The sequence below is a fragment of the Calypte anna genome, chromosome 23 (genome assembly GCF_003957555.1).
Source record: "Calypte anna isolate BGI_N300 chromosome 23, bCalAnn1_v1.p, whole genome shotgun sequence".
NCBI lineage: Eukaryota > Metazoa > Chordata > Aves > Apodiformes > Trochilidae > Calypte > Calypte anna.
Genome location: NC_044268.1, coordinates 6150941 through 6423903, shown reverse-complemented (window position 1 = coordinate 6423903; position 272963 = coordinate 6150941). Strand labels below are relative to the sequence as shown.

The 272963-nt window shown below is 51.7% G+C and overlaps 4 protein-coding genes, 1 long non-coding RNA gene and 1 other non-coding gene across 6 annotated transcripts; all 6 read right to left on the bottom strand.

Annotated features, from left to right (window-relative positions):
* Nucleotides 1-38105: 38105 nt before the first annotated feature.
* On the bottom strand, nt 38106-40832 carry LOC115599575. Its single transcript, XR_003988503.1, has 3 exons — nt 40798-40832; nt 40638-40700; nt 38106-38162 (listed from the first exon to the last, which is right to left on the bottom strand). It is a non-coding gene; the product is annotated as an uncharacterized LOC115599575 (long non-coding RNA).
* Nucleotides 40833-50241: 9409 nt separating this feature from the next.
* MACF1 (microtubule actin crosslinking factor 1) lies at nt 50242-172076 on the bottom strand. The gene is given in 112 exon segments (XM_030464250.1): nt 50242-51782; nt 52892-53015; nt 55483-55694; nt 56836-56953; nt 59696-59770; nt 60013-60167; nt 60329-60491; nt 61616-61779; nt 62218-62335; nt 62681-62869; nt 62997-63140; nt 63422-63550; nt 64070-64264; nt 64470-64629; nt 64795-64964; nt 65101-65220; nt 65342-65548; nt 65668-65823; nt 66642-66815; nt 67120-67248; nt 67571-67768; nt 67926-68081; nt 68188-68361; nt 68469-68570; nt 69046-69147; nt 69253-69375; nt 70319-70545; nt 71275-71506; nt 72496-72504; nt 73303-73506; nt 74139-74357; nt 74715-74822; nt 75901-76020; nt 76989-77195; nt 77307-77548; nt 78489-78573; nt 79247-79573; nt 80016-80175; nt 80942-81108; nt 82027-82197; nt 82343-82504; nt 100370-101841; nt 102425-102920; nt 103577-103776; nt 104552-104681; nt 105131-105372; nt 106140-106202; nt 107605-107722; nt 108288-108442; nt 109474-109602; nt 109605-109647; nt 110328-110531; nt 110533-110634; nt 110636-110647; nt 111202-111410; nt 111704-111827; nt 112325-112501; nt 112840-113361; nt 114062-114283; nt 114747-114980; nt 115068-115217; nt 127808-127864; nt 127866-127944; nt 128136-128224; nt 128325-128477; nt 128639-128722; nt 128724-128738; nt 129191-129298; nt 129403-129486; nt 129774-129936; nt 130475-130523; nt 130526-130588; nt 130591-130651; nt 130653-130667; nt 131134-131273; nt 131466-131505; nt 131507-131653; nt 131945-132114; nt 132536-132683; nt 132685-132720; nt 133265-133391; nt 133684-133838; nt 134277-134340; nt 134342-134384; nt 134387-134426; nt 136518-136643; nt 137209-137304; nt 137847-137863; nt 137866-137905; nt 137907-137951; nt 138540-138701; nt 138819-138896; nt 139163-139291; nt 139657-139737; nt 139739-139786; nt 139788-139935; nt 140063-140217; nt 140954-141047; nt 141135-141265; nt 141513-141608; nt 141714-141833; nt 142445-142510; nt 142512-142552; nt 142646-142730; nt 142732-142759; nt 143049-143215; nt 148717-148751; nt 148754-148808; nt 150390-150467; nt 153915-154004; nt 155086-155147; nt 171645-172076. Coding segments are annotated over 112 exon segments (16422 nt in total). The 5' UTR covers nt 172006-172076; the 3' UTR covers nt 50242-51525.
* On the bottom strand, nt 122581-124665 carry LOC115599590 (microtubule-actin cross-linking factor 1, isoforms 1/2/3/5-like). Its single transcript, XM_030464580.1, has one exon. It carries the CDS (start codon nt 124505-124507, stop codon nt 122678-122680), a length of 1830 nt encoding a protein of 609 aa, XP_030320440.1. The 5' UTR covers nt 124508-124665; the 3' UTR covers nt 122581-122677.
* A 22320-nt stretch (nt 172077-194396) lies between the features above and the next one.
* LOC103537172 lies at nt 194397-195420 on the bottom strand. Its single transcript, XR_003988502.1, has 2 exons — nt 195160-195420; nt 194397-194615 (listed from the first exon to the last, which is right to left on the bottom strand). It is a non-coding gene; the product is annotated as an uncharacterized LOC103537172 (transcript).
* Nucleotides 195421-199313: 3893 nt separating this feature from the next.
* Nucleotides 199314-214988, bottom strand: LOC103530842 (dual specificity protein kinase CLK1-like). Its single transcript, XM_008496436.2, has 12 exons — nt 214893-214988; nt 202782-202881; nt 202346-202412; nt 202026-202139; nt 201726-201892; nt 201549-201643; nt 201335-201464; nt 201104-201186; nt 200737-200816; nt 200396-200486; nt 200105-200303; nt 199314-199486 (listed from the first exon to the last, which is right to left on the bottom strand). The coding sequence occupies exons 1-12, from the start codon at nt 214986-214988 to the stop codon at nt 199314-199316; spliced, it is 1395 nt and encodes a 464-aa protein (XP_008494658.2).
* Nucleotides 214989-219059: 4071 nt separating this feature from the next.
* On the bottom strand, nt 219060-221293 carry LOC103530817 (cbp/p300-interacting transactivator 3). Its single transcript, XM_008496410.2, has one exon. The coding sequence runs from the start codon at nt 220956-220958 to the stop codon at nt 220344-220346; it is 615 nt and encodes a 204-aa protein (XP_008494632.1). The 5' UTR covers nt 220959-221293; the 3' UTR covers nt 219060-220343.
* Between the last annotated feature and the right edge of the window lie 51670 nt (nt 221294-272963).

Genomic DNA, 272963 nt, shown 5'->3' with positions numbered 1-272963 from the left:
AGAATCACTACCTACATCAACCTCCTAAATTACCACCCCAGCTTACCTCCAACACTCAGCTCCAAAGGTGACAAAAAACAAACAAAACAAAATAAACAGAACAAACACACAAAAAAACCAAGAAACAAAAACAACCAACCCCACACCAAAAAAACCCTGGCAAAACAAAGACAAACACTCAACTGAATTGACATTAAACACCCGGCTGACCTGGCCCACAACCGTCTCACCTTCTCCAACTGCTCCTCTGCACGTGGCTTTGTACCGCCAAGGCACTGTGTGGCACCTGCAAAAGTCAAAGCAAAAGGCACATGCTGAGATATTGCCTCCAACAACAGGCAGCCCACCGAGATGTCCATCTCCTACTTCTTTACCTCAGCCTCTCACACATGTGCCTGCCATCTCTTTGGGGTGCCAAAATGAGGTTAGGAGGGCACCTGAAAACAAACAACAAAGGATGCTCATGACTAACCAACACTGCAACACCTGAAGTAAACGCCCCTCCAGCCCACCAGCCTTTGCTCACTTTGCCACAGCCACCTGCGGTGTCCGTATCCCGCTTCGCTCGCCGCTTCCGCCTTCAAAACGACAACAAACCATAATGTGGTCAAGCAGCCAAAGGAGGCACCTTCCCACCGACTCCACACCCTAACCAACCTTTGGGGGGCGGCTTCCTCTCCTCCTCCGTAGGTTTCTTGCGATTCATTGACACGTGGGACCTGAAAAACAGGATTACGCAAGTCACTGAAAAGCTGCTCAACAACTAGACAGTCAGGTTATGGTGCTTCCCGTGGCCCCTGATCCTACACAGCAGGCAGGGCAACTCCAAGCCAAACACTCACATGCACAGACTGACCCAAGACACAGCCATGTGAGTCACAAGACTTGAACTCAAGATAAAACTCGCAGCAAGATGAGGGAGTCTGGAATCCAAGACTTTTGGGCAATAAGACCTACAGCGATGCGTCTGCAAAGCGAGGGAATGAAGCGACGGATGCCCGAGAAGCCGCCTTCAAGACCTGAGGATGCAAGGATGTGGGGAATGAGTCCCTCTCAGGGAAACTGGATGGACAGAAATTGGGTGACAATGCAATTGAGAATGACATTGCAGAAGACAATCATCAAGAAACTTCCAAGTCAAGAGATCGATCTGCAATTTAGACACGTCGTGCATAATAACACGCTGCTGATTAGCATCGTGCTGATCAGGAAAGGCTTTCCAGGGATGATGCCCAAGATGCAGGACTTGCTCTGTGACGACACAGAGGACCATCAAGGCCTGAGGAAGCTCTAAGACAACAAAGACAGACAACACAAAACACACAACCCCACACACCAAGGCTGGAGCTGCCCTGCCCGTGCTGGAATCACACTGGAAAGTAACGTGTTCCCTTCACCCACCCAAAGGGGTGAAGGCCGCTCCCAGACAGCCCTCTCCCCTACACTCACTTCAGAACACCACGTGCAATTCCCAGCCTCGACTCCACTGCTCAGCCCCTCCCCACCCACCCCTGGGCCCTCAACTTATCTTTCAGAGGACTGGCACTCCAAAGCCATTGTTAGCCCGGAAAAAAAAAAAAAAACAGGAGCAGCTCAGGATAATCCTCAACTTGCTAGGTTCCCCTTCACGACCTGCATTTAAATAAATAAAAAAGAAATAATAAAAAACAATCACACCACAATACCAAAACAAACAAACCAAAAAACCCACACACATTCATAACCACAACACCAAAACACCTACCAGAATATTCAGCAATAAGTCCAACATCAGCCAGCCCCATTCTCTTCCAAATGTCCCAGCTTCACAGAAGAGCCCTGCAGGGTCCCACTCACCCACGCTTTCCAGATCTGGATGCTGTAGGCATCGTCATTCAGGGCACCTAAAAGGCACAAAACTATTGCTGTGCTTGAGAGAAGACACCAGGCCCACAAGCCCTGCACTACCACCTCACCTCCAATGCTCATTCAATTCCTGGAACTTGCTAGTATCATGCCAGGGAGGGACAGGCTCCCATCAACCACCCAAAGGGCACCACTTCTGGACAGCCTGCTCCCCTACAGTAACTTTTAAACCTAGCCCTGCAATTCCTAACCTTGACACCTCTACACAGACCCTCCCTAACCATCCTCCCTTTCACTTACCTTTCAAACAGCTGGGCCTCTGAAGCACTGGACAGAAAAGTAACCTGCATCAGCTGACGGCGATCTTGCCAGAACCACAAACTTCCTCCTCGTCATCTGCAGTGCCACCAGAAATAGGACATCAGCTAAATACCAACCGCTTCCACAAGCTCCTCATAACCCCCAACTTGCCCTGCCCACCTTCTCCTTCCACACGTTATGGCCACCATAACTTCTGGCACCTGAAATACCAGGAGACACAAAATTACTGCTCTGCTTCTGAAATCGAGCCTCCTCGTTACCATCCTGTCTCACCTCCAGAGCTCTTCCCCCTCCAAAGGTGGCACGCACAGCGCCTGTAAAAACAAAGGGAAACACTTAACCGAGTCGACATAAAATCTCTGGATGAGCCAGCCCGCAGCCATCCCACCTTCTCCGACCGCTTCTCAACGCATGGCTTTGTGTGCCACCTGCAAAAGTCAAAGGAAAAGCACATGCCGAGATATTGCCTCAAACAACAGGCAGCCCACTATGATGTCCACCTCCCACTTGCTCCTTTACCTTGGCCCCTTGCCCATCTGCCTGCCAGCCTTGTGGGGTGCCAAGATGAGGTTTGGAGGTCTCCCGGAAAACACAAAAACCAGGAAGTGCAAAGGCCTTCCACAGCAATTCAACACCTGAGAAATAACTGCTCCTGCAGCCCACCAACCTTTGCTCTATGGAATGCTGCTCAACACATGGACAATTCCACTAAGAATCTTCCAAGGGCCCTCGACCCTACAATGTGGGCAAGGGAAGCTCCAAACCAAACTCTCAATGCTGAGGCCAACCCAATACACAACACTACAAACCAGAAGACTCAACCAGAGGAAACTCACAGAAAGATGAATGATGCCAGGATCCAAAACAGCTGGGCTGGAAGACATGCAGGGATGCAACAGTGATGCATGGCGGCTCCATTGCGGCCCAAAAACTGTCGAAGGGCATCGCCTTTTAAAAGAAGCTACTTTCTAAGCTTTGATGACAGGTAAATGAGAAGCCTAGATTCAATACCTAAGAATAAAGGGAACCAGTCCCAGTTTAAGAAAATCCACAATTAGAGATATTGATGCAGGTAAGAAGACAACCTTTGACAAAGCTACAATACACAAGACTGTTCCATGCTGAGAACTTGTTATGCAAGACAAAGCATCACTGAATGCATTGATAAGGTGTTTCAGACCCTAGGGATGGTGCCCAAGGTACAAGACTTGCTCTGTGAGCACAACAAGGACATCAAGGCCGTAGAAAGCTCTGAGACAATAAAGACAGACATCAGAAACTACAGACCACCACACACAAAGGCTGGAGCTGCCCTGCCCACACTTGCATCGTGTTGGAATCTAAGCTGGTCCCTTCACCTGCCTAAAGGGAGCTGTTCCTGGACAGCCCTCTCCTCTACACTAACTTCAAAACCCCTCCCTGCCATTCACAACTTTCCCCCTCCCTGCCCATCCCTTCCCCACACATGGTTCCACTTATTTTTCAGAGGGATGGGCAGCTGAAGCCATGGACAACAAGGAAAGCCACATCACAGGGCTGGGATGTTCCTATAGCCACAGGGTTCCTCTTCACCAGGTGCCATAAAAAAATTCCAACTGACAGGAGCACCAGCAAGTCCCACATCAGCAAACACTGACCTCTTACAGAACACTGAACCCCTCCACGGAACCCCTGGATGTTCCACTTACCTTCCCATTCCAGAGTCGAACACTACAGATGTTACCACTCGGGGAACCAAAAAAAATACCAAGACAGAGCAAACAACCACCGGACCAGCCAGAAGCACCCACCCCTTCTCCTCTCACCCAGCACAGGTCCAATCACAACACAGGCCCTGAACAGACTGAGACTCAGAGTAGAGGTGGAGCCTTATATACCCTGGGCCCCACCCCACTGCCCTTCCCACAGTCCCTTGGGAAAGCCCCCTCATCAACCTGACTGGCCACACCTGAACTACCCCAGTCCCAGCTGGAGCCCTTCAGAGAATATCATCCCCTGCTCCTACCACATATGCGCAGGTGGTTTCCCTCACATGGAAACCTACCCACAGACCCACCAACAGTCTGGCTACAGATTTTGTTTTGGTACCAAAAGCCTCCGATATTTGACCCCTCGGCCACTCCCCTGACGTTTCAAAATATGGCTCCAAAATTCCATATAAATGGGCCAGATAAAAAAGGAAAAAAGTGACAACTGAAAACTTGTGCTGGCCCTAACCCTCAGGTGGAACCCTACCCAGAGCAGCACCAAAAGCCTAGCTACAACTTTGCTTCAGTACCAAAACCCTCCAATATTTGACTCCCCGATGGCACTCCCACTGGATCTAATTATGGCTCCAAAATTCCAGATAAAAGGGCTTAGGAAAAAAAAATCCATAGTGCAATCACTGGAAACTTGGCCTGGCCCTAACCCCCACAGGGAAACCTACCCACAGCACCACCAACAGTCCGGCTACAACTCTGCTTTACTACCAAAAACCTCAAGTGTTCGACCCCTCAGCCACGTACCAGATCTTTCAAAATATCTCCCCAAAATTCCATCTAAATCAGCTTAGGAAAAAAACCCACAGTATGACCACTGGAAACTTGTGCTGGCCCTAACCCTCACGTGGAACCCTGCCCACAGAGCAAGGAATTAACATGGTAAAACTTTGTTTTGGTACCAAAAGCCTCCAATATTTGACCGCTCGGCAAAATTCCCACTGTATCACAATACCACTCCAAAATTCCAGACAAAAGGGCTTAGGAAGAAAAAAAAATCCATAGTGTGACCACCGGAAACTTTGCTTGGCCCTAGCCCTCACGTGGAAACCTACCCACAGCACCACCAACAGTCTGGCTACAACTTTTGTTTTGTACCACTTACCTCCAATATTTGACCCCTCGGCCGCCCCCACAACGTTTCACAAGATGGCTCCAAGATTCACCATAAATGGGCCTAGATAAAAAAGGAAAAAGTGACAACTGAAAACTTGTGCTGGCCCAAACCCCCACGAGGAACCCTACCCACAGCACCACCAGCAATCAGGCTGCAACTTTGCTACAGTACAGAAAACCTCCAATGTTCCACCTCTCCCTCTGCACCTAAATACGCGCCTCCCGCTTGCCAGTACTTGCTTCTGCGCATGCGCAGGAGGACAGCCACCACTGAGACGAGCCCCGGAGGACGGACGGGCTGCTCGTGGGCCTAACCGCCTTCAATTCTACAGAGAGACGTATCCCCTCCGTGCCCGCTTCGGCCCCCCTCGCTGTCGCCAGCCCCCCGCCGTCCCCGGCCCTCCCGCGCCTTTTCTCGCCCCGGAGGCGACGCAGCGCGGCGGAGCGGCCGCCGATCCGGCGTTCCGTGCTCTGCCCGCCCGCCCTGCCAACAGCGGCAGGGCTGGGAAGAGACAGACACGGCCGTTCCGTACGGAGCGAGAGGGCGCCGCCATGATTCTGTAACGAGGGCGGGTGCCCGGCTTCAGCCGCCGCCGCGCATGCGCAGAGATGCCGGTGCCTCGCTGCTGCAGTGCCGGTGTCTCGCCACCGGGGGGCACCACCAGCGCCGAAAAAAAGGCAAAAGAGGAAAAAAGGAAGGGGAAAACAAGAATAATTCCAAAATAAAAGCGCCCTGCAGCGTACCCGTCACCCCCTGCACCCCGGGAGTATCCGTTTAGTTCTCTTCCAAGAGACCCCAGCAGTACCAAAGAGCGCAAAGAGAGCCTTCAAAGAAAAAAGAAAAAAAAACTAACCTCTAAACCTAGTTCTACATAATATTAGAGACTGACGAGTATCTACTTATATCCACGGGAAGCCAAAATGAGACAGCTGCAAATCTCATGTACACTCACAGACAGCTTGGAGAGACTTCAAAATGAAAATAGGCCCTAGAACTGTCTCCAGGTTTAACACTGGCCCGGCCATTCTCTATGAATGATGTTCAATATCACTTGCCCTTTGAGGGACTCTGGAATCCAAGATTTTTGGGCAATAAGAAATACAGCGATGCGTCTGCAAAGCAAGGGAATGAAGTGACGGAAGCCCGAGAAGCCGCCTTCAAGACGGCTGAGAACGCAAGGATGCGGGGAACGAGTCCCCCTCAGGGAAACTGGATGGACAGAGATCAGGTGACAAGGCAATTGAGGATGACATTGCAGAAGATGACAATCAAGAAACTTCCAAGTCAAGAGACCGATCCGCGATTTAGACTCGTCGTGGGGAATAACACGCTGCTGATGAGCAACGTGCTGAGCAGGAAAGGCTTTCCAGGGATCACGCCCAAGACGCAGGACTTGCTCTGTGACAACACAGAGGACCATCAAGGCCTCAGGAAGCTCTAAGACAACAAAGACGGACAACATAAAACACACAACCCCACACGCCAAGGCTGGAGCTGCCCTGCCCGTGCTGGAATCACACTGGAAAAGGAACCTGTTCCCTTCACCCACCCAAAGGGGGCCGCTCCCAGACAGCCCTCTCCCCTACACTCACTTCAAAACACCACCTGCAATTCCCAACCTCGACTCCGCTGCTCAGCCCCTCCCCACTCACCCCTGGGCCATCAACTTATCTTCAAGAGTGATAGCAGCACAAAGCCATGGTCAGTAGTGAAAACCACAGTGTCTGACTGGGATGTATTTCCAGTTGCAGGTTCCTCTTCATCCCCTATACGTAAAAAAGGAAAAAACAACAACCCACAGATCACAAAGAGCGCTGGCACAAGTCCCATCTAAGCCAACGCACGCTGCTTCCGCTGCACTCACCTCCACAAGGAAGCCCCGTGGTATACCACGCACCTTCACGTTCCAGAGTTGAACGCCATTGCCACCATTGCTTGGGCCACCTGAAACGCCAAGAGAAAGAGTTCCTGTTCTGCTGATCAGAAGTCACCAGCCCCATGAACCCCTCACCACCAACTCGGATAAACTTCAACGCCGATCCGGTTCCAAAGGTGGCACGCACAGCGCCTGCAAAAACAAAACAAAACAAAACATTTAAGTGGCCTGACGTAAAATACATGGCTGACCCAGCCCACCACCATCTCACCTTCTCCAACCGCTCCTAAATGTGTGTCTTTGTCCCTCCAAGGATGGTTGTGGCAGCTGCAAAAGTGAAAGCAAAAGGCACATGCTGAGGTAGTGTGCCTCCAACAAGAGGCAGCCCACTGTGATGTCCACCTCCTACCCCTTTACCTCAGCCTCTCACCCATCTGCTGCCTGCCATCCTTGTGGGGAGCCAAAAGTAGATTTGGAGGACACCTGGAAAACACAAAAAACAGGCGACGCCAATGCCTTCAACAGCAATAAAATACCTGAGAAATAACTGCTCCTTCTGCACACCAGACTTTGCTCACCTTGCCAGAGCCACCTCCGGAACAGATATTCTGCTTTGTTGGCTGCTCTCACCTTCAAAAGGACAAACAAACCATAATGTGGTCAGGTAGCCAGGAGAGGGACCTCCAGTCCAACACCAAACCCTGACCAACCTTTGGATGGTGCTCTTCTCTCCTCCTGCTCTTTCATGTACATTCTTGTCACACGGCATCTGAAAAAGGGTGATACACAAGTCACTGGAACACTGCCCAACAGATGAACTACTCACTTACGACTCTTCTAACAAACACTGGGAAGAGCAGCTCCAAGCCAAACACTCAGACAAATTCGAGACACAGCCCTGCAAATCATGAGACTCAATCTCAAGAGAACACTGAGCAAGAAGAATATCTCTGGGATCCAAGACTGTTTGGCAAGAAGACCTACAGCGATGCAATGGCAAAACAAGGGGCTGAATCAAGAGATGCCAAAGAACCCGGGCTTCAAGACCTGAAGACGCAAGGATGCGGGGAACAAAGTCCCACTCTGGGAAAATCCATGACCAAAGATGATGCTGGTGCAGGTGGCAATGATGTTTCAGAAGATGACAATCAAGAAACTTCCAAGTCAAGAGACCGATCCGCGATTTAGACTCGTCGTGGGGAATAACACGCTGCTGACGAGCAACGTGCTGAGCAGGAAAGGCTTTCCAGATGCAGATGGAGGACTTGCTCTGTGACGACACAGAGGACCATCAAGGCCTGAGGAAACTCTAAGACAACAAAGACGGACAACATAAAACACACAACCCCACACGCCGAGGCTGGAGCTGCCCTTCCCACCCTAGCATTGTGTTGGAAAGTATCACACTCTATTCATCCACTCAAAGGGGGCTGATTATGGACAGCCGTCACCCAGATGCCATCGTCAAAACTCCTCCTGCAACTCCAAGCCTCAGCCCCTCTGCAACCAAGTTCCTGTACTTAGCTTTCAGAGAGCTGTGGGTCTAAATTTATGTCCAGTAACAAAACCATGGTGGCTGACGAGCATGTTTCTGCAGTTAAGTTTCCTAATCAACAACTGCAATTAAAAAAAAAAAAACAAAACACGCATGCAAACATATTCTTGCTATAAAGAGCTCTACCTTTTGGTGGTTCTAAAGTTCTTACCTTAAAGAGTCTTCGCAAACAGCCCAGACAGCTCAACAGCTGCCCTCAGCTACAGGAGTAGAAGAGCTCTGACCTCAGAGAAGCCCAGGAGCTGACTGAAGCCCCTAGCCAAAGGCTGTGGCTTATATACCACAAGCACCTCCCACAGCCTCTCCCACAATCCCCTAGGAAAGGGGAAGTGGCAATTACCACAAGGTAGAAAACCAGCCAGGGCAGAAGCCATCAGTTTTTTCTTTCATCTTCAGTTTACATGACAAGCACAGATGCTTGCATGCAACCATATTCTTGCTATAAAGAGCACTATCTTTAAGTGGTTCTAAAGTTCTTACCTTGAAGAGTCTTCCTGATCAGTCCAAACAGCTCCATAGCAGCCCTCAGCTACAGAAGAAGAAGAGCTCTAACTTCAGAGAAGCCCAGGAGCTGACTGAAGCCCCTAGCCAAAGGCTGTGGCTTATATACCACAGGCACCACCCACAGCTGTTCCCACAATCCCCTGAGAAAGGGGAGGTAGCAATTACCACAAGGTATAAAAGCAGCCAGAGGAGAAGCAGTCAGTTTTCTCCCCTTTCTTCAGTTTACAGGACAAGCCGAGGTCTATGATGCTGGCTGAGGAATTTTGGGTTTTTTCTCTTTTTGTTGCTTCAGCGACATGACCAGGTAAGAATTCAACCCCTAGAGAATGTTAACAGAGTAAAGGTTGTTGGAGGCTTGGATTAGACAGAAAGGAGGAAAGAACAAGTGGGGTGGGTCACAGATATGGACTCAAGAAGTCCCCTGAAAGACTCAGAGGGGTGAGAGCTCTGCAACAAAGCTAAAAGCGTACTAAAGGCAACCTGGAAGGCACTGTTCTTTTAGAGGGGTCATTTTTGGATCAAAGACACTGAAGAAAGCTGAGGGGCACAAGCAGCCCCTCAGCTGGAGGGAATTTGAATAAAGTACAGGTGTCCCTGGGATGTTGGGAACCAAATGACAGACGGTTTCAGAAGAGGTTCTCATGGAGCGAAAAAGGTATAAAATGTGCAACAGAGCCAGAAGACGGCTGTGGGACGCCAGCAAGGTGTCACGGTTTAACACTGGCCTGGCAATTAAACCACATAACAGATGCTCTCTATTAATCTCACTCTCCTCCTTGATAAAGAAAGAAGAGAGAATAAGGAAGAGAGACTAATGGGTTGGAAACTAAACTGCATAACTTTAATGAAACAGTAATGATAAATAGGAAAAAATTACTAAATATATACAAATAAACAGGAAAATGGAAACCACATGCCTCCCCCCTTTTCCCCAAGAACTCTCACGTCCCCACCGAGGCTGCAGGGCAGCCCTGGGAAAGTCCTGGACTCCCAGAGTCAGGAGCAGTCGGGAACTGGAGGCAGGAACACACAGATATGGGCTGGCACAGATCATGAGCACAGGCAGAAGAACGGACGGAATCCTTCCAGGATGCCAGGGGAAGGAAGGGAAGCAGGAAAGGCAGGAAGGGCAGGCAGATGGACGCTGGAAGCAGGAAATCTGGCTTGGCCCTCGTGATGCCTCAAATTTATACCGAGTATGAGGTGTGTGGGATGGAACATTCTGTGTGGTCACTTCTGGCATCTATCTTGTTCGTTCCTCCCCAAAGGAGGGCTGCAGGTGGGACCTCTTTCTTCCTTCTGGAGGGTCAAAGTTTTCCTCAGAGCTGAGCATTGGCCTTGGCTCTGCATACCAGTCTCTAGCAGTACCTATAAACATCGAGTGTTATCAGTCCTAGAAGAAGCATACAATGTCTGAGAAACTTGCTGTCAATTTCAGCAAGTACAACTACTTACAAGAGACTTAGCCAAAAGCAAAAGTACAAAACAGAAAATCACCTTTATCCTGGCCCAGACCAGGACACAAGGGGGTGTGAGGTTGGCCTCCAGAGGAGTGATGGTGGCAGAAGGGTGCTACGAGAGAGGTAAAAGGCAGCTCTGGGACACGAGGAAAAAATGGATTTGTTCAGGTGATGTATGGATGCCCTCAGGGGCTGAGTTACTGAACAGACATCTAGGATCACAACAAATAAAGGAAGGGTTCTGGGGTGCAAAGAGAGCCTGAAGAAGGATTCTGTCTCAGTAAGAGAGCTAAAAAGAGTGCCACAGAGATCGAAGGGTGTGGGGCGTTGTGAGGATGGTCTCATAAGGAGTGGTGCCCTGAATGGGAGGGCTCTGATAGGCAATAATGTTGAAGAAAAGTCCGGGAAGACCCTCTGGCAGAGTCTTGAGGGGGAGACTGGACCCCCATCTCTTTCTGAATGCTTACTTGGAGAGGACCCTAAGTGTGGCTGGATGTAGTCTGTGCCCCTGGCAATAAAGCAGAGTTCTTACTCTCCTTCGGCCCCAGAGCTGGTGTATTTTATCTCTGCCTTTTAATACCTCGCTACTTGTCCGCATGATGTGCACTCGACCTGTTGTATAAAGGGTTGGTTTAAAATGCATCTTACCCCAGGGTGATTGGTTGCTTGGTTCTTCTGCATGAGCCTTTGATTTCACTGGTTATTCCATCTGCACCTGAATTTCTGATGGTTTGCTGCAATCTCCAAATTGATCCATTTGCTTCCTGGTCTCCATATGGAACTCTGGTTCCTGAAATTCAGCTTTCATTTTGCCAGCTCCATGTCCTGTGGACTTATCTGACTCTCAAACGGGGAGGGGCTTGCTGCGCTGCTTTTCAAGTCTATTAGTCTGTCCCTAGTGGTTCATGTGGCAATGGTTTTACTGGATTTCAATGACAGTTGAGAGTGTCCTGAGGTCTATACAGGTCTGCTACTGAATATGATATTTTGCCAAATGGGTGGGGTCAGCCCAAAAGACACAGGCACCCAAATAAAGAAGTTAGTATATATTTACTGATGTATTAAATTATAAGGGAACAAGTGCAGAAACAAACAACAAAACTGAAGTGCAATAGCAAAGTCAAAGCAAAACACAGCAGCTCATGTAATTGTTACTATACACACGCAGCGATAGCAAGTAAGAAAGATGTGTCGCCGACTGCCGTAATGATTCGACTTTGTCTGGATCTGCGGTTGCTGGGAGCCCTGGTTGTTATGAGGACACGGAGAACCCTTCCGAGCAGTTGGGAAATTCTACATCGTGCATCCTCTTTTAGGTGAGGAGACCCCAGAAAGGGTCCAGTTTTTTGAGTATCCCGTTGCTGCTAGTCCAAAGGACTTGCGCTTTTCTTAATGTGAAAATGTCTGGTCTTATGCCCCCTAATGACTGAAACCAGGCCTAGCTGGGGCCCAAGTCACAGATTGTAGGGCTACGTTAACTATCTCCCCTAGACATCTTACTGGTGGTTATCTAAAATATCTGCCCAGACAATTCAGCATATTGGCTGCTTTTGCACTCTCTCATGGTTTCAAAAAAATGACTCAGAACGGGGAGGGTAAGCTGCTGCTTTCACAAGCCATTTTCCTCCTACATACTTAGCTGATCTTCCATGAAACCAAATGTGCTCTGTCTCAGGATGAGTTAATAGATCCAAGGTTTTTCCAAACCTCATTCAAGATTTATTTTTGAGTGCAAAATCAGGGTTTAGTTCTTGATTACTCATGGAGGGCAGTGGCTAGTTGATAGTGGAAGGCAGCTACACCATAGACTCCCACTTTGGCTCTATCTTGAATGTATTTGACCCATTGTATGATAGGAATTATGGCAGACAGAGCTGCTTTATGTCCTACTGTGAGTTGTTCTAGTTCTAGCGCAGCCCAAATACAGGCTAATGTAATATATGTGTTTGTGAATTCACGTTAAATAATTATGAAGTGTTTGCTAACTCAACTTTGAGAGTATTAATAACGTATCTGTCTTCAACATTGTGAAATATGCAAACGTAGGAATTTGTTAGAATGAAATATAGCTGTTCTTTGTGTAACTACAAAGCTTAAGGGAACAAGAAACAAGACATCCACTGTTTCTGTACCCTGAAAACACTACAACGTACATCCTGTTGTGCTAATCTAAGCTGATTTTGCTGCTCACCACATAGCAATGAATTTAAGATGGTTTTACTGCTGACGGCAGAGTGCTGGACAGGAAAAAAGAAGGAGCGCATGTGCAGAATCGAAGGGTAATGACAGTGGAAACTGAGGCAGACACTGGCTTCATCCAACGACCACCAGATGGGGGTAAAAAAGACCCTCAGAGATCAAGTGGGCATGTGCCTTTGAAGGCTTGCCTCTTCCAAGAACTAATAAACATAATCCAGCCTATTCCTAGAACAGTCATGAATATGCATTAGATTAATTATGAATATGTATTAAGGTATGGAATATAAAATAAAGGTTAAACTTTACAGCGTGTGAGTGGAGCAGAGACTCCCCACGCACCCAGTGCTGTTTTGCTTATTGCAATTTTATTAATTAAACTGATGCCGAATTTTGCCCCAAAAGGCGAGAATAAACTGCCTCAAAGACTTGGTTTGAGTCAAACAGGCAGGAGGTATTTTATTAACGACGCGCGTCGGAGAAATCGCAAAGGGATTTCTGAATTCCCGTGACAAATGCAAGCCTTTTTATACATTTTGATTACAGAATTACATCATAGTACATACATAATCATACATATGTATATAGAGGCGTGGTATAGGCGGGGCGTAGGGCGGGGCCTTTCTTTTGAGGAGCATCTTGGTGGTCGTTCCGGTTGCCTTCATCATTGGCAGGGGGCGTCCCGTGAGTCTTCCTCCTTTAAACTTTTGAACTCCTTCCTAATTTGGGCAATCTTCGATGTACTTGGCTTGGCCCCCATAGCTTGGCAGAGGCCTTTGGGTCAAGCCGACCTTGTTGGCTCTGAAATGCGCTGAGCTCTATCACTGCCTGTTCCTATCTCTCTTCCCTGCCATTGTGTTCCATTCCTTAACCAATTTATTGCTCTATGTGGTTTCCTAAACGCTGAGCTTTCTCCAGATGCTCTATATCCTATGCTTTAACCCATTATCTCTTGAAAGTAACTGTTTTAGGGGCTTCATTTCCCTCCTTTTCTCATAACTTACGAATTCTTTCGTCAAGTTCTAATCCTAAGGGGCGTTGATATGCCCGTACCATCGCCCAAATCATTTGGATCCTTTTCATCATGGATTTTAGCTTCCACCACAAGCATAAGTTCATAAGAGTTAGTAAAAGCATTGCTATAGTTATAATTAGTATCGGGTGCACCAGGTAGTGAAAAACCTGTGTTGCTGTCGGGGAGAATCCTGTAAAAATGTCCCACCAGTGATGTTGGCCTACTTGTTCTACTTCAGTCAGAACTTTTTTTATTTTTTCCGAGTTGTGTTCCACCTGCAGGACCGTGCGCTTAGCTGTTTGGTTTACCCTTTGCACCAGTCTCTTTACTTCCGGATGCACAAGCATCGCCTTGAGAACCTCAACATCCATACCTATCTGTAATTTTGGCAGCTCGTGGTACAAGTCGTACTCTGCGTTAATTAGCTGCTGAGTGGTTACGGGAGCGGTGTAGTTAAAATCGCAACCTATGATCCTGGTAAAATTACATACACAGAAGTTAGTATTGTTAGTTTCCTCTTGGCAACTATCTACAGTTACGTTACTGCAAGCTGTTCTGACACAGGCACATCCATCCCCTATATAGTAAACTTGCGACCGTACTCTATTTTGTGAAAGCATTTCGAAAGTGCATACACTATTTTCAGTATCTAAGCATAAATCCTCTGCTTCCACTATAGCATTTTCACAAATGTAACCTAATTGCCCCCTAGGAATACATGCTTCTGTACTAACAGACTGCCACTTGTTTTTAGCGTTGTCATAACTTGCCCAGACATTATGATCCACTGGCCTAACAAGGACATTCTGATGTACCGTCCCTAGGGTAAGGATAGGGAAAATCGCCTTCTCTTCTGCAGCCCCAATGGTGAGAACATAGGCCTCAATGTGCTCATGTTGTGGCACGTAAGTGAAGTTTACTAATTGCCACCAGGCTTGATGGTCCCTTTCAAATTGCGTAGTGTGACTATCCTTCAATATAGTTTCCCTTACTTCCTGGGGCAACGTCCCTGACATTCCTTCTCTCATTATTCCTGCCGCCACCGATTGCACCCACTGTTGTGTCTGTACGCATTGGATGGCAAGCGCAGTTTCCTTGCTAATGTCTCCTGTATAGCCGGCAATTTTAACGAAATCTTCTGCAGTATGGTTCGCTACCAGAGTTAATAATCTAACTACCAGTGATTGTGTTTCTGCTAATGTAAGCATGGATGAGCTCAGGGGCACTTTTAGTTTTCCTAAGTTAGAGGTAACGGTACTCAGTTTGTTTACCAACACCTCCTGATCTATGGTATTCAATATTCCAAATCCAGTGCCAACCCACCCACTGATATCCCTTTGTGTTCGTCTATGATAGGACCTAGTTGCTAGCCATGCATTCCAACCTTTAAGGCTCTGTTGTATAAATGGCTGACAATCCTTTTGTAGGTGGGTGATATTGGTCTGGATATTCATCTGCACCTTTTTCAGAGAATACGTGGGGTCTAGTAGTAGTTTTAGTTCGTTTGATCTCCTTATCACCTGGGGCCCTATAAAGGTTAAGTTATGTACTTTTCTACATTCAATTGGTGGAGTAGTTTCCTGGGGCAAGTCTAGATTCGGGTACAATGGAACCATGTCTCCCGGTAGTGCAATCTTATACCAAACAGCACGCCTAGGGAAGTTAAAACCTTGCTCCAGTGTTTTCAACTCCCTTTCACATGTGAACTGCACCGACTGATCCAACCTAAATGCTAGCTCACACCAGGCTTTCCCTTCCTTAGGACCATTGGATGCTACAATCTTTCCTGCAGGTACGAGAAGGGGGTGAGGATTAAAGGTTATATTCTGGGGATGTAATTCCCCAAGCGCATCCTCCCTATAAATTACTGAATTCTGAGGTTGTGATCCAGGTGGATCTTCCCTGAAGTCACTCCACTGACATGAAATTGGGCCCTTTTGCTGACGCCAGATTGTAGGTTTGCCCATTTTCACTGGACTAAAGGTGATTAAGTCATGTTCAGACTCTTCCGCCAGGGGTTGGATTGTTAGTACTAGCCGCCTGGTTTCTCCTACTGGGTCAAGCTCTCGACACCCAATTTGGATTTGGTCCCCCTTATATGCTAGTATGCTGGGCTGATGCCATACTTCTCTCGCATATGGCTGATTATTACGTAGGGCATAAACCTCAAAATATGGTCCTTTCGGGTCCCTGTCCAACTCCGGATGGATACACTGGTGTGCGTTAGACCATGGGTCCATTGGGGCAGGGTTTTGGGGAAGAACTATACTTATCAAGAGTCCAATGATCAGGATGGTAGAGGTCTGAAGTGGAGTCCGGGTCATGGTGTCTACTCCTCTTGTTTACTCTCCAGTGCTTTCTTGACCCGTGAGTAATGGATCCACGTAGGTTGCTCCTTGATCCGAACCGCGGTGAAGGTGGTCAGCAGCACTTGGAAAGGTCCCTCCCACTTCTCTGGTAGGGGTTTTCCTAAGAGATTCTTAACATACACCCAATCACCGGGATTAAACGGATGCAACTTACAGTCAGGTTGTTTAGGTTTGTGATCAATTACCACCGTAGCATTTTTGTCGAATTGCTTCCCCACCATAATCACATAGTCATAAATATACTGATTACCTATTTGATCTACAGCGTCCCCATTTACAGTTTGCATAGCGTAAGGTCTGCCGTATAGAATTTCAAATGGGCTTAACCTTTCTTTTGACCTTGGTTTGACTCTCAGCCTAAGCAGAGCAATAGGCAAAGCTTGATACCACTGCCAATTAGTCTCCTGGCATATTTTGGCAATCTGCTGTTTGATAAGATGATTCATCTTTTCCACTTGCCCACTAGCCTGTGGACGGTAAGGCGTATGTAATTGCCATTTAATCTGTAACGCTTTGCTTATCGCTCTTACCACTTTTGCACAGAAATGTGTACCTCTATCCGAGGAAATACTCTTCGGTACCCCAAACCGTGGAATAATTTCATTCAATAGCACTTTAGTTACTTCTCTTTCCTTGTTCGTTCTGCAAGGGAATGCTTCAGGCCACCCAGAAAATGTATCAGTTAACACTAACAAATATCGAAACCCTCCTTTTCTTGGGAGTTCAGAGAAGTCAATTTGCCATACCTCACCTGGGAATTTACCTCGATTTATGGCTCCTTGGTGTATCTTAGTTCCTGTGTTCGGGTTGTTCTTCAGGCATCTTTCACACTGGGATGTGACATGTTTTACAGTGGTAAACAATTTTGGTCCCGCTACCCGAGCCTGCAGATACTGATATAGCGGGTCTAAACCCCAATGGGCTTTCTCGTGCTCTGCTTTCACGAACTGCCACATCGTATTCCCTGGTATTATTAACTGTCCTGTTTCCAATTGACCCCAACCATTTTCTAACATTCCACCTTTGTTTTTCTGGATCCATTTGTGATCTTACTCCTGATATTCTGGCCAGAGGTTAGTGTCTAACTCACCTGGTATTAGAGCTGTTATTTTTATTTCCTCAGTTCTTGCAGCGGCTAATTTAGCCTCCGCATCCGCTTTTCGGTTCCCTATCTCCGGGGTAGTGTTTCCCTTTAGGTGTCCCTTACAATGCATTATGGCCACCTGTACTGGGAGTTGGACTACCTCTAGCAGTCGCAGGACCTCCTTTGCATGTTTGACTGCTTTCCCTTGAGCAGTCAACAGTCCTCTTTCTTTCCAGATGGCTCCATGAGCATGTACGACGGAAAAGGCGTACTTGGAGTCTGTCCATATGTTAATCCGCATGTTCTCCCCCAATTCCAGGGCTCGGATCAAAGCTATCAGCTCTGCCTTCTGGGCTGAAGTCCCTGCAGGCAAAGGATTCGACTCAATTACCTTTTCTGCGGTGGTAATTGCATAACCAGCCATTCTTACTCCTTGCCTCACGAAACTACTTCCATCCGTGAACCAGTTGTCCGCATCTTCGAACGGTTCTTCTTTGAGGTCCGGGCGACTGGAGTAGACGGCTTCAATTGTTTTCAGGCAGTCGTGCTCGATTGGTTCTGCTGGGGCTCTCCCTTCTAGGAATGAAGCTGGGTTCACAATGTTAGTCACCTGAATAGTTACGTCATCTGATTCAGCCAAGATGGCCTGGTATTTTAGGAATCTGGAAGGTGACAGCCAGTGGTTACCTTTCTGCTCTAACACAGCTGAGACGGTGTGAGACACTAGCACCGTTACCTTTTGGCCCAGTGTGAGCTTCCTGGCCTCTTCTATATTGATAATCACTGCGGCCACCGCTCTCAGGCAGCCAGGCCATCCTTTGCTTACTTCATCTAACTGTTTGGAGAAATAGGCCACAGCTCTCTTATGTGGCCCTAACTGCTGTGCTAGGACTCCTAGGGCCATCCCCTGTCGCTCATGGGAGAACAGCCAGAATGGTTTTGATACATCTGGGAGACCTAAGGCTGGTGCCCTCATTAACTCCTGTTTCAGCTTTCTGAAGGCCCCCTCTGCTTCGGGAGTCCAAACTAGGACACTCTTGGTCTCCTTCAACAAATCATACAGTGGTTTAGCGAGTATCCCATATTCGTAAATCCATAGCCGATACCAACCTGTCATCCCCAAAAAGGCGCGCAGACCTCTTACTGTCTCTGGTTTAGGCATCTGGCAAATAGCTTCTTTTCTGGCTGCTCCCAGGGATCGTTGTCCTCGGGAAATTTCATATCTCAGGTAAACCACTTTCGTCTGCACCAGCTGTGCTTTCTGTTGAGAGACTCGATATCCACTTAAACCCAGAAAGTTTAACAGGGAAATAGTCCATTCAATGCATTCTTCCTTTGTCACTGTTGCTATCAGGAGGTTGTCTACGTACTGCAGAAGAGTGCAATCTCCCAGTGGCCTTTCCCACTGCTCTAACTCTTTGGCTAACTGATTCCCAAAAATCGTGGGGGAATTACACCATCCTTGGGGCAATACTGTCCAGGTAAGTTGGGTCTTTCTTCCTCTATCTACAAATTCCCATTCAAAGGCAAAAGTCTTTTGACTCTCGGGAGCTAAGGGAAGGCAGAAGAATGCATCTTTTAAATCTAATACGGTGAACCATGCCAAATTATCTTTCAATTTGGTTAAAAGGGTGTATGGGTTAGCAACTACCGGGTGTAGTGTCTCGGTTATTTCGTTTACTGCTCTCAGATCCTGAACTAGCCTATAAGCCCCATTGGGTTTCCTTACTGGCAGGATGGGTGTGTTGAAATCCGATTCGCATTCTACTAGTAACCCCAACTCCAAAAACTTTTTGATTATGGGCTCAATCCCCTCCCTGTCTTCTATCCTCAGAGGGTATTGTTTTCTTACCACCGGCCTTGCCCCAGCTTTAAGTCCGGCAATAATGGGTGCTGCCTGTTTTGATTTCCCAGGTACATCAGTAGCCCATACTAATGGGTCTGCTTCGCTCAGGATTCGCTCGATGTTGTGATTCTCAGGCTTTGGTTCCACACAGCTGATCGTCAGGCTTAGAGCCGCGATTAGTTGTTCCTCGTTTACTTGGAATTCCAATTTATCTTTGCTAAACTTTATTATGGCTCCCAAGTTTTCTAGCAGGTCTCTTCCTAATAAGGGCTTTGGCGAATTTGGTAAATATAGGAACTGATGGATCCCCATCTGCTTCCCAATTTTATATCTAATGGGTTTCAAAAAGTAAGCCTTTTTTGGTTGGCCTGTTGCTCCCACGACTTGTACAAATTCATCACTCCTAGGTACCAATTCCCGATTCAAAACCGAAAAGGTTGCTCCCATATCAATCAAAAAGTCCATTTCCTTTTTACCTTCCCCTAGCTCCATTCTAACCAGTGGGTCTGCTAGGGAACGGCCCACCGGTCCCCCTCATTCGCTATCCTGACGTGTGGCAGTAGCAGTGCCCATTAGTTTTTCCCTTAGCTGGGGGCATTCTCGCTTCCAGTGTCCCATTTTCAGGCAGTACGCACACTGGTTTGGCCCTACTCTGGCTGGGTGGGGTTGGAGCCTCCCTCCCCCTTTTGCTGGGATGCCTCTACCTCTTCCCCTGATCTCTGGTTCCGAGTGGTTTGTATTTTGGGCCGCTACTGCTACTGCCACCACTCGAGCTATCCTCCTATCCTCTTTTTTCTTTTCCTCTATCTCTCTATTATTATATACGTTCCATGCCTCATTCAGCAACGTCTCTAGATTTTTATTTTCTGGACGTTTAAGCTTTTGCAATTTCTTCCTGATGTCTGAATTACTCTGTCCCATCATCAATCCTAACAACTGTTGTTTCCCTTCTTCTGTTGCCGGGTCTAGGGGTGTGTATTGTCTCATGGCTGCCCTAAGTCTATCCAGGAACTCTGATGGGGTCTCATCCTTTCCCTGTCTAATATCGTATAGCATTGACCAGTTAATGGCCTTGGGGATTGCATTACACAAGCCCGCCGCTATCAGCCTTCTATACTGTTCCAGCAGGTTATAGTGATCTCTGTTACTTGGGTCCCATTCTGGTTTACTGCTGGGGAATATATCTTCTATCCTTCTCATTGTTATCCTTCTCACTATACCCCAGCTTAGGGACGTCATCTCCCAGTGGATTACTTCTATCTCCAGTCCTTGGTGTGCTGGTTTCCCTTTTACAGCCACCTCCATTCCTGGGTGTGCTACCATCCCCATATGGGCTTAGTTCGGGCAGGCTACGCGTCTTCCCTCGGCTCTCTGCTCCCGGCGGACTGCCTCCCTCTCTCTCAATTTCTAGTCTAAGTGGGCTTCCAGCATCCCTGTCGCTCCCCGACCCCTGCGGATTATCCAATCCCTGTGGGCTACCTTCTCCCCCGTCGTTCCTCGACCTTAACGGGCTAACCCCCCCCCCAACTCTTGTCTAACTTATCAGGGCTACACCCAAACTTAGATTTCCACCATCGCTCCAGTTCCTTTAATGGGCTAGCTTCCCCTTGCTCTTCTTCTGGCCTGGGAAGAGGCCCTTCCTGTCCAGGGGCGAACGGATGGTACTCCCATAGGCTTATTTCGCTCTCCCTTCCACTATCCTTCCTTGTTAACTTAAGACACTGCTGCCCAATGCTACATGCATCACAGCAACGTTCCTTAGGCTTTGAACCTTTTTTATCTTTCTCCAGGGCTAGTACTAGGGGGTCCTGAGGGGCTACGTTGATTCCGCACTCTTTTTGCCATTCTGGTTTATTCCTCAGAGTGAAAAACATATCTGCATACATCACCTCATCCCATTTATTGAGCCGGCGGAGGAAAAGCATCAGTTGCAAGACTGTATTATAATTAATTGTCCCCTCCGGTGGCCATTTTTCACCATCATCCAATTTATACAACGGCCACCATTGCGTACAGTATTTAAGGAGTGTCTTTTTACTTATACTTCCCCCTGGAACCCCCCCCAAGTCCTTCCAGTGTTTTAAGATACATCCTAAGGGGGTTTTCATATTTATATCTTTACTTGGTTGATTCCCCATTGCTATTTCCTGGGTCCGTGTTTTCTATTCAACTGAGTCAATCTCCTTCCTGCAAGCACTGTATGTCAGTCTATTTTAGCACTTCATTCATACGATATCCAATCGCTTCGTCCTTTTCTGACCTGGCCTCTCGCGAGGAACAGGAACTGCAGAGCCGGACTCCTCTTTCGCTTCGCAGCAATGCTGCGTCTCATGCACACTCACCCATACGCAGTGCTAGTTTATTTAAACTGTCCTACCTTTCCGGTCTATCAGAATATACTGCTTTACCGCGAGATGCCGCTGGCAGACCGTAAGGTACCGATACTGGTCAGCTTCGGGCTGTCACACACCCGCAAAACAGCTGTAAACCAAGGTACGGTTTTGCAGATAATATCACAACAAATTATAGACAACACAAAAACACTAAATTCGTCTCTTTGCAAAATTCCTACAATCAATACGACAAAGTCAAATAAAAGCATACGACAGAGTTAGACAAAGGCATAAAACGTATGTATCCTTTCAAAGTTCCTCCAAGGGAGTGGAGAAAATTGGACAGAGTCCCGGGCTTTGTTGAACGTGCTACTGGTCAGCCTGGAACTATTCCCGGGTTTTGGTTCACAAAAGAAACAAAAGACCAACCGCTCTTTTTAACCCTTAGATCATAGTTTTAAACACAGTTATAAGAGAAAAACAAGTACCCTTAAGCAAGGTAGCAACATCAAGACTGTGGCAAAAACAGATACCACTTCTTAGCAGGACTCTAACCTGCCTGCAGGACTCTCAACCTGCCTTTGCCTGGGCGTCCCCACGGCTTCTTTTCAGGCGGTCATGTCTGACCCCAGATCCTAAACAAAGCGCTTTATCCAAAACCTATAGACAATAATAAATACCTCTTAATTTGAAGCAGGAGATGCAGAGAAGCCTTCGTCCACCAAAGAGTGCTGTTCCGGGGGGGGGGGTCCCTCCTTCCGACAGAAATTCGTCAGGGGCGCCCAGAGGGTCCCATCCCCCGGACCCGGCTCGGGAGGACCCCCTTAGGGTCTGGATCTCCTGTCTGGTCCCATCTGGGGTGCCAGAAATGATGCCGAATTTTGCCCCAAAAGGAGAGAATAAACTGCCTCAAAGACTTGGTTTGAGTCAAACAGGCAGGAGGTATTTTATTAACGACGCGCGTCGGAGAAATCGCAAAGGGATTTCTGAATTCCCGTGACAAATGCAAGCCTTTTTATACATTTTGATTACAGAATTACATCATAGTACATACATAATCATACATATGTATATAGAGGCGTGGTATAGGCGGGGCGTAGGGCGGGGCCTTTCTTTTGAGGAGCATCTTGGTGGTCGTTCCGGTTGCCTTCATCATTGGCAGGGGGCGTCCCGTGAGTCTTCCTCCTTTAAACTTTTGAACTCCTTCCTAATTTGGGCAATCTCCAATGTACTTGGCTTGGCCCCCATAGCTTGGCAGAGGCCTTTGGGTCAAGCCAACCTTGTTGGCTCTGAAATGCGCTGAGCTCTATCACTGCCTGTTCCTATCTCTCTTCCCTGCCATTGTGTTCCATTCCTTAACCAATTTATTGCTCTATGTGGTTTCCTAAATGCTGAGCTTTCTCCAGATGCTCTATATCCTATGCTTTAACCCATTATCTCTTGAAAGTAACTGTTTTAGGGGCTTCAAAACTATTAACAGAATATTGAGTCCCAGTCGTTTATAACTTTAAAAGTGTAGTTGTTTTCTGCTTCTGGTAATTTTCTCCCCTGGGCTCCAAGTTCTGTGTAACCCGTTTAAAGATATGTTTGAGACCTCTTCTTATTTGTGACGATCGGAAATCCAAAACCTTTTGTTAACCCTCTTCTGTCAATTCCAAATCACCCTGCTGTTCACCTCTGCAAACTCACACTTTTCCCTTGTTACCTCACATAACAGGGTTAGGATTGGTCCTACCTGTCAGATGCGCTGTCTCCAAAAACCAAAGAGTGCGATGTGTGCTAAGAATTGAACACCGCAATACACACTGCCATGCACTGAATCTAAGAAAATAAAAAAACATTGACCGGCAGTCGGGCATTTTTTTAGCGAAAAACTACAAATGAGTCTCCGGAAGTCGGCCATCTTGTCAACGGAAGTCGGCCATCTTTTTAGCGGAAAACTACAAATGAGTCTCCGGAAGTCGGCCATCTTTTTAGCGGAAAACTACAAATGAGTCTCCGGAAGTCGGCCATCTTGCTACCGGAAGTCGGCCATCTTTTTAGCGGAAAACTACAAATGAGTCTCCGGAAGTCGGCCATCTTGCTACCGGAAGTCGGCCATCTTTTTAGCGGAAAACTACAAATGAGTCTTCGGAAGTCGGCCATCTTGCTACCGGAAGTCGGCCATCTTTTTAGCGGAAAACTACAAATGAGTCTTCGGAAGTCGGCCATCTTGCTACCGGAAGTCGGCCATCTTTTTAGCGGAAAACTACAAATGAGTCTCCGGAAGTCGGCCATCTTGCTACCGGAAGTCGGCCATCTTTTTAGCGGAAAACTACAAATGAGTCTCCGGCAATCGGGCAAACTGAAAGTTGAAAATTTAGAATCCTTCTCCTCCCCCGAACCCCCAATGTCCCCTGAGCGTAGAAACACATCATCTGGGAGATCCTCTGATCGTCGCCAAAACCTAATTTTCTCTCTTACTTCATAGATTCATTTAATCAGTCATGTTGCAAGGGGGCTCTCAAAGAGCATCTGGTGCATCCCTCTACCTAGTACTATGCATTCGATGTCTTAAAAGTTTCTACAACGGAGGGAATCTACCACTTCTCCTGAGAGACCATTCCAATCTTTCACTGTCCACATGGTGAAAAATGAACTTCTTATATGCAATCAGAATTTCCCCATTACCTCTTATACATTAAGCCCCCCACCTTACCTTGTTGCTGAAGGACCAAAAGAGAGAACAGTGAGCAGCTTTCTGGCTGCTTCTGGTTGCAGGAGGACAAAAAAAGAACAGAGAGTGCAGCTGAGGAATGGGGAACATCTCGTTTCTAAAGGTCCAAAATAAAGAGTGTGTTTGGCTGCTTCACATGCTATTTCCAGTTGCTGGAGGACTGGTGTCTGTCAGCAAGCATTTACATGCCCATTTACACATATAGTATCTACTTTGACCTATACATCAGCTTCGATACACTCACACAGACTCCCTGGAGCAAAATATCCCCCGTCCCTCGTGGTCCCACACTCCCCCCTCACCTCTACCCCAGACAGCCTCACAGCCCTCACAGCCCTTTACCCCTCCCCACTGTAACTCCAGTGCTTAAATCACATGGATGAACACTATTGGGCTGGATTTGTCATTACATTCATAACATCAAAGCAACGCTCTTGCTAGGGGCAGAAAAAGCTTCTATCCTGCCCTACTCCACTGCCAGGGTAGAGAACCCTGTATGGCTGCCTCTACTTGTACCAGAAGAGACACCTACACACACACTGCAGCAGCAGTGGCCCTGCATCCTGCTTAGACAGCACAGCTGAAAGTAAAAAAATGACTCCTGAAAGTAAAAAATAAATTCAGCATCTGCTCATGAGGTGTCCACATGTTTATACATACCCTATTTAAATACTTCTATAGGCAAGTATTTCACTTCCTTTCTGCATTCATGTAATTTGTACAACTGTTAACTGATACCACTACATTTTCTATCTCGAACACAGGGATAATTTGACCAGGAATTTTTTGTGGGTTACACAACCGGGAGGGAGAGCTGCCCAAAGGAGATACTACCAAACCACCAGGGAAATACCCCATTTAGAGGGAGACAGAAACATAGTACTTCATAGCACTCCATCAGCAGAAGATACCTGCAGCATCCAGCTGTCTCTCTGTTCAAAGATTTAGAATAGATAATTAAACTAGGTAATATACAAGATCCGAAGCATTATGGGGCTGTTAGCATCTAAGCAATGCAGTTTGTACTTTATACAACTGTTTTTGTTACATTTATGATACAAAAAAAATCTGTGATAACTCTTTGGTTTTAATTTTTGAAGGATGATGGAGAGAAGGGAGGGTAAAATTGCAGAGTCAAACAAATCCCCAGTGCTGCAGTATATAAGGTTACCAGAAAGGACTCTGATTTGTTAATACATCCGGATGTACCAAAACACGCAGAGGAATGCATTTTCATCATCATCTCAATTGCTGCAATTGTGAACCATAAAGCCAGAAACACCATCAACTAGAGAAAGATGTGCTGTGCTTCCATCTTGAGAATGACTTTCTTTTTAGTAGCCCTCGCCTGTTCCTTTAGGCTTTCACCTAAGTCCTTAACTGCCTCTACTAACATAGCATTTGGCCCCTGAGGTACTTGTTGCATGCGCTCTAATAATTCCTCTATCGACCAAGTCCCTGGAAGCGTAACGATGACACTACGGGCTACAGAGTTACAATTTTGCATGGCACATTGTTTTAGTAAAGCCCCATGCATATACTCCGGAACTCCGGCTGCCTGAATAGCGCTAGGAACTCTATCCACAAACGACCCGAATGGCTCTTCCCTCCCCTGCTTGATTCCCATATAAGATGGAAATCCTCCAGGCGCTTTAACGCGCCTCAAGGCGAGACGTGCTAAATGCATGGATTCCCTGATTTTATCTGGTCCCAACAGTGCTTGTGCCTCAGACCGACGCCACGGACCTAGACCCATTAACTCCTGAAGTGTTATTCCATACAAAGGATCGCCAGCCTGCCTCTGCACTGCCACTGACTCCTGGCAGTATGATTGCCATTATGCATTGTATAGCAATTGCTGATGCTGAGTAAGAATCAATTTCATGATGTTCTTAATATCTTCTGGCAGAAGCAGATTACCTCCCCAGATATAATCCAACATTTGCTGAACAGGCTCACTCTGCACTCCGTTTTCACTGACAGTGGCACGTAACTGTGATAGTATTTTCTAGTCCAGATTATTAATGTTCGCCTGCATACCACCAGGTACTTGAGAATAAACTACTGGGAACGCACTGGTTAAAGAATCGGCTGCGTCCCTATCTCCCACCTGCATAGCGTCTGCAGCAATAGTTTGCCACATTTGCCATCTCATGGCAGTCATTTGCAGCTCCTCAGGCGGAAGAACAGGACCATTATCCCTAAATGGATTTTTTGACAATTTAGAGGATTCCAAAAAAGGATTTGAAGGAGGCTCTGGAGGATCTAAACAATTTGGTGGGGGGGCAGAACCCGACAAGGGGGTAGAAGGACCCTCCGGAGTAGGAGGCACAGCAGGGGCAGACAGCAAATCACTTCCCTTTCCTAAGGGCTCAGTCGGAATATTTATGACATTGGTAGCGGGGGGTAATGGGCAATTAGGCTCTGTAACAACAACAGGAGGATTGGGCTCTCCCAGGCGCTGTGCTGCTGCACGAGCAGCCTGTTGCTCAGCCTTATGTTGTTGTAACGCATCAATAACGACCCGCCACTGTTTCCCTAATTTCTTAGCTATTTTATCATCCTCTATTGTACCTTGCCACAACTTGTCCCCAAAACACCTCCATTCTCCTTCCACAAAAACTGTATTGGGGTCTGCAAAGCAACCTTTGGCAACCCCTGCTGCCAGTAATCCTGGCAGTTCCTTTTTCAAATCTAAACCCTTAATTCCCCGCTTTTCTAAAAAGCTCTGGAATAATGAAAGCACCGCTTGCCTTTCCATACTTACAAAATCGTCAGCGTGCTGTTGTAGCCCTGCAAGGCTTCGGCGGTGTCGTCGACCGAGGCTCTTCTATAAGGTAGCTCGGGGCACGGAGCTCTTCTGCCTCTTGTGCTGCATCAAGATTGACCGTTACTGCATCGGACCGTGGCTTTGGGGCTCTCGCCATTCGGTTTGTCCCTGGGTCTCTCGCCGTTTGGTTTTGTCCCCGGGGCTCTTGCCGTTCGGTTTTGTCCCTGGTCCCGGCCAGCCTTAATTCCTGGTCCGGGCCATTATTGGTCCCTGTTTGGGCGCGATTTTGTTGCAATGAGGAAGAAGGAGACGCTTAATATAAGAATCCAAACTCGTTTATTGTATTCCAAGTTCAGGTTAATATACTCTTGTTAATTAGCTCATACATATTGCAAAAGCTGAGCTCATGATTAGTGCATTAATTTGAAAGTTAGTTTCATTCTCTGTTACATTTATTCACTGATACAGTCTTTTCTTCATCCTGCTTTGCTGACCACAATGTGTTGAGCAGCACGTACAAGAACACTTGTGACTCTAAGGTTGCAAACTGCTGAACTTGTACAACCTCAGCAAGTCAGAGAGCTTGCACTCTGACCCTTGCTAAGTTGTCTGAAACTTTGGTCAAGTCCATATGCCCTTGTTCGGCTAACCAATCCTCCACACTTCCATCTTGAGAATGACTTTTTTTTTTTTGAAGGAGGAAAGAGTCTTGTTGCTGCTGACTTCCACAGACTCTTTTGGGATCTGCTCTGAGGGGGAGTTTCCAAATGCAACAACTTTGAATGAGAGGCATTTCTGTTTTGGAATCTCTCTTCCCGTCTTATATCAATATTCATGCTGAAGGTCAGTTGTTCCTGGTCTCCCAGCTCAGCTTGCAGCAGGCCAGGGATCAGATTCCTTCCTCAAGAAAAGGCATATCAGGTAGCTGGTATATTTCTGCAATCACCAGGCTCGTCTTCATCTTCCACAAAGCAGAGTGCCAGCAGGAAGCATCCAGAGGAATCGTATGGGTTGACAAACCTCTTTTGCAACAGCCTCCTTCACTATCCCTTGAAGTACTCATCATCCCTAAAGACAACCCTGAAGTCATATAGAAATAGCACTTAGGGGTATGGCTTAAGGTCTTGTCAGTGTTAGGTTAATGGTTGGACTCTATGATCTTGAAGGTCTTTTCTAATAGAGGTAATTCTGTGATTAGCACCCTGGGCTTCCCCTCACCTGCTCTGGACCCATTCAATGCCAGATACTGCATCTCTCATTGTTTGTGGAACCCAAGCTACACTAAGAGACAAAATGACTGTTATACTTGAAGGAAGTCACAAGCTCCATGTTCATCCTCACTACTACCCCAGCTTACCTCAAATTCTCATCCAGTCCCAAAAGTGGCCTACAAAGTTCATGCAAAAAAGTAACAGCTTCACTGAGTAACCACTTTATTCTCTGCTCTTTGACACTGACCTTACCTTGGACTACTTGCTATAGTCAGCAGCTTTGTCCCAGTGAGCCTGCTTACAATATTTGCAAAAACCAGAAGGAATGTACCAAGATGCTGCCTCAAACAGCACCCTTGCCTGCAACAACTCCCATCTCTTACTCGTTTACCTTGGCAATTTGCATATCCAGCCTCTGCAATTTTCTTATTGTCACATGGTTGCTACAATAGATCCTATAAACATCAACTGATGCTTCTAATTTAAACACACAACCAAAAAATAACTGCTCTTTGGTCCCACTAGTCATCACTAACTTCACCCCAATCACCTTCAGTGACTGTCCCATTTTGCTTACTGCTTCTACCTTCAAAATGAGTTAAACACACACTGTAATCAGGTACCAGAAGCACAATCTCTCCAACACTACACACTGACTGACCTGACCGCTCTCTGCTCCCTTGTTTCTTCTTACAAGCGCATATTTGTCCTTTGCATCTGAAAGAAAGTATTACACAAGTCACTGGAATGCTGAACGATGGACAGACAATTCCAGACATCTCCATCCCAGTTAGGAACCCCATCTAGAGTACTACTACCCTCATGCCATTAATAAACACAGCCCCAAAAGTTTAAACCCATACACATACAATCGTTAACTACTAAGAAGGTCAATTTGCACTGCACAGGAAAAGCCCTCTCATGAGGGTCCCATCACCTTCAAACACCATCAAAGCAACTGCCCACCCAGCTTGACTCTGGCTGGTCCACCTAAGATCACTGTATGACTGTGGCCTAATAACTCAAGGCAGACAAACATCACCAGAGACCCTTAAGGCTCTTCATTATCCCCAACTCTACACTCTGGGCAGTGCAGCTCCAGACCAAACAGACACAGACCAACCCAAGACACACCACTGCAAAATACAAGATTCAACTTTAAGAGAAAACTCTCAACAAGAAAATAATCTGGGCTCCAAGAAGTTGGCCAAGAAGATCTACAGGGATGCAAGGGTGAGGCAAGAAGACCCAGTGATGACATCGTGTCATAGAACACTGCTTGTTCCAATAATTACCCTTTAAAATAACATACCAGATGCGCAAAACCGCTAGCATCATGACCTAAGGATGCACAAAGTTGCAGATGTGGAAAATTTATGACCAGAGATGCTCATTCATTCATAAAGATAACAAAAGATGTCCATTAAGAAATCTGCAAGATGAAAGAAAAGGATCCAGATGGCACTATGATGATGATGACTAAATGTGTTCCACACCGTGAGGATGAGGTTCAATATTACTGACTTGTCCTGTGAGGACCCTGGGATCCAAGACTTTTGGGCAATAAGACCTACAGAGATACGTCTGCAAAGCGAGGGAATGAAGCAACGGATGCCCGAGAAGCCGCCTTCAAGACCTGAGGATGCAAGGATGCAGGGAATGACTCCTGCTCAGGGAAACTGGATGGACATGGATCAGATGACAATGCAAGTGAGAATGACATTGCAGAAGACAATCATCAAGAAACTTCCAAGTCAAGAGACCGATTTGCAATTTAGACTTGTCATATGGAGTAACACACTGCTGATCAGCACCTTGCTGATCAGGAAAGGCTTTGCAGGGATGATGCCCAAGATGCAAGACTTGTTCTGTGAGGACACAGAGGACCATCAAGGCCCCAGGAAGCTCTAAGGCAACAAAGACGGACAACACAAAACACACAACCCCACACACCAAGACTGGAGCTGCCCTGCCCATGCTGGAATCATACTGGAAAGTAACCTGTTCCCTTCACCCACCCAGAGGGGGCCGCTCCCAGACAGCCCTCTCCCCTACACTCACTTCAAAACACCACCTGCAATTCCCAGCCTCGACTCCGCTGCTCAGCCCCTCTCCACCCACCCCTGGGCCCTCAACTTTTATCTTCAAGAGTGATAGCAGCACAAAGCCATGGTCAGTAATGAAAACCACAGTGTTTGACTGGGATGTCCTTCCAGTTGCAGGTTCCTCTTCATCCCCTATACATACAGAAGAAAAAAACACAACCCACAGATCACAAACAGCACTGGCACAAGTCCCACCTAAGCCAACGCACACTACTTCCGTTGCGCTCGCCTCCTCAAGGAAGCTCCATGGTATGCCACGTACCTTCTCATTCCAGAGTTGAACGCTATCACCACCATTGCTTGGGGCACCTGAAACACCAGGAGAACCAGTTCCTGTTCTGCTGATCACAAGTCACCAGCCCCATGAACCCCTCGCTACCAACTCAACTTCAACTCTCACCCGGTTCCAAACGTGGCACGCACAGCACCTGCAAAAACAAAAGGAAGCGTTTAAGCGACTTGACGTAAAATGCATGGCTGACCCAGCCCACCACCATCTCACCTTCTCCAGCCCCTCCTAAATGTGTGTCTTTGTCCCTCCAAGGATGGTTGTGGCACCTGCAAAAGTCAAAGCAAAAGGCACATGCTGAGGTAGTGCCTCCAACAACAGGCAGCCCACTGTGATGTCCGCCTCCTCCTCCTTTACCTCAGCCTCCCACCCATCTGCTGCCTGCCATCCTTGTGAGATGGAAAAAGTAGGTTTGGAGGACACCTGGAAAACACAAAAAAACGGGGATGCCAATGCCTTCAATGGCAATACAACACCTGAGAAATGACTGCTCCTTCTGCACACCAGCCTTTGCTCACCTTGCCAGAGCCACCTCCAGAACAGATATTCTGCTTTGTTGGCTGCTCTCACCTTCAAAAGGACAAACAAACCATAATGTGGTCAGGTAGCCAGGAGAGGGACCTCCAGTCCAACACCAAACCCTGACTAACCTTTGGATGGTGCTCTCCACTCCTCCAGCTCTTACATGTACATCCTTGTCACACAGGATCTGAAAAACAGTGATACACAAGTCACTGGAACACTGCCCAACAAACGAACTATTCAGTTATGGCTCTTCCAACAAACTCTGGGAAAAGTAGCTCCAAGCCAAACACTCAGACAAATTCGAGACACAGCGCTCCAAATCACGAGACTCAATCTCAAGAGAACACTGAGCAAGAAGAATATCTCTGGGATCCAAGACTGTTTGGCAAGAAGACCTACAGCAACGCAACTGCAAAACAAGGGGCTGAATCAAGGGATGCCAAAGCATCCAGGCTTCAAGACCTGAGGAAGCAAGGATGCAGGGAACAAAGTCCCACTCTGGGAAAATCCACGACCAAAGATGATGCTGGTGCAGGTGGCAATGATGTTTCAGAAGACCAACAGGAAACTCCTCAGATGAAAGACCTATCTACGCTTCAAATTTGTCACGCAAGATGCTGCTGACTAGTACTGTGCTGATGAGAGAAGACCTTCAGGGATGATGCCCGAGATGCGGGACTTGCTCCGAGAGGACATCAAGGCCTGAGGAAGCTCTAAGACAGACACACAGACTACACACCACCACACACCAAGGCTGGAGCTGCCCTGCCCACACTGGCATTGCATCAGAAATTAACCCACTTCCTTCACCTGACCAGACTGCCCTCTCCCCTACATTAACTTCAAAACCCCTTCCACAACTCCCACCAGCCTTGACCCCTCTACACCACTGGTCCCTCAACTTATCTTTCAGAGGACTGGCACTCCAAAGCCATAGTTAGCGAGGAAAAAAAAAAAAGGAGCAGCCCGGGATAATCCTCAACTTGCAAGGTTCCCCTTTACCACCTGCATTTAAAAAAATTTTTTAAAAATTAAAAGTTAAAAATAATTTTTAAAAAATAAAAACAAAAAAAAGTCACACCACAACACCAAAACAAACCAAAAAACCCCCCACACATAACCACAACACCAAAACACCTATCAGAATATTCTGCAGTAAGTCCAACATTGGCCAGCCCCGCTCCCTTCCAAATGACCCAGCTTCGCAGACTCACCCACGCTTCCCAGAGATGGATGCTGTAGGCGTTGTCATTCACGGCACTAAAAAGGCACAAAACTATTGTTGTGCTTGAGAGAAGACGCTATGTCCACAAACCCTGCACTACTACCTCACCTCCAATTCTCATTCAGTTCCTGGAACTTGCTAGCATCATGCCAGGGAGAGACAGGCTCCCATCAACCACCCAAAGGGCACCGCTTCTGGACAGCCCACTCCCCTACACTAACTTTGATATCCCAACCCTGCAATTCCTAACCTTGACCCCTCTACACAGACTCTCCCCACCCATCATCCCTTTCACTTAACCTTTCAAATAGCTGGGGCTCTGAAGCACTGGACAGAAAAGTAACCCACATCAGCTGACGGGAATCTTCCCAAAACCACCAAGTTCTTCCTCATCATCTGCAATAACAAACGGCAGTACCATCAGAAATAGGATGTCAGCTAAATACCAACCTCTTCCACAAGCTCCTGATAACCCCCGACTTGCCCTGCTCACCTCCTCCTTCCACACATGTTATGGCCACCATCGCTTCTGGCACCTGAAATACCAGCAGACACAAAATTACTGTTCTGCTTCCGAGATCGAGCCTCCTCGTTACCATCCCGTCTCACCTCCAGCGCTCTTCCGGCTCCGAAGGTGGCACGCACAGCATCTTAACCGAGTCGACGTAAAATCTCTGGATGAGCCAGCCCACAACCATCTCACCTTCTCTGACCGCTCCTCAACGCATGGCTTTGTGTGGCACCTGCAAAAGTCAAAGGAAAAGCCACATGCCGAGATATTGCCCCAGTCAACAGCAGCCCACACCAGCCCTTGCAACACCCCTTCTGCAACAACTCCCAACCTCAGCACTTCAGTTCAGTCCCTCAACTTATCTTTCTGAGGGATGGTGTTTTGGGATCTATGTCCAGCAAAACACCACGCTGTCTGACGGGCATGTTCCTCTCCATCACCTGCAATCAGAAAAAAAGGAAAATCAGAAACAGTGTCACCAGTAAGGTGCACTTCAGCCATCACCAACCGCTTATACTGCACCCACCACTTCAAAAGAGACCCACATTGTTCCACTCACCTCCTTGATCCAGAGTTGAACGCTTTGGCCACCACTGCTTTGGGCACCTAAAAAGACCAAGAGAAAGAGTTACTGTTCTGCTGATCAATAGTCACCAGCTCCATGAACCCACTCTCTACCACCCCCACTCACATTCAATGCTCTAAAGTGGAGCAAAGCAATGGAGCCGTGTTCCAAAGGTGGCACACACAGCACCTGAAAAATAAGGGAAACCTTTTACAGAGTTGATGTTAATACATGGCTGACCCAGCCCACAGACATCTCACCTTCTCCACCTGCTCCTCAAGACATGGCTTTGTCACTCCAGCACTGTGTGTGACACCTGCAAAAGTCAAAGCAAAAGGCACACTCAGATATTGCCTCCAACAACAACGAGGCCACTGTGATGTCCTCCTCCTGCTCCTTTACCTCAGCCTCTCATCCATCTGCCTGCCATCTCTTTGGGGTGCCAAAACAAGGTTAGGAGGGCACCTGAAAAAACCCACAAACAACAAGGGATGCTCATAACCAACCAATAATACAGCACCCAAGAAGTAACTGCTCCTCCCGCCCACCAGCCCTTGCTCACCTTGCCACAGCCACCTCCAGTACCCATATCCCGCTTTGCTCACCGCTTTCGCCTTCAAAATGACAACAAACCATAACGTGGTCAGGTAGCCAAGGGAGGCACCTTCCCACTGACTCCATACCCTGACCAACCTTTGGGTGGCAGCCTCCTCTCCTCCTCCCTTCAGTTTCTTGCTAGTCGTTGACAAGTAGGATCTGAAAAACAGGATTATGGAAGTCACTGGAAAGCTGCTCAACAACTAGACAGTCAGGTTACGGTGCTTCCCATGGCCCCTGATCCCACACAGCAGGCAGGGCAGCTCCAAACCAAACACTCACATGCACAGACTGACTCAAGACACAAAAGTCTTGTGAGTCACAAGACTTGAACTCAAGATAAAACTCGCAGCAAGAAGAGGAACTCTGGAATCCAAGACTTTTGGGCAATAAGACCTACAGCAATGCATCTGCAAAGCGAGGGATGAAACGACGGATGCCCGAGAAGCCGCCTTCAAGACCTGAGGATGCAAGGATGCGGGGAATGACTCCTGCTCAGGGAAACTGGACGGACAGGGATCAGATGACAATGCAATTGAGAATGACATTGCAGAAGACAGCCATCAAGAAACTTCCAAGTCAAGAGACCAATCTGAAATTTTGACTTGTCATGCAGAAGATGCTGCTGATCAGCACCGTGCTGAGCACGAAAGGCTTTGCAGGGATGATGCCCAAGATGCGAGACTTGTTCTGTGAGGACACAGAGGACCATCAAGGCCTCAGGAAGCTCTAAGACAACAAAGACGGACAACACAAAACACACAACCCCACACACCAAGGCTGGAGCTGCCCTGCCCATGCTGGAATCATACTGGAAAGTAACCTGTTCCCTTCACCCACCCAGAGGGGGCCGCTCCCAGACAGCCCTCTCCCCTACACTCACTTCAAAACACCACCTGCAATTCCCAGCCTCGACTCCGCTGCTCAGCCCCTCTCCACCCACCCCTGGGCCCTCAACTTTTATCTTCAAGAGTGATAGCAGCACAAAGCCATGGTCAGTAATGAAAACCACAGTGTTTGACTGGGATGTCCTTCCAGTTGCAGGTTCCTCTTCATCCCCTATACATACAGAAGAAAAAAACACAACCCACAGATCACAAACAGCACTGGCACAAGTCCCACCTAAGCCAACGCACACTACTTCCGTTGCGCTCGCCTCCTCAAGGAAGCTCCATGGTATGCCACGTACCTTCTCATTCCAGAGTTGAACGCTATCACCACCATTGCTTGGGGCACCTGAAACACCAGGAGAACCAGTTCCTGTTCTGCTGATCACAAGTCACCAGCCCCATGAACCCCTCGCTACCAACTCAACTTCAACTCTCACCCGGTTCCAAACGTGGCACGCACAGCACCTGCAAAAACAAAAGGAAGCGTTTAAGCGACTTGACGTAAAATGCATGGCTGACCCAGCCCACCACCATCTCACCTTCTCCAGCCCCTCCTAAATGTGTGTCTTTGTCCCTCCAAGGATGGTTGTGGCACCTGCAAAAGTCAAAGCAAAAGGCACATGCTGAGGTAGTGCCTCCAACAACAGGCAGCCCACTGTGATGTCCGCCTCCTCCTCCTTTACCTCAGCCTCCCACCCATCTGCTGCCTGCCATCCTTGTGAGATGGAAAAAGTAGGTTTGGAGGACACCTGGAAAACACAAAAAAACGGGGATGCCAATGCCTTCAATGGCAATACAACACCTGAGAAATGACTGCTCCTTCTGCACACCAGCCTTTGCTCACCTTGCCAGAGCCACCTCCAGAACAGATATTCTGCTTTGTTGGCTGCTCTCACCTTCAAAAGGACAAACAAACCATAATGTGGTCAGGTAGCCAGGAGAGGGACCTCCAGTCCAACACCAAACCCTGACTAACCTTTGGATGGTGCTCTCCACTCCTCCAGCTCTTACATGTACATCCTTGTCACACAGGATCTGAAAAACAGTGATACACAAGTCACTGGAACACTGCCCAACAAACGAACTATTCAGTTATGGCTCTTCCAACAAACTCTGGGAAAAGTAGCTCCAAGCCAAACACTCAGACAAATTCGAGACACAGCGCTCCAAATCACGAGACTCAATCTCAAGAGAACACTGAGCAAGAAGAATATCTCTGGGATCCAAGACTGTTTGGCAAGAAGACCTACAGCAACGCAACTGCAAAACAAGGGGCTGAATCAAGGGATGCCAAAGCATCCAGGCTTCAAGACCTGAGGAAGCAAGGATGCAGGGAACAAAGTCCCACTCTGGGAAAATCCACGACCAAAGATGATGCTGGTGCAGGTGGCAATGATGTTTCAGAAGACCAACAGGAAACTCCTCAGATGAAAGACCTATCTACGCTTCAAATTTGTCACGCAAGATGCTGCTGACTAGTACTGTGCTGATGAGAGAAGACCTTCAGGGATGATGCCCGAGATGCGGGACTTGCTCCGAGAGGACATCAAGGCCTGAGGAAGCTCTAAGACAGACACACAGACTACACACCACCACACACCAAGGCTGGAGCTGCCCTGCCCACACTGGCATTGCATCAGAAATTAACCCACTTCCTTCACCTGACCAGACTGCCCTCTCCCCTACATTAACTTCAAAACCCCTTCCACAACTCCCACCGGCCTTGACCCCTCTACACCACTGGTCCCTCAACTTATCTTTCAGAGGACTGGCACTCCAAAGCCATAGTTAGCGAGGAAAAAAAAAAAAGGAGCAGCCCGGGATAATCCTCAACTTGCAAGGTTCCCCTTTACCACCTGCATTTAAAAAAATTTTTTAAAAATTAAAAGTTAAAAATAATTTTTAAAAAATAAAAACAAAAAAAGTCACACCACAACACCAAAACAAACCAAAAAACCCCCCACACATAACCACAACACCAAAACACCTATCAGAATATTCTGCAGTAAGTCCAACATTGGCCAGCCCCGCTCCCTTCCAAATGACCCAGCTTCGCAGACTCACCCACGCTTCCCAGAGATGGATGCTGTAGGCGTTGTCATTCACGGCACTAAAAAGGCACAAAACTATTGTTGTGCTTGAGAGAAGACGCTATGTCCACAAACCCTGCACTACTACCTCACCTCCAATTCTCATTCAGTTCCTGGAACTTGCTAGCATCATGCCAGGGAGAGACAGGCTCCCATCAACCACCCAAAGGGCACCGCTTCTGGACAGCCCACTCCCCTACACTAACTTTGATATCCCAACCCTGCAATTCCTAACCTTGACCCCTCTACACAGACTCTCCCCACCCATCATCCCTTTCACTTAACCTTTCAAATAGCTGGGGCTCTGAAGCACTGGACAGAAAAGTAACCCACATCAGCTGACGGGAATCTTCCCAAAACCACCAAGTTCTTCCTCATCATCTGCAATAACAAACGGCAGTACCATCAGAAATAGGATGTCAGCTAAATACCAACCTCTTCCACAAGCTCCTGATAACCCCCGACTTGCCCTGCTCACCTCCTCCTTCCACACATGTTATGGCCACCATTGCTTCTGGCACCTGAAATACCAGCAGACACAAAATTACTGTTCTGCTTCTGAGATCGAGCCTCCTCGTTACCATCCCGTCTCACCTCCAGCGTTCTTCCGGCTCCGAAGGTGGCACGCACAGCATCTTAACCGAGTCGACGTAAAATCTCTGGATGAGGCAGCCCGCAACCATCTCGCCTTCTCTGACCACTCCTCAACGCATGGCTTTGTGTGGCACCTGCAAAAGTCAAAGGAAAAGCCACATACTGAGATACTGCCCCAATCAACAGCAGCCCACACCAGCCTTTACTCAGAAAACTTCAACATCCCTCTGCAACAACTCCCAACCTCAGCACTTCAGTTCAGTCCCTCAACTTATCTTTCTGAGGGACGGTGTTTTGGGATCTATGTCCAGCAAAACACCACGCTGTCTGACGGGCATGTCCTCTCCATCACCTGCAATCAGAAAAAAAGGAAAATCAGAAACAGTGTCACCAATAAGGTGCACTTCAGTCATCACCAACCGCTTATACTGCACCCACCACTTCAAAAGAGACCCACATTGTTCCGCTCACCTCCTTGATCCAGAGTTGAACGCTTTGGCCACCACTGCTTTGGGCACCTAAAAAGACCAAGAGAAAGAGTTACTGTTCTGCTGATCAATAGTCACCAGCTGCATGAACCCACTCTCTACCACCCCCACTCACATTCAATGCTCTAAAGTGGAGCAAAGCAATGGAGCCATGTTCCAAAGGTGGCACACACAGCACCTGAAAAATAAGGGAAACCTTTTACAGAGTTGATGTTAATACATGGCTGGCCCAGCCTACAGACATCTCACCTTCTCCACCTGCTCCTCAAGACATGGCTTTGTCACTCCAGCACTGTGTGTGACACCTGCAAAAGTCAAAGCAAAAGGCACACTCAGATATTGCCTCCAACAACAACCAGGCCACTGTGATGTCCTCCTCCTGCTCCTTTACCTCAGCCTCTCATCCATCTGCCTGCCATCTCTTTGGGGTGGCAAAACAAGGTTAGGAGGGCACCTGAAAAAAACCACAAACAACAAGGGATGCTCATAACCAACCAATAATACAGCATCCAAGAAGTAACTGCTCCTCCCGCCCACCAGCCCTTGCCCACTTTGCCACAGCCACCTCCAGTACCCGTATCCCTCTTTGCTCACCGCTTCCGCCTTCAAAATGACAACAAACCATAACGTGGTCAGGTAGCCAAGGGAGGCACCTTCCCACTGACTCCATACCCTGACCGACCTTTGTGTGGCAGCCTCCTCTCCTCCTCCCTTCAGTTTCTTGCTAGTCATTGACAATTAGGATCTGAAAAACAGGATTATGGAAGTCACTGGAAAGCTGCTCAACAACTAGACAGTCAGGTTACGGTGCTTCCCATGGCCCCTGATCCCACACAGCAGGCAGGGCAGCTCCAAACCAAACACTCACATGCACAGACTGACTCAAGACACAAGTCTTGTGAGTCACAAGACTTGAACTCAAGATAAAACTCGCAGCAAGAAGAGGGACTCTGGAATCCAAGACTTTTGGGCGATAAGACCTACAGCGATGCGTCTGCAAAGCGAGGGAATGAAGCAACGGATGCCCGAGAAGCCACCTTCAAGACCTGAGGATGCAAGGATGCGGGGAATGACTCCTGCTCAGGGAAACTGGACGGACAGGGATCAGATGACAATGCAATTGAGAATGACATTGCAGAAGACAGCCATCAAGAAACTTCCAAGTCAAGAGACCAATCTGAAATTTTGACTTGTCATGCAGAAGATGCTGCTGATCAGCACCGTGCTGATCAGGAAAGGCTTTGCAGGGATGATGCCCAAGATGCAAGACTTTTTCTGTGAGGACATAGAGGACCACCAAGGCCTGAGGAAGCTCTAAGGCAACAAAGACGGACAACACAAAACACAAAACCCCACACACCAAGGCTGGAGCTGCCCTGCCCATGCTGGAATCATACTGGAAAGTAACCTGTTCCCTTCACCCACCCAAAGGGGGCCGCTCCCAGACAGCCTTCTCCTCTACACTAACTTCAAAACACCACTTGCAATTCCCAGCCTCGACTCCGCTGCTCAGCCCCTCCCCACCCACCCCTGGGCCCTCAACTTATCTTCAAGAGTGATAGCAGCACAAAGCCATGGTCAGTAATGAAAGCCACAGTGTTTGACTGGGATGTGCTTCCAGTTGCAGGTTCCTCTTCATCCCCTATACATACAAAAGAAAAAAACACAACCCACAGATCACAAACAGCACTGGCACAAGTCCCACCTGAGCCAACGCACACTACTTCCGTTGCACTCACCTCCTCAAGGAAGCTCTGTGGTATGCCATGGTACCTTCTCATTCCAGAGTTGAACGCTATCACCACCATTGCTTGGGGCACCTGAAACACCAGGAGAACCAGTTCCTGTTCTGCTGATCACAAGTCACCAGCCCCATGAAGCCCTCACTACCAACTCAACTTTAACGCTCATCCGGTTCCAAACGTGGCACGCACAGCACCTGCAAAAACAAAAGGAAACGTTTAAGCGACTTGACGTAAAATGCATGGCTGACCCAGCCCACCACCATCTCACCTTCTCTGACTGCTCCTCAACGCATGGCTTTGTGTGGCACCTGCAAAAGTCAAAGCAAAAGACACTTGCTGACATATTGCCCCAATCAACAGCAGCCCACACCAGCCATTGCAACACCCCTTCTGCAACAACTCCCAACCTCAGCACTTCACTTCGGCCCCTCATCTTATCTTCCTGATGGATGGTGTTTTTGGATCTATGTCCAGCAAAACACCACGCTGTCTGACGGGCATCGTCCTCTTCATCACCTGCAATCAGAAAAAAAAAGGAAAATCAGAAACAGTGTCACCAATAAGGTGCACTTCAGCCATCAACAACCACTTATACTACACCCACCACCTCAAAAGAGCTCCACCCAGTTCCACTCACCTCCTTGTCACAAGACTTGATCCAGAGTTGAATGCTATGGCCACCACTGCTTTGGGCACCTAAAAGACCAAGAGAAAGAGCTACTGTTCTGCTGATCAGTAGTCACCAGCTCCATGAACCCACTCTCTACCACCCCAGCTCACCTTCAATGCTCATCTGGTTCCAAAGGTGGAACACACAGCACCTGAAAAATAAGGGAAACCTTTAACAGAGTTGACGTTAATACATGGCTGACCCAGCCCACAGCCATGTCACCTTCTCTAACTGCTCCTCAAGACACAGCTTTGTCACTCCGGCACTGTGTGACACCTGCAAAAATCAAAGCAAAAAGCCACACGCTGAGATATTGCCCCCAACAACAACCAGCCCACAGCGATGTCCACCTCTGCCTCCTTTACCTCAGCCTCTCACCCATCTGCCTGCCATCTCTTTGGGGTGCCAAAATGAGGTTAGGAGGGCACCTGAAAAAAACCACAAACAACAAGGCATGCTCATGACCAATGGACAATGCAACACCTGAGAAATTACTGTTCCTTCAGCCCACCAGCCTTTGCTCACCTTGCCACAGCCACCTCCAGTGCCCGTAGCCCGCTTTGCTCACCGCTTCCACCTTCAAAATGACAACAAACCATAATGCGGTTGGGTAGCCAAAGGAGGCACCTTCCCAGTGACTCCACACCCTGACCAACCTTCAGATGGCAGCTCCTCTCCTCCTCCATCTGCTTCTTGCTGGTAATCGACACATGGGATCTGAAAAACAGGATTATGAAAAACAGGATTACGCAGATCACTGGGAAGCTGCTCAGCACCAAGCCAGTCAGGTTGTGGCACTTCTCATGGCCCCTGATCCTACACAGCAGGCAGGGGAGCTCCAAGCCAAACACTCACACGCACAGACCAACCCGAGACACAGCCATGTGAGTCACAAGACTTGACCTCAAGATAAAACTCGCTGCAAGATGGAGTCTGGAATCCAAGACTTTTGGGCAATAAGACCTAGAGTGATGCATCTGCAAAGCAAGGGAACAAAGCAAAAGATGCCCGAGAAGCCGCCTTCAAGACCTGAGGGCGCATGATGCGGGAAATGACTCCAGATGCTGATGCAGTTGGCAATGATGTTTCAGAAGGTGACAATCAAGGAACTTCCAAGTCAAGAGACTGATCTGCAATCTAGACTCGTCGTGTGGAATAACATGCTGCTGATTAGCACCGTGCTGAGCAGGAAAGGCTTTTCAGGGACAATGCCCAAGATGAAGGACTTGCTCTGTGAGGACACAGAGGACCACCAAGGCCTGAGGAAGCTCTAAGGCAACAAAGACGGACAACACAAAATACACAACCCCACACACTGAGGCTGGAGCTGCCCTGCCCATGCTGGAATCATACTGGAAAGTAACCTGTTCCCTTCACCCACCCAAAGGGAGCTGCTCCCAGACAGCCCTCTCCACTACACTAGCTTCAAAACACCACCTGCAATTCCCAACCTCGACTCCTCTGCTCAGCCCCTCCCCACCCACCCCTGGGCCCTCAACTTATCTTCAAGAGTGATAGCAGCACAAAGCCATGGTCAGTAAAGGAAAACCACTTTGACTGGGATGCGCTTCCAGTCGCACGTTTCCTCTTCATACCGCATACATAGAAAAGAAAAAAAACCCACAACCCACAGACCATGAACAGTGCTGGCACAAGTCCCACCTAAGCCAACGCACGCTACTTCCGCTGCACTCACCTCTTCAAGAAAGCCCCATGGTATACCATGCACATTCTTGTTCCAGAGTTGAATGCTAGCACCACCATTGCTTGGGGCACCTGAAACACCAAGAAAAAGAGTTCCTGTTGTGCTGATCAGAAGTCACCAGCCCCAAGGCACCCCTTCGCTACCAACTGAGCTCAACTTCAACGCTCATCCGGTTCCAAACATGGCACGCACAGCGCCTGCAAAAACAAAAGGAAACTTTTAAGCAACTTGACGTAAAATACATGGCTGACCCAGCCCACCACCATCTCACCTTCTCCAACTGCTCCTAAACGTGTGTCTTTGTCCCTCCAAGGAGGGTTGCAGCATCTGCAAAAGCCAAAGAAAAGGGCACATGCTGAGGTAGTGCCTCCAACAACAACATCAAGTCCAACTGTAATGTCCACCTCCTGCCCCTTTACCTCAGCCTCTCACTCAACTGCCTGCCCTCCTTGTGAGGTGCCAGAAGCAGGTTTGGAGGACACCTAGAAAACACAAAAAACAGGCAATGCCAATGCCTTCAACGGCAATAAAACACCTGAGAAATAACTGCTCCTTCAGCACAACAGCCTTTGCTCACCTTGCCAGAGCCACCTCAGGAACAGATATTCTGCTTCGTTGGCTGCTCTCACCTTCAAACGAGCAAACAAACCATAATGTGGTCAGGTAACCAGGAGAGGGACCTTCACTCCAACACCATACACTGACTAACTTTTGGACGGCACTATTTTCTCCTCCAGCTCTTTCATGTACATCCTTGTCACGCAGAATCTGAAAAACAGTATGACACAAGTCACTGGAACACTGCCAAACAAATGAACTATTCAGTTATGGCTCTTCCAACAAACTCTGGGAAGAGCAGCTCCAAGCCAAACACTCAGACAAATTCGAGACACAGCCCTCCAAATCATGAGACTTGGACCTCAAGAGATCACTGAGCAAGAAGAATATCTCTGGGATCCAAGACTGTTTGGCAAGAAGACCTACAGCAATGCAACGGCAAAACAAGGGGCTGAATCAAGGGATGCCAAAGAACCCGGGCTTCAAGACCTGAGGACGCAAGGATGCGGGGAACAAAGTCACACTCTGGGAAAATCCACAACCAGAGACGACACTGATGCCGTTGGCAATGATGTTTCAGAAGATGACCAACAGGAAACTTCCCAGATGAAAGACCTATCTACGCTTCAATTTTGTCACGCAAGAAAAAGATGCTGCTGACTAGTACTGTGCTGATGAGAGAAGACCTTCCAGGGATGATGCCCGAGATGTGGGACTTGCTCCAAGAGGACATCAAGGCCTGAGAAAGCTCTAAGACAAAAGACACACAACACAAACTACACACCACCACACACCAAGGCTCCAAGGCTGGAGCTGCCCAGCCCACACTGGCATTGCATCAAAAATTAACCCGCTTCCTTCACCTGACCAGACTGCCCTCTCCCCTACATTAACTTCAAAACCCCTTCCACAACTCCCACCAGCCTTGACCCCTCTACACCACCGGTTCCTCAACTTATCTTTTAGAGGACTGGCACTCCAGAGCCATTATTAGCGAGGAAAAAAAAACAGGAGCAGCCTGGGATAATCCTCAACTTGCAAGGTTCCCCTTTGCCACCTGCATAAAAAAAATTAAAAATAAGAAAACAAAAAAAGTCACACCAAAACAAACCAAAAAACACACACACATAATCACAGCACCAAAACACCTATCAGAATATTCTGCAATAAGTCTAACATTGGCCAGCCCCGCTCCCTTCCAAATGACCCAGCTTCGTGGACTCACCCACGCTTTCCAGAGCTGTATGCTGTAGGCATCATCATTCAGGGGCACCTAAAAGGCACAAAACTATTGTTGTGCTTGAGAGAAGACACTATGTCCACAAGCCCTGCACTACCACCTCACCTCCAATTCTCATTCAGTTCTTGGAACTTGCTAGCATCATGCCAGGGAGGCTCCCATCAACCACCCAAAGGGAACTGCTTCTGGACAGCCCACTCCCCTACAGTAATTTTAAAACCCAACCTTGTAATTCCAAACCTTGACCCCTCTACACAGACCCTCCCTAACCCTCCTCCCTTTCACTTACCTTTCAAACATCTGGGGCTCTGAAGCACTGGCCAGAAAAGTAAAGCCACATCAGCTGACGGGAATCTTCCCAAAACCACAAAGTTCCTCCTCATCATCTGCAATAACAAACGGCAGTGCCACCAGAAATAGGACGTCATCTAAATACCAACCCCTTCCACAAGATCCTCATGACCCCCAGCTTGCCCTGCTCACCTCCTCCTTCTTCACACGTTATGGCCACCATCGCATCTGGCACCTGAAATACCAGGAGACACAAAATTACTGCTCTGCTTGCAAGATCAAGCCTCCTCGTTACCATCCCGACTCACCTCCAGTGGTCTTCCTGCTCCAAAGGTGGCGCGCACAGTGCCTGCAAAAACAAAAGGAAACACTTAACCTAGTCAACGTAAAATCTCTGGATGAGGCAGCCCGCAACCATCTCGCCTTCTCTGACCACTCCTCAACGCATGGCTTTGTGTGGCACCTGCAAAAGTCAAAGGAAAAGCCACATACTGAGATACTGCCCCAATCAACAGCAGCCCACACCAGCCTTTACTCAGAAAACTTCAACATCCCCTCTGCAACAACTCCCAACCTCAGCACTTCAGTTCAGTCCCTCAACTTATCTTTCTGAGGGACGGTGTTTTTGGATCTATGTCCAGCAAAACACCACGCTGTCTGACGGGCATGTTCCTCTCCATCACCTGCAATCAGAAAAAAAGGAAAATCAGAAACAGTGTCACCAATAAGGTGCACTTCAGTCATCACCAACCGCTTATACTGCACCCACCACTTCAAAAGAGACCCACATTGTTCCACTCACCTCCTTGATCCAGAGTTGAACGCTTTGGCCACCACTGCTTTGGGCACCTAAAAAGACCAAGAGAAAGAGCTACTGTTCTGCTGATCAATAGTCACCAGCTGCATGAACCCACTCTCTACCACCCCCACTCACATTCAATGCTCTAAAGTGGAGCAAAGCAATGGAGCCATGTTCCAAAGGTGGCACACACAGCACCTGAAAAATAAGGGAAACCTTTTACAGAGTTGATGTTAATACATGGCTGGCCCAGCCTACAGACATCTCACCTTCTCCACCTGCTCCTCAAGACATGGCTTTGTCACTCCAGCACTGTGTGTGACACCTGCAAAAGTCAAAGCAAAAGGCACACTCAGATATTGCCTCCAACAACAACCAGGCCACTGTGACGTCCTCCTCCTGCTCCTTTACCTCAGCCTCTCATCCATCTGCCTGCCATCTCTTTGGGGTGGCAAAACAAGGTTAGGAGGGCACCTGAAAAAAACCACAAACAACAAGGGATGCTCATAACCAACCAATAATACAGCATCCAAGAAGTAACTGCTCCTCCCGCCCACCAGCCCTTGCCCACTTTGCCACAGCCACCTCCAGTACCCGTATCCCTCTTTGCTCACCGCTTCCGCCTTCAAAATGACAACAAACCATAACGTGGTCAGGTAGCCAAGGGAGGCACCTTCCCACTGACTCCATACCCTGACCGACCTTTGTGTGGCAGCCTCCTCTCCTCCTCCCTTCAGTTTCTTGCTAGTCATTGACAATTAGGATCTGAAAAACAGGATTATGGAAGTCACTGGAAAGCTGCTCAACAACTAGACAGTCAGGTTACGGTGCTTCCCATGGCCCCTGATCCCACACAGCAGGCAGGGCAGCTCCAAACCAAACACTCACATGCACAGACTGACTCAAGACACAAGTCTTGTGAGTCACAAGACTTGAACTCAAGATAAAACTCGCAGCAAGAAGAGGGACTCTGGAATCCAAGACTTTTGGGCGATAAGACCTACAGCGATGCGTCTGCAAAGCGAGGGAATGAAGCAACGGATGCCCGAGAAGCCACCTTCAAGACCTGAGGATGCAAGGATGCGGGGAATGACTCCTGCTCAGGGAAACTGGACGGACAGGGATCAGATGACAATGCAATTGAGAATGACATTGCAGAAGACAGCCATCAAGAAACTTCCAAGTCAAGAGACCAATCTGAAATTTTGACTTGTCATGCAGAAGATGCTGCTGATCAGCACCGTGCTGATCAGGAAAGGCTTTGCAGGGATGATGCCCAAGATGCAAGACTTTTTCTGTGAGGACATAGAGGACCACCAAGGCCTGAGGAAGCTCTAAGGCAACAAAGACGGACAACACAAAACACAAAACCCCACACACCAAGGCTGGAGCTGCCCTGCCCATGCTGGAATCATACTGGAAAGTAACCTGTTCCCTTCACCCACCCAAAGGGGGCTGCTCCCAGACAGCCTTCTCCCCTACACTAACTTTGAAACACCACCTGCAATTCCCAACCTTGACTCCTCTGCTCAGCCCCTCCCCACCCACCCCTGGGCCCTCAACTTATCTTTCAGAGGACTGGCACTCCAAAGCCATAGTTAGCCAGGAAAAAAAAACAGGAGAAGCTCGGGATAATCGTCAACTTGCTAGGTTCCCCTTCACCACCTGCATTTAAAAAAATAAAAAACAAGTAATAAAAACAGTCACACCACAATACCAAAACAAACAAACCCAAAAACACACACACACATAGCCACAACACCAACATACCTACCAGAATATTCAGCAATAAGTCCAACATCAGACAGCCTCGTTCTCTTCCAAACGACACAGCTTTGCAGAAAGAGCCCTGTGGGGTCCCACTCACCCACACTTTCCAGAGTTGGATGCTGTAGGCATCGTCATTCAGGGCACCTAAATGGCACAAAACTATTGTTGTGCTTGAGAGAAGACACTAGGTCCACAAGCCCTGCACTACCACCTCACCTCCAATGCTCATTCAGTTCTTGGAACCTGCTAGCATCATGCCAGGGAGGGACAGGCTCCCATCAACCACCCAAAGGGAACGGCTTCTGGACAGCCCACTCCCCTACAGTAATTTTAAAACCCAACCTTGTAATTCCTAACCTTGACCCCTCTACATAGACCCTCCCCAACCATCCTCCCTTTCTCTTATCTTTCAAACATCTGGGCTCTGAAGCCCTGGACAGAAAAGTAACCCGCATCAGCTGACATAAATCTTCCCAAAACCAAAGTTCCTCCTCATCATTTGCAATAACGGCAGTACCACCAGAAATAGGATGTCAGCTAAATACCAACCTCTTCCACAAGCTCCTCATAACCCCTGTCTTGTCCTGCTCACCTTCTCTTTCCACACGTTATGGCCACCATCGCTTCTGGCACCTGAGATACCAGGAGACACGAAATTCCTGTTCTGCTTGTGAGATTGAGCCTCCTCATTACCATCCCGGCTCAACTCCAGCACTCTTCTGCCTCCAAAGGTGGCACACGCAGCGCCTGCAAAAACAAAGGGAAACACTTAAGCGAGTTGATGTAAAATCTCTGGATGAGCCAGCAAGCAACCATCTCACCTTCTCCAACTGCTCCTCAAGACATGGCTTTGTGTGGCACCTGCAAAAGTCAAAGGAAAAGCACATGCAGAGATACTGCCTAAAACAACAGGCAGACCACCATGATGTCCACCTCCCACTTGCTCCTTTACCTTGGCCCCTCACCCATCTGCCTGCCAAAATGAGGTTTGGAGGGCACATAGAAAACACAAAAAACAGGGGATGCCAATGCCTTCCACAGCAATACAACACCTGAGAAATAGCTTCTCCTGCAGCCCACCAACCTTCGCTCTATGGAATGCTGCTGAACACATGGACAATTCCACTAAGACTCTTCCGAGGACCCTTGACCCTACCATATGGGCAGGGCAGCTCCAAACCAAACTCTCAGTGCTGAGATCAACCCAATACACAACACTGCAACCCACAAGACTTGACCTCAAGAAGAAACTCACAGGAAGATGAATGATTCCAGGATCCAAGACAGCTGGGCTAGAAGACATCCAGGGATGCAACAGTGACACATGGAGGCTCCATTGTGGCCCCAAGAGCATTGAAGAACAAGAAGCTACTTTCTCAGCTTAGATGACAGGTAAATGAGAAGCCTGGATTCAAGACCTAAGGATACAGGGAACCAGTCCCAGTTTAAGAAAATTCACAATTAGAGATGCTGACATAGTTAGGAAGAACATGTCAGAGAACAACCTTTGAGAAAGCTGATACCCGAGACCGTTCCATGTTGTGAATTTGTTGTGCAAGACAAAGCATCACTGAATGCATTGATAAGGTGTTTCAGAGCCTAGGGACAGTGCCCAAGGTGCAAGACTTGCTCTGTGAGCATAGCGAGGACATCAAGGCCGTAGAAAGCTCTAAGACAACAAAGACAGACAGCAGAAAATACACACCACCACACACAGAGGCTGGAGCTGCCCTGCCCACATTCACATCATGTTGGAATCTAACCCGGTCCCTTCACCTGACCTCCTGGACAGCCCTCTCCCCTACACTAACTTCCAACCCCTCCCTGCAATTCTCAACTTTCCCCCTCCCTGCCCAGCCCTTCCCCCCACTTGGTTCCACTTATCTTTCAGAGGGCTGGGCACCTGAAACCATGGTCAACAAGGAAAGACACATCACAGGGCTGGGATGTTCCTGTAGCCACAGGGTTCCTCTTCATCATGTGCCATGAAAAAATTCCAACCAACAGTGCCACCACCAAGTTCCACATCAGTAAACACTAGCCTCTTTTAGAATGCTGAAGTCCTCCAAAGAGCCCCTGAGTGTTCCACTTTCTCATTCCAGAGTTGAACACTACAGATGTTACCACTCGGGGAACCACCAAAGAATACCAAGATAGAGCAAACAACTACTGCACCAGCCAAAAGCCCCCAGCCCTCCTCCTCTTACCTGGTAGAGCTCCAAGTACACCACAACCCCCAGGCAGACTGAGCCCTTGAGTAGAGGTGGAGGCTTATATACCCTGGGCCCTCCCCAGAGCCCCTTGGGAAAGCCCCCTCATCAACCTGACCGGCCACACCTGAGCTACCCCAGTCCCAGCTGGAGCCCTTCAGAGAACATCATCCCCTGCTCAGGCCACAGTTGGAAGCTCTGTCCCCAGGGTCTGCCAAAAACCCACAACCACCGCCCCCCACCCCCACTCCCCCTAGGGCACTCTGAAGGAACAAAAAGGTTCATTTAGACTTTTCAAAAATCCCAGCAGAATTGGGGACAAGGCTCAGAGCCAAAGAAAGAGAGAAAAGGCAAGAGAAAAGCACGAGAGAGAGAGAGAGAGAGAGAGAAAGAAGACGGCCTGGGAAAAAAGAAGGCCACAGCCATAAGAGGAGGAGTAGAAGGACAGGGTCACAATGACAAGAAGGGGCCAGCCAAAGTTTTCAGTGGTCACTCTTTGAATTTGTTTGCCAGTCCCAACCGTTCGGACATTCGGGAGCATGCAAACTCATAGGCACCCACCCTTAGAGATTCAAATCCTCGTGGGCAACCAAAACCCATGAACAACAAACCCACGGACACCCAAACCCACAGGCTCCCATCCCTGGGGATGGTCACCCTCCCAGGTACCCACAACTCTCATGGTTTGCTCACTCTCAGGCAATCAAACCCATGGACACCCACCATTACTGACACCCAAATCCGTGGGCATTCACTCACTACTGACATGCAAACCCAGTGGCACTCACTCTTACAGTCACCCAAACCCATGGGCACCCACGTCTATGGACCCCCAAACCTCATGGGCCTCCAACCTGTGAATCCACCCTCACATGCACTCAGTTCAGCAGCACCCATCCCCACCAGCACCCTCCCACAATAGCTCTTCACCTTGTGCACCCACCCCGTGGACACCCACCCACCCATTAACCTCACTGAGCATCCACCTCACCCCCACCACCCAAACACCCACTCAACAGGCAGTCCAGTGTCCAGCACCTACACTGGTGGGCACCCACCTCACCACGGGTACCCACAGCCCTGAGCACCTTCACCAGCACCCACCTGGGCTTTTTAAATGGGGGGCTGGTGGTTCCCTGCCCTGTTCAGCCAAGAACTCTGGGTGCAGACACCGTGGCCAGCACAACAACCATTGCCTCCTCACCTGGGATGAACAGGTGAGCTACCGTAAGTAAAAAGCTAAAACTGTGGAATAAAGTAGGAGGCAAGATTGTTTATTACTGCAAGCAATTTTAATACAAAAACGTGTCTGTATTTTTTTTAAACAATTCATTGGTAGAGCTTCAGGTTTTGCCTCAATTTCAACCAATTGAGAGAATCACACAGCAACATGGTCAGAGCCGGAGAGGAGCAAAATATTTAATAAATATTTGAGCTCTGGAGAGCCCTTTCCCCCAGCCCGTCTCCTGGTCACTTGGTCAAGTTTGATTTTATTACAAAGAAAAATAAAACAAGAGTGTACAAAAGTGAGACAGGATTTGTGGCAAGTGTGCTGGTGAGACTCATTTCAAGGACAAGAGGCTGTGTGTGTGTTTAAACTCCAGATTTCTTTTAGGAGCAGAGGTGGCATCAGCCTGGGTGAAAGTGGAATGACCAGTTAAATAATAAATAGGAAAAAAAAAGAGAGATGGAGATAAACAGTGATTGGGGAAAAAACACCTCAGGTTGGTCTCTCAGGCCATCAATCCAGAAGGATTTTCTCCTTTATAGGACCCACAACCACTAAGAGATGTCTCAGAGTGCTCCAAACCCACAACCTCACCAGCATGAACCCCCTCCCCAAGCCCACGTGTTTGTTCTTTAAAAAAGAAAACAACAAAGTTGTCGGGACAGTATTTTTCAAGACAGCAATTGTCATCACCTTTGCTGTAGTGTGTGCAAATTTTATTCAGTCAAACTCGGCTTGCTTCAGGTAAAACCACATAGCTTTAAAAAAATGGAAACAGAAGCCCCAAGTCCCCTCACCTCAAGTTTCTCTGGTTGAGGTAATCTGTGATTTACAAAAAGAGAGTTCCTTGAACACTGCAGGATTCAGGTCTTTGCTTTTAAATATAATTTACCTTGCTGAGACAGCAAGTTAAGTTTATAAAGATGCATTTAGGAAACAATCCTAAAAGATAAAGCAGGTTCGCACCCTGCACCGCGCAGAAATCCTATTTATATTTTAGTTTTTCTTTACACTTTCACATCTTGACCTTTTTTTTTTGTTTGTTTGTTTGTTTGTTTTGTGGTTTTTTTTTTTTTTTTTTTTCCTTTTTTTTTTTTTTTGTTCTCCCATATTTCGGTTTTCCAGGCCCCTCTTAACAAGGGTCACCGAGAGGCAATTTTTATCTACATAAATATTCACATGAAAAATAGTAACTTACAAAAAAGGAAAAAAAAAAAAAACCAAAACCAAAAAAACCCAAAAGCCAAAACCCCCCCCAAAAAAACCAAGTAAGGCAGCTTCATAACACAACTTTTCTTTTACACTTTTAACAATATAGTTTCTCCCATTTAGAATAAATATACATCCAATGTACGTAGCAGGATTAAAAACTGGACACAGGTTGGGTTTTTGCTTCCTTTCAGGTAGAGGGGGGGTGTCTTGTGTGTGTATGTCGGGGTGGGGGTTACAGTATTATCTTTTAGGGCCTGGAGTTTTTGGGGTGGCAGTGGTTGTCTTCTTGGACATGGTTGGGATTTTGGAAGGTTTGGCCATCCCTCGGCGGGAACCTCCCTGCCCTCCGGCCGTGCTGCTCTCCGAGGTGTCCGAACAGACCGATTGAGTTTCCAGGAGATCGAAATCGGAGGCGTCGCTGCCCCGGCGGCTGCTGGCCCGGCTCCCGGCCCGGCTCCCAGCCCGGCTCGGGGGGCGGCTGGCAGATTTCTTGGGATCTGGAAAAGGAAGGGCAAAGAGGGGTGAGGAAAAGGGGAGGGAGGGAGGGAGGAGGGAGGGAGGGAGGGAGAACAAAGGGGGAGGAAAAAGGGGGGAGAAAAGGGAAAAAGGAGGAGAAAGTAAGGGAGGAGGATTGGAGGGGAAGGGGAGGGGAAGAGGAGGAAGGAAGGAAGGGGGGGAAGGAGGAGGAAAAGAGGAAGAAAAAAGGAGAGGGAAAGGAGGAGGAAAGGGGTGGAGAAAGAGGAAAGAAAGGTGGAAAAGAGGAAGAAAAAAGGAGAGGGAAAGGAGAAGAAAAAAGGGGAAATAGGGAGAAAAAGGAGGAAAGAAGGGGAAACAGGAGGAAAAGACGGGGAAAAGGAGATAAGAAGGGAAATAGGGGAAAAAGAGGAGGAAAAAGGAGAGTGAAGGAAAGAGGAAAAGGAGAGGGGAAGGAGAAGAAAAAAGGGGAAGAAAAGAGGAAGAACAAAGGAGAGGGAAAGGAGGAGAAAGAGGGGAGAAAGAGGAAAGAAAGGTGGGAAAGAGGAAGAAAAAAGGAGGGGGAAGGAGAAGAAAAAAGGGGAAAAGAAGGAGGGAAATAGGGAGAAAAAGAAGAGGAAAGACGGGCAACAGGAGGAAAAGAGGGAGAAAGAAAAAAAGGGGGAAAAGGAGATAAGAGGGGAAATAAGGGAAAAAGAGGAGGAAAAAAGAGAGTAAAGAGGAAAAGGAGGAGGCAACATGGGAAAAAAAAAAAAAGAAAAAATGAGAAAAAAAGAAGGAAAAGGGAGGTGAGAAGGAAAAAAGGAGGAAAAAGGAGAAGGAAGAGGAGGAGGATTATTCCTCCCCATCCCCACACCAACCAGCACCCAAATCCCCAGCACTGCTATGGCTGTTCCCACCCACCCAGAACCCCTGAACCAGGGGGTGCTCAGCTAGGACTGATTCCTTCCCCATCTTTTAAGGCAGTAGCCATGAGCCCTGGCACTGCAAAACCACTGCAGTGTCCCCTTCTCTCAGGCAGGGACCCCAACAGGCTGGTGGCTCCCCAGATATTTAATATTTTCTCTGGCAATTAAGGTAACCAAATGGGAAGAGCCACAGCAGGAGGTTTCGGGGCTGTGCACTCACTTACCTGCCCGACTGGTTTTGGCACCTGTAGAGACTGGTGAGGAGCTGTTACTGGTGTCCCCAGCCAGGGAGGTCCTGCTGGAGTGGAAGGTGGGTCGTTTCAGCTTGCTGCTGGCTGAGGGGGTCACCTGGGGGGGGGAAGCACACACAGAACAACTTTTAGGTGTCACCTGGGTCATATCAGGCCAAAAGCACATCTGAGATCTGTTCCTCAGCAAAAAAATCAGACTTGGACATTGAGGAACACATCTTAATGGTCAAGGAGAAGACAAGCTGTCGTTCCAGAAGCAGTTATTAAAAAAGAAAAAAGAGACAATTTGGAGGGTGAGGGCAGTTGATGTGCTGCTCATCCTTAGCTATCTAGAAGTGTTTGGAAAAAAAAAAAACAAAAGCAAAACTGCTCTCTGTTTGGAGGACGTCAGCATCATCTGGGCTTAGAAGCTCCCCAAAGAGAGTGGGAAATCTTGCAAAAATCAAGATTTTGCAGCTCAGGACTGTTTGGGAAGGTCATATACAAGGGGCTGATGAACTGGATCCCCTTGGCAGGAGGTATCAGTGCAGGGTGATGGTCTGAGCATCCCATCACCCAAGGGCAGATTTTGAAGAGCACCAGCCATGTCCAGGGGCACAAAGCATGGTGAATTGGCTGCGTCCTGAAACGGGGCTTTCCCCTGACCTTTAAGATGTCACAAACACAGATGGGGGGTGGGAAAGCAGCATGAGAGGCAGCTCTGCTCCCACTGCAGTGAGAGAAAGCAAAGGGGAAGGAGGTGCTGCAGGGTGACAGCATCTGGATCTAGCCAGAAAGGGCAGCTCCAGTTTCTAGACCCCAACCAAAGCTCTGGGGTCGGGGCAGTGCTGCAGGAACGTGGCTGCCCAGGGTGTCCCCTGGGGCATGGGGAGGAATCCCTGCAGCCCCACAGAGATGGACAGTCATACCTGAGGCTATTTCCCAAATTTAGAAAGCTTTAAAGCAATAGCTGGAGGGGTTTTCCTCCACTTTTTTTTGTGTGATTTTTTTGAAACTTAGAAGTATTAAGCCATGAGGAAACTGGAGCTGCAGCGGTGGGAAGGGGGCACCCAGCAGTGGGTCCCCCACTGTGTGCGAGGGGAATTAAAATCCATGAATTTGTGATTGTGAAGGCACCACTGTCATCATCAGAGATTTCCATTCTCGTCCTCGATCCTATTTCTAAACACACTGACAGCAGCAAGCAGGCGATATAGGGCAGGTGGGGAGTGCTCCTGACCTGATGATGATTTTAAAGAATCCCTTTTTTTTCCATGTGAAAGCAGCGCCCAGCAAGACGCAGCCGCCTTGCCAACCAGCATCAGCACATCACCGAGCTCCCCCCCCGCCCTGGGGATTTCTCCTCACTGGGTTCACAAGGTTAGGAAAAAAATAAATAAATCACAAGGAGGCTGAAACTTTCAGGAGATCAAAACATCTCAGCCTGAATTCATCCTCTCGGGAGGGTGGAGGCAGTGGCAGTGCCGGCCACACCACCCGGTGACGGGGACACGCGCTTGGCTGGCTTGGTTACTCTGCATGAGCTGTAGCTGATTTTCAGGTCTCAACTCGGCTGCTGGATTTCAAGTGGGAAAAGCCCAAGGTGGGCTTAAAAAACAGCTACTGAAAGCTTGGGAAATTTGTAAAGCACAGGGAGGATAAATGCAGGTTCTCCCTTGGTTGGAAAAAGGTTCGACGGGATCCGCGAACCGTTGTGCTTTGCTGGAAGTTGGTGTTTTGAGTCAATCCGAGTTAGAAACCCATGAAAAACACTAACAGCCAGGGCGTCAGCGGTGCTAACAAGCTCTGCTCTACCACGAGGAAAGCATTAAAACAGGCAAGGGAGCAGGAGGTCTCCGGGCCTGTCCGCAGGTCCTCGGGGCTGCCAGACCATACTCTACCTCGGTGCTCAAGAGCTGGAAGTCGGAATAATCGAATCCCCTCAGGGGGGTGCTGGCTTTACTGTTTATCAACCAGGGTTTGTCATAACATCGAGAGAAGTGATGTGGAGTCTGTGAAATGGAAAATCCAAGGGGGGAGAAGGGGGAGTGAGTGAAAAAAAAAAAAGAAAAAAAAAAAAAAAAGAAATGGAAAAGTATCTGGAATGGGGGGGGGAAACAGCACTAAAATGAAACAGGAACCAAATGTAAATATATAAATTGAAATAAAGGGAAAAAAAAAATCCAAACAGATGATGAAATAAAACATGCATGGGCCAGCGATGCAGTAGGAAAGATGATGGGTGATGGTGTCTTCCCTCAGGCCAGCTGGACACCACGGCTGTGGCACAGTCCTGCTTGGGGACCACGAGCCTTCAGCTGCACGGCGAGAGCTGGGGACCCTCTTGCAGGGACCCCTGAACACCCAGCTTGGGCTGTAAACCTGTCCCATCCCACCCACCCAGCGTGGGCAGCAGGGTTCTTCCTGCAGACACCATGAACATCACCTAGAAACCATCAAACACCTGATCCCCAAACCTTCCTCCTCCAGACACCTCCTGGTGATCCTCATCTCGCAGGGACAGGGTGGGAAGGCAGTGGTTTCTAAAGGAGAGGAAAGCAGAAGGCTTCCCATGTGAACCCCACCTTGGCTCCACTGGCTGGCGTTGCAGGAGAGGATGGCATGGAGGCACAGCTGTGGTTGCTCTGGCTGGCACTGGAACTGGATCGTGTCGGGGAAGCCGCCCGGGAGGATGGTTTCGATCTCCGTCCTCGTGATCGGAAGGGAGTCATTCCTTGGGAGGCCCCCTCTGGTAAGATAAATTTCTCCCGGAGTTCAAGGTTGGTCCGTCCTCGTGCTGGAAGGGGGGAAAAAGAAGACCTGAGGTTCATTTTCAGCTTCTCAACAGCATTAGGAGGTTCCGAGGAGACTGAGCATGTGTCCTACAACGGATACCAAAGCCCAACTCTGAGGGTGAGCAGATAGCAGCAAGACTCTCTCAGCTCTCTTCCTCTACCCTCACCACCTCTGCTCTTTAAAAAATTGTCTGATTAAAAGGTGCCCAAGGCCCCTGAATTCACCCTGGGAGTGCTGTGATTCCCTAGTGTCTTGGGGAAAACAAACCTGATGGCCTCTAATCATGGTGTGTTACCACAGCAGGAGTTGTCAGCTTTAACAAAGCTCAAAAATAGTACAAGCAGCTTTGAAGGGTCATGATTCTGTTCACTCACAGCTCTGGGCAGCTCTTCAACAATTTTGGGGGAAAGGAGAGACAGAAGTGACCACCACTCATTAAAAGCCAACTTTAAACTTTTCATCCAAATGCCTTAGAGAGCTGGAGCTTGTGACGGGTGGGGGGGCAAGCAAGGGGCAAGCAAGCAGAGAGAGAAGGTCTGTGGACCAGCTGACGAACAGCAATGTGTTTTACACCCAGGGCATCAACCATGGACTGAGCATGGACTGAGCCCTGCAGGACACTGGAGTAACTTTTGAGTCAACACAGTACAGAGTAGAGAGCCAAGGGAAGCACCATGCTGAGATAACCAAGGGATGGCAAGAATTTTGATGTTTGTGCTGTAAAACAGCCAAGGCAAAGCATGAATGGGGAAGGCTGGGGGAGCAGGAAAACCCTAAGGGTTCCCTGGAACAAGTGGCACAGCCTGTAAAACACCCAACAGCTGGAGCAAGGAACAATCAAGACAGCAGCCTGAAGACAGACCAGAAGCAATTAACATCTCAGAGACCCCAGTGAGATGGGGACACATGAAGCACAGAGCTAAGCTCTGCAAAACAGGCAGAGAGATGCACCTTAAATGCCATTATAGGTTCTGGGTTTGCTTTGGATCCATTTCCTCCACCTCCCACCCATTACATGGATAACCCAGACCCACCCCGGGACCATCTGGCCATCCACAGTCCCAGCGGGCAAGCTCTCCACCTCCCACTCCAGTGGCCAAGAAGCCCCCTGCTTGTAGAACCCCCCCCCAGCGTTGCCTTACCTCTGCAAGGATCATTCTTCACCAAAAACTCATCCAGGGCCATCCAGCCCCCGCCGACCCGCACCATGACCGTGCTGCGCAGGATCCGGACCAAGCGCAGCTGCTGGGAGTCACCGAACTGCGGAGCCAAGGAGCCAAGGTCAGATCCCAGGGACACAAAGAGGGACCCTCAGCCCCTTGAGGCAGCTGGCTGCACCAGGGCAAAGCTATTGGAAAGGTTCTGTGAGGTCCCAAAATGCTTTTCTTGGTCTATCAAATGCTTCTAAGGACTCTCCAGAAAGGTTCTTCTGGAGTAAGTCCGGGTTAGTGCCAAGTTACGGGAGGTTTTTTTGCTGCGTGGGTTTGAGGTGATGAAATTACCCAAATCCTTTTTACTTTAAAATTTGAGATTTTTTTTTTTTTTTTGAGCAGCAAATGAGAATTTGTTTTTCGGATGGGTTTGCTCAGCCAGAACTTTTTTTTTTTTCTTTTGTTAGGAAGGAAACAGAAGCTTGGCACTGCTCTAACCCTCCTGGTGCAGCCCACCTGGAATAGAGCTGGCAGATTCTGAGATGCAAAGCAATGCTGTGGCCCTGCTGAGAGAAGAAATGTCTCCTCTCCTCAAGTCTGAAGTCCAGGGGTTTTTCACCCAGCCTCAGACTTGACCCCACAAGCCAGAAAACCCCTGCTGCAGCCGTCAGCTGGTGAGGATGTTTCGGTGAGGGCAGAGTGCCGGGAATCCAGATGGGGATCCCATGGTGATGGTGATTAGTGATTGCAATGTTCATTAGTGATTTTGAAAGCCCTTTGGAAATTTCAAACAAGTGCACCCAGATTCAGAAGCATGTGTCAGGTTTTCAAAGCTCCCCTAAAACTCCTGGAGAGCCAAGTTCAGGCACTGGGAATTTGGCAGAGCCGGTGTGGGACACCAGGAACCTGGCTTGGATGGAGCAGCTCTGCATCCATCTCGTCTATGATAAGAAGACAAGAAGAACTTTTGCAAGCAAAACCATTTTCAGAATGATTAAAAAATTCTAAAAAGCAGCAATATTTTCCCTTAGGTGGGTTAGAATGCAAAACCTGAAAGATTAAATGAAAACAGTGTGAAAAGCCACCCTGAGATGGGTCATGGAAGAGAGGGGCAGGAGGTGGCAGTATCTCCCAACCCTCCTTTTCCCATGGGGACATGAGACCCTGGACCTAATGGGTCTCCCTGGTTTAGGGTCCTACCAAAATGTGCTTGTCCCATCGTGGTGGTGAAAGAGATAGCATGGCCACGGTGCTGGCAGGGAGCTGCCTTCCCAATACCCTGGCACTACCTAGGGTGGCTTCAAGAGCCAGTTCTGGAGACAACCAGAGACAAGCCAGTTCTCATTTCTTCTGCCACACAGACATGATTTTTCAGTTGACAATTTTTCTGGAATTACTGTCAAAACGAGAAGCCAGAGCTCTCTTGCATCTGTCCACTTTGGCCATCTAAGTTTGTTCCTTTTTGATAGGACACCATCATTCCACGTGAAAAAAAATCTGTTTTTCTGTTAGAGTGGGGGCATCATAGGGATCTGTGAGGCTCCAGTCCCACTAAAAGAAGAGCTCTGGCCCCAGAGCCAGCTGGCACTGCTCAGGTCACACCAGTAGCAGGGACACATGCAGGTCTCATGAGCCTTGCTCCAGTTAGGAGTTACTCAATGGGTGTAGCAGGGATGAGGGTTTAGTTATCATTACCTATGGGGCTTAGCATTCTCACTGCACAGTAGTTGCAACCCAAAGCCACCAGAGCCTGGCACAGGCAGCTGTACCCCTGGGACTTTGTCTGGGCTGGTTATCACCAAGACAGGACCATCATCATCCTCAGTGTATATAAGAAAGGAGCCAGGGAGAGAAAAATCTCTCAATTTTTGTCAAATCCTGCTTTTTGCATGATTTTTTCCCCTTTTTTCTGCTCAATGCACTTTTTTTTTCTTTTTTGGGTGCACCCCCACGAGGCTCAGGCCCTTTCTCTGTCCCAGGCTCTGCTGAGCAGCGCTCACAGATCACATCCTCCCGCACCACCAAAGGATGGAGCAGCATCCCCAACACACAAAGCTACATTTGTAACCAAAAAAACACCCCAAGCCCACAAAAGAGGTGAGAGACAGCATTGCAAGGCAAACTGTACCTGGTTGCCGAGGAAGAACTATGGAGGGAAGAGGAGATGTGGAGGGAGAGGGGATGGGGGGGGGGAAAGAGAAGGAAAAGTCGAGAGGAAGAGGAGGGGAAAAGAAAAACAAGAAAAAACATTTATGGGATTAACAGTGCAATCATCATGAAAACTGTAAACTGCTAGAAATCTGAGGGGGGTTGTTTGGGTGGAAGGTAGAAGCTCAGGGGGCTGGTGCAGCCTTAAAGGGGGGGCGACACAGAAATGCTGCAGCTCAGCTCCTCCCCATCATCCCCAAGCAGAGCTCTGCTGGCAGCTCCGCTCACCTCGGTGACCCGTTTGAAACATAAACAGGCAGCCCAGTTACAAAGAGATTCTTTAAGGAAATTATTCTCTTTTTTTTTTTTCCTTCTCAGGAGCCAGCTAAGAAAAACACAGGCGTAAGGTACACACTCATCCACCCAGGAAAAATTCAAGGGCAGCTGGCGGGGCAGTGAAAGCCTCGTGTGAGGGAGTGGGCAGTCCCCAGAACAGGGACACTTATGTTCTCCCCATTCAGGTAACGCCCTGGGGCCAAGGACAGCACTGAGCAAACACAGCTCAGCCATGTCCCGAGGTCTCCATCTCGCCCCAGGGTTCTCCCCACCCCAGGCTTGGCACCCAGGGGGTGTCTCCCCCCTCGGTGGGAAGGGGGAGCAGGATTTGTGCTGCTGGGGGAGTGGTTGGACCCCTCTGCCTTACCCGGTATTTGTTCTCTCCGATCTGCTCCACTTGGAATCTCTTGGCACACTTGCACTGGGCCACTTGCCTGGTGACCTGTCATCACCAAGGAGAGAGGTGAGGGACCGGGATTCTGGGAGGCTCCACCAATTATAAGGCACTGCCTGGGTATCACACCACACTTCCTTCAAAAACACAGTAGGTGCTGGTGCTCCCAACCCATTATTTTAACTCGGCATCACCACAATACTTTTTCATTTCTTTTTGTCTTCCCTGCTGCCAACCCACAGTGGGAACCACACCCCACCCTCCAGCCCCCAGGTCTTTTGGTGTTCTACCTCATCCTCGATCTTGTCAGCATCAGTGGTGGGGCGATAGGCATCCTTGTTGGGATGGAGAGCAGCCACAAACTCATAGTAATCAATGTAGCCATCACCATCACGGTCAAAGATGTCAGCCACTGCTGTCATCTCCAGCTTGGTGGTGGGGAACTCTGGAAGGAGAGAGAAATGAGCAACCAATGCAGGGACCTCAGTCATCAGAGCTGGGGAGATGTCAGGGCACGGTCTGCAGCTTGGTCCTGGAGGAAGGACAAGCTTGTCACAACGAGGTGGCTGTCCTCCAAGCTCATTTCAGCAACAAACAGGGACTTACTGGAGGCCAGGATGCCATCAATGAACTCCTGCCGGGTGATCTTCCCATCCTGGTCTTTGTCGATGCGTCGGAAGAAGTCCATGACACGGGATTTCTTGTGGTTCATCCAGCGCATGTATTTCTTCCTCCAGATGTCAAAGTCAAAGTTTGCAAACTCCTTCAACTGGAAGAAAACCAGTAAGTCAGCTGGGGAAAAAAACACAGCCCCGAACCAGCAGCACCCTCAGCCACCCACACCCAAGCTCCTGGTGCTAAAAGTCCCACAGCCCACCCTGCTGGGAAGATTAATCTGGGTTTATCCCAGATTAATCCCGTTAATGAGGGTTTTTTTTTTTCCTCAAATGGCCCCTCAGGACCAGAAGGACAGACAGCGCAGCCAGCACGGCACCACGGACATGGGATGCAGCATCCCCAGGGTGCTGGACAGACACACAGGTGGAGATACCAGCTACTGCACAGACACACATCCCCAGCTCTGCTTGGGTGTTTGGGGATGCTTCCTCACCCCAAATTTTCCCTTACAACTAGCCAGGGAGGAATTCCCATCACTGGGAGCATTTTATATATACATCCTCCCTCTCCCTTTTAATATTAGCAGTTGAAATGGGATTTTCTTGCTCAATCTTCCAGGCTGAGGCACAGCTCAGCTCTGCAAACTCCAGCCCTGCAGCTCTGCTGAGCTACTCGCCCTCCAACTTACACTAAAATCCTTTTTATCCCCCCCGAAAAAGGACCCTCACAACCCCACCACCTAAAGCAGCTCTCAGCAAAATAACACAACAATTTTTAGTGTCCTTATCTTTCACGCCCCTCCACCACCCCCTTACACATTCTTGGGAGTTGAAAGCAACAAAGAAAAAACATTTATAATACATAGAAACTGAACTGACCTACAGCAAAAGCAACAAAAAACAAAACAAAAAAACCACTCACTTCTGGGCATAGCTGCTTTGTTAAGCGTAAATAAAAACAAAAATTACATTAGATGTTTGGAAAAGATATAGACAATATTTGTTAAACTAATTACTAGGAGTAAAGCAGGCCTGGCTCTCTTTAATGCCCCAGAAACCCACTACAGAGGTAGTAGTAAGCTACAGCAGGTACTTTAGCCCTAATATTTTAGGAGTTCTTCTTTTCTTTTGCCATTTTTTTCCCCCAAAAGCAGCAGCGAGGGTCTGCAAGGGCAATTCCAGAGGCAGCAGTAATTTAAAATGCTTCTCTCCAGCCATCAACCTCCCCCTCTGGCACCTTCCTCCAGCCTTGTCCCAAACACCCAGGGGTTGTTACCTCCTCCAGCCTGTCCAGGGCATCATTGAGCTTCCTCTGCCGCTCCAGGGCCAGGAGCCAGACCTGCTGCCAGCGAGCAGAGAGCTGGTTGATCCGGGGGTTCTTGGTTTCTGACTGGGAGATAATGGGCATACTGGGAGGTGTGGGTTGACTCAAGGATTTTCCTGGAAAAAAAAAAAAAAGAAATTGGTTGAGGTGGTCTGGATGGTTTTGGTGGAGAGCAGCGATGAAACATGTTTTGTGTTGTCAAAGGGACCTACTGTCCCCAGGTAGGAGGATGGGGTGATGGATGGCTCTACAGCCCCCCCTCAAGAACTCATAACAGCCACTGGCTTAAAAAACCACTAAACCCCCCCAAAAAAGCTCCTGACAAAGCAAGTGCAGACAGGAAGGGAAGAAGTGCACAAGCTCCCCCAGGCCCAACCCACTCTCATGCAGGTATTTTGGCACATGCCACCTGGATTTTCCACTCCTGCATATTTTCACCCCCTTCCTGGTGGCTTTAGAGGCAGGATGCCTCTGTGATTGATAATCAGAGTTAATTAGTTTTCAAGGTGTTTAATTTCCTCCCATCCTAGCCTGAGGATGGAGCAGAGACGTACTGCTGCTGCGAGACTTCTCAATGAAAGGCCCATGGGGGGGCTCAGTAGCTTTCCTCTTGTAAGTCTTGGTGACCCGGTCCACATCTGGTTGCTTCCGTGTCATCTCCTCCATAAAGGACTGTCAAAAGATAGAAAGGAAAAGGGAATTTGCAGTTTCAAGATGGTTTCAAGTCTCCTGGTGCTCCACGTCCTTGCTGGGACATGCCAAGCCCATAGAGGAGATGGGAGCATCAAGCACTGGTGGTGGGAGCTCAATGGTCAAGTTCATGCCCAGCACTGGCTTGGATCTGGAAATGCGGGAGTTCATCCCTGGACTGGCTTTGTTCCCTGGTGACAGCTCTGGTTGGGTCAGAAGCTGTTTTCATAGGGACTTCCAAGAGAAGTCAATGCCTCCCCCATAGAGGGGCAGGAATATCCCCCCTCCCCTCTCCTGAGTGCCCGCTGTGTTCAGCACTGGTCTCACCTGGTGTTCACAGATGAGGCCTTTGACCTGCTCAATATTTTGGGGCATGGGCTCCTGGTCCCGCTGGATCAGGGTTGTCTCAGCCCACTGGATCCATGCCAGGAGTTCTTCCAGAAGCTCTGCATTTGCCACCAGCTCGGAGAGTGCTGACTCCAGTCTCTGCTGGTGCTGTTTTGCCCATGTGAGAACCTGTTGGTAACACAGAGATGAGCATTAGCCCAGGGTGGGAAACCTGCCAACACCACATGCCAGCCCTGGTGGCAGTGTCCACCACCTCCTCTCCCCACCAGCCTGGAATAAAGCCCATTGGACTCACCTCCTCAAATCTGGCTCGGATGATGGTGATCCAGTGTTTGATAGTGGTGATGCAGTCGGGGTGGCAGGCAGCCAGGATGACCTCCCCCATGCCCACTGCTGAGTTCACATCCACTCTCTTCTCCTCCACTTTCTTCATGAACTCCTGAAAAGCCCAAGTTAGGTATCAGGAAGACATTCTTCACTGTGAGGATGGTGAGCCCCTGGCCCATGTTGCCCAGAGAGCTGTAGCTGCCTCATCCCTGGCAGTGTTGAAGGTCAGGTTGGATGGGGCTTGGAGCACCCTGGGCTGGTGGGAGGTGGACTGAAACTGGATGATCTTTAAGGTCCCTTCCAGCCCAAACCATTCTACAAAACAAAGCCTTCTGCAATCTTCTCCCCCCACCCAAATTCAGCTGGGGTTGTGTTTCAATGCTCCCCTGCTACCTTGTGGGTGTCGATGAGGGACTGCAGGGCCTCGGTGTCATCGGGAAGGGCTCCCCGAAAGCGCAGGGACTGCTCAGCTTCAGAGAGCCACTCCAGCAGCATGTGCACGGCTGCCCGGAACTCCTCTGCCTGCAGCAACAAAAGCAGAAGGCTTAGCCCTCCTCCTCCTCACTGCTGAGAGACCAAGGGCCAAAGAGGACTTGAAAAAGACATTATGGAAAGGCATCAGCTGCACTGAAGGACTTGATATTTTTCAAACCAGCCCAACCTGCCATCTGGGCAGTTTATTCTGTAAGTGGATGACTTGACATAAAATTTACTGAAGTTTTTGACTTTTTGGATTTCTATCTGAGATCTGGGTCTCTCTGGACCCATCTGGACAGGATCTGGGTCCTGCTGTGCGCACCAGTGAGATCTTTTCAGCCTCCTCTTTCACATCAGCCTTTATTGGCTCTCCTTTGGGGAAAAGAAAGGGTTCCTGACCTCAACCCACTGCTCTGTAGTTTTCAAGGCTGGTGGGTTCTGTTCAGCCAGAAGGTCACTCCCTGAGCAATACCTCTTCTCCGAGGTTGGTGTTGACCTCCTGGCACCAACCTGGAGCTCAGCAAAGCTCCTCAAGATCATTTCCACCCATTGTTTTCTGCTCACCTGCTTCAAGGCCTGTTCCAGACGGGTTTGTTTGGACACAGACAGCTTGCACACCGTGTCCCACCGGTTGCTCAGCTCCTGCAGCTGCACCTTCACCCAGGTGGTGTCATCCCTGCTGTTCTCAATGAGCTCCCGGCCGGAGCGCTTGAGCACCTGGACCGTCCCTGTGCGCTTCCCCAGCTCCTTCTGGAAGACCTGAATGGAGAAAGGGCAGAGGATGAGTGGGCCAGTCAATCCCAGCAGGTTGTTTCCCACTTGTTTGCCTGGCTTTGCCCTCCTTGTCCACCAAAAATCACAAAGATCTGCAGGAAGGCACCAATTCTGACTCCTCCATTCCTTAGCTCTTGGGAAAGCAAGCCCCACTCATGACCCAGCGAAGAGCTGGCAAAGGTGCTTTCACCTTGTGAGCATCCATCAGGTTCATGACCAGATCCAGGTCACCATGGACAGGCTGGTCTTCAGCTAACTGAGGTTCCACCTTGTAGAGCCAGTCCACCAAGGCCTGCAGAGCATCCATGAACTGGCCAGAGAACAGGAGGGCTTCTTCCAGCTTGTGCTGCCTGGAAAAAAAACATTCCAGTGAACTTCCATGAATAAAATCACCTCCTCTGTCATGTCCCAGTGATCTCCCCCAACCACCATATTAAATCACCTCCTCCTGATCTCCACTTTGACAGGTCCTCAGCAAACAAGCTCTAATAAGACAACACTGGGGCTGGTCTTACCTTTCCACTGATTTGCCACACACTGTGTCCCACTTATCCCGGACTTCTCCCAGTAAATTGTCCAGCTTTTGAGTGTCATCTTGAAGCAAGGCTTTTTCTTTGAGGGCTCTGCCTGTTCTGATGGTGGTGTCATACACAGGCTGCTTCCCCCCCAGTGTCTTCTGGAACTCCTGGGAACCAGCGAGAGAAAACAAAACTGTGTCAGAAAGCCTGATCTGACAGCAGAGATGATAACCTGCTCTCCCTCCCATCCAAGCATTCTTCACCCCAGTGTCCAGCACCAGTCTTGCATCGGCAAAGCTCTACCTTGTGTTTGGAGAGCTGGAGCTTGATTTTGTCAGGATCATTGGAGATCTCCAGCTCTGAATCCAGGTGATTCTCTGCATCCTCCAACCAATCAATCAGTTTCTTCCAAGCTTCATGGAACTGCAAAGAAAAAGGAGGCAGTCTGAAACTTAACCCTGGTGGTGTCCCCAGTCTACTTTTGGTTTTGGGACCTCCTGTCTCTCAAGTCTGACAATCCTCTGAGGTCTACTGCACCCTTCACCTGCTTGGCTCGCTTCCTGGCATCATCAAGAGCTCGTCCTCTCTCCACTGAGCGCTGGACAACCTTCTCCCAGCGGGACTGGACGCTCACCAGCAGGTTCTTGATCAACACCACATCCTGCTTTTGACTAAGAAACTTCAGCTGGTTTCCAGTTTGATCCAGCTCGATGATCTGATCCCGATGAGCATTGACTTCGTTGGCGAACACCTGCAAACAGCAAAGATGTCCTCACAGCTGCAAGGAGAGCTGGATGGGTGCAGGGGAGATGAAGTGCCACCCTTGCTCCTCCATCCCGGGGAGCCGTTGGGTGCTCAGGGTGCTGGTACCTTGTGCTCATCAATCTGGGCCAAGACCGCATTGAGGATGAGGCTGGGCGGGGGCGCGATGTTCAGGCTCTGCTCAGCCAGTGTGAGCCAGTTGATGAAGTCCTGAAGAGAGTTCTGGAAGTCCGTGGCCAGGGCCAGAGCTTCCTCCAGTTTCGCCTGCCACAGCGGGGAGGGAGAGGAGAGAGGGGGGGGGATAAAAAACAAAACAAAACAAAACAAAACAAAACACGGATGGTGAGAGCTCCGGATCGGGCAGTTTCGCAGACAGAAGCAGCCTTTGTGTCCCTGCTGCAATGCCCTCCAACAGGAACCTCATTGCCGCGGCCTGGGAACGCGACTTGTTTACCAAAGCTGAGGGGTTCCAGTGAAAGCCACCGCTTTCTTTCAAAACAAGAATGGCCCCTGAAAAGGGAGACCTTCATGGGCACACCAGCAGCTGCCTCACCCTCCGCTTCCTGAGGCAGGGGTGGCCGTGGGGAGCGTGGCTGGGTGAAAGAGGTGGATGATATTTCGATGGTAACAGCTGCAGCCCCGCAAATTTATTCTGGGCTGAGGCCACTGTGGGCCTTGTTTTATCTCATCACCAGGCAAAAGCTTGGGATGGAGGCAGCTCCGAGGAGGAGTTGGCCTGCTGTCTCACAGAGACCCAACAAAGCCTGCCTTTCACAGCTGCGGGAGGTTTCATCAAACCTCTCCTCTAAATTAACCCAAAGTGCAATTTTAGTCTCATTTGCTGTTGTGATTTAACCAACTCTGATGACTATCTGGAAGAAAAAAATCCCAACATCTTGATGCTCAGACAGCCCAATCTGAAAACCAAATTCAATTTGTGCAGGAGAGGTTGTTAAAAAAAACAACCCCACGCTTCCTCTCCAGCCCTGACCAGCTTCTTCCCCCTGGGAAAGCAGAGGAGAAAAGTATGGAGCAAGCACTGTCAGCCCAGCTCACGGGGCAAGGGTGGAGCCCAACACTACCTTTCTCTCCTCCATTTTGGTGCTGACCAAACACCATTTCTGCTCCAGAAGTGCCACACTCTGCTCCGTCTTGGAGCCAGAGCCGGAGTCATCGCGGTTCAGCAGCATCAGACGCCCCTTGGCCAGCAGCTGGCTGTAGACATCCTCCTTGGCTTTGAGCTGGCTGTAGAGCTCCTGCAAGGGAGGTACCACCCAGGTGTTAGACAAAGAAAGAACTTGGAGAGGGGCCCCATGGCTTGTTGAGACTCAGGGTGACAAGAAAATTAGGTTCGGGGCAGGCAAAGTGACAGCATAGAAAGGTGGCTGAAGCACCATGATGTCTCCAGGCAGCAAGTGCAAAATCATCCATAAGAAACCAGAGAAGTACTCTTCTTCCCACCAGATACAGAAGGGAGAAGTTTTGATGGTGCCATCTGACAGCAAGGAGCTTGCTAAATTAAAAGCATTAAAAAAAAAAACAGCTCTCCTAAGAAATTACCATGTGGGCATTGAGTTGCTCCCGGGCAGTTTCTGGCAGACCTCCTGTGGGTTTTGATGCTGACAATTGGCTCTCCATCCTCGTTAGCCATAGGAGAAAGTCTTCAATCTCACCATGGAAACCCTGAGCCTGTTGAGGAACACAGAATGGGCTCCAGATCAGATGACATCACCCACCATTGATCCCACGCCAGGGTTAACGCTGCCTCTGCTTCAAAACCAGCTCAAGAGGCAGGGCTGGACAGGTCCATGGCATCTCCAGCATGTGCCTGGTCACTGTTGTGCACCTGGGCAGGCACTGAATCACTCTAGGACAAAGCTAAATGAAAAACTTGCATAAAAGTGTCTCCCTAATTCTTTTCCCCATCATTTCCCCCCAGAGCGATGAGGGCAGTGGCCTCTCGGCAGCTCTCTGTGGTACAGGGGTGGTATCCCTGAGGTTTCTCCCTGACCTGCTGGAGGGTGGACTGCAGCTGCTGCTCCCTCTCCTCCGTTTTCTGCAGCACTGACTCCCAGCAGGAGTTCAGCTTCTCCAGGCGGTTTCTCAGGCTGCTGGCATCATCCCCTGCACTCGACTCCAGGAGCTCGTTGCCAGCTTTGTTCACTGTCTCCACAGTTGCTTGGTGGGCCAGGACATCGTTCTTCAGCACCTAGGAGATGTGTTGGGCAAACGTTGGACACCTCTCTACAACCCCCCAGTTCATCCCTTCCTGTTCTCCTGGACTTGAACCAACTCAAACCCATCAGGAGAAATTAACTCCTGCCCCAGGAATGGGCTGAAACAGGACCTGGAGTGGCAACACTCACGTGATGCTTTGCGAGTTCAACCTCGATGACTTTTGGGTCTCCACTGATGGGTTTTTGGGCGTCCAGCAGCTCCTCAGTGTGGGTCAGCCAGGCCATCAGCTCTGCCAATGCATGCTGGAACTGGCCAAGGGCCAGGAGAGCAGCTTCTAACTTATGCTGGACAAGGACAGAGATGGGAAAAGGAAAGTTTAAGTCAAGAAGGAAGGGAACACCCCAGTGAGTTTCAACCCAGTGCTTTTGAGTGCCCAGATCTTCTCTCTACCTGTCTGTGAGCAATTTTCTCGCCCAAATTCTCCCAGAGATGTTTCAGCTCTGTCAGTGGTTCCTTTATGATGTCTCTGTCTGTCTCATCTGTGGCTTTTTTTAGCATCAGTTCACCTTGGTGATTAAGCTTTTCCATCTCAATCTGCTGCTGGTAAACCTCCATCTTAAACTCCTGCCAAAACAAGCAGGACAAAAACCAGAACAAAAATGAATCACTGGAGAACTAACTCTGAGATGCAGAGCAGGGGCTGGAGAACAGGTCCCACTTCACTCACGTACCTTCATCTCATTCATTTGCTCCTTCACCGTGCCGAGGTCAGTGCCAACAGGAGACATGTTGCAGAGTTTGATCACAGCATTATCCAGCCAGTCAAACATGGCCTGGAATGAGAATGGACACCATGAGCACAGGAACACCCCGCTGTGTCCTCCCTGCAGCCCCTCAGGGACACAGGATAAGTGTCATCCTGCTGCTTCATCCAGAAACGGAGAGCAATTTGGGAAGACAAACTCAACCAAATATTCATTGCAACAAGCTCCCCAGGGAAATGGTGGATTCCCCAGCACTGGACACTTTTAAGGCTCAGCTTGACCAGGTGCTGGGCTGTCTCACCTAAACTGTGTTCCCATCTAACAAGGTTGGACCAGATGATCCTTGAGATCCCTCCAACCTGGCATTCTATGATTCTATGGTCCACCTGCTCTTCCTCAGAGCTGGTCATTGAGCTCAGGCTCTAACAGAGCCTCCTACCACTCACTCAGATGTTTTCTGCAGACTACAATACACCTCCAAGGGAAGACCCACAGTGGTGTTCCCAAGGTCTACCCACTCCACACAAACAGCCCTGCCCCTTACTTGAAGTGTATCTTGGTACTGCACAGCTGACTGCATGGCTTCCTCCAGCTTTTCAAGCCTCTCCTTCCACATTTTGTTCAGATTTTCCCAGGCGCTGTTCATCTGCGGAACACAGGATTGCCCACAAAATTCGTTAGGCTTTTCTACCAGAGTTTCCACTTGCTCCTACCCGATGTTACCAGAAGGAGAGGCTGCTGCCTTGCCTACCTCATCAATGCTCTTTTTCACTTCTGGTTTCTCAGTTTCACCACAGGCAAAAATTAAATCAGTTCCAAGGAGTCGGATGAACTCCAGCTCTTCATGCAACCCATCCGTCTCTTCTTTAATAGTCTGTGTACAACACAGTGACGAAAAACAAATGGTTGTTATGATTTATTATGTTCCAAAATCACCCCATGAACAGGAGGGCTGCAGCATGGAGAACCTTCCTGCTCTGGTGTCCTGCCACCTGGCCAAAACACTGAAACCAGGACCAGGTCCTGCAGGGAGCAGATGGCCAGCCTGCTCACCAGCATTGCCACCGCCAAACTGGTTTGCTGCCACGTCTGGTGGCTGTGGCAATGCTGCTGCTGGTGGGGGGGACTAAAATAAGAACATCTGTATTTAGGCTGGAGTGCCTTGCTGAAGAGGTTGTTTACAAGAGATGTGCTGTTTACAGGAGGGTTTTGTCAACAGAAGAACTAGGTTTTGAGACTCCAAAGTCACAAACCCAAGTGAGGATGGTTATAAAAAGGGCAAGGACAAACTTAGGAAAACATAAAGAAGCATCCCTGTTCCTCAAGGTCTGAGTCAAGTCAAATCCACCTGAAGAGGATTTCACCCCTTAGTTGAAACAACACACAAATCCAAGCTCACCCAGCTTCACAATTATCCCTAGTCTGACCAAAATCTAAATATACACTTCCCACTCCAGACACCTCTGCTGAGGCTGAGAGCAGCACCATGCAAGTCTCCACATCACACAAAACAAGTGGGCACAAAACGCTGACCGCACGCTTGAGGAGCTTCCCAAAACAGGAGCAGAGAAAGTGTTTTAAGCATCATTTCCTTGCCTGGAAGGGAGAGTGGAGGTGGTGGGGAGGGAGCTGTGAACTCCACTTTGGGTACTTGCCTTGCAGCTGGAATTGCAATAGAATTCACATTTCATAAGCACTGCTACAGAACTGTTTCACAGCCCCTCCTGGCCATTCTCACACCAAAGATTTGTCCCAGCTGAGCTTACACATTGGGTGCAGACAAATTCCATACAGGGGAACAGTCCCACAGGCCTCACCTCAGCTGCTTCCACCTGCTGCTTGATGATGGAGGGGTCAATGCCTGGGCTCTCCAGGTCATGAACAATGTCCTGTGTGTCTTTGATGGTAGTCAGGAGCGCTGCCATGTCATACCAGAACTTCTCTGCGAGCTCCAGGACATCAAGGAACTTCATTTCACGTTCCTCTGTCCGAGTTTTGATGTCCTCCCAGAAGAAGACCATCTGATCCAACTTACCCTGGATTACTGAGGAAGGGAAGGAAAACATTCAGTGAGGAAGGAAACCTTTTTACAACTCCAAAGCATTCTGCAAACACTTCCCCCTCAGAAACAGCCAACAGAATATTCAAATATGAATTCAAGATGACCAAAACTATCAGAGCATTAACTTGGAGATACCGAGGGACATGAGAAACTCCAGCTTGCAGAAATAAAGCCTTTATGTATGTGCAGGCAAGATCAGGGCAAATTTGCCCACACACACTCCTCCAACAAACCTCTGTTCTGGCCACCTCTAGCGTAAAGTCTATGCTCACTCAGTCCCTGAGCTGGCCATTGAGCTGCCAAGAAAGGTGCCAATTAGTGCCAACTGTGTTGACAGGTCTTTTTGTCCTGGGGATGTTCCTTCCTTCCATTAGATGCTGAATCCATCCCAAAAATTCATTTCAGAGGGGCCACCAGTGGTTGCCACAAGAGACCGGCTTGGGGTGATGGGCTCAGCTAGGCTGAGCTGAACCTCTGCCTGAATAAATCCTTCTTTCTCCTCTGGCTGATACCACCCTGCCCGCTCCAGATGGAAGCAGGCACTGGATATCTCCGTGCAAAACACTCATTCTTTCTCCTAAGGCCAGGAGACCCTCTGAAACACTTCACTGGGACACCAAAAGCCCATGGTGACAGAGCCATGGGCTGGGCAGGCACTGGGCAGTGCTACCAGCCCAAACAACCCCTCCTGTTAAATCCACCCCGAGATACCTTTGGCTGCCAGGTCCTTGTCCGTTCCCTGCGATCTCCCAATCAGCTCCTCCCCGCGGCGCTTCAGAGCCTCGAAGGAAGGCTGCAGCTTCTCCAGCTCCATTGTGGAGCTTTTATTCTCACTGATGCACTCCCGGATCTTATCGACCTCGGCGGGGATGAGGGGGGGCACGTGCAGGCGGGAGGAGAGGCTCTCCAGTGTCTCCAGCATAGGCTCAATCTTGTCGTGGAACTGGAGGAGAGCAGCGAGGCCGTCAGGGTGGGTGAGATGAGGTTAAGCAACGCTGCCTCGCTGCCCCCAGGGGACAAACACCTGCAGCCTCCTGCCCGGGCCACCACTCTCCTCTGCTGCCAACAGCACTGACCATGCGGCAGCCACCGAGACCCCCAGAGCCAGGCAACTGCCAACCAAACACGGGGGGGAATTACCACCAGGTTCAACCATTTAAAATCCACATTTTTTGACCGCTCTCCTGCTTCTTGCGGACGGGCGGCTTAGTGAGAGAAAAGCCAATCCTGATTGTTTAGAGCATCTGGAAATTCCTCCGTATTTGGTGCTGATGGAAAGATCTCTGCTCGGGGGGATGCTGGCAAGAAACACCCCCCCGGCAGGGAGATGGTGGCAGGCTGCATGCACATGGGAGGAGAGCTGGGCTTGGACAAAAGCAGAACCAGAAAGCTGAGAGTGAGAGAGGAAGGGGGTCCAGCAGCCATTCTAATTATTATTTTAAAAAACCAAAGTCATCTTTGACCTTAGAGATCCCAAACCACCTTTGCTGGTGAGAAGAACAGCTCCGCATGCCAGCTGCCAGCTTGGGTCCCTCTCTGCAGGACACCAGCACTGGTGTTGGCCATGCTCCAGGCTCTGGCAGCAGAGGAGCAAGGTCCGGCTGCAAAGCTGCTCAGGGCATGATGGCTCAGCCAAAAAGCAGGAGCAAAGGGACAAGCCCAGCTAGAGCAGAAAGCTCTGTGCATCGGTGTACACTGGCCCAAAAGCAAAACCTTGGCTTTGCAGGAAGCATTCCCAGCAGAAGCTGGAGAGGAGGCAGCAATGCAATGAAAGCCATCTGAAAGGTGATTTCAGGCCCCCCCACCCCAAAATTAATTTTGAAGCATGTTCTGCTGAGCTGTGCACGGACCAGAAATAATAAAATCCAGATGTAAAAGAGAATCAGCCCAAAGAAAGAGTGTTAAGTGAAGCTCAGTGGTGGTGGGGCTTACCTCGGTGATCTGCAATGGTGGGAGGCGGTCAACACAAGAATGAAATGGGACCATGTGGGGAAGACGGGCACAGGCAGCAACACACACAGATAACACATTCCACAAAGGGAGTGAGAGATGAGAAGGGAGGGGGATGTGGGGGGGGAAAAACTCGGAGTTAATACAAGTGCAAACCAAGAGAAGTGACTACACAATACAGGAATTAAAAAAAAAAAAATAGAACAACACCCAGACGTGACACAAAAACCCAAACAACTGAGCTACACGGGGTGAAATCAAACACAGCTAGAAGTCATAAACCCTGCATGGAGAAACTCTTCATCTCCTCTCTGGACTTTAGCACCTATACAACCTCTGCCCTTCCTTTCCTATCTCTGCTCCTGCAGTCAATGACCTTCTCTGGAGATGCCCAGACCCTGGAGACAACCATTAACTCTCCCATACAAAGATCTCCTGTGGCACACACAGCTTATCAGAAGTGAAACTTATCTCTCCAAGCTCTTTAGAGTGGCTCTCTGGGCTCTTCCAACCTTGGGTGGATGCCAACTCAGCCCCTTTGAACGAGCATCATTACTGAGGCTGTAAAAATTTATGACCCTATTTACTAAGCCAAGATTCAAATGCTTTCTCCCTGGCTTTCACAGCCAGCAGCCAGCAGGAGGAAACTCCCCTGGAGGTGTCTGACCACGTTGTGCCTTCTCAAGGGTTTTATAATCGTAACACTGGGGATGGAACTGTGTTTCAAAGCATGTGGCTTCCTCAGGGGACTGTGAGAAGACAACTCAGCTCCTCTGCACCCCAACATACCTGGGTGGACTGGGAGACAGCTTCATCAAGCGCCAGAGCCCGGTGACACACCTCCTCCTTGATTTTGGCATACATGGCTTCAGTCCTCGAGTATTTTTTCTTCACCATCTCCCCTTCCTCAGGGTTGAGGTCCTTCAGCTGCGGCCCAATCTTCAGCAGCTTGTCAATATGAGGCTTGTGCTCAGCAATGGACTCTCTCAGTTGCTAGGGGATAGGATATTAAATAAAATTAGTCATTTGTTTAGAAATCTATTGAAAGCTGGTGTCTATTTATTTCATGCAGCACTCCCAGAGCAGTGATCATATCTTGCACAGTGGATTTCTTGACCCAGCATCTGCCAAGCACGTGGCACTCAGCTCTTCCAAACATGGCCAGAGCTCTGCAGGCACCGGCACATCCCCCAGTGCGGGTCCTTCCCTGTCACAGCTACCTCCTGACCTCCCCCATGGGGGACATGGCTGAGAAAACTGGCTTTGCAGCTCTCTACCTTAAAAGCACAAAGTGGTTTTCCCTGCCACAAGCAGGCAGGAGATGTGAAGGCAGCCAGGCTCCCTTGGGTGCAATCTGTGTGTTGGTAAGAAGTGTTCAAACATAACGTGATTTCCACACATTCATAGTATGCTTGTGGTACAGTAGCAGGGTCCACAAAAAGAAGAGAATGTGGGGGGAAAGAAAATCAGAAAAAATTAGAAAAAAATAGAAAAAACTCACAAAAAGAAATCAGAAAAGAATCACAAAAAAATCAGAAAAAAGATGCTCTTGGCCCTGTGAGGGCTGCATCTCCGCTGAAGGTAGAACCAATGGAGCAGGAGATGCAAACACCGTGTCCTCCTACCCTCATGTCCTCCTGCTGTTGCTTGAGCTGCTCATGGTCGATGGCTGGAGGGGGCAGCTGGGAGATGAAGGCTTGTGTCTCCTCAATCCATGGGTTCAGCTCCTCGTAGGTCTCCCAGAACTGGTTGACCAGGACCTGGGCACGCTCCAAGCAAGCGTAGCGCTCTGAGTTGAGCTGGCTCACGGCTTCGTACTGCTGCACCAGGGATTCTGTTTTCTCCTAAAAAAAGAAAAAAAAGAAGGAGCAGGGTTATAGTGAGGGATGTAAAAGGGCCCAGGAAAAGAGCCAGAAGCATGCTGCCAGCTGGATGAGCAGGAGATGTCTTTGGTGGCCTTCCATGTGCACAAGCTGTAATTCCAATTAAAGCAGCCTCAGAAATTTCCCCTATATCCACCCCCCATCCCCAAACACTGCAATAAAAATATGCAATCAAAGAGAGTAATAAGTGTAAAGAGATTCCTGCTAATGCTGCTGGGAATGACTAAAGATGGAATCGTTTTGAATTACATCAGGCTGGGGAAGGGCTGAGCATTCTCCTCTCTCCCCCATCAGAGTGAAGAGTAGGGGGGAGCTCACCTGGAGAACAGCTTTTTGTTCCTCCCCACACGTCCCAAAGATCTCATTGCGCTGGCTGAACAGCTCATCCATGGAGTCTTTGTGACGAATAATGTCGATGGAAAAAGCCTGCAGAAAGGAAATGTCCAAAGAAATGAAAGAAATCAGAGCTGAGCCCAACCTCTCCCCCTCCAGCCCATCCATGGGACCCTCCTGCCTGCACCAGAAGCAGAGTTTAGTGCTGCAGAGACAGCACAACACTCAGCACAAGTGTCCTGGGGCACTCTGACATGGGTTGAAAATACAGATTACTGCTGTGCTTTTCTCACAACTCATCTCCATCACCCTCCCTACCTGAAAACAGCTCTTAAAACGAGGTGCAGGTCAACTTCCACACCCAAGGAGGAAAAGCTCCAGCATCCTCTCATTAGGGAACACATTAACCTCCCAAATGATGCTCTCCAGAACTGCATCTACCAATAAATTTGCCATTCCCAAGGTCCACGCAATTACTAGCAGGAAGAGAAGCTGAGCTCACTTTAACTTAATGCTTGAGGGTTCAGGCCCCCTCCCTTGTTACAATGTCCGATTTTTCTTTTTTGTTTTAAAAATCCAATAAGCCTCTTTGCTGCCGAAGCTGGAAAGAAGAGAGCTGTTTATTTAAAGCGCACGTTCTTTCAGGCATGAGCTCATCTCAAAGATATAAAAAAAAAACCGAAACCCAAAACAACCCCAGAGTTTCTTTGTTCCATGTCTGGCTGGCGGGAGGGAACCCTCACTGCAAGGAACAATGAGCAAAAAGCCCCCTCATTAATCAACCCATACATTTGTCTAACCCCCTCCTGCTGCCAACGCCTGCAAGCCCCAGGCAGAGCAGCTTTGGTAGCCAGAGAAAACCTTCAGCACAAGCAGCTCCCTTGAGGGGAGGCCAGGTGGGAGCACCCGCCAGCCCTGGACAGCCCTGCAAAGGTTTTGGCTCCTACAAACAGACAGGAGGCTTTTTCCTTTAGGAGCCAAACACTTCATTTCTCTAAATCTTCTGCTTCTTTTCCTTTTGCTGACCAAGGACAAGCATTGTGCTCCTGGTGCTCCGGGCTCTCAGAGCCAATCCAGGGTAAAGCTGCATCCCCCAGCCCATCACCCAAACTGCATCCCCCATCTTTGCTTCCCATCCTATGCCTCCCATCACTGGCAAGCACCCACCTACCTTCTGCACCTGCAGCTGAGCTGTGGTCTGGTCTTGCTCCAGGCGGATGGGCCCCAGGGCCAGCAACTTCCGCTTGGTCTCGGCCACCCAGGCCAGCTCAGCATCAGCTGCCTGCTCGTACTGGCAGAGAGGAGAGGACAGAGCTGGGTGAGGGATGGGCAGCTGGGATGGAGCCCATGGCAAACTGTGGAGGGTGGGATTCACAGTAGGACCCCTGGGGATGAATGCCTCGCCCAGGTGTGCAGAGGTGGGGAGAAGCCCAGAGAAGCTGTGGCTGCCCCATCCCTGGCAGTGTTGAAGGTTGGATGGGGCTTGGAGCACCCTGGGCTGGTGGGAGGTGTCCCTGACCATGGCAGGGGGTGGGACTGGATGAACTTTATGGTCCATCCCAACCCAAAACAGTCTGAGATTCTATGACACCAGGGCGGACACAGGTTTCTGACTCCAAACTCCTCTCTGAGAGGAGCAGCAGCTGCTGTCCCACAGCTCCTGCAGATTGTTTTGAAGCATGGAACATCAGTGCAACACAGAGTACAGCAGAGCATGGTGGAGCAGCCATCCCTCCCTACCCATGGGAAAGGGGACAGCTCTCTTCTACACAGTGGTTTTGCTCCCACATTCAGCTCTGTGGAGTCAGTGCTCTGTAAGCCAGGGAGGGCAGTTACTCCCAGCTCTCCACAGCCTCCAGGCTGGGCAGAACAAGTTCTTTTTGTGAGGACTGCTCGCCCGGAACAAATCCCAGTGTTATCACAACAGGGGATGATGTTTTCGCAGGCCTGAGAGTCACCTGCCCTCAGTTCTACACCAACTCCATGACCCATGCAAGCAAAAGCCCACAGGAGGGATAACCAGGCACTGTGCTGGAGTTATCTGATCCAAACCCTACACAACGGGATGGGCCAGAAACCAGTCCTGCTGCCCCATGCTGCTGGTGGGGCCCATCTGTTTCTTGCCATTCCTCAGGGGGTTTGGTCCTCCTGTTGGGACACGCTCACCCACCCTTGTCATGCTGTGTGGGCTCGAGCAGTGCTGAGCTGCTAAATCCCACCATGAAAACTCATCAGGTGGCGTCACGGTTATGAAATTACCTGTTGAGACCTCTGAATAGCAGCATCAATCTCCTCCACCCTCTGCTTGATGGTGTCACTGACCAGCTTGTAGCGCTCGTTGGTGTCTGACACGAGTTTGTCCAGCCCTTCCCGGGCTCTCCAGGGAACCAGCTCCAGGAGAGCTCGGCTCACCTCATTCACTGTGTCCAGGATGAGCCTGTGCTCCATCACCTCCTTCTTCAGTTCCTGTGGAAGCACCCACGGACACGTGTCCTCAGCCCTCTCCAGCGAGCAAATCCCTTCCAGCTCCCACCCTTGAGCCCTCATCCCCCAGGTCCTGCTCTGCTGAGTCCCCACCTTTTGCCTCTGCTGGAACTGGGGGATCTGCTCGCCCGCTGGGGATTGTCCCCCACTGGAAACCAGCTCCTCCTCCACTTTGCTCATCCAGCTGGTCAGCTCCTCGTGTGTGGACTGGAATTTGGTTGCCAGCTGCCTAGCCTGCTCCAGAGTGCGCAGCGCCTTGGAGCTGGTGGCCGTGATGTCTGAGTAGCGGGTCTTGATTCCATCCAGCTTCTCCTGGATCAGCAGCACCTCCTCCCCTGTGAGATGGCACCGAAGGGCACATGAAGATGGGCTGGGGGTCTGCAGCAGCCACCTACCCCTCTCCTCCCCCATTTTAAACAGCTCATTTCATGCTCTGAAATGAATGCTCTGAAAACCAGTGCAACTTGGCAGCCTGGTTTTACAGCCATGAGGCTACTCTTAGAACTGAAATCTACCATCCACCTCCTCACTGGACAGGGAAGGAAGTGTCTTGTGAAACCTGGCTTTGCCACAAGCCCCAAGGCCACCACACCTAAGCTCTCAACTAACGTGCCACACAACTCCCAAAAAAAAAAAAAAGTTCCTGTTCACTCTTTCCTGCTGTTCCCAAGAGGACAAGAAACTGAGAGCCAAATTCTTTGTAATCACTCTTCCTGCTACACAGCTCCCACAAGGACTGAGGTCCCTACATCTGCTCTGAGCAGACCACATCTGAAGGAAACGCATCGCCTCGACCTTTCTTCCCACTCATAAACATCAACTCCCACCCACGTGGCAACAGCAACAACTGCTCAGTATGGGAAAAGTGATATTAGGAAAGGGCAGGGGGTATTTTTAACCTCTTTCCATGTGGTTTAAGCAGCTGGATGCAATGAGAAAACCCTCCCTTGTGTCACAGGGCTGCTTAGAGCTCAGCACAGCCATGCCGGTGGTGGGAACCTCCTGCTCATGAAGCTGCAAGGTCAAGACTTGGGACCAACCAAGTCAAACCAAACCTGAAGCTTGGTTTGTGGTTTAGCATCCAGGTCTGGATGGAAAGAGTATCCAAAAGATACGTGGGAGTATCCAAAAGGAAATTGGGCCTGAGGGAGAACAATCTCCCCCAGACAACGTAACACTGCAGAGCATGGACTCCCCAGGGAAGACCATGTGAAGGATGGAGTGGCTTCCCAGACCCTCTATGTTGGTCAGAGAACATTCAGATCTTCACATTACCTGTGGTTTGCTTCAGGAGAGCTTGACCATTTCTAATGGCTTGGTCCACATTCTTTTTTCTGTTCACAATTTCTTCATTCAAAGCCTGGAGAGAAAGGCAAATTGGGGTCACCCTTCTGCAAGCAGGTCCCTGAGCTCTGCTGGCCAGAGATGTTAAGCAGAACAGGAATTGCTCCTGCTGATCATGGGAAGGGTGGACAACAGATCTGATACTTGTCCAGTCAACCTTCTCCTCCTACAGGACTTACTGGGACTTGTGAACCCAAAGGCCCAAATCTTAGAGCAAACCCAGCCCAGCCCACCAGATATGTGTCACCAGCCCAGCACCAGATATTGCTCTTGTATTAGACATAATCTCACTCTTGAGAAGTGCTTGCCCAGCCTCCAGGGAGAGGAAGCAGAAGGCTTCCCCAGTGTGGCCACCCTGCCTTGGAAAACCCACCAGACTTTTCAAGTTCTCATTCTTGGAACCAGCATCCAACTTCCTAAAGGCACAGGGTGGCCAAGCTTGCTGAGACAGTGTTCACAAAGCAGATGAATCATTTGAAGTTTCCCCCCCCCTAGCCCCTCCCGGGAAACCCTTTTTTGGGGCCACACTGGTTGTTTTTGAGTACACAAAATCTCTTTACACTTCTCCCAGCTTTGAAGACAAACCGGCAGCGGGAACAAACTTTATGAAATTCAAGTCAGACCAGAAACGCAACCAGAACAAACGCAACAAAACCAAGAGAAAAACAGAAGGAATAAACGGAAAATACCAGCTGGTCAGCATGCTGCTTCTGCAGGACGTCCCGTTTGTAATCCTTTACGGATACCGAGCTGAGCTTGTCCTCCACCTCAGCCAGCCAGTTGAGCACTTCCACCTCCTCCTCCCCAAAGAGCCTGGCATTAGCCAGGGCCTGCTCCAGCAGCGCTGCTTTCCGGCAGCACCGCTCCCGGACATCCCCATAGCAGCTCTGCAGAGTTTCTAATTTCTCTGTCAGGAGCTTCTGCTCAGGGGCAGAGCTGAGGGAGGAGAGGGATTGCCCGACCCCGACCGCCCGAGAGACGTCGGCTGCGTGGCTTTCTATCTCTTCCTCTAGAGCCTGAATGGCGGGAGGATAAAATGGAATAACAGAAAGAAAAATGAGTGGTGAGGGGGGGAAATAAATTATGAGATGGATTCCGTAAAATTAAAACATAATCGAACGTAAAAGGGGAAAAGGAAACAATGAATGCAACTGAAGGAACAAAGGAGACATGAAACCCAAACAAACTGCATCAAAATAAAAAAATGTTTAAAAGGAACATGAAAACAGGGATGGTTCTTCTGGCCACAGCCAGATTTGCTTTGCAAGGGACAAAGACATTGATGTAATAGTTAACCCGCACCAGCGGGTGAGGGTTTGCAGCCTTTGCTGTATAGGAAGCCTGGAAAACTCCTGCAACACTTGTTTGTACCCAAAACCCCCTTACCACGGCAGAAACACCCACCTGAACAGGACCCAATACAACCACCTCCATCAGCAGCTCCCTCCAAGTCCCTACCTTGTGCCGACTGATCTGCTGCTGGATTTTGGAAGTCTGGGTACCAATGGGCTCAGAGTTGGCCAACTTCTTCTCTGTCACCGACAGCCAGTCTGACACGGGCTCTGTGGTCTCGTGGAACTGCTTTGCCAGGACCAAGATGTCCTCCAGCTGCTTCTGCCTATAGTAAGGACACAATAAACCACTAAGGAGCAGCTCCCTGTTGGAGCTGGGCATGGGAAGCAGCTCTGAGGGATGGGAAGGGGAAACCAGAGCAGCAAGGGCAATTGCAAAATAAGCTTTTTCCTGCAGCTGTGCCTTTAGGGTCAAGTCTAAGCTTCAAGGAGGCAGCAGAATTGTTGTTCTGCTTTTCTTCCATTCCTGTCTCTGAGATCCTATAGTGTGCTCAGCTTGTGGCCAAGCTCTTGGTGTTTCAGAGCTGTTGAGTTTCTGGCTCAAAGGCAGCCTGACACGGGTAAAAGTCTTAGATGGACAGTCCATCTAGTTGGCAGTGATTTAGAATAATGAGATGGTCAAATCTGACCCTCAGAAATGACTTTATAACCTCAAATATTGGCTTATGTAGCAACGAGCAACTCGTAAACAAGATTCAAGCAGCAGAAAGGTGTCAACAGGATGTTGCTGCTAGAGCTAAATGTTAACGCTTAAAGGTATAAAAATAACATCCAACCCCTGCAGGGAATTTATTTAATCTGAGCTCTTCCCTGCCATTGTAAACCACTGCTATCAACTCCACCTCCCAAACAGCCTTTGATTTCTCATGTTTTCCAGCTGTTTCCATGTTTCCAGGATGTATCTGCACAGACATCTCCGCCAGCTGCCTGCATGTTGTCACCCCGAGCTTTGGGGCACCGGGAATCTCTGGATGAGCTCACTCTGTGTTTCTGGTGTGTGGTACAGAAGCCAGAACCTCCCCTACCCCTCACCTGGCAGCTGCCCGGCCCAGCAGCCCTGCCCAGCGCTGCTCCAGGCTCTCCAGTTGTCCCACGATCTTCTCCTGATCCGCAGGCTCGGCTGACTGGGCGATCCTGCTGCCCTCTGCTTGGATCATCTCCACAGTGGCTTTGCGATCATCCAGGAGCCTCTGGAGCAGCTTTAGCAGCAGCAACAAGACAAAGGAGGGTTAAAAGTTACCAGATTGGATCAGCAGAAACATTTTGAGCCCGCAGAGAGAGCATATCTCTAATTGTGGCTGAAAACCACAGTCAGATGGGGCTGAGCCCAAAGGCAGCCCTGAAGGACAGCCTCTGCCATCAAAACCAGTTCAAAAAATAATAATAATAAAGTAATATGCATTAACTTTCTGTCATCCCTGAAGTGGCTGGGCAGCTGATCAGCGTAGGTCCCTTCTAACTGAAATGTTCTCTTCTGTTCTATTCTAAAAGAGGTTCAAAGCACTTCAGGGGCAGAGAAGTTTTCAGAGGCTTCCCCACCACTCACCCTAACCTTATCAAGATCAAGTTTTCAACTTTCACTTTCAATAAATTTCCTCCTCAAAGTCTCGATACGTCAGACCAAGCCTCAGTAAGGATGCATTTCTAAAATGTTTTACTGAGACCACACTTGAACTTTCCTCCAGCAGGCGCTGACCTGAGCTGTTATCTCTGCAAACACCAGCACGCCTTGGGTCAGGTCTTACAGTTTGTACATTCCCTTTGTCCAAACACCCAACCTGGTACCTCCAACACTAGCTTGCTCCTGACATAGCAGAATTAGCCAGCACAAACAAAACTTTGGGCTGGAAAAACACGGTCAACCAGCAAGACCAGCAGCAAACTTCAAGAGGCAATGGGACAAATAAAGTAACGCTGGAGGTTTAGAAGTTGGAGATAGCAAGTGTGGGCTAACAAGCTGCCTGGTTATAACATTAGGATGTGGGGAACCAGAAGATCCAACCATGAAAGAAGGAGACTTGTGGAAACCCCAACTTGTTACAAGACCCCCAAATACTGACTGGCTGTTCAAGGCTTCCCCCTCCCACTGGACCACTCCTTACCCTGTGCTTGCTCACCTTCTGCTCCTGGATCTGGGCTTTCACCACCTTGTACTCAGCAGAGGGAGGTTTCTGGTTGGAGATGAGCTCCTCGGTGTCTGCCAGCCAGCTCAGTAAAGGCTCCAGAGCATCCTGAAACTTCCCACAGTGCAACAGGGCCTCCTGCAGCTGAGCAACTCTTTGGGCCACCTGCATCCCAAAAACAACCACTGCATGGTCAGGATGGTTGATGCATTAATACTGGAGCCTCAGCTCCCTGCTGATGATCCCCTTCTTCTACCAGACCCCAACAGGGCCAAAAGAAACCTGTTCCAGCCCCTTGCCATGCTCTCACCTTCTTGTTGAGGGTGTTCCAGCGGGTGTTGATTTCTTCCATGTCATGCTCCAGCCCTTGGACATCACAGTTTTTCCCGGCGCTTTGGATGAGTCCTTGACCAACTCCATTGACTTGCTGTAGTTTTAGCTGAAGAGGATCCACTTGTTCCTTCTGGAAGAGCTGGAGACAGGAAAAAAAAAGGTGTTTAAAACCCATAAGCTGCTCTTACAGCTCCTCTATCCTTCAACAGCTGCACTAGGCTTCCTTCTCTAGAGAAGATGCAGTAATTACTTGCAATGATTTTATTATTTGCGCAAGTTTGTCTCAACTCCTCCCTTGTCTTGACCTGGTAACACTGATGTCTCAAGCACTGCTTGGTGCAGACCACAGCTGAGGATCTTTAAGAATCCACCTCTGCTTCTCAATGGGTGAATCCCCTTTTTCCAAGCATCGGAATGAGGTGGAAAGAGCAAATCGGGGAATAAACAAGACCAGTGCCACTGGTCAGCCATGGGATTGGGAAATAATGTTGCTGGCGAAAAACCCAAAGCAATTCCCACAGCGATGCTGTTACAGACAGAGACCTGACATCACATGAGTTTTGTTAACCACTAAATTACAGACCCCGAGAAGCCAGCTCTGTTTCAAAAGACAAAGGCAATAGGCAATTAATACGCTGGTCGTTTACCGCACCATGGATTTGGCACGGTCCTGCCTGGGAATCCTGTGGGGAAAAGCTTTTGAAACTGAAAAAGATTTGATAGGGAAGGGGGAGGAGAGCAAATGAAGCTCCCCATTGTAAAGAGAGGCACAGGGAAAATCCTGTTTCCAAGATAAATACTGTGGATCTTCTGTAACCCCCTGCCTTGTGCATGGTCCCTCTACCAAGGGACAATCCTGCTGCCTCCCCATGGCAAAGTGCCCACCACAGCTCACCACAGTCCAGGAGCCCAGGTCACCCCAGGAGCCATCACAGCCCTCAACCCTGTCACAACATTTTCTCTTTAGAAAGCAGAGGGGATGGCAGCCAGATGCTGGCTTTCCCAAACCTCCCTCCTCCTCCTCCTCTTCCTCAAGTGCCTGAGAATACATGGACATTGAAGAATCCCTGCTCAGATGCAAGATGTCTCTGAGGAGTGGCTGCTGGATGGCACAGCTCTCCAGACCTAGCAATAGCTTTGTCTCCCAGGGAACACATGGCAAAAAAAAAAAAACCAAACAGAGAAAAAAAAAACCCACTCCACACACAGAAAGGAAGTTCCCAGGTTGAGCAAGAGGGGCTGCCGTTTCTTTGCCCCATTTTCACCGGAAAAGCCATTCTTCACCATCAGAGCTGAGCTACTGGAGGGCAGGGAAGTATTCCCCTAGGACAGGGAGCCAAGGGTGTGCTGGCAGACATTGTCCAGAGCTGTTTGCTCAGGGAGAATTATGCCATGGTTCTAAGAAAGAAATGGTGACATGAACCCCCTGATTCCTTGGCCACTTCTCCTCTGCCTGTTTCTAAAGGGAGCTGGCTGCTGTAGCCAAACCCACAGTCTGATAAGTCTGGCATGTGGGGCTGGGTCCCAGCACTCTACATGCTGAAAAAAACCCCAACAAACTCCAGGGTTTGGAACACACATCCCACATCCAGGAGTCAGCTCATGGGAACCTGCACCATCAGAATCACCACACCCCTGGAGCTCAATGCTGGTACAAAGAGGATCACGGTGATGGCCTGAGGAGCCAGCACATCAGCTGGGGTGGCTTTGCTCATGAAGATTCCAGAGATTTAGTTCAGTCACCTCACTGTGACTCAGCTTTGAAAAAAATATTGAATGTCCAACCTTTGCTGGGCAAGGAAAAGCAGGAAGCCAGGTGTCCTGCCCTGGCCAAGTGGCTGGACAGACATCTTGGTGAGCAGGGAAGACATCTGCTCCACCACACCTCCTCCTCTCTTCCAGTAATGCTTCCTGAAGCATCCCTGGGCTTTCTGCCTCTCTCCTCTTTTCTGCTTCCCTTCTCTGGGGAGGGGCTGTCTCCTGGGCTCCCATGCTCCACAACCCTGCCACTGCTGGACACAGGGTCTGGCCCCATGGTGTAAAGAATCAGCCTCACCCTGATGCAGACCTGGAGCTGCCACTGGCTTGAACAAGGGGAAGACTGATGGGGTTTAACAATCAGGTGACACGAAAGGTCCCACCACCAAGGACACATGGACACCAAAGCAGTAAGTTTCAGACAGCACACATACAAGGGCAAGACCCCAACATCTCCTTTTCTCCAAGGTCCCCACCAGGTGCCCCAGCCCGTGCTCACATGGACCCCTCCCATGTGAAAGCTTCTCCACGTGCAGCACTCAACCAGGTGGCACAGCCCAAAGGATGAGTAATTGCTACCAAATCAGGATTTTGGGTGCTGACTAACTTCTGATATCTCCTTAGTGATATTTCTCCTAATCCAGATGGCAGAAAATCAGCGTTTGGCTGTGGGAACTCCCCCACCAAGGTCTCTCTGGGCACAAGGCACTAGCACAGCACCATAAAAGAAATCCCCAAAGGCCAAGGAGGATCTGAGCCCCTTCCAGGCCAGGTTCAGAGCACCAGCACCTTACTACTCACTTAAAAAAAAACAACCAAAAAAACACAGAAAGTGATGACTGCACAGGACAGGAATTCTTTGCACTTAATTTGTTTTACAGGATTCTCTCTTCCGCTCCATCTTCTGCTTCAAAGAAGGGAACCACCCTGCCAGGACTGGCGAGGTTTTTCTGAAGCCTGTGATTTGCATTTGAGTGACCATAATGTACTTTAATAAGCCAAAACAGTTGAAGACAATAGTTTAGGTCATCAAGCCACAATAGTCTTTTGCCTATCCTGCTTATCAAAACACACAATTCCCCAACCTCTCCCCGAAAACTTTTTTAACCCACCAAATTAAAGCCAAAACGAGGAGGCAAAAAAAGCCTTGAACCCCACAGCCGTGTGCTACTGAGTGGGCTCCCAGCTCCCACCCACCCCTCCAGTGCAAAATAAAGAGATTTCTGGAACCTCGTCTGCCAGCGCCTGAGCAACAAATACCTCGTTATCTGGAACAAATCCATCTGCCAGAGCAGGAGGCCCTTCCGTGACCAGAGAGGTGCTGGGAGGTCCCTCCATGACCGTGGGCACCTCGAAAGGGGCACCCCCACAGCTAGGAGGATGGAGGATAGTCCCCGGTGTGGCATCGGGGGGTATTTGGGTGGCCAGTCCCTCCAGGAGGGGTGGGAAGGTGAAGGGGAGACTTTCCATGCTTGGTGGCATGGAGGCACTGTCCCAAACTGCCATCTCTGCTCTGGGTGCTCTTGCAATGGGCTCATCCTCCAAAAAAAGCACTTCAGTGGATAGGTGCTCCAGGATGGGTGGCACAACTGTGTTGGCAAAGTCATCTGTATCCCCCAAGGCTACTACAGGCCCCTCTGCTTCCAGCAGCACATGGCTGCTACTGAGATCCCTGACACTGGAGAGGAGTGGGCTGGCTGCTTGGGGTGGCACAGTGGCATCAGGCACATCAGCAAACTGTGGTGGGGCATCCAGCAGTTCTTCCACCACCAAGGGTATGGTGGTGGTGGTGGCATCTGGACGTGGGTACTCAGTACATGGTTCCTCAGCATCCATGGTATGATCCCCAGGGGCTGGTGGTGTTTCCTGAGCCTGTGCCTCTGGGACAGCCACATCCCCTGGTGCCGGGGGGTCAGCTGGAATAGAAATCCCTGCGGCATCCCATGGGATGGCATCAGGAGCAGGCTGCCCCAGGATGGGCAACATACTGGGAAGCTCTTCTACGGTGGCCAGGCTGTCAGGCGGCGGGAGCCCCTCACCCAGCACCATGGTGCTGTCCTCCCAGCCACAGACAAACAGCAAGTCCAGGTCTCCTGCCTGCAGGATGGCTGCTGGTACCTCCCCATATGTGACAGCCACCTCCACAGGGCACCCCTCGGTGTTAGCTCCTTCCAGGGCCAGGCCCTGGCCCAGGGGAACCATTTCCCATGGCAGGTCCTCAGCAGGCACTGGGGATGTAGTTGGAGGCACAGAGTCCAGCTCTGATGCAGAGTCAGTGTGGAAAGATGGCAGAGAACCACAGTAAGCATCATCCCTACTTTCTGCAGGACAAATCTGGCCCTCAGCTCCATCACTCTCTGATCCCAAATCTGCAGCTTCCTCCTCATAAACCAGTTCTGGGACATCCCAGTTGGCAAGCTCAGGCCTTCCAGGCAGAAGATGATGGGTTCTGGGTGGATCTGTTCCCTCAACACCAGCCTCATGCTGTGGGGGAGATCCCGGCTCCTCCACCACTGTGTCAGGAGCTGGGGGCTGGCAGGGGGACAGCCCAGTTGGCGACACAAGGCCAAGACAGGTCTCCTCGGGAAGATGTGATACTTCACCATCAGGGGCCAGCAAGTCTTGGCTATCTTCACCCCACCCTGCTGGAGCACTGGGGTAATCAGCTCCCTCCAAGCCAGAAGCTGGATGTGTACCTGGCTCAGGAGATGACATTCCACCAGCCACCAGCGCTGCCACCACACAACTGTCCATGAGCTCCAGGTCCACCAGTGTGTCAGGTTCATCCTCCACTGGTCCTGGGGAGCACTGCTGAAGGAAGCCCAGCCCTGCCATGGCCATGGGGCTGGGTGAGGCCCCTCCATCTGAGTCTGTTGGGGTGACAACCGAAGTGTCCCTTTCCGAAAAAGGCTCTGTTGATGGCTCCAGAGTGCTGAGAACCTGCGAGCTGCAGGTGACATCAAAGTCCTCCAGATCTGACACAACGGCAGAGTCAGAAGCACTGATGTCCAAAGGGACCCCACACTGAGACACTTTGACTGCTGCCTCGGCCAGTTTGGCTGAATTTGGGTCCAGCCCCTCTGAGCCCATTGGAGAGACCTGAACCTCCATGGGACAGCCAGGGACCACCCCATCTCCCTTGTCCTCATTCAGGCACTGCTCTTCCAGCTCCAGGAACATCTGCACTGAGTCCGTGTCAGACAACTCGGGACCTGTGGGGCTGGCTGAGCACTCCAAAGCTGGAGAAAAGTCCTCAGCCTGGCACTGCACCGCCATGTCCTCTGTACAGCCTGGGCTGCCAGTGAGGGGGCTGGTGGCACCCCCCCGGGACATGCAGGACCAGGAGGTCCCCAGGCTGGGGGCAGAGCCACCCACTGGAGCGGCAAATTGTTCCCTTTCTTCAGAAATATCTGCCAAGCAACAGCTCTTCTTCTCCTCTGCCACCAGAACAGCCTTTCCTCTCTCTGACAGCGCCGCCTCCTCCCACTCCTCCATCATCACCCAGCGCTCATCCTCCTCAAATCTCAGCTCAGACTCCGTTTTCTCCCGGAGATTGGAGGTGATGAGAATATCCAGTCCCACATCTAGCAGTTCCTCACTAAGACATGGGGAGAGATTGACATTCTCCATAGTACAGTCCGACTCAGAGGCCTCCAGGGTCTCCTGGTGCCCATCGCTGAGGCTTCCCTTGATGAAATTCTTCCTGGCTCGTGGCCAGGTGGCACTGGGGAACCTGCGAATCCTGGCCAGGTTCCTGATGTGGCTGTCACCAGTGTTCAGCAGGCTCTGGTTCTCATCCCGGGGACCACTATAGCCATCCACGCTGAACTGCTTGGCTGTCAAAGCTTCTCCTGTGCCAGATGACTTGGAGACATGCTCCAAGGTGAGAGACTCAGACATGGGCTCACCATGATGGGGCTGGCCTGGGTTCTCAGTGAGCATGGCACTTGACTCACGCTTATCCCGCAACGAAGGGTTGGAGGCACCTGCTTCTGACACCTCGCTCAACGAAGCCCCCATTCTTTCTGCAAATTCAGTGAAGTTTGGTGGCATGAAGGATTTCCACGACCGCCGGTTGACATTCTCCTTCCTCTCAGGATTTGGTCGTCTCCTTGGTGGAGCTGGCGCTGGCTTGGAGACATCACTGCTGAGCTTCAGCGCGTCAAAGATGACTCTCTCGTCCAACTTCTTCGATTCTGGTGCCCTGGACTCAAAAACATTGGCAGCTCCCAGAGTCCCGTTGCTGGATATGGTGCTGCCATCCCCTTTGCCCAGGGTGCTCTTGGAAAGCTGGTTGAGCTTCGATCCCTGATCAATTTGCTCGTTAATTCTCATCGTGTCGTATATCGACCGCTGGGGCACGTAGCAGTCCTCTATATAACCATCCTCCTCCTCGCCCTTCCCCAGGCAAGTGCGGTTCTGCCGTAAACAGTCTGGCCGGCTCAGTGGTTTGCCCATGCTCTCGTCCTTACGGCTGATGAGGGGTTGGACTAGATGAACTTTAAAGTTCTTTTCCAGCCCAAAACCATTCTACGAGTCTATGATTCTATTACAAAACCGTCTCGGCAACTTTTTGCCTGCCACTGCAGGAAGCATCACACGGCCAGCAGGTCCCAAACCCGCTGTGGCAGACTCAAATCCCAAAGCTCTGGGGATGGAAGGGGGCACCGGCAGTGCCGTGCTGGCTCAGCAGCCCCACTGGTGGTCTTGAGTGGTGAAAGAATCCATCTCATCCCCCTCGACCCTCTCAGAAAAACCTCATTCATCAGCAAAAAAACCCCGTATCCAAATCCAACAGCTTCTAGAAAGTACTCCAAATAGACAGAAGAGTTTGAAGCTCTCAAATTATCCCGTCTGTCCTTTTTTTTTTTTTTGTTTCTTAATAACAAAGGCACTGCTTGTCCCAGCCACTCACGGAAGGCAGCCGGAGCAGCCAGCAGCTCCTGACATGTCCTGCCGAACTCCGAGTCCTGTTCAAGTCCAGCCGGTGGGAATTAGCCTCTCCCCCCGACTCTCGTGTTTTCATTTGAACTGAGCTTGTCAGCGGATATTCGTGCAAGTTTAAACACAGGAAGTTCTTCATTCAGGGCAAACTCCGAGGTTTCCTGTCTCCAAAACACGATGGCATTGTTGTGCCCCAACTTGTCACCTCGCTGGGAAGTCCCGGGGTCACCGAAACCCTCCCCGAAATTCCAGCCGGGGTCTGCGGGGCGTTGGGCACACGTCGCCCAGCCCTGCGGCGGTGGCAGATGAAGGCTGCTCAGTCTCGGCTCTTTTTTTTTTTTTTTTTCCTCTTTTTCCCCAGTAAGAAAAAAAAAAAAAATTGGCTATAAACCGCATCCAAAAATGGCAAGGGGACGGAGCGGTACGAAATCCCCCAACTTGCCGGGGGCCGGCGGGGAGCAACCGCAGCTGGAGGTGGCTTCTTCCTCCTCCTCCTCCCGGCCCCCCGCACTAACTTTCCCGGTGGCCAGTGTTGGGCTGCGGCGGCTCCATGGCGGGGGAGGTGGTGTGGGGGGGAGCGGCAAGGACCGGTCCCCGCGGCAAGGAGGGCGGGGGGGGACCGGGGACACAGCGGGACCGCCCTCCCCGTCCTCCCCCGCCGCTCTCACCCCTTTCCCCGCGCGGTTCAGCGGCCGGGCCGGGGGCGAGGGGCTCCGCGTTGCCCCCGCGGACAGCCCCCGGCCGGCGCGGCGGGATGCATGGCGTGCCCGGGCCGCTGCCGCTTTCCTCCTCTTCCTCCTCCTCCTTTTCCCCCTCCGCCGCCCGTTTCTCCTTCCCGCCGGCGGAACAAAAGGCCGAACCGCGCAGGCCTCCGCTCGCCCCAGCCCCGCCGCCAGCACCGGGCTCCCGCCGCGCTGCCAGCCCCGGCGGAGGGCGGGGGGGAGGCGGGGGCGGCCGGGGGGCGGCACCGCGGGGCGGAGCGGGCCGGGGCCGCCCCCCTTCGCGGGTACCGCCGGCCCTTCCACCCCCCCTCCTTTTCCCGACCCCCTTCTCTCCCCCTTTAGCGGGCTCGGGAGGGGGGGTACGGCACCTCAAACCTACCCCTCTTCGCCCCCTCCCGCTCTCGGCGGCCGGCGCAGTCCGGGGCTGGCCCCTTCCCCGCCCCACCGGGACTGGCCCCTCCTCCGGGGGGAGGTGGCAGCCCCCGACAAAGAGCAACAACGCCCTGGCTCGGCGGCGGCTCCGGCCCCCCTCCCGCACACCGGCCCCGCGCTACCCCTCTCGGCCCTTTGTCCGCAACCGGCACTGGTTTTTCCCCCGTGCGATGGGTTTAACGCCGAGCCCCGCGCTGGGAGGGGGGGGGCTGACCGCCCCCCCCCCCCGCCCTTTCCCTGTACAAAAAACCCAGTTCTTAAATCACCGAAAAATAAACACACACACCCTCCTCAAAATATCATTTTTTGCCTTCTCCGAAGCCAACCGCTCTGCCAATAAAACCTATCCGCAACTTGCCACCGCACGCCTCGCCGGCTCCGCTCCCTAAAAAACCTCATTAGTACAGCCCCAGCAGCGTGCTCCCCACACCCCATCACCATCTTTACAACTCCCCCTCCCCCCGACCCTTGGGTTTAAGAGCTGGGGTGGATTTCAGAGAGCTGGGAGAAGGAGGCAGCCCCGGCGCCTGAATCACGAAGTGATGCTGGGGGAAGTCACAGACTTGGGAAGAAAAACCAGGAGGGTTGGGAACAGCCTCCACGCATCTCCAGGCAACAGCCGCCCCACCAGCCGCCCAGCCTGCTCCTTCGGGGAGGAATTACAGCCTAGGGATAAAAATACGAGAGCCCAGGCAGGTGTTTAATACATAACAACATGCGCTGTGCACCCCACTAGTGCCAACGCTGGGAGCTGTTGACCTCGGTTTGCACTTTGCTGTGCCACAGCTTCACCAAAAGCTCTGGTGAACCACAGCCACCTTATGGGAAGAGGGTGAAGCCAAGGGAGAGCTGAAAAGCCCCATTTTTCATTAAAAGCCCCATTTTCATGAAAAGCCCCATTTTTCAACAGCACTGTGAGCGCCCACTGTCTCAAAAACCACGGGGGTTTGGACAAGGTCATGGCACAGCTATGAGGGGAAGCCTGGCTGTCCCCAAGCCCTTGAGCCCTTCGTCCCCAGGCACTGATTGCACACATAGCAGCTCCAGCCCTGTGTTCCCCAAGGGGCTTTTTTGTCTTTGGAGAGAAGGGAATGGGTGCTTTGTGGAAGAGGAGGGTTTGGGGCTCTGGAGGAGAAATGCCTGTTGAAGGAGCTGGCTGCACACTGGGAAATTTTTGGAAACTCCTTATCCTACTTCCCTGATTAAACTGGACTAAGGGAAAGAGCAGGAGGTGAAGAGGGAGTGGAGAGGGGAGCAGAAGCAGCTCCCACAGCCCCGCATGGAGCAAGGGGGAGCACAAGCAGCCCCTCTGCCCATCCACAGCCATCCCTTCCACATCCTTCCAGACAGACTGGCCTCTGTCCCTGGCTGCCAGCACTGCAGGAGTGTCCCAAAGCCCAGATTTTTATACTCAGCAGGGGAGACATGTTATTAACCCAGCACAGCTGAAACAACACGGGCTGGGTGGTTGTGCTGTGCCAGGCTCCCACCTTGGCCGGGAGCTGGAGCTGGAGCAGGAGCAGGCAGGACCGTTACTGCTCCAGGGCCCCTCCGTGAGGAATCCCAGGCATCCAGGCTGGGGCGCGGAGGCTTTCTGTTCCACTTCGAAGAAGGAACGATCTCAAACTCGACGTGGAGCTGCCGTTTCACAGCCAGAAATTCTTTTCCCATTTCCTCACCGAGTCACGTGCCAGAAGCAAGCCAACTCTTCCTCCAACACATCCCCCTCTATCCCTAAAATCATTAGGGAAATATTGGGCGAGTACTAAAGCCAATTAAAAACTTGCTGTGCTTGGCCTGAAGATCCCAGCTGGAGCTCTCACAGGTTCCCCAAGCCATGGGTCACTTGGCTTTAAGCCACCAAGTGCCACCCCAGTGCTGGGGACAGAAGTCAGAGAGTGCTGAGAATTGCAACCCTGGGGCTTTGCTCAGGCTTTGTGCTGGTGCAAGGGAAGGACAGGGCAGGACACGAAGGTCCTGGTTGAATTTTTGTCCCTTCAGGTGTCTCCACACCTCCAGCACTCCAGGCCACTCACTGGCCATGTCCTGCAGGTAAAAACCCCTCAGCTAAAACCCACCCAGAGTTTTTTCCAGACTTGCTACAAGTAGAAGCATCCCCATTCCTCTCTTGGACCCATAGGTTTCAAACTTTCCTCATATGGGCACCATCCCTGGAGCATGGGGTAGGGTGTCTGCCCCGTCATGGGGTGATGTCACCCTGTTTACAACTTCATGACATCCTGCCTGCTGCTGCTGCCACTGTTTACACGGGAAAGCAGTATTTGGAAAGCAATGTATTTTTAGCTTTCTTTTAATGCAGCTCAGCAGCTGGAAAAGATGGACCTGTGGTATGTGACAAGCAAGAGAGGCCTGAGACAGCTTGAGATCGCTGATGGATATGGTGCTAATGAGCCCTGGGGTACAACCAAGGAGCCTCAAGATATTCAAAGTTTCTTCCTCACCTTGGGGCCACCCCTGCCCTGGGCATGCAGCACCCACTCACTCAACCCAGCCAAGGGTGGATGCAAGGGAGCTCCTGCTTTTACACCACCAAAACAACATTTTGTCTCTACAGGTCCTGCTGATCATGTCCTCCATGTGTGAGTCCATGAGGGTCACCAAGCTGGTGATGGCAGGAGGGACTGTAGGGCTGGGACATGGTGCCATGTCCAAGAAGAGCCGAGGAGATAACCCCAAATCCTGGAGGGGTTCAGGGCAAGTTTCAGCCTCCTTTGGACACTGCAATAAATGCACAAAGCCTGCACTTCCAAAACCTGCCTTAGAAACTGCTTTTTAGGATTCCCTGGGATTGGAACCAGAGGATTCACATTCTTTAAGGCTTTTGCTGCATTTGTCAGATGGTCAGAGGCATTTCTTTATCTCCCTCCTCAAGTTGCTCCTTCTGCCAAATTTTTGCGATTGCCATTTCAGCACCGCGTGGGCAAGCACTGAGCTCCCAGCCTGTTCCCTAATCCCATCCCACCGTGCTGGGCTGGGTGCTCCCTTATCCCTTCAGCTTACAGCTGACTTCAAACCAATTTAATGTCAGGTCTCTGCCACCATGCAATCCCTCCCTTCAAAAGCGACGGCTGTTGGTGACGCAGGGAACCAATGTGCCTTTCCAGCAGCAATTTGCAACCTGGAGCCTGGATAATTTGGGACTCTCCTCCACAGAGCTGTGGGAGGAAACCTCAGCTGGCTCCGTGGGGGTCTGCACCTCCACTAGAAAAGTTTTATGAAGAGGTTAAAAAATGAAACACCCCAAGAAACGTTCCTCAGGCTGGATGTGCAGGTGCAGTTAACTCTGTGGTTTTAAATGTATTTGTTTTACTGAGGGTGCAGGAGCTGCACTGGAACACTTCCTCTGCATGGCAACTAATAGAGATGCTGGTATAAATAATTCTCCTGAATGAAGCCTGGAGCCCACGTGCTCCACACAGGCACCCACCATGGCATTCAGTGCTCTGTGGGGCTATCCTGGAACCCCTCTGTGTCCACAGAGCACCCTGAAACAACCCAGCAGCAACCTAAACCAGGACCATGAACCAAGGGCAGAGCCACCTAAGGTGTCCTTGCAGCCAGGAGGTTCAACCTGCTGAAATGCCCATTTTTGTTCTCAGCTGCCCAGTTTTCCTGCAAATTCACCTCTGTGGCTGTCAGTTATTGCTCTGGTGCTGCCTGAATGCCTCTCCAGCCATTCCATGACCCAGCACCCTCAGACAGGGTGCTGCCACCCCCCTGCCCATCCCGGGGGAATGGCAAACTGCAGAAACTGCTCCTCAGGTCAACCAGGGATGGCAGAGCTAGCAGAGGGATGAGGTGATTAAAAAACTGCTCTAGAGGCTTTTTCAGAAGCGAGGTGAGTTATCATTCAGAGAAGCCTCTGGATGGGAGACATTTTAAACCACTCCTTCAGCAGAAGAATTGGCAATTGTTCTTAAACACTGTGGTGACTAATCCAAGCCCCAGCCCTTCCCTGAAGAAGTCCCAGGCTGCTCCAGAGCCAGTGGCCACACTCACTCCCTTCCCCAGTGGAATGACTCGCTTGAACACTGGAGGGTGATGGGAATGTCCTGTGGTTGCTCCACCACACACTTCCCCACAGATCCCTCCTCCACAGCTGTGTCCTGCTGGTACAGGGCTCCTGTCCCCCCCCTTCTGCTCAGCCCTTGCAGACAAAAACGTTCCCATCTCCTCCTCCCTCGGATCCTCAGCTCTCCCGAGCTTATGCAAAGCTGGTATTTTTAGTATCTCCTGGAAACACTGTGAAGTGTCATCACCACCAGCTAACAAGCAAGAGGACATTCCTACAGCCACCTCCCTCAGCTGGGACTGCCAGGGTCACTAAAGCATCGTCCAAGGGGTGGTTTTGGAGCAGTGACCCAAGCTGGGTCCACTTGATCACAGCTTAATTGTTTTATAGTTGAGAAAAGAAAAAAGAATAAAAGCCTCACTATTATTTGCTTGATCTCAGCAGCTCTTGGCTTGATTGCTCTTGTTCTCAGCTCTCTCAGGATCAGAGAAGGGCCTGGACACCTCTGCCTGCCTGCTAACAAGTTAAGGTCAAAACCCATCACTGGCTGATGAAGCACCTCCCCAGCAGAGCTCCCTTCAGAGAGGATGAGCTCCGGGGGCACCTTTGCTCTTCCCTTTGTGATAGAATTTATTTCCAAGCAACAAGGATGCCTGAATGCCTTTTGTGCAAACACGTTTGTTCATAACACCCCCAGATGACTGGGGCCAGACTGGCCCCAAACACCACCACAATTCTGCAGCTCCCCTGGGACTCCTTGCCCCAGCCAGGGTTGGTGACAGCCCCATCACCCATCACAGCCTGTGCTTATCACCCCCCCATATATCATCCCCTTCTCCGACGAGGAGAGATGGTGCCTTTAAGGCAGCTTAACAGCTGTCAGAGAGGAGGCATTTTTGTGTGTGTTGCTGATGCTGAAAATACGAGCCAGAGATACTTTAAGTAGGTCTGGAAAGCATTCAATGAGAAGACACCGTGGTGCAGCCTGTCCCTGCTCCCTGCCCAGGCCCACCCAGCTGCTCCCAACTGGACGACTGTCGGGAGCCATGCACATTCCTCCGGGGGCACAGAAGGGTTAAAAATACCCTCAGCCAGGCTGGGGCACAGCAAGTGGCAGTGTCCCTCCCCTGTCCCATCCCAGAAAACCACCTCCTTTCTCCTACCCACCCCATCAGTGATGTACCCCCAGCCCTAGGAGGCTCATTGATTGGGTGTGGAGTTACCCAAAAAGTCTCCCTTGGGGCCTGGGCTGGATGCTCAGGTAACACCTGTGAGCACACATGCCTGCTAGTGGTGGCAAACATGCCATCTTGAGCAGCTAAAGATTTACACTCAATGCCTTTGGTGTAAATACCTTGACAGATTCAGCCCTGCGAGCCTGAGATGGGATGTGGGGTTTCCTCTGCCCATCCTCGAGATGGATGGAGGCAGGAGCAGAGCTGCCAGTCCCAGAGGTAGAATCACAGAATTATTCACGTTGGAAAAGACCCTGAAGATCATCACACACGCCTCTTGCAAAGGAAGATGGCAAAACACAACTAGGGACTGTGATCATCCCCATCCCTCCCAGGAGGGCAAATAGGAATGGGATAAACTGGGAAGAAACCATTCCAGTCCTTCTGCAAAATACCACTGTGAAACTCTGCATGCTGCTGGGCAGCCAAGTCCCCATCTTTCCCTGCCACTGATGTCCCATGCAAGGACAAGAGCAGCTCATGAGGACATGATGCCTGTGGGCTCCCCTTGTACCACCCAAGGCCACTGGAGCACCCTCTCCCCAAAAGCAGCAGCTCTGGGCAGTGGCACTTGGGAGAAACCCTGTTCTTGAGCAACAGTGGCATTTCTGAGAGCACAGTTGAGCCAGCTCCCCCCCCGGAAAGGTTGGGGGAATGAAGAGAGTCATAATTAGAGCACTGAAGAGAGCAGCTGTCAAGGAGCACCAGCTAATTGCTGTTTTACTTGGGGTGAAGCGGGGGGGACCCGGAGCAGGGTTAGGCAGAGTGGGATCTGAATGGGGAGATGAGTAATGCTGCTCAGGGCTTTACTCACTTGCTGCATCACCCCCCTCCTGGGGTTTTTTTATTTTCTTTCCCTTTTCTTTCCCTTTTTTTTTTTTTTTTTTTTTTTTTTTTTTTTTTTTTTATTTCAACAGACAAAGAGGGTGCTGGAGGCACAAGGGCTCTGTTGGCTCTGGGTGACCTGACTGGCTGTAAAAGTTATTGTTGTCTGGGGATTCTCCTTCCTCCCTTTTCTCCACCATCTAGCAGAAAACTTTATTGGCGTGAAGTTCACTGCATTGAGCAACTCCAGTTTCAACCAACCTCCCCAGAAATTCTTGGGGAAGAGGAGAGGCAGGAGCTTGAAATCCCACCTCCTCCCTCGGCTCCCTGGCAACCCACCCTGGCAAAGCTGCCGCTGCCAGAGATGGATGCAGCAAATCCCTTACACCCCACAGCAGACACTCCTCCACCCCCACCCCTTCTGCTCCCCCTTCATCTGGGGCTGGGGAAGGGTGAGGCTTAATTAAAACTGGGAGGTGAGATGGTGGCCAAGTGGGTGCCAGCTGCAGCAGGTCCTGGCTCGCCACATTCCTCCCTGGCAGCCATGGGACCAAGCGCAGCTGCGGGAAGGGGTGGACAGAGAGCCCAGGGAGTCCCCACGTGTCCTTCCCCTTCAACTTACTCTGCACTGATTTGGTTATGTCAAGTTGGATGCTTTTCCTTGGGTTTCAGTTTTGGGGCGAGTTTTTTGGATTCTTGCAGAAAATGCCCTGGGGTTGTTGAGCACAGCTCGAAAGCAAGGCAAGCTGTCCCGTTCCTGCCCTCCTCTTTGTCACGGGGAGAAAAGTGTCCCCAGAAAAGAAAAAGCAGGGTATGACTGAGGAGGCAGCAGCACCCTTGCCCTCATGAGTATTGCTCCGTATTGCAGCAAAACTAAAAATCCCCATGAGAGCCCAAGTGTTTGCTCTGCATTGGAGGTGACACACAGGAGCATTCAGAGGTTGTCCAAAACCAACACAGGGAATCAAAGAGGGACCCAACTGCCAACACTACACACCAGCCATGTTTTGAAACTCAAGTTCAAAATCCACTGTATAAAAGATAAACAAGAACCAGACTTGAGGTCCATTAGCCAGGAGGCCGAGCTACCCCCAGTATAGTCCAAAAACCACCCCAAAATGTGACTCCATCAGCTCTGATGGATGCTCTTTGGCCAGGGAGGACGAGCCCATGCCTGGGGCTTCCTGGCACCACCACTTCAAACCAGCAAACCTCCCCTCTGCTTCGGGCATGTAAAGGAAGATCAGTCCTGTGTACCCAACAGCAGGAGCCTGCTCCAAGGCACAGCACTCATTTCCCAACCTTTACGAGGGAAGGTTGTATCTCAGGGTTTTCTAGCTCAGGGGTGAGATGGAACGTGAGATGCTGAGAGGAACGTGATGGAGAAAACTCCTGTGCCTTTGTGTGACCCTTTATCTCTCATCCCAGGGAAACACTTCCCTCGGGAATTGTGCTGTTTGCTAAACTGAATCAACAGATCTGTTATGTTTAGTAACATTCCAACTGTTGCTCACTTGATTCCAGTCATTAAAATTTAATATTAGTGTCAGCTTTGAGAAACCCGAGCTGACAGCAGAGAGAATGGAGGAGGAAGAAATTCCCTGGCCTGAAAGCTCCCATGAGGAGCTCTGGCTGGAGGCTGTCACTTGTCCCTGGCATCACAGAGCTGGACTCGGCCGTGTGATGCTCGTGGAAACATGGCTCTGAAAGGTTCTTCCAATTTTTTGTGCCCTTTTATACAGAAAAGGGCTCCTCAAAGAGGCAGCAAGGGGAAGACAGGCACTTGGGTTAAACTCCTGCTGGAGATGAGGAGTTAAGGATGTGATCCCTTGGCTCTGATAGCTTAATATAAGCTATCCCCACACTACTCCCTGGGCAGCATGTCTGGGCTTGGAGCAATCCATCCGGATGGCCACAGAAGTCCAGGCTCCAAACCACAGAAACGTCTTTGAGCTGCACTTGAGCTCACCATAAAATGAGCGGCTAAACCAGATGATCCTTTAAAGTCTCTTCCAGATGGGTTTCTTACAAGGTGGAGCTCTGAACCAGTCCCTACTGAGTCTGAAGCCCAAGCCCACTGGGCATCAGCATCTTGGCTACTGATGGCCATGGGAGCCAGTGTGGGCCCAGCCCCTTGGTGCAGCCATCCCCACCATCACACCCACTCACTGAACCAAACAAAGGTTCCCCTCAAGCACAATCTGAGAGCTGCTTCCCAACCTCCCACCTCTCAGAAACCCGGCCAGGAGAAGCACTTAAGAGTGGGAGAGGACTCATTCTGCCTGTAGCCAGGATCAGTCCCCCTGCAACCTGGGGAAGGGGCTGCAGGGGGGGAGACAGGGAATGCTCGGGTGGCAGTTTTCCAGAAGTTAAGGGTTTGCTGGAAATTGTGGCCTTTGGGGATGATTTGAGGGGCGTCTGCATGCAGGAAAAGAAAAATAGATGGGAAGCTTCAAGGATAAGCTGCTTTGAAAGTCATCTGCTCATGACCTCCGTCTGAGCCTTCCATAGATCTTTTTTATTAAAATCTGGACACAATGAGTCCAGAAGTGCCCACCTTTGTCAGGGCTGCATTGGCAATGTGCCTGGAGCCCTGGAGGCACGCATAATTTGCATCTCATTTACACAGATGTTCATTAAAATTAATGCCTTAAGACTTATTATCTGCCTGCATTTGAGCCTTCTGGACAGACGGACCGTGACCACTCCTGGAGAGCCCCAGCAACCTCATCCTCCTCCCCAGACCACCCTAGGGAGCACTGCCTGGCTGAGGAGCTGCCTCGGCCACAGCAGACACACAACTGGTTTGCAGTGCCAGAAGGGAGACAGTCTATTGTCTCAGGTGCAAAGAAATTAAAGAAATAAAAGAGAAAAAAAAACCCCTTCTGCTCTCTCTGAGATCTGCTCTGCAACACAGAATGATTTGTGTAAAATCTTCTCGGGATGAACAATCACGTAATTGTGATTGCTCCACCCACCCTCCTTGGCTTCTTCCCCATTTTAATCTCAGCCAGGATGCAGCAAAACCCCTATCAACACTGTGTGAACTCTCCTTCTTGCACCACAAAGATCCCAACTGCATCACATGGCCTCAGTGGCCAATAAATGTCTCCTGATAAGGACGCATCTGTCCCCAAAGCATCTTTGGTGTATGCAGCCCAGGCTACCCTTGTCTTAAATAGTCATCCTCAAGGTCACTCAGATACAAACCATTTGTAAGTGCTATGATGGGTTATAATATATATATATATATAATTAATGTTGTGTAACAGCATGACCTGACACTGTAATACTCTATAAAAAAATATCAAACACCTCCATCTCTTCCCTTTCTCAGCATTTTGTGCAAACCTGGATGGTCTCCCCATCAGCTCGTTGCTGGAAACACAAAGAGCCCACAGCAAGACTTGGCTTTGGTTTTCTTCCCAGTGTGTATCCCTCGTCCCACAGTTTATCTGTGGCTTTCTTTGTACCCAAGGACCACAAAATGAATGTAATAAGTGGCCCAGATTATGATCATAGAATGGTTTAGGTTGGAAAGGACCTTAAAGGCCATCTAGTTCAACATATCCTGCCATGGGCCAAGACATGAAGATGTGAACAAGCAGGAATGCTGAGCCAGCTAGAAAGACCTGCAGGATGATCTCCTCTGGACTAGACTTTCAGCAGCACCCATGATGCTGCCAACAGATGGTATGATGCCAACAGATGGACTCAAAACCACCCCTTCCTTCCCCAAAACCTAAACACTAGCCACAAATACAAGCCCACAAGGTACCAGCATGCCAACATTACACAGCTCAAGGAGAACAGGGACAAGTTTTATCCTCCCAATCACAAAATATTTCCGTACCTCTTCACCACACTCTCAAGTCTAGCAGTTGATCTCAGAATCTCCACAGCAAGATTATTTTACTACACCAGAAGTGCTGACAACACAACAACAACCAACGAAACTGCGACAGCTTCAAGACCAGAGCTCCTGCCCAAAACACTAGACAGGCCTTCAAACCCCAAACACCACTTAAGAAAGCTTAAATAGCATAAAGACTTACCTTGAAGTCTGCCAACTGTTGGTTGATGGTTTCCACCTCTGTTCCCACCACCCACTGCAATGCCTCGTTCTCCTCTGCTGCCGTTGTCATCTGGGTCAGCTCCTTCAGCCTGCTGTAGAAGTCCTCGACACGAGACAGTGTCATTTCCACCTGTTCCTGGCGGTTCTTGCCTCTCTCTGTCAGTTTGCTGCACTGTTTATTCAGTGTCTCCAACTCACGTTTCAGTCCTAACAAATCGGGGCTCCCTTCATCCTCCAGCATCTTCTTGCATTCACTTTCAGAAGCTTCGATGTCAGACTTCAGCCTGTGGAGTTTGCCCAGGAAGGTGCGAACGTCCTCTGCTTGGGACTGCAAGCTGTCAGAGTCCCTCCCAATGGGGCCCACGCTGTCGAGCTCATCATCAAGATCCGCCAGTTGAGAGAACATCTCCCTGACCCGACTACTGAACTGGCCAATCCCTTCCAGCTTGTTTTCCATGAGTGTACAGCAGTCATTTACTTTTTCCTTCATTGCTTTGAAGTCCTGCTGAGCCACCTCAGCTTGGCTTAAGAGTTGGGAACAGTCAGACCCATCTGGGGCATCTTCTACTAGACCCTGAGTAAAGTTTTTCAGATAATCCACTTGCGGCTCCAGGGCCTGCAGCACCTCCTGCTGTGCTCTGAGCTTCTCCAAATTCTTGTTGCTGCAGGCTTGTGGCCCAAGTGCATCATAGATTTCCAGCTGATGCTTCACCGCTTCCAGCTTCTTCTCAATGTTCTTGGAGCTCTCTTGAAACTCCTTGAGCCTCTGTGACATTTCTTCAATGGAGCCAGTCTTGGCTTGCAGCTCTTCTGTGATGGCATCCATCTTGTGATTGATGCCAGCCTTCTCATCCCGGATCTCATCCTCATCAGTTTGAGAAGCATCAATCAGGATGTCTGCAGCACTGTTCAGTGTCTCCAGCAGGGAACGGCGTTTCTCCACATCACTCAGCATAGCTTTTGACCTCAGAAGAGTGGCCTCCAGCTGCACTGGATCCAGAGTTACCTCCAGCTCTGACACCTTGGCCTTGCAGTCCTCCACCCAAGGCAGGAGGTCCTCCATGTGCCGTTGGTACTTCTGAGCCTTCTGCAAACAATCCTTGAGCTTTGAGTGTCTCTCAGCAGCCTGCTTGCTGAGATCTTCCCAGTGGGTTTTGAGGCTGACCAACTGGTTTTGCAGAGTGGTCTTCTCCTCTCCAGGCTGGACAGAAAGCAGCAAAGATTCTCCCTCAGCTACAATCATCTCATAGGTGCCACTGTGTTGGTTGAGGTTCTTCTGGAACTCTTCTTGCTCCTGAATTTGGCTCTGTAGCCTCTCTAGTTTAGCAGAAATAGGTTGGCTCTGAGCTTGCTGGCACAGTTTGTCATCTAGCCAGGTCCTGAGTTCATCAAACATGTGCTGGAACTGCTGGGAACTCACAAGCGCAGTTTGCAGTCGGTTCATCCGGTCGGCTGGAATGGAAATGAGATTAGGAGGCAACAATTAAGATGGAATTAAATAAGCAAAGTGCAATTATTTAAAATCATCTCAGATGCACCAACTGTGTCTTGATTAACAGGAAGGAGTTTTCCATTGCATCACCAGCCCTTTCTTTCCTCATTGATTCACAAATTTCTTAAGTAGTAACAGGCAATGAGAAGGCAATAGTCTCAGTTCTCCTGATTGGTCTCAAAATCCAACCTCTCAGAAGCCACAAGAGCCACCTCCAAGATGGCAAACAGGTCTTCTCCATGCCCTATTCCAAATTTAAGAACCATTTTTTTGTTTCCAAGCACAGCATGTGCCACACTGCTTCAAGCCACATCACTGGGACTAAACATCACTGATGGCCCTCCAGGCCACCTCCAGGCTCAAGTATGCCGGGAGTGTGACGTCTCCTGTGCTTAGTGCCATGTAAAACACCCTAAAAAATGACCAGTGGTGCTTCCCCTGTTGTTCTTAGAAACCCAGAGATGGGAGAGCCCTTTGGTAAAAAAGCAGGGGTGGGGTTCAACATCCCAACATCCCTTCAGCAGCTCTTCCACCCTGTCTCACCTGCCAGGTCTTCCAGTCCTTTCAGAGGAAGAGCCACAGTCTCCAGACGTTTCCTTAACTCATCTTTCAGATACTGCTCCCCAATCAGGACAGAGAGACCATCACAGAGGGTCTGAGCCTCAGAGATCTCCTCTTCCAGCTGCTCCAGATCTGAACGGATCTCACTGGTCTCCTCCAGCTGCTGTTTCACGGCGTCGGGCTGGGTGCTGCCAGCAGATTGGCTGCTCAGACGCTGCCCAACTCCCTTCACCTTCTCAGAGAGGCCCTGGAGGAGCTCCTGGTACTGGATGCTCTTCACTATGGCTTGGTCAATTTGGCTGGAGCGAGAGTTGAGGCGTTCTGTTAGCTCAGACCATTTCTGATTGATCCTTTGGAGCTCTTCCTGCACCTGGTTAGCAGATGGAGAAACATCTCCAGGGCCAGACAAGATGCTCTGAGCTGCCTGGTTGAGCTGCTCGTGCTGTTGTTTGCGAGCTTCAAATTCCTTCAGCATAAACTAGAACAGAAATAACATTAAAATGTTTGCACAAAACTGACAGCTTGGAGTATACACAGTCAAAACAAACCAGACCTCCAGGGGCTTCATTCAGCCCACAGAATCAGTAGGAACAAGACCCAGGGTAGGAAGGCAATGGGTTGGATAGGCTACAATTTACTGTCACCTTCCAACTTCAAAACCTGGGAGGGACCTACACCTCCAATACTTTGCTTTTCCCATTAATTGTCCTGGTGCTGTGTAACAAAACACAAACCAGTCTGAGAAGAAAACCTCCTCATGATAAATGAGGCATTGATATTTCATGGGGTGGCTGGTCACAGACATTTCAGGACTTGGAAGCAGGAGGCCGGGAAAGGGCAGGCTGCCAGGTGGAGGGGTAGCAGTTGGAAATCCCGCAGAGCATCAGCACAGGTCTTGTTTAAAGCACTTTCACTCCCCAAGAGGGACCAAGTGATTCACTGATGAGTCAATTCCATGCAGGGAAGGGAGCTCCACACTGCACCCATTTCAGGTGATTCACAGTTTGGGCTCAGCAGGGTTTAGAGGACTTGGGAGAGGCACCAGAAGGTTCTCCCAAAGCTCCCCATGCATGGCAGAGGACAACTCCGAGCCTCAGACGCACCATGGAGACCCAGATCCAGCTCCTGCCTCACCTGGACCTGCTGCTTCTGTGCACTCAGCATGTTGGGGTCGATGGAGAGGGGTCCCAGCACACTCATCATCAGCTCCTTCTCCAGGAGCCAGGGCCTCAGCTGCCCTTCAGCCCCCTGGAAGCTGGCCAGCTGGCTTGCTGACTCCTCCAGCTTCTGCTGCCGTTCCGCCGTCGCCCGACTGGCTCCTTCCCACCTGGAATCTGAAGCACTGGCTGTGTTGGTGATGGAAATGCTCCTGGCCAACCCACTCCTCCATCCTGAAGGGGTTTTTTTCACCCTTGCTGTTGTTTCCCTGATGGGAAACCCGCAATCAAGTCTAATCCCTCTTTAACTAATTTCTAAGCCTAAGGTGATGCTGAAGCTCCTAGGGAAAAAAAAATTTTGCAAGCAGGATTTCTGTGTCACTACTGCCATGAGCTGGTCTGACCTCAAGCTGAGCCACCTCATAGCCTTGGCAGGATAAATGAAGATTCTCTGATGGGTATCAGTCCTCACATAGCATGTTCAAATCTCCTGGATGGCAGACTCCCCAGACACCTTCCTGTTATTTCAAAGAGGAGAATCTCTGGGCTTCTTAAATACACACTCTTGTTTAGTCAACACTTAATTACCCAGCACAGCCTTACTAACGACTAGAATTTTACATCAAGCAGTGAAGCTTTTAATCAAAATAATCAACTTATGTCACTATGCTTTCATGTTGTCTTCTGGGTTTGTTTTTTTTTTTAAAAGAAGTAATTTAAGGAGGCAAGTCTTTAAAGCAGACATTCATCAGAGACACTTTATTAATCCTGCCAGTGCTCAGCTCAGGAACACCTTGTACACCAGACAGCTTGGAGGTAACTTCACTATTTACTGAATTTTAATGAGAAGTGACTCTGCTCTGCTGTGACTTTGGGATCACCCTGTAAGCCTGACCCGCCTCCAATATGATGTTTCCAGACAGAAGTCTCACTAAATGCTTCAGGCACTTACTCAGGTCTTCCTGCATCTTCTTCCAGTTGGCTGCTTCTGGAGAATCAGGATATTCCTCCAGTAAGCCAGAAAGTGCTTCCTTTACCTTCTGAATCCTCCCAGAATTCTGTTCCAATTCAGCCAGAAATGCCTAGAAAATAATAATTTCAACTTCAGATCTAGGGTAAAAGAATGAAAGCACCAAGGAGGAATGACATAGCAGCTGCAAGCTGGAGTTGGACAATCCTTGTTCTTTAGTATTTAATGAAAACACTTGTATTAGCTATACTGTGAGCTAACTTGGCTCCAAGAACAGGGAAAAGCTGGAAATTGCTTTCCAGGAGAAGCTGCTGTGACCCGGCAACAAGGGCTACAGATAAGCTCCTTCCCCTTGAGCCAAATGCCTGAAAGCAACAGGTCTAAAAGCCAAGAGGTGGAGCACAGCACGTGGGTCCTGTTCCACAACCTCTGATCCCTGCTAGGGACAGCCTTTCCTTAACCTAGGGCACATCCTCAATTCCTAATCCTTCTAGTCCTGCTGAGATAAAGCCCAAAATTGGAGGGGAGGGGATGCTCAGATCTCTGCTTGTGCTCAGTTACCTTGTTGTGCTCAGCCTGGGCTCTCATCATCTCTGTCCTGGTGGATGAGGAGGAGGCACCCAGCTCTGACAGCACCCGTTCCTTTGACTCCAGCCACTTCAGCATCGAGATTGCCTCCTCCTGCACTTCTTGCATCTTTTCCAGCATAGCTGAGAGCTGCTGCTGACGTTCCCTCAGCACCGTGCCCAGAGCCTGGTACTGCTGGGTCACATCCGACACATCGCACTGGATCTCTGTCAGATCTGTTTCCAAAAAAGCAGTCTGAGATAAGTCCCACTGCCTGCATCCCTGGGGTCAAGCTGGACTATCAGGTACTGATCTAGCCCTAGGCAGTCCCAGCCAGCCAAGCAAGAGGAGCAAGAGGCCACGCTGCTGTCCATCTGTCTGCAGAGCACTGGCAGGTTCTGCTCTCCTCTCATGCCCGAGGGGACCTCCCAGTTGCAGGGTGGATGGATGTTGACAGGTTGCAAACAAAGCAAATCCTTCGTGTTTGTGAGACTGATGCAAGCTGAGCACCCCCCCTTCACAATGTCACTGCCCATACAGTGTTAAAAACCATGACACCAAAAATCTAAAGCTGTTTTTAAGCACCTTTTGTCTCACTGAACTGGTGAATTAAGAGCAGCTAATGGGCAATAATTAAAAACACTCCTCAAGCTGAAGGGTTGGACACTATTATGATCCCTTAGAACCAATAAATTTAATTGCAGGCCTTAAAACCATCCCCAATTAATCAGCTTCTACCACAACCACCTGACAGGGTGTCAGGGTGCTGTCACTCCCCAGAGCTGTCCCTCTCTGTCCTTTAGCTTGACCAACCCCCTTCATCACTGCCTGCCCCTCCTGGGGCTCTGGACACCCCATGGATCAGAATTCCCAAACCTATTTGCAGGCTGGTTTCACTGGCAAGGGGATGCTGATGGTGTCACATTGGGATTCATATTCTCTTGTATGGAAATGCACAGACAAAAAAGGGAGACAAAAAAGGTGGCCCGGGCAGTGAGCTCACCTTTGCACGTGTGGTATCCATTCAAGCTGCCTCCTGAGCCACCTGGTGTAGGTAGTGCAGCACCTGAGCAGAGGGGATGGGGACAGACAGGGGGACAAGACAGACTCATTAGGAATGCAGATAGCAAGTGATAGAAGGGCCCTTCAGGACATGGACCACACCAGCCACCAAGCATAGAAGTGGCATCTCCATGCACCCACCCACCCAGTGCTGATGAAGCCACCAGCTTGGTGTTAGTTGGATTTGGAGCCCATTTCTCTCTCCTCCTCCCAGCACACCTCCACCCCTCACTATCCTGGAGCTGCAGCCTCACTGGACCAGCAGCAGAATAGCTGGAGCTGGGCACATCTCCCAGCAGCACCCAGGGACTAGTGTGGATGTGGCTTTGGTGGGAGCCATAATACTGGGAACCACCAACCATCTCTCCACACCTGGAAAGCTGCTGCCCTTACAAGTTTGTAAATTATAATATCAAGTGAGCCTGGTGAATGCCTTCCCTGAAGAGATTAATTCCCCTGAAGAGATTAACTCCCCACCTTTCTCCTTCTCTTAGGGGATGAAGGTATTTCAACCTGCCTTGGTGCACAGATTCCCTTTGCCAAAGGCTCCATGCCAGCGCCCCATCCTCAGACTCCAGATCTCACAGCTACATTCCTACCCAAAGAAACATACACCACAAATGTTCTTGGGTAAGTCCCTCTCCTTCTAGCCACACATTTTAAAGCTTTCATGGATGTTAGGGGCTGCATCTTTGGTCACCCCATGTGACAACAAACCTCTCCCCACTTCTCCTGGGGGTTTCACCAAGTTAACCCTAATGAACACATCTAGACTGTGAATTCCCATCAATGATGAGAGTCCAGGCACTTGTCCTCATAGCTGGAAGACATCTTTTAGTTGCTTTCCAAATGAACCAGACATAGTCTCATTGCTTCACAGCCTTGGAGCCAAAAAGGGGACAAGTAAATCATATCTGAGTATCTCAGCCTTAAATTTCATCCAGATATAAAACCCAAATACTGGGGTTTGATTACAATACTCCAGCCCCCAGGAGGCTGAAGGACATCACCAAGAGAAGCAGGAGACACCTTCACAAGCTCCCAGTGGGGGCCAAGAGCCCCAATCTCTGAGCTGCAGCAGCCTGGAGCTCCCATGCTACAGCCAAGCAGCAGTTTGTGTCCCCATGCTGGGCTCACAGGAGACCCAGGGTAACCCTGTGCTTGTGGTGCTACAGCAAGTTCAGCCAAGCTGGTGAGCTCCAAGCACTCAGCTGGAGCATTAATACAACAAGCAGCAGTGATTCAACCAGGAGGTTGAGCCCTATGATACTTAGTTCACTCCAGGACCTCTGAAGTGTGAAATAAACCCCAATTTTCTGCTTGTGGCAAGGCTCAGGCAAGATGCAGCAGCAAAAGCAGAGTGCTGGGGCAGGAGGTATTCTCAGGAGAGTTGGGCTGCCACTCACCTCCCTTGGATGAGGTGCTGGGCGCTGTGATCTCCACAATAAGGTTCTCCAGGAGAGTCCCTCTGCGGCCAATCTCCTCCACCTGGGCCCCCTTTCCCTTCCACTCCTCCAGGAGAACCTGGTCAAAAGCAAAGGCTGGGATCAGAGGTTGCACTTGCCCAGCTGCAGCCTTCCTTCCTAACCCATCACCTCCGTGGTGGCTCTCAGTAGCACCAGGATATGGCACCCAGGGACCTGGCACAGGGCACACAGACTGTGCTGGGAGAAGGGGTGCCTTGATGTTTATTTTTAACAGTGGGGAATCAAAGAGTGAAAAAGCCTCAGAGTCAAACCCTTGGCACATCCTGACTTAAAGAATCCCAGTACCAGAGAGGAGCAGGGGCTGGGATGATGGTTCCATGTCTGGTGAGGGGAAATAGAGAAAACTAGGTCTCCCAAATCCCACCCTGGACAGGCAGCAGAGTGGGAAGGGAAACCAGGCAGAGCCCATCCTGCTCCCTCCTCTGCAAGGCAGGGACCACTGGATGCACACACACTGGGAGCTGTAGCCTGGCAGCAAGCACAGGATTCCTGAGACCACAAATCACCTCCCAGGACTTTGCATGTGGTGATTTATTCCACACTTCAGCATTTCCACACCAGCTGCCAACTTTCCCAGTCTGGTTCCAGCTCCCTCTTCCCACCTGGATCTGCTGCCTGCACTTGTGCAGCTCCTGGGTGCCCAAGGAGGTAACAGGGGGAGGCATTTTGCCTTCACTCTCCTTCAGCCACTTCCTCATGGCCCCAACCAGCTTCCGAAATTCATCCAGTTGCTCCTGGCAGGACGATGCATCCTTTTCTCTGTGAGTGAAAAGGTTTTGGAGAGTCAGAGAATCGTGCTTTGCCTTGCAATTACCCTGCCTTGAATGTAGCCCAGTCGTGTCTCCAGGAGCTTTTCTTTTTTAATTATTATTATAATTATCAGATGTTGCTTAGGAACAGCGCATACAGTGCCAGCCAAAAATGGGGTGCTGCTGCCCCCACCGCAATCCCCCAAGCTGTGCCCTGTGGCATTTTTGGGGTCATCACAGCAGCCAACAGCCGCGGGATCACCATCACCACTCTGCAGTGGGCTCTTGTCCTGGGGGAAGTAAAGCTCTCAGAAAGACAGGGCTCATTTATGCTGTCCTGTCCCAGCCAGCTGCATCTGGGGGAGCCCAGGCTGACCCCCCCGTCTCTCCTCAGCCATGGCTCTCATCTATTCAGACCTCCCTGGAGAACAAGGAAGCCCCAGATGGGAGCCACGGGCACCTCCGGCTCACCCGCACCCACTGCAGCTGCAGGGCTGGCCAGAGGCAGCTCTGCATGGAGCTGAATTACTAGGGATTATTATGGGATTTATCTGCTTTTCCCTCCATCCCCTTTTCCCATACAGCCTGGGAGGTGTGACATCCCTGGGACACGGGGAAACGTCCCGCTGCACCCTGCTCACGCTGCCTAAGAACGACTGGGGCTGAGGCTGCTGCTAAACCCCCACATGAGGGGACTTGGGGACAATCTGCTTTGCTCTGTCACTTCAATCCCCCGCCAGCTCCCTTACTCCCCTCTGGCGAGATGCTCCAGGATGGAGCTGTGGGAACCCACGCACTGGGAAGTGCATTGCACACCGGCTCCTTGCAGCAGCAGGAATTTTTTCCCAACGCCCCCGCCAGGCTTTTTTTAAAGTGTCAGCTGGAGTGAGCAGCCTGAGCAGCCTTACGTGGGGTAAGGAGGCAGGGAGAGTTCACTCGTGTGTGTGTGTTGCCCCCCTGCCCATGGAAAAGGAAGATTCTCTCCGAGGTCTTGCTCTGACTACGAAGCCATCCCCAAACTCACCTCCCTGGGACTCACCTCTCTTTTTGCCACCTTCTGCAGCTGCAGGAAGTTTTTTCTTCAGGCTCTGCAGCTTCTCTTGCTGCTGGGAGGCACTGGGGTGAAGCTTGCAGGATCTCAGCTTCCTTCAAGCCAGGCTCTCCAAGTGGCCAGGTCCTCCTGGTGCTGCCTCATCTCTGAATTTAGTTCCTGCCAAGAGCAATGGGTGATGCTGACAGTGCCCTCACCAGAGGCTTGGGGGCAGAGGGGAGGAACCAGACAGCTTCCATGTCCTGGAGAGTCGGAACAGACCCTCTGCAGCCAGCACCCCAAGGGTGGGGACAGCTCAGTCCCACCTGCTCCTCCAGCTCAGCAAATACTTGGAGCAGCTGTGGATGCAAGTCCCACCTTCCCAGTTATAGGGGTGGGGACTCCTCTAGACCCAAGCCAAATCAAGCCCCCCCTGCCAGCAGCAAATGTTTGGTTTTATGCCAATGTTGAGCATTTCTGAGGCTGTGGTCAAACCACCCCCCACAAGCAGAGCATTTTGGAGGATGCCAAAGGGAGGAAATCCGGCACAGCCATGTATTGACCACCAGCACCCACGGCAATCTCCCAGGGCTTTGTCACATCCTGCACTGTGCTGACTGCCAACACTGGGCATTTTGTTCCATTAACCCTGTGGAGTCATTAATTGGTAAAACCCTGCCTATATTTGGAATGGAGATCCCTTCTGAACACAAGCCTGGTTCCAGGAAGACTGCCATTCCCCTCTGCTCACGCTGGAAGACAACCCAAGCAGAGAGCCAGTACAGTGAACCAGGAGCTGTTTGCCAACAAAAAAAAACCCCAAAACCAGCCTGGTGATGTATTTTTCCCTGCATCTCACCTGGGATGTGCTGGGAAAAGCCAGCGATGTCGCAGTCGGGCTGGGTTGCCAGATGCCAACGTCCCGTGCCCCTGCTCTCTGTGAACTGCTGCAGCTTCTCTGAAAGCTGCTCGTACTGCTCAACTTTGGGCAGGAGGCCCTTCAGAGCCTCCTCCTGCTCCTGCTGCTGCTGGCACAGCTTGTTGAAATGCTTTGTCACCTCGGCCAGCCTTGTCCTGCAGGACAGAGGCCGTGGGGCTGTCCGCCGCCTCCATGAATCTCATCACCATCTCACGGGTGGCTTCCAGGCAGCACTTCTGCCTGGCAATGTCGTTGCTTCAGCTTCTAGGGGAGCACACACAGAAAGGGATGGGCATTTTAGGAAGGCTGCTGAGCAAAAACTGAGCTGGTGTGAAGAGGTTTGGGCCACCCTTGGGGAGAGAATAGTGGACAAGAGCAGTTTTCGATCCAGTTTTGCTTTCCTTTCCTGATCACAGATTTCCAGGATGGTTGGTGGAAGGACCTCAAAGATCATCCAGCTCCACCGCTTGCCATGGGCAAGGGACACCTCTCACCAGCCAGGTCACTCCAAGCCCCCATCCAACCTGGCCTTGAGCACTGCCAGGGATGAGCAGCCACAGCTTCTCTGGGCAGCCTGGGCCAATGTCTCGCCACTCTCAAAGCAAAGAATTTCTTCTTAATGTCCAACCTAAATCTCTCCTCTTCCAGTTTAAAGCCATTCCCCTTTGTCTCATCACTCCAGCCCCTTGTCAAAAGTCCCTCCACAGCTTTCCTGTAGCCCCTTCAGGCGCCTGAAGGCTGCTATAAGGCCTCCTGCAAACAGGACAGATCCAGCAAACAGGCAGAGCTGAAGCAGGGGAGCTCAGGACCAGCCTTACCATGCTGGTGGCAAGTGAGTCCTGGATGGAGGTGGAGGAGAGTGTGGTGGGCTGCTCCCTCTCTAGGTTTTTCTCAATCTCAGCCACTGACTGGAGGAGGCTCTCCAGGCTCTCCTGAACACTCTGGGATTGGGCAATGGATTTCTGGAGCAGGTCTGAGCGCTCGGCCATCTGCTGGGAGAGACTCTGGAAGTGGCTGGCGATGGCATCTGCAGAGTTCAGCACAAAGGAGAATCAGTGCAAAGAGCTTCTCACCTGGTCCAAGGACAACCTCTGGCTCCTGACAAACTCTCTCTGGTGACAAATCTCCATACTTAGTTGAGAAACAAGGACCCAACACAAGTGGCCAACCTGAATCTCAGCCTCCCCCATGTGCAAACACAAGCCCTGAGACACATTGCTGTGCAACCTTGCCCCATCTTTCCTCAAAAGTGGGATATTTCACCCCCTAGCTGGTTTCCAACCCCTCCCTGCTACCACAAGCAGCAGCTTTGCTCTATACCTGTTGTTTGCTGAACATGTTCACGGGCTGGGGCTGGCTCCCCTTCTATCTCCAGCAGGGATCGAGCTGCTTTCTGGAGCTTCTCCACTGGCACCTGATGTTCAGCAAGGTCTCCCTGCAGCTGCTGCTTCGACACACAACAGGGCAAAGTCACCAGTGGGTCACATGTGAAAGTCCTGGGCCCAAGGAGAGCTCAGGGCTTTCTTTACATCCTGCTGAGAGATCCTGCTCACTTAATCTCAAAATCATTATGAAAAATAATAATGTAGGTTGGAAGGTCCAACCCTATGCTGCAGGCAGAGCTGGAGGAGGGGGCTGGGCTGTCCCAGCGCCCAACCACCACACATGGGAGAGAAATGTCCCCCCATGTCCCACTTAAATCTCCCCTGTGGCAATCTGTGCAGCTCCTGATCCTTGCTCTGGGCACCTCTCAGAAGGTTCTGGCTTCACCTGATCTGCATCACCAGGACCTCCTGAGCCTGCAGGTTCATCTTTGCACTCAACCAGCAAGAAAAGCTGACAAGTTGAGTCTCTTCTGCGCTGCTGACTGCTCAGGGCAGCAGCCAAAGTCCCATCCAGACTCCAGTGCTGCCCCCCGGAGATCACCCAGGGCCCCCGCACCTTAGTGCTGGCAAGCTGCTTCTGCAGAACAGCTGGATCTGAAGAGACCATCTCTGAGAGCAGCTTCCCAACTGCAGCTTCACTCTCCTGTAGCCACGTCTTGAGAGACTCTGCCACCTCCTGGAACTGCTGGTAGTGATCCAGCAAGGTGTTCAGGTGGGAGCCAAGCTTGGTGCACTGTAAGGGAGACCTGAGATGTAACAGGAGGATGCACACAAGCCCAGAACAACCTGGGCACTGGTGAAAAACACATAAAAATCATCAGGAAGGAAAAAACAATCAACAAAACTCTCTTGCCACATGTTAAAGGAATTACTGAAGGCAATGTGCAGGCCACAGCCAACACAGAGGGTGTTACTCCTACCCAAACCCCAAAGAAGACAATTCAAGTCAAACAATCTATACATATACTGGAGGTCCAGCCAAACCATCTTGAGCTAAATAACCCTCTGCCATCCCATCATTCCACATGCACAGGAGGAAAAAAACATCTCCCAGGGGTCAACTCCCAGTACCTTGGAGTGCAGTGCAGTGTATCGCTGTGTGGCATCCTCCAGCTTGCTCCTGACAAGGCTCCCAGACTTGAGTGGCTGGGACCCTGCATCCTCAGCAGCTCCCTCTGCATCCAGCACCTTCTGCCCAGACATGGTGACAAACCTCAGGTCCCCTTTGTGGGAGATGACATCTTCTGAGAAGCTGCCCTGCCACAGAAGCAGCTGCCGGAGGGCCTCGGGGTCACTGTCCCCCTTGTACATCCCCTCCAGCTCCTGCTCTGCTTGCTTCAACCAAGCCTCGAACTCCCCGTGATCCAGCAAGAACTTCTGCAGCTCATCCCTCAGAACCTGCACTTGTTTCAGCCGTGTTTCAGACTGAGAGAGGGAGGAGCTGTACTGGTTCTTCAGCTCTGCCAGCTGGGTCTGCAGCTGGGCCCGCTCCTCCTCAGCCAGGCTCTGGCCATGCTTGTCCAGGAAGGCCTGAGCTGACTGGGTGGCCAGGATGATGTCCTGCTGCTGGGACAGCAGCTCCTGGTGCTGAGCCTGAAAGATGACAGGGAGCAAAGGTGAAGTTTGGGACCCAGGGTCTCTGCCCACCAGAGAGGTCGTGGTGTGATGTAGCCTCTGCACCCTCCTGCAACACCTCATCCCCAAATCATTAAGAAAATAGAGGTTGGAAGGTCCAATCCCACACTGCAGGCACAGCTGGAACAGGGGGGGGGCAGGCTGTCTCTGCCACCCCCATGGAGGAGGAATGTCCCCCATGTCCCATTGGGATGTCCCCTGTGGCAGTCTCTGACTGCAGCTCCTGTTCCTTGCTCTAGGCACCTCTGAGAAGGTTCTGGCTCCACCTGATCTGCACCACCAGGACCTCCTGAGCCTGCAGCTGCATCTTTGCACTCAACCAGCCAAAAAAAAGAGGACAAAATAGCCAGCAAGGAGGAGGAAGCCCCAAGGCTGGGCCACAGGGAGGTGCTCTGCCTGCAGGAGTAGCCAACCCCCTCACCAACTACCATGGGCACTTTCCTTACCCTGATTGCACCGAGCCATGGCACCCACCCCCCAACACAGACCGCATGTCCTTCAGGACACCAGGCAGAGAATTCCCAAGTCTCCCATAAGGAAAATCACCCTGAACATGTGTTTGGGAGGCCTGACCCATCCCACACCCCATCCCACTCCCAGATGCAAGGGCACTGTGTCAGAGAGGAAGCTTTGAGAGGGATGAGGTGTCAGTCCTGACCTTCAGCCTCTCATACTGCTCATCCAGGCTCTCAGCAGCACTGTCTGTTTCCACCATGTGGCTGTCGGGGAGGCCCTGAGCACCCATCCCTGCTCCTGGTGCTCGCCCCACAAAGTGGGGTCTGTACTCTGGGAGCTCTGCAGTCTGCTCCAGTGATGCCACCCAGTTCAAAAGGGAATTGATCCTATTGCTGTTCTCCTCCAGCTCTTTGGCAGCTTTCACCTGAAAGTACAAAGGCTCCAGATAAGAATGACATGGTTTATTCCTGTTCAGTAAATGGCTGCACAGGAGAGGGAGACAAAAATCAGCAGAAGAGAAAACCCCAAAGAGTTTTCCAGCCACAGCAAACACCCGAGACACTCACAGATATCCAAAACACTCTGTGGGTCCCTGGAAGCGGGAAGGTGCAAAGAAGTTGTGAATAACCTCAGCCTCTCTGCTCTGTTTAATTTTTCACCCTGATACAACCCAGGGTCCCCACCCTGAAGGGCTGCACGAAAGGGAATCTCATTTCACAAGTATCTGGGGGACACCCTGCTGGGGCAGAGACAGGAGGGAGCAGCAAATTGCTTCATGCTGCATCACCCAAATGACCCTGAGGACCCTGAATGAGTCTGATGGCACCAAAAGGACCTTGTTGTCCACCTGGAGCAGAGCCTGGGAGCTACAGCTCTTTGCACGTTACCTTTTCAGTCTCCTGCTGCACTGCAGCAGTCACAGCGCTCTCCAGCTCCTTCTGGGCCACCTCTGTCCTCTCCTGCAGGGACCGGTACTGCTCTTTGGCATGCTGGAGCTGCTCTTGCAGCTCTGCCAGCTCCCCAGGTTCCATTTTTGCTTTATTCTCTTCCAAAAACTCCTCTGTGCTTTTCAGGACGTTGGCGAAGGAGGCAGCTCGGGTGTGCATGCTCCTCTGCAGCTCCTGGGCAGACGAGGCTGTCAGACCCCACGTGCTCCCAAGGCAGCACCCAGCAAACCCCTCTGCCTCCCCTTTCTTTAAAGCACTGACCTTAACATCACTTTGCCTCTGCTGCAAGGCCGACAGGTCCCCTTGGTTGGCTGCTCTCTGCTGCTCCCCCAGTGTGTCCTCTGCTTGGCAGAGCCAGCGGCTCAGCTCAGCCAGGCTGTGTGCCCGGGCTGCCTGCTGCTCCTGCAGCGTCTGTGGGCAGAGGGGAGAGGGGACAGTTAGTGACAGGGCTGCTTCTGCTGTCACACAGAGTGCTGCAAGGCAAAGGCAAGAGGTTACAGCTGGAGCAGCTCCCAGGGGGGAGGATGCAGCACAGAAAACAGTGTTTGCAGCTCCCCTTGGGCTCCTGCTCCCTTCTCAGGCTCAAAAACGGGGCTGAAGGTGCAGACTTGTATCTTGCTGCACGTTTGCCACCATTTGAATTGGTTGCTCTCAACCTGCTCTTGGAGAAAAGCTGTTGAGCTCCAAAGTGGAGCTACTCCTCTCCCAGGAGAGCTCAGAAAGAAGTTTCTGTGCCTTTTCCCTCCAAAAAACATTCTAACTGCAGCAGAAACTCAGAGTGAAAGGAAACAGCAACCTGAGGTCTGGCAGCACCACTGTGGAGCCCCAACCAACCCAAGGAGGTTGCGCTGAGTTTGGGTTTGGTTGTTTTTTTTTTGACCCTGGAGTTGGAGAGGGAGCCCAGGAGAGAGAAAGGGTTTCTGTAGCTGATCCAGCCCCTCCGTTTGGCTGCCAAAGCACAACACAGAAGCGCCTGTTTGAGCAATTGAGCATGATGTGACCTGAGAGTCCCTGCAACGTCCCCGTTCCCCTTTCCCAGGGGAGAATAAAGTGGGTTTTTTTGAGATTCACTGGGTATCTCAGCAACATGATGTACAAACTTGTGCAAAACACTGTGCTTGTTTCTCCCAGTCATAAGGTAAAACAACAGAAGCAAATCGAAAGAGCCTTCTTAAGAGCTCTCCAGCTGCAAAGTGAGTTCTTCCTGGGTTAGGATGGGCGCACACTCAATCTGAAAAAGCAAAGCAAACTGGTTAATATACACACACACACTCAAGAGAGGACAGGCAAGAGTGAGGGAGAGCAATTGTTAATAAAAAACACATTAATCCTGTCTTGAATGAGAGGATCCATGCAGTGATGGGTGCTGCAGCCGGAGACCTGAGGACTTGCTGTGGCCTTGACACATCAGATGTTCTGCTCGGACAGCAATACTTGTGCAGTGGAAATAAGAGCTTAAAAACTGCCAACTGTCTGTGGTGCCTCCCCTAAACAGGAATTTTCTGGTGGGGTTAGAGACCAGGGTTTATTCCACCCAGTCTAGAGCAACTCAATGTCTAGCAGCGGACTGCCCGGAAGCGCTACCCAGACCTCCATCTTTTGAGGAAAAAAAGCAAAAAAAGCAACTTTCTGCCTGGGAGTTACATGGTAGGAAGAAGAAAGACTTTAAGAGGAAGCTCATGATGTACAACAAGAAGTCATCAACTGTGAGTGGCATGCATGTGAAATCCCAAATACGAGGTGTCTCAGTGCACGGTCTTGTGGCCGGGAAGAGCTTCAGCAAGCAAACTGCAGCCAGGAAGCAGAAGTCTCACAACCTTCACCTGATCTGTCTGCTCCACTTGCTGGAGACAGACCTGCAGGACCTCCACCCGAGCTGTCACACGCTCTGACAGGTCCCGGAAAGCCTTCTGCAGCTCATTGAGCAGCCGCAGCAGCTGCCTGCTCTGCTGAGGGGTCAAGTCCTGGGCATGCTCAGAGATAAGGAACTGGATGTCAAAGGCAGTGGTGTCCAGCTGAACCTTGATGTCTGTCAGGGGCTCTTTCAGATCCTGAATGGGAGAGAAAAGACCCATCAGGCAAAATGCCTCTGCACCCAACACTCTGCTCTGCCAGCTTCAGAGGGGATGCAAAGAGAGGCAGCAGTGTGCACCCCAGAAGGTGCTGTGTCATCAGAACAAGATATTCCAGAACCCCCAAATGCTCCCAAAAGGACACTCAGCATCGAGGTGACACTCAGTGTTGAGGTGAGCAGCCATTTTCCAAGGCTCCTCCACAACAGACCCCCAGCACCTCACCAAGAGGTTGATTGGACAGTGGTCAGCAGAAGCCCTGTATATAACCCACACCTAGAGCTGCCAGCTTGGTGACTCCTTGTGCCACCATCAACCCTCAAAGCCTTCAACTCCCTTGACTTCAGCACCATGGTGCTCCCAGCAAACAGGAGATGCTGAACTGACACAACCTTGAGAGCTATTGCTGGGAGATGGATAAATGTGGCAGGAGCCTGGGCTCCTCAGTGAGGTGATGGAGATGGGGGAAGGTGCGTCCTGAAACCCCCAACAAAGAAGTAGCTCCTTCCTCAACATCTCAGGGCCTAACAGAAATCCCTCACCCCACTACACACCTGCACATTTGAACCCATTCCCCAAAGGGCCAAAGCAGATGGTTTGTGTATTGTGGAAACAAATGACTTTGGAGCAAGTACAATATTTTTGCTCCTCCTGCAATAAAAGGATAAGGGAAACCTGCCAAGGCTCCAGGAGGGAAGCAGGATTAAAAGCTTCTCCCCTGCACAGAGGCCAGCAACTCCATCAGACCAAGATTAGGGGTGTTGCCATGGTTACCTTGTAGTGCTGGAGGCATTGGCTCAAACTGGTGGCATCAGTCCTCTGCTGGTAATCACTGCTGTCCAGTGACTGGGTGGTGCCTGACACCCAGCTCAGCAGCTCCTGGAGTTTGTTCTGGAGAGTCTCATGATGTGCCAGGATTTTAGCCTTAAAAAAAAAGGAAAAAAACCCAAAACTCAAAGTGTATCATTTCAAACAGGAAGAGAGCACTCCAGGGAAGAAGCACTGGGATGCCCAGGGACAGCTACCAGCTCTACCTTTTCAGTTTCTGCTGCCCCACAAAGGTTTTGCAGCCGGGATTCCAGGACATCGCTCACGGAGCTCAGAGACTTCTGGAGATTCTTGGCATCTTTCTCCAAAGCCTTCAGTAATTGCTCGGGGACTTCTTCAGGGGGGTTGGCCACAATATCCTTCACGGCATCCAACTCCTGATTCACTGGAAAGCTCAGCTCCTGCAGCTCAGCATCCAGAGCCTAAGGCAAGACAGCATCGTTATGTCTAAGACAGTGACTTCATCTTCCCACTGTCAAACCCGAGGAAAGGTTTTGGAGACCCAGCTCCCAACACTGCCTCTGTCTCCAGGGAAGATTCATTATCCTTCTCCATCCCTGCTCAGCTGCCAGCACTTGTCAGTCTTTCTCTAAGGTGTAAAATTCATTTCAGCCAAAGCTTAGGTTACTGTTGAAGCAGGGAGCAGAAGGTGAGTCAGAGAGAGGAGGGACAGGGCTTCATAAAATCCCAGACTGGTTTCAGTGTGAAGGGACCTTAAAGCTCACCCCAGTCCCATGCCCTGTCATGGGCAGGGACACCTCCCACCAGCTCAGGTTGCTGCAAGCCCCATCCAAGCTGGCCTGAGACACTGTCAGGGATGGGGCAGCCACAGCTTCTTAGGGCAACCTGAGCTAGGGGCTCAGCACCTTCCCAAAAAAGGATTTCTTCCTAATATTTCACCTCAATCTCCTTTTTTCCAGCTTGAAACCATTCCCTCTCATCCCATCCCTCCATGTCTTTATCCAAAGTCCCTTCCCAGCTTTCCTGAAGCCCCTTCAGGCACTGGAAGGAGCTCTAAGGTGTCCCTATTGCAACCTTCTCTTCTCCCGGCTGAACACCCCAACCCTCTCAGCCTGGTGCTTCTCTGCTCTCCAGAGCAGAGGTGCTCAGATCATCTCTGTGGCCTTCTCTGCTGTTAAACCTGGGATTAACCTCCCTGCCCAGTTTCCAGAGCAGGGAGGAGGTGGAAGGGCTATGCATAAAGTTGGGGAGAAGAGGGACGAGCTTTGTCCTGCCTGATGTTGGCCAGGGCTGGCCCAGCTGGGCTCACCTGGGCCTGCTGCAGCAAGTCCTGCAGCCCTGCCAAGTTCTGCTCCACAGGCTGCACCCGTTTGATTCTCATCTCGATATCTCGGAGCATGGAGAGATAAGAGATCAGCTTCTCATCGTGCTCCAGGCACATCTTCTTGCTGAAGATAATCTACAGAGTCAAACAGGAAAACAGAACCTCAGATCAGGACAGAAAATAAAACAAAGGATTATAAAAGATTTCTTTTTTGTGTGTTTTTCTTTTTTTTCAGAGAAGAAATCTGTTATTAACATCCAGGGACTTTCCACTCTCTGGCCTTATCTAACAGATTTACTATAGGAAAATAAAAACGTGGCTCTTTTTCCAGCATGAGCTTATAAATGGCAAGAGATCTCTGGTGTCACAGCAAATGTGCCAAAAAAAAAGAGAGTCCTGCTGATTAGTCATTTATCAGCAAGACTCCAGCAAAAAGAAGCCACAACTGAGCCTGGAGTGTTTGCAGCTCTACAGCACCAGGTCCTCTGCCAACCCCACCAAGCTGATCCTGCACCATCAAGCTCTGGCTGTGCTGAGGACCTTGGACAGGTTTCACATCAACACCACCAAATGGATCATTAAAAAAAGAAAAAAAAGTTGAAATGGCAAATGCCAGTAGTTTACCTGGGCTGGTCTCGTCGATTCCCTGGAGGTTTCCAGCAGCTCCCCCTCCATGATCACGGGTAAGAGCAAACCTCGATCACCAGGACCTTGCTGCCTGGTCCCCTCCTGGGGTGTTTCCCCACGGGGTTTGGGGGGATGGGAGCAGCTCCTTGGCCTGTGCTGATCTCTGCTGCTTGCTTGTGTTGTGCCTCTTTTCCAAGCTCAAGGACTGCAGAGGGTTCCTGAACTCTTTTGGGTTCCTCTTGGATAATTAATTCATGGGGCAGTTTGTCTGCTGCCAGGGCTGCACTGGACACATCACTGCTGGTTTCCACCTTGAGGTCTTCTGGGGTTCCTCTCTCCTCCATGCTCATTGCCACTGAGGAATCATGACCATTTCTGACCCAACCTTTCACCACCTCTCCAGTCTCCCCTTGTTCCAAGGGGACAGGGGAAACCTGGAGCCCAGTGAAGTTTTCTTTATCTTGCTCAGAAATTATTTTCTTGTCCCTTTCATCCCTGCTGCTACCCTTGGGCTTGGCTGCATCTCTTGCCAACTTGGCAGTGATCTTGGTGGTGGTTTCAGGTTTTGGTTCTGTTGTGCTTGAAATAAAGTCCTCCTCTTCCTGCTTCTTCTTTCCTGGAATGTCTTTGGAAATGGGAGGAGGAGAGGACTGCTTTTCCACAGATTTCTCCATCTGAGTGCTCTCTCCTGGGGGGCCAGTCTGTTTTGCTTTCTTTTTCTTGCTTCTCTGTCTCTGGGTAGGTTTTAGCTCAATTTCACTGATTTTTTCCTGGTCACCTGGACCTTCTGCACCCACTCTCTGAGTTACTCCTTCAACATGTTTCACACTTTTTGTATCTGCAAACTCATCTCCTGCAGGCTTCACAGGGAGACCGAGGTGGGGGGTTCTCCAGACTCTATAGGACCCATCTCTCCCTCTCCTCGACTCCCAGGGATGGGTTCCCTTGGGGCAGTTGGTGTCATTTCACCCAGGCTGTCTGCTCGCTCTCCTTGCTCAGAAGCCACCACTGCACCTTCCTCACCTGCCCCAACTCCCTCTGCACTTCCAAACCCTCTCCTCCTCCTCCTGCTCCTCCTCTTCTTCTCCTCACCACCCTCCACACTCTGAAGCACCTCCGTGGCCAAGAATGGCTGCTCCTTCTCCAACTCCAACCTCTCCACTTCCCCTGTCCCTGCATCCACCTCTTCTCTCCTCAATCCTTCCTCTCCGACTGCTCTCACCCAGGAGCTGCTCCTTCCAATCCCTTTCTCCACAGCCTTTGCCACCATTGTCTCTTTGGAGGCAGAAGCTGCATCTAACGCTGAGGCATATTCCAAAGTCAGCTCAGCCTGTTCTTGGGGCCGAGGCCCCACACTATCCTCTGAAGTTTTTTGAGGTTTTGATTTCCCTTCAGTCAGTGTCACCAGTGTCACCAGGGGTCTCTCAGTGGCAGCAGCTACACTTCCAGTCACATCGTAGCTCATGGCTTCAGCTCCATCTTTGTGCTCCACATCATCAGACCTCTTGGCAGCACTGGTAGAGAAGACAACATCTTCCTCTTTGGGAGATATTTTTTCCCTTTTTTCCTGGAAAAGATGGGGTTGTTCTCCTTTGCAGACCTCAGAACCGTGTTTGCCTTCAGATATTTGTGCCTCCTGCAGATGGGCAGCTAATTTTTGGCTGATCAGTTCTTTCTCCACAGCTTCTTTTAAAGTCAATCTCTTCCCACTGTTAGCATCCACAATCCCCCCAGTCCTCATCTGGTTGGTGGCAATGAGCTGGGCCATTTCCTCATCCAGCAGCCCCTGCTCCACAGCAGCCCTGAGGGACAACCTCTTGCTGACAGTGCCCTCCACCACCCCACCACCATCTGCCTGAGCCTGCAGCAGCCGCAGAGCAGGCAGAGGATCCACCTTCCCCATCCTCACTGCCTCAGCACATGTCAGCTTGGTCCCTGTCACCTCATTCTTGATGGCTTGGAAGGGATGGACCTCCAGATACCTCTGGCCAGACTCAATGTCTATTTTACACTTCTTCATGAACTCCGAGTAGGGAACGACCATGCAGGTCTCGGGATCTACAATCCCCTCTTTCATTTCTGAAGATGACAGAACTTTCTCCACCACCTGCTCAGGCAGCAAACCCTCCTTCACTGCCTGGCAGAGTGGCAGCCTCTGGCCAGAAGTAGGATTAACAACACTTCCACTCCCAGCTTGGATTTCTTGGACTTTCCTCTGGAATTCTGGACTAAGGAGCCCCAGTGATACCGCCTGGGACAAGGGCAGCTTCTCCTGGGTTCCAGGCAAAACGTAGCCCTGCAGGCACACACCTTCAGCTTTCCTGAGCTCCTCACAGAAGTCTTGATCAATCAAACCATGTTTCACAGCATTGTTTACTGAAAGCCTCATCCCAGATATGGGGTGAATGATGCCTCCATCAGCAACCTGCTTGGTCAAGAGCTGAAAAGCTTTTTCTTTTTCAAGAGCCCTTTTTCAACGGATTGTGAAACAGTCAAAGTCTGCTTGGTTTTAGGATCTACAATTCCACTGGTCTCAGCCTGCAAGGTAATGAGCTTCTGTCTGGTCACCTCATCAGTGCCTTTCCCCTTGGAAGCCTTCTCCAGCTTGCCCAGCTCTTTCTGACTTGTTGGCTCTATGAGGCCCAGATTTGAAGCCAAAGTGACTGATATTTTTTTGCCACGTTTCAAGTCAACAATCCCTCCAGTAACCACTTGCCTTTCCAAGATCCTCATTGCAGTTTCTGTGTCCAGAAGGCCAATGGCAGCTGCGTCCTTGACAGAGTAGACAAAGTTATTGCCTGGGTCAAGAACACCACTTATTGCTTTGTCAGAAGCAAGGACCTTCTGGAGAAGCTTCTCATCCATCAGCCCTTCTTCAATGACATTCTCAGTGGTTAATGATTCACATGTATGAGAATCAAAGAAGCCACTGAACATCTCCATTTTCTCCATGAGTTTCACAGCAGTGTGACCAGGCACCACTCCACGGGCTACTGCTTCATTGAGAAGAAGAGTCTCACCTGTCTGCTCGTGGATTATGCCACCAGTTAGGAGCTGTGTTAAGAGCATTTCCAAAGTGTCCTCTGCTTCCTGCTCTGCAGGGGCTGGCACAGATGCTCCATCAACACACTCAGCACCTGATACTTCTTCCCCTCTCTTTCTTCCACTTCCAATGCACTTTCTATGCTTTCACTCTGCCTCTCTGCTTCCTCTGCCTCTTCAGGTTTTAGGAGCTCCATCTCCTCTCCTCCCAGCATGCCATTCTCTATTCGTTCCTTTTTCAGCAAATAAACCTCTCCAGCTTCTTCTGCCCCTACTTCAGGTTCCTCCCTGCCCTGAGATCTCTCTTCTATGACTTCCAGTCTGCCTCTGCTTTCTGAAACACCCACTGATACACAGATTTCACTTTTCACAACAACTGCTCCACTTTCTGATGCTCTCTTCTCATCTTCTATACTTTCCACTCCATCTACTGTAGTAGTCATGGACTCTGCCTTGAACCTCATTTCCTCTGTTTCTCTGATTCCGCTACCAAGGTCACTGGGATGTCCTGGCATCAATAATTTCACCTGCTCTTTGTCCTCACCTGTAGAAGCTGCTTCCTCCTCTCTCTCAAATTCAGCAGCAGGTTCCTTCTTGATGGCAGCCTGGACAGTGTGAACCTGCTCTTGCTCTTTCACAACCAGGATATCTTCTGCATCCTCTAACAGGAGGCTTTCAGGTCCCATCACCACCTCCCCATTCTCCAAAGCAGTTTTGGGTGGCAGGACCTTTTCACTTTGTTCTTTTGAAGGAGTAAACTGAAACTCAAGATGCTGTGGAGCCAGACCATTGCAAGGCTCACTTCCAAGAGCTGCAGTTGCCTTTGTCTCCTCAAAGCCTTCACTGTCTTCCATCATGTGTGCCCAGGACCCATTTTCTTGGGTTTGGATGAGGGCTTTAGTGAGATTGTTCAACTCTCCATCCACTAAGAGCAGCTTTTGGCCATCGTGAATGTTGATGTAGCTGTGGGTCATCAAGTGGAACATCAGCCTTTCATCATTGCTCCTTAGCTGAGGGTCACTTTGCTCTTTGGGACCTGGGGGACTCCCTCCAGAAGAGCTCTGGCCATGTCTGCTTCTGCCCATGACATCAGGTATGAGAGCTGATTGCAGCTTCTTTGCCACATCCCTCTCTAAGATGCCCTGTTCAACTGCTTTCTTCCAGGACAACACCTCAGTGGTTTCTGGTATAAAGACACCCTTAATGAGCTTCCTCTGGGTGAGGATCTTGTAAACCAACTCTGTAGACAGGATTCCTTGCTCCAAAGCATCTGCAACTGGCATGATCTCCCCCGTCTCTGGCCACAGGAGCCCCATGAAGGACCACAGGGATTCCAGGACCACCAACGCAATCCTTGGTGCTACCAACTCTTTCCTTACAGCTTCATCAATGGTCACTCTCTCTCCTGTGATGGTATCAATGATGCCACCAGTCTGAAGCTGACGGATAAGAAGTGTGAATGCCAAATCCTGGTCAATCAGATTATGCCTCATGGCCTCATCCACCGTCAGCCTGTGCCCCGTCCTGGGGTCAACAATGCCACCAGCAAAGAGTTGGGCTTCCAGAAGCCTGACCATCACCTGCCTGTCTATCAGCCCTTCCTGGACAGCCCGGAAGATGCTGACTTCTCTGCCTGATTTCAGGCTCACCATCCCACCTGCCAGCTGCTTGACAGGGAGAAGCCTCAGACCAGTCTCTTGGTGGAAGATGCAGCGGTGCAGGAGCTCAGGCAGGCTGATCTTCTCAGCAGTATTGGGGTCAATCAAATCCTTGCTTCCCTCCAGGTGAGACAGGAGCTTGGAACAAAGCTGGGGGGGAAGGAGCCTTTCTTGCACTGCTGTCTCCATGCTGATTCTGCCCTGATGGACTTTAAAGCCCCCAGTGACGAGCTCGACCTCAAGGATCTTTAACCCATGCTCTCACTGATCCTCCCCTCTTCTATGGCAGCAACAACAGGTATGACCTTCCTCCCTTCACCTCTTACTGCTTCCACCTGCTGAAGAGCATCCTTCAGTTCCTGCAGATCCTGGAACATCCTGAGATCAATGATGTTTCTTGCCAGACCTTTCTCCAAGGAGAGTTTCTCATTGGTCTCTGGAACAACTAAGTCAGATGTGATAACCTGGGCCTCCAAGAGGACAAGGCCAGTGTCCTGATCTATAAGACCTCTCTGCATGGCACCAAAGACAGGGAATATTTCTACCGTGCCAAGATCGATCACTCCTGCCACTGCTTCGTTGCCCTAGAACAGAAAGAGAAGGAAAAGAATTAAACCAAAATCAAGCATTTCCAGCATTCAAGCTGCAGGAGTTCCAGGGAGGTCTCAGTTTCCAGGAAGAAATTTAAAAACCCAAACAGACTGGAAAGCGAGTCCCAGAGTGTTTGAAATGCAACTCCAAAGGCATCACAGCACACAAACTGGTGCATTTGCCTCTGAGTTTAATGTTCCTCTAGCCCATCGCCCAGGACACCACTGAGATATTTCCACCACCAGTAACGCAGCAAAGCAGCAAGCAGCAAAACCCAGAAGTTCTCCTAATGCTCCATGGAGAAACAGAGGGAAGGAGACCAACAAGCACACCAAAGCCATTCAGCAACTCTAGTTTTAAAAAGTAAAGACACCACAGACTTCCCTGGGTCCTCACAGAGGAGAAAAAGACCCCGAAGACGAGCTACCTAGGAACACCTCCCAGCTCAGCTGCCACCTTGACTCCTGCCATGCTTCCCATCCTGTGCTTCCCAAGCAGATCTCCAGTGTCAGGATGGCTGGGGAACACCACAGCCCCTCTGTGCCATGGAGCTGCCCCTCAGCCAGGCCATGCAGAGGGCAGGAGCTCTACATGTTGGGCAGCATGGCCACTGGCCCTGACACCTCAAGATGGCCATGCTGTTCAGACTGAGCAAGGGGAGAAACACAAGAAGTTGGAGGTCCCAGCATGGAAACAGTGAGAAGCTGGGACCAGACCACCTACTGGGGAGGCTTTTCTCCCTGGTATCCCCACAGGCAGGGTAATAGATGATGCAGATTAACAGGTCTTTGGACTTTTTGGTTTCTCCCAGTCCCTGACTGGGCATAAGATTGACCCAAGCACTACAAGATTTTTGCAGAGATAGGAAGGAGGCAATTGGGATTGTGGAACAAATTCCTTTTGCATGCCCAACAGTCCCTGATTTATTTTTTAATGGGTGAGGCTAAAAGCACTGGTGGCTGGGGGGGTTGGAGCTCTGGCCCAGCAGGACATGGCCTCCACCAGGCTGGTTTGCAGGTCCCCCACAGCCCTGAGGGGATAGGGTGAACCTGCTGGCAACACCTCAGCTCTCCACCACCACAGCCAGCCTCAGGCATGCACGTCCAGAGATGAACCAGGCGTGGAAAGACAGAGAAGGAGGGGAAGAAAAAAAGAAAGCTAAAAAGGGAGCTGGGAGGGAAGTAGAGAAGTGGAGTAAAAGGCTTTTACTTACCCAAGTTGCAGGGTGTGCCTTGAGCAGTTAAAGACAGAGCCTTATGGAGCAGTTTCAGCCGTATCACACACAGTGTAAAGCTTGGTGTTAGCGTCCAGCATGCGACTGGGTTTTGTTTGCAAAAAGAACCCCCACACAGGTCCATCCTCTTGCACTTTGTGTGGTTTTGTTGTTTAAATCCCGGAGGGTTAGGTTAAACTTGTAAGCAAGGATGTCAGTTAATCTTAAAAACATTGACATGAAACACAAACCATACAGGGACACATCATGCTCAATTTAGCGCGTTCTGCTTTGCATTTCTGGTCTTTTATAACTTCTCTTGACAGTTGGATGGTTCCAGCAAGCAAATGTTAAGGAGTTCCTCATGCTCCCTCTACAGTGAAGCAACTGCACAGCACCGGGATCATCTTGGAGATGGATCTCCCAGCCAAGCCCTGCTGCCTGCTCCTGGTTTGGTTCCTGGGCTTGGTCGAGAGTGTGAGTGAAAAACTGTTCCAGCCCCAAAACATGCTCATGCCATAAAAAACCAGCCCAGAGAGCCCTGGAGAAGATTTTGCTCTAAAATAACATTCCTGCCCAGGAGAGAGGAAAAGGGGAAGGAAAAAGCATCCTTCCCACGGAGGTTGCTCTCAGCTCCTCTCCTGGCAGCTTAGAAGCGACTAATGAGCCCCGTTTGCTTCCTGCCAGCTTTCTGCTGCCAGCATGAGGGCTGAAGGACTTGTGATAGAGAGTGGTTTACTGCACTGAGACCACCCAAAATGTGAGACACCTATTTGGAGGAAAATGCTGCCATCTAGGTAAAAGCTGGGCAGGCAAACAGGCAGTTCTGTCACTCTCTTCCTGTGAGCAGCTCAAGCAGGGCTTCACCACCGACCCGACAGCCAAACAGGGCGTCAGGACCTGAGCAGGCTGTTGCTTCAGGGTACAGGGAGGCAGCAAGCAACACACAAATAAATCCACTGACACATGTATAAACATTTATATGGCACGTACACGGATATCTGGGGATGACCAAAGACAGCTGGGAACAGGCAATAAGGATGCAGTGCCAGCCCGTCTGACCCAGTGGGACAGTAATGGGGACTGGGAGGAGCACTGGGGGGTCTGAACAGGGAATGGGACCAGGCACAGGTCCAGGAAAAGTCTTCCAGGTCAGCTGAGGGTGTGAAAGATGCCATTGCCTTTCCACTGGGGAGAGCAACTTCACTCAGCCTCAGACAAGACAAACCTCTCCAAAACCCCTCTGAGATATAGGAGACCACACAAGCTAAGTTTCTGCAGACTCCACCTCCTTGTGCCTCCTGGTGAGATGGAAGCCATCTGAAGTCAAAGCATGGAGAGGACCTTTCTCAAAGGACACACAGATTTGCTAAGGGGACCCCTTTCCAGGACTGAAGTCCATCTACATCCTTGCCCACCACATGAACAAGCCAACCTTGGGCAGAGGGCAGTGCTTCTGGAGAAAACCATTTCTAAGGACAAGTTCCCCATTGAGCTGGAACCACCCCAGCCTGGGTAGGATGCTTTGGAATGATGCACGAATGGAAGAGAAGGGAGGGCAAACACGTGCAAGTAAGAAAGTGAGTGGCTGGTGGCCATGAGACACATAACCAAGGAAAACTTTTTTCACACCCTGAGGAGTGCTCTGTGTCCGTTTAGGCACGGAACCAAGAGGGAACCAGTACCTTGTGTTCTGTCTCCTGAGCCAGCTGGCTCTGAAGCTGCTGGAGCTGCTCCGTGGAGTCCACTGCAGAGCTCCTGGTAGGTCTCCCTGAGAGCACTGATCTGAGCAGAGATCTGGTCCTTCTCTGAATGAGAAAGCCTGCAAGGAGAAGGACAAATCTCTCAGGGGAACTGCACAGCCTGGGTTGTGTATGGCACAGCTCTTGCAGGTATGAAAAAAGAGAACTGTCACATGCAGCTCAGCACTGGTTTTAACAGCAGTGGATGCCACCAGTGCCAACTCTGAGGTCCCTCATCTCCCTGTCTGTTCCCTCCTGGGGCCACACTCACTTGTGGCTGTGTTTTGCCAGGAAGATTTGTGAAGTTTTGATAGCCTCAGAGATCTGCTCCTTCTTGGCAGCCAGCTCCTCATTCAGGGCCTGTCAGGAAAAAAACAATAAGGAAAGAAAAGAAGCTTAATTCAGCTGTAGAAAACAAGCAGAAGTTAAATAAAGAGCCTGGAGGTTGTGCCTGGTTTACCTGCTGCTCTGAGATGGATTTCTCGATGTCACCCAAGTCCCTGCACCCAGAAGCACCCAGCCTGCTCTGCACAGTCTGCTTTAAACCCAGGGTCCAGCTCAGGAGTTCCTTCACCTTGTCCACATGCTCCTGCCTCTCCTCCTCCACTACTTTCTGCAAACAGAGGAGGAAGGAAGATAAACCACAACACAGGAGTGCCAGATCTCTAAAAGCTCTCAGGAGCAGTGCCCATGATGTGTCCTCAATGTGGACGAGCATCCTTGAGCAAGGAGTATGAGTGTTTTGAAGAGTTCAGCTCCACACAACACCCTCACCTCCTCCTCCTCAAGCCGCCGCAGAGCATCACTGATGTATTTCACATGCTGTGTGGTCAGTGTCACCAGGGCTGTGTAGCGAGTCCCTCAAATCCATGAACTGGGAAGGGAGAGAGGGAGAAATGGGGCACAGTCACCACCAGTGGCTCTGGAGTGATGTATCTCACAGCAGATCACATAGATGCACCCTCTCCTGCTTGGGAAGCCCCTAGTTATTATTCTAGTTATTAATATTAATATTGTTTAATATTACATTTTGAATTTATCAACAGTATTTCCCAGGGAGGTGGTTGAGGCCTCATCCCTGGAGATAACCAAGGTGATGCTTGAGGAGGCTCTGAGCAACCTGATCTAGTTGAGGGTGTCCCTGCTTACTGCAGGGGGGTTGGACTAGATGACCTTCAGAGGTCCCTTCCAACCCAAATCACTCTAGGATTCTATGATTGCTCAACAGGAAGGAGCCCATTTCACAGAGATTGCTCAGGAGCTGGGAGAACCTCCTTCAGGCACAACTTCTTCCTCTCAAGGTTGGGTGGGTGGGAGGGCTCCTACCTCCTGGGTGATGGCGTCCGAGGAGGAGAGCATGCGCCGGCGTTTCATGGGAGACTTCTGCTGGGATTCCACAAAGGCCCTGTAGGTCATGAGCTGCAGCTCGTAGTCCTGCAAACACAACCAGGGATGGAGAGACATGAAGCATGTGAGGTGCAAACTCTGCCGGGGCTGTTGGTGACCAGCCAGCCTTGGGGAGCAGGGGGGATCCGTACCTTCACGGCAGCTGAGTATTGCTGGGAGAATTTCTGACACTGGTCCAGCTTGGCTTGATTTTTCTCAATTTCTGCAGCCAAAGCCTTCAACAAAATTCAAAGCAGAACCAATTGTGAGGACAGTTGCTGCAGGTGGTGAGCTGAATTTCATCCCTCCCCTTTTGGATTAAGTCTTTATCCACTTCAATTTTTTTATGCGAGGTCCCATCTCCACCTCAAGCTAAACAGAACTTCCCCACTTCTCACCCCCAGCTCAGGCCTTCAGCCTCTTCTCCTCCCAGCCCTGGGTTTCATATTTTCAAGCTGATAGCTGAAAAGATTCTAGTAAAAACCAAAGAAAGGACACACCACATCATGAGGTCCTGCCTTACCGTTTGCTGGCTCAGCTGCTCTGACAGCACACGGCTGTCCTCTGCCTGCCCGGGCTTCATCAGCTCCTGCTGAACTGTGATCTCCTCAATCCACTGGATCAGGGCACTGTGACACTGCCTGTAATCACTCAGCACCTCCTGGATGCTCTCCAGCTCCGTGTGGCTGAGAGAAAGAGCAGGAAAAATAAGAGGAGGAAAAAATGCCACCAAAGGCTAGAGGGATATTCTAACCACCAGAGGGAAGTCCATCTGGAAAAGTATCAGTGTGAACAAGGCTGAGCCAAGATCACTGAAGGATCTGGGGGTGTTCAGCATGAAGCAAAGGAGGCTGAGGGGAGACCTCACTCTTTACAGCTCCCTGGAAATGTGGTTTGGCAACAGGGGGGGTTGGTCTTTTTTTCCTAGTAACAAGAGGAAATGGCCTCAAGTTGTGCCAGAGGATGTTTAGATTGGTTATTAGAAGAAACTTCTTCACTGAAAGGGTTATCAAACACTGGCTCAGGATGCCCAGGGAAATGGATGAATCACCACCCCTGGAGGTGGTTAAAAAACATGTAGGTGCTGAGGAACATGGTTTAGCACTAGACTTGTGTTAATGGTTGGACTCGATGATCTTAAAGGCCTTTTCCAACCAGAAAGATTCTATGACTTAGATGAAGCATGTAGGCAAAAGCCCCAAAAGGAGGCAGGAGGTTCCTCACCGGGTCTCAATCTGGGCACAGACCCGCTGCCAGCGCTCCCAGAGCTGGGTCCCTTCTCCTGATAGCGCTCCAGGTCGATGCTGTGCTCCTGCCTCAGCCGGAACAGCCGCTCTCCACCGCCTTCGCCTTCGCCATCTCCTCCTCCAGCGTGGAGAAGATGGAGTTCTTGTCCTTCACAATCCTCCAGCCATTGCTGCGAAACCAGCAAGAGACAGCCCCAACTCAATGACATGGGAAAGCAAAGGCACATTAGGGCAGAGATGGTCCCTGCCTGGAGCTGGCAAGAGGTTTATCTTCCTGCTTTCCTCAAAAGCAGAAGTGCGAAGTGCGAAGAACTGGCTAATTACAAGAGGTGCAAAATGGAGGGGACCAAGTGCCTAGCTGGGAGCAAGTTTCAGATGGTTTCAGCCCTTGTCCTGCAGCAACAGAACATGAAGCTGCCAAGCTGCTCATGTTTGCCAAGGGAGAGCACCAAGCCACAGCAGCTCCTTCACTTTAAACAAATAGATATGGGATCACACCAGCAGCACAAAATCCTCTAGACCAAGGCAAGAAAAACAGCCCCCAGACATATTCAGTGGAGAAAGAGAAGAACCCTGCTCGACAAATGCCAAAACATTGATAGGTTTCTGCCTTGCCCACCTTGGAAGAGCACCCACCTGTAAGGCTGTTCTGTGCATCTGAATAGCTCCCAGGTCAGCAGGAACTGCCTCCTCTTGGCTCAGCTTAACTTCGTAGCCTTTGACCAGAGACTCTGCTCCTTGGGTGTTTCGGAACAATAACATCAACAGTCTTCAACCTGGCAACACCAAACAGAAGCAGCACAATGACACACAAAACTTGGTGGAGATCCCCCCTTGGTCGTGAGGCTGTTTGCACCACAGGGGAGTGGAGCTCAGTGCAAGGTGTGTTGAGGGCCAGAAGAAAGGTTCTTAGCAGAACCAGGCAGATAAAAACAAAAGGTATTTGGGAATCAAGGCATGTCCCAAACTCACCTTTTCCAGGTAGATAGAGGACAACCCATGCATCTGGGTCCATCTTGTTCACCACCAGGTCAAGTTCAGAGCGCAAGTGGGGCGTGCTGGAGCCCACGGGTGCCTTCTCCAGGAAACTGAAACATCTCTCAGAAAGGAAACCGCAGATCCAACTGCAAGCTGCTGGCAGATTCTCCTGCATGCGCTGGGGAAAGAAGGGACAGAACATGAAGGGAGAGTCCAAGCAGGTGGAAAAAAAGCCGGATTGACCCTGGCAAAGGAGATGGGCATGAACTGAAGCAGGGAGCCCACCTAGAGAGGCCTCCTCCTTGCTGCTTTCTGTGCAGCAAGATCCTCTCTCAAAACCCCACAGGGTCACGCACCCACTACCCACACATTCATCCTGGAGAAGTTAGGAGTTAATTTCTGGCATGAGCTGAAGACCAGCAGCCACCACACCTCCTTCTCCTCCACATCTCACAGCAGCAGGACTGACCTCCTGCTCTGCAATGCGGATGGTGTTTTCCTGGATGGTGTCACCACCTGCCCAAGTGCTGCTCGGGGACTGGATCCGGCTCACCAGCCTCTGCTCACACTCCTCTAGGCGTAGATGGATGTTCTTCAGCTCAGAGAGGTAAGTCCTGGCAACAGTCTCATCCTTGTCTTCTGCGAGTCACAGACAAACCAAAAAGAGCAGCTCAAACAACTCTGCATCCAAAGAGGTCTTGGTGGGACTCCCAGTGCTGCTGTGGCACATGTGTCACCACCCCCTATCTTTTTTTTAAAGGTTTAAAGGCAGGAAGAACTCCTTGCTCAGCACGCACCCAAACACCTAAACCTATCTCCAACACCATCAGAGTGAGAGAACTCAGCAGTTAAGTTGAAGCTGCAAAGCCAAGCCTTCCCTGCAGGAAGATCATTGGGCTAAGGCCCAGCACTTGGATGGATGGAGAAATAAGGAGAGCAGCTGCTCACTCCATCAACTGGCTAGCAGCAGGGGAAAAAAAGAAAATTAAACCATCCCATAAATCCTTTGTTTATGAGTCCCCACAGCTCCTGGTTAATCCATCAGCCTTTTGAAGCTCACCGTTCTCCATGGACTCCAGCAGCTGCCGGATGTGTTCCTTGGAAGCTTCCACTTCCTCCTCCAGGCGCAGCCGATCTGACACTGAGAAGAGGTCCGAGTCCCGGCTGTCCTGCAGGAAATCCTCGTAGTGTGCCTGGAGGCTCTTCAGGGGCTTGCTGGCACTCCCCTGGTGCCAAGGAGCGGAGCTGCAGGAGGCAAAGCAGCACACGGAACTATCAGGAATAACTTCCTCCACACCGCCTGAAGCCACCCTCCCCACCTTCATCACTTTCCTTTGCCAAGAGGATATATTCTCTGTAGAGGAGAAAGGGGAAGCTCCTCCATAACCACCTCCTGCTAAAATGCTACGTCCACAATCTATGCTCAGCACAGTTCAGACACCTCTTTTTATGGAGAAAAACCCAAATGCCATCCCCGCGGGTGGTTAAAAGCCACGTAGATGTGGTGCCAAGGACATGGTTTAGCACTGGACTTGGTTAGAGCTGGGTTAATGATTGAACTCAATGATGTTTTTTCCAACCAGAACAATTCTGTGGTTCTATGAAACTGTAATAATTTTGCACAGAAACCCCCAAGCTCAGGTTTTCTTACTGTTCAAGGCCCACAGACCCTTCACATCCCCAACCCTGGTCTTCCCTTGAGCACTTCCCTTTCTTGTCATCCACCCAAAGAAGCCCTCGACAGGGAGTGAGGCAGCCCGTGAGCCAAGCAGAGAAGTTCCTGCTGTACCTTTTCCATGCTGAAGCTTTGCACCAGGGTGATGTCCTTCCGCAGGTAGTTCCAGGAGATCAGGCTCTTGGTGTTCATGTGGAGCTGGTGCCAGAGAGCCATCACTTTCTGGTACAATTGTTCTACCCTGCAAGGGGACGGAGATGGTCTATCAGCCCCAGATCTCCCCAGCATGCTTGGCCCTGATCCTTGGTAATCCCCCAGCCCACCCAGTGATGCTCCTTGCAGCTCAGTGCCTGAGATGCCTACAGGGATCCTAAAACACCTTTTCGCCTTTGCAAGCAGTGGTATGATGGATGCAGTTGTACAGCCATGAGGGATTCCTTCCCTTGCTCCAAATCAGCTGTGGCCACCCAATCCTAGATCTGCCCATTCCCATTGCCACCAGCCCCCTCCCCAACTCCCACAAGTAGAGTTACCTGGTGGCCATCTCGATGGCCTCTTTGTTGGGAGGGGGGATCAGGAAGCAGACAGAGGGCACCATAGCCTCATTCCCTGTGGGGTTGATCACCTTCCACTTGGTCCTCTGGGAATTATCCTCCAGCACACACTCATCATTCCTGCAGATGGTGATCTGCCAGGGCACAAACACCCCCCAGATGGTGAGGAACCAGCAGAGGGGCTGCACATGCCTGCCCATACTGCCAGCTCCCCGCAGCTGCCACAAATCTATATATTTTTGCCTTTTTTTACTCAAGCAAATGCCTGGTGTGGTGCCAAGCAGTGCAGCACACTCGTGTTTAGAGAGAGGAAGGGACAAGGAAGCTAAATGGAGTTGGCTGCCACCCATGTGCTAATTTGGATGAAGCCCCTGCTCTGTGGGAAAAAGACTTTAGGTCCTGCCTAAAATAAATCTGAGACATGGAAATCTGCTCCAGGAAAACCAGCTGTGCTGCTTTGTCCTGTCTTCCTACTCCACTCCTGCTTTTCCTTGAGAGGCACCACAGAGCTCATCCTAAAGCACCCAGGGCTTTGCTCCCCTGCCTCCAGGTGCCCTCCTTCCAGCCCTCACCTCGATCTGCCGATAGTCACAAACAGCCTTGATGGGGATGGTGCTCTGCACAAGGTGCTCTGGTCCTGGGACGGAGCTGAACAATGCTTTTGGACCTTCCCACCAGCTGGCAACGGAGCTCTTGGACTGAATGAGCTGCTCCTTCTCATCCTGGCAGAAAGAAGGATGAAGGGTGGGTTGCTGGAGGCAGGGACAGGTCTCTCCCAGGCATCTCAACACCTCCCACCCCAACGCTGGCCTGCAAGAGCTACACTGGGATCTGAAGGGCTGAAGAAACACATCAGGAGGATCCTGCTGCCCTAAGGGGATAGGAGAAGGGTCAGGAGATGGGATGGAAGGGAGAACAGGATTCAGGTTGTGGGGGGGATTTCTCCACTACTGCTCCCACTGCTCTGCAACTGCCACATGCACACCTCTGCCTCTTGTGTTGCTTGGACCAGAGAAAAACTGTCTTTCAAAAGGGAAAAAAGAATACAGCAAGACACCAAAACTAAAGCCCTGGGAGGTGTAAGGGGCCAGGAGCAGGACAAGCTCCAACCCAAAGCCAGAGACCTTTAGTTGCCTGGAGGAGAGACCACAGAAGCATGCTCCTTCTTCTAGAGGAAAGGATGGAAGTGTGTTTAAAAACCAAGGGTTGGGATGGGAATACGATGGATTTATGGGGATAAAACATCTCAGGAGAAGGGGTGGAGTGATCATAGAGGCCTCTGGAGTTTGGGTTAGAAATTTGCTGGTTGAAGGAAGGTGCTGTGTAATCCATTCCCACCAGTCCCTGCTGGGGTTCAGTGATGGGACAACCCAGGAGAAAAGGTTCCCTGGCAGAGCCTCCAGCACCAATGGAGATGTGTGCAGATCACAACACTGGCAGCTCATGTGATTAGCAGCAGCGACTCAGCCCATTCTGGCTGCAAAAGTTTCAAAAAGGATCCCAGAAAAATGTTCTCCCTCATGCTTGGAGCTCCGGGGGTCGGTTAGTGCTGATGACAGTGGAGGAGAATTTAATGGATAGAAAAAATAAAAATAAAAGAAGAAATGATTAAATAAACTACCTGTGCCTGTCCCAGGGAGCATGATTGGAAGAAATACAACTTTCACTTAATAGGTAAGAAAGAGTAATAATAGCTGAGCTCAGGGCAGCTGATTGTGGCCACTCTCTGGCTGCCCAGACAAGCTTCTCCCCACCCCAGATGGCTGCAGGGCTCACAAATATGGACCCAGGAGCCAGGCTGGCTGCTCCATGTCCCAGTAGCACTGGAGAACATACCAGGACAACTCCAAGACCATGACAGAGAAGATGGGGGCCCCCAGGCCTGTGGAAGGGGAGAGGGTGAGCCCTACGCCAGCTGATGCACCCATCACCACCACTCAGCAAGGGCATCCCAGCTTCACTGGGGACATACTGGAGACCATTGGTGTGCTAGAAAGAGCAAAGCCAAAGCAGCCACCTGCCTCCACACACTCAAATGTCACCTCCTGGCACCCTTACTGGTGGCTCAGAGCTTAACCCACAGCCCCAGCCCTCCCTCCTCCCTGGTTTCAAGCACCAGCTGACCCTTTGCTCCTTGGCTTTGGTTTTTAGGTTGGCTTTTTGTCCAGCCCAGTTCCAACAAGAAGATCACATCATCTGCTATGCCCACAGCCAAGCCAAGCCACAAGCTGCCCCAGCTCTCCCCCCCCAGCACCAAGCCACAGATTAATGTGAGATTTAATCTGGATAAAGCTTTTCTCCATGTCCCACCACCACCCCCTACCCAGACTAAGCACCAGCTCCAAAAGCAGAAACAGGAGCATCCTACATGCTCCTTGTGACACCTCCACCATCAGGACACAACCAGCTCCATGAAGACCACGTTGGGCACTGAGGAAGAAGAACCTGCTGAGAGGTCTGCACAGGGAGCAGGCACTAACCCCTCTGAGACACAAAATCCCTGGAAGGTTACTCTAAACAGAAGTGACCCAAGGGCTGCTGTCCCAGATGAGACCCAGCTACCATCAGCAGTGCCACATCCCCCCAGCAAGGTCACACATAGCCTGCACCCCACAACCACCTACAAACACATGCAGCAGCTCCAAGGAAAAGCAGAACATTGATCGAGATGGGGGAACAAACCAGGTTATATGAAACTGCAGGAATAAAACAAGCGTGGCTTTCCCCAGGGAAGCAAGAGGTGCCCCAAGATGGACCTGAGGAGGAAAGCCACCCATTGCCTGCCCAGGGTGGTGCAATGTTGGAGAACCCACCATGGAGTCCTGCAGCAGGTCCTCCAGCCGTGTCAGGCTCGTGTTGTGGTCACAAGAATATTTCCTTTTGATGGAATCCTGCAGGTTCTGCAGATAGGTCTCTGATTCCCGGGCATCACTGAAGAACTGCAAAAGCAAAGAGGGTCAGGGAAAGCTGCACAAGGCCACGGAGCCATCAGCAGCACACAAGGGACCTCAACAGCTCAACCAGCAGCTTCCAACGCTATTCTGGCCTTAGGATCACGAGGACACACGGATGCCCAGAAGTAGATCCCTTTTACCCTAATGAGGGACTTAGAAGGACAAGAGAGAATGGCTTTAAACTGGAAGAGGAGAGATTTAGGTTGGAAATTAGGAAAAAAATTTTCACTATGAGGGTGGTGAGCCCCTGGCCCAGGTTGCCCAGAGAAGCTGTGGTTGCCCCACCCCTGGGAGTGTTAAAGGTTGGATGGGGCTTGGAGCACCCTGGGCAGATGGGAGGTGTCCCTGCCCATGGCAGGGGGTGGGACTGGGTGATCTTTGAGGTCCCTTCACACCCAAACCATTCTGGGATTCTATGATCTCCAGGGAGTGGACAAAGGAAGAGATGATTCAGGAAGAAGCACCACCTCCTCCCCTCTGCACCGAAGGGAGAAGCAGCAGCATCCAAAATTCATGCACCAGGGAAATTTGGGCTGCCCCTCCCAAGTACCTGGAAATAAGCAGCATTCTCCTTCACGTGCTGCTCCACGCAGAGGCAGAGCTGCTTGATCCACTGCCACTGGCTCTGCACAGCTGCACTGTAGGCCTGAGGAACACAGACAGCAAACTCCATCAACGAGGAGCATGTACCCACCCTGCAAGGTCACAGGAAGGACACAGCTCCAGCTGATGGGATGGACATAAACAGGCAAGGTCTGGCTGCAACCCGCAGGGTTTGGACACATGCAGGAAGAGCAGGAGACAGCAGAGCCTGAAGCAGTGATGTCAGGGGTCTGATCCCACCCCAGGGAGAAACGCCAAGGAGACACATGTCCCCAGAGCCCTTTGCCTCACCACCCTGAAAAACCTGGATAACTCCAAGCCCATTCCCCGGATCCCCTCATTGCAGGAAAGGCTCCTGCTCTCCCCAGGTGTATCCATGTCTTCATTTGAGCTGGGAATCATTCAGGAATTGCCTCAAACTTCTCATTGCACTCCCAGAATAAACCAGCTCCATCACTGCACTGAGGTTCTTCTGCCCCCATAAAACACTTCATCAGCCCCGTGGGGTGGGACAAGTTTCCCAGTCCCAGGAGAGAATGTTCTGCTGCCAGCCCATCCTTGAGGCTCCTCCATGTGCTCACTCACCTCCACAGTTTGCTTGCTGGGTGGTTTTCCAGGGCCAGCAGCTCAGCTGTGTCCTGCAGGGGAGTGGAAGACATCCTGCTTCTCTTCCAGCTCCATCATCAGCTCCTGCATGAAGGACAGAAGCAAGTCCAAATTTGGGCTCTGGGGGAGCTCCCTCACTCAGAGGATGTGGCCAACCAGCCCAACACACAGCACCAGTGGACCTCAGGGAAACCAGCCCAGCCCTGGGAGCACCATGGATGATGCCTATGGGGACACCTCCCGTGCACCAAACACATAGGACAGATGGGACACTAGACACTGGAAACCTGCCTGGGGACCTCTCCAGTTCCAGACAGTGTGGTTGTGGAAAGGCATCAAGTTATTTATACTGCTTTAAAGAGGAACTGATTATCCTCTTTAGTTTAGACCTTTTTTATTTTTCACTCTGCTAGTTAAAGACACCTCCAACTCTCAAGAGCACTTCAAACCCCTCTTTTGCTGTCTTTTGGATTGAAAGTCAACTGAACCAACACTTTTTTGCTCTAGGAATTGCTCTTTCATCAGCTTGTGTTCAGTGACATGGGAGAGAGCATTCAGCTTCTGGAGACTTGAGGTCTGTTGGTAGCTGAAGGTCTCCAAGCAGATCAAAAGCAGCAGTAGTGCAACCAAGAAACCACCCATCCTGCCAGCCCTTAACCCAGGGTCACTCACTGAGAAGTAATTTTTCTTGGCTGCAATGTTTGGGTTGTTGTCACTCCAGTCATAGGCCAGTTCCTCCTCCTCTTTCTCATTCAGCCAAATCAGCTCAGCAGTGGCCCGAGACACAAACCCATGCAAGCTCTGGAGATGCCTCAGTCGGAAGCTCGAGGTTTCCTGAACACAACAGAGTGTGATTCCTCTTCCCTGCTCTAAAGTTGACCAGTTCCTTACCCCCTCCCCAGGCTTGGAGCAGGGATGGACCCCACAGCCCACTGTAAGCCCACTGCTCACCAGAAGCTTGCAGTACTGTGTCTCCAGCTTGCCCAGTGTCTCTGTGTAGCTGGCACGGAAATTCTGAGACATTTTACCCTGCAGGATGAAAAACACCACTGATACCCAACACAGGACAGCATCATTGGAAACCCCATCTCCAAAACCTTCTCCCCAGCTCTCTGTCAGCAAGAGGAGGTGGAGAGGATGGCTCAAGGCAGCAGCCTCTTCCATCAGCCCAGCTTCAATTCAGAAGCTTCATCCTTAAAAAAATACCTCAGTCCCAGGCACCTTTACCCCCAAGAGCATTGATCCCAATGTCCTCACTTGCCCATCATTGTGTCACCCAGCCCGTGTCACCATACCTCATACATCCTGGCCTCCTTCACACTGGAACCCAGGTCCTCCACATTGGTATGGATGTGCTGCTGGGTCTCCAGCTGGGTTTCCACACTTAGCAGATCACTCCCCCACTCTGCCCGCTCCAGTCTCATCTGAAACAGGCCAAGAGGTCCAAGTCAGCCCTCCCCACCTGCAGGAGCACATCTCAAAAGGGCAAGGAAACCTGCTAGGTTGCTCAAGAGGGAACAAACCCCACACCAGTCCTGGTAGAAGGTCCTCAAGCTCCAAAACTGAATGATTTCTTGGACAGCCTACACAAGCTACACACCTGCACAGCTTTGAAAGGATCTGATACCCACTAACCAGCAGAATCCCGAGAAAAAAAACCCAAACAACTCAAGCCAAAAGTGTTAGTGCTCTCCAGAAACTTTGAACCATCAAAACAACTATTCACAGATAAAAAGCTTTTTCCTTGCCCTGGTGTGAGTGGAGCAAGGTGCAAGGAGCCAGCACCCACCTGCATTTCCTCCACCCAGGCCAGCAGCTCATAGACAAACCGGAGGCTGCCTTCATCTTCAGAAGAGGAGATGGCCACCAAGCTCTGCCCTGGTCATGGGCTTTCGGAACCAGGAGGCAGAGGAGGTGTTGAAGCCCTTTTGTCAGGGACTCGCTCTTCAGGTGCGTTGTGCTCAGCGTGGAAGTGGGCACAAGCTCCAGGGTGGAGAAGTGGCCTTTCCTGTACAAGTTGGTGCATTCCAGCCTCAGTGTCACCAACTCATCCTGCAGCCGCATGATCCTGGAGGAGCAAGCAAGGCATGGGTGAGAAGATGGACACACTCCCCTCCTTCCCTAGAAGAGAGCAGAGGAGCCCCCTTGACCACCCTTCTCCATCCCTACACCATCTTGGACCTGACCCCTCTCACCTGAAGACCAGCTCTTCCAGCTGGTAGTAATTCTCATCCCGAAGGATCTGCACATCCACCTGGAGCTGGCGGATGAGCCCCTCACACTCTTGCAGGTACATGACCACATCAGCTTCATACTGCACAGGCTGACCTGACTCCAGGTGAGCAGCATCCTGCAGAGAGAGAGGACACTGAGGGCTAGGTCCCCTCAGCCCAGGCAGGTGGGCAGAGAGAAGGGGATGGCAGCTCAGCACTGCCTTTAAGAGCAAAAAGATCTTTTAATTCTCAAGCTCGATCTGAGCAGAGGAACATCAGTTCATCGCTCCCACCACATCCAGGACATCTCCTTCAGAAAAGCTCCTGCAGATGAACTGAAAGCTTCTTGTGGACACTTGGCCTCCCATGGACAGTCACTTAAAAGTGCATCTCATTTCTTGCTTGGGTTTAATCATTCCAGATCCCAATCCTACTGTCTCCCAGAACAAAACACCCCTCTCCAACAACCTCCTCCCACTCTGCACCCGAGCCCTTTCTGCCACTCTGTTAGACAAATAAAACCAATCTGGGGGGTTTTAAGCTCCATTACTCAACCATCTTCCCCAGAACTGCAACTCTCCTCCAAGCCAGCAGCTCCACAGATGTCCAGCCTCTCTAGCTGCATCCCCATGGCAGTGGGGCAGGGCCTCTCTGTTCCCAAGGTCCTCATGCTGCAGATCACCATGTGACCCTCACTGCCCCTGTAGCCCTCCCAGGATGGGCTCAATGTCAGCAGAGGTCCAAAATTGTCCAGGGGAACTCATTGACCCACACAGAAGAGAGGGGCAGAGTGGGGGCATAAAAGAAAAGGCAAGAAAACAAACAAAAGAAAACAAATTAAAACATCAGGGGAAAATAACCCCTGGGACTCACAGCCTGCAGTGTGTTCTTGGCCAAAGTGAGTTTTTCTTCACAGCTCAGAGCACCATCTGGATTTTGTTAGCGATTTGTTAGCAGCAATTCCAGCCTGGTAAGAGAAAAGAAATAGGAATGATGAGAGAGGGGCTTTGGGCTGTCCAGCCCTGGGCAGGGGAGCAGGGGACATCCCCCCCACTCACCTCTCACTGCTGGCCGCAGGAGCTTCTCATGCTCCAGCATCTCGATGATGAGCTTGCCCCACTCCTCCTCCACGTTGTTGGGGTGGTAGCCCTGGGGCAACTTGATGCGTCCAAATTCAATCCAGACCTGTGAAAAACACCAACAGGATGGCATGGCCTACCTTCTCCTCCAGCTGGGTAGAAAGAGAAACTCCAGCAAGGAAAGTGGGGCTACAGCTCTGCCTCCACTCCTACAGTGTGCTCCTTGCCACTTCTTTTACCCTGAGGGTTATTTCCACTTCTCCATTCCAGAATAAATCTGGAGCACACTTCGGTTTTGTGACAAGCACAACACCCCCAGCTAGAAGCCTCCAGGTCCCCATGCTGATACTCACCTCTAACAATTTGTAGAGCTCCTCTATCTGTCCTTTTTCCTGCTCTTTCGTTGGGATTTCAGTTTCTTTGAAGTGTATGTATTGGTTATAAAGTGCCTGGGATAATAAAAGTTCATCAGAAACCACCCTGGGGAGTGCCACCACCTAGCTCTCGGCACTGAGCACATGGGACACTGCAGATGGACCTCATCCAGGACCTACCTTTAACTCTACAGGGTTCTGGGGAAAAGATTTGTCTGACATGAGTATTGTGTGCTGCTTGATCCATGAGATGAGGGACTCCACCCGGCTCTGGTACTCCAGCCACCTCGAATCCACCTCCTGCAAGGCAAGAGCATCCTTGCAGAGCACCACTGGAGGGCAGGTCCCCATGGGGGAGAGACAGAGTCTGGAGGGAATTGAGGTGCCACCATAACAGCTATGGGTTGGACCTCCCTGTGTCTCCCTGCTGTGATGCCATCCCAGGAAGAAGAAGGAGGAAGAGTATTCTCCTTGAAAGCTGCTGTCTGGAAACCAGTTCAGCTTTTCCACAAGCTCAAAACCCAGAGTATAATGACAGAATCATTAAGGTTGGAAAAGAGCTCTAAGATCACCAAGTCCAACCATCGACTCAACACCACAATACCAATTCAATCATGTCCTTAAGTGCCACATCTACAAGTTTTTTTGAACACTTCCAGGGATGGTGACTCCACCACTTCCCCGGGAAGCCTGTTCCAATGCTTGACCAACCTGGAGAACATTGTAGCTTTCCAGACACACCAGTGTGTCACAGGGCAGACACACTAATTGGGAAGCTTCTTCCTCTCCCCACACCTCATTCATCCTTTGTCTATCTGCTACGATGGATGAGGATCTGTCAAACCCTTCCCACAACAACCAGCTGCCTCCCAGCTGCCTGTCCCAGCCTCCCAACCCGCAGCGATGCTTACGATGGCACTAATCCCTTCTCCTCCCTCGGGGACTTTGGGAAAGGCATCGTAGATAGAAGACACATAAAGTTATCACTGATTTCTCATCTGGAGAGGGGACATCCACATCTGACAAGGGAGAAGCAGAGAGTCAGTGAAGAAACAGGAGCAGATAGAGTGGTGGCCATCACCCTAGAGCAGTCCCTTGCCCTGGCCACCCACCTTCAGCATCCAGCAGCCGTGTCACTCCCAGCCGCTCAGCAATCTCAAAGGCCTGCTCCAGGTTCTCCCGGTTACTCTGGATCTGCCACCCTCTCCATATCCACCAGATCTGGCCTGTAAGACACATGCCAGAGTCAGAATTTTGGCAAACATCACAAGGTGCCCGGGGCAGAGCGTTCTTTCTTGCACCCTGATGTATCTATTGCCCCTTCCAAGCACCTACCCCCGAGCCAGCTGGAGGAAGGGATGACTTCCAGGTCAAAATTGATGATTTCCTTTGCTCCCTGTGAGCTTTGCCTGTATCTCTGAGCACTTCCAGCCACCACCAACCACAACAGCAGGCAGGGGCCCCCAGCCCTTCCTCCCACACAGATGATGTTCTCCACTGCTTCCTCCTGCCTACCTGTATCTGTGGATGAGTGCATTGAACATCTTCCCATCGCTCCAGCATGAGGAGAAGTTGGTGCATTTGACACCAATGTAACCCGCTGTCACCTTCTGTGTCCACAGGAGCAGCTTCTCCTTGGCTGACATATCCCCTGACTCCCCACTGATGTAGATGTCAGAGATCTGTAAGGAATCAGCGAAACCCACAGAGGCATGAGGGATGACACAAGACACATCCAGTTGCTGTCAGCTTGTCCAAAATCTGGCTGCTACGAGGATGGGCAGGAGGAAACAGGTGGCTACCATGACAGGCAGAGGATGGCACCCACCATGAGGAGCCCCAGCATGCTTGGACACCCTTGGCTCATGTGTGAAAGGTTGGCTCCATCCAGCAGCATCCACCAAGAGGAGGGAGCACCCAAGAGGTGACCACTGATGCCATCCCTCACCAGGGTTGCTGGCATGGTGGGGGATACTCCACTTGGAGCATCACATAAAAAAATACCGAGTTGAAAACTGGGAAACAGAGCTGGGGCAGATCATATGCATCCAGGTGATCTGCTGGGAGAGGGACCCACCGGCTCCATCCCTGGCCAAAGGGAAGGATGGGGAAGAAGGCTGTTGTGTCCCTCTCTGCTTTGCTATGCCAGGGGTGCTGTGACCCTACTTCCCCAGCAAAAGGGCCCCCCAGTCCCAGACCCCTCTCCAGCAGACACACGGGGCTGGCTGCAAATCCCAGACTGGCACATGATGAAACACACGTGTCCCCACAGACTGGGCAGGGCTGCCGCCTCCCCCATTCTCCCCCAGCTCCCCAATTAGTCCAATTACCTCCCCTTAATTAAAGAGCAGACAAAAGGGGGCAAGGAGGGGGGATATGAGCCCTGCAAGGCAAGGCGGGCTGGCTGCTCCCTGGATCACTCCTGCCGGCAGCGCAGGGAGAAGGTGTGCCAGCACCCAGCCCCACCCACCACGGAAACACCCAGTTGCCTTTATTCCCATGAAATCCACCCAGCTGGGCTCTGGTGTTACACAGGTCCCAGCTGCCAGCCAGGCAGCAGGCCAAGACCTGCGGGACCAGAGCCATGCGGCCGCTCCCGCCGCGGGGAGGACAGAGGATGCTGTCGGCATGGCACAGCCCGGCGAGAGGATTGGGTGTAATTGGTATGCTGCAGCTCACCTCCCTCTCCCCCAGCCTGACACGCTCATCACACACAAAACTGCTCTTTGTCAGCTGCTGCCACACCACCAGCACTGCCTTTAACTCCTCCAGCCCCACAGATGGGTTTCCTTAAGGACAGCGGCACCCAGAGGCAGAGCCAGGGGGAGGGCGGTGGCCAGGCAAGCAGTGGGATGGGACATTTGCAGCATGGGACCACAAACCTCCAGCCTGCCCAGCACCCCCTTACTGATCACCCAGCAGCTCTTAATTCAGAGGCAGGATGAAACCTTTTGCAAATCCACCCATGGGCAATGCCCCCACCTGAGCTCCCCAGTGCCACTGCCCATCAGGGAGCTCCTCGTGGCCCCCAGCTTAGACAATTCCTTTTAATCGTTCACATGGCACTGTGGTTCTCTGACCACTGGGCATCTCCCTGAGGGTGTCCTTGCAGGAGACCCTCTTAGAGATGCTGCTGCTGGAGGTGCAGGATGCAGCACCAGCTCCACCCTCCTTTCTTCACATGTCTGTGTCAGGACAAAGATTTAGGGAGGGCACCAGCAAGAAGAGAGGGGAAATTTGTGGAACTTGGGGCCCAGCCCCTTCCAAACCCTTCCAGCTCCAGCTCCAACCTTCAAGCATCAAGCAACCGGGTGGCACAATGCCGAAGTCCAGGTGGTGGCTATGACACTGGTCCAACCCCAGAAAAGATCGGGGGGGGCCACAGCTCCCTTCCTGCCTCTCCACCCACACACTTGTCCTGGGTGTGCAGAACTTGGCCAAACCCACAGGTGCCTTCAGCCTGCCTTGTAACCCCCAAAAAGCGACCTCCAAACAGCAATGAGGGGCTCCAAAGCCCACCATAATCCTCTCCACTTCCTCTCAGAGCCCCCTGGGAACAGGCAGAGCCCCTGCATCTCCATGTCCCCCAACTGCCACCCATTTGGGATCTAAGAGCAAGGAGGAGACACCCCAAACTCACACCTGGGCCACATGTGTCACCGTTGGACAGCAAGCGGCTGCAAACAGCAAAAGCAACAGCATCAGTCACACCCAGCTGCTCTCTGGTCACCCGTGCCTGGAGCAGAGGACAGGACAGGTCCAGTCCTTCCTGGGATGCTCAGAGAGGAAAAGGCTTCAGGAGTTTTCAGCACCAGAGTCCTCCTGGCCCACACTCAGCAGAAGGTTGTACCTCGCCAAGGTGACCATCCCCAGGGACCTCCAGCCACCTGGGATTCAACTAAACCAGCTTCTCCCACCCCGCCTCCAAAAAGGGGGCGAGGATGCACATAGACACTGACCATTCCTCCAGCTGTCCCCGAGCTCCCCTCCATGCCTGGCCCTCTGCAGTGAGCCTGTGGCCACCTTCAGAGGGAGATGCCGTGGTCCTCCCAAGCTCCATTGCCCTTGGCTGGCCGGCGTGCTGGGTCGCTGCCGTACCCCGAGGAGCTGTGGGCAGCGCTGATGGAGGGACGGGCTACAAGAGGCTAGCAGTCCGTGCCCATCTCCCTCCCTGGCCCGCGACGATGACAGCCCTGAGGTTCTCCCCACACCGGGGTTTTCCAGCTGATCCACCATGGGGAGATGGCGTAGACAGCTCCGAAATGGTGCCCGCCTCTGCCGCAGAGGAGCAGGTTCCAGGCGATGCTGGAGGTGGGGTCATTGCTGCCTCCTTTTCTCCAGGCATCCAGGGAGCTGCCGGTCCCCAGCTCCTGGCTCTTCCACAGCTCACTGGCCGGGAACAGGATGGGCTGGGCAGGGCCATCAGTGTCCCTCCCGTGCAGGGGCAGCAGCACGGCTCGGCAGCAGCCGGTCCCGCTCCTCTGCAGCTGGACCAGCCGGCTCACCGCCTTCTCGCAGTCCCTCTCAGCTGGGTTGTCCAGCAGGCGGGCAATGACGGTGGTGCCTTCCTCCAGGGCAGCCCTGCCCGCAGCAGCCACCGCCGTGGCTCCAGCACCAGCCGAGCTTTCTGCACCTCCCCTTGGAAACGCTGCTTCACCTGCACGATGAGCCCGGGGGGCAGAGCCAATGGGTTGGGGTCTTCAGCGCCGTGGCCGGCCTCCCGGCGGGGTCCTCTCCTCCCTCCTGCCAGAGGCTGCCTCTGACTTCTTCAGCACCTCCTCATCCTCAACCCAGGGCTGGCAGCTCCTCCTGCGGGGCTGCCTCTGCATGGCTTTCCTTTTCCCTCTCCACTTGCGTTTAAAGCGGACTCTTTTTTGGGAGACAGGGGTGCCTTGCCCGCAGCTTTTTCCTTCGGCTCTTTAACACAGCCCAGAGAATTCCCCATCTCCTCCAGAACGCCGGCAGGAGGGCTGCAACGTGAGTCGCCGGCTTCCGAATAAAATCCAAGCTGGGCTTCATGGGAATCCAACACCCACCCTACGCCGTGCCAGGGACTGTCCCTGATTGCCTTTCCCTCCCCTTGCCAGCCCCTCCGTCACCGCCGACGCTCCAGACAGCCATCCTTTACAGCCTGGGCGCTGGGAGAAGACAAATTCAAAGCATCTCACTTGCAGTTCAGAAAATCACTTTGACCTAAAAGCAGAGGGAGCGGGGATTGGCTGCGGCATCCTTCTCTCCAAATATGAGGTAATTGGAGCACGGCCCTCGCCAACACAAACAGGAGCAGGAATCAGGGGGGAAAACGGGAGAGGCTGAGGAGGAAGGATGGATTAAAAACCAGAAAACCCAGGGAAAGGTTGGCAAAAGGTAAGATAAAGGAAGGGTGGAAAATAATGGGAAAAAAAAAAAAAGCAGGGAGGAGTCAGAGCGGCTCCGCAGACACGCCAGTGGGGCTGGAGCCGCCACACTGGCCTCCTGTAGGGATGGTTCTCTCTGATTCGGGAGGTTTGCTCCTAAATTCTTAATGCTAAAAGTCCAGAGTGGCCCATGTGCCCAACCTCCTGTTCCAGCTCTCCCCGCTGGCGACACAGGGAGGGTCAGCCCAAGGTGCCCCAGGGAGCTGGCATGGCTCCGGGAAGCTGCAGTCATGGGGTCCCAAAGACGACAGCAACCAATGCTGATGCTGCCAGACCCACAACTTGCCCCCATTGCCCCACATCCTGGCCCCGTTGCCCCACGTCCTGCCCCCATAGCCGCCGAGGGCGGGGGGGGTGAGGAACACGCAGCATCCTGCCTTTTCTTGCCAGCTCAGGGGGACCAGAGGAAGGATAAAACACACCAAAAAGCAGGGACAAGACAGAAACAGGGAGCAGGGGTACCAGCCCACCCCGAGCCCCTCCGCCCAGCTCTCCCAGCCGCCTGCCCCCGGGCAGCAGTAGCAGGAGATTAAGAGGTTCACAATGGAGCTACAACCCCAGAAAAAATCCCTTTAGCGGCAGGCGGGGAAGGGGACACGCAGGCTGGCCAGCACCAGCCCTGCTCCTGTGGGGCCCCCTTGTCATCCAACCCTGTCCCCCAGGGCAGGGTGGCAGTGTCCCTCCCAGCTGGGAGTCCAAGAGCTCCTCCTTGATCCCCTCTCTGGTCTCCTGCATCAGGGCAAGGCCACCTCAAGGACAACAGGGACAGGATGCCACCAGCCATGGCCCTACCAGAGCTGACAGTGACTCATCAACATCCCAGACCCTGCTTGACCCAGGCTGCTTCCAGGGCCAAAACCCTGCTGAGCGCCTCATCAGCAGCTTTACATCCCATTTATCCCCATCCTCCTCCCAAAAGCCTCTTCCTGAGAGATACAGGTCAGGAGGGCCTTGCCCAGTGCATGGGGTCAGCTTGTTTGTGGCACAGGGAATGATGTGTGGCCCAGGTGAAGTGACAGCTCCCTGAGGCATTGCCCACTCATCCTCCCAAAAATGAAACACTGCCTTACAAGGTCTCCTGGCCAGCACCAGAGTCCTCTGAAAGATGCCAGCACAAAGCCTGGATGCAGAAGGGCCTAGAGTGAATGCCACATCACTAACAATACCACCAAGCAAGCCCCATGTGTTCAGCACAGTTCCCCCAAAAGCTACAATCAGATAGTTTGAGGCTCTTAAAGACCCCAGACCCCGTTTTGCACGAGGCATCTATAGAACATGATTGCCAGAGATGACCCTGAGTGTCCCCCCAGCTGGGTCACAGCTTCTCCCAGCCCTTGTGTCTTGAACCACTGTCACAGAGCCAACATTTTCCATTCTCAAAAAAAGATCCCATGGCTGCACCAACCACCCAAAGGGCTGGGAGCACCTCAGGATAACAGCCCCACACGGGCCCCTCCAAACTTGTTCTTCTCCTCCAAAGGCTTCCAGCTGAGCAAACAGCCACCGGCCAACAAGCCGGTGCCAACCAGGGAGGTCACGGCACACAACCCATCATTAGTGCTTTAATTATGTAAATGCTGAGCAAAGGGTGTTGCTGTTCTCCCACACAGGTCTCTAGGACACTGCAACGTGTGGCCAGTCCTCCAGACTGCTCCACATGGCAGCCACCAACATACACACACCCACACAGCCACTGGGCCCCCAAGAGACAATGCGGTCCCACCACCCTCCACGTGGCCTTCAGCAAAAATCTTCTCATGACCTACCTGGAAGTGGAGGATGATGGTCCAGATGAGCCCCGGGTGAGCTTGGGATTGCCGTCTGTAATGTCATCGTTACGGATGTTCACCAGTTTCACCTGAAAGAGAAGACACAGGGTCACAGCTCACCCTGTCCCCTGTCCCCAGGGACGCTTCAAACACCCTGGAGGGCAGCAGAACACACAAGACCCCAACACCACCTGAAGGGCAGCCAGGCCAGGCTGTGGTCCTGCTGGGGGCAGGCAGGATTTTTCACTCTCCATCTAGAAGTGCCTTCCCAGCAATTAGCTGCTTGCTTTCAGCTCGCATGGAGAAGTGCCTCTCCCTGAAACCCCAAGCACTGGGTGCATAATTTTAACAGCTACAGACCACAAAGCATGGTTAGAAGAGGACAGCCGAGCTTTATTACTCTCTCCTGGGTTCTAAACCAAGTGCTGATCAATCAGCCCTAAAAAAAAAACCTCCAAAACCCCAGAGCTGCCCTGGCTGGGGGTCCAGCACCCACCAAAACCCTCCCTCCTGGAAGACTCTGGTCCCAGACAGTCCCAGAGCTGCTCCCTCCTGGTTCCAAGGGTGGTTTAAATGCATCTGCGGTCCCTTAACCCATGGAGATGCCTGCAGCACCCAGAGCTTTGGTGATCACCAGGCCTTGGTGATTCCAGTGGATGCAGACCAGGGCTCCTGCCCTCCTTGCAGCCACTTTCCTACAAGCTGTCCACGTCTTTTGGGCTCTTCTCCTCAGTGGCCTCTTTCACAGGGATATCTCTGCTCCCCATGGGGCCCCACAATCCCTTGCAGGAACATCTAGGGTAAGATGTCCCAGCAAAGCCACTGTCACCAGGCCATCACACTTCAAAGGAAAAGCTGCTTCATCCAAGCAGAGAAACAAGCTCTGGGAAGCCTCTGGCAAAAATGTCTCTATCAAGGGTTTGGGGAGGAGAGGAGGGGCTGGAAGCAGCTCATCCACCCTGGAATGGGGCACGTGCTCAAATTTATTCAGTGCCCTCAGGCCAGCAGAGTGAGAAAAATCTGCTTCAGCATGAACTGGTACCATTTATCATCATCTTGAGGTATCTGAGGAGCATCAGGGAGAAGAGACCTGACCCAACAAGCAGAACAGGACACCCAGCCCCGGGGCTGCGAGGGTTTCACCAGCAGAGCCATCAAGTCTCTGCTCTGCTGGATCTTGCCTGAGGGGGTGGAGGATGCCAAGGCCCCGCCAGCTGCACAGGACTAGCACCTCCCAAAAGCCCACAGAAGCTTCGAAAAAACATAGGGTGATACTGCCCCAGAGGACAATACATCCGAGATGCCACCCTGAGGGGTGACACTGCACAAAGAGGTCCCCAACTGGAAAGACACAGGCATGCCACAGCCACTGGGATCTGCTGGGGATCCCCAGGTGAGGCTCCTGGGGCACAGAAGTGACTCTGTGACCCCTTCCCAGAACTGGACTCTGATCCTTCATGTTGATACTCATTTTTGTGCTGTATGGGGGGTTCTGAGAGCACACCAACGCTGACGGGACAAAAGTCCCCTGGCAGCCACCCTCAACTGGCACCCTCGGGGACATGTGCGCCCTGACAACTTGCTTCTCAACACCATTCCCATGCACTGACCAGGAGAAAGACCCCAAATTCTCCAGCTCTGCTTGGGGCTGAGGTGAAACCAGCCCTTACCTGTCGCTGCTTCAGGAAATCCAGGGCAATCTGCACGTTCTGCAGGCGGTGGAAACGCATCCGCCCCTTCTCCCGCGGCTGCAAGACAGAAGCAGCAGGTTCAGGTCAGGCTTGTCAGGCTGGGCTGGCAGCACCCCGCATGCACAGCTCCTGCTGTCCATCCCCCCCTGCTCTGCATGCCCCAGGAGCTGCCCCCCAGGCTCAGCATGCTGCTGGGACCTCCCTGGACTCCATGGTCCCTGCTCTACCTTCCATTGTGAGGGTGCTGAGCCCCTGGCCCAGGTTGCCCCAAGAAGCTGTGGCTGCCCCATCCCTGGCAGTGTTGAAGGTTGGAAGGGGCTTAGAGAAACCTGGCTGGTGGGAGGAGTCCCTGCTCATGACAGGGCTGGGACTTGATGAGCTTTAAGGTCCTTTCACACCCAAACCAGTCTGTGACTTCATGATTCTTGCTCAGGAGGCAAATCAAGTCATTGCTATGCACAATTCCGATGACAGACGGCAAAAGCCCACAGTGGAGTATGGAGGTGGAAAGCTCCTGAGATCTAGACCTGCTCTAAGTGCCACCAGACCCTTCTGGGTCTGCACCAGGCTCTGCATGGCTGCTGACAAGCCTGGCTCAGCCTCTAGATCTCAGGGAGGGATCTGCCTCTCTTCATGAGCAGCCAGACAAGCTGGGCTGAGCAAAGAGAGAGTTACCCAAGTGGGAGAGAGTCTGACCCATCCATTTGGGGGCAGAGCAGATCTGCTCCACTGCAGGACATGAAGAAGACCTGGGCAGTGACCAGTTGGAGGTCACCACTGATGCTAGAGAAGCCCTGACCTCAGCATCAGCCCTTGAAGACCTGGCTCAGCTCCTCCATGTGTGGGCAGGGGCTGCTGCTCCAGGTATCAGGTCTGAACCCTAGGGGAGGGGGGCAGAGGAGATGCCCAGGGCTGTGCCCATCACTGCTGCGGCAGGGTGGGGGTCTCAGGTACCTGGTGGCTGAGCTGTGGGTGGTACAGGATGCTGGGTCTGCTCTGAATCACCAGAAGGGAAAGGATAGATGCCCAAATCCTGATCTCAGCCTCAATACAAGGCATCACCAGGATGCTCTGACCTGTGAGGACACCCCAAGTCCTCCAAGTCACCTTCTTTCCCCAGCCCAATGGGGAAGAGCTGCCCCAGTGCTACAGCCCAGCTCCTCCTGGAGGGAGGTAACACCATGCACAAGGGAACTGTCACCCAGAGCGAGAGGGATGAGGGACATCCCTTCTCTTACACCTGAGCAAGGTTTTTGGTGTTGGCTCACTCCCACCTCCACTCACATGCACAGGGTCATAAGTCGTGTTCTGGACCCCATGGTGGCACCAGCCCCACAGAAGGTGCTGTGCCCAGAGCCTGTCCATGCAGTGCGAGGTGAGCAGCCCTGGGGGGCCCGGCTGGGAGCAGCGTGCAGAACCCATCCCTGTCCCTTCCCACCCCGGTGGAGGGGACACATGCTGTCACACCAGGTGGTGGCATGCCCTGACTGCCGCCCGACACCTCAGTGCACGCTCAGATGATCCAGGTGACAGCCCCAAACCAGGGATGTTGGCACCAGCTGTCTCCTTGGGGGCAAGCAGAGTGGGGTTTAGCCATAAAAACCAAAAACCAAACCAAATCCAACACTTGAAATCGAGGGGACACTGGGCTGCACCGGACTGTCTGCCAGCACTGAGGTGTCTGCCACGGTTCTGCTGTGGCTGGGACCTACTTCTTCATCATCATCATCCTTCCTCCTCATGCTCCTCGCTGCTTGCACGGCACCAGCCCGGCGCTCTCACCAGGCGAAGGCTCCGCTGAGCTGGAGGCTCTATTTGCTAACCAGGAGGGCAGGGAGAGCAGCGAGGGGGGGGTGACACAACAGGGAGACAGAATGGAAACCAAAAATGCAACAACCCGGGGACAAGTGAAAAGTAAAGAGCCAGGGAGCGAGATTGCTGGAGCCCTGGCTCACATCTGGGAATTAATGCCCTTCCTCCCCCTCCGCCCTGGCTTTGAAATGGAGAGGAGAGGAGAGGAGGGAGAGGAGAGGAGGAGGAGAGGAGAGGAGAGGAGAGGAGAGGAGAGGAGAGGAGAGGAGAGGAGAGGAGAGGAGAGGAGAGGAGAGGAGAGGAGAGGAGAGGAGAGGAGAGGAGAGGAGAGGAGAGGAGAGGGAGAGGAGAGGAGAGGAGAGGAGAGGGAGAGGAGAGGAGAGGGAGAGGAGAGGGAGAGGGAGAGGGAGAGGAGAGGGAGAGGAGAGGGAGAGGGAGAGGGAGAGGGAGAGGGAGAGGGAGAGGGAGAGGGAGAGGGAGAGGGAGAGGGAGAGGGAGAGGGGGAGGGAGAGGGAGAGGGAGAGGGAGAGGGAGAGGAGAGGGAGAGGGGGAGGGAGAGGAGAGGGAGAGGGAGAGGAGAGGGAGAGGAGAGGAGAGGGAGAGGAGAGGGAGAGGAGAGGGAGAGGAGAAGGAGAGGAGAAGGAGAGGAGAAGGAGAGGAGAAGGAGAGGAGAAGGAGAGGAGAAGGAGAGGAGAAGGAGAGGAGAAGGAGAGGAGAAGGAGAGGAGAAGAGAGGAAAAGGAGAGGAAAAGGAGAGGAAAAGGAGAGGAAAAGGAGAGGAAAAAGAGAGGAAAGGAGAGGAAAGGAGAAAGAAAGGAGAGGAAAGGAGAGGAAAGGAGAGGAAAGGAGAGGAAAGGAGAGGAAAGGAGAGGAAAGGAGAGGAAAGGAGAGGAAAGGAGAGGAAAGGAGAGGAAAAGGAAAATGGAAAAAGGAAAATGGAAAAAGGAAAAAAGGAAAAAGGAAAATGGAAAAAGGAAAGCAGAGGAAGCTGTCTGGATCACAAAGAGCTCGATCAATTTTTCAGCCCCCACAAAAAACTGATGTGGCAGCTCAGAATACAGAAGAAGTTTGGAGATCTTTGTCCAGAGACTATTTTACGGGAAAGTCAAAATAATTTCTGCTGTGCTACCCTGTCACAGCCATCGGGAGCATCCCAGAGCTGAGGGAATGTGGCAGTCTGAGGAGGAGGAGAAGAAGGAGAAGGAAGGAGGGGGACTCTACAATGCTGAAGGCATAAGAAAATGTTCGCACTCACTGATTGCTCAAACCCAGCTCATTGATCTAAAGGGCTGGGCACTCTGTCACAGAAGGAGTTTTTAGTCAAAAACCACTGTTATTTTAATAGTGTTACTATTTAAATAGTGAATAGTATTTTTAAATATGGAACCAAATCTAGAAGCTAAAGGTGTCTGAGCCTCCAGAAAAAAGGGGGTGTAGCCAGGGCACCATCAGCCAGCTGCTGCAATCCCACATTTGGGTGTTATCAAGAGACCAGCCTGGGGAACACAGGTTTGAGTGAAATAAAGACATAATAATAACAATAATAATAATAAATAATAACAGTAAAAAAACAAAAAAAACCAATGACAGACATTGAATACAAAACTATGGCATAAGAAATGACAGGAGATGGCTGGGAGGGGAGCAGGGCAGGAGGGAAGGGGCTCAGGGGGGGAGGAGGATACACACTTACCAGCTTCACTCCCGACAGCACTTCCAGGGAGGGAGATGAGGTGTGGCCATCTCGCAAATCTTCATAGAGGTCATTGATGTGCTTGCGCACCTGTGAGAGCCAGGGAGGACAAACCCTCAGATCTGCTCTCTGCCAGAGCTTGGAGGGAGGAGGAAGGCAGAGGCACCCACCAACTTATATGTCCCTCCCAGCCACGTCCCATTTCAAATGGTTATTCCAGAAACTATCCCCAAGAAAGCAGCTTCCTATTGCCTAGACGACCTGGTAGAAGCTGCTGCCAATTTTTTTTAATGCATGAAATCAAACTATTAAACCATCCATACTCCAGGCAATCCTGTAAGGCTGCAGGCAGAGCACTGCAGAAAGGGCAGCTCAGTCCTGAAGCAGTGGTTTAATTCCTTATGCTATACCTTAAGTCTCCTGAAACAGCTTCCAGCTGGGAGCAGAGGAGCTTTCTGTAGGCTGAGCATTCACAGACGTTTTCCCTGCACGCCCAGACCTTACCCTGGGGTTTTACTGGACTGGGAATTCCCAGATGTTTTCCCACTAAAAGATTATTCTTTCTTTCCTCTCCTCTGTAAGATTTAGAAAGTAGCCAAAAGCTTGACGCAGAAGTTTGCAAAGCTGTCAGGAAAATACAGCTGTGACATCTGATGCCCAAAGGACTTAAGACTTTTGCTTTTCCTTTTTTTTTTTTACAAATGGAGAATTAAAGAACACTTGGCATTAAACAAAAGGTGGAGGCTGCTTGCTATCTGCAGCTCCAAGCATCTCCCTTCACATACTTTTGGGCTTTTCTTGATGCAGGGACAACCCTCAAATGCCAAAAAAAAAAATAAAAATCCTTTGATCCCCTCATGGATGGGCAGCAGGATGAGGAAGCCTGGTGCTAAAGCAAGAGCTGGGTGCTGAGGAGGGAGATGTAATGACAAGGTGACAAGGGCTGTGTGGTGATGCTACAGTGCCCTCCAAAGGCACCAGACCATTTCCACCACAACCACTTCTGAGTGCAGTTGTATATGAATGCTCGAATCCAGTGCAAAAATTCCCAGACAAAACCAAAAAACAACAGAGATATATTTTTTTAAGACATTTATCTGCCAATTTGGAGCCAGAATGGACAGATAGATTATCATTTAGCAGGCTTGATAATAAAATACACAACTCTTACCTTCATCAAGTGTTTATTGACCCATTTAGTGAAGGTTTTCTTTTGGACTCTGTCCCGTTCATCTGTCAAGAGAAGACAAAGGCATCTCTGGGTCAGTGTTTCTCATGCAGAAACTCAAATAACTTTGAAATGAGGGGAAGAGACAGAGGGATCATTGCCAGTGCCAGGACCACTGGCCAGATCCTGCAGCCACACAGGGGAACAGAGGCTTCTTAGTACTGGGTTGGGGCAGGACGGGGCCATTCCTGTGGCTCCGATGCCTCACTCAGGGAGGGACACACGAGCATCCAAGAAAAAGAACAAGATACAATGGATTTTTCTGGGGATAAAGAGTTTCATTTAAATAAAAGCACCACAGATGATTGGGATGGGTATAGCCACAGCTGGCAGCAATAAATGAACCCCCAAAATGTGTCACCCCAGCCCACATACCCTCATCCCCTTGGGAAGGCAGCACAGGGAGGTGGGTGGGGATTGCCTGAGCCCCCTTGCTTTAGGGGGGTGTCCCCCTCCCCTGCCACTTCCAGGAGCAGGCCCCCACTGGGCACCAGCAGTGCGGACAATTAGCAGCTTATTCTACCCTTGTATTTTTGGTTCATTGGATTGTCTGGATTTAACGTTTATTTCCGTCCCATGGCTCAGCCAAGGGCACTCTGGTCAGATGCTGGGAGGTCCAAGCACCCATGGGACAGAGTGATAAAGTGGGTCCTGTCCCTGGGGAGTCCGAGTCCTTGGGGAGCAGCAGGAGTGTCCACCAGTTCTATGGGATAGTGAAATGGGAGACTGCCGGTGGTGCCAAGAAGAAATGTGGAACGGGGAGAGCTGTTGGCAGACTCTTGAGTGCATAAAATAACATCATGTGAAACTCAGGTGGGAAAGAAGAGGGCATGGGACAGGATCCCCACGCTGGAGGGTCCCCTGGGATGCAGTGTGGGTCCCTGCCTCCCTGTGCCTGGGCAGTGAGGAGGGTTCAGTGAAATCCTGACAGCCTGAGCCAAATGGGATCTCCTGGTTTATAACATCATCTTAGAGGAAAGTGCCTCGGTCCTGACCCACAGTATGCAACTCCAAACCTTCTGAGCACTGCCCCAGCCAGCCCAGGGAATCCCTGAGATAAAGTGACAAAGGACAAAACCCACTAACCCAAGACAACCCTTCAATGCCATGTTCCACCAGACAGAAGCACCTCTCGCTTTGATTTTAAGACAAAAATCAATGAAAAGGGAAAAAAACAATATCCCTCAGCTCAGGCTGCCCAGACACACTCTGTGTCCTGCCTGGATGGCCCCATGGCTCCTTCCTGCGGTCCTTGTGCTGCTCAAGCAGCTGTGGCCCTGGGGGCTCTCAGAAAGACCCCTGCACACCTCAGGATTTCAAGGCACCATTTAACACCCCTCTGACACCCAGTAGAACAGGTGGCACATCATCAGCATGGTGTTGGGGATGCTTTCCACAACTCCCCTCCATCCTGCTCCATCCACACCTGAGCCTCATAACCACATCCTGAAAACCACCCCCAGACAAGCCACAGCCACGCTCACTCTCACCCCCACCTTGCCAGACTCCAGCTTTGGCACAGCCATGGTGCTCCCACCTGGCACCGCCAGCCACCGCCTGCCATCGGAAGCCACGTCACCCCCACGTGTTTTTAGGGACTTTTCCTTATTCCAACCCCCCCACAAGAGCAACTGTACCAAATCCCTTCCCATCCCTGGCACAAATTCAGGGCAGATAAAGCTCAAGCCATCCCCTGATGCTGGCAGCACGGTGGGGGCTGGTTAGAGGCTGGATGGGGGTGGAGGATGGTGGGTACCAACCGATGCAGCACATCCGGCACACCAGGCAGGCGCTCAGCCGCCGCTTCTCCCTGGAGAGATATCTCCTCTCCATCACCAGAGCCCGGGACGGGCAACACTGGGACCTGGCAAAGCAGCAGCTCCTCCCGGCTCCTGAGGAAGGGTCTTCTGGCAGCACCGGTCACTCACCAACCTTGTCCCCCGTGGGTGCGGGTGGGTGACTTCTCAACCGCGGCTCCTCCCACCCCACCACTTCCTACCCCTGGCACAGGCAGTGGCCGTTCCTCCTCCAGGGCATGGCCGCAAACGCCACCGCAGCCTCAACGGGCGCTTCCTGCTGTTTCCTTTCTCTTTGGGTGCTGCCAGCCCAGGGTGCCACTGGCACGGCAGTTCTGTGCCAGCAAAAATCCTCACTGTCCCGTGGTCCCGAATGGTCAGCAAAGCTCCCAGCAAGGAAAGGCAGAGCTGCTTCTCCTGCAAGCGACCAAGAAACGGAACAGAGCGTGGTGCAGAGCATGGAGCAGCTCCTGGGGGGTGCGGACACAGGCTCACCCCACCGAGCTGGGTACTGCCCCGTGGGCGAGCTCTTGGCTTGTTTTTCCTCGTCTTGTTTTCCAGTTAATTGCACCAGGGACGGGAGGGACAATGCTGGGCTGTTCTCTTCGCTCTTACTCACCCACCAGCAGCTTCTTCCCAAATCATTTCCCGGGTCCCAAGCGCCAGGACCCAGCTGCAGCCCCACTCGGCATGCGGGGAGATAACAGGGGCCTCTTTATCACCACCTCTCTTCCTTTTCTTCTAAATATAATCCCTCTGCAGACCTGCCAATGGGAGCCCTGGCCGGGAGGGCGAGAGGAGCCGGGCTGCTGCTGGGGCAATGCAGAAGTGTGTCCCTGAGCATCGCAGGGAGCACGCGGGGACGGGGATGTGTCACCACGTCCCACATGGAAAACCGGCAGCGAGACAGCTCTGAAACCGGATCCTGGGGGTGCCCACAGGCCAGCAGCTCCTCAGTGTGCTCCTTCTTCTCACCTCCTGCAGAAATGTGGGAGGGGTCCTCTCCTTTTTTCATCCCAACTCACCATTTGGGTAGTTCCTGGGCTCTAACCAGATTACACCTCCCCCTGTGCCCGCAATATCTTCTGAGCTAATAATAATGCCTGGTTACTGCTCACTAACGATGTTAAAGCATTGCAAGCTTATCTCTCCCTGGTCTCTCTGGCTAATCTTTTCCAGAGTAACTATGATAAGCAACTTATTCCAACCCCCTCCATGCTGGTCCCCTCCCCTGTCTAGCAGGGGTTCACTGGCCCTGGCCACTTGCAATCACCCTGTCAGGGGACAGCGAGCAGAGGAGATGGCCAGGGCAGCAGGTGGGCAGGATATGCCTGGATGGAAGGTTAGAGAGATCCAAAGAAATCTGCACTGCACAGAAGACAAACCAACAGTGGGCAAGGGCGAGTGGGAACACTGGTAGCAAATGGAGACCCTGTTGCCAGCAGCACCAATGAAAACCACAGCCCATGACCAAACCTGCCTGCATGCCACAAAACCATTCCAGCCCCGACGATGCTATCGGAGCTGCACGGATGCTTCCAGCTGCGAAGTGCTTTCGTGTTGCTGCTTTCCCAAGACAGGTCAGACTTGCAGAGACAAAACCTGGATGAGCCTGGCAATAAGCAGCCCCAGGCCCACTGAGACACAGCCGTGCTGTCCCTGTCCCCAATCCTGCCCAGGCAGAGCCAGCACCAGGACACAGAGACCACCATGGGACAGCCTGGGAATGCTCTGAGACCTGTCCCAGCTGCTCTGTGGGGCAAGTGAGGATCTGGGTTCAGATGCCTGCACCTCAGGGAAGAAAAACTCTCACCCACAGTCCCAGCAGACCCCCAGGGCATCATCCTGAAGAGGGCTCCAGCAGGCACCAGAGACCTTCCCACCACCACCACCACAACCCCCTGCACAGACATTTCCCCCCTTCTGTTTGCAGCCTCCATCTTGGCAGCCTGCCTGTTCCCAGCAGCTCCCAACAAGCCCAGCCAGGAGTTGCTATTCCCCCCAGCATCTCCTCCATCACTGCTGCCCCCATTGCTGGCTGTCAGGCTCCATCACCACTCACCTCCTCCCACCTCTGGCTGTAGCTGCCCAGTCCCAGCTCTGGGTGCCAAGGGGATGGAGGGTGCCCAGGCCAGGGTCCCACTGGCACCTGGACTCTCCAGTTCTCCCCTGGGATAACCATCCCTGGGAGGGAGCCCAGAGAGAGCTGGGGGGGTTTCAGTGTCCCTCATCGACTCCTTCAGCCCACTGAAAAAAAATGCTTGGAAGCAGCTCCCAAGCTTTCTGCTTATTAGTTCCTACTACAGCCAAAGGAAAAGGGGAGATCTCAGAAAGGGGCCTGTGCTGGATGAGCTTGCAGAGATCTTGGGGACATCCCCAAGCTCAGGGTAAAAGCAGCTCTGTGCTTTCAACAGCGAGAACCAGCCACAGGGTGAAGGAGGGTTTTGTTGTATAAAAACAAACTTTGAAAGGGTTGAAACCCATCACTTCTGCTTTGAACTCCTTCGAGGGAAGCAAGGAATATGAATGCACAGTTTTGGTTAGTTATTTTTAGTTAGTTTTTTTGGTTTGGTTGGTTTTCTAATGGGGTTCTTTTCAGATGGGGGCTATGCAGAAAATGTGGCTGGCCGAGGAGCATATGTGCCGGCTGCCAACTTGCAGGCTGACATAATCCATCTTGACAACAGGCAGGATTTACAGAGCCTTTGGAAACAGAGAGGAAACAGTGCCTGATTCAGCCTGGAAGAATGCACAAGAGATACCTGCAGTGGGAAACCATCCAGCACTCGGGTGTTTGATGAGGGAGACACCTGAGAAGTGGCAAGACAAAGGAGAGGTGGGTGGGTGCTCAGCAGAGCTGGATGAGCACTGCAGGGCAACAAAACCTGCTGCCAGATGACCCTCATCCTCCCGGATGCTGCTCCCGTGGGGTGGGTATTACCTGACCTTTACTGGGGAGGAGTGATGAAAGAAAACAGATTTGAACACACCTGCTGCTTGCAACGCTTGGCACCAGGACTTTGTTTCCAAAACTGATGGATTTGTGCCGGGCAAGACAGCGGTATGGGGGTGAGGAGCTGGGAGGTGACAGTCGTGCTGGGAAGTGGCCCTAAACAGAGCTGGGAATGTCACTGCATGACACCAAGATTAAGTAAGTAGATGAGGGATAGCAGGGTCAGCAGGAGGAATAGCAGCAAGGCGGGGGTTAGTGGGTAACAGGGAGCATTTGTGCAACTTGCTCTCAGTCTCTCTCTCCCTGTTGTCTTAAGGGAGAAAGGAAGAAGCAGATCCCAAAGCAATATGGGGGGAAAAGTCCCTGCACGCTGCCCAGGCTCAGTGATCCTGCTCATTCACATGGAAATAGAGAAAGAAAACGGAGAATTGGTCACGGACTCAGTGAAATAGCACAAACAAGCACTGCTGGGAAAAAAAAGGGGGGGAGGAATCAAAACAAACAAATCCCAGGAGGAAGAGGTTGGGAAGGAGAAGGAGCTGCCGAGTCCTCACCCAGGGCCTGAAACTATCACACATCCCTGTAACAAATCCTTGCCCTCCTCAAGCAGCAGTCATGTGCAAGCCCTATTTTGGGAAACTGAGGCAGGGTCAGCCCCAGCTGCTCGGTGAGTCTCTGCCAGCACAGGAGCAGCTCCCAGGGCTGTCTTGCCGCTGCCACCATAGGTAGTTAACCAAGACACCACTGTCACGGCAGAAGCCGAGAGGCATAACACCAGCCACGTGTCATGAGCTTGTGCTGAGACAAAAAGCAGCCTCACCCCTAGCGAGACACCCCCCCAGTCCAACCACTCCCACCCCTCACGTGTGCTCGGAATGGGTAGCAATACCAAATTTAGGCACCAAAACCTTTCCCCCCCCCCCCAAGCATGGGGGCCAGGGCCACTGGGAGGAGGATCCCTGTCACCACGTCCTCCTCCCCACCAGCCACCTCTGTCCCTGTCCGTACCACCACCATGGCTCTCAGGGAGGGAAAACAAGCTGTGACCCTTGCCAGCACCACCATCCTAGTGCCTCCCCCATCATGGGGACCACCCCTACCTTCTCTGCTCCGGCTGCGCCAGTACAGGACGCCGGCGATGCCCAGGATGTGGCTGAGGACAAAGGCAGCGGGCGGCAGATAGGAGCTCTCTGAAAGCGGCATCGTCCCCTACTCCCAGCCTGCTATCCCGAGCCTTTCTTTTTCCTGAAGCTGCCTCTGTTGGAGCCCGGCATCGCCGGGAGGGCGAGGGGACTGGGAGGAGGCCCTGAGCTGCTGCCTGCAAAAAACTTCTGAAAACTTCCTGCCTGCGCCTCTGCCTCCAGCTGGCTGTGTCCCCAGAGCTGGCAGGGCTTGGGGACAGCCAGTGTCGCCGCGATGGGGCCAGGGAGATTTGGGAGCTGGCAGGGGGGGTGGGTGGAGGGAAAAAGTCAGCGTCAGGACGGCTCAAACATCTTGCCTTGGTGTTCAGGCAGCCAAACTTCATCCTTCCCCCTCCCCCTCACCCCCCCCTGGCTCCAGGGGCAGAGACGTCATCTCCTCGATTTCCATTCCCAGCCCCGCTGGAAGCTCAGCGGCTGAGGAAAGGGGGGATCGTCAGGAGCAACTGCTGCACCAGCATCACCCCAACACCCTGCTCCTCATGGGGGGCTTGGGAGAAGCATGAAACCTCAGTGTGTGTCCCTGGGGGGGTGGCAATTGACAGCCCCGGTGCCCCCTGCTTGTGGTGATGCCGACACACCGAGGGCAGCCAGGATGCAGCAGGGAGTGGCTGGGAGATGCCGGCAGCGCTTTTGGAAGTGCTCAAGTGGCAGCAGGCAGCTGCCTGTTGGGGGCTTGGTACCCTGGGCTTGACCCAATGCTGATCTGGGCAGGAAAATTGCCCAGTAAGAAAGGTAAAAAGCAAAGGAAACAAAATTTAGGCTTCTGGCTGTTGAGTACCTTGAGTCAATTTCCCTCACCAGCCCTGCATGCCTAGAAATAAATGTATTCGTTGCCAAGACGCCCCCAGAGTGCCCACAAAAGATGCTCCAACACAAAAGCAAAGGTTCAGCCACCTGCAGCCTTCCTGCAGCCCAGTGCCACCAGCACCACAGTCTTGCACATCAAGACTTGAGCACCATGAGACTCTGCAGCCCAACCCCAGCCCCATTCATTAATGGTCAGCACCATGCTCGCTGTTACTTTGGGAGTTTCCCTTCTTTTCAGAACCGTTTGTGGCAGCAGAGGCTCAGAAAGGGCACCTAAGCCCTGCCACAGCCCAGCAGTTACATCCCAGCCCTTTTGCCACTGTCACCACAAGCCAAGCAGGAGGAGGCTCCTCCCAAAGCCTGGTTTGCTCTCAGAGCACGTTCTGTGCTTTGTTTCCCCCCCCCACCAGCTCCTGGGGAAGAAACTTGCTCTTAGATAGAAAGTTGTCATGAATTAAATGGTCAATTTTTTTGTCTTCACCTTCCCAGAAGGCCTCAACCAAGAGTGCTCAGTCCTGCTTGGTGGTGAAGGGGGAAGCTGTGAGGGTGAGGAGGGACAGCATGACCCAATTGTGGGTTCCAGACCTGCAAAACCTCAGCCCAGCTCATGCTTCAGAGAGCTGGGAGTCACACATGGCCAGAAATGGACCAGCCACAATCTGGCAGCACTGGCTCTGCAGCACAGGATGGTGAATCCCAGACTGGTTTGGGTTGGAAGTAACCATAATGATGACCTAGATCCGACACCCTGCCATGGCCAGGGACACCTCCCAATAGACCACATTGCTCCAAGTCCCATCCAACCTGGCCTTGAAAACACCTGAGCTCTGAGGTGTCACCCAGATGCAGAGATTTACATTATATTTATAACACCAAATCCAACAATCACAAGCTGATCAGGCCCAGAAAGAAAATCACATGGAGAGAAACATGGGAGACTCAAACATCACATGGCTCCATGAGGGACCTCTTAAACATCATTCAGGCTAACGAGATGAGTGACACAAAACAGAGTTACCCCAGGGCTCAGGGCTGTTCCAATATATTTTCCAGAGCTTCAGCTCTGATGGAATGAAAAATACCCCAGCATAGTTTTCATGCAAAGCAATCTGCTTTCTGTTAAGGCAGAGGAAGAGCTGCAGAAGCAATGACTTGCCGGCAGGCACGAGGCCACCATAAATGGGCCCATGGTCCATCCTGAGTGGGGCAAATAGCTGCTGTGGCTGGATGAGGCTGGGGTGTGCTGGTAGAAAAGACTCTTGGAAGCAGGAGCTGGTTTTCCTCATCCCCTCATCCCGGTGGCACCCATGGGGGCTCCACTGCTCCTGTGCTTCCCAGGTGCTGCCCATGCAGGAGGGTTGATAGAACACAGAGAGCACTGCCAGCTGCTCCAGCAGGACAAGCCTTTGGGCAAGATAAACACTTTAAATAGCTATAATCAGATATAAATATATGTATTTTGTATATACATAAACACATATATATATGAATAACATCTATTTCTACATATATAAATACAACTTGCGACCGCAGGAAGCTGATACTGGCTGCAGCCCAGCCAGAGGGAGACCCGAGGGGCAGGGAGCCAACAGTGGGGTTTGGGGTGACCCATTGGGGTTTTGGGGGATTCCCAGGCCCAGATGCAGCCACTGTTCCCCTCCTGCTCTCCTCCACCCTGCCATAGAAACCACCCCTCATACCCAAAACACAAACAGCTCATTTTAGCCCCTTGCAAGGCAGCTTTTTCAGCTTTGACTTCACCTCAAGCCCAGAAAGGAAAGGGGTGGGGAGATGACACATGCCTCCTGCCTGCTCAGGAATTTGGGGAGCAGAGGCTGAATTCTCACCCCCCTTGCCTGACTCCCCCCTGCCTCATGGTGTGCCCTGAGCAGCATCTTCATCCCTGTGCATCACTCACTACCGTGTCACCCCCAGTGTTGCCTCCTCCCCAAGTACCCTGTGCCCAGGTTTTGGGGTACCCCATGGGATGTCTGCAGGGACATTGGGCTGCCCCAGTCCCCCTGAGTCCCCTGCCTGAGTTTTGGGGCACCCCAAAGGACATTTCTAAGGACCTAGGTTGCCCTGGCCCCCCCTCAGCCACCTCCGCCCCCAGGATTTGTGGTACCCCACAGGACAGCTCTGGGGACACTGGCTTCCCTGGCCCCCCCCAGCTCCAGTTGTGCCTCTCACCCAGAGCTGAGTCACTCCAGGCTCCAGCCAAGTGTTTCGTGGGGCTGATCCCCCCCCCCCGTCATGTGCCTCCCCGGTGAGTAATGCTCAGCCTCTCCAGCTCCAGCATCTCCTTATATGACCGAGGATGGAGCTGGGCACGGCCCAGGCCTCCCCAGCACTGCTCAGGAGGTGAGAGCACCTTGGCATGGGGGTGGGAGATGCCACCAGGATCCTCCTCTGTCTCCTGGGTGCTGTGGCCTCCTAGGAGGCAGCTGAAACCCTGCTCGGGGCAGGGACGTGAGTCCCCAAGGCCAAGGAGGTGGCAGCCAGGTGGCACTGTGGAAACACCAAAGCGGGTGACATCAGATGGTGATGGCAGCCAAAGCTGGCACCCGGTGCCACTCTACCTTAGTAAAGCATCACTCCAGGGCTCTGCTGTGCCCAGGACAGTGGGGGGTCCCCACCAGTACCCCCAGCCAAGCCCCCTAAAGTCCCCCCCTCCACCCAATGGAGGGCATTGGATGTGGAAGTGGTCACGAGAGCACCAGGGGACCCAGAGAGGTCTCACAGATGGGGTTGCTCTGCAGTGGGGTCACCCCATGCTGGGCAGGGGACTCCTTGCTCCTCATAGAGTGGAAAAGAGCCTGACAGCAGTGCTGAGCACACACAAACTCATGACCACAGCACAGGAGCCAGGGCTTCCTGCTGGGCTTCCTCTCCCTTGCTGCTGTTTTTTCCTCCTTTGCTGGAGCTTTAAGGGCAAAACTTGGTCACCTATGGCAGTGACTGAGAAGGGGAAAGGGAAGGAGACACTGGATTTCTGGATCAGGGATGCCCCAGGTGAACAGCAGACACCCACCATGTCATACGGTGAGGAGCCTGGCTGGCTCTGGCCTCCGCTGGGGTTGGACAGTGGACACAGTGGGCAAGAAAATCCACTGTGCCCCTAAAACTGATCTGAGGTCATCATCTCCTGGCCCACAGCTTCTCTCTCTGCTTGGGGCAGTTTGGCCAAACCTGTGGCAATGCACAATTCTTTCCAACAACAGGAAACACAGCTAGGGATGGACAGACAGAGGGTTCAGAACACCACGTCCCTGACTGCTGAGTGCACCCCCAGGTGCCGGCAAGCACAGGCAGGGGCCTGCTGGGGCGCGGGGGCTCGCTCCACCCTGGGAAAGGAGCAGCAAGAACAAAGATGACGTTTCTTATGATCCCAGCTAATGAAAAACAAGGTGGAGCAGAGGCAGGTGGTGGCTTCCAGCACTGCCCAGCACATCCCTGTGGGACGAGCTCCTCTGCTTCGACTCAACAACCTCTTCTCCTCCTCCTTCTCTCCCCTATCCCGGTGAATCACCCGCCCGTGCGTGTGCGGGCAGAGCCGCCCATCCCCTCGCCATCCACTGGGGCCGACGCTGTGCCCTGCCCGCCTGCCTCCAGCTCCTGGCAGAGCAGGCACATTCCCCACATTAAAACCTTTCCTTCTGGCTTTCATCACCCCGGAGCAGCCGTGGAGCTGCTGGGAAGGATGGGGTGAAAAAGTCCGCAGGGTCCCCATCTTGGTACTTTTGGTGTCGTTGCCAAACTGCAGGGATGAAAAAAAGGGCTGAAAAAAAACGGGACTAAGAAACCTCCCAAGCACTCCTCTTTGTGGACCTGGAAAAACCAACCTCCCCAACATTGTTTTCTGTACAAATAGGGATTTTGGCTTGGGAGAAGTGTCTGAAGACCCAAGTGCTCAAGCTGAGCTTAACTGTAAGACGTGGGGCAACCCCAGGGCCATCCCCCAGACCAACACCTGCACCCATAGAACAGCACACACAAATATTTAACCACAAACCTCTCAGCAGAGGAGCTGCTCACACTGCCAAAGGTCAGCTGGACATAGCAAATCAAGGGGGGAGGGGAGGGGCTGCACAGAAGGAGCCTCAGACCCCGACCACTGCCCATAGGAAGTTCTGAGGAACCAGGGAAAGGAAGTGCTGATGATAATTATGGTGATGTTCCCCTTCCCAGCAGACATCTCGGCACCAAAATAAGAATTATATCTTAAAAAAAAAAAAAAAAAAAAAAAACTTCCCATGGCAGAGCTGCCACCCCACATGCAATGCTGCTTTGGGTAGTGGTGGGGACATGGGACAGGACCCCAAGGATCACCTCACTGCTGGGACATAGAGGGAAAACAGAAGATGGTTTGAGGTAAGGCTGGAAACATCATTCCTGATGGCTTTCATTCTGCAAAACAACTGCACTGGATTGCCACCTGCACACAGCTCAATCTTTTCTCAGCAGCGTGGCTCAGGGTTAACTCTGGTAGGAATTCCCCCAGCACACCACCACTTTACAGAGTCTACAGGAATGTGACATCCCAACTTGAGACAGACTCAGATGGGATGGATGGAGACACCAGAAGGACCTCAAGAAGCGACAAATCAATCCAGAAGGTGACTGCTTCCCTTGGCAGCAGCAGAGGGGAGGGGTACTCACCCCAATCCCACAGTTCCTGAAGGAAGGAGAAGCTGATGTCCCCAGGGCACCAGTGTGGAGCTCCAGCCTCCTCTCTTGGGTGGGGTTTACTTTCTGGTGCCCCAGATTCAGCACCTTTCCCCAGGCTATCTACAGCCATCAGTGCAGCCAGTCCAGCTGCCCCTCAGGTTGCCCTTCTCCGTGTGCCCCCAAAATGACCCAAGATCCTCTCCTCTCCCACAACATGGACCCCCGCAGATTCTCACACCCAATGCCAGAGGCTTTGCTAAGCCACCTGCATGTGGTGCCATCCTAGACATGTCTCACTCAGACCCTCTCCAGCACCAGCTGGGCTTTTGAACCTTCACTCTCAGCAGGAAACCAGGGACATCACACTGGAGAGGTGGCCAGGGTGATCTCACTCCTTCTTTCCCAGTGTTAAAAACTACCATCAATCCACCCAGATGACTGCTGAGGCCATCAGGTTTTTGCTGACGCAGCGGTTCAGGCATTATTTCATCGCTTCCCACTTCTCAGAAACCTCCCCTGGTTCATCACCCCCTCCAAGGATGCTGGCAGACAGCCACACCATGCTTGCTCATTAAATGATGCTATAAAACTCCTGGCCAAGCAACCCGGGTTCCGGGAAAGCACCGAACCTCACTGAGCTGGCATCAACTCAGTGGCATCACCCTGCAAGGAAAGAGCAGAGGATGGGAACAACCTGCATAGAATCATTAAAGTTGGAAAATAATTCTGAGATCATCAAGTCCAGCCATCAACCCAACACCCCCATGCCAACTAAACCATGTTAGAAATTAAAGCATTGTTGGAAGACAGACAGCCAAGCAGCAAAGGCAGCTCCCAATCCACACAAAGTGAAGCTGGTGCTTGGGGGATCCACACAGAGAGAAAGAGCAATGGGCTCCTGGAAGAAAACACTCCTGCTTTTTGGGAGTGAGCAGCACCATCCCAGCTCTAGGTGTGGAGGAAGGTTTGATCACACACTTGTGCGAGAGGACTCACACGTCTGCATGCTCTCCAGGGGCCTGTGCTGACACAGGCAAGGTGGCATCTTTCCCAGGCTGGGGGAGGAGAAGGAGAAGGAGGAGGAGGAGGAAGAAGGCGATGCCATCTCTGGGTCCCTCCCTGCCCCTCCGGCCACGGGGACAACGCCACACACCTCCACAGAGCCACCACCTCTGCTGATGGGTAAACACCCTTGGCGTTCCCAGCACACCCTGCCGGCACCTCAGCAGACAGAAAGCATGCAAAACCAAAACAAAACAACAACAACAAAAAACAAAACTATAAACACACAGCAAAAAAGTCCCACCACAAGATTTGTTGAGAGCTCCGGCAGAGCCCAGCGCTGGAGAGCAACCCAAGCCCTATCAACATCCTTCATCCACTCCATTAAATGCCTCAAATACTAGGGAAAATCCCCTAAATGAAGTCCCAGGCTCAACTCCACTTGGAGGAGGAGATCAGTTGGGGTGCTAAGCTGCACCCTAGCAGCACAGCGGAGCCCAGGGAGCTGCAAGGAGCCTGCTGTGAGCCGGGATGGGCATCGGTGGCTCAAGGCCATGCTCTGCACTTCCCACAGCGGCAGCTCTGGGAGCAGGAAAGCCGGGGGCGGAGGGATTGCCAGCATCAAAACTCCTTTTCTCCTGCCTAACAAAAGGCCCGGTGTCTCCGCAGAGAGGCTTGTTATTCCAACGCCAAACCAAAGGCTGCTTGGCAGCAGGAGGAATGGGAAAACGTTGGGCTGGTGGGAACTGGCCACGCTTTGTTCGGGGAGGGCTTGGGCGCTCTGTTTGCTCAGGCTCCGGGCAGCAGCTCGAGATGTGAGGGGTGGCAGCAGGGTTGGTTCCCCCTGACTGAGCTGTACCCCCCAGCACAGCCGTGCTCCCAGCTCTGGAGTCCCTGGTCCTGCTCCCTGCAAAGCGTGATGCAAAACAGCACAGGGAGAAAAGGTAAAGGGAGCTCTTGCAGCCCAGTGTGCACCCCAAGATGCTTTTAGGAAGCCGGGTTTCTTGTTTTTGATGCCTTCGCACACACCCTACCAAGTTGTGTCCTGTAAAGCAGCCCAGGGGCTGACCAGAATCACCATACTGCAAACACAAGGAGAGCTGGTGGACTGCCAGCCCCTAGCCCACTCAGGGCAGGAGTGCAAAGCCCTGTATTAGAAATGTAGGCAGAAGCAACTGATTTGCCTGTTTTCCCCTGCAAATGGAGGGCAGACAGGCAACCTTGAGCCCTGATCTCATTAGATGTCCCAAAATAAGCAGTGTGAAACCTGATTAGTCCCAGGCAGGAGGCGCGTGAAGAGGAGGCAGAGCCTGCTCCACCAGCCAGCCCCAGCACCCTTCAACTGGAGATGGGGGTCCCAGCACCCCAAGGAAGGCAAAGATGGGGAACAGGGCACCTCAAGCTCCCATCTGGTCCCAGTCTTTCCATGCTTGCTTGCCTGGCATTGCCTCATGGGCTTTACTCATGGTTTGCACCATGCTCTGAAGTGATGCTTCATCTCAGGTGCTGCCACCAGCTCCGGGCCAGCCTTGGCATGCAGCAGAGAGGAATTTGGGATTAAAAATAAAACAAAAAAAACCCCAACAAACCAAACAGAGGAAGGCAGGAGCCTGAAACTTCTGTTCCCTAGAGACTCAGTGTCCCACTGAGAAACTTAATCCCCATTAAAAAAGAAATTAAACAAGGTGGTTGCTAACATTACTCTGCATGACTACATTCAAGCCCCAGATCTGATGGATTTCACCAGCCTGGCCCAAGCCCATCAGATGCTCTTAGCAGAGCTCAGATGAACCTTTCAGGAGCAAAAACCACCTCTAGTACTACAAGACTCTGGTGGGAGACCTGCAAATCATCAGGAATCCACAGGACTTGGAGTCCCTCCAGCTGGCCATGCTCTCCAGAGGACACCCTGTTGGATGGCTATGTTGGAGAAGAAGCACCCACCCTTCCCTGGGAGAAACCATCCATGTTCTCCTCCCTGTCCAGTGGGAGATGGGGCCGGGAGAATCACGTGCCGAAGGAACCGAAACCCAGTGAGGCCTCCACCCGTGCTGGGCAGGGCAGATGGTGGCCCCGGATCTCTTATCATGCTCAGCCACCTTGGGGAGGGCTGCTCGGGTGCTCCAGAGGAAAACCATCACATGCTGGGATGAAAGCAAACAGCAACAGCACATGAGGACAAGCCATGGCACCACTCCAGCACCAGCCCCACCATACACACCAGGGCAGATGCTGCTGCTGCCTCCTGCTCACATCTCCACCTGTCCTCCCCACTAGAAAAAAAAATAAAAATCCTCTTTTTTCACTAGCAAAAACCCAGCAGAATCGGGTGGTAGGAACCAGCACGGACCCACTGGCAGCTGCCTGGCCAAGAGGAAAATCTGAGCCCAATTTCCCTGGGGAAAACACATGGCACGACAAGGTCAGATGGAGCCAGGAGATTAGCCAGCACGCACAGGAGAAGGCCGAAAAGATGCTGGATTTTATCTGGCTGCCAAGTAAACAATGAATTCCTCATTAAGTAAAACCAGCCATCCTCCTGCCCACCAGTAAAATTAACCTAGCAATAAATTTATAATCAAATGGGTTTCCTGAGCCGACCTCAAGCCTCTCACCTCCTCGGGGTTGTGGCAGCGGGAAACCTGAGACGGCGACGGTGCGGAAAGTCTGGGTGACCCCAAACCCACCGGGGCAGGGTCCATCCCAGAGCAGCATCCTTTGTGCCTGGCGTGGAAGGGGGATCCAGAAGGGTCCCCTGACTCCATCCCAGCCATACAGGCCCAGGGCACCAGGATGTTCTCCAAGGTCTTGGGCTCGACCCGGCAGGGCTGACAGCGATGGATGCTGGCAGGACGCCGGGGGTCAGGGGCCTGGACTTGCACACAGACATTTACATATGAAATACTCCCAGCTCCAATATCCACTGCTGCCTCCATCTCCCTGGGGAGATGAACAGAGATAGGGGGTGAGGGGTTGGGGTGAGGGGAAAAGAAACCTCTCCAGCAATAAAACCTTCTCCAGCTTAGTCCAGCCCCACAGCTCAAGAGCAGGCTGGCTGGGGCTGCTAACAGCACTAAGAGCATGCTGAGCTACACCACAAATGCCAAAGCACAGCCCAGCCATCACTATGTCGAGGGGGAGCATGGCAGAGCTAATCATAACCACCATGTCTATGCTCAAATACCACAGGAAACACCCCAGTGGTGTGAAAGGGGTAGCTGTGCCAAAAGAGCTGTCTTGCCTCCACGAGCATTCCCTGCCCCTTCCCTCACCATGGTTTTCTCCTGCCTGCACCAATTCCTGAACCAAAGCTACAAACAGCTGTGGCGACAACCAGCAAGTCAGCAACGCTTGGGCTACAGGCACCAAAACAGACCCAAAACTGCAGATTTGGCTTCTTGGGGACTCATCATCTGGGATTTCACATTCCACAAGAGCGCAGGAGCCGGCACAGGCAGGCTGCACTTCCAGCAGGGCTCTGGGCAGCACCTGGAGCAGGGAAGGCTGCCAGATCAGCTCCTGCAACCAGTCACCTTGTAAACACCATTAATAATGTCATTCCCTCTCCCCAGCACCTTGCTCTTGCTGGCAGGAGGGGAATTAGCAGAGCCACAGCTGGAGACAGGGCCCAAAACTTTGGGATTTCAGCAGCAGCCCCAAAATGCAGAAGGGGGTCACTGGCACCCAAACCAAGCGCCCAAGCCCGGCACCCATCTGTGCTCTGGCTGCCAAAGGAGGTGCAAATGGGGAGACAAGTGTGGCCACAGGACAAAGCCAGGCAGCAGCACAGCACACCCAGCCAGCACACAGCAACTCAGGGTTCCTTTTACATTGATTCCCAGTGCCAGCTGCAATGAGGCTCAGGAAAAATTTATGATGGACATCCCACCAGCATAAGAAAGTGAATTATATTACTCCCGGACGTGATAACTCAGGGCAGCTGTCAGGCACAGAGCTGTGGGATTAACCCTTCATGTCAGCCCCAGCAGCGGCACGGGAGGGTGGGGACGCTGCCAGCCCGACTGGTGACAACTCCTTTGGCTCTCTGCTAAATTAAACATTGAATTAATTCACCTTTGTTATCCAGTGGGATCAGCTGGAGAAGCCCATACGTGCCAGGGCTGGGCTGTAAGAAGGGGCGAGTCACAAGAGGTGCTGTTAAATGACAGGTGATGGCATCCCAGATGCCTTCTGCTTTCCTCCTAGCAGGCAAATCCCAATTGCAGCTGGCTGGGAGTTTAAGAGTAAAAAAAGCTCCTCTGACAGGAGGGAGGGGAAAAAAGAAAGGAAGGAAAAAAGGGGAGGAAAAAAATCCAATGGAAGCCTCTCCTGCTGCAGCCAGAGCACCAGGAAACCGAGCTGCTCTCCTTCTGCCCCTGCACCCCGGGCTTGCTGCTGGCTGCAGCAGGGACAACAGCCACGAGCATCCAGCCATCTGCCAGGGGCTGGCCCAGCACGATCAGGTGTCAGAGCTGGCTCTCCAGGGACAGACATCGAGGCAGGAGAGGGCAGAGCATCAGGAATGAGGTCTGGAAAGAAAGGAGGGTGGGGAAAAAAAAAAAAAAAAAGCACCACTCCGCACCCAGGTGCCACTGTGCACCCACGGCTGGTGGGACCCGGGCAGGGGTAAAGCCCCTCACTGGACCTGCACCCATGCCTGAGCTGTTGGAACAGCAGCCAGCTCCTCTCCTTTTAGCAGGATTTTGAGCTCAATTTCTTTTCCAGTTGTTATTTGCAAAGCAGCTTCCCCTGCTTCCCTGCATTATGTATGGGGCTGGGTCAGCCGCTGCCCCAGCTCTTGCTTTGTGCCCAGACACAGGGCTAGAAATCCAAGTAAAAGACAAAAGAGGGAAGTGAAGCAGAGCCATGGAAAGCACCACCCCTCTGGCTGCCTCCATGGGAAACCAGAGTCTCCTCAACCTCCCAGAGGGACTCGATTTGCCTCGATCAGCGATCAACAGCAGATGGTGGGACCCCGCTGGAGCCTGGGGAGGACCAGCTCAAGCTCCCGGCCCGTGGCACATCCATACAGTGGAGGCTCAGAAATACCTTTCAGGGTGCCGAGTCCATCCAGGAACTTCTTGTACTTCTCCAGGTTCATTTCTCAAGTCCAGATCACCCTGCTCCTCAGCTGGGTGGCACTGGGGTGCCCACAAGCCCCAACCACCGTCACCGTTCCGTCACTGTTGCCCTTTGACCACTGCAAGCCCAGTGCTCTCGTTTCCTTATTTGATGAAGTATATTAAAACCTCCCCTGGCTGAGGCCACCCCCCTGTTTTGCATATGAGCCCAGCAAGTGCTCCACACCACCCCAGAATCCCCCTCCTCCACGCTGGAGGTTTCAGGGATTGTATGTCCTGGGGATATTTCCAGCAAGGAGCATGTTTGAGGGAATTGGGAGGGGAAGGGGAAAAAAAAATAATAAAATAAACTAACAGGGTTTAAGACTTGGAGGCAGAGGACAGGGGAAAATGCAGGGTGCTCTGACACCAGGCCACCAACCTGAGAGAAAACACAAAAAAATTCCCATAATGTGCTGGGGAAAAGATCCAGAAACAGGCAGGGCCATGTCCCTCCTGCCTTTGCTCCCCCACTCACCACATGCTTGTAAGAGAGGTGCTGTCAAAGCCAAAAAGGAGATTTACTCGTTTTAAAGGAATTTTTGGGAGCAGGAACCAGCCCGGTGTGACCCATGAGGATCCAAGAACCCCCTCACTCATCAGTGTCCTTCAGCAGGACTGACGTCCACTGGGCACATCCCAGGACTTCTGTCAAATCAAATTAAAAATAACAGCAGCAGCACCTATCCCCAGAGCAAACAGCATCCCATGGCAACACATCATCCCCAAAAACATGAATAAAATGAATTTGCTCATCCAAGAGACCCCAGAGAGGGGACACAGGGCCCGGCTCCTCCACAGCTCTGGAGACAGACAGACATCTCTGGGGACACTGGAGTATCACTTTCCTTTGTGAGCAGAGCAAACCCCACAGGCCAGTTGCTGCTTGTGTCCCCGACAGCTGCCTGCCCAGGAGCCAAAACCCATCTGGGAGCTCCGAGGGGGAGCCAGGAGCAAATGTCCTCCTGAGCTCCAATTATACCAGATCCCTCTGCACTTCCCCATCGGGTTTGGGTGGGATGGAGGTGACACCCAGAGGACCTGCTGCCATTGAAGGGAGCTGCCCAAGCCCTGGTGGACACGTGGGTCTGCAGCACCCAGAGCAGGCACCCAAGGAGCTGATCCCATCACTGGTGAGGTGCCATGAGTTTGGTCAAGGTGGACTCTGGCAATGATTTGGGAGGAGAGCAGGAGGTGGATGGTAGGCAGCAGGAGATGACAACCCCTCCCCTGCCAGCACACTGATCCCCCAGACATCCCCCCATGCCTGCCAGGAGCAGAATGAAGTTGTTGGGAGAAGCCAAGTTGTCACCACTAAAAATAGCACAATGGAATTTTCCTCCAAAGGAGGGAAAAAAATAAGAAAACAAAGAAAAAAAACAACCCTGCTTCTTGCTGACAAAGGGGCTGCAAGAAGAAAGCAAGGACCAGCCTAGTGCAGGGTTTTTTTTTTTATTTATCTCCATCCTCTCCTTCCCAGCACACCAGGCACTGCTGGGACAGCCCCGGAGGTGTCAAGCAGGGAAGTGCTCCAAAATTACAGCAGCAGGAGGGAGACAGAGCTGCTCTGGGTGGGCCCTGGCCCCTCCAGCACCCTGGCTCTGACCCCAGCACCCACCACAGCTGGGTACCCCCAGGGTGATAAGGGTAATCCCAGGCTTGCAAGGTGCCCCCCCTCCTGCCACCAAACACCGAAGCATGTCAGGGGTGTGAGAAGGCCCCCCAATACCTGCCAGACTACCCCAGGCCCCTTGGTGATGGGGAAAAGGGCCCTTCCCTTCTCCTGTCCCACAGGGGTGAAGGGAAAGCAGCTCTGTTGCCCCTGTACTCAGTGCTGGTGAGGCCACACCTCGAGTACTGTGTCCAGTTCTGGGCCCCTCAGTTCAGGAAGGATATCGAGGTCCTGGAGCAGGTCCAAAGGAGGGCAACCAGGCTGGTGAAGGGACTCGAGCACAGACCCTATGAGGAGAGGCTGAGGGAGCTGGGGCTGTTCAGCCTGAAGAAGAGGCGGCTCAGGGGAGACCTCATCGCTCTCTACAACTACCTGAAAGGAGGATGCAGCCAGGTGGGGGTTGGGCTCTTTTGCCAGATGACTTTCAACAAGACAAGAGGGCATGGTCCTAAGTTGTGCCAGGGGAGGTTTAGGTTAGATATTAGAAAGAATTTCTTTACGGAGAGAGTGATCAAGCATTGGAATGGGCTGCCCAGGGAAGTAGTGGATTCTCCGTCCCTGGAGATATTTAAAAAGAGCCTGGATGTGGCACTCAGTGCCATGATCTAGCAACAGCAACGGTGGTTCAAGGGTTGGACTTGATGATCTCTGAGGTCCCTTCCAACCCGGCTAATTCTATGATTTATGATTCTCTGATGCCCCCAGACTGTATCCACAAGGATCCTGGCTCCCTCTCCTCACTGGGAATGGAGACACCAGGGACACCAGACATTCCCAGGGCTCCAGCTGGCTCCACCAGCCCACTGGGGCCAGGGGGAGCCAGTAGGACCCCCCCCAGCTCCCAGGACAGCCAAGGAATCCCAGCATCTCCCAGCCCAGCAACTGCCCTCCCCAGCAAGCACGTGAAACATCCCAACCAGCTGCAGGGGATGAAATATCTCCACGTGGGGCATCTGCAGCCACCTGCATCACTCCCATCAGGGGCTTCACTCACTGACTGGTGGGACAGAAGGGGACCACACAGCCCTTCCCCACTGCCCCATGTCCTTCAAACCATACCAAGGATGTTGGCAGAGCCAGGGCACGGATGTGGGACCCACACGAAGGGGGGAGAGCAAACCCCGGGGGTGGGATACATTTATTTTAGGAGTCCCTTCCCTGCAGTGTTGCATCATCACCACCCCAGTGAGCCCCAGGCAGGACACGACGGTGACCACAGCCACACCAGCTGTCCCCAGCATCACTCATAGCCATCCTCCTATCAACTGGTACTTGAAGGGGGTACTAATTAATGCTAATTAGCTGGAGGGGCAGCTGCCGGCAGCATGCGCAGTGTGGGACAGCCGGCATGGCCCCACTCCGGAGGGGCAGGAGCTGCTCCTGCTGGATAGTTTTACCAGGACAGCTCTTGTAGCAAAACTGCCCAAGGTCAAGGCAAACCTCCCAGCCACAGGAGCCCTTGTATACAGTTTCCTGCAGGGAAAAAATAAGCTGCTGGCAAAAGCCAACACGGACCTGAACGGTGATTAATACAAACTGAAAAAGAAAAGTTGCACCTTTCTCTGGCAGGACCTAAAGTCAGCACAAACACCCTGCTGGGATGCAGCTCTGTGGCTGTGCAGGAGCAGAGGCAGCAAGGGGTTGGGAGCAGGATGGGAGCAGAAGAGGGCAGGGTTGGCTCTGTCCTTGACCCGGGCAGAGGTTCCGACAGAGTTCGAGGGAGTGAATGGAGTCCCAGCAGAGCTCAAGACCAGAAGCTGAGAAAGGAGACCCACACAGGTGTTGTGGAGGTGAAAAATACAGCACCCATCATGCGTGGGAGGCTGGCAAAACTTCCCCAGCATGGGTAAAAAATGCTGGGTGGGAGGGGAGGGAAAGCAGGGGCTGCTGGAAGAAGACAGGCACAGGCTCAGCCTGGCCAGAGGGAAATGAGGTCAAACAGGAAATGAAAAATGGAAATGCAGCATGTCAGGGACAGGGAAACAACAGAAAAAAAAACGTGACTGTGCCCTGGCAGGGCCCAGACAGCCACCCTGAACACACCAGTCCAGACTGCTGATAAACAGGGTGAGGGGGACAGAGGGGCTGTGAGGTAGTGGCAGCAGTGAGCAGGCACCAACACAAGATGCTCATTGCAAACCAACCCATCTCACAGGTACTGATGGATCTAGAGTCACAAAGACTGCTCCAACAAGAAAAGAGAGGGCCCAGGCCCATCCTGCTGGGGTCAGCATCCTGCCTCTCACCCAAAATCTCCCAAACCACCTTGCCCAGCAGCTCTTCTCACTTTCCCCCTTCCAGGAATCACCGGGCTTATCTGACCCAGAGCCAGGGCACACATCTCAGATCACATCCCAGGACTTGTTTTACCATGTCTGCAGCCAGACACACACCAAATCCCATCATCAGCCTCCCAGCCCTGCCACACACCTCCTCCTCCTTGGGAAGCCAGTGCTGGAGGATCCCCCTACCCAGCCCCAAGCCAGGTGGGTTCCATCCAGACACACAAAAACCTACAACGTGAGCTTGGAAACGAAACCCCCTAAATTATTAATACAAGTATCATCCATGATTTGCAATACTGCTATGCTAGTTCTCCTCTCCAAGCTGGAGAAGAGCTCTCCAAACCTCAGCAGTGGGCCCAGTTCCCCCTCCCTGGACAAGGGCAGTGCCAAGATGTTAAATCTGGAGCTTCCAGTGTGCCTGGAGAAAGAGCATCTGGAAAGAGGAGAGGAAGCTGGAGGTCAGCATCCAGCAGGGTGCTGCAAGCCTGGTGCTTAGGATGCAGGACAAGGGCTGCCCAGGCAGGGGGCCAGCACCAGCAAGAGCTGCCAGGAAGCCACTCTGTCCCTATAGCAGGGTGATTGGCACCCTGCCTCCACCCCCTGCTCTCCCACTGCCACCCAGCAGCAGCTCCTCCAGTTCTCACCCCACCCGCAGCCTCTGCCAGGATGGGAAAGGTGTGAGCAACCGGTTGGGGTGCAAGGAGGAGCTGGCTTGTGAGTGCTGCCCACGGACCCACAAAAGCTGTCTCTGCACCACTGTGCTGGGCAGGGGGGCACAACGTGGGTGGTGACCACCACTAGCCCCAGAAATGAGGGCTCCCTCCCACCACCGCTGTGCTCAGCGCTGGTGTCCCCATCCCATCACACCCACCACTGCACCGCCTCACCCTGCGGGCAGGGATTGCCTCATCCAGCCTGGAAAACTCTGCTGGCAGCACCAGGATCCATCCACGGTGCTGAGCTTCCTGAGGCAGCAACATCCTGGGTAGGGCCGAGCAGCAGAGAGGAGCGGGGAAGGGCTGGAGTTGAGCTCAGGGAGTTTGGTCCCACCTTGAGGAGGACACACTGCTGTCCCCTGTGCTCTCTGTGCCTCCCAGGCTGAGCAGAGCCTGCCCCAGGCATCTGCCCGCCCTGCCCACGCTCCCCTGACACAGGCAAACAGCAGAGGCTGCTCATGGAAACCATCCCTGGGGAATATTAATGAGGATACAGTTGTGCTCCTTCCTGGAGAAGCGATGGATTCAAACTGACACTGCCCCAGTCACTCTCCTCCAAGGAGCTGCTGCAATGCTGAGGGCTGAGAGGTCACAAATCCCACCCGAGCTGCCAGCCCTGCTCTCCAGGACGCACCTGGCTCAGCCTTAGCCTTGGATGGGATCAAAGCACCCCCCAAAATCTTCCTTTCAGGGCTTTCCTGGCTAAGGAGCTGCACCTCTTCCCAGCCCTGCCCCATCCTCCCAGCTGCCCCACACTGGTCCCAGCACAGGGCAAGACACAGCCCTGTGCAGGAGAAACAGAGCAAAAAATGGCTTTATCCTGGCAGTCCTGGCACAAAACATCTTCTTCACATCCACCTTGAGCTCCAGTGCAGCTTCTCCCCCCTCACCAAGACAGGTGAAACTGAAAACTGAAATCCTTTGCTGCTTCCACAGCTTGATTTATCTGTTTTAAGTGCCTACAAAAGGGACTTACCACCCTGGTATTCAAACAATGGTGTTATGACACTTGAAATTTAAATAAAACCTTTTTTTTTTTTTCAACTTCCTTTTGGGAGGTTTCATGCTGCTGGCATCAGCCATGGTATGTCCAGAGCAGTCTAAACTTAGCTGACAGAAGCAAGACAAGCCTCGAAAGGAGGTTGGCCAGAAACCAGGAGATGGAGGTCAAAGACTCCAGTCTGTCCCCGAAGCATGAGCAAGGAAGGAAGGAAAAGGCTGTGAGGGGAATGCACGCAGACAGAGGAGGAGAGAGGCGAGGGAACAAGGAGAGTCCTTTCCCAACCCTCAGCTTGGTGGTGAGCTGGTGGCTGAAAGGACATCAAAGCTTTCCAGCACGGAGCCACGGATGTGACCACCACGCACGAGGTCACCTCCTGCCCCAACCTCCCCTCCCCCACCCCGGGGGCTTTTCTCTCTGGACCTCTTTTTTCCCTCTTTTAGTCTGGAGAAGAGGAGGCTCAGGGGAGACCTCATCACTCTCTACAACTACCTGAAAGGAGGTTGGAGCCAGAGGGGGGTTGGGATCTTCTCCCAGGCAGCTCTCATTAAGACAAGAGGCCATGGGCTTAAGCTGTGCCAGGGGAGGTTTAGGCTGGACATTAGGAAAAAATTCTTTACAGAGAGGGTGATCAGACATTGGAATGAGCTGCCCAGGGAGGGGGTGGTTCTCCATCCCTGGAGGTTTTTAAGAAGAGACTGAATGTGGCACTGAGTGCCATGGGCTGGGAACCAAAGGGCGAGTGGATCAAGGGTTGAATCTGATTATCTCAGAGGTCCTTTCCAACCCCGCTGATTCTATGATTCTGTGACCAGAAGCACACGGATTAAATGTGAAGCAGGATGGGGCAGGGGGGAGGAATGTGCCACCATGCCCGGCGAGCCCAGCCCGGGAGGCACTGGGATGGTGATGACTCCACTGGGAAGGCAGCACTGGGCTGGGTGGGTGAGGTGGGGTGGATCCTCTCACCTGAAAAACCAATTTAATTTCACTGTTGGGCAAAACAAACACCAACACAACAGCACCACATGCTCAGGCCCCACCTCGGACACCCGGACCTGGGATGCCCCAGGGCAGCAAAAGGCTCCCATTGCCTTCTTCAGCACCAGAAACCTTCAGTTTCTGGTTCCCCTCCCAATATCAGGGAAAACAGCAAATTCCATGTGCATCCCCCCAGATCAGCACTAATCAGGCTGAGGATGGGATCTGATGGCTTCCAGCCCAGTGTCCCCAAGCCAGGGACTCTTGGCAGCACTCAGCCACCCCTCCTCCCAGGCAATGAAGAGGAAGAAGAGCTTCCTCTCCCGCAGTGAGGAGTCACCACCATGCCACCAGTCCCATCACAGCTCTCACAGACCACAGAGGCCTCGTGCAGCCCACTCAGCACCACCCAGGAGAGATGTTTATCCCTGCAGGATGAAACCCCAGCACCAGGATGTGCCACCCAGATGGCACAGCCACTCAGCTGCAGCAACCAGGCACCCACAGCAAGGGGTCTACAAGCTCTGAGACCCCAGTGATGGGGTCCAGACACTTCCAAACCTCCAGTTGGACTTCTTACAGCAGAAGTGAGGGAAAGGAAATAAAAAAATAAAAAAAAAGTTTCTTCACAGATGGGCATGGCCAAGACTGCTGCCCACCCCCCCCAGTGCCACAAGGAGTCCAGCATGCTCTGGTTCATTTAGATGAGGGCCCCACACCTCTTCTGCCCATCCTTGGGACTCCTCCAGTCCCTGGGGAGGTTGTCCCCTCCCTAACAGAGTCAGGTTAGGTGACAAAGTGACAAGCCATCCCATGCTGTCTCAGTCCAAACAAGCCAGGCCACCTGCCAGGCACCACAGAGCAGGCAAAGATGGCATCAGGGGTGGGAAAAGGCTTCTTGGACACCCCAGCTCCATGCTTCTACTCCTCATCCCAAAAAAGAGTTAATTATCATAAAGAAAGGATTTCACTGGGATTGATTAGTTAATGTTTACAGTGCTCTGAGCAGGGAAAGGTGACCCATGCTCTGCTTGAAGCTCAGCAGCCCTGCCTGCACCCTTGCACTGCCAGGTGTCCCCATGCTCCAGCCCACCTGAGGGTCCTGTGAGGGTCAGTGTCCCCCCAAAACATGCTAAGGGGACACAGCATGGATACAGAGAGCCCCCCTGGGGTGCTGAGCCCCACTTAGTGTCTTGTGAACCTGTGGGAGGATGGACTGGGGTTTCCCTTCTGGCCCAGACCCCTCTGAGAGGGGGGCTGTTGTGGTGGCAGTGTCCAGAAGGGTCCCCAAAAGCTCTGCTGTCACTCAATGTCCTGGCACGTGCCATGGCACCACCATCAAAATGAGGAGGCAAGTGGGCCTGGAAGCCACCCATGGTGGCCCTCGGAAACTGGCCCACTGGCTTTCAACTGGGCTGGACTGGGGAAGGTCTGGGTGCTGGAGATCTTCCGGTTGACCTCAGTTTGAGACAGCACAACCCAGAGGGTGCTGTGCCCCCACCCCAAAGACTGGCAGCAGCCAAAAGGAGCCATACAAGCCTACAGCCCCCCAGGATCTCCATCCCCTTGGGGCCATGCCTGCTGGGAGCAGGGACAGTGGGTGCCCCTGCAGCACCCACACCAGCTCACGGTGCTGATGCAAACCTCCTCCTCCTCCTTTTCTTCCTCCTCCTGCTGTGTGCCTGTGTGCAGGAACACCCCAGCCAGCACCCACACTGCAGCACACCTACCCTGCACCCTGGCTCTGCTCAGACAGCTCAGCTCTCCTCTGCCTATGGTGGGTGTTTTTATCATGAAAAAAAAACCCAAACAACAAAAAAACCCAACCCAAATCAGGAGATCTGCTGTCAGGTTAACCCCTGCTGGGAGGGAAAGGCAGGAGGGGCAGCTCACTGTCCCAGCCCTGGGACCCTTCTTGTGCCACCCACCTCCTCACCCCTAGACCCGCTCTGGCTTGCTCAATGGCAGAGGCCCAGCTGCTCAGATTGGGATTTTTTAGGTTATTTTCTTAGAAATCAGGCAGTGCTATCTCAGAGAAATGCAAGGAGGCATCTGCAGCCCTGGCTTCAGCAGCACCAAATGTCCTCCTTGCCCTCCGATGGCACAAACTGGTGCCAGCACTGCCAGGCCCTGGGTATGACAGGTTTGGGGTGGCCACCAGAAGCTGGATACAGACCCCATGGGTCCCCTCAAATGCCTCTGCCCCCAGCAGTCACATTTCAGTGAAATTTTTGCAGGATTAAGAGGGGGAGGGATGAACCAGGGAAAAACTTGCTCTGGATAGGAAAAACCAAACCATTTAGAGGAGCTGCAGTGGGAGAAAGCAGGGAAGAGACAAGCTGAGGAGACAACACATCCATTTGGGAGTCCAAAAATCAAAACTGGAGACTTTCACAGCACAAGTGGGACATCCCAGGACCAGTGGGGAGCTGGGAAGGGGTTGAAAGCAAAGGAAAGCTTTTATATAGTATAAACACTCATTTCCCTACACCACAAACAGCACCCAGCAGGGTATTTCCAAGTGACTCCCAGCTTTCTACCATAACCTGGTGCAGAAATTCAGCATTCCCTAAAAAACCCCGGGGGAGCCTGGCCAAGGGAATGAGATCCACAGCACAGAGGTGGGCAAGGGGGAACCCAGCTTGGCACCAGCCTGGTGGTTCTCCAAGCTGGACCAGCTTGGACAGACACAGTAATTTCATTTTCCTTTTTGAAACAAAGCAAAACCAAGGCAAACAGCAGCTCTTTCCACCGCTGGCACCCTCTGCACCGTTTCCTCCGCGTCTCCACGCTCGCACCCAGTGACATCAAAGAGGTTTTACAAGAATAAAAAGTTTGTCAAGCACTCAGGGCGAGCCCGAGTCACGTTATCCAGAGCCTTTTCCAAGGCACCCAAAGAGGCTTTTATTCCCTGCTTCCCGTGAAAGCAGAGTGAGGCTGCACGGTTCTCCCACCTCGGGGAGGTTTGAGTGGCATCCCCTGAATCGGGGGAGCTGGGGAATCCATGATTCCCTTTTCTCCATAGGCAGAAAGGAAAAGGAAACGGGAGCCGTGAGCTCTTGGCTCCTCTAGACTCAGCCATCAGCATCTTAAAGAGCTTTGGCTGCTAAAGGAGCCCCATGAGCCCTGTGGGGCCGAAATCTGGGCTCCAAGACAAGACTGTCTCTGCAGCAAAGGGTAAAAAAAAAAAAAAAAAAGAAAAAAAATAGTAATACTGGAAAAGCACACAACTCCCAGAGACAAGGCACTGCCATCAAAACTGCACACTCACTGCTGGTACCGGCACAGGTACAGCTGCCGACACCGGGGCCTGGGGAGCTCCATCAGCTCTTCGACCCTCCTGGGTCTCCCTGGGTAGGGGTCAAGGAGGGAGAGCCTGGCCCCATGGGGTGTATGGGGACACCAGAGCAGCCTGAGTGGAGATAGGGGGTCCCCATGTACCCTGTGTCCTCCCCCCAGGGTAAGGGCACGGGGATGATGGATGTTGGGGTGTGCCAAGCAGTGAGGTGGGGTGCTGAGATGCCAGGCACCCCACCTGAGGACACCAAGGCCCTGGGCACCCCGACAGGGACAATGACGCCCTCAGAAACCCCAGGCAGGGGATGCAGGACCCTGGGAAGTCTACACAGAGACACTGAGCCCCTGGACACCCCATACGGGCAACACAGGGACCCCAGGACTCTGAGAAACCCATGCAGGGCCACTCAGCCCCCAGAGGGGACCCTGACAGAGGGGACACCAGGTCCACTCAACCCTTGGGCACCCAACACAGGGAGCACCGAGGCTCAAGACAGCCCACACAAGGAACACAGGGACCCCAAGAACCCAACCCCCCCACACAAAGCCTCTGAACCCCTGGGCAGCCCACCCAGGGCACATGGGGACCCCACGCGTTCCACGCTGGGAACGCAAGGACACGCGGAGCCCGGGAACCCAACTCAGGGAACCCCAGGGCCCCGAATACCCCGTGATGGGGACGCAGGGACCCCAAGAACCTCAGGCTGGGGACCCCAAGATCACAGCCACCCCACACAGGGACACGGACATCCCACGCAGGCATCCCACGCTGCGAACACCAGACACACTCACACCTCGCCCCCCACACACACCAAGACACACACCCCAACCAGAGAGGGGACAGAGAAGGCCCCAGAAGCCCCAGAACCCTCGCCATGAACACCGGGACAGCACCGGCTGAGCCTCGGCGGGGGTGGCTTAACTCCAGGCCCTACAAACGAACCCCACGGGTGGCGGTACCTTTATAACGTTCCAGCACGTCCTCATAGGCCTGGACGAACTCTATCTCCTGGCTGTGGTTGGCCGGGAGCAGCCCCGGTACGTACCCGGCCATGGCGGCCCCTTTGTGCCCCGCGGCCCCGGTGCTGCTGCCGGCGCGGGCAGGGCCGCTCTGCCACAGGGCCGCTTCCGCTCGCGCCGCCGCCCGCCCCGCGCCCCGCCCACCGCGCCTGACCCCACCCACCCCCCGCCGGCCCCGCCTATCGCCGCCAGGCACGCCTTAGGTCACGCCCTATTCACGGAGGCTCCGCCCCCTCCGGCAGACGGACACGCCCGTCGCCAGCGTGCACGCCCTTAGGCCGCGCCCCTCGAGGGAAAGGACACGCCCCCTGACATGCGCCCTGGCCGCCATGCGACCCCTGGCGGTGGCGTGGGGACAGCCCCGGAGGGAGGGGGGGGGTAGCGGAGGGGGACACCGGGCAGGGACACCGGGAGGGACCCCAGCGACCCCCAGTGCACACAAAGTGGTACATCCCAGTACATCCCAGTGCATCCCAGTGCAACCCAGTGAGCTCACAGTGGTATGTACCAGTGCGTCCCAGTGCATCCCAGTGAACTCATAGTGGTACATCCCAGTGCATCCCAGTGATCTCACAGTGGTATGTCCCAGTACGTCCCAGTACATCCCAGTGCATCCCAGTGAGTTCATAGCGATACATTCCAGTACATCCCAGTACATCCCAGAGAGCTCATAGTGGTACATCCCAGTACATCCCAGTGCAACCCAGTGAGACAAGAGTGCCACATCCCAGTGCATCCCAGTGCAGGAAGGGCATCACCTCCCAGTGAACTCCGTGCTGCACCCCAGTGCATCCCAGTGGGGGGGGCTTTGGGGTGGGGGGAGACACCAGCGAGGGGCACAGAGGGGCCAGGGGCAAACCCTGTGGGAAGGTGGGCCTGAGGGCAGAGCCCAGGGCAGGGGACACCCCCGGCCCCCCAGGACCAGGTCCCCCCCTCACCATGACCTGAAACCCAGATACAGCCCCATTGGGGTAAATCCCGGCCCTTTTTGGCCCCCACAAGATGTTGCTTTTTCCCCCTGGCTGCACCATTCCCATGGCAACTGCAGGGCCAGGCTCCGCCAGCTGGGTAACCATGGCAACGAGAAAAGCCCAGACACCCGGTGTCTCCCCACCAGCACCCAGGACCTCCCCCTCCTCCCCCCAAGAAAAAAAACAACAAACATAACCCGCAAAATCCAGGGGGTGCTGGGGTTCTGCACCCCACATCCCTCCAGGACATGGTGAAGGGTCCCCAGTGCCAACCACCAGCATCCTCCTGTACCCCCCTGGCCTGGGGAGTTCCCCCCAGCTAGGGTGCCGTGTCCCCTTCACCCTGGGGGCTTTAATTAGGAAAAGTAATTAATATGGTGCCGACTGCACCCCTGGAATTGCCTCAGAGGGGAGGAGGGTGGAAAACTGTGGTGGCCTTGTGGCCAAGAGGCCTTTGTGCCCGTTGCCATGCTGGCCATCCTGGGGCCACCAAAAGGGACAGAGGGACACTGAGCCCCACAGAGGTGCCTGAGCTGCCAACCCCCAGATGACCCCCTCAAAAAAGAAAACATGTCCTCCTGGCACTGGTTAATTCCTCCTCAGGGTGGGTAGAGCAGCTCCAAACCTGCCCAGACCCCTCCAAGGGGGGTTTGCTGCTCCCTCCCAGCAGAGGAGAATGAGGAGGTTTGTTCCCATGTCCCCATGGATGGGGCCCGTGTCCCCACACTGAGCCAAGGCTGTCCCTGCCAGCACCCCGGGTGACAAAGGACTCCCAGGAGCTCTTCGAAAGGGACCAAGCACAAGGGAAAGCCCCACGACACCTCTCCCGTCACCCTGCACACTCACCCCTTGCACCCCTTGTTTGCCCCCCCGAGTAAACCGTGACCCCCTGCGGGGCCAAGCACAAACAGGTTTAGGATGAAAGAGACTTTTCTTCCAAAAGTTCCCCCTTGACACTGTCTGTCCCCCCCCTCCAGCCACCACCATCCCCCTCTGCCAAGCTGCTGGAGCGAGACAGAGCACCACAGGGCCAAGGGCTGGACACTGACCCCCCCTTGCCTCACTCCCCCCCTGCCTCCCCCATGCTGACTCCTTCCAGAGAGATGGCATCAAAGCAGGGAACGGCTCCAGAAGCTTCCTGGGGACCTGACCCAGCACTGGGGGGACCAAAGGGGGGGACCAGAGTGTCCCAGCCCACCCACAGCAAAGCACTGGCACCTCCTGCACGATCCCCACTGGCACATCCCCTCCCTGGGCATGGCCACGTCCTCCTGTTCTTGGCCCTGATGGCCAAAGGGATGCAGAGACCCCATGAACAAGAAGGAAGAGCAGTCCAAGTCCCTGTGTGTCCCCGGTGTCAAGGTGACAACGCTCTTGCTGAGGTCCATGGCTGGGGACAGGACAGGGCTCCCTGGCCCCACACAATGCCCAGGCCTCATCCTCACCATTGGGTTGGGTCCCCTCTGCCCTTCTTGGGGGTCCCAGGAAACTGAGCCCCATTTCCTTCCCCAGGGACCCAATGAGGTGTCAGCTCAGGACACATCCCACCCCTGTCCCTTGTCCCTAGCCCCATGGCATGGAGGGACACGGGTGTGCTGCAGGTGGTCCCACTGAATAATGCAATGCTCTGAATTGATGTTTCAGCTCATTTTCAAACCTGGTGATGACACAAAACTGTCTCCCAACTCTTTCTTTTCCCAGCTCAGCACCATCTCGCTGCACCTCATGGGTTATTTTTAATGGGGAATCTGCAGAAGATGGGATTTGGTGACACACACCCCCCCCACCGCCTTTTATCACTGTCTGAATCCAGCCGGCGTGACAACAAGTGTCAACAAGTGACAACAATCTCCCGGCAGCCCGGGGCAGGTGGGGAGCAACGAAGGGAAATGGCTGTGCCAGGGCAGGGGCTGGCCCTGGAGGGTGCTCAGCACCCAGCAGGATGGGGGTTGGATGGGGGGGCAGGGGCAGAGCTGTTCCATGAAAGGTTTGGGAGCTGCAGGGGCTCAGTGCCAGCCCACTGGGACCCCTGACCACCCCCCCAGCCTCGGGGGTGCTGGCGTTTGGGGCAGGGCTGTCCCCACCCAGCTCATTTGCCTCCCCCAGCCCCAGCCAGCACCTCTGGGAGAACACCATTTGAATCAACTGGTTCTTCCTGCCTGGAAACACCCATCAGCTGGGATGGCACAACCTGCCTGAGCAGCATGAGAACTGCAGACACCTCACCGGGCAGGCAGGGGGGAAGGCAGAGGACGCAGCCAGCCAGCATCCTGCTCTTCTCCTGCCCTGGTGGGATCTGCCCAATGCAGACACGCAAAGTCTTCCCCACTCTCCAGTGCTCCCAGTCTGGGTCCCAACAGGGCGCAGAGCCCAGTGCTGGGGCTGGTTTGCCAGTCAGTTGGGGACTGGCAGGGCAGAGCAGGCAACTTGGGAGCTTGTTGCCCCCCATGGATGATTTCACCATCAAGACAAAAGCCTGGTCTGGGGGTTCCCTTGGGGTACCAGCTGCCCTGCCAGGGCACAGCCCCAAGGCCCCTGGAGCACGGGGAGAAGGAGCCAGACCCCAGCAGCCACAGATCAAAGCCCTTGATGGCCATTTAGGAAGAAGCAAATCCCAGCTCTGGGGCCCAGGGCCATCACCATGAAAGAAGCTTTTCCATCCTTCCTCCACCCCCCTGCCACCCTCCCTCCTCACTGGTCCCACAGTGGGGTCCCTGCCAGCCCCATCCACTGGCACATGGAGAAGGAGCCATCAGCCACCATCCCTGTCTTTGTTTCTCCTTCCCATCCCCATCCTTTCTACCAGTGTGACAGCAGCCAGTGGGCTGCTTCAGGTGAGGCAACACACAGGGAAATATCCCCCCCTTAACACAGCTGTTCAGGGACCTTGAGGTGCCCCCATGACCACAGAGAAGGTGAAAGAGCAGCCAAATTCCTCCCTGGAGTCTGGCCAAGGGCATTGTTCCACTAAGGAGCCATTTAGTCCTTAATTAGTTTTTTTGATGTCACCCAAGCTCAGCGCAGAGGTGCCCAATCATCCCTTTAACCCCAGCGTGCCGAGGGCATGAGCCACCCGCTTCCAGCCCTGCCCAGCCAGGACAAAGCCATCACAGAGCCCAACTGCCACCCCAGCCACCAAAGGCCACATCCATCCCTCTCCTTTCCATCCCACCCATCCCTAGGATCCCAAGAGCTGAGACACCCAAGAACACCTCAACCCCCACCCTGGGGAGCACCATCTCCCCCTCCTCAGGGTGTCCCACGGCACAGCAGGGCACTGCCTTACCTGCCACCCTGACGACAGCCCTCTCAGCTGGGTCCAGCACAGAGTCCTGGCTTTTCCTCTTCCTCTGCTCGTGGAGGGGTAAATTCCAGGGCAAGGTGTCCCCGGGGGGACAAGGGGAGAGGCTGCCCGAGCGCTCGCTGCGGTACGAGCGCTCGCTCCGGCATGACCGCTCGCTCCGGCATGACCTCTCACTCAGGGTCTCCTCATCGGAGGACGACATGGCCCAGGGCAGGGGCAGGAGGCTGGGCAGGATGTCCCCGAGGGCAGCTGCCTGCAGAAGGAGAAAATGGGCACATGATTCCAGGCTGCCAACCTCAGCTCCCTTCCCGGCCGCGGGCACTGGGGGTGATGGAGAAGGGACCATCCCACCACAGATGGCTCTGCCCTGGTGCCTGTGCTAAAGGATCCCTCTTTGGGTGAGGTGAATCAGCCCTCCCAGAACTCTGAACCCTGCCTCAGTTTCCCCTTTGCTGGCTGGGGGCTCCTGAGGATGGGCATCCCTCCACCAGCAAAGCTCACGCTGGCATCCCCAGCCGTGACTTGCTCCCACAAAGCGAAGTTCAACGTTTTGGGTTCGATTTCTTTGTGCTGGGTACAAGCAGCAGCCATCAGCTCGGCACTGCCCTTTGTACCTGCAGGTTTCCCCCCCCTCTCTGCGAGTGGGAACAGCTTTAAAAATCCTGTTAACCATGGCAGGGAAAAATGGTAGGGCTCCGGGAGGGAGGGAAGGAGCTGTGCCGCGTACACACGCTGAGCAAATAAGCACCTTGCGTGTGAGACATATTTTAAAATAATTCTCATTGTGTCCTCTAGCTCGCCCAGGGAAAATGCCCGTGAAATGACTGAGGCTCCTACAACCGATGCAAAGGAGCTGCCTCCATCGCGCTGAGCCTTTCCTTAGGATCAGCGTTTAATCAGCAAAAACACGAACAAAGAGACCCAAAAAAACATGGAAAGGAAAGGAGAAAGGATTCCATGAGTCATTCACATACTCTCCCTCCCCTCAGTGAAAAGCGCAAAAATTAAGCGTGGCCCAAAGGCCCCTCCGGCAGCCCCGATGCCTGCACCGACGGGCTCAGCCCTCGCCCTGGTTTTGGGGGAAGCCGCGGTAGTGGGGCTGCGGCTGTGGAGGGGGAGGGTGTGGGTGCCCAGGGAAAGGGAGGGCCAGGGGCTGGGGGGGTCTGCGGGGGCTGGAGCTGTCGGGGGATGCAGCAGGTGCGGGAGACAGCGGGGGTGTGGGGGCACACGGGGCTGGCCTGGCCCCCAACCCCCCTCCCGTCCTGCCCACCGGTTCGCACCCGCAGCCGATTTCCCGCTGGGAAGGGCGCGGATGGGGACGGAGATGGGGGGGAACGGAGGGGCAGCAGCCTGGGCTGGGGCTGTGGGCACCGAGGGTGCCTTTCCCCGCTCCATCTCCGCTCCAGCCGGGCTCCATCTCTCCCCATCCCCGCTCCATCCCCATCTTCTGCCGCTCCCGCTCCATCCCCCGCTCATCTCCCGCCCTTCCCCGCTCCATCCGCCGTCCTTCCCCTGTCCCTCCCCGATTCTCACCCCGCAGCCCCGGCCCCGCTCACCCCCCGGAGCTTCTCCTGGCACCTTTCCCGGTCCCGGCGGCTCGGTGCGGGCAGGACGCGGTTCTCTCGGTACCGCTCCCGCTCCCGGCCCCGCCGTGCGCTCCCGGTACGGCCGCTCCCGGCCCCGTCGCCGTCGCCGCCGCGGCGCCTCCCCCGGCCCGGCCCACCGGGGCGGCACGGAGTGGCGGGGGGGTCCCGGCTGCTTCCCTCCCCATGCAGCCCCGGGAACCGGCCCCGCCGCCAGCGCAATCTGGTACCCTCCGACCCGGGCATGCCTTTGGGGCTCCTCCTGACCCACCCTGTGCCTGCCAGGGCACCCCAATACCTGCCACTTGCCTGGGCTCCCCTCTAACCTTCCCTGCACCCCCACTGCATAGTGAGTGCCCTTCAAACCACCCAGCAGCTCCCTTAGACACCCCCTTCCCCTCCCCAGCACCCCCTCCACCCCGTCCCCCCGGGCCCAGGGTTGATGGGTGCGCTGTAATTAGAGCACCCATTGATTGGGGCCAGCAGCCATGGCGGGAACACGGCAGGGGGGACACCAGGAGGGCACAGGGTCAGGGGGGATGTGAGCAAGCATAAAGCATGGAAAAGGCTGGAATGTGTCTGGAACGCCCCGTGGTGCCAGGGCCTCACCTGTGGGGGAGTCAGACGTGTCACCTCCGGCGGGGTCAGGGCTGGCAGCAGCCGTGGTGCGGGCAGGGACACCACCAGCAGCCCCAAGGGGTGGCAGAGCCGCAGGACGGCCCCGGCTGCTTGGCAGGACTGGATCAGGCTGAACCGCCCCGTCTGATGGCAGATCCAAGTGCTCCACATCGACGGCGGGATGACACGAGCAGAAACGAGGTGGCGAGGCCCCGGGCCAGCACGGCTGCTCCCGCGGCGCCGAACACGGCCCGGCACGGCTCGTCGCTCCGGTCCCCCCGGGGTCCCGGCAGAACCGGCTGAGCCACGGGCATCTTTCTTCCACCAGCTTTCAAATCTCATCCCAATACCTTGTTCCTCTGCTTCCCGACAGATCTCTCGCTCGCTCACCCTCTCCCTGAGTACCTCCAGCCAGGAGGAGCTGAGACACTGCTGAAGACACGGTGTGGGGTGTGGTGACACTCGGCTCCTGGACACTCGGGACGTGACTATAAAGGAGCACGTGCTGCCCCGCAGCCCTGCCCGGCCCCGATCCCGGGATGGGGAGAGAAACACAGGAGAGAGCACTCGGCCAAAACTTGCCTGGGGTGTGGGTGCTGCTCTGGGATGTTTTGAGGCCATGGATGCTGCACGTGAGGCCCCACAGACATCGGCGCACACGGGAAACGAGGGCGTCAGCCCCCTCGGGCCGGGAGTCAGCCCAGGATGGTGCTGGGGCACCATGGGCAGACTGAAGGATATACTAAAAAATGGTAAAATGATAAATTGCTTTCCCTGTGCCCCCACCATCACTTCCCCTTCTTTCCCACCCCCCCCCCCCCCCCCTTTCCCAGTGCAGGTCTCACATCCCTTGAGCGGGACAGCTCCGTACGGGACACTGATGGATAAACAGAATCACAGAATGCCTTCGGTTGGAAGAGACCTTCAAGACCATCCAGTCCAACTTTTGACCAACACTGTAAGCTCACCACTCAACCATGTCCCTAAAGGCATAAACACACTGTAGATCCCAACCCCACAAGGGACCCCAGAATCACTGAGGGTTGGAGCAGGCTCATCCTGCTGGAGCTGGCTTTCTCAGACACTTTGGGAGGAGGGAAGCATCCAAAGATCCAGAACACTACTCCCAGGTGGGTTGTGTGGCCCATCCAGTGGCTGTGGAGGGCCCGTGGGTCTGGGTGCTGCCACCCTGACCCCCGGTGGGCACTGGGGTGGTGGGCACAATGCCCCCGGTCACCCTGATCCCACCCCCTGTGCCCAGGCACTGGTCAGCCCCGGGGTGTGATACATGGCTCAACTCTGCCACCAGCCATGGCGCTGGCTGCAGGGTGATGTGTCCCCTCGTGCCACCAACCCGGCTGCGGTCTCCCTGGCGGTGCCCTCGGAGCCAATCCTGCTGATTTGGGTAGTGTTGATCCCCAGAGGAGGGAGAGAGGGAGGGAGGGAGACGGTGCTTGTTCCAGCCTGTGCAGGTTTTCCACCCTGACACCTTCCCAGAAATCCCTCCCGGCAGCGCTGGGTTATTGGTGCTGGGAATCTGGGTTATGATCGTGCCTGGTTTGCCCTGCGCAGGGAATCATTAATTTGGGAAGAAGGGGGGGAAGCTGGAGGAGGGGGGTTCCCTGGAGGGGCATTCCTCCCTAAATCATTTCATCTCCTCATTCTCATCCTGCACCCCCCGCTCCCTGTGGACACCCCCCAAGGAAGGCATTGAGACCTTGGGGTCCCACTCAGCACCCATGGGGGCAGAGGGAGATGTGTGCAAATGGGTGCAAATCAGCCAGCGCACAGCTCTGCCCCAGGATCCCTCATTAAAACCTTCACCTAAACCAGCATCTGCCTTTTCCCTTGACTTTGTATAAATTATTCATCTCCCCTGAGCTTTTTTTCTCCCTCACAGAGGCTGACAGGAGCTGCTGGAGGCTCCCAGCTCATCCAGGGCTGTGGGAACTGCAGGAGGTGGGGGCTCACCCGCTCCCCACACCCCTGCTCCCAGACAGGAAAATAGGAGAGGGGGGATTAGGGGGAGGGAAGAGGTTGGGAAAGCAGCTGGAGAGTGACAGGAGCTCCTGACTGGCCAGCAGCAGAAGCTGCTGCCCTGGGAGCTGGGATGCAGCTTTGTCCCATGCCAAAAAAAAAACAAAAACAAAAACAAAAACAAAAACCGAGTGCACTACAAATTTGGATCTGCTGCAGGCCAGGAGCAGATCCTGTCTGGGGCTCTGTGCCGAGCTCCATTCCACAGCTGAGGATGCTCCATATCCCTCTGGCCCTGGGGCAACTCAGTCAGGATGATTGGACCCATTTTTGAGCTGCTGCTTTGGCTGCTGCTTGGCCACAGGCTCCTCCTGTCAGAGCCCAGAGCTGATCTTTTCTTTTTCCATCTCTCCATAAACTCAGTTGTTTTCCTCAGGTCTTTGTTTATTTCTCCGATCAGCTGAAATTTCTAAGGGACCTTTTAAACTCCACTCCTCCCTGCTGGCTGTGACCACAACTCCAGCCAAAACAACCCGAGATGGGATGGACCCAAAGAGCCCCTGGGGAAGCGTTGGGATCCACTCCAGCATTTCCCACCCCGACATCCAGGCAGCTCCCTGGGATGAGTCAGAACCCACGCCAGTCTCAGGCTTTTTTGCTGACCTCTGTTTTGTTGTTTTGTTTTGTTTTTTTTTTTTCCCCTCGTTTCCCCTGCCTCTCTCTCTGGCCACACAACCCTGCCCTCTCCCTGCCTTTTAGTTTTTGCAACCCAGCAATTCCCGGAGCACCAGCCCGTGCTGGCGCCAGGAGCTCCCCAGGGCTTTGCAGCTCAGCCGGGTTGAGGAGTGTCACAACCCAGCTGCCACCAGGAGGGTCACACACAGGGACAACTGTCACCCTCCTGAAGCCACCACCGTGTCCCCTCTGCAGGGCAAACCCCTCCCGTCTGAGAAAGGAGACAATAATTAATCATCACTCATGAATAAACAACCCCCTGCTTCCCAAATTTCCATACCTGGGTGATCCCAGGGGAATTGGGGGCTGACTGGGCCTTCCTTGGATTTGGGTTTTGAGGCTGTCTCCCAGCAGGGAGGGACACAGGGATGAACCCAGAGGAGGGGACCCAGCTGGGCCACAGCAATGGGTGCTCCTGGGGGCGGGGAAGCTGCAGGCAGCGCTGGGTCTGGGGGAGCTGTGGGAAAGGAGTGAGGAGCAGCAGAAATTCCCCCCAAAAAGCCAAACCCCTCTGGGATTGCACCTGTGAGCTCCCAGCTCAAGTGGAACCCGGAGAATTTCCCTCCTGGGCACTTTGTTTAAGCACAGGAGCATCAGGGAACTCTCCTGGTTCAGGTCCCTGCCCCAGGATGACACCAAAACCCCAGCACCCAGCCCTGGTCCCTCCTGTCCAAAGGCTCTGTGCTCCCAGGGGCTCTGCTCCCAACCCCAGGTGCCCATCAAGGGGGTCTGGGTGCCCCCAGGAGCTCCCAGGGCCAGCAATCCCTTCCCTTCAGGCAGGAGAAGGGTCCCAACCAGCAGAATTTCAAGTTTGGCTCCCACCACAGGGGTCCATACTTTGATTCCAACTCCCCAGACTGCCAGCAGGCACTACTCAAACACCCCCTTCTCCTCTCCCCCAGCTGGTTAATCATTCCCAAAGGGGTTAGAGAGAGGGGAGCTCTTCCCAGATGCAAAGGAATGTGTCCCAGGTGCTGCTGACCCATGGAAAAAGGGTCTGGAGTCAGAGACTGGAATCTGGAGCAGCACTGAGAGCCCCTGGGCGAGGGGCATGGGCTGCCTGGGTGCTGTAGGGTGCCCGGGTGGGTGTTCACCAGCCCAGTCCAGGGATTTTCCAGGATCAGGAAACTCCCAGGCTCCACCTGAATGACAGATTAAGCCTTAAACCCCCAACCACCAGAATTAAAAATCTGGATTAAAACAGAGCCCTGGCCCCTCGCCACCTCCATGTCCTGGCCCTGCTTTAGGGAGGGCAGAACTCTTTGGGGTTATTCCTCTCCTTGCCAGCAGGGATTCCTGCCTGCAGGACATTCAGGGGATAATGGTTGGACTCAATGATCCCAAGGATCTTTTCCAACCTGAAAGATTCTCCAAGTACTGGGAGCTCAAAGGCAGAACCCATAAATCCCGTGGCAGCAGCTCCAGGAGTGTTTGACCTCCTCAAGGACACAGCTCCAGCACTCTCAGGCAGCACCACTGCAGAGACAAAGCCTTGAGACCCTCAAGCCAGGCTTCACTCCCCAAAAAAAGACAGCACAGGGCCAAAAGCTGTTCCAAAGGAAACATTTACTGCCCCAAACCATGCCCAGCATGGGGTCTCCCCCCTTCAGCACCCCCCACGCTGGTGTCACACAGTTCCTGGGTCTTCTTCCCCGATGTCCAGGTCCCCAGCAGGTCACAGCTGTGGCTCCTCTTTGCCTCTGTGGTAGTCAGGGGGTGTGTACTTCCCTTCCTTGATCATCTTGTCCCTCTGCTCCAGGATGGTTCTCAGGGGCAGACACACAGCAGGGGTCAGGGGGAAGCTGAGGTGGTCCCGGGCTTCCCCCCAGCACCCTCAGGGCTCCTCATGGACACCTGAGCCGCCCCCACACTCCCCCTCCTCCCCCCCTAAAAAAAAAAAAAGACGTCAGGGCTTTCAGGCTGCACATTTTACTGCGCTGCTGTTGGCTGCCCAGGCGGAATTTTCCCCCATTGCTGCTGCAGCTGAGGACTGAGGGAGGAGGAGGCAGGGAGGAGGAGGGGGCTGCCAGAGCTCTGCCCTGCCTGTGACCTGCTGCTACTCCAGCCCAGCCCTGGGGAAGGGGCAGCTGCAGGGCCAGGACCCCCTCGTCCTGGGTAACAGGACTAGAATCACTCCCCACCCTGAGTCTCCCTCCCCAGCACTGGGCTGGAGCCCCAGAACATTCTCCGGAGCTTGGCCCGTACCCCTCCGCACGCTCTCCACTTCCTGGCCCGGCGCCTTCTCCCAGCCGGGCCCTGCTGGCCCAAAGTCCCCTCCTCAACTCGGCCCGGGACACGGGCGCTGCTCACCGTCTCGGTGCGGTGCATGAACTCCATGAAGTCCTCGCACTGGGGTTGGCACTCGCGGGTCTGGCCCAGGCCGTGCCCGCACCCCCACCACTCCCGCTCGAAGGCGTGAGAGGCCCCGCGCTTGCCCTAGGGCTGCGGAATGCTCAGCCGCAGCAGCCACCGCTCCACAGCGATGCCCAGCTCGCGCTGCAGATCCCAGAACGCCATAGCTTCGCGCTTATCGCGACACAGACGCTGTCACGACACCGGTACTCGTCCCTATCCCCCCCCACCTCCCCACAACTCACGGGAACTTTCACGACACCGCTCGCGTCGCGCTTGACGGCCCCGCCGGAGCCAGTGAGACGAGCGGCACGAGCGGCCGCCCCTGGTGCAGCGCCTCCCCGCGGGGAGGAGGCCGCCTGCCGCGCCCCACTGCCCCCTGCCGGCCGCTGCGGCAGCACCGGGACCTCCCAGTACCCTCCCAGTGTCCTCCCAAAGCCCTCCCAGTGCCCTCCCAATGTCGTCCAGTGTCCTCTGAAAGCCCAACCGAAGCCCTCCCAGTGCTCCCAGTACCCTCCCAAAATCCTCCCAGTGCCCTCCCAGTGCTACCAGTACCCTCCCAAAGCTCTTCAAGTGCTCCCAGTGCCCTCCCCATGCCCTCCCAGTATCCTCCCAACGTACTCCCAGTTCCCTCCCAGTTGTCCCAGTTCCCTCCTAGAGCCCTCCCAGAGCTCCCAGTGACTTCCCAGTGTCCTTCCAGTGCTTCCAGTGACCTCCCAGTGTCATCCCAGTGCTCATGGTACCCTCCCAGTGCTCATGGTATACTCCAAGTGCCCACACTCCAATGCCCCAGTGTCCTCCCACTTCTCCCAGGGTCCCCCCAGTGCTCCCAGTGCACCCCATCCCCATGTTCTCCCAGTTCTCCCAGTCCCCGGTAACCAGGTGCTGGCGGTGTCCTCATTCTTCAGATTTATGTCCCCCTGGTCCCACTCCCCCCCTGCCACAGCCCTGAGCCAGTGTGGGATCCCCCCACATCCCAGGGGGCTTCAATAGGATTTGAGTGCCCGGGGATTCCACACCCCCCCCCCCAGTTCCACCCACATTCCCAAACTCCCCCCCCTTTATTCCCACGCACAGAACGCCTGAACCGCGTCCAAAATCGGGGTGAGCAACCCCACCTTCCCTAATGAGCAAAGCGTCATTATGCAGCTAATTGCAGGCTGATCCCTGCTGCCTTCGGTGCAGGGTGGGGAGGCAGAGCCAGGAGGTGTCCCTGGACACCCCTTTATTATCATAACTCTTCAAGAAAAGAAAAAAACACCCAAACCTGCCCAGCTCCCCCACCCCCATCCTTTTTAGCAGGCACACGAGCAGGAAGAATGGGACCCAGGGCAGATAATCCTCACCCAGGGGTCCCAGAGGTCTCCTCCCCCCATCCCGGTATCGGTGACAGTGCAGACCGGGGGGACACTGAGGGTCTGTGCCATCTCCCAGCCACAGGACACCAGGGGACTGATGCCCTCATGGCCACCTTCTGTTTGGGGTGATTTTCCCTGAAGGAGGTGGATGGTTTTCCTGCAAGGGAGAGGAAACCCTCCTGGAATGCAGCAGGATGGGAAGGGGGAGCTCCAGGACTCTCACGTCCTCCCCCCACAGCTGAGCAGCTTGGGGCTTCCCTAGGGAAAAAGTGACTTGGGTCTGGCAGTGTTGGGAAAAAATGGGAGTTTTGCCTCAGAGGGGAAGAGTTCATCCTGAATCTCCAGGTTTGGGGCTAGATTTAAGCCTCTTTTTCAATCTCTCCGCCCAGACTCCGCCTGCCATGAATATTATAATGAGGATGTAATGCTATGAATATGTATGTAAACCCACCTTCTTTTGAATATGCATAGAATTGTAATGAAAAAAAGATAATTCCAGAGTTTCAGGGAAGAAGTTTTAGGTGCATGTGAGTGGAGCGGAGACTCCCCACGCCCCCAGCGCTGTTTTGCTTATTTTATTAATTAAATTAATGGATTAAATTTTACAAATTAAAAAATTTTTTAAAAATGCAATTTTATTGATTAAATTAAACCATTAGCAGAACATTGAGTCTCGGTTCAATTATAACAGCGACTTGGCTCTGCCAGTGCTGGAAAAAAACAGGAGCTTCGCCTCAGAGGGGAAGACTTCACCCGGAATCTCCAGGTTTGGGATTGGATTTAACCCTCTTTCTTGAACCATCTGTCTGATGGCAGATCCAAGTGCTCCACATCGACGGCGGGATGACACGAGCAGAAACGAGGTGGCAAGGCCCCGGGCCAGCACGGCTGCTCCCGCGGCGCCGAACACGGCCCGGCACGGCTCGTCGCTCCGGTCCCCCCAGGGTCCCGGCAGAACCGGCTGAGCCACGGGCATCTTTCTTCCACCAGCTTTCAAATCTCATCCCAATACCTTGTTCCTCTGCTTCCCGACAGATCTCTCGCTCGCTCACCCTCTCCCTGAGTACCTCCAGCCAGGAGGAGCTGAGACACTGCTGAAGACACGGTGTGGGGTGTGGTGACACTCAGCTCCTGGACACTCGGGACGTGACTATAAAGGAGCACGTGCTGCCCCGCAGCCCTGCCCGGCCCCGATCCCGGGATGGGGAGAGAAACACAGGAGAAAGCACTCGGCCAAAACTTGCCTGGGGTGTGGGTGCTGCTCTGGGATGTTTTGAGGCCACGGATGCAGCACGTGAGGAAACGAGGGCGTCAGCCCCCTCGGGCCTGGAGTCAGCCCAGGATGGTGCTGGGGCACCATGGGCAGACTGAAGGATATACTAAAAAATGGTAAAATGGTAAAATGGAACCCTACCCACCACACCACCAGCAATCGGGCTAAGAGGTTGCTTTATTACCAAAACCCTCCAATATTTGACCTCACGGCCACTCTCCCACTGTTATCTCACTACGGCTCCAAAATTCCACACAAACGGGTCTGGCAAATCTCCACCTCCTCTTTTTCTGGTATTTCCAGTATCTCAGTGCATCCCACCTCCTATCCCACCTGCATGGCAGTTCTCCCTCTGAGGACTTTTTACAGGAAAACCCTTCTGTTCTGAAATTCAGAAAAGTAGATCTGGGCTGGAAAGAACAGATGAGGAAACAGAAGCAATGAGGAATGTCTTGTTAAGGACAGAACCTAAACTAAGGTTCATAGCTGAGTTCTGCAAAGCCTTTGGCAGCTTTTCCCCTCCCTGCTACAGAGCTGCAGGACAAATGATAATATTGCCAGGCCCCTTAGCTGCAGGGTTCCAGAGAATTTAAATGTTTCTCTCTAATCTGGGGATTTCATAGTTAAAGTACAGCAGTGGATAAGCTGGAGATGTGTGTGTGGAGGCAATGATGTTTTTGTTTGTTGACTACAGTAAATTTTGTAAAGTTTAGTTATGATTGCCTTCATCAGTGGCATTAAAAAAAGCACCTGTAATTAAGTTAATTGTATATTCAAGCTGAAAATGAAATAGGAAAAAAAATAATTTCACATCCTTGGTTTGATGAAAAGATGAAAATGACTTAACTGACCAAACATATTATACAATCAATTATTTAAATTGCTCTACTGCCAAGACAAAGGCATCTCTCGGGAGCCAGTGCCATGTGTTGAGATGCAATTTAAAGCTGTATCATAGGGAAAGGATCTTATATGGAACATCATCATCATAAGGACAAACGGAGGCGAGCGACCCGCAGGTGTTGGCCACAGCCCCCCGTGATTAGGGCACTACCCGGCACTGCCCCTGCCCTGCTGAGCGGCCTGTCCTTCCGGGGCTGCTTTTCTAGGGGTTCCGCCAAGCCCAAAAGGGCCCCAGCCCCACACTCCGCTCCGGACCCGCCGAACTCTGCCCGGCCCCGGCCCCGGCCCAACCTCCGGCGCGCGGAGCCCTGCCGACCGCTGGGAGGCGCCGCCTTCCAACCGCCGCGGACTGATCCATGCGGCAGCGGGGGGGCACGGGCTGCTCCCGCCCTGTACCCGGCGGCCGGGGGCGCGGAGGCGCTGCCTGCCGGGGCGGATCCATCAGGCGGGCACCCCCGTGGCAGGGCAGTGCCGAGCCCTGGGCAGCCCCTCAGGGCCACAGGCGGCGCCGGGGCAGCGCGGACGGGATCGAACCGGAAAATCCTGCGAACTGCACTCTGCTCAGCTCCTGCTGGTAGTCAGCGTCTGAACCTGTCCGTGTCCAGGTTACAGTCTGTGGGATTCTGTTCACCAGTCTTAGCCAGTGCCCGCTGTGCTGGGAAGTGTTCCTCCTCGGAGTGGGGCTGAGGGGAAGGGACAAATGCTTTGCTGCAGTAATGGCCATGCAGGGGTCCTTGCATCAGCTCCCCGTCTGGAAGAAGGAGCTGATGAGGTGATCAGTTCTGGGGGATGAGGTATTGTGGCTCTGGAGGTGGAGAGGTGAATTCCCCCTGGTGAGGGAAGCAGCCTGGCTACCAGTCAAATGCCTGTGTGAAAGAGAAGAGGAATGGGGAAGAAGCATCTTCTGAGGAGCAGCTCAGAAGCTGAAGGGCTTTTGTGGACAATCGTTTCTAGCTCATTTCTGGGTCACTAAAATTTTGAGCCTCCATCTCCACGGCCTTTACCTTCTCTCATGTCTTACTCTGCCCTCCAGAAGACACTCAAACTTAGACCCTTGCTGAGACTGAGAAGCTGAAGAGGCTTCCTTGGTGGGAGGAGGATTTCCTATGGCTATGTTAACTGCCCCTGTAAGCAAGGTGTGTTGCCAGGCCCCTTAGTTGCAGGGTTTCAGAGAATTTAAATGTTTTTTATGCCAACAGTTGGGTTCAGTATCTAAAAAGATAGTCACACAAGAGATAGGTTCTTAAGATTAATTTAATGGTATAAAACACTGAAACTGCTACAAACAGAACATCCAACAACCTATGAACTTGAAACAAGCAGAACACTTAACAAACCTCTAACAAGAACAGTCAAAATTAATATTTACACCTCTTTGGAGGACTGACACCTGTGTCAGCCTCCTCAGCTCTGGGAGGCGGCGCCCTTTTTTCCCGTTGTTTTGGGAAGAAAAAAGGATGTTTGAGGGCTTCTTCCAAAGTTATTCTCTGGTCTGGGTCGTGCTGCAGCATCTTTTCAATGAGATCGAAGAGATTCTCATGGTCGTTGTCATGGGAGTTCATGAACGCCTTCAGGCAGAAAAGTAGAGCACAGGTTTTTGTCATTGTGTGCCCACACTTCAAGCTCCTCTCCCCCAAAGATCTTCCCTCTCTCCTCTTACCTTGAGTGGCTTACAGTGCCATGAGACGCACATCCCAGCAAAGCTGCGCTCGTCCCAGACCAGCCGGCCCTTGTGGAAATACTCGCCTCTCCTGAAAGAAAGAGAGCAGAGTTTGTTCTTCAAAGATGCTGTTTTGTGCCTGCACTGGAAGTCGTTTATCAGCACGGGTGTCCACAGCTCGGGGACTGATCTGGGAATCCTCCACAAGTGTCCTGCTTATTCCGTGGAACAAAGGGGTGAAACTGACTGTGTCAAAATGGTCTTAAAAATCTGCCACTAAACCAAATCTGAAAGGCTTTCAGTTGAACCCTATCAGCCCAGGTAGAGAAACCTGTAATTACCTGGTTTTGTGGATCATGTGACTTGGCAACGGCCCCAGGATCCTCTCCATCATTGCCAAATGTTCTCTGTCTTCGAGGGCCTGGAGGGAAGTCAAGGCAGACATTGTTGTTCCTTGTTAGAGGAACTGTCAAGAACCACAGGCTGACCTTAACTCAAACTAGAGAGAGGCTGTAGTCCTCTGTTTCCTGGAGGAAGGTACAAGCGGCTGGAGGGCTTTACCCTCAGCCCTCTTTTTTCCAGAGTCCTGCAGCTGCCTTTGTTGCACAGAGCATTCCCCTTCGTCCCCCCTCCCACCTCTCTAGTGCATTTTCAGCAAGCTGGGCAGCACTGTAGGTGCTGCATCACTTGAGGTTCCCAGTTGCCTACCGGAAAGACTGGGTAGCCAAGGTAGTACTCGAGCAGGATGCACCCTATGCTCCACACGTCGCAGGGCTGTGACCATCCCAGGCCTGAGGAAAGATTCAGAAGGTTCACGTTTGCCCCAGGCTGTTCAAGAGCTGAAGGCAGAGGTGCCCCAGCTCTGGAGCAGCCCAGCTTTAAGAGCACCTCAGGAAGCATCTGAGGCACCTCAGATGCCCCTAAGAGACTCCTCCTGACCTAGGATCACTTCAGGAGCTCTGTAGGCTCTTGTAGTGATCAGATGGCTGTGATAATCACAGGCAGGCGTCGTATTCCCAAAGTCTGCCACTTTGACCTCTGGGTGCTTCAGTCTGCGCTCCAGACGTTTCTGCAATGAACCCATGGTATGGTTGAGGCCAAGTAAAGGCAGAGGATGGCTGAGAGGGAGGCAGGGAAGAGGAAAGCAACTGACCAGGCTGGGGTTGTACTCCTCTGTGTATCCCGATGGCCTGAGCAAGATGTTATCTGATTTTAAATCCGTGTGTGTCAACTTGTTCACGTGCAACACTGCAAGATGAGGCGGGGAATGGTTAGCACATGCCACAGAGAAACTGGAACCAAGCAAGCAAAAAAACAACAGCATCCTTACAGTTGACAGCCTTGCAGATCTGGTAGGCCATCTGTCTGATGTGGCCCAGCCTGAAGGGCAGAGAGCCATTTGCTTTCATGAACGTGGCAGTGCTGATCCCCAGCAGCTCCAAAACAATGCAGATGTGGCCACGGTACTTGAACCAGTCTAACATTGTGAGGCAGTGGCTGCAAAAGCAGAATGAGAGGAATTGCCACAGGCCCTTGATGAACGCTTGGCTCCGTCCCTCTTCTGCTCCAGAAAGCCAGGTCTGAGAAATCTGAAAGCCAAAGCACAGGGCGCTCGGCTTTGTCTCCTTACTGTGTGCTGCTGGGGTCCAGTGTCTTTAGATACTGCAGCACTTGCACTTCTACACAAGCTGCCCCCTCCCTTTCGGTGTCTTTTGCTATTTTCACTGCCACGTGCCTGCCGCCCCTGCAAAGACAGCTTTTGAAGAGGGCTGAGGAGACCAAGGAGGACTTGAACCTCCTCAGAAGGTCTTCAATTCTAGAGGACATACGGAGTTCATCTCAGAAGGGCCCATCTGTGCAGAGACTCAACTGGAATTGGAACTGGACCCCCAGCCACCCCGCCAGAGCATCAGTCACAAACCTTGCCTGTCTGTCACCAAAAAGACTTACTCTTGGTGATCCATGCACTCGACTACGAGCCCAAAGGTGCCTTCACCCAGAGGAGCAACAACCTCATCTGGAAAGAAAAGAGCTCTCAGTCACACAAGGTGTGAAGTTACTCAGCTATTGAAAAAAGAAACCATTAGAGCTGGATTCTTCTAGACTGTGCCTCTTGGGATGGGAAATATCCATCTGGAGAGATGTTCCTGGACAGCTCTCATGGAGGCATGTTTACAGGGATCTCATTTTAGTAGTTTCATGAGCATCATTTACCCTTTTTTGGGGGGGGAGGTTGGAACCAGTTTAAAGGAAGGTGGAGAAGAAGTAGAGCAATCTCCACCCCCAAAGAAAAATGTCAAAATAGAAAGAAGGGACTTGCAAAGCCCCCTGACATCTCTAAGCTAGCAGGACTTATTGTGTCTGAAAAGTGAATAATATTCCATACATCTTCCCCGTAGCATGTCTCCGGTCTGACAGATCCAACGACCCTTCTCTTTGGACTCCACCCTTTGGGATCTCTTCACTGGAGGAGTCGTCAGGAGGGTCTAGGGAATCAATAAATTTGTATGAATTCAGGGCAGGGTGACTTGGTGAATTCCTTGGTGAATTCAGGTTGAGTAGCAAATTCAGTGGGCGGAGAGATACTCAGGCATTTGGATACAGGCCAGTCCACAAGGGGTGGCCAGGAGCAATTCCAGAGTCAGTCCCTGCAAATTCCCAGGGCACAGAGTTTATGTTACAGGAGGAATACATGGCCAGGGGCATAATTTCAGAGGAGATGCTCCAAGTGGCAAGGCAACTGCAAATTACAACACAATTGCTTTTCTTTGAAAAGATTGGGTCACTCAATTTTACTTTAGGATTGCACTGCCCTTCTCTATTTTTTTGTTCATTTGTTTGGTTTTTTGCTAGGCATAAGTATGTACTAGTTATATAGATATGTGTGTAATTCTATTCCTAGATGTGTATATTAACAGCCTTGTGGTCAGCATAAAATGCTCAACTTAAATAATTGGGTTGAAATCACTGCTCTGAATCTTTGAGAAGGATTTAATGTTTTAAAAATCATAAATAGCAGATGTGTTTCTTTCAGTCTGTCTCAGCTTTTGGCAGAGATAAATAGATCCAGATCAGAAAAGCTGCCATGCTGGAGGCAGGCATTGTACGCATCTGGTTGTGGAGTGCCCATGTTATTGCTTGGCCACTCTCCATCCTCTTGGAAAGGTGATGGAGAGCAGGAGAGGTGCCTGAGGGCTGGAGGAAGGCCAACATCACTCCAGCCTTCAAGAAGGGAAATCAGGATGACCCAGGGAAGGACAGGCCCTTTGGTCTCACCTCTGTCCCTGGGAAGGATGTGAAGGGAATCCTTCTGGATGCCATCTCTAAACCTGTGGAAGAAAAGCAAGTTATTGGGAGTGGTCAGCATGGATTTGGCTGTTGCAAATGATACCTGGCCAATCTGATAGACCTTCTCAGTGTCCATAAATATCTAAAGGATGGGTGTTAGGAGGATGGAACCAGAGTCTTTTCAGTGGTGGCCAGCAAGAGGATACAGGGCAATGGTCACAAGGTGGAACAGAGAACATTCCATCTGAACATGAGAACTTCTGTACTGTGAGGATGAGGGAGCACTTGAAGAGGCTGCCCAGAGAGGTTGTGGAGTCTCCTTCCCTGGAGACTTTGAAAAGCCCCTTGGATGCAGCCCTGTGCAATGTGCACTGGACAGCCCTGCTTTGGCAGGGAGGTGGGACAAGATCATCTTGAGAGGTCCCTTCCAGCTCCCATGACTCTGTCACTCTATGATGTTTGATAAACTTTCAGTCCCATTTTCCAGTCTGGACATAGCAGAAATGCTGTGCTGTAATATAAACTACCCAAATGCAATTCTTCAAGTGTGCAGGTCAGTCTGCTGCCCCATTTCTATCAGTCTTGCATCCAGCCAGGGATTTTTAGGTTCCGAACCATATCTTAAGAGACCAGTCCATGACTTGGTGGGCTTTATATCGCTGTTTTAGGGCCTGAACCCTCAGGTTTAGGACCTAAAGCCTTCTTTTTAGAATACAAATCTTTGATTCCAGGCTTAAATCCCCATGTTTTTAGTATCCAGCCCTCTCTTAGGGTACAACGTCCTCACCTCGGGCTAGGATTTAGTCATGTTTTTGAGTTTGGAGAGAACACAAATGCCCAGTGTAAAACCAAGAGCCTAAGTGCAACTCCTGAAGCCAGTGTAGAGATAGGTCTTGTGTCCACAGAGAATGAGGGGAGCAAAGCCCCAAGCCCCCCCCAACCTCACCTTGGCCTCCTCTGCCACTCACTAACGCTGCACGCAGGGCAGTTGAAGTCACGGCTGTCACCCCTGTCACCTTCTGGTGCCTTCCTGCAGCCCTTCAGCCACCACCTCTCTCAAAGAGCTTCCTCAGGTGTCTCTCGGTCGTCACCTCAGCAGAGCCAACCGAGCCTCTCACCTGAGACTTGGTTCTCCAAGAGACGTCTGCATGTGCGCTTCCAGGGGTGGAAGGGAGCACAGAGGGGAACGGTGACCAGGGTGCTGCCATCATAATCCTAGAACCCTGCCCAGGTGTGGTTTGGAAGGGGCCTTTGGGAGTTCTTTCCAGAGCCCTGCGAGTGTCTCCCAGTCTGGGGCTCATCCGGTCCAAGGCCGAGAGAGCGGTCAGGACGGCGCCATGGGCAGAGCCCTGAGCTGGCCAGGCTGTTGGTGGTGGAAATGCTGGTGCCTGTGGGAGGGCCAGGAGGAGGATGAGGACCTGGAGGAGTACTATGTGCCCCAGAGGTCGATGATGGCACCAGCTGCACCAAGGAGCCAAGCAGAGCTGAAGACGACCAAGGTCACCTGGTGGTCAAGGAAATTCTGGAAAAGGAGAGCCAGGTGTCTGCAGTTGGCTTCCCCAACTGCCCAACGTCCTGCGCGTCCCTGGGGGGTGCCAGCAGCCACCTGGCCAGCAGCAGAGTCTCTGCTGAGGAGGTGGTGGGGCAGTGCCAGGCTGAGGACCCTGCTACTGCTGCTGCTTTGGAGCAGAAGAACCCTCAAATAGAAGAAATGTCAAATAAAATATTGTCCTCTTTGGAAATGGAGAGCAAAGATCTTTGAGCCCATTCTTACAAGGGGATCTCCCTTCCTGCAACACTCTCTTATCCCCCACATGCTGATTATTCCTTTATTTTACCCCTCATTAGAAACAGTACCTCTGAGAAATGACACCCCCCCCTTACTGTTTTTTTCTCCATAAGTGATTTGGGATGTCAACACTGCTCTTAAGCTGGGGTCTTCAAATGAGCAGAGGTTGCTGTCCCTGGATGAAAGTGCACAAGAAGTCCCAGGGCACAGCTTGAGTTGCCCCAAGAGCTGTTGATACCAGAGTCCCCTGCTCCCTGTCCTGCTGGGCCTGACGTTGGGTATTGGCTGCAGCACCCGATGGAGCTTTTGGGGATCTTAGCCAAGGCACTCACCTGGCAGAGAATTAACGCAGCAAACGTGGCAGATCAACTTCTAGGTTAAAACTTCTAGGTTAAAAGCATAGAACCATAGAATGGTTTGGGTTGGAAGGTACCTCCCGGCAGCCCAGGTTGTCCAAGCCACCATCCAACCTGGCCTTGAACACTGCCAGGGAGGGGACAGTCACAACTTCCTTGGGCAACCTGTTCCAGTGTCCCATCACCCTGAAATTAATGAAATTCTTCCTAATTTCTGAACTCAGTCTCTCCTCTTCATGTTTGAAACCATTTCCTCTTTTCCTCTTACTACACACCTATGTAAAAAGCCCTTACCCCATCAGTCTTGTAGGCTCCTTCAGATATTGAAAGCTCACCTCACAGCCTCCTTTATTGAAGGCATAGCAAGCCCAGCTCCTTCAGCCTGGCTTCATAGGGGAGGTGCTGCAGACCTCTGATCATTTCAGTAGCTCTCAGTACACGTTCCAAGGGCTCTATGTCCTTCTTATGCTGAGGACTCCAAAACTGGGCACAACAGTCCCGATGGGGTCTTACAAAAGCAGAGTAGAGGGGGAGAATCAGCTCCCCTAACCTGCTGGCCTTGCTTTTTTTGGTGCAGCCCAGGACACAGTTGGATTTCTGGGCTGCCACCTCACGTTAAGCTTCCAATCCACACCCCCCACAAGTCCTTCTCCTCAGGGCTGTCCCCAATCCTTTCTCCTCCCAACTTCTATCTGTGCATGGGATTGCCTCGACATGGGTGCAGACCCTTGCCTTTGGCCTTGTTGAACTTCATGCAGTTTGCACAAGTCCACTTCTCCAGCCTGTCCAGGTCCCTCTGGATGCCATCCCTTCCCTCTGGTGTGGTGAGTTCACCACACTTTGGTGTCATCAGCAAATTGCTGAGGGCGCACTCGATGGCACTGTCCATGGCACTGACAAAGATGCTAAACAGCACTAGTTCCCATACTGACCCCTGAGGAACACCCCTCATCACAGAGCTCCATTTGGACACTGAGCCACTGGTCACAACTCTTTGGGTGCAACCATCCAGCCAGTTCCTTATCGAATGAGTCGCCCATCCATGGAATCCATGTTGTTCCAGTTTAGAAATGAGAATGTCATGCAGGACAGTGTCAAATGCTTTGCACAGGTTCAGGTGTGTGACATCTGTGGCTCTGCCTTTGTCTACTGAGGCTGTGACCCCATCATAAAAATTGACCCCTCATAAAAAATGCCCCAGGGCAGGAGAGGAACTGCCTGGCGATGGCCATGGTCGGGCTGGGTGGCAGCTCTGCAGTGGGGTGTCTGGTTTGTAGGATGTGCCTGCTGCCTGTTCAGGTGCCCTCCCCACTGCTGCTGAGCTGTGTCAGGGGACTTGGTGACACAGGTGTGGGAAAGCAATCCTTGAGCTGGTTTAACTTCCTCCCATGGGCCTGATCTGCTGAAAGCTCTGTGGTGGAACAGAGTTGTGCAGAGTAAAGGTACTGTGCTGTTCCTTTGGCCAGAGGCTCTTTTGCTGGTGTTCCAGAAGCTGGTAGCAGGAGTGAGTAACCTTGCCTGCCCCTGGAGCATCTCTGTTTGAACCTGTCTGTGTCCAAGTTGTTACAGTCTGTGGGATTCTGTTCACCAGTCTTAGCCAGTGCCCGCTGTGCTGGGAAGTGTTCCTCCTCGGAGTGGGGCTGAGGGGAAGGGACAAATGCTTTGCTGCAGTAATGGCCATGCAGGGGTCCTTGCATCAGCTCCCCGTCTGGAAGAAGGAGCTGATGAGGTGATCAGTTCTGGGGGATGAGGTATTGTGGCTCTGGAGGTGGAGAGGTGAATTCCCCCTGGTGAGGAAAGCAGCCTGGCTACCAGTCAAATGCCTGTGTGAAAGAGAAGAGGAATGGGGAAGAAGCATCTTCTGAGGAGCAGCTCAGAAGCTGAAGGGCTTTTGTGGACAATCGTTTCTAGCTCATTTCTGGGTCACTAAAAGGGCGCCGCCTCCCAGAGCTGAGGAGGCTGACACAGGTGTCAGTCCTCCAAAGAGGTGTAAATATTAATTTTGACTGTTCTTGTTAGAGGTTTGTTAAGTGTTCTGCTTGTTTCAAGTTCATAGGTTGTTGGATGTTCTGTTTGTAGCAGTTTCAGTGTTTTATACCATTAAATTAGTTTTTTTACAGCCTGTCTGTTGTGTTACTGAAGTTTGGTTTTGGATACTGAACCCAACTCTTGGCATAAAAGAACCCAACTGTTCGCATGAATCTGACATCATAAATAGATACTGAGTATCTTGGCTGTGTGCCCTCCCTAAATAAAGACTTGGGGTTCATGGCACTTTGAAGCTTGCACAGATGCCCAAGAACTCTGTCTTCCTCCTCAGTGGTCTCCACAGTAAGAATTCCAATACCCAGAACACAGAGTGCCTTGCTCTCTCACCATCACCTGGATGACTGTATCACTGCCTCCACACACACATTTCCAGCTTATCCACTGCTGTACCCCAACTATGAAATCCCCAGATTACAGGGGCAGAGTTAACACAGCCATAGGAGCTCCTCTTCCCTCCAAGGAAGCCCCTGAGCTTCTCAGTCCCAGCAAGGGTGTGTGCATTTGAATAAAAAATGTGAGGAAGGAAAGTGTGTCCTGTGCTTGAATAAAAAATGTGAGGCCATGCATTGTAAGGAGTAAAGCAGGCAATGCAGGTAGGATTAAAAGTAGGCATGTGAGTAATTGAGAAATGCCTGTAACAGTAACACATTTCTAAGTACAGAAGCGTCCACAGATGAAACCTGAATGAGCGGTAGATCTTCATTTGACTTCAAGCAGTTTGTTGAAGCTGATTTGGACACTGATTTGCTTGAACCAGCGTGTGAGCAAACTCTTGCAGGTCCTGAGTTGTTAAAGCACTTGTTCAGGTCCAACAAATCTGTGGTGAGGACACAGAGGACAAAGGTAGCGGGCACTGGAGAGGGGACCCAGGGGAGTGCACCAGTTCCCAACTGGCCCCACTGGTGACAGAGACTGTGGAACAGTATGTAGTGACCAGACAGGGGAACTGATGGGGCAGAAAAGGAGTTTTTCAGAAGGAGTGAAAGGCAGAGAAACATCTTTGGGGGGGATCTCCATGTGTTACAGCCTGTTCTGATCCAGGGAGGAGAAATTCCAGGCCCTGACTCCTCACTCCAGCTCCAGGGGCTGCAAAACGTGGAGCAGTCACTGTCCTTACCTGTGCATGGCTCTGCCTCTGGAGCACACAGCATGGCAGTGGGGAGGAAGGGGCTTCCCAAGAATGTCCCCAGTGCTCTGAAATCCAGGACCCCTCAGCAGCAGCTCCTGCAGCTCCGGGCTCTGCTCCTCACCTGGGGTCAGTAGGGGCCAGCAGCACCCAGGGGTGGCCCTGGTGGCCCCGTGAGGTCCTGCAAGTTCCTCCGTGGCTCTGGGTGGCCACGGGAGGCTGTGGGTGGCCCTGGGTAGCCCTGGTGGCCCTGGGTGGCCTTCCTGCCTCCACTGGCTCTGTCGGGGCAGCAGTGCCTGTGCCAGGGTGATGCTGTCACCAGAGGTGGCCCTGAGCTGTCACCCCCCAGCACCCACGTGTCTCTCCTCATTTGGGGACAGCCATGCTGGGAAGGAGAGAGAAGGCTTCTTCTGCCATGTCCCTGCTCCCCTCTGCTTTACAATGGCTGCTGCAGAGTCGAGTTCAAGGCACTGGTGTGGAAGTGGCTCCAGGTGTCTGTGGAGCTTTGCCTCTCCTCCAGCCTGCAGACAGAAAACCTTCCTGTCCCACTGCCAGCACATTTGCCTCAGGCATCAAAACAATCCTAGGGATGAAGACAAAATGGAAAGTCAGGATGTGCTTTTCAGAAAGTGACAGTACTCCAGAAACTGGAGGGTCCTGAGAGGCTCCTTGGGCTCAAACTGAGGTCTTGAAGAAGTTCCCATTCCGTGCTGCTGGGGCGAGCTCCCTGTGCTCAGAGCAGAAGCTGCAGGCTCTCTCCCTTTGTTCCTGTGAAAAATAAGGGTTTAAAATTGTAGTTTATTGTTTTGTTGAGTGTATCTTTCAATTTAATAATGTTTGTTTGGTCAGTTTGTTGAGATAGCATGTTGTATCCTGTTGTTTTCGGGTGAATGTTTAAACGCACTTATAAGGAAGAAAAGCCAGAAAAACAGGAGGAGGGGCCGACCGCAGGGGCCCGTGAAACAGGGACGTCACGTGACCATTCCCCTCAGCACCAGAGCGAAGCCCGCGAAAGAAGAACCAGTGCTGGGAGAGCCCGCAAAATGAAAACCAATGATAAACTGATAGGAGACTGAGGGGAAGGGGTTTATGAGAAGTATAAAAGAACCGGTTTTACCCTATCGAACTTGCGAGCCGGTGGTGGGGCTACGGCTCCGCGGCCGCCCAGCGTGCTGCAGTGCACTGCTTTACTTATATCTATCTCAATAAAAAATTTTACTGTTGAAACATAGAGTCACCGTTTTTGACAGTTCCCACCTCCCTTGTTGCCACTCACACACTGACAGTGGATTCACCTGTTTTTCACCTGGTGTACCAGGTATTTTAGCCTGTGGTCCAGCCCAGGTGATTTGTGAAAGTGCAGTAAAATCCTTTAATGAGAGGCCTGGGGCTCCCACCATGAGAACTGTCCCAGCTCTTGTCCTTCTGCTGAGATTTCACAGAACCAAGGTCAGCAGTGCAGAAATGAGGGAACTCCCTGAACATCCGATGTTGACAAGTCTGCCTTCTGTCTGGTATTTGGGGTAAAAACCCTGGACATGCGCCAGGGTCCCCTGCCTCCCTGAGGGGTCTGTGGTGGCTGCAGGAATTGCCTTGCAGAGTGCATAGAGGCAGAAGTTTTGCATACTGAGAGGAAAAGGAGAGGTTTTTTTCTGAACTGAAATAAACTGAAAGCAGTTTATTCTGTACAGTGTACTGACACCAGAACGGAAAGTGCCTTTTCCTGAAACTGGCTATTTATAAACAGCCCACAGCACAGAGCCTCCTCTTGCAAGGGGACAGAGACTCTTGCGGCTTTTCTTTTACTGCCTTGGATTCACCCAGATGTCCTTCAGACAGGAGCAAATAGAGCAGATCTTGCTGGGGGTACACTGACAGCTTTTAATAATTCTTTAAAGTTACCAAACTCCAGGATCTAATTCAGCCCTAGACACTTCAGCTGTGCAGCCCTGCGTTATTGAAAAGGCTTTGCAGGAGAATTCAGTCACTTGTGGCAGTTGTGTCTTTAATACATGAAACAGCTGTACCTGTCAAAAGGGGATGATTTTTGGGGTGCCCAGGCAGAAATCAGCAGCAGTTTTAGGCACAGCTGCTGAGCAGTGCAGTGTTCCCTGTATGCACACACTTGAGGTGGGATTTGTCTTCCCCAAGATGTCTAAAACATGGCTTTAAAGCCTTAGCTAGATTTTCTTCCCTCTCAAAGGAAAGAAATGGACACTCTCAAATCTCATCTCCACAAGTTGCCTTGCTTAGGATTTTACCCCATTTAATTGTTGAGGGATGTTGGGTGTCACTGTTTGGACTGTTTTTTTTAATACCCAAGCCCACCTGAGAAGGGGTTTTGGGAAAGGAATGGAGACCCATGGGCTGAAATGGAAACAGATTTATTAGAATTATAGTAATTAATTAATATTAACCCCAATATTAATATGATATAAAGTTTTAATCAGCTCTGATAGCAGTTGTGAGCTGTGCTCTCCCAGCAGCGAATGCTGAATGCCCAGCACTGCCTGCATCATGACTCCGGCCAGGACCTGACTGTCACAGCAAGCAGAGGAGAAGACCTCAGGCACCAGGGATGGATGTGACACTCTTGGGAAGGCAGCCATGGCAAAGAGAGACCCATCCCCAGAAACTTCCCCATACAGTGAGTGTGATGTTTCTGGTAATACTTGGGCTGGCAGCACGAGTTGGATGCCCTGGGCTTTGCTCCTCCTCATCCACAGCACCCACATGGTTCAAAACTACCTCGACCTTGGTCACTACACAAACATGCACACCAGAGCTGGGTATAAACAAAAACAATGTCTTATTTCTTCTGTTCTGACAGAATTGGACTCTGCAGCCTCTCACAACTGCAGTTTCTCTGAACAACAAAAGGGAAGAATTTTACTGTTCTGTCCCAGAAAAACCAGGACACTGGGCAACACTCAGCCTCCCTCCCTCCAGCAGCTCTGTGGGCAGTGCTGAACTCTTCTTCCTCCAGGGACACTAGAATTTTCTTTTGAACCCTACCAGTAACTTTGATTGAGATAGGACTTGATTTAATTATGAAAACCTTTGCTTCTTCCCTGAAGCTTCTTCCTAGCCCCTTTGCAAACCAGGGCTGCTGCTGGCCAGCATTGGAGTACCACAGTTTCCCACCCTTAGTGATGTGGTGGCTTTTGGTTGCAGCTCTTAGTAGCCTGGCACAGAAAACCATTCTGCTTGGCAGAACAATACACAACAGGGCTTTGGCCGAGAAGGAATGGGTAAAATAAACCCCTCTGTCCCCTTCTGATGCTTGTCTTGGTGATGTCAAAGAAAGGCAGAGGTGTGCAGAGGGATGGGGCAGCTCTCCAGACTTGCAGAGAGACAGAGCTCAGTGTGGCTCTGGACACCAAACACAGTGGAGCCAATGAAGATGGCACAGGGCTCAAAACTGAGTGGCAGAAGACTGGAAAATGGTTGAATTGAGGTCTCTTCACCTCCTTGGTATTCCAGTGGTTGTGAGCAGGTCATGGACTTCTGTAGCAGGCTGAACTTGCAGAATTCTCTGGAAATGTGGGCTCAGGGATATTTCTGGCAAACCTGGAAACCTTCCATCTGGAGGTTGCAGGATGCAGCACAGCCCTTACACTCTGAAAAGCCTCACACACAGAACTGACAACAGGGCTTGGCTGACTTGTGAAAGCTTTTCTCAAGTCACTGTAATGCCTGCGATTAACTGTCTTTAGTATTTGCAGTTGAAACAGGAAAAGAGGGACTTGGCCCACGTCTTGGTGTAGCAATTATGAAGCAACCTAACGGCAGACTGTGACCAACAGCTGAAGCTCAGTGTTGTAATGTGCCTCAGAAGAGACCCTCAGCATTCAAATGCTGTTGGGAGGTGGGCTATAGAGTAGCCTCCTGTGCTTGTTAATGATTTCATCACAGACCTTCCAACCCAAACTATTCTAAAAAAGATGTTGAACAGGAAAAAGATGTTGAACAGGACTGAACCCAGCACTGATCCCTGAGGGAATTCCACTGATCACAGGTCTCCAGCTGGACTCTGCATCCCTGATCACCACTCATGGGGCTCTGTTGTATATCTGGACCTTAAATCCATCTTACTGCAGATTCTTCTGTCCCATATTTCCTCAGCTTGCTCATGAGGATGTTATGGGAGACTGTGTCCAAAGCCTTGCTAAGGTCAAGGCAGACTGCATCCACTGATCCCTCTGCATCTACCCATTCAGTCATAGCATCACAGAAGGCTATCAGATTAGTCAAGCACGATTTCCCCTTGGTAAATCCATGCTGACTACTCCTGATAACCTTCTTCTCTTCCAGGTGCTAGAGATGACCACCAGAAGGAGCTGCTCCATCATTTTTCCAGCGATGGAGATGAGGCTGACTGCTCTGTAATTGCAATGAAGGCATTCAGCAACTCTGCCTTCTCTGCATCCTTTGTTCTCAGGGCTCCCTCCCCATTCTGCACTGGGCTCACATTTTCCCTGTTCTTTCCTTTACTACTGATATATTTGAAGAACCTCTTCTTGTTTCCTTTTACTTCCCTTGCCACCTTTAGTTCTAAGAGGCCTTTTGCCTTTCTTGTTGCCTTCCTACATGCTCTGACGATGTCCCTATAGTTCTCCCAAGTGACAAGCCCTTTCTTCCATGGGTTCCTGTAAATTTCTTTCTTCCATGAGACTTTCTTCAGAAGCTCCTTGCTGATCCATGCAGGTCTCTTACCACATCTACCTGATTTTTTTTTTTATTACCCAAAGGAACACTCTTGGTCTTGAAGGAACTGGTTTTTAAAAACTGACCAACTTTCTTGGGCTCCCTTTCCTTCCAGAGTCTTAGCCCATGGGATTCTTGCAAGTAGATCTTTTAAGAGTACAAAATTAACCATGTGGAAGTCCAGAGTTGTAATCCTACTTATTGCCCATCTTCTTCCTTGTGAAATATTAAGCCCCACCATGTCATGATCAATGTCACCAAGACTGTTCCAGCACTAACGTCCCCAGTATTCAAGTGTCTCAGTGCTCTCTGAGCCCCATGTGGGATGGAGCTGGAGGTGGTAGGGTAATGATTCCCTTGGGAGGCACCAACCCCATCCCTGCTCCCTGCCTCTGCCTGTCACTGGATATCCCAGAGGGAGAGCTGGGACACAAGGAGGGACAAAAGAGGGACATAAGACAGAACAACTGATGTACAGATCATGGGATGAAACCCCCCTGTAGGAGCAGTGCCATTGTGTGAGGGGTGTCACACAGAATCACAGAATCAGCCGGGTTGGAAAGGACCTCTGGGATCATCAAGTTCAACCCTTGCCCACTCCCCTGTGGTTCCCAGCCCATGGCACTGAGTGCCCACATTCAGGCACTCCAGGGATGGAGGTTATGTCCTTACCACCCAGATTCTCTTTGGAGAAAAGTGCTGGGTTGGAAACTTCAGAGGATTACACCAGGCACAGCCACTGTTTTATTTTTACAAGACTTCAGTATTTCACCAGAAGCATTTACAGTATTGCTGGAGGAGAAAACCACATCTCAGACAGTTCTCTTGTTGTCAAGAATATAAAACCTATTTGACTGCATAGATCTTGGTAACAGTGTTTTAGAGTTTGAAGATGAGGTAAATTGTAAAATCTCCTTTCTTTCCCAACCCCTCTGGTTGTCCAGAGCACTCTCAAGGCAAGTCAAGATGTTTCAAAAGCAAATTTAATCTTATCTTCAGTAAGAACAACCTGCCCTCAGAAGATGTGTTGCAGAGAGGCAGAGCAAAGCTTCCTCCTGCTATGTTATGATCAAGAAACCTCCAAAAACTTTTTCTAAAGGATTGAGGGATGCAGAAACTGTGAGCTCCCAAGATAAAAAGCCTGTCCTGAGAAGGAGGACTGCCTCTATCCAAGTGCAATACCTTGCCCTTGGCCTTCCTGAACCTCGTGAAGTTCACATGGGCCCACTTCTCCAGCTTGTCCAGGTCCTTCTGGATGACATCCTGTCCCTCTGGCATGTCTGCACCAGTCAGCTTAGTGCCATCAACAAATCTTCTGAGGCTGCACTCAGTCCTCAGCAAGTTTGCAAGCAGTGGCACAAGATACTGCTGAAGTAAAATGTACCTATGAATAAAAAACGTGATTGCAGGGTGGGCAGGTGCATAGGTGGGTATTTAATGTGGTAACAACTTAATCTGTGGATCAGAACTCCTCAGACCACTACTTTCTGGAAGCTGTGAAGAACATCATAAGAACAACCACATACATTCACGTGATTTCTCAAATTTCCCCCAGAATACCCAATCCCAGTGTGCAGATAGGGCTGGGTGTGCTTTGGGCTTGAATTTCCCTGGAAGATCTCACTTGAGGTTCTCAATCCCTTTGGCTGCAAATGGTACTTTGATTCTTTTTGGCAGTGTTATTTTGGCTCATGCCCACATGCAGTTATGGCCAGTGAGAGCAGGGACCAAGTAGATGGGTAACCTCCAGGTTTGGTCACCCCACAGATTCCTGGGGTCAACAGCACAGCCCCAGCCTGTGCCTGACAGCAGAGGGAAGCACAGAATCATAGAATGGTCTGGGTTGGAAAGGGCCCTTCAAAATCAAGCATAATTCCTGCATGGACAGGGACACCTCCCATTAGGTCAGGTTGCTCCAAGCCCATAGAACCTGGCCTTGAACACTGCCAGGGAGCAGACAGCCACAACTTCCCAGGGCAACCTCTTCCAGCATCTCACCACCTCACAGGAAAGAATTTTTTTCTAATATCTAACCTAAATCTCCCCTGAGTACCACTTACCCTGGGCCTTGTCAGGTTCACTCCAGTGATGAGCTGTGGCTCAAAGAATTCCTGACTCAGAAATAGGTTCCCCCAGGTCTCTCTGCCCTTCAGAACCAGGTATTACACAGCACCTATCACATCCTGCAGGTGTCCTGGGCCAGGCCAGATGACCTGAGAGATAGTTTCATATCTTGCCTCCAACATTGTTCTCAGTAAATGCCTTCAGCAGAGCACAAGCACAGGGCAACTGTGTGTGATACTGTATGCTTGGCCTATTTTCCAGCCCTTAACTCTGTTGCTCTTGCAACCTCCTAAGCTAGGAGGTTTTTTTCTGTGCTTACAGACTCTTTATTGATTTATCTTTGAGGATTCTGTCTGGTCATCCCTCAAACCCTAAGCAACCTCACATAACCACAACATCATGTTGTGGGGAGTCCCTCAGCTCAACCATGTATTACAGTAAACCCCACCTGCTTCAATCTGCTTTGAACCTGCAGCTTGCCTGTCTTCTTTGATGCCTTATTGCTTGCATGGGAAGAAGACTTTATTGAATAACTGAATCCCTTCTCAGATCCTTCCTGAAGTTGTACTTAGTGGAGCCTCCGCAGAGTTGTGGCAACCCCAGAGCTTTGATCATCCTGGTGGACCCCCTCTGAACCTTTTCTATTTCCACCTGACCCTCTCTGAGCCAGGAAGGTGGGAGGACAATGACAGCAGGTTGGGAAGGAGCCATAGCAATGGCCTCTGCTGCATTCTCTGGTCCACTCTCAGCAGTTGGTAACACTCAGATGGCTTTTTGGCCATACAGAAAAATTCATGTAGCCTCACAAGTGTTCAGGTACCTCCCATGATGCCAGGAAGAGCTTCATTTCTTGAGCTACATGTTGCATGCAGAGATACCTCTGTTCACTCTGGTTTGAAACTTGACTCTGCCACCTACATTTGCAGAGATCAACAGATATCTCCAGTTCCACCTGGGGAAAAAGAATTCCCTAGTCAGATGCCCTTTTCATTTATTCTATAAACCTCTGTTTCCAGCCTTCTTCCTGACTGAGGAGTGCCAGTCTATTTTGTGGCTTCTTCTGAGAAACATTACTCTGCCTCAGTCGTTTCCTCTTTCTCTACAATTTCTTTGGGCTTCCATTATTATTTTTCTGATGAACAGCGCAGAATTGTGGACAATTTGCTAGTGTGGGCAGTGCAGAGGATGCATCTCTACATTGATACTGTAGGGCACTCACGTTTGATTCTGTTTTCTGTTCCTCTCCTAATGGTTTCTAACCTTCCCTTTGCTTGTCTGACTCCTCCTGAACAGCAAGTTGAGATTTTACAGAGGAAGATTCATTGTAATGCCTGTAGCTAGTTTAGAGACCAACAATGCGTGAGAAATCAAGACAATTCAACCCTACAGATATCATTTTGCATTTACCAGTCTTGCTCATCTTAATGCCCAGTCAGTCACCATTAGGGAAGTGATCACCATCTTTCACCAGCTCTTTGCTCTGGGCTTTCATCCTCACCTCTCTGAGTCACTGAGCACTATCAGCAAACCTCATCACCTTGTGAAAACATGTAGTGAGAGACAGCGATGTAGAGAACTGCCTTGCCTTGCACTGTTTTCACACTCAGATGCTCCCAGAGCCTCACTTTTCACAAGGACAGCTGCAGAATGTGTTTGATGTAGAACAGAGCACACAGCCTAGGTAAGGGGTTAGGATGGGTGTATCCCAGATGTCCTGTCTGGACGAGGCAGTGGGATGGGAGAACCTTATTTCTTCTCCAACAGCGAAAATAGGCTCCTGGTATCTGCGAGAGGTACTTCTCAGCAGCTGTTTGTAAACACAAACTCCTCCTGTGAGGAGTTCCCTTCTATCCTCAAAGCTTCCAAACTGATAGGCACTGTCATTCAGCAGCTCCTGCCACAGCTCTGCAGCACCCAGCCCACAGTTACCAGTGCTCTGAAGCATCTCCTTGCTGCCCTGCTGGATGAAGAGCTTGGTGTCAGCTAGATGGGAAAAGCAGAGTTCAGCTCTGTTATATTTTCAGTGATCTCAGGTGACTTTGGGAAACTCACCCACACGCCTGGGAAGCTGGGTTCCTTGTTGGTACCAGCTGCTACCTCAGTTCATTGCCTGGTGCCAGCCCTGCCAAGGCACCTGCAGGATGCAGTGCAAAGCCCAGAGGAAAGGGAGAGCCAGAATAGTCTGAGCTACAGCTCTGCAGCTGTCACAGCTCCTCTGTGCCTGATGCCAGGCAGGATGAAGAAGGATGGTCCAAACTGCACCTCAACAAGGACGTAATTAGAAAGGTGATTACTCCAGGTGATTACTCACCCACTCTAACCTAGCCAGAACCAATAGACCTGTAGCAGAAATCATCATTGCTTTTGGTCTGGGCTACCTGGGGAATTAAAACTGACAGGACCTTTTGAGAAAATTAAGAAATAATATGTATGAGGAGTTCATTCCTGCTCTGAACTTTGCATATTTATGAAATCTGACATTGAAGTAATCTCAGCTGAGCTTGCTAGCTCCTGACAGCTCTAGGCCAGGACCCCCCAAGACTCCACATCTCTGGTAATATCAGCTCCAACTGATATTACTTATCCAACTTAAATCAACACTTTCCCTTTCCTAGTGCACTGCATAGTCCTGACCAACTCTCCAGATTTCACAGGCACCAGGACAGAACAGGACTGTAAGAGTTCCTCTTGAGTTGTGGAAGAAACAAGGCCAGGGAACACTGGCAGGCAAAGTGTGGTCAAAGTGACCCAGCTGCTCCCATCCCAGCATTCATATCCCTGCTGCTAGAGGACAGGAAAGGGACACATGGGAATATTCCTGAACTCTGGAAAAAAACTGGCTGGGAACCCTTTAAAAAGAAAAAGCTAAGCTCTGGAACAGTAGGAGATTAAAGCCTGCCTTGTTTTCAGGAGTCTTTGTGGTACAGAAACTGCAGCAGAGAGCTCCTAGCAGAGCCACATCTCAGGGGGCAGAGCCGCTCTTGGGGTGCTCTTGGTCCCCCCCAGCAGAGCCAAAGCCACCAGCACTAGCAGCTCCAGCACCAGAGCAGCACCAGCCACCCCAGGACTGTCCCCTCCGTCCAGAGGAGGAGCTCATCTCCCCAGCCACACTTTGAGGTTTGACTTAGTCCAGGCATTAAAACAAAAACCAAATCTTTCCACTCCAAGGTGGAAATTTTTCCAATCAGGTGGTGGAGAGCGGATCCACAGGTCCCAGGATCTCCCAGTGTTCGACCCCACGCTGCAGCTGGGCCAGAGCTAAGCACTAAACAAATGCACACTGGAGATACTTCAGCTTTTATTCGCAAATGGATCTGTACATTCTCTCCTAGGTGCTGAGTGACAGCTGCCAGGAGCTGGCAGCACCAGGGGGCAGCAGCAGATAAGTTACCAGGAACCTTGCCCAGCTCCTGGAAACGAGAGAGCAGAGGAAACAAAACCCCACCGGCTTTTACATGTAACCTTTTCTGCGGAAGGGAATTAGAAATCGAGTCATCTTTATCACATTCGGAGAGGTGTTGGATTTACAGTCCTATGTGTTCAGCATAAGGATCTGGGGTCGGAGTGGCTATGTGCAGAGCAGCTTGAAAACTATCCCAGGCTGTTGGGATTTTTTTTGTTTTGGAAGCCAGCATCTTAAAGCTGCAGTACTCTCCATGCATCCTTCCCAGCAGTCCCAAAGCCAAGTAACAAAAGAAGCCCTTGCAAATAAATAATCGTAAGAAAAATAAATAAGATTAGATCTGAACTATAGTTACATGGTCTTTATTTGGTTTAAGAAGTGGGAAAAAAGTGGAACTAGACTGCAGCTTTAAGGCTTACACCTGAACCAGCCTCAAACACTCCATAAATTTCACAGCTGATTTAACTGTAGAGGTAAAAGATCTAAAGTTCCACAGAAATGAACATTTAGGCACATATGCACATCCTTCCCCAAGGCATGCTTTATTTTGCTCAGCCAGTTTGGGAAAAAAAAAAAAAAAAAAAAAAAAAAAAGCCAAAAAAGCCTGATGGAGGGGAAGTGTCCCCTTCCTGTGCTGAACAGAAAAGACTGAAGACCTATTTACTCCCACATTAAAAAGTCCCAACACAAATCTAACCCCACCCATGTTTGCAAGGGGAAGCTGGTTCAAACCATGCACCAGGAGACAATCCACTCTCAGGGGATTCTTTAACTTCACTGGCACCATAAAATCCTCGAGCAAATCCAGCTACCAGCAGGGCCACCAGCTGCCCATTGCTTCCTGCACTCCCAGCCTAGTTGTGGAAAGTCGTAAATCCATGATTTCTACTTAAGCCAGAAATCCTGTTAGTGCCATTTAGAGGCAGCTCTACAGCAAGAGCTCTTGATTTCCTACTGTTTGGAGTACAAAGACCCTCCCCAGGGACTCACAAATGAAAAAACACACAGAAAAGCAATCCATGGCAAGCCAGTGTCCAATGATTGTCTCTTTGAGGAGGTCAGGAATCCAGGACACGGCAAGGCAGGGGAAGGGAGGAGGATGGCAGGTGAAGGAAGTTTGAAACAAACTCAAAACCACCAAGACACAAGGAGGAGCTCAAAGCCTCTTAACAGCTGATGGCACTGGGTTGCTGTTTGCTAACAAAGTCTGAAATGAAGTCAAACTCGTTCTGTCCCAAGAATAGTTCTGGCAGCTCCTGAATCCGGTCCAACCCCAGTTCCAGCACAAGGGATGTCAAAACCTCCTCATCTATGAGATCAGTGTCCATAACGTTTAAGGTCAGTGCTGGTGAGGGCATATGCTGCATGCCTGGGTGCTGGCTTGGCCCCACTCTGTACTGCTGGGCAGCAGTGCCCATGGGCCCGTTGCTCATCGCCAACGGGTGCCCCTGGTACTGGGTGTTGAGTTTTTGTAGGTGCATGCTAGCCATTAGCTGCTGGGTGCCCACCGGCCCCACGTACTGCTGCTGCTGACCCGGCCCATTGAACATCATCACATTCTGCATCTGGTGGTGGCCCATCTGTCCGCTGAGGTTGGGTCTCGGCCTCATTGCACCATCCATGCCAGACCCTCCGTAGGGCATCATCTGAGTGCCTGCAGGCAGTGTTCTCAGCACATGCTGCCCGTGTTGCGGGGCTCCTTGCAGCCCGCTCACTCCCATGCGGTAGCTCTGCAGCCCGGTACCACTGTGGCTCATGGACATCATCATGTGCTCGGCCATAGCTCCAGGACGCTGCCAGGCGACACGCGGCTCCGGACAAGGCTCCTGGGGACAGCTCAGTCCCCACTCCCGCCCGAGCCGGCTCTGACCCGAGGATCCCGGAGCACACCCCACCTTCACCCGGAGAGGAAAGCACGGCGCTGCACACTCCTTCCGAGACGAGCTGCTGTCTGTCTGTCTGTCCGTCCGCCGCAGAAAGCTCAGCTCCGCGCTGTTCCTGCGTCCCACGCCGTGGCAAGGAGCCGCCGGCTCTGCACACCCGTGTGCGCACCGACCCGCGACTCTGGCGGGCAGCGAGTCCACGGAGAAAGTACAAGATCCCACCCAAACCACCTCGACTCGCCGTGTGCGGAGCTCGGTGCTCCTCGGCACTTATACGGACTCGGGCAGGGGCGGTCCGGGCGGTCCGGGCGGTCCGGCCCCCCGCCCGCCCATTGGAGCGCGCCCCGAGGCTGCCCGGCCCCCTACGGGGCGGGTGGGCGGCACAACAGCCCCGCCGCGGCCCCGACCGCCCCCTAGTCGCGACACGCCTCGTTGTCACATGAGCCAGCTTGAGGGGACTGGCTGTCTCCAGCACCTAGGGCACTGGTGTTGGTAACCACCCTACTGTCAGGGGTTTTGGGACCGGGCACTGTCCTCTTGGATCCGAGGTGCAGACGCCTTGGGCAGGCTGGAGAAGAAAAGAATGGGTGCATCCAGAGCCCCCAGCCCAGCGCTCCCAGTTTTCTGCTGTTATCCTGGAGCACACTCAGATCCTGAGCAGGATGCCAAGGTCCGGCCATGCTGTTACCACCCACACAGGTGGTGCATGATCTGTCCTGTTTTTCCATGTCAGCAGCAACAAGGTGAAGGGGCATGAAGGTTGGTAGGAACAAGGGACAGTGTCCCCGATGGACTGGGCTGGGGGTTCCTCAGTGTGACATGGGCACCATAATTCCTTCAGCTGCAGAAAACTTGTTCAATAGCCTGTTTACATGCCTTGGGGTACGGATATGGCCTGGGGTGATTGGGGAATCCTCTGGCAGTTCTGTCCTGCTCCCAGTCCATGCATGCTGGGAATGGTGGTATGTTTTGAACTGTATTTGCTTGCACTGTAACCCTCCCCAGGGATCCTGTCTGCCTTGGATACTGCAGATGGTACAAGATGAGCTCTCTAGTGAGAGCCATCAATCCAGTGACTTAATCTCCCCCAGTGTCATTCTGACCAAGCCTTTCTACCCCATCACACAGCTGGCTGGGGTGCAGGTACCCACTGTGGAGGTTGTGCTGAATTTTCTGCTCATACTGAACAACATGCACATAGATTTTGGTCAAGTGATGTGCCCCCTCCCTGGCAGTGTCCAAGGCCAGTTTGGATGGGGTTTGGAGCAACCTAGCCTAGATGGAAGCTGTCCCTGCCCATGGCAGGGGGTTTGGAACTACACGATCTGTAAGGCCCCTTCCAACCCAATCCATTTGATGATATGTGCTTCCAGATCTGTTGCACAATGGCCCCTGCCAGCACGTGCCCTGGTGCCAGGCTGCTGGCCACCACGAGAGGAGTCCTTGCTCAGTGGTAGTTCTGGTCACTGGGTCAGCAATGGGATGTTACCACACAGTAACACCTTACCAGATCTTAACCAGACCCAGGTTAGTTACTCAGAGCCATCAGACAGATGGTTGGTTACTCTGCCAGGAAGCAATCAGTTGATGCCTTCCCAGCAAGGATGCACCAACACTGTCTTAGCACAACTGGCAGCAAGATGAATGCTACAAGCAGAGATTTGCTGGCTCAGCTCTGTCTGCAGCAGGGTCATTCACTTCTGAGTGCACTTTTGGCTCATGAGGTCCCAGGGCAACCCACAGGCTCACCCACTGAGTCATGGTAGCCAAATTCTTTTACCATGGGCCTGGAATGCAGTGGCACTTGTGCTCTCTGTGGGACATGGTATGAAAGCACAGTGGTGATTTTTCTCCTTTATTTTTTTTATTTGGAAGGAACCCAGAAGCTTCTTTTTTCACATCTATTAGTGTTGCATGGTTACCCACTCAGAAGGCAGGTGATGGCAAAGTTAAACTTGATTCCCCAATTTCCTTTGGTTTTGCTTGTGTGCTCTCCTGTGCTGCCTTTAACTACAGTGTTTTGGATCACAGCTTTGGCAATAACAGACAGATCTTTTCTGGAGCAGGCTTTTTAATGGAATTTTATGTATTCTGCATATTCATTATGCTCACGGACACTGCTGAGCAGAAGGAAACACCATCAAAGTGTTTCAAAGGTTTCCAAAAAAGTAGTTTTTTGTTAACTGTATTACTTGAGAAATGAGGTGTAAGTATATATCATGAAAGGACTGAAGTTAAGAAGCACAAGCACCTTGGGTGAGCTCCTAACTACACAGTGCTGACCTGAAAGGTGACTAATATGAAATATCTTTACATCAGAACACCTTAAACCAGAAGCCAGAAGCCCAGAAGCCATCAGCTTCCAGATGTGAGCAGAAAAGAATGGAAAGTATCTCCTTCCTTGGACCGAGCACAGAGCCATTAACCTCCAGGACATTTGGGAGTCATTTTTGTTTATGCCACCTTCTGACCAGTTAAGTGGCAGGGATGGATTTCAGGTGTTGTTGGTGAGCCTCTAAGTGGTGAATCAGTGGCTTAATTGTTTAATGTCATTACATAATGATTGTTTTTTAACCCTGGAGATTTTGACAAATGCATTTTTCAGAGCTAATAAATACATGCTCACATACATACACCTCTCTGCCCAAGATGGAGATGCACACCCAGGTGAGCAACAAATACCAGGGGAGTGTCTGCCCTCATCTTTGCAGATGCAACCAACCATAAAAGCCTCTCTCACTTGGAGGAGAGGTGTGGTGTGTAGCACAAGTCCTGAGCAGGGCAGGACTGCTTGGACAGGAGGAACAGGGGCTCTCCACAGCCCTTTGCATGACAGAAGATGCCAAGGGTGGTGAACAGGCCATCATTTTGCAAACAAATTGGCAGGTGACAGCATGCTTGCTGAACACAAGTCTGAAAGTCCCCTCTGCCTTGATGCTGATTTGTGTCCCTTCTCTTTGGGAAGGGTAAGCCAGATAAGCAGCTAATCCAGTTTGAAAATAATTTGCCCAGAAATACAGCCATGCTGGCTGAGATCAGCTCTCTAATCTAGGTTGATACTTACTCCCCTGGATGTTTCACCAGCACAACCTGGGGTGTTTTGAGAGGAACCAATGCCTGCAGAAATGGAAGGGGATGGAGGGGGATGGGAGGCATTCCTGTGGTGTAAGGTGTCCATCTTTGCCATGTTGTGTACCATAACCCTGTGCTCTGTGTCTTAGGGACTTCCCATTCCTGAATCAGTAATATCCCATTTCAGGGACCAGTGTAGACTCCTGTGCTGTGTTTCACACTGCTGAGCCAAGAGCTGGGGAGGTCCAAAGGAGGCAACTGGGCTGGTGAAGGGACTCGAGCACAGATCCTATGAGGAAAGGCTGAGAGAGCTGGGGGTGTTGAGGCTGGAGAAGAGGAGGCTCAGGGGAGACCTCATCACTCTCTCCAACTCCCTGAAAGGAGGTTGGAGCCAGGGGGGGTTGGGCTCTTTTCCCAGGCAACTCTCAGCAAGACAAGAGGGCAGGGTCTCAAGTTGTGCCAGGGGAGGTTTAGGTTGGAGATTAGAAAGAATTTCTTTATGGAGAGGGTGATCAGACATTGGAATGGGCTGCCCAGGGAAGGAGTGGATTCTCCATGTCTGGAGATATTTCCAAAGAGCCTGGATGTGGCACTCAGTGCCATGGGCTGGGAACTGCAGCAGGAGTGGATCAAGAGTTGGACTTGATGATCTCTGATCAGCCAATTCTATGATTCTATGAAGGGCTGACTCTCACAGGGACTTTTGGCTCAGAACAAGCAGTGGTTCCATGTGCTGAGGTCTCAAGCATTAAGGACCCAAACTACAGCACTGTGTCTGACTGGATCCCACTCCAGGGTTGCAGCCCTTCCTCCATCTCCCCACGCTGCCATCTGCCATCAGCCCACAGCCAGCGTGACCTTTCTGGGAAAGCAGATGAAGTGCCAGTGGCTCAGAGCCAGCCCTGGGGCTGTCACTTGGTCAGCCCTGACTTAGGTCACCACGTAAGCCACCTCCAGGAGTGTGTCATTCAAAGCTTCCTGACATGGGACTTCCCCAGTCTGGCTGTACTGGTGTCATCAGCCCTGTTTTCAGGGGTGGATTATCCATGCTGGGAATTAATCAGATTGTTGCTCTGATGGCACCAGTTTGGCTCTGCATGACTGGAGATGTGGAAACACCACCTGTGTGTCCATGTCCCAGGACAGGGCATCTGTATGGCTGGGCATTAGTTTAGGGAGCTGCTCACTGCTGAACTTTCCCCTTCCCTCTTCATGAGTGCTTGCAGCCTGATGCACAGAGAGTGTGGGTTACCTAGGATTTTGTGTAAGGTGTTTTCTCCCCCTATTTCATCCCTGATCATCAGGCATCAACTGCACAGATCAGTAAAATCATCTTTGCAAAGCTCCCCAGGATAGGGGGCTGGAATGGGCAAATGCTTTTTGTAAGCAAAGATGTGAACACTGTTATCTCACAATGTTTTCCTTGTGTCAGAAGTGGTTCTCCTTAATCCCATTTGCTGATCTACAGTCCAAGTTTTCTTTTTTGCAACAGTCTGAGAGTCAGGGGTTTTTTTGGGGAAAAAAAATAAACAAACCAGAACATTTTTCTAAAGAGCTTTGTAGGATGTAAGATGTAGCGATGAATGAATAGGAGGTAGAAAATATCTTGGGGAATTTCCTCTGACCAAGAGCTTCTCTCTATGCATTTCAGTTTACAACCCACCCACTGCTGTGGGATGTGATTTACCTTTTCATGGAGATTGCAGAACAATTTGAGCAGCAATGGGAGCTATGCACTTGGGTGTATATGGCAGGACCAGAGGAACCCCATGATTCAGAGGCTCCTGGATGCCAGCTAAGTCCATGCTTGGCCCTACACAGCTCACACTTGAGCACTTGGGGTATTCAGACAGATGCTAATGCAGTTGGAAATGTCATCTGCTAAGAGAGAAGCTTGCCTCTAAGGATGAATATCCAGAAGAAGTGGCAGTCTCCCACTGAAGGACAAATACAGGGAGTAGCAGGAAGCATGGGGATGGGTTGTGGCTGCCACCCACCCATCCAGCTCCTCTCTGGTGGTGCAGGCTCATGCAGGGTACAGGGTACCTAAACAGATCTGCTGGACTCAGAAAAAACATCTGCATGGCCCAGAGCCCATGCTGCCCACCCTGCAGTGCCATGCTTTGCCAGCTGCTTTTCCCTTTCTGCTGGAAGGGACACCGTGATCTGATCCCTTCAAAGCCAGTCTGAGCTGCAATCATCCTGCCTCTCCCTGCACCACCACAGAGCTGAAAGGTTTTCTACTTAAAGTTTGATTGGTGTTGGGACATCCTATTTAATAAAATGTTCCAAATCAGCTGCTGGAGATCTACATCATATCTTGAAAAGATCCAAGTGAATCTCTGTTGCACACATCATGCTTTCCAAGCAGATTTGTTCATTTGCAATCAGGAGATGAGCAAGGGATGCAATGCATTGTCATTTTTTGTTTGTTTGGGGATGAGCACTGTGGTTTGCAAAGGGCAACTTTGAAGCTGAGAAGTCCAGCAGAGGCCATGATGCTACAAACACTGAACCAGGAGCAAATTCCAATGGAGTTTCCCCAGTTTGGTTTTAAATAAGTTCATCAACAGCCAAGATTTTGAAATTAAATTAAATATTAAGCTTCTTTACATAGAGTGTTACTCAGTAGCTTACAGGAGTCTCTGACAAAGAGGACTGGAGGGATGCTGGCCAACAGAAAATTATTTCAGATATCTGTTACTGAACCTGTTTCTTGTCTCTGGATGGGTTAATGTGAGAAGATGAGCATCATTCCCTGGGCAGAACATGGGGAATCTGTGATGCTGTCAAGTCCATGGATCCCAGAACAGCCCAGCAAGGAGGTGAAGTGGATCTGGGACTTTCCCAGTTCCCCTGTGGCTTTGCAGCAGGACACATCAGCTTCTCCTGGGAAGGTCCCCCAGGAACTGCTTGCTCAGTGATGGGTCTATGGATTTTTGTCACCTCAGATGTAGTCTAAAGGGAAGGACTTTGCCTGGCACATTCCTGGCTTTGTGCCTCCCCTCTGTAGTGTAGGTGCATGAGTACGTGTGGGGCAGGAACAGGCTCATGCCAGGGTAGAGCTTCCTTGAACAAATGCCTCCTGTATTGCAGCACAGCAGAGAGAGAAGGCAAACATGGGTTTTACCAAGAGCAGACACTGATGTCCAGAAGACACCAGAAGAAAAGACTTTTCATTAAGATTAAAAAAAAAAAAAAAAGACAAAGACTATAGAGGCAGAGGCAAAGCAAAGAGGGAGGGAGGATTCCCTTGGAAGGGAGGGACTGTCACAGCTTTTCACCAGGGCATGGGACACTAAGTGCTTCTGCAGCAGCATCCTACAGAGGCACCAGCCACTCAAAATTCCCTCTCCTCAATTTGTCCATGGTAAAAGGGTGCTCCTGGAGAGCTGAGTCCAGGTGCTACATTACTCTGTAAATCCTCATCTGCATTTAGATGCATTAAGATAAGAACCCTTCATAAAAGGCAAGAGGTGTTGGGCAGACTGGCAATGCCAATGGCCCAGGGAGGGGGTGAAGGGCAGGCTGCTTCCTGCAGCTCCAGAGAAACTGGGTTCTCCATTAACCCTTTTGGGATTTGGGAGCAAATACACCAAGGAAGGGAAGGAAGGTTGTGCCTCTGCTCAGCTCTTTGGGTGCCTGCCAAGCTGAGGTGCAAGCTCCCTGCAGACGTGCTCTGAGACATCCTGTGTACACAGAGAGGGATGTGGGACCCTGTGCAGCATCTCTCCTGCCTGGGCCACTCCCTGGCGCAAAGGTAACTGAGACCAGAGCAGGGCACAGACTGGTTTGGTGCTTCTTCCAAAGTGATAGATGTGGTCAGGCCAGCAGCTGACCCCAGCATGCTCCAACTGGCTTGCTCAGCTTGTAAACAACCCCTTATTTTTTTTCTTCTAGGCTAATCTTGCTCTGTGGGGGCAGATAACATCACTGGAATTTTTCCAGTGTCCTTTGCAAGCAGCCTTTGCTTTAGACTTTGGCTGAGATGCACGCAACTGAGACACCAACTTCTTCCATTGCTTTCTCCTCTTTGCTTTCCTCCCCTGAAATGAGTGAAATGAGGCAACCAGGTGCCACTAATTGCCAGGTAGTGGGCATGAGCTTGTGTTAAGCCCACCTGTGCCTGATTGAGGCGGGCCCCAACTGCACATGAGCAGGATTAGGGGGCCAATAAAAGGTGAGACTTGAAGCACAGGCTCAGCTCAGTCCTGAGCAAGCCAGCAGAGAGGCTAGCTGATTCCAGAGCAATATCACTGATCCAGGTGAGTCAACCCTGAGGGCTATCGGCTCAGAGCACCATTTGTGAGTGTCTGCTGGAACACCTGGTTGGACCTTGGAGCGCCGTGCCCTGAGAGGTTCGTCTTGCAACATCCCCTTCCTGCAGTGCGGCCCCTGGGATGGCTGCTCCTTGCTTATCTCCAACCCTGGGAAGGTGCTATGAGGGCAGCCCAGCACATCCCTGTGCCTCCCTGGGTGTCCCTGAGGGCTTGGGGCCATGCTAGTAGGGAGCAGGAGGGGACAGTGGCCTCTGCCCTCTCCTCACTGATGCCTGCAGAGCCTCTGTGGGCCTGAGCAAGATCCAACTCAGCATCCTGCACCATGGCAGATCCTGGCAGCACGTTCACCTCAAAGAGCCAAAAGGTTTCTAGTGCTGAGCCAGAGCCAACCCCAACACAGCTGGTGTGGTACCTGACCCCCACTCAGCCCAGAGATCCCCCCAAGTCCTCAGGGACCTCCAACAGCAGAAAAACCCCTCCTGCCTTGGGGAGAGTGGGCAGACTGAGCACTGTCTGGCCATGGATGTGCATCCTGAGCCTTGCCCAAAGGGCTCTGGGTGCTGCCCACATCCTGCCAGGACACTGCTGGCACAGGCTGACACTGTGCTCAGCTCCAGCTCTGCCCCAGCTGCACGTGTGGCTGCTGACCCCCTCTACACTGCCAGCCCCAGGGTTTGCCATGGCCAAGGAAACTGAGGCACAGGCCCCAGGCTGGGCAAGCAGCCTGCACAGGGCTCACTGCCACTCTCTTCATCTCTCCTCTTTTATCCTTCCTTTCCACCCGGGAGTTTTCAAGGTCTCTGTGTGGTGTCCCACAGGTTGTGAGCCAGCACACCAAGCTGGCCCTAGGGCCCAAGGGGCCATCCATGTGCAGTATCTTGAATCTCTACTCTTTCACAAGAGTCCCCTTGGTCCTGTTGCTGTCCTGTCCAGGTTGCATGTCCCTTCCCTGCTGAGCTCCAGCCAAGGAATAATCCCCAATCATGCAAGCATCCATGGGTCTGCTGCAGATCAAGGAATTGCTTTGCCTGAGCCCTGGCTCAAATTTTGCTGCCCAGGCATAAACTGCTCCCCTCTTGGCCTCTTTGGATGTCCTCGATACTGTCATTTCCCCCAGGGTGGATTTGAAGGATGGATGGACAGTGCTGTGGTTTCTCTGGAACCAAACCTACTGACTCAGCATCCTGGCACAGGGCTGCCTCTCCCTGGCTCCCTGTGCCATGCTGTGTCCCTTTGCCATTTGCTTCCAGGATCTGCTTCATGGAGCTGTGAGCAGGGAAGGCAAACTTTAACACCCAAGCAACTGCTCCTGCAAGGCACAATGTCCTCTGGGGCATGGAGTCAGAGAGGTTTTAGGTTATTTCTCCTTATCTCTTGGTGCCTGCTTTGCTGCTGTGCTGAGGCAGATTAGGTGGTGGTGGCTGCTCTGCTCTGCAGAAGTTGCCTCATACAACTGCCTGCATTTGGAGGTGTGGGGTGGTCAGGGCTTTGGTAGTGAGTCTTGGGGGATGGAGACTTGAGTGCAGTGTTTCTTGCATTATCATCAGCAGGAGCTGTTGCTGTTTATCTGTCTTCTCTTTCCTTCATGTTATGCAACCTCCTTTTCAAATGGCAGCAGTTGTTTTCCCTGACTCTATGCAGCAACCATACTCTTCCTGGTATTTCCAGACCTTCATGGCCATGCTGGTGTGTGTTTCTCCGAGCTCACTCCTGCCCCTCACACTCCCCATGAATGCCCAAGTATTTTTCCTCTTTCTAACCAGCTGAGCAAGGGCTGGGGTGAAGCTCTGGGGTGATGGGAGGCAGCAGTGGGCTGGGTGCCTGCAGCTGGGGTGCGTGTGGCCAGGGGAGGAGCAGAGCAGGTGACTCAGGGCAACTGAAAGTTTTATCCTGGGAGAGCTGCTTGGGATCCAGGTCGCCAGGACCTGTTTGTCAGGTTCCTATTTTTGTTATTCACCAGCTCAGGATTCCTAAAAACAAATCTGGGTGCTGCCACCTGACTGGCACCGTGCAGCTGCACGGTGTGTCCTGTGTGCCCGTGTCTGCTGACCCCACGGGGGGTGGCTCTGCCGTGGGCAATCCTGCAGCTCCAGTGGCCCCCTCCATCAGGAGCTGCTCCCCTAAAACCTGCTGGGAAGCCCAGCTCTGCCTGTGGATCTTCCCACCCATTTCCCCCAGTGCCAGGCAGTGTCACAGTTTGGGCTTTGTGCAGGGAGGGCTGCAGCAGGAAGAAAAAAGGTTTTGGAGAAAAGCCTCTGGGTTTTATCCTCCAGCTGCCCCTCCCCCTGCAGCAGGGGAAAGCTCTGCTGGGCTCTGGACTGGGCTGAGAGCAATCCCTGAGTCCTCGTGAGTTGTGGGAGGACAGGGCAGAACTTTGGGGGTGTCACTGGTGTGAGGAGGGGGGAAACTGCTGATTATAGAGAAAAGGGCCCAGGCTGCTCTGAGGGTTCTGGACACAGCCTGAGCCACCTCAGGAGGTGGTACACACTTCTGGGAAGAAGGGATTTGGAGTGAACATTGCTGTTTTCTTGGTCTACAACATTTTTTTTTTTTTTCTGGAGCTGGATAGGATATTTCTACTCAGGCCAAGCTCTGGCAGAAAAATCTCCTAGCTAAACCAGGGATTTTACCAATGTATATTTTTTTTGCTTAAGGGAAAAACCTGTAAGTTAAAATGTTTGTTTTAATTTGAGGAAATTAAACAATTATTCTTGCATCATCTATTCCCCTTTTTATCATGGTAAAAGCTTACAGAGAGCAAAGCTGGACGGGCAACATGGACCCACTGAGCTGCTCCCTCCAGGGCAGTTGCCTGAAGATGCCAGGGTCCACCTGGGACCTGGTAAAGTCTGTGCTGCACCCTGGGGGGCTATGCCCAGAGCACTTTGTTGTGTCAAACCCTTTAGATCAAGGCCAGATCCACTGCTTGCAGGGGCTCTCCATGCTTGTTGTCACAGTAGGACACAGCTAGGTGGCCTCTACAGGGACATCCTGTTGCAAGCCCTCAAGTCACTCAGCTTGACAGACCTGCTGCAGCATCACTGCCTTGTCTGTCCCCTCCATGGGTTGTTCCCTGGTTCAGAAGTCCTCTGTCCTCATCAGCTCTGTGCTGCAGGACACGAACCTCTCTGGGATCTGAATGGTCTCTTAGCCTCTCCTCATGCAAAACATCCTTCAGTTCCATTTCTTTTCATGGCCCTGCCCTGGACTCACTCCAGTAAGTCCATATCTCTCTTGTATTGTGGTTTGCATAGCATTTTGTGGAACTTTGGCTCTCTGATATCTCCTTGAGCTTCCGAGCACTTTCCCTTCTGCTGTGTTCTGTGCCTTGCTGTGTTCTCTCACTGCCAGATTTCCAGTCTGTATTCTGGACCCACCACGTGTGCCCATGCCCCTCAGCTCTGACCACCACACTACCCAGGGCCTGCCCACAGTGGGTGGCAGACACCCAGCGTGCCAGCCATGCTCCCACCTTTCCTTTGTGCATCCATCTGCTCTGGCTGGAGTCTGAGCTGCCCAGGAGTGTTTGGTGTGGAGCTGGGCTGTGCCTGGGAAGAATCATAGAATTGGCTGGGTTGGAAGGGACCTCCGAGATCATCAAGTCCAAGAGGAAGGTGTGATGTACCTGGGATGCTGGGAAATAGCTTGGAAGGAGATGGGAAGGAGCATTGGAGCTCATGTCAGCTGCTGGAGCCAAGGTGCTTGGTGTGTGCCATGTGTGAGCAACAGATGGAAATGGGGGAAAGAAGGAGAGGGGGCCCTCCCCCACTGGTTACTGTTTTGGGGTTAAAAATATGAGCAAGTTTTGAAGCTGGTGACAGGAAGGAGCAGGAAGAGATGTAAAGGGTTACAAATATCTGACTCTCCAGTGGCAAAGCAATGAGCTACTTGTTTCCATGAAGAGGCTGCTGGAGCATGACACCCTTTTCCCTCTCGCGTGCTTCTGCTCCAGATAAGAGAAGCCACTGCTGATTTCCTGAACTGACTATCTTTGTCATAAAAAAAAAAAAACAAAAAACAAACCCCAAACCAAAAAGCAACAGTTTATAAATAAGTCTCAGAAAAAAAGGAGTTGCTATTCTGAGAAGCCATGAAACCAGCAGCTTTCCCAGCTCAACACTTCAATGCTGCTTTACTACAAACTCAAACCATCTCAGAAAGAAACCTGAAACCTTTCACAGGGAGGAAAAGCAAAGTGGGACTGTGCTGCAAAGGAGGCAGTAGGAATGCTCTGCAGGGACTCAGACTCCTGGGTGTAAGGGGCTGTGGAAGGGGCTGCTCCCTTCCTTCTGCTGGCTTCATGCTGTGCTCACCTCTTCCTACCAAGTGTCACCAGAGGAGGTGCCTGTGTCCTGGCAGATGTCCACAGCCACAGCTACCTGAAAACACACTGCTTCTTTCTCACTTTTGCAGCCTGTAGTATTTCAGGGCCCTGGGACCAATCCATCCAATTATTATCCATCACCAAATATTATCCATCACCAATAGTGATGGATAATACTTCACCCAGCACCCTGGCTGGATGTCCTCTGGCCCATCAGCAGACAGCTGGAGCTGAAACAAATGCAGGGACATTTGCTTAATGTTTTCCTAGAGTTCACCATACCTCTGGTGACAGGGTCAGCCCTGTGCTGGTACTCCAGGGTTCTGCTGAACCTTCCCTGAGGTGGGGTTTGAACCTGTGGATAACAGGGGCAGCTGAGCCAGCCCTGCAGACCCCACAAGCACATGCTGTCAGGTTTGGCTAAATGTGGTCCTGGCACCAGGGAGAAGATCCTATAGGGTGGCTTTGAAGGGGAAAACCCCAGGGGAGACTTTTTTCTGAAGCCCCAGAACTTCAGGACAGATGGGGAGCAACTGGTGAGTGTTTTGAGATGAGGAATCACCAGCAGAGCCCTGGTGCTGGGCAGTTTATCCTGACTTCTGCCATATTCCTGGTGCCCAGCAGCTGACCAAGGGGCTTCAGTTGCAGATTTTCCTGCCTGGAGACAGGTCTCCATCTTGTCATAACTTTAAGATAGGATGGATGAACTTAAGATAGGATGCCAGGATAGCTGAGATACCTGAGATCAGAGCAGAACCTGTCCTCACCTAAGGCCCCTTCTAACCCCAAGGTGATGCCAAGTCCATTCTATGAGCTCCTGTGGTCCAAGAAATCCATAGCGTCTCTTGGGTTAGGGTCTTCTGAGTTTCAGAGTGAAACATCTGCCCTTTGCTGCTTGTTGTGTCAAAGTTTTACAGTTCAGACCAAGAGATAAGAAGACCCCAAGCTGCCTGCTGCCCTGTGGAGCACTAGGCAGCTTGAAAGACCTTCCTCCAAGGCAGAGAAAATGACTGTTCAGATAGCTGTGTGGCCTGAGACTTGTCATTGCTTGTATTTGGCCATGTATCTTGGTGGTTTTTGCTGTCAGGTCTTCACACAGCTGCACCTTGAGAGGAGCTGCCTGACCTTCCACAGGGCTTTTGGTTTCCAGCTCAGAGGCTTTTGCTGAAAGCAGAGTCAGACCCAGGCAGGAGAGGGCACAGTGGGTGATGGAGATTTCCAGGATGAGAGTGCAATGGGAAACCAGGGGCACCTTTTCTAGAAAGACAATTCAGCCCCATGGCCACCTCCCATTCCCATTCGCAGAGAGGATGCAGCCTGGCAGAGCCCCAGCAAAGCAGTCCCTACCCCTGATGCAAAACCAGACAATTTCCAAAATGTTGCCAGCTCTGGCTGTGCAGTCTTTGGCCTTTTGCAAGCTATGGTGTTGACAGAACAAACAGTTAAACAAATGCTCTCTTCTGCTGTTATTGTAGGCCACAAACCGCAAGCAGCTTGGCCTGGTGCCAAGCAGAGACCTGCCTAAACATCCCCATGTCTGCAGTTATCTGCAAGATGCAGCCTCAGCTTGGCCCTTTCCTAGAGAGGATGGAGCAAGAATGGTTTGCAGGCAAGGAGACATCATCCCAGCAGAACCTGGGGCCAGGGAAACCTCCTCTCTGGGCTCCAGTGCTTCATCTGCTGCAGCTCCCAAACCTTGGCAGGATTCTTCAGGCAAGAGAGATGCCCCTCCATCTGCATGGAGAGAGGGGCAGCAGGCTAAAGGAGGGGGCCTGGTGTATTTGCTGGCAGCCCCTGTGGGCTCAGCTTTGAGGAATGACACGAGCAAAATGGCAAAAATCCATGCCAGGTTTTAATTTTGTCACATCAAAAAACCTTTCCTTTGTTTCCTGCTGGGATGCTGGAACCATCAGCTCATTGAAGCCAAGGCAATGGTTTCTGCTAATCCAAGAATGTTCCTAAATATGGAGCTGTAGAAAAAAATTCATACATATATATATGTATATATATCTTATATATTGTGCCTATAATGTAGAATGCTATTTGGTGTATTCCTTCTTGACTGCCCTGTTGATGGCCCTGACATTATATATGGGATGGGATGGGATAAGTGAAGAGAGTGCAGATGGACTTAGTCATCTCCTACCTCCTTTCTCAGAAGCTGGACAAGATGCAGAACCCCCAGGGCTTCCTGCAGTCAGAGGCATGCATGGAATCCTGGATGCTCCCCTGGAGAAGAATGCCTGCTCTTTGTGAATGACCATTCCTAATGGCTGAGGAGAAAGAACTCAGCCTGGGCAGGTAACTGAGGGTGGCTCAGATTCCAGTGAGCTTGCTTCTTGCGGTTCCCCCATGTCTCTGGCTGCTGCAGGGGTGTAATGATGAAGCATGCAGCTCCTTACTGCAGGGAAGTGGACCTTGGGTTAAGGCCCTGATGTCAGGGGTTGCACAGCTGCAGAGCTTCAGGGGATGTCCCAGTGCAGAGCATTGGCCTGGATCCTCCCAGGGATCCAGCATTTTGCAGGATGAGAAGGGAAACCCTGTCCTGCCTGGATGGGATGCAGGAGTGGCAGAGGTATTGGTGGCAGTTGCTGGGCAGAGGAGTGCAGGGTGCTGCCTGCATTGTCATTGTCCCTGTGCTGTTGTTGTGTCACCCTCCCCTGTGGAAAACTGAAACCTCCAATGCTTTGGCCAGACCCCCATCTCATTACATCCTGCAGAAGTAAGGATGCAGTCTCAGCCCCTCTGGCCTTATTTTCTTGCTGAGGCAGAGGAAGGCTCCCCAGCTGTCTGCTGTAGGATGTTTTATCTCAGAGAGCCAGCCAACCACAGCTGCTCTTGCAGGGAAGCTCAGTTCCTGTATCTGCTCCATTCCTCACCCTACTCACTATCTGGCCACCAGCAATCATATGGCTCATACCCATGGGGGTTAGCAACCTCCTGGAGATGGAGTGTTCCTTCTGCCCCATGGACCAGTGCAAATATTTTCACATCACTGGAAAGCAGAAAGAAAAACCCCAGGAGCAACAGCTCAGATGATGCTGAGCTGATGGGATCATCACAAGGTTAGGATTCACCATAGTCCCAGGATCCCTTTGAAGGCATTGGTTGTGGTTGTTCAGCAGATCAGGGCTCTTGTTCAGCTGCTCTTTTCATGCCATATTATTATTGCTCCTCCAAAAATGTCTGCTCTGAGCTCGGGTCCTCCTTTGAACCAAATGAGATCTCTGTAGGACACTTTCCACACCCGCTGCAGCAGCTCTGTGGTCCCCAGGGCAGGGGACAGATGCCTCTTGTCTTGGCACCTGTGATCTAAAGGCTCTTTCCCCTGCTTGCTTTATGCTGGCTGCTGCTCCTCTAAGTCAGGATGGAAGCAGGGGCCCTGCCCCAAAACAGGGACCTATGAGAGAGGGTGAAATAAAGCCAGAAATGTGGCAGGAAAGTCTGGGAAAAAATGTTCTCAAGATTTTGGTGTAATCTGGGAGTATAGGTTTTGTATTTTTGGCAGGCTTAGGGAGATTGTGAAGGAAGGGAATCCTGGAGAGTGTTTAGAGCATGGAGATGGAGGTGATGCAGAGGAAAACCACCTCCCAGTCCCTTACTGGACACACAGCCCTTCTTTGTCATACCAGTGGGGCCGGGGGGGGAGGAGCAGGCTCAGCACCAGTCTCAGCTTTTCACCTCGTGGGCTTTATATCAGAACTGGATGGCACAGAAACCTCCAGTACTGGGTGCTTGCACCAGGGTGAGTGAGGAGAATTTGCTTTAACAACCCCACTGACCTTCAGGTTCCTCCTGCCATGCTCTCCAGCCCTCTCCCAGGCCAGGTCCCTGTTCATCCACTCAGTGCCATCCCTGGGATTTGGAAATGTTTCCAGAAGCTCTGGTTCTCCACCCTCTGAGTCTGATACACAAAGGACACGTGATGGACTGTCAGGACATGTCAGGATGGCTGTGGGGCTGGGAGATGAGGACACTGGTACAGATCCTGCCTCCTGGCATCACAGGGCTGCCAGGCACCTTGCAGGAGGGGAAAAAAAAACCAAACCAACAAAACCAAACGGTGTTCTGCTACAGAAAGGTACAGCTTGTGTTCTGCCAAGGACATGGTGAGGACAAAGAACACAGAGTGCAGGCAGAGGGGATGAACTGTCTCTTACAGACATCTTCTCTGCCCTGCATCCATTTCACACAGCAGGAACTGATCTGAGTGAGGCTTCCGTGACCTTGCCAGAGCTCCTGGTGCATGTTCCTGCCTGCTTCTGTGCCACTGATGGCTGAGCTAATTTTTGGGAGCTGATCAGGCTGAGAAGTAACCCTAGAAAAACTGCTTTGTGTTCAGCCAAGGCAGCGCAGGGTTGTGGGCATTTGCATGGTCAGAGTGCAGGGCAGGGGCTGTGCCACAGGGCTGGGGAAGGGTTGGTCCCTCCTTGTTGAAAGTAGGGGAGTTTAAATTGCCAGAGGACTGTGTGCATGGAGGTGAGAGGGAAGGAGAAGCAATTGGTCCATAAATACCCTGGGATCTGTTAGCAGTCCACCTGGTTCCTGACCCAGCCATCCTTCCACCCCCTGAGAGCTGATGCTGCCAGACGATCCTCACCTGGAAAGGGGCCCCTTGCTGTCCCTTGATTGGGTTATGGGTGGAGGTCAGGGTCCCAGGGAAGCTCAGTGTGGGCTCTGCTCCAGGTCCCAAGGTGCAGTCTGACAGGGATGTTGGGGAGGTGTTTGTCCTGACAGCCCCGTGGTCAGATGTGGGATCAGGCTTTGCTGATTCTGCTCTAAGGAACAGGAAGAGAGGAAGCAATTTCTGTAAATTTAGTAAGAAAGTCTTTAAAGCTAATTGCTGGAAGTGGTTAGGGAAGCTGACAGACTATAATCAGCACTGGGACTCTTTTCCAGCTCATCACCTATGCCAGAGCTCAGCTATACCCAGGGCAGCTCTGGGAAAAGTGCTGGAGAAGCTCAGCTGCTCCTGGGCTGCTCACACCTGCAAGGAGCAGCCCCAGTACAGCCATGGAGTTTGTAAAACCCTGGGGCTGGAGTGAAGCCAGAAATATCTCTTTAGATGGGATGTCCAGATGAGGAAGTCGATGATAAAACACTTTCAGGGGCTAATTATGCCCAACCAACCACAGCAAATGGGAAAACCGGGGCTGAAGTTAGGTTTAGATTGCAGTGGCATTTCTGGGAGATGAGTTTTCCTAATGACAGAGCTGTGGTTCATTAGGAATAAGAGGGGTGACACAGCTTTGAATGGCAGGAGCAGGGATAGCTGCTTCAGAAGGAAGGTTCTCAGAGAAAGCAATAGGCAGCAAGATCCATTATCCTGAGAAAATATTCTTGAATATTTTGAATATTCTTGAATATTCAGCACAAGTCCTGTGAGGAAGGGCTGAGGGAGCTGGGGGTGTTGAGGCTGGAGAAGAGGAGGCTCAGGGGAGACCTCATCACTCTCTGCAACTCCCTGAAAGGAGGTTGGAGCCAGGGGGGGGTTGGGCTCTTTTCCCAGGCAACTCTCAGCAAGACAAGAGGGCAGGATCTCAAGTTGTGCCAGGGGAGGTTTAGGTTGGAGATGAGAAAGAATTTCTTTCTGGAGAGGGTGATCAGCCATTGGAATGGGCTGCCCAGGGAAGGAGTGGATTCTCCGTGTCTGGAGATCTTTCCAAAGAGCCTGGATGTGGCACTGAGTGCCATGGGCTGGGAACTGCAGCAGGAGTGGATCAAGAGTTGGACTTGATGATCTCTGAGGTCCCTTCCAACCCAGCCAATTCTATGATTCTATGAAATGTGAGATTTCAGAGAATTTCTGCTGTATCAGAGGCTGGAGCATGTGCTGTTTCATGGACACGATCAAAAGGGGGAAAAGCTCCCTGGGCAGCCACTCAGAAAGGGGCTTCCACGTATTCATGTTTAACTCTCACACTAATAAAAATTTTTTTGGTAAATTTTCAGAAATTTCACTTTTGCACCTAGAAAATGGTTGGAGAATTACAGAATATTCTGTGCTCTTCATATATGACACAGAGTTGGGAGGGGGATGTCTCTATTTCAGCACCAGTGACTGAATCACCAGGACACTGCTGCTCTGTGATGTGACATCATGGGAGGTGACTTCACATGAGTTAGGGTGACACAATGCAGGGCAGTATGACATTTACACTTTTTAGGGTTTAATGCATTTAGCAGAAGCCCTGGCCCATGTGGAAACCTCTCTTTACGGTAAGGGTGAAGCTGCCAGGGGGACTGATCCCCTTTGGAAAAGGGGGACATTCACATCCCTGGGACCTGTGCTGGTGCTGTTGAAAGAGTTTTGTTTCAGAAAGTAACAGGTTTGAGCTCCAGTGGAATGTGGACACTGAATTAGCTCTCACTTAACAATCCAGCTTGTTATTCATGTGTTAAAAATGACATTCAGTGCTTTCAAGGGTAGGGAAAGGATAGGGAAAGGGGCCCAGAGCAGCTGTTGTTTGATGTCCAAGGATGGTATGGGTGCTGTGCTCCTGTCTGCTCCCTGTACATGGTTGCCCTGGGGACCCAACACCAGCTCTGTGCTTGGGCAGATGTGGCCCAGGGCTGAATGACTCTGGGTGACTGCTCTGCTGTGACATGAAGACAAATGTAAAGGAGCTGTCCTCAGGGAACAGTGGATGGGTTGCATGATGGCCTGTGCCAGATGGCTGTGACCATGGGACTTTGGGCCAGCCATGGACTGGTTTGGGCAAGAAAGTGCCAGAGAGATGAGGTGGATTCCCAAGTGATGTGGCTATGCAGCAGCTTGGTTCTTCAGCTGGGTTGTTTCTTTTGAAGAACTCATAAAACCAGTGGTGGTACCAGACAATCCCCCCCACCTTGGCACCACCTGATGCTGGTGATGACCAACACGAACAGGGAAGGCCAGGATTTCCATGCCAGCTCTCTTTAGTGTGCCAGGCTCCAGCCACCCTCCCTTCCAAGTGTCTTAGGACACAGTTACCAGGAGGTATTTCAAGAAGATTCACAGGACTCATGCACAGAAACTTACACCCAGGTTAACACTTTCCCAAAAGAGATTCTACCTGTTTTTAAAAGAGAGAATCTGAGGAACTGGTGCCACTGCTGCTGAGCCCAGTGCTCAGCCTGGACCATGCAGCTTTGCAGACCTTCTGTGTCCACCACCGTGATGGGATGGAGGCTGTTGCATTCCCACCTATCCAGACACGCTGCTGAGCCCAGTGGTGGGGATTCACCCTCTGGCCATCCCAGAGGAACTTATCCCTTGTGTGGTTTGCAGTTGGTTTCAGGTAGAAGACCCCTGGCTGTGGGGGGACCTCTCAGCTCTCCTGGGAGCTCTCCTGGGACTCATGCAGCTGCAGCTGATGCTGCCCCTGCCTGAGCAAAAGCAGAGAAAGAAGAGAACCAGCCAGGAGCCAGAAGGATTTATCTTGCCTTTCTCCAAGCAGGGCACAGTGCAGCAAGGAGTCGTCACATTTCCACGGGGCTGGGAGAATTCATTTTCTTCCCTGAGGAACTGAAGCCACGTTTGCCACCACTGCCCTGGTGCTGTGGTGTGAGAGCTTCAGAGATGCTGCAGGGACCACAGAGGGATAAACTCCCTGAGATGAACCCTGATCCTTTCTCTCTTCCAGCAGCAGCCAGGGTGATACCTGAGGCAAGAGGAGTTGGGGGCTGAGTGGGGAGCAGCCCACGGGTGGGTCCTGCTGTGGGTGGCACAGTGGGAGTACATCCCAGCAGTCCTCAGCATCTTGATTTGTGTTTGCAAGCTGGGGTATTGTACTGCTGTTCTCCAAAGCCAGTTGGTGCTTGTACATTAGATGTGATAAGAGAGAAGGAGATTTCCAAGCCCTCTACAGTCAGGGCTGGTGAAATCCATGGGAAATGACTACAGGAAGTGTCTCCAGGTGATTTTTGTGAGGCCCAGTGCCAGGATGGAACAGGCATACAGAGGCTGGGGCTGGGCAAGGTTGCCTTGGCAAGCCAGGTAAGGCAGTTGCTTCTCTTGCCTTCCAAGGCTAGCTTCAGCTCATTGCTCCTCAGCAGAGCTCAGCTCCTGCACACCCATCCCATCCCTGCTGGGGCAGCTCAGCTTCCAGGGAAGGCAGCGCCCTGCCTGGCAGTTTTCCTATCTGTGTTTGGGAAGGGCAGGACGGGGCTCATTGGCACAGATCACTCCTGGTTCTGGGAACAACCACGTGCCTCCTGTCCAGTTGGACCTGTCCCTTTGGCAAGCACCAGAGGGAGGATCTGCAGGGGAAAATGGGTGATCTTTCAAAACCTGCCCTGAGCTCCGGTTGCTGCATCACATAACCTGTAATTCAGGTGGAGGAAGCAGCTGCCTCCTGTGCAGCAGAGATAATGGACACCCAGTGCTCTGTGGGGGGTTGGTATTCCTAATTTAGGACCAGCCCTGTAGGTCTGGATTCCTGAAAGAGTGCTGGGATTAGCACAGAAACAATGATGCTCCCATCTCCCTGTGCCCTGCCATCGCCCTGTAGTGCAGGCACACTGCTCCAAGGGCAGCACAAACCCATCAGGACAACTGAAATCCTCCACACAAGCAGAGGCAGCGTCACCCATGGAGTGTGGGAAAGGAGCAGGGATCTGGAGTGTCGGGACATGGGCAGGAAAACTCACGATAGGAGCAAGACCAGGCTGTCCCTGCTGCACTGCACCCATGCGCAACCCCTGACATTTGGGTGTTCAGCAAAACACACGGGAGGTGACTCTGAGAGTAATCAGCTTCCATCTGCATATTTTTGCCTAAGCTCAGACGTTTTTGCAGCCCATGTGGAAGGAGTTCCACTGGAGCTGTGTCTGGTGTCTCTGAAGCTCCCATCTTCCACAAAGATCACTGTCCCCAAGAGCTCAACCCCGCAGCTTTGCTCCTCTGCTGATCTCTGGGAGATTCTAGTTCTTCCCAATTGCTTGAGGTTGTTTTTGGGACAGGGGCTGTGAGCAGAGGATGAGTTTGGTCAGGAGCAGCCGGATCCTCCTCTCCCTCCGTGCCCCTAAATGGGTGAGAGATTGTTAAGGTCGCGAGCTGGAACACCCAGAGTGGCTCTGCCATCCCAAGAGCATGAGCTCACATCTGAGCCATGGAAGAGGGGTTTGCCAGGGATAAATGCACACAGGGATCCAAGGGACCTGTAATTAAACATTAGAAGTTGTAATTAATGCTGCCTGTATGAGAATCCCAGCTTCTTGTGGAATCCAGACATTCTTTGCCGCTCCCTCTTTCTGCAGGGCAGAGAGGGCAGGAGGGTGGGCAGTGAGCAGATGGCAGCAATGAACCCCACTAGGTCCAGCAGAGCTGCTGAGACACGTGCAGCACAGACATAAACATATCCCTGGTGCTATCCCACCCTTCCCTCCCGGTGCTTTTCTGGTGGGATCACAAAGGTGTCACAGGCTGGGAGGAGCAGTGATGGCTTTTGGGTGCATGGGGATGTGGGTCATTGATAAGACATCCCACGCAGTCTAAAAGTGCCACTTCCTTGGTGCCTTGGTCTCCTGATGTCACCCCAGGTGCAATGGCCTTGCCAGGTGCCAGGTGAGGAGCTCTGGCAGAGCCTCTAGTGACTCAGAGCAGTACAGCTGGGGTAATCCTGCCAGCTCTGGGGTGACCTGGCTGTGACAAGGTGTGCTGGCACCTCTGCAGTGCCACCAAGGGCCACATTCATCCCCTCATTCCAGGATGGGTGTGTGTGGCCTCGTGCCCAGTGTGTGGGACAGGGGTGGTCAGCAGCCATCCCACATCCTACCAGATGCTTTGTGCAATGCACAGATTCCCTCCTAGCTCCTTCTGCCTTATCTGGGGCTGTAGCCACTAGGGCCTTCCTGGACAAGTCCTCGCTGAAAAGGCAAGGCCACCAGAGGACAGGGAGGGGATTTGGATCAAGTCCTCATCATGCTCCACATCTGAGTGAGACTCAGAGCAGCTGCAGCCAAGCAGACGAACAGAGAGAGAGTCAACCATGCAGGCAGGGAGGGGAAGAAAGGGATATATTGTCTCAGGACCTTGCTGTGCTACAAGAAGACATTTACAGCTTCATGTTCCTCCTGTGACTAGTGGTTTGGGGTTTTTTTGGGTTTGTTTTGTTTTGTTTTGTTTGTTTGTTTTTGTTTTTGTTTTTGTCATGAAAGAGTAAAAAGACAAATTAAAACATGGCAACCTGGCAATAAACAGGAGAAAAAAAATCCTGAGCAGTTCTCAAGGAACAAATGAAATGAACCATCTGATGTCCATTCAGTGAGGTGCCCCACATGGCACATGGGGCCCATGGTTTGTCAGCAGAGGCTTGGAGATGTGACTGCAGAGGTGTAGCTGTGCAGGGTGGCTCTGGCCAAGGTCATGCACACAGAACCAGAGGCTGTCACGGATGGATGCCTGGGACAGCCTGGGACAGCCTGCAGCCAGCCCTTCCTGAGTGGCTCTTCTTGAATGGAAGCACTGCAGATGCCCTTGGGCTTGGTGTGCACCTGCCCTGCACAGAGTTGGAGCAGCTGAACCCAAATCCCATTGCCCATCATCAGCTCAGGCTCCCTCTGTACACTGCCACAGCAATCAGGGGCACTGTACAGGTGTGGGCACTGTCCTGAGCTTGGAGTGTCCCCAGAGAGATGGAGATCAGAGCTCTTAGGGCACTTGCATCTCAAAGCTACTCTGCAAAGCTTGACAGCCCTGCAGCTCTGGCCAGGATTGCTGCACAAGCAGCTCACATTCCCAGGGATCCTGCCTGACATTTATGGAGCTGTCTCTGGGCTGGAAGCCCATGGTGTAGTCCAGGGAGGAGGTGTCTGTGCTGGGGTTCATACCAAGGAGTCCATCTAGGGAGCATGGAGCCACTCTTCATCTCCCTTTCAGACCTCCAACCACCAGCTGATGTGGTTGGGCAGGGACTCAGCCCCTGCAGATACCTACAAGGAAGAAGATGCAAGATCCTCGTGTTCCTAGATCTTTGCTTACAAAGAGCTGAAGGTCACTGCTCCAGAGCTCCATTTGTAGCATTCCCTTTTTCATAGGATGGGGTTGTCAAATCTTCATTCAAAAATGTCCTTTTAGGGAATAAGGAGAAGTTTGTGAAAGATTTTCTGATGCTGTGGCTGTTATCAGGCCCAGATCTCAGAGCCTGAGGTTTAAGCAGGTCTTAAAGCCTGGAGAGCAATAATAACAAGGAGTGTTTGGGGAAGGAAGAAATTACTGGGAAGGTGCATTACAGGATCCCCACAGTGGTGCATGACAGGTCCAGAGGTAACGGACATAAATTGAAAAAAGAGAGTTCCAGAACAGGTTAGAATAGATTGCTCAGAAATTCTGTAGTCTTTACCCATGGAAGTTTTCAATACAGTGCTCGATAAAGCTGTGAACAACCTGGTCTGACCTCAGAGCTGACTCTGCACTGAGCAGGAGGTTGGATTTGAAAGTTCCACAGGTCCCATCAGGGCTGAATTGCTCAGCAACCCTGTGAGCCTAAGAGCAGAATGGGACCCACTCCTCAGGGAAAAGCAGGGTTTGGAGATGGATCTCTAAACACAGTTCTGCAGAAGACATTCATAATGAGACAAGGTGCAACAAGCCCAATCTAGGGACCAAGGGGTGTGAGTGCATGGGAGCACTCAGGGCTGTGGGTGCTGCCTGCAGTTTCCCTTGGTGGTGGCTGAACTGATGGCAAACGTGCACATCTTCCCTCCTGGACCTCTGTGTGATTTTCTCTTCAGTGCTTTCTTTGTGGGACAAGCTCAGATTGGATCCAATGGAACTGGTGGCTTTGGGAGAAGATGTCCGTTCCTTGCCCAGGGGTTCCTTTTTGTGACTCCTGCAGGGGCACCTAAAGGCACCAAGGGGTCAGTTGGTGATGGGTGCTGCAATGAGAAGTTGCTGGCACTCTGGGAAAGGGCTGCAAGTCAAGATTGTGCAAATGATTCATTGACACCTGAGAAACACTCCCTTTTGTTTCACTCGGGAATTGCAGGTGTATTTGGTGATGCTGTGGGTTTGTTGCTGCCTATTCCCAGAAAAAACACCTTAGGATTTGTTAAAAGGGAGTCTGGGCCTAAAATGTTCAAAGCCAGAATAACCAGTTTTTGTTTGGTTTTTTTTCCCAGGCTGTGAAAAATGCACCCTTTGGAGAATCAATAAATTTGTATGCAGATTCCCTGTACATGAATAATTCATGGTTATAAGAAAGTGAAACATTATAGTGCCTTGAATATGCAGTTGTTTTAAATAAGCAAAATTAGTTGTTAATGAGACCCCTATGCATATTTAGGAAAGCTGAATAATTTATTAAGAGCCAAGAAGTGGCAAAGAGAGGAGAAAGACAAGCAGCTCTGTTGGGACTGATTGTGTTTACTGTGCTTGGGGGAGAAGAGGGCACAAATTAACCCTGTTTTCAATAAAACACAACTAATGCACGTGCTTTCATGAAACAGAGAGTCCAGGTGAGGTCTTTGCACTGCTTGCAGAGACAGACACCTTTACAATGGGGATGGGAATTACAAATGATCATTGGGTGACATCCCAAATGTTGGAAGCCACAGAAAAGCAGAGGGGTTTGGGAGGAAGATTTCTAAAGCCAGCTCTGAGGAGTGGGTCTTCACTTCAGTGCTCTCAAGAGAAACATGCAGAAGGGGGATGTGGGAAAACAGTCTGCGGAGGCTTAAGGATTCCATGTGCACATCAATATGATTGTATGAAATCGTTTATTAACAACTTGCACTCACTTTATATAGAGAAGCCTTGTTTACACCATCTTATCATGCAGGTGGCTTTGTATTCCAATTACACATACCATTCTCATGGAACCTTCTTCTCACATATTTTCCTCTTCTGTTGCCAATTAAGTTATCTCTTTCCCAGTAGCTCATTCTCAGAAAGCCTCTAACTAGGCCTCAATAACCATTAACCCAATGTGGCCTAAATTGAAGTAAGTCAGGATTGCTCACAACCTGTATATTTCTGAACTGTTTCCCCAACAGGGGGACAGCTTTTTGACCCTGGGGATTTAACCTGTTTCTTCCCTTGCAATAAGGGTGCTGGAAGAGATTCACAGCTCGCATGAAACAGGGTTTTCATCAAGTGACAGGAGTAGCACATGGACATGCTGAGCTCCCAGAAGGGTGAATGAGGTGCTCAGGGCCAGGAGTTACCATGTAGGTAGAAATCTTTGGGAGTGGTGGTCATGATGAACAGCCCAGGTGCCTTCCCTGGTTTTGGGAAGCATTTCTGGGGGATCTGTGCTCTGTGTCATCTGCAGGGGAGGACCTGCAAGATGATGGTGCTCCTCAGAGGGTAGGGCAGTCATGGACCTTGTCCTGGGAGTGGGTGTGGGGAGCTCCCCAGGAGCTATGGGAGTTTCTTTTATGACCTTGGATTGCATCAGGGAGCAGCACTCTGCTGCAGGTATTGTTGCTCCAAGCACTGGTTGTCACCTGGGTAGGAGCATTGTCCCTTGGCTCTGGAGCTGATGATGGCCCCAGGCCAGAGCAGTTGTCCCATGGTGAAGCTCAGGATGCTCACAGCAGAAGGGGGCAGGTGATGGACTGGACCTGCTCCTCTCCTATAGAAGTGTTTGCAGCTTCATCTTCCTGGTGATCACTGTGGCCCCAGAGCTGTTTGGGGATCTGCTCAGCTGGGCTGGTGCCTGGGCAACCTCCTGGGAGGTTACAGGTGCCTCATCCCAGGGGAGGATGTTGGGACAGAGAGCAGTTGGATTGCACTTGAGATACAGAAGGAAACTGTTTTCTCAGGGAGGTGACGTTGGACTGAGTGCTAAATTGATTTCTATAAATATTTGAGCAAGGCTGAATTATTTATGACCCTCTGGTGACACAATAGGATGGAATCGTCTGTGAATTTTCCAGATGATTTACTTTAAAAATGTTGCTGGTTATTATTGATGTGGGTCAGGTCCCCCTTTGCTCCTGGCCAGTCCTTGCACACGAGTGCTGTGAACACAGAGGCAATGAACAAATCTCTCTTTTTATCTCTCTACATCTGTCAGTCAGGGAGTGAGCAGCAGCCTTGGTGTGTGATTCCCCAGGAGAGTAACCAGAAACCTTTGGCATTGAAATGGATTCTGAGGGGAAGGAAAAAAAGAAGGAGGGAGAAAGAGAAAGAGAGGAAAGGAAGAAAGGAAGAGAAAGAGAGGGAGAGAGGGAGAGAGGGAGAGAGGGAGGGAGGAAGGGAGGAAGGGAGGAAGGGAGGAAGGGAGGAAGGGAGGAAGGAAGCCCAACCCCCCTGGCTCCAAACTTCTTTCAGGGAGTTGTAGAGAGTGATGAGGTCTCCCCTGAATCTCAGGTCTTCAGCTTTAGGCTCTGGATGAGGCTTCAGGGGGGATGTTCCTCAGGGGGTCCCTCCAGCCATGGTCACGATCTCTGATGTCTCAGAGTTTTGTCACTCACTGCAGAGCAGAGTGAATCTTCACTGAATCTTCACTGGCAGAAGGAATCTTGTTCTTCATCAGAGCAGCCACCTGCAGAGTTCAGGCAGAATCCGGGGAATGTGAGGGGCTGAACTGGGGACTGAAAGGGAGGAGTTTGCTGTAAAACTGCTGAAGCTGTTTCCCTGAAGGGGAAAGTACCTGCTCTGGGGGTGGGTAATAAGGTGTTGTAGCAAGGCTTGTGGAGTCCCCAGGTGTGAGACACACAAGGAAACCATTTCTATGACCCGCAGGACTTCACATTAACTTCTGACTCAACTTCTGATGGATGCCACAAGGACAAAGAATGAGATCCCAGGCCCCTGGATTTCCCTTTGGCTGCAAAAACTGCTCTGCAGAGAGCCCCATCTGTGTACAGTGGGGTCAGTTCCTGCTTGGGGGAAGGTCTCAGCAGAGCTGGGTTGGGCAGTATCCTCTGGGCTGCCCCCCCTAACCCAAGCCCTCAGATGTTGCTTCTGATTTGGCATTTCCCTCCTGGCTGGGGCTCTCTGGGTGTTGGCTGTGGGAATGGCTCAGCTGTGTGTGCTGTGTAAGCAAAGGCAGAAGGGCTGCTCTCACCCTCTGCCCTTGGATGGCCACGTCCTCTCCAGCTAATTATTAGCCAGGTTAAACAGAGCAGGGCCAGGCTGTTCCAGTGTTTCTCTCCACTCAGGATGGTGGCTCCTGCAGGGCTGGGGTTTGGGCAGCCCCACATCTCCCAGCCCCAGTAACACCCATCTCCATCCTTTCCCTGGACTGTGGGCTGAAGCCAAGTGTTTTCCTACAACAATAACCACTCCAGGGTTCCTCTAGCGTCTTTTGCCCCCTGTTGTGACCATTATTGCTTTGGCTTAAAGCTCTTCACATCCTGATTCTCTCCATGTTCCCAAGACAGCCCTGGTGCCCATCATCTGACACATGCACCATCCTCTTGCAAAAGCCCTGGAGACACAGCCAGGGCAGGTGTGGATGGGAAGAGGACATGGCAAGGGGTCACTAAAGGTGTCACCAGAGATGAGTGCAGTGTCAGGGATAGCTGCAGAGGTCAGAAAGACCATCTCTGTGGTCAAATGGTAAAGGTACATGTGGAAAGATGCTGGTGGGCAGCAAACCTGTGCTTAGGAGATGGGTGGGGGGGGGGGATGACACTGGGGGTCTGCTTGGCAAATTGCATGTGGGATGCTTGAGGTCCTCCAAGCCTCACAGCTCATGTTCATGGTGTTTTCTGGGGGTCTCAGTGCAGCTTCTCTGGACATCAACACCAACCTGATGCAGCCAGCAAGGGAGAGTGGTGCTGCCCTGGCATTGTGTCCCATGGCTCAATGACATTATCCTGAGTGTCCCCAGACCACTCTTGCTGTTTCTTTGCCCACCCTTGTGACACAGACAGGTGCCCATCCCTTCCCTCATCCCTATATCAATGCCAAGGAGCAGCCCTGTCCCTGAAGGCAGAAGGAGGACATAGAGTAAAATGTGTCATTTCTCTGGTGGCTTCATCTGACAGCACCTGGGTGTCACCAGGACTTTTTGGTGTAGGTGGGACAGTGGCCAAGCTGGCTTTGTGCTAAGGCATCGCCCCCCCCCAACCTGGGTACCCAGTGACCTGACTGCTCCTTCCCTGCCCTCCTTCCTCTGGGGGTACCCCTGGGAAACTGCATCTGCAAAAACTGTAGCTCTGTTTCTCCTATATAAATAAAATAAAAAATAAAAACCCATAAAGTAAATAGTTTCAGGCCAAGGTCCTCACCTGCCTTTGGGCTCAGAGGTTTGGAAAAGCACCAAATGTTGCCTGACTCAAAGGTGGAGCAGGGGTTGGGTTGGTGCTGTGTTGGCAGAAGAATCTCCTTCTCCCTTCTGGGCTGTGCTGAGCCACGAGTGGCTCTCAGGCTGCTCAAGAAGCAAAACGGACTTGCCACACCTGCTGCTACCCTGGACTTCCAGGACTCCTCAGGGAAGGTACTCAGAACCTGGCAGGATTCCTCATTCTTGGGAAGGGCTGTGAAACCTTATGGAGCATCCTGGTGGTCCCTTGGCAGGCAGGGGACAGCAGACTCCTGCATCCCCTCACATCACTGCCCCCAGCTCTGTGCATGGCTGGTGACTCCTGCAACCCTGTTCCCAGGAGACAGGGTCAGGAGATGAGCAGCTCAGCCCCAGACTGCTTGAACTGGTGAGGTCCTTTCACATATTTGGTGGTGAGCACTGCTGGCAGTCCAGGGAAATCAGGAACATTTGGGGCTTCTCTTCTTCCACCTACTGCATGGGAACATTCCCAGAGTCTCCTATGGGACAGAACTGAGACATATCTTGTTCTGGGACATGTGGTGTCATCCAGAGACATCTGTGCTCCCAGGAAACCTGAGCTGCAGTTTCCCTCTTTGTGTCAGTGTCTGCAGGGCCATCCCACAGCCCCTCTTTTCCTTCAGCTCCTTTCTGCTCCCCCAGCCCAGGAGGCTCCCAGGGTCAGCCAGGATCCTTCCCTGGGGGTCAGGAGGGAGTTGGGCTGGGGGGTGTCAGGGGCTGCCTGCTGTTCTCCTTTGTTTGCCAGGAGCTGCTTTGGAGAGGGAAACAGGGGGATCCTTGGGGAACTTAGCCCAGTGGAAAGTCAGGTGGCAGAGTCAGCCCTGCTCAAAGTCCAACACTGCCACCTCCAACACTGCCCCGAGCACCTTTCTCTGCAGGAAGGACATCAAGGATCCACCCGATTAATTTTTTTCTCCAGGCTCAAAAAGTTTTGGGGGGTTTGGGGCAGGATGGAGGCTCCTTTGCCATGCTGGGGCTCACAGCCTGCTGTCCTTTGGGCTCACTGCAGTGCACGTCTGTCAGTGTCACACGAGCCATCAGGAGACAGATGGCATTTTACTGCCTGGATGGAGGTCGCCCCTTTCTTTTCTTTCCCTTTCTTTGGTGTTTTTTTTTTTTGTGGGGTTTTTGTTTGTTTGTTTGTTTTTGTGTGTGTGTATGTCTGCCCTGGTTTAGTGCTTGAAAGAAATTGAGAGGGGAGCAGAAGGGAAGGCAAAGGGCTGCTTTGCCTTTGGAAGAGTTGTGAGGCCATTAGAGGTGATCTCCTTGTGTCCTGGGCTCAGCTCCAAGTGGGGCTGGGTGTTGGCAGCCATGGCCTGAGGAGAGGGCTGGACCTGCCCTGGGCTGCCCAACCAAACACAGAGGTGATGGCTGAATCCTGGGGGCTCCTGATCCACAGGGGAGAGAGCTCCAAGGGGTGGAGTGAGGATCCCCTGCCAAGTCCAAGAGGTGTGTGAGGACCCGGGGGCATCCAGGGCCCTGCAGCCATCAGGGCTGGCAAGGGACAGGCAGCAAAACTCTGCAGGCAGGGCTGGCCCTGCTCCATCAACCCTTCAGGAGCCAGGGGGTTGATCCCTGCCATGTCCTTGCCCCAGTGACTGGAACTGGTGAACATCAGGTCCTGTGCTGGGGACTGCAAAGTGGGGACATCTTCAGGCTGAGCTTCTGACCTTGGCCAGGCATTGGGAGCCCTCTCACCACATACTGGATACCCAAAAGCAACACGTTATATCTTAAAATCAGGGGTGAAATGCAGCTCCTGGGAGAGGCAGTGCTGTGGTACCCCAGGGATGGCTGAGCAGCCCTTGGTGCCACCATGCCCGAGGCTGAGGGTCCCTCAGGTGGCAGTGGTGGCTTTGGGTCCCTGCTGCAGAGCAGAGAAGTGATTCTGGTGTGCAGTGGTCATGGGCAGCTCCATGCAATGGGGTAAGGATCCACAAGACCCATAAATCCTGCCTGTGAGTTCTGTGGTCAGCTTTCTTGTAGGTGCCCTTCAGGTATTGGGATGTCAATGTAAATCTGTATGGCTGTGTTTGTATCTCCACAGTATTTTGAGGAACAGCAGGGTACTGAGCTCAGGTACTGAGGGGTACCTTGGCTCCTGGATGAACCCAGTGCCATTTCTGCAGCTCCTTTGGAGCTCTTCACATGCCCCTGTGCTGAGCACATCATTAGAAATCCACCTTACCAAATACTGCAATGAGGAGTTACTGACATGGGCTATAAAAGGAGCCCTTCTATAACACCTCTCAAAACCCAAAACTCTGGGAGTGGGGAGGAGGTGGGAGCCATTCCAGGTGCTGTGTGGAGCTGAAGTTGGGTGCTGCCTCCTCCCAGAGATGCTGGGGGGTGCAGGGATGTGGAGCAGCCAGGGGAGGGGAAGGCAGGGACATGGCTCAGTGCAGAGTCAGGATTATGGCCATGACACCAAAAATGACCTTCTGTGACCAATATGTGGCTGCTGACTGCTGCTGAAATTCCCACTGAGAGAAATGTCTTTCCCTTTGCCAGTGCAAGCAGAAACTCCAGTTACCATCCATGTGGTGCAGGATGTAATAGGAGAAATTCTGCTTGCCTGCTCTGTCCCCTCCTCGCTTTGCCAGCTGAAAACCCCAGGAAGAAGTGGCTGCTGTGCTGGATGACTAAAGGATGTGGCACGAAGTGAGAGCTGGAAGTGAAAGCACCATCCAGCATCTGGGCTGCCAGCCCCTGTCCCTAGGAACCACTCCTAACTCCTGGCAAGGGAAAACCCCAAAAGGGCTTGGGATTCTCTGGGGTTTTTACAGTGTCTCCTGCTCAGCTGACATCGTGCAGAAAAAATTACAGGGTGAAGTAAGTTTCTTCAGCCCCTCCCATCCACTTCCTCTCCTGCTGGTGTCTTGTCTCTTTTTTGGGGACAGGGACATGGATCCTGCTATGAAATGAGCCTGTGCCTCACAACACCCCTCCTGCTGCTGTCAGAAAGGAAGCAAAAGTCTCCAGCTCTGCAGATTCCTCTGCCCAGCCCCTCTCTCCCAGTACAACCCAGAGTTCAGAACCATCCCTGCTCCCCCAGCCTGGCCCATGGGCTGCCTGAGAGCTGCTGGGTGGCACAGGGCAGGCTCAGCAGGGACCTTCCTGGGCACCAGAAAGATCCTGTAGCCTGTGGCTTGTGCAGATGGCTGCACCTGAGCAGGGTCTGGACCAGGAAGGGGGAAAAAGGTGCTGGGAATGCAGGGGGACAGAGTCCTGGCTGTCTGGGTGGGTCCGACACTGCACGCTGCAAAATAGGGGGGTGATAGGTGGCAAGGGGATGTCCTGAGGTGGGTCAGGTGGACTCAAAAAGCACCTCCTGGTCACCCAACAAAGCTCACAGTACTGTGCCTGCAGCCTGGACCCTCACAGGCTGGGGCACAAGGAGCTCATCCGGAGTATTTGGGTTTTATCTTCCAGCCATGTTTCCCATTCAAGGCTCAGCACTCCTCTCAGCTGCTGCAGAGGAGCCCAGTGCTGGGTTTTGGCCTGGAATGGACATCAGGACTGCATGCAGAGCCCCACACTTCTCCTGGAATCACTCCAGATGGTTTTGTTCTTTTCTTTTGTTTTTTTCCAGGAAACTGGTAGCCAATGTCAAAAGCTGTGACCTGGTCAGGTGTCCTCTTTTGGGCCAGGATAAAGGTGATTTTCTGTCTTGTATTTTTGTAGTGAAATGAGGCAACCAGGTGCCACTGATTGCCAGGTAGTGGGCATGAGCTTGTGTTCAGCCCACCTGTGCCTGATTAGGGTGGGCCCCACTGCGCATGAGCAGGATTAGGGGGCCAATAAAAGGTGAGATCCAAAGACAGGCTCAGCTCAGTCCTGAGCAAGTGAGCAGAGAGGTCAGCTGCTCTCGGAGCAATAGCACTGATCCAGATGAGTCAACCCTGAGGCCAATAGGCTCAGAGCACCATTTGTGAGTCTCTGCTGGAACACCTGGTTGGACCTTGGAGTGTCATACCCTAAGAGAGGTTCGTCTTGTTACATACTTTTGCTTTTAGCTCAGTCTCTTGTAAGTAGCTGCATTTGCTGAAATGAACAGCAAGTTTCTCAGAGAGTGTCTGCTTCTGGGACTGATAAACTCCATGTTTATAGTTACTGCTAGAGCCTGGTGTGCAGAGCCAAGGACACTGGTAAAATGTTCCTCAGAGCTGAGCAGTGTCCTTGGCTCTGCACACCAGGCTCTAGCAGGAATAAAGAGGTCCCACCTGCAGCCCTCCTTGGGGGAGGAAAGGACAAGATAGATGCCAGAAACAGCATGCATAGATGCAGGGAAACAGCAATGTGGTTATTCCCCGTTGTGTACAGAGTGTGTACAAAGAGGATTGTGCCAGAATGGGAGTGCTGAGTGGACCCAAACCTCAGCTGCACTTTGCTGGGTTTTGCAGTGGGTGGGATGGGACCCTGGGGTTGGGGAAGGTCAGAACACAGCATGTTTGGAGAAGTGTGAAGTCAGAGAACTTGTTTTAGTCCTTGAGCTGGCGTGGCACCATCAGGACCTGGAGGCTCAGGCTACTGCATCCTCATGCCATGTGCACCAGCCCCTCCATCACCCCACTCCAGATCCAGCTCTGGGGTCTCCTTCCCACACCCTGGGCCATCCCATCTCTCCTGCCCCATCCCATTGGTGGAAAAGGTGGATGGTGCAAGTCGGGATGAGTGGTGCTGGAGGACCTGTAGGGAGGAGGAGGCTGGTCCAGCTCCCCTGGCTGTTAGTGCTGGAGGAGGAAGGGAGGGTGAGTGGTCCCAGGGGGCACTGACCCAGTGAGGCTGGGACCTGGGAGCCCTCCCTTTGGCCATGGCACCAGCCCTTCCCCTATCATGGGGACCAAACTTGGCCCATGGTTGTCCCTGTAGTTAGGGCCTCTCACTACAAACTTACTTGCAGTTTAATGGTGAATTATCAGAGTGAGGGAATTAACAGAGGGGATGCCTGGGTGCCCTTGGCCTGGTTTTCCTGAGGGAAGCTAATATGCTGAGTGCATGGCTTAGCTAGCAGCAAGAGCAGGACCATGTGCTGCCTGGATTTCTGTGTGTGAGAAGCAGCTGGAAATACTGCCCTGGGCTGAGCACATGAATCCTGACCTTCTTCTTACCAAAAGTGCTCAGTGCTCCTACTGATGCTGGGAAAACCATGCTGGACTGGCCCCCATCTCACCCAAACCTGCCCAGTGTTTCACAGCAGCTTCATGGGGGGGTTGGTGTGAGCTGGGCAGGGGGGTGAGAGGAGATGAGAGGACAGGACAGGAAGGAGATTTTGCCGGGCAGGGTCTGGTGTTGCTGTTCTCCAACAGCAGAACACAGCTGGTGGTGCAGTGTCAGAGTACATGGGTGTGAGACCCCTGGGCACCCCCCAAATCTTCCCATTTGTGCACAGATCCCATGTTCACATCTTCAGGGCTCTGCCCCAGCCAGCGGGTGAAGTTGTGAGTAGCAAATCCCCATCATTTCATTGCTGTTCCCTGCACACCCTCCCCATACAGACCTCACAGACATGTTCAGTTCCCCCTGGACTTTTCTCTTCTGTGTCTCACACCTGCAGTGAACCTGCAGAGAAGACACTCAAGCCTGTCCCTGTCCCCACAAGTCCTGCTGTGATCCTGTGTCTCCAGGTGGCTGCTGGACTGGGAGGTGGCTGCTGCTGGGCTGTCTGTCTGTGTCACCTCCAGGGTGCTGTGTCTGGCAGAGGACAGCCCTGGGACCTGGGAAGTGTCCCACAGCCCTTCATCCATGTCCACAACCCCATAGTATGCTGATCCCCCCTTTCCCTTGCCTTCCACCTCTTGCTTCTCCATCTTGCCTGAGGGAGCTGCCATGGACCATATCTCATCCCCAATTCCTCAGTCAGCTGGCTGGGATTTCAGCAGCAAATTGAATTTTGGCCATGCTCCATTCCAGTCAGGGCCCTAAATTCCCCCTAGGCACAGAGCTGACCCCAGCAGGAACCCTGGCTGCAGGGGGAAGACCAGGACTACAGGACAGGAGAAAACACAGTTTGGCTTTGGGCTCTGTGCTGCCTGTCCTGGTGGCTGTGGGGGGTGTCAGTGTGGGACCTGTCCTGGGCTTTGCTTGGTCATGAGCTGTCCTGGAGCCAAGTGCCACAACACCCCAAAACTCTCCTCAAAGTTTATGACTGCAAGCTTACAAACAAAACTAAAATCCTGGTGTGACAACTCCTTTTGCAGCTGAACCCATTGAACTGAATTGAATTTCTTAGGCATTTGAACAGATTTTTTTTTCTTCTATGTGTAAAATATGACCTAATGGAAAACAGAGTCCTTGTACAGAAACTCTCACCCTAAGGACAGTTTTTCATGAAAATTATGATGGGTCCTGAGCTGCTCTTGTACTGCAGGATTACTAAGTGTTGTGGTGTTGCCCAGAAGCTATGATGTTAACAGGCACCTAATTTTAGCAATAATTTAGCTTCTGTGATAATTACTGGGTCAGGCAGCTTCAGTCCCAAAGAACCTGTGCTTGGGACAGCAGTCACAGCAATTCCTGCATCAGGCCCATGGCGTGCTTGGAGGGGATGAGTTGGGTTGTGTCTGAGTTAGCAGAGGTCTGGGCATGGCAGGAGGACCCAAACCTTGTGTGTGCTCATCCAGGGTACTTGTAAGGAGCAGCCCCTGGAGCAGCTGTCCCAGAAATGCTGCCTGAAGTGCAGATGGGTGAGGAACCAGAATCACAGAGCAAAGGGGGTTGGTACTCAGAGCTTACACCTGCACTGTGACAGCCCATGGGGGTCCTGAGTCCCTGCCTCCCTTTCATGTCCCTTTCATGTCCCTTTCATGTCCCTTTCATGTCCCTTTCATGTCCCACCACAAGTGTTGCCTGGGCTGTATAAGTTTGCAGACATCCTTTGGGGAAAGTCTTTGCAAATTGGGAAATCAAGGCACAGAACACATAATTGACTTCAGGTTACCTGTAAAAGATCTGGAACAGCATTCAGGGAACCTTCCACCTGCAATAACCCAGGGCTTGCAAAGGCTTTCTTCCCAGAGCAATGAAAGAAGTCAAATATCTGGATTTAAATAGACACTTTTTGCATCCCATGGAAGTTCAGATGCTATTAACCATGATTTTTCTACCTGTCTGGTTCAGTCTGAGCTGGAACAGGATGGCTTCACCAGGGTGAGTCTTTTTATGTGCTGAGGCTTTGCCCTGTGACTCCTGGGGAAGGACTGAACCCCAGGGAAATCTCACAAATGCCGCTCAGCCTGGATGCTCCTTCCTCAAGAACACTTTGGTGAGGTTTTAGGATAGATTCTATCAGACAAGGCTTCTTCAACCATAAAAAAGGGTATATGAGGTCACATCAGTGCACAAATTGGAAGGTGTCACCTAGGAAAAATGTTCTGTGAAAGGGAGCAGAAGGCAGAGCAGAGTAATTTGGTGATGGTGCCTCATTTTAGCAAGGTTTATATGGCAAATACCTAATGCAGATGCACATATATTAATCTGGTGCAAAAAGTTATTTAGCTATGAAGGTTTAAATGAAATGAACCACGGTCCAATGAAAGTGTCTACCTCACTGAAATGAGAAGGGAAAAATGAAAGGATTCATTTTTACTTTTTTCCATCCAAAACATGATCTAAATTGACACAATCCAAAACTGAATTTCTATTTTGGCTGAGCTTTATATCCAGTGGGATCTGAATGAGATGAACAACTCTTGATCTGCAGTCAGGAGCTCACTGCTGACCACCTGGCCAGGCCTAGTGTGGCTTTAATTCAGGTGGCACTTGTGAAGCCCAGCAGTGCCACCTTCACTCCCTTTCCTCATTTTCGTTTAAATTCTCTGGAATTTGATGGATTTCTCCTCATTCTTTCTAGTTTTCCCCAAATCTTTTCCTGTTGTGAACGTGCCTGAACATTTCTGTCTAAGAGGTAGACAAGAAGTTGGAATCAACTCGCCCCCCAGCTACAAATTGAGCTACAGCTCCACAGCTTTAGCCCTGACCCCTTTGCCAGGGCAGGATGATGGTGAGGGATGATTGGCTTGAGTAGTTGGTTTTGCCCTTGCTGGTTGGAGATGTTCTCCTAAACTATGGTCAGGTTTTAGATCCTCCACTTTGATGGCCACTTTGGATGAGTGGCCATTAAACAGAGACAAAAAAAGTGCTTGGTCCCACCTCTTCCTGGGAAACACTGGAGAAGGACCCAGAGCCAGGCAAGATTGAGCTGATATTTTGTCCCCTTTGGGAACTTGATGTTTCTCTCCATGTGCCTCCCATTTATCTCCCACCTCCAGATGGGAGTTCCAGTCCCGTCTCCAGTTCCAGACTCAGTTCATGTCCCTCCTCTGGGCTCAGACTCAAGTTGTCTTTAGATGCTACTTTTTCCAGGCTGCTGAGGGACTGAGTGACAGTGCAGAAGGAAATGAGGAGCCCCAACTTGTGTGGCATGAACCATGGTTTGGAGAAGCTCCAGGGCTCATTTGGGTGGGTCTGATGCTGTTCTGGCACTGAAATCACATCCTTCTCCTGTCCTGACTTCTTCCAAAGGACCTCTGGAGCATTGCAGGGACAACTGAAGCAACATCTGCAAGTGTATGGGATAAAACTACTGCCCTTTATCCAGCTCTGAGTAAGAGCAGAAATATCTCCTAGGGTAGAAGGAAGTGCTCTGCGTTCGTGATTAGTTACTCACTAATGCAGTAACTATTGTCTTTGCTTGTGTGGCATGAAGAAGCTCTGCTTTGTGGGGTTTGCAGTTGAAGAACAAAGGAAAGTGCCAGTCAAATAATGCTCAACCCCCCTGACATCAGCTCTCTGGCTTCTCAGATGTGTAGGTGAAAGAGGACTGTCCCTGGCCTTACAGCAGTCCAGATAATAAAATCTTTTACAACCAAATTTTATGCTGCAAATTGAGCCTCAATATTGAACTTTAACTGAATGAAAATCACTTTTTTTTTTTTTTTTTAGCAAATAAACTAATTGCCAAATCAACACTTAATTGCCCAATCCTATCTCTGCAGTGTGTGGCCATAAAGTTTGCCCTGGATCAAAACTTGCAGAGAAGAGATCAGGGAAGAAACCCCCATGGATCTACAGGCTCCAAACATAGGACAATCCTCCCACTCCCAAAGCTGCTCTTCCAGCTGGGAGCTGCCTTTCCACTCATGAAAATCCATGTAGAAAGGTCTAAATAAACCCTAGTCCCAACAGTCTTCCCATGGGAGCTCCTAAACAGCACTTTGGCTCCTGAAGCCCCACACTGATGGTTTTACAAGCTTACCTTAGGACAGCATCTCAGGATCCCTGTATGGCCTTTGTGGGTTCAGCAGATCCTGCTCAAGTAACCCAGGGTCCTAAAGATGGATCTGTGCATTGACTCAGGGTTTTCCCCCTGCCTAAAACCTTTGTGACAAAGAAATGAGGCTCAGTTGTGCCTATGCACCCCAAGGAGGAGCAGATTCCTTGGGAGCTTTGAGCACACACACAGTCCTGGACATCACAAGCATTTTTAGATGGGAGTTTCTCATATTCTTCCATTTCAGCAGGAGCTTTTTTTTTTTTTTTTTTTTTAATTATGGGGAAGGAAATACACACCTGGGCATTCCCCTCTGTGCCTGTGTATGATACCTGAAAACCTCCTGCAAAGAAATACACCTCTGTGCCTGTGTATGACACCTGGAGATCTTCTGCTTGGGGCAACATCGACCATTTTCTGCATCAATAGTAACCTGAGATACAACTGGTAGAAGCTCTCCTAGAGGGGTGTCCTATCTAACCTCAATTACCTCTTATTGCATGATGAGACCACAGCCAAAGGAGAGGATTGCCATGGGGAAGCCTTCATGACCCAGCAGAGCACTGAGAAGGGGCATCAAACCCCAGGATGAAGTGCACATCACATTGCAGGCTTGCTGAGGTGTTGTTAGGATCCTGGCTTCTCCTCTGCAGTCCAGCATTGCTGCTCAGCAGAGTTGGGCAACAGCTGGCAGCAGCACAGGGATTTCATAATCATCCCTTGCACAAGGCCATGCTGCTCCAGGGTGTGTTTGTCTGTGAAAAGCACTGGACAAACTGAAGTTGCATAACCCCATCCTGTGCTACTTTAAACTCTTTCATTAGGTTTGTGTAATTTTTTTTTTTTTCCTTTCTCTTATCAGTTTTCCCCTTTCCTTTTCTTGGTGCTGGTTCTATTCAAGCAATCCTGACACATCCATCAGACTCAGCCTCTGTGCCCCTCCCAAAGCTGTTTCTTTCCATGCCTGTTGGTCATCACTTTCATCCAAGGAGGATTTTTGGGGGTGTCTCTGTTTTGCTGTGGCTTTGGCACCCACGTCCATGCAGGTGACAGGGCCATGGAGCTGTTGGCACTGTGCCATAAATGCAGAACCTGCAAAGGGCCCTGAAACCCAACAGTGCTGAGGCTGCTGCAAACTGCAAGGCAGCTCCAGAAGGTTCCCTGGGAGAACCATGGATGGCAAAATATTGCACTTGGAGGGCTTGGTTTTGATTGGTTTTGATGATAAGTTGGGTCATGCTGGAAGGCTGGGATGGAAATGGGACAAACATTGTCTGACCAAACCTCTTCCATCACTTAAACCACAGCAAAGGAAAGAGCAAGTGACTTTCTTGGTAAAATGGGAGCTGACTTTGGTGGTTTAGGAGCAAGGCTGAGGGAGAAGGGGCTGGGGCAGGCAACAAATGACCAGGAAAAGGGATTAAAACCATCAGGGATTTCTAGGTTTTCGGTTGGTGTAGAGGACAAGGTATTTACCACGCAGCTATTGTGCCCAGGGGTTCCTGTAGGATAGGAGCGCATCCATATTCATCCATGGGGACCGTTCTGTGGCAGAAATGCTTCCTTGTCCCAATATTTAAATACCCGATGCATTATCACTGTTAGATCTGGGCGAATAAGCTACAATGAATAATGTATCCAATGAATCCATCCCTGCTAATTGTGGAATATTCACGAGCAGATGGCAATTCCAGGCTGGTTTTTTTCACATTTCTTTTCTCTCCACGCTGCGGATGGAGGTTTCCTGTAAGGAGGTGATATTTGAAATTCAAGCTGTGTTTCTCAGCTGTGATTGGCTGATGGTGACATGATGCTGTCCCTCTTCCCGTATTGGCCGAGCCTTCAAAGTCCTCTGGATGCAAATACTTGCATGTGCAAATTTAAAATTCGGTTTCCATGGTTACTCATGCATGCAGCTTTGAACTTCACTTTCCTCCAACATTTGCTCTGCTAAAACTCCATCAGCCACAGGCTGGAGGAAAGCGAATACAAAGGATGAATGAGGATGTATTTGCATGTTCCAGGATAGATGATTCCTCCTGGTTATTCACTGGGCTTTTCTGCCACCTTTGCTGGAGTCTCGTCTCATGGGTTGCAGCCTGTAGGAATTTTCTTTCCCAATGTTATAGCCCTTTGTGACTGCAGTTTTAGCATCACAATTACACGAACTGCTGGGGGGTATCTCTACCCCCAGGTCGCTGCAAAATCAGTTCTGCATGGGGCAAATCAAGGTGTTTATTTTTCTTCCAGCTCAATTCTCAATGGGTTTTGCAAAACCGGGTTCTCTCTCCTTCTGGTTAATCCTGTATGGCTCAAAACTAACGAGGCATTAGCATGTCTTCATCTTTGTTTCACAGCAGTGATACGGGGAGAGGAGATAAAGGGAATCAGAGGGAGTTTGAAAATCAGAGTAGCTGGGAAGAGCTGAGCTGATGGACAAGCAAGTTGGTTTGGTTTGGAAAAGAGCAAACAAGACGTCAAAGTCAGTCAGTGTGCAAGGCCCAGTGTATGTGAGTCATGAGGGGGTGTGTCTGTCCCTTTTGAGATCCTAACACTTACCTTTAGCTGCTGATAAAAGAATACTTGGGCTGTGCTCTTCTCCCTTATTGTGGGAAGGGATATCCAAATAAGGTTGGATATTAGAAAGAATTTCTTTATGGAGAGGGTGATCAGCCATTGGAATGGGCTGCCCAGGGAAGTAGTGGATTCTCCATCCCTGGAGATATTTCAAATGAGCCTGGATGTGGCAGTGAGTGCCATGGGCTGGGAACTGCAGCAGGAGTGGATCAAGGGTTGGACTTGATGATCTCTGAGGTCCCTTCCAACCCAGCAATAAAAAGAAAAAAGAAAAAGAAAAGAAAAAGAAAGAAAAGAAAGCACTGACTTGCCAACACCTCCTCCCTCCCTCCAGCTCTGGGACAGTTTCATAAAAGTTATATTTGTTTCCCTGGCTATCACATGTCTTGTGCAATATTTCTGTAGCCTCTGGACAAACATATGAGAAGGGAGCAAAGGTTAACCCTGGTTTATGTCTGGGTTGGTGATGGCACTCCGGGTGCCTATTGGCATCCCAGGACACGAAGAGCAGGAGCAAGCAGTTCCCCTTCCACTGAGCAGCAGTTCATTAGCATGTTTGGGCTGTATTTTGGATGAACATCACATTAAAGGCAGGGTTTGGAGGGTCAGGTTGGGGCTGAGCCGAGGATCTAAGCCCTGGGGACTCTAGAGCTCAGGTCCCAGCAGCTCCGGCCTCCATCCCTGCTGCACAGCAAGAGTTTGCAGGCACAGGAGAAGCACAATGGGCACCAGATCAAAGCTTTCCCCTCCCGTGCAGACAAATATTGGCACCTGGGAATATTCACATCACGCTCCAGAGCTGGGAAAACACACACTGCCCATGCTCAGGGCCTGACCTTTTCAGCTATTCAGAGTGCAAAACCAAATGGCATTGGAGTGCTGTCTGCTCGGGAATGGGTGACAAAGCATAACAATCACCCCTTCTTATTCAGCAGATGTGCTCTCCAGTCACTTTGTGCCCAGCTGTGTGTATTCAGGCTCTGAGCTGTTTACTTTAGCAAGAAAATGACTGCTGCCTTGCAGAGCTTGCAAAGCTGCCCCTTGGACTGGGCGATGTCCCTTCAGGTACTATGGCACCTTAACTGCTCTCCCAGCAGCTCCAAGGCAGGGAGACAGAGGGTGACCCAAAGGGGGATTTGTTCTGAAGGATCTGGGGCTGCTTGGAGGGACAGATGAGGGCATCACAAAGCCAGGGGGCTGGTGTTTTGATTCCTGTGATCAGAGCACATCTGCTGTGGAGGAGTGAGTGGTGTCCTACAAATGTGCTGCTCTCCTGCTTGGGAAGGGGTTGCTGGGACTGGAAGGTTTTGGTAATAGCTGCTGACAAAAGGGTTGTCAGTTGCCTTGTGGGTTGAAAATCGCTTTAAACTCCTGGTTGCACAACTGAGATTTCTCAAGACTTTCCATAAATTGCTTCTTCCAGCACTACAGACGAGTCTGAGAATTTCAGTGTGAGAGGAAATTCCCTCCATGACCCCAGAGAGGTTCAGAGGGCAGTGAGTGCTCAGCTCTGCATGTGCTTGCTGGCAGATGGTGGAGCAGCTCTGACCTTGGGCCAGGATGGCAGGAGAAGGGAGTCCCTGGCCTGGAATGTACCCAGGGGCACAGCAGGAGGAGAAAGGAGATTGGAGTCAGCCCCCTGTCATCTCTCCTCCTTCCTTTCTCCTCTTACCCTGTGGTGGCATCACTTGGTGCAGGGGGACATCGTGCTCTCCCTGTCTTCTGCCAACACTCCCTGCCCCAAGGGGGGGAGCACAGGGGCTCCCTTGGACCCTCTGGGGCTCTCTCCTCCTCCATCCCACGGACTCAAAGCCCTGTAGTGTTGCCTTTGTTTGCAGAGGGCCCTGGCAGCCCTGGCTCTCTCTTGGCTGGGGCTGTGGGAGGAGGGGCTGCAGCAGCAGATGGTCCCTGCTGGGGGGTTCGGGGGCCTCCTCGCCGGCAGGTTGAGGGGGGGGTCCCCTTTCACAGCCTGGCGGGGGAAGGGCTCTCCCATGGTCAGTTAGTTCCCAGCTGAGCTCCTCTATGGGATTAAGTTGCCATTCATCTAATTGAGGTTGTATTTGGAGCAAGGAGACAGTATCTCTTTCCTCCGAGGATCTATTATGCATAAACCACTCACAAAGGCATCTCCTGCCATTGGAGAGGGGGTGTCCAGCAGCCAGGGCCCTGCTCAATCCCAGCTCTGCTTAGCACAGCCCCAGACCCCCCTGCAGCTTGGCACAGCCCCTCCTTCAACCCCTCTCTCCCAAAGGGCTGTTTTAGTGGCTTCTCTCCCTTGCATTCTCCTGCTTTCCTTGCTGATAACACTGTGGAATGTGCAGCTTCTCCATTAGGGATGTCCCACCTCCCTGAGAGGGCAGGTCCCCAGCCCTTGTCCCCATGTCATGATGCAGGATCGGGCCCAGCACTGAGAAAAAACCAACATCAGAGCCCAGGCTGAGGGTCTGAGGTTCTGAGAGCAAGTTGGCTGGGTCCACCCTGCAGAGGGCACCCCTCCTGGCACAGCCACAACTCCTTCAGGAGATGTGAAGCCATGGGGGGCACAGGGGACCTGTAAATCACTGCAGCTCTCTCAGTGGAGAATGAGGAGGCTAAAAAAAAAATAAATCAAACCCCACCCATGATGCCTTTATGGCTGAAATCACCTTGCACACACCCTCCTGAAGGAGCTGCCAGAGTTCATCTGCTATCAGCTCATGCCTGCAGATAAGAACAAGACCCATTTCTCTGAGCTCTGTGTGAGCAGGAGAACTTCTAAGTGGAAAGGATGCTTGGTGCCAGAGGCACTGCTTGCAGCCCAGGAGTGCTGTCCCTGGCTGCTCAGGGCTTGTCCTGTCAGCTCTGGATTTGCAACCTGGGCTGGCTTGCTGGGCCAGCTCCATCTATGTAGGTGTGGGAGCTACTGAAACACTCAGTGAGCAGCAGCTGGGGATGGCAGGGAGATCCTGAGGTCATAGACATGGTCCCTGTGGTGGCCCAGATGGGCACAACGCTGGCCAGGTCAGCATATATGGCATGGTTGTGCTACAAGAGCACTCTGTACAGGAGGGACAATAAAACTGGTCCATTCCATCAGGTCAGAGGGGATATGGGACAGCTTGCAGGGTCCTGTCTGTGCGGTCCCCAGCATGGCCTCTTTGCACCTCTCAGCCTGGCTCCTTGTGGGATCTGGGGATCCTCTGGGGTTCAGACCAGGAGGGGGGACTAAAGCACATGGGGGTGGGCACCACCCAAGCAGGATGAACCATGAGGGACCACAACCTTGTGCTGCTGCAGCCCCTTTCCATGGGGACTTTATTCAAGTTCCTCTGTGGTGTACTGGACCCAACCTGTCCTTGTCTCTCTTCCTTTCTTTGCAGATTTTCCTTTTGTTGGTAATTTTGGGAAGTGTGACTGGATGGTTACCAGAAGGTGTACAGCTGCACTGTGACAAGTGGCTTGATGCTCCTTGGTCCAACTGGGTCTTCCGTTTCTGGTCTTGTATGTAGAAACCCTTAGAAGCTTGGCTGGGAGAGGCTGGAATGATCCCAAACTTGCATATCAGGTAGGAGTGGAGATGTCAAGTAGAAAAGACCCCAGTTAATTAATATATGACAGTATGTGAGCCTTCAGAGCCTTTCCTGGTTTTAAACAACCCAGATTTTCTCTGTCCATGCCTGAATCCAACTAACCATGAAGGAGTCGAGGTTTAAAAGCTGCAGGGACCCAGGACAATATAGAAGTGTGGTGCTTTTTCAGGAATCTGGTGAAAAGAGTGGCTTCAAAGGAGATATCATCGCAAGCAAGACAGTTGTGAGCTATACCCTTTATTATGCTCAGAGAATTAATGGCTAAATTCAGGTTTGATGCTGAAGCTTTCCAAAAGGTGTTCACGTGCAATGAGGAACCCAAATCTGCTCTGCTTTTAGGGGGTTTTGTAACATGGTATCAGCAATTTGGGGTTCAGCTTGCGAGATTTGTAACAGAAACCTAAAACTGACCAGAATGGGGATTTCTGGCTGTGAAACCAGCAGGAGAACCTGCTGAGAAGGTGAGAAGGGTTAAAAGATTGGCATCTGCTGCTCCTCAGAGGGTCATTGGGAGCAGAGCAACTGGCTGCAATTTCTCATTACCTCTGAAGCAATAAAACAAAGGAAAGCCTAAAAGAAAGGAGACATTGCACCCAGGAAGGAGCCCAACCAGTGTGTAAATTATCACCATTCCTCGTGACTCAGAGAGGCAGGGCAGGATGATCACAATCACAATCTGAATGGTACAGGAGGCCTCACAAGACCCAGTGCATGGCAGCAGAGCATCTATACCAGCTAAGGAGATCCCAGGAGCTGGAATGAGGTGCTGAGAGCTCATATTTCCCATGTTCCCACAAGTGGTCCTGAGTTCAGGCACTCACAGCTTGGGGCTTGTATGGGAGCAGGCAAGGATGAGCAAGTGAAACCTGGGAGAGACAGTGAGCTGAATCACATTTGTCAAGAATAAACCTTGACTTCTCCTCCTTGATGATCTTCCATTCAACCTTGTGCTGCAAATGGAATTTTTGCATTCCCCAGTGACCTCCATGGCCATTTCTAATCATGGTTGTTTGCATTTTTATTCCTATAGATGAGAACACAAGCAAAGGCAGTGGGTGCTGCTGGAGTCTTGGTTCTGGTAAGCAGGCAGGGTTTGGATCCCTGCCTGAGGTGCATGAAGGGTGCCCCAGGGATCAGTAGAGATGCAGCTAAAGCCAAATGGCTTTGCCAACTGCTTAACCCTATGCACACAGGCACAGGGCAGCCTGGCCTTTAAACAAGCCTTCCAGTGCCAGCCCTGCCTAGTCTGGTCCTGGTCTGGACCTGTGCACCCACACCTGGGTACATGGATCACAGCCACATCTTCAGCAGCTCAAGGGAGTGTGAATTACAAAGGTTTTTTGCAGGGGAGACATTTTTCCAAGAGTTCCCAGGTTAGAGGAATTAACCAAGACCCTGTGGGCACACAGATTAAATCTGTGGCCACTTTCAGCTGTCTGTGGCTTCCTACAATAAAACTGTGTGTGCATGGCAGCTGGGGCCTGGCTGTGCCCATGGGCTCTTCTGCAACTGACTGCTGCTGGGGGGTGCTCTGGGGATGCTTCACTGAGCCCATCCACCAGCAGCTCTTAGGGTGCTGCAGGCTGGGGGCTTGCAGGGAACCCCCTGATTCACCCTCTTGATTTTTCCCCATCACCAGGCTCTCAGGATGGGGGGTGAATTGCTGCAACCCAAGGCACCTCTGTGTCTGCTTCAGTCCCAGGCAGCTTCTCCATCCCAGGAGAGTCAGTCCCACTTCAGTCCCAGGCAGATCTCTACCCTCTGCTCCTGTCCTGACATTAGAAATGTTTTTGTCATTATGATGCTATTGCACTTTGGGATGCTTAACCCAGAGCTGCCTGGAGTCCTTGGCCAGGCTCGGATGTTATTCACTAGATAAATGTGATGTATTTACATGTTAACAGCTTTCATATCATAAAAAGGAGTTTCAGTTTCCTGCTGAGCCCTAAACACAGCCCAGTAACAGTCTTGAGAGTCCATAAACATGGGCTGTGTTTTGCTGAGTGCACCTGCCCCGGCTCACACTGATGTACCAGGCATAGAAAAATATTTGCTACCAGCTGTGCTACCACAGTCTTCTCCCATTGACCAAAGTCTTCCCTTTATTATGCATTTATTTAATCTTTTATTTAATCTTTTATGTTCTATGCAAAGTTTGCATTAGGTGAAAGGGCAAAGCCTGGCAGAGGTGCAGCACCAGGGCTGCTGAGCCAGGCTGCCCCTTTCTGCCAGCAGTGAGGAAATGTCCTGATGACTTTTTGGAGTTTTTTAATAATCCAGTGGGGTTTTTTTCCAAAGTGTGGTATGGATGATTGCTTTACTGTCTTTCCCTAAGTGCTGGAATCTTCTTCATCCTACGGACAACATCCTAAAACTATATGTGCTGGTCCCTGAGGATGCTTTGCCATGGGTTTCCTGGTACCTACACAAGCTGTACCTTCTCTGATCAGCCATGTCATCCATCCAGAAGGTCAATTCACATCCTCCTTTTAGCTCATCCCTCCTACCCCTCACGGCCTTATACCACCCCAGCTCCTCTTCCAGTATCACCCACCTGGTTCTGGACCCACCTGTCCCCCACCTCAGGCAGGAGCTGGGCTGTGCAGTCAGCTCCTGCAGCTGCTCCCGGGCTGCATCTGCTCAGATGCTGCTGCTGAGAGCTTTCTGTGCCCTGCACACCCCAGTGACAGTTGCAAACTGTTGAAAAGCAATGTCATCTGCTGTGGTTCCTGCAGCTGTTTCTAAGTTCAGGGCTTGATCTTCTCTGGTTTGTCTGTGTACAGCTCTGTGTGCCCTGCTCTGAGCTGCCTAATTTGAGCTCTGCCTCCTGTGATGTCTCACCCTCTGGTGATGTGTCTGTTAGTGACTTGCAGAGATACAGGAAAAGAAAGGCTTGTTCTTCCCCTTTCTTTCTCACTGAGCAGTCCTGGGGTTTACCCACAAGGAGCAGTGAGCACTGCATGGCAGAGCTTCCCCATCCAATGCAGTGGAAGGAAGGGATCACATCAATCCAACCCCACCAACCAGAGCACCACAGGTCAGAGTCTGTCCCAGTGAGAGTGATTATTTTGCACATATGGCCTGGGGCTGTCAGTGATAGAAAAGACCACATCTTCATCCAGACATGGTCCAGAGAAATACTGGTGCCCCCAGTCAGTGGCAGCTCCCCAGGACAGGCTGTGTGAGATGACAGGGATGCATTAGGCACCTCTGCCTTTTCTTGCAAAACTTGGGTGATTTTGTGAACACCAGGCAGATGGGAATGATCTGGGATCACTTGGTGCTGGCCACTGTGTGAGGATCTTGTTGTCCAGGTCTGCATGTCCCAGAAGGGGCTGCTGGATGCCAGGCAGCATCTCTGTCCTCCTTGGGTACCAGTGTTGCAGGATTGGCTCCTCAGCCTCAGAGGACCTGCAAGCTGCTTTGTTTTCACTCATTGCCATTCCCTCCTTTAAAAACGCATGGTTGATTGGTTTCATTTTTACGTGGAATGCAGTGCTCAGCTGTCTCAGCAGTTTCACACCTTCTGTGGCCTCAGTGTAACAGTAAAGCACTGAAACCAGGAGGTGCACAGGAGCAAACTCCTCAGGGCTCTGCTTTTCCTCATCACTCTCAGCCATGATTCCAACTGTGATTTGGCTCTCATATGGTCTGAAGATGCTCTCAGCTGCCTTTTTAGGATCTTGCTGATAGAATGAAAGGAGTTTTAACCAAGTGTAGGTCTTGGTTAGTGGCTGTAACTGCTTAGCATCATGGCACAGAGCTTACACCACCCAGCTCCCACTCCTTAATGTCTGTGCTCCTGCACATCCTCCCATTTGGGACTGCTTAAAACCTCCCTGTGGGGCCCCAGTGTGGAGATGAGGAGTGAAAGCTCTGCAGGAGCTCCCAGGCTGCAGTTACAGCCCCAACACTCACTTTTGGCTTTGTTTGAATCATTTTAGAGAAGGGCACCCAAAGAGCTGCTGCTGCTTCTGCCACAGAGGGGCCCCCAGGGACAATTCTGCTCGAAAATCTGGGATGCAAAACAGTCAGTGCAGTGTTGGAGGGGTCCCAGCAGGCAGGATTAGAGAGTTACCCTGCAAAGGGAATGCCCTTCTCCAGGGGAATTCCTGAAGCATTTCTTCACTGGGTGCAGAGAAGTTACCTGGGCTTCTGGGATATCTTGGGAATGTTGTTCCCGATGTGTCACCATGACCTGTTTTTCCTAAGAAGCAATGTACATCCAGATTGTGGAATGAGCATGGAAACAACTGCTCTGGCAAATGGAAAACCCAGTGGGAAGGGGGCAGTAAGGGAGCACCTAAGTAGAAGGATGCAGAGCTGGCAGGATGAGCAGGAGACTGGGGCAATGGGGATGCAGCAAGGTAGGGATGCTCCTGGATCCTTTGGGACCATTGATAATTCCCTCTGCCCCACCAGCTCTGTGCACTGCACTGCCCAGGAGGACACAGGAGGAAAAGCAGCAGCATGAGTGTCACTTGTCCCCATCAGTGCAGACATTTTACCTGTCTTTGTTGCCACCACCTCCCCTGGGAGCTCCTCTGGTCTGCAGGGAGTTGGACACCTGGGGGGAAGGAGCACGAACAGCACTGCCAAGAGAGAGCAAACTGCAGGGACAAACTGCATTTGGATGAGGGAAAGGGGGAGACAAGGAAGAAAAAACCCACTTGTAGGAAAGGCCATGACTCAGTAAAGCCTCTGCAGACCAGAGCTGAATCCATTGGAATGTGTTTAGCTTGCTTTTCCCATCAGGGTTTTCTTTGGTGGGACTTTTTTGTTCACAAGGGCTGCCAACTGATTCAGACAAGCAATTATCAGCTGATTTTCACTAGATCTCATTTCCAGTCCCATGAGTTTATAAGTATCTGAAACCATTTCCTGCTAGAATTAGGACAAATTGTTGAAAATTTCAAGGAAGAGGCCATTTAAAAAATATTTGGTGGGAATTAATCTAAACATTTTATAATAATAATTTAATTATATAATTAAATAATTTATACTTTATCCTCTCCCAACCTTTAAACAAATCTTTTAGTGTGTAATTTTCCAGATATTTCGAAATTAATAGTGATTTTTTACCTATAGAATGGTTTCATTTTTTAGGATAGTGTGGGTTTTGTTTCTTTGTTTAACCTTAATGTTTTGTTTCATCTTAACTGAAGCTTGGGTTGTTTCCCTCCAGCAACTGCAATTTCTGTTCAGGCTCATTTGTGCCAACTCGTTCCAACTGGGTAACCCCTGGTTAGGTTGGGTGCAGCCAAACTCTTGGGGTTTCCTGGCACTGCTCCCAGATTATTCCTTTTTGTGATGAGTTTGATGCTAAACTACAGAGGGGAGCAAAACTTTGGTGTGGAGGAGAAATGGGTGCACCTGGTTGTCCCCGGTGTGTGAGGACACAGAAAGGGACCCAGGCAGGTGGGCAGGGATGCTCTGTGGCCTGGCCCTGGCCTGGCTGGATGCTACCAGGACCTATTTGGGGTCAAGGGAGAGATTTCCCAGGAGATGCAGAGAGGGAAGGAGCCTCTCCTGGAGCAGCTGCTTCCCCTCTCAGCCAGCCCAGCTTCCCAACCACACGGGGAGCAGCTCAGCCATTCTTCTCCTTCATTATACATGAGCTCAGCAGTCCTGGTTTTGTCAAAGGGAATAAATGGAGAACTGAATGGTTCCCTTCGAAGGGCTTATGTGTGAATGAGAGCAGATGGTGGCAACTGAGAGCTGCCTCCCTGCTCTGGCTGAGGGAGAGAATTTAACTCTTCCCTCTGCAGCGTGGCAGGAGGGAAAAAGTTGCTGGGATTCTGCAGACAGCTCCCAATCCCTTCATGCAGAAGCTGTGGCTATTAGCATCCTCCAGTCTTGGTTTGCCTTAGGATGTGTTGGCTCCTGCTGGAAAATATAGCCATGGTCCCAGAAGGCAGACACAAAGATTCTCCCTGTGGGTCTGAGAATAAACCTTGGTGCTGGCTGCTGGCTCTCAGGGAACCGTCCTGCCTGCTTTCCCTTGGGTATTGCCTCTTGAGGACAGTCAGACCTTGGAATGGTCTCTCCGGGGAAGTGGTGGATTCCCCCACTTTGGAAAGTTTGGAGTCTCAGCTTAACAGGGTGCTGGGACATCTCAGATATACAATAATATGAGAAGGGTTGGAGCAGGTGATCCTTGAGGTCCCTTCCCACCTGACATTCAATGATGCTATGGTCCTGTCCTTCTTTTTGGTCATTTATTGGTTACACTGGATCAGCCTGGGCAGCAAGAAGGACGTGGTTGTCTTTCTCACTGGGGATCCAAACCTTTCCATAGTGGAACATGATGCCCATGGTGTCCCTCTTGTAGCTTTCAGGTCCCCTTGGGCTGGGGATCTGAGCTGTGCCACTGCTTGTCCATCACAACAGCCTCTGCAGGAGGATTCCTAGGGTCATTTCTCAGGAATCTTCTTACTAAATATGAGCAGCAGGAAAAACATCAATATGAACACTTGGAGAAATCAGAAGGGCAGCTGAAGATGACTGCAGAAATGCAAAGGCAGCAGCAAAAGCTGAGTGCAGAGGACATGGGGTGTTGGGTTCATTTGGCAAAGTTTGGCTCTCCCTGAGAGCCTCTCCACACTGCCCATCCATCTCTTCCCAACCAGATTCCTGGCTCTTTCTGATCTGGCCAGCAGTGAAACCCCATCCTCTCTTGTGACCATTGGACTCTTGCTCTTACCAGGTGACCTCCACACCCATCCTGTGTTTTGGGGGTTGTTTTGGGAGACTCAGACTGTCCCTCCTGGCTTTTTCCTCTGGGTTGGGACTCCCATATCTTGAATCAACATAAAACACCTCAACATGTTGGAGGGACATTACTAAGAGGGAAGACAGTGTGAACCAGGACATGTATCTTTGCATCCCTCTGCATTTATTGATTAGAAGTTGGAGCCTTATAAAAGAGAGTCATAAATGACTTATAATCATAGAATCATCTGGCTCTTTTGAGCACAGATTTGGGCCTCTGCCAGGTCCAGCCCCAGGATTTGCCAGAAACACTCTATCTTCTGAGTATGGGACCAGAAGGCTGGGGTTAAATTCTCAGCTCCACCACAGGTTCTTTGCTCTTTCTCCAAGGGGCTTCTAATCCCCTGGGTGAATCTAGACCTATGCAAGATTAATGCTGCAGAACACCAGAACTAAACTCTGCTATCAGATGTAGTTTACAGTAGTGATGACCTCAGAGAGGAGCTGCTGAGGAAAAATAAATGGGCTTTGCCCTTTTTTTGCTTCCTTAAAAAGCCTTCCCAGTGTGGTTTCCTTGTTTTCAACATTTGATTTGCCAGGAAGGTCACTCCTGACGTTTCTTGGGTTTCCTGCAGGACTTGTTAGAAGGTCCCATGTGCAGAAAATGAGCTTCATCTGGCCCTCTCTGATGAGAACTGAAACTTAAAGGACAAACCTTTTCTCTCTGTTGTTTATTTAGTCAGTGAATGAAGCAAACAAGAATGACAGATGTGTTTAACCATTTTGTCACAGCTCAGGCAACAGGACTATGTTTTCCTGGTGCATCTGATGATACAAAACCACCTGCTCTTTCTCACCCAAAAACTCAGCAAGCTGGACATACAAGATCTGACTTTCTGCTGTTGAAAGAAAATAAACAAGTCTTTAGTTTTCCCCCAGGGAAACAAATGGTCTTTTGTTATTTCAGTGTGGCCCTTTGGCCAGGTCAAGACTGGAAATTCAGAATTAGCATTTAAAAAAAAAAAAACCTAAACACAGATTTAGCAATCCTACAGTTGCACTACAATCCCTACCAAGTAGGGAAAGCAATGAATGGAAAGTCTTTTACCAACACTTATGCCAGCTACTTCTTCCCTTCTTCCCTGGCCAGTCTGTGCTTGGCTGCTTGGTGCCAGGAAGAGATACTGGGGCAGATGGGGAGAGGGACTGCCCATCCTTTCATCACCAGGCAGCTCTGTTCTGCCTCCTCCCCTTCTCCAGAGAAAGGGGGTCAGATTGCCACTACTTCTTTCTCCATCCCTGCACACTCCTGCAGGTGCTGCTGTAGGGTGAAGAGGACAAAACCTCTCTCCAGGATGGGGCTGTGTGGATGAGATCAAGCTGGGGAACAGGGAAAAGAGTAGGAATGCTTCATGATTAAGATGTAGAAGGAAGAGGCAGGAGAAGTGGTTTTCTGGGCAGTCATAAGATACTCATCCCTGGCAGGGAGCATGGAGAACACTTCCCCTGGTCCAGACATCCTTGACCTTCATCCAGGGGGTACAGATTCACCCAGGGAGCTGAGCTGGGAGCTGCCAACTCTGCTTGCCCTGTCTTGTGTCCCCTGACCCCATGCTCCCTGTCTGAGGGATGTTTTCCCTGCCAGCCCTACACGGTGGCTGGGAGCGTCCCAAGGGGGTGTTTCTGAATGGATGTTGCCAAAGGGTTGTGGCCAAGGAATGAGGCAAAGCAGCCCAGGAGGGAGAGAAATTCTCCACTGCTAAAACACCATGGGCTGAGCAGAGCACCTGGAGCCAGCAAGCCCTGGGAACTTCTTCACAATGTGAGAGTCAGACAGGGACTGATGGGCTCTCCATAGCCACAGGGCATCTCTGTGCCT

Coding starts and splice junctions, on each gene's coding strand:
- LOC115599590 (XM_030464580.1), bottom strand. CDS start 124,507: ATGGAGACAGCAGTGCAAGAAAGGCTCCTTCCCCCCCAGCTTTGTTCC.
- LOC103530842 (XM_008496436.2), bottom strand. CDS start 214,988: ATGCCAGAGGGACAGGATGTCATCCAGAAGGACCTGGACAAGCTGGAG. Junction 202,140..202,345: donor GAGTGCATGGATCACCAAGA/GTAAGTCTTTTT, acceptor CTGTCTTTGCAG/GGGCGGCAGGCACGTGGCAG. Junction 201,644..201,725: donor GATCTGCAAGGCTGTCAACT/GTAAGGATGCTG, acceptor CTCATCTTGCAG/TGTTGCACGTGAACAAGTTG.
- LOC103530817 (XM_008496410.2), bottom strand. CDS start 220,958: ATGGCCGAGCACATGATGATGTCCATGAGCCACAGTGGTACCGGGCTG.